General features: G+C 39.0%; 3 protein-coding genes and 1 long non-coding RNA gene across 17 annotated transcripts in view; 3 read left to right on the plus strand and 1 right to left on the minus strand.

Annotated features, from left to right (window-relative positions):
- Window positions 1–6459: 6459 nt before the first annotated feature.
- Window positions 6460–14860, minus strand: LOC122202820. Its single transcript, XR_006194898.1, has 3 exons — window positions 14614–14860; window positions 9490–9589; window positions 6460–6493 (listed from the first exon to the last, which is right to left on the minus strand). It is a non-coding gene; the product is annotated as an uncharacterized LOC122202820 (long non-coding RNA).
- Window positions 14861–14923: 63 nt separating this feature from the next.
- Window positions 14924–77139, plus strand: LOC122202818 (WASH complex subunit 2-like). Of its 4 annotated transcripts, none has more exons than XM_042909374.1 (31): window positions 14924–15028; window positions 15120–15242; window positions 16034–16198; window positions 25054–25116; window positions 27495–27668; window positions 30537–30630; window positions 31435–31493; window positions 32718–32765; window positions 35144–35254; window positions 36023–36104; window positions 36651–36722; window positions 37433–37551; window positions 38004–38061; window positions 39329–39388; window positions 39774–39947; window positions 42638–42765; window positions 44056–44142; window positions 47360–47461; window positions 49238–49369; window positions 52589–52758; window positions 57133–57235; window positions 62428–62580; window positions 65476–65658; window positions 68511–68639; window positions 68770–68850; window positions 69464–69589; window positions 70748–70810; window positions 71168–71380; window positions 73056–73673; window positions 74471–74648; window positions 76421–77139. In XM_042909374.1, the coding sequence occupies exons 1-31, from the start codon at window positions 15026–15028 to the stop codon at window positions 76558–76560; spliced, it is 4011 nt and encodes a 1336-aa protein (XP_042765308.1). In that variant the 5' UTR covers window positions 14924–15025; the 3' UTR covers window positions 76561–77139. The 4 variants fall into 4 exon arrangements, with proteins under 4 accessions (XP_042765308.1, XP_042765309.1, XP_042765310.1 ...); XM_042909375.1 differs by having other exon boundaries at window positions 36663–36722; XM_042909376.1 differs by lacking the exon at window positions 70748–70810.
- A 2239-nt stretch (window positions 77140–79378) lies between these two features.
- Window positions 79379–167639, plus strand: ZFAND4 (zinc finger AN1-type containing 4). 4 transcript variants are annotated; one of them, XM_042908412.1, is made up of 10 exons: window positions 79379–79449; window positions 88552–88852; window positions 132567–132642; window positions 135907–135974; window positions 139316–139502; window positions 147873–148020; window positions 158301–159476; window positions 160203–160257; window positions 165613–165730; window positions 166712–167639. In XM_042908412.1, the coding sequence occupies exons 2-10, from the start codon at window positions 88591–88593 to the stop codon at window positions 166845–166847; spliced, it is 2226 nt and encodes a 741-aa protein (XP_042764346.1). In that variant the 5' UTR covers window positions 79379–79449; window positions 88552–88590; the 3' UTR covers window positions 166848–167639. The 4 variants fall into 4 exon arrangements, with proteins under 4 accessions (XP_042764346.1, XP_042764347.1, XP_042764344.1 ...); XM_042908410.1 differs by lacking the exon at window positions 79379–79449 and adding an exon at window positions 79667–79950; XM_042908411.1 differs by lacking the exon at window positions 79379–79449 and adding an exon at window positions 79823–79901.
- Window positions 167640–175117: 7478 nt separating this feature from the next.
- MARCHF8 (membrane associated ring-CH-type finger 8) overlaps window positions 175118–288358 on the plus strand; it is a 123496-nt gene continuing 10255 nt past the window's right edge. Inside the window, exons 1-5 of one of the 8 annotated variants that reach the window (XM_042909015.1) lie at window positions 175379–175773; window positions 197310–197371; window positions 222841–223020; window positions 275590–275640; window positions 275723–275773. In XM_042909015.1, the coding sequence (XP_042764949.1) occupies window positions 222919–223020; window positions 275590–275640; window positions 275723–275773 (204 nt within the window). In that variant the 5' untranslated portion in view covers window positions 175379–175773; window positions 197310–197371; window positions 222841–222918. The other 7 variants (XM_042909017.1, XM_042909016.1, XM_042909014.1 and 4 more) reach the window with 7 other exon arrangements.

Below are 288358 nucleotides of genomic sequence, written 5' to 3' on the forward strand. Positions count from 1 at the left end.
TCTTGAAGGTCAGGCCTGTTTCAGAAAGAGATTCAAGGTTCCTTAAGATTAGGATACCATGTATCTGGGTTTATATCTATTATCTCACTTTTTTAAAAAAATCTATTTTCACATTTTTAAAAAAGTTTATCTATCTATCTATCTATCTATCTATCTATCTATTTATTTATTTTGGGAATGCGTACATGCACCTGAGCAGGGGAGGGACAGAGAGCGAGAGAGGGAGAGAGAGAATCCCAAGCAGGCTCCCAGCTGTCAGTGCAGAGCCCAACTCATAACTCTATCCCATGAACCTTGAGAGCATGCCCTGAGATGAAATCAAAGGTTGGACGCTTAACCAACTGAGCCACTCAGGCGCCCCTATTGTCTCATATTATGAAGAAGAGCCCCCTTTGGCCTTTTGGGAGCAATGGGAATGTTCCAAATTTTTATTGTGGTGGTTATATGACTACTCATTTGTCAAAACTCATACAACTGATGACTCAAAATAGGTGAATTTTACTGTATATAAATTATACCTCATAACTGATTTTTTAAAAAGGCACAGGATGCTGAAACTAGCAAATGGAAGTTGAATGAGGAACAGAATACTGTATCAATTCAAAGTAACCCCTCTAGATTGCTCATTAATTACAATTGAAAAAAGAGCAATTTCGATAGAGCCTAAGTGATACTACCTAAAAAACAATCCAATCTAATTGCCAACAATGGGGTTAAAATAAGCCTCTTGCTATGATGCCCTAAGGACATGCCTTGGTGGAATTCCTGCCAAAAATGCATATCTTTATCTAACCACAAGGAAATATCACGTGAACATGTTCTACACAATAGCTGGCCCATACCCTTCAAAATATCAAGGCCATGAAAGATGAAGAAAGGCTAAGGAGCTGTTTCAGATTAAAGGCAACTAAATAAATATGATCGTGGATTGGATCCTGGTCTCAAATCTAGACTATTTGGACAATTGGTAAAGTTCAAATATGGAGTGGATTAGGTCATTATTTTATTGGGGCGTGTGGGTAGCTCAGCCAGTTGAGCGGCTGACTCTGGATTTTGGCTCAGGTCATTATTCCAGGGTTGTGGGATTGATCTTTGTGTTGGGTTCTGGGCTGAGCATCCTGGAGCCTGCTTAAGAGTCTGTCCCTCTCCCCTGTTTGCACTGTCTTTCTTTCTCTCTCTAAAAAAAATAAATAAATAAAAATAATTATTTGATCAAAGTTAAATTTCAGGATTTTGGAGTGCCCGGCTGGTTCAGTTGGTGGAACATGTGACTCTTGATCTCAGGGTAGTGAGTTGGAGCCCCGAGTTGCATGTAGAAGATTACCTAAAAATAAAATCTTAAAAAAAATGAAGTTTTAGAATTTTGAGAAGCGTACTGAGGTTTGTTTGAGAAAAAAGCCATTGTTCTCAGAATAGTGACACAAATATCCATGGGTAAAGGGGCATGATGAATGCAAATTACGCTCAGATTGCTCAGGCAGAGACAGAAAGATGAAAGGAGAGCTCAACTGGGACATAATATTAACAGTTGGTGATTCTGGGTGAAGGGTATACAGGCTTTTTAAAAAACGATTCTGTAACTTTTCTGCAAATGTGAAACTGAATTTTAATTTCATTACAAGTTTTTTTTTTTTAATTTTTTAATGTTTATTTTTGAGAGAGAGAGAGAGTGCATGTGTGCCCGTGTAAGCGGGAGAGGGACAGAGAGGACGGAGGATCTGAAGCAGGCTCTATGCTGACAGCAGAGAGCCCGATGTGGGGCTCGAACCCATAAACCATGAGAGCATGACCTGAGCTGAAATTGGATGCCCAACCAACTGAGCCATCCAAGGCACCCTGAAATTAAAAGGTTCAAAAAGTGTCCTCTTAACAGTCAATAAGCACATAAAAAGTGAGCACCACTTTATGCTCACTAGGATGGCTGTAATCAAAAAGATAAAAGCAAATGTTGCCAAGAATAAGGAGATATAGAAACTAGATGCAGTCCCTTAAAAAGTCAAATATTAGAGTTACCATTTAATACAGCAATCCCACTCCTAGTGTTGCAGGATTCTTTACCTCAATACCTGGGATTTGTTGTCTCGCCACTTCGAAGAATGAATAGGTGGACAAAAAATGAGCAGTAGGCAAGTTTCTTAGAGTAAAAGATCAGAAAGTAAGAATACTACGAAAGCTCTCTTTACAGAGAGGGGACACTTGAAAGTGACTATAGGCAGGGGTTCTTGTTTTATAAGGTTCTGGTTCCCCCCCCCCTCCACCTCCCCACCCTGGCTGTTTCCTATTCAGCTCCTACCCTCATTGGCTTGATAACTCTAGGTGCAGGTTTGTCCATTCCTGATTGGCTCAATTCCATTGTATGAAGGGTGGTCCTATGGCCATATCATTACTTGTGGGTCTTAACGTTTTATGGCCTAGTACTGATTAGCCCTAGCTAAATTAATACTAGCTAATTAGCTAGTAAAGTTAGCTCTTTTGTCAAATTCCTGAGGGAAACCTGAAGGGGAATAGGTGGTGTCTGTTACATTCTTTAGAGGAACTTTATATCTGAGGGGGTTTGCTGTGGTCAGACATTCCCAGAATCTTCCAAAATATGTATTTTTCCCCACCCAAGGACTTCAGGTCCTAATCTTTCCCTCTCTGCCTATTTTTATCCTATCTTTCCCTATCATACTAGGTAGATACCCAAGAGCATTGAAAACAGGTACTCAGATATATACTTGTACTCAGATATATTAATGTTTATAGCAGCATTATTCACAATAGCCAAGAGGTAAAAACAATAGGTAAAAACAACCCAAATGTACATAAACAGATGAATAGATAAACAAAATGAAATAGAACAGTATTCAGCAATAAAAATAATGAAGCATTGAAAGAGGACTTAAATCACCTCCATCTTGACCTCAGTCAGTGCTTTCTAAATCATTAATTCTTCTTTCCAGCTTATCTCTTAACTCAGAAAAAAGACCTGGAGGGCAAAGCATTCCCTTGATGGGAACCGAAACCATCCACTCCAGCAATAAGGACTGCCCTGAGCCAGCAAGCCTTTTGCATGATTGACTCCCAGACAACCTGACGGACCTCACCTTTATGTCCAACTGCACTCACACACCAACCTTTGTCCCATATTTTCCTTATATAAACCTGGAAGTATATTCAGCAGTTTAGAGACAGTCTTTGAGATGTTAGCCTGCTCTTTTCCCAGTGTCAGCCTCACTGAAACACATTCCTTTCTTGTTTCCCCACCATTCCTCTCTTGCCCTTTTGGTTTTGTCAGTGGCAATTGGTTGAACTTGGTCTGTCTGGGACCCCTGGAGCCAGGTGTTCTTGCATCCCAGTGCACTGGCTATGATCCAAAGAGACTACATGACCAGAGACAATGAGTATCTCTCAGAAACAGTAAGAGACAGCAGGTTGAAGACCACATGGGCACCCCCTCCAAAACTTTGACTTTGTGTAATCCCTATAACCTAGGCATGCATTGGAGAACAGAAGAAAATTCCCCAAAAGGGATGAGATGGAATTATCTACCATCCCAGTGCGATGGGAGCTTGAAATCAAATTTAAGTCGATGTGTACAAAGTAACAAGATGGGGTACTGTAATATTGTGATTTATAATAAATATATATTAGGTCTTCATCCCTATGCCTAGAACAAAGTTCCTGGAACCCTAGGGACTTCTTAAATGATAAGAGTGATAAAGGTGTTGTCTGTTATTCATAACAAGCCCTTTTCCGCTAAATCTGAATTTATGCTAATGAGGTGACATCTGAAAGCCCTTCAGTGTGGGGATTGGTTGCTAGCAGAAACAATTTTGTTATCAGAGGCTTGACCTCAGGGGAAGGGAGGGCCTGGAGGTTGACTCAATTACCAGTGGCTGTTTTAATCAACTATGTCTCTGTAATACTGAAGCTTCCATAAAAGCCCAGTGGAGTTCTGAAACCTTCTGGGTTGGTGAACACTGGGATGCACTGGGAGAGTGGCACCCAGAGAGGGCATGAAAACTCCACTACCCCTCTCCACATACCTTGCTCTATGCATCTCTTCTATCTGGCTGTTCTTGAGTGGTATCCTTTTATGATAAACCAGTAATCCTGTAAGTAAAATATTTGTCTGAGTTACATGAGCCACTCTAGCAAATTAATCGACCTGAGGAGAGAGTCATGGGAACCTCCAATTTATACCTGTCAGTCAAAAGCACGGGTAACAATCTGGACTTGAGATTGACATTTGAATTGGGTGTGTGTGGGGGGCAGGGGACAGTCTTGTGGATTGAGCCCTCAACCTGGGGGATTGGATGATATCTCTAGGCAGAAAATACCCTACCCAATGACACACACATTTGGTGACCAGAGCAGAAATGAAAAAGGCCAAGGGCTCTTTTAGCTCTGGAAAAAATATGTTAATGAAGCATCTCTTCATAATTACATTTATCTTCCTAATTTTATTAAGTTTCTTTTTTTATTCAAAAATAGATTTTGCATTTTCTCACATCCTTTATGGCAACTCTTGAGATGATTCTACGGTTTTGCTTTTTTGACTTTTTTCTTCTTTTTATCCTCTTTTACGCATTTTGCCCACTCCCACCTCGCACCTCTGGCTACCAGCAATCTAATTCATCTGTTTTCTGTATCCATGAACTCATTGTGTTTTTGATTCCACATATAAGTGAGATCATAACAGTATTTGTCTTTTTCTTGTCTGCCTTATTTCACTTAGCATAATGCCTTCAAAATTCATCCATGTTGTTGCATACATATAGATATAGATATATAGATGATATATAGATATGTAGATATAGATGTAAATATAAATAGATATAGATATAAATTGCTCCTTGGTGAGTCACAGATTAAAAACTATGCCAGGTAAATTGTTGGACAAGGATACTTTATTTGCAGCAAATAAGGAGATCACAGGGCCAAGGGTAAATGGGTCCCTTTTATTTAGGGTTGGGATGAATATTTAGATAGGGAAGCCTTGTCATGGAATGTAAAGGGGAACATAAGGCAGTGCATGCAACTTAAGGAAGCATGCCTATATCACACATTGTATGTTATGTAAATGAGGCTTGTGCTCATCCTTGAGCAGAAGTTTTAGTATTATAATGAGGTAAAGGAAGTTGTCAGTCATTCTGCAGGTCACTCCATGGTCCATCTGTGCGGCGCGAGTCCAGGGTTATGGTCATATTGGTCTGGATGGCCTGGGTTGGCAGGAGGTCTTGTCAGGGTGGTCACTATCACTTGAGGGGTGCTTTTGGTTTCCATCAGCCTGAGTTAAAAGATGAGCTGGATAGAAGAGCTTAAGGAAAAATGTGGGACAAAGGTCAGTGAGTATAAGCAGGTGGGCAGTAAAGGTCAGGTGTTGGGTTCTAGCTGGTCACACAGTGAACATGAGGGTGCATATATCTATGAATTAGTATTCTCATTTTCTTAAGATAAATGCTCAGATGTGAAATTGCTGGATATGACAGTCTATTTTTAATTTTTAGGAAACTCCATTATATTTTCCACAGTGACTGCTCCAATTTACATTCTCACCAAAAGTGCACAAGCGTTCCCATTTCTCCACATCTTCACCAACACTTGTTATTTCTTGTCTTTTTTTTAAACAGGTATGAGGTGATATCTCATGGTGGTTTTGATTTGCATTTCCCACTCACAACTATCAAAATGGCTAAAATCAAAAACACAAGAAACTACAAGAGTTCGTGAGGAAGTAGAGAAAAAACAACAGTGCCTGTAGTGTTGGTGGGAATACAAAGTGGTACAGCTACTATAGAAAAGAGTATGGGGGCACCTGGGTGGCTCAGTTAGTTAAGCATCCAACTCTTGATCTCAGCTCAGGTCTTGATCTCAGGGTCATGAGTTCAAGCCACATATTGGGCTCTGCACTGGGCATGATGCCTACTTAAAAAAAAAAAAAAGAGTATGGAGGTTCCTCAAAAAATTAATAATAGACTTACCATATGATGCAGTAATTCCACTGCTGGATATTTATCCAAGGAATTTGGAAACACTAATTCAAAGGGATATGTGCACCCCTATGTTTATTGTTTAAGATCTGGAAGCAACACAAGTGTCCATCGATAGAGGAACAGATAAAGAAGATGTGGTGTATATATGCAATGGAATGTTACTCAGCCATAAAAAAGAATGAAATCTTGCAATTTGCAACAATAGGGCTAGATCTAGAGAGTATATGCTATGAAATAAGTCAATCAGAGAAAGACAAATATCATATGACTTCACTCATATGGGAAATTTAAGAAACAAAGAAAAAAAAGAGAAAACCAAAAAACACATTCTTAATAATAATAGAGAACAAACAAATAGATGGTTACCAGAGGGGAGGTGAGTGGAGATGGGTGAAATAGGTGGAGGGGATTAAGTGCACACTTACCCTGGGGCGCCTGGCTGGCTCAGCTGGAAGAACATGCGACTCCTGATCTGGGGTTGGTGAGTTTGAGCCCCACATTGGGTGTAGAGATTACTAAGAAAAAAATAAATAGACTTAAAAACAGAAAAAAGAGCATACCTCTCTTGATGAGCACTGAGTAATATATAGAATTGTTGAATCACTGTATTGTCCACCTGAAACTAATATAACAGGACTTGCTAACTCTACTGGATTTAAAAAAGAAAAAAGATCAGTGTTTGCCAGGGGTTTAGAAGAAGGGAATGATGAATAGGTAGAGCACAGAGGATTTTTAGGGCTGTGAAAATACCACGTGTGATACAATAATGATGTGGGTTTTTCATATAAGACTTTTATTATGTTAAAGTATGTTCCCTCTAGATCTACTTTATTGGTTTTTTTTTTTCTTTTAATCATGAATGGATGTTGTACTTTGTCAATGGTTTTTCTGCATCTATTGAAATAATCATAGGGGCTCCTGGGTGGCTCAGTTGGTTAAGTGTCCAACGCTTGATTTTGGCTCAGGTCATGATCTCATGGTTCATGAGACTGAACCCCACATTGGGCTCTGCACTGACAGCGCGGATCCTGCTTGGGATTCTTTCTCTCCTTCTCTCTCTGCCCCTCCCCTGCTCTCTTTCTTTCTCAAAATAAAAGTAAATATTTAAAAAAAGAAATAATGTTTTTTATCCTTTCTTTTATTGATGTGATGTGTCACGTTCATTGATTTGTAAATATTGAAGCACCCTTGCATCCCAGGATAAATCCTGCTTTATTCTGGTGAATGATTTTTTTTTTTAACTGTACTTTTGGATTCGGTTTGCTAATATTTTGTTGAGGATTTTTTGCATTGCATTGTGTTCATCAAGGATACTGGCCTGTAGCTCTTTTTTTTTTTTTTTTTTTTTGTGGTGGCTTGCCACTTAATTTTTAAGAGCTCTTTTAATATCCCTTTAATATATTAGCAATATTAGCCATTTGTCTGTCATATATGTTGCAAATATTTTCTCCTGGTTTGTCAATTGTCTTTTGGTTTTGTGATGGCTTTTGGCCACGAAAAATGTTTTATTTTTACGCATTCAAATTTATCAATTTTTTTTTTATTATTCTGGATTTCGAGTTATAGTTAGACTTCCCCCACACTGAGGCTAAAGAGGAAGTCATTCATGTTGTTTGCTAGTATTTGCATAGTTTCAGTTTTTACATTTAGGTGGGATCAGGCACATTCAAGGATGTTATGACCATAGACTCAGTTTTTATATTTAGATTTCTAATCCAGTTGGAATTTATTTTTATGTAGTGTTAGGTATGTTTCCACTCTTATCTTTTTCCAAATGGTTACCCAGTTGTTACAGCACTATTTTTTAAAAAGTCCATTTTTGCCCCAGTGGCTTGAGATGCCCCTTTACCAATATTCTAAGTTTCCAAATGTGCCTGGGTCTATTTTGGGGCATTCTATTCTATTCTATTCTACTCTATTCTACTGGTCTGTTTGTCTACTCATGCACCGATGTAACAGTTTTATTACAGAGGCTTTATAGTATATTTTCTTGTCTTATAAGGCTAGGCCTGCTCAGGTTTTCCTTTTCATTGTTGTCAAAATATTTTTGCATGTTTGCTGAAAATGCATAACCTGAATTAATCATGAGGAAACTTAGGAGAATTTTATAAAAGAATTGGCTAGCATTCTTCAAAACAATATTAAGGTCATAAACAAAAAAGAAAGATGAAGGAATAAGGAGACATAATAAATGTACTATGTGGTTCCAGGTAGATAAAAGGACATGGGACAAAGATGAGGTTTAAATGAGGTCTATAGATTAAGTAATAATAATGCATCAATGTTAATTTACTGGCTGATTGTACTGTGTTTATGTAGGTTATGAACATCTAGGGGGCACCCTAGGTGGCTCAGTCCATTGAAGGTCTGACTTCAGCTCAGGTCCGATCTCACGGTTTGTGGGCTTGAGCCCTCCATCGGGCTCTGTGCTGACAGTGCAGAGCCCGCTTCAAATCCTCTGTCTCCCTCTCTCTCTGCCCCTCCCCCATGCATGCATGTTTGTGTGCATTTTCTCTCTCACTCTCAAACATTGAGGCACCTGGGTGGCCCAGTCGGTTAAGTGTCCGACTTTGGCTCAGGTCATGATCTCATGGTTCTTGGGTTTGAGGCCTGCATTGGCCTCTGAGCTATAAGCTCAGAGCCTGGAGCTTACTTCTGATTCCGTGTCTCCCTTTTTCTCTGTCTCTCCCCTGCTGGCTCTCTATCTCTCTCTCAAAAATAAAGAAATATTGAAAAAAGTGAAAACATTAAAAGATGAAAAAATTTAATTGTATATAATATTTATTATATTTTATTTATTATAATTTACTTATAAAGTTTTATTATAATTTTTATTATATTTTACTTATTATAAGTAAATTTATTTATTTATTATAATTTATTTATAAAATATTTTAACATATATAATCAACCTCTTGGCCAAATATAGGAGTTGCAGACTTGCAACAATGGGTGAGTAGAACTATTTCCTAGTAGTGTTGCTTTCATTAAACTGTCAATGCAGGAACTGGACTCCCAGGATTACAATTCTCCTTGGTAAGACTCGCCAACCACTTCCGGGAATAATGTTGGCATTATTCAAGGGTGCAAGTGAGATGCCTGCCTTCTGATGTATTTGGGCAGGTAGCTGAGCCAAGGGGAGGTTGAATAAACATGCAGAAGGGTTAAGGTCTTATAGTACCAAAACTCTAAAGGACTTGCAGCAGATTGAAAATTCCAACTCTTGAAAAGAGAGCTCAGTGATTAACAGAGGCGGGCAGAAGGGTTGTGCTAGAAATCCATTCCTGAGGGCCCTGAAAGTGCTGCTTGTTGACATATCGAGTCAGAGTATAGTATCAGCAAGCAAAGCTGCTTGATCTCCAGAACTCATCAGCCTCTGTCACTCTGTGTATGGGTCAGCTTTTCCACCCAGGTCAGAGAGCAGGGATCCCTTCGACAGAGGAGCATGTTGTCCATACTGTGGGGCGCCTGGTTTCTGGGTTTTCTGACTGGGAAGCATTTCTAGCCTCACCTCATGTGGAGCCTCTGAACTGCCCATTCTTGGAGAAAATCTTCTCTTAGGCCCTTTAAATGACTCTTAGAGGAACCATGGCTTGCCACTAGAGGGACTTCTGTAGAAAACAAACAAACAAACAAACAGGATGGCTAGACTCTATTTTCAAGAAAGTAGAGTTAGAAAATCAATCCTTATATTACATATAGCATATTTGATGGTCAAACTCAAACATGGATATTTTAACTCTGGGAGTATTTCAGTGTAACATCTGAGAGCTATGCATTATAAAAGCATACAATGTTCTTTTTTTTTTTTTTTTTTTTTTGCCAGCTTTCTCAGCCTGTAATGCCCTAAAGTTGTAAAATTAATCACACTGAACAAAGAAAATTTTACAAATTGTTTAATACCTTTGATTCGAATCCTACCTTTACTGAAAAGGCAAGCAGCTAGTGGTTTACATTATTATGTGTACCTTAAACTAAGCTAGAAGTTATCATAAAATGGAAGATTTTTGTGATGTTCAGTATTTCAAAAATACTTCAGGTAAAGAATAATTACAAGTACATTTTAAGAGTTGTAAACCCACTTTGCAGGCAGTAGTTTGTTTAGCTAAATTAAGGGTTTTGCCAGAAAGGAAGAACAATGTCATAAGTAATTTTGTGTCTCATTAAAAAGAATTTGGTGAGAGAAGGGCGATTGGCAAAACCTATCTCGGAGGCAAGAAATCTAACCTTAACAGTGGTAGAGCTTGACACTGTTGGGACACAGTTGGACACATTTGCTGTTCACGCTTCGTTTACTAGTGCAAAATGATAACAGTAGTAGTAATTTTGAGAGTTTCAATTTGTCCAAACTATTAGATATATAATTCATAAAATACTAAAATAGTATTTAAAAAATAATAACTACCATTTCTTTAAAAAGAGCATATAACTTACAGTTAGTAGATTTATTGGGTCAGATCTATATTATTGGATTCTTAGGCTTGTGGGTTCTTTTTTTTTTTTTTAACATTTATTTATTTTTGAGACAGAGAGAGACAGAGCATGAATGGGGGAGAGAGGGAGACACAGAATCTGAAACAGGCTCCAGGCTCTGAGCTTTCAGCACAGAGCCTGACGCGGGGCTCGAACCCACGGACCGTGAGATCACGATCTGAGCCGAAGTCGGCCATTTAACCGACTGAGCCACCCAGGCGCCCCTGTGGGTTCTTATAAAACAAAACTCATAAGCCCTCTAGAGCAATCAGAACTACAGAGAGCTAGCAGTACATGCAAAGGGACTGGGGGTTTGGTTAGAGATGGTTGGTTACAATCCCAAACTCTAATACTATAGTCACACCATTTATACCACTCAATTACTTAGAAAACCAGCTGGATTTGAACACTTTTTAAAAAATGTTTATTTATTTTTGAGAGAGAGAGAGAGAGAGAGAGAGAGAGCGAGCGCAGGGTAGGGGCAGAGAGAGAGGGAGACACAGAATCCGAAGCAGGGTCCAGGCTCTAAGCTGTCAGTACAGAGCCTGACCTGGGGCTCAAACTCACGTTCATGGGATCGAGCCCCACATTGGGCTCTGTGCTGACAGCTCAGAGCCTGGAGCCTGCTTCAGATTCTATGTCTCCCTCTCTCTCTGTCCCTTGCCTGCTCACTCTCTGTCTCTCTCTCAAAAATAAAAACATTAAAAAAAATTAAATAAAATGCTGGATATGTCAGTGGCTTTTCTCATTAAATCCTCTAATATTAATGAACAATGAAATATCCATTAAACTATTAGGAGATAAGATATACTGGATTATGTAATGCTGAGAAGTTTATGTCTTCAACAAAATTTTTATACCTTTCCCTGACTTTAAGCAATATCCACACTATAGTCATTAACTGAAAAATAAAGAGTATGCCATTATTTCCACTATGTGAAAAATAAAATCTTGTATATCATAAAAAAAACCCAACTCATATTACAACTACTTAAAATATTGTAAACTTATCAAAATGCACAGGAAAAAAATTTTTTGTTTTTAAGTAGGCTCCACACCCAACATGGGGCTTTAACCCATGACCCCTTAGATCAAGAGTTGCATGCTTTACCGACTGAGCCAGCCAGGTGCCCAGAAACAAGTTTTAATATACTGTACAATGGGTAGATTCATCTGAATTCTCAGGCATGGTTATGGCAGAGCAAGAGCTCTCTAATATGAACAGATTCAATAAAAAGCATGACTTAAAAACATTTGAAAAGGTCTATGGGAGAAGTACCAGTAAAGAGAGCAGTATTGAACACACAGGAAGTGGAGTTCAAGATAGCATTATCCAAGGGGAGGCTGGAAAGCTTCCATCAAGAACACAGTGGCCACTAATCTCCGGCAAGAGTAAGGACAGTGTTTCCAGAGACTGAAAGAAAGGGAGCATGTAGCCGGTTGTTTTTGCTTTCCTAGCATCTCTTCTCCCTGCTTTTGGTTAACAGTACCAATTTCAGTCCCCCTTAGAGGTGGAAGGAATGGGGGTATGACCTAAGGGGAGCCAATCAGATTTTATTTATCTTAGGAATTTGGAAGTTCAGAAGAGAAACACAAGAAGGGAAATGATTGGGGCTGTCATTCTGATGGCAGTGGCTCAAAGGGGACTCCCGATTTCCTCTGGTTTATGCCCTTCCTAAGACCTGCTTGCTTAGCTTTTCCTTAACTGTGAATTCTGTAGGTTTTTTCTCCAAATTCTATTTTGTTGGTGTTTGCCAGTTGAATTCTGTTGTGTGCAAATAAAGAACTGTATGAGACACAGGTGTGTACACATTGAAACATCTTAAGTATGAGGTAAGAAGTCTATTCTCTCTTGCAGAGGCAAGTGGGGTAGATAATTTGAAAAACGTGATGAGCGGCGCCTGGGTGGCTCAGTCAGTTAAGCATCCGACTTCGGCTCAGGTCATGATCTCCCAGTCCGTGAGTTCGAGCCCTGTGTCGGGCTCTGTGCTGACAGCTCAGAGCCTGGAGCCTGTTTCAGATTCTGTGTCTCCCTCTCTCTCTGACCCTCCCCTGTTCATGCTCTCTGTCTCAAAAATAAATAAATGTTAAAAAAAAAAAAGAAAAATGTGATGAAATTATGGAAGGGAGCTATCAAGTATAAAGATCAAAGATAAGCAAAAGGACTGCTAATCAGTGCTGAGAGTTCAGCCAAATTTGCAGAATATGAATTTGTAGTGATTCCATTCACGAACCTAGGCGCAGGAAAGGAGAAAGGACATCATTGCACTGATTTGTAGTTAGGAGCTAGCAGAACTATGTGTCAGAACCTTGACATACAGATATTAAAGGGCTTTCAAGGGAAGTTGAAGGCTACTATCACGGGCTCTACGCAGAACAGGCAAGGAAATAAAGCTAAGAGGGTGGAATTGGGGGACAAAAGGAGAACTGAGGGATGGGTTTGGGTTAGTTGAGAACAGACGAGGAAGTAAAGGCTGCTTTATTGCAGTCCCGATTTAGAAGAAAATCAGGTGATAAGGTTCAGGGTGTAGGTAAGCAAGGTGCTTAGAGAATCGGGATATTGATTGAGGTTACTGAGGCACATCGAAGCTAGGGTCATTATATGGCTCCTGAAGTTGCCCATGATGATGTCAGACGAGATGCCAAGTGCAGTAACCAGTTCACCTAAATTTTACCAACCAAACTCAAGAGGTTTTTGTTTTGCTTTTTTTATGAATGTGAGGGAACAGCTAGAGGTTGATAGATGGTCACTTAAAAATAAAGTTCTTTTGGGGTGCCTGGGTGGCTCAGTCGGTTGTTTCTGACTTCCACTCAGGTCATAATCTCATGGTTCATGGCTTTGAGTCCTGTGTCGGGTTCTCTGCTGTCAGCACAGAGCCTGCTTTGGATCCTCTGTTCTCTCTTTGCCCCTCCCCTGCTCATGCTCACTCTCTCTCTCTCCAAAATAAATACACATTAAAAAAAAAGTTCCTTTAAAAGAACTAAGACTAGCTACAGGGTAACAGTGGCTAACTATGTAGGTTCCCAGCTTGCTTCTTTACTGGCTAATTCTGAAGAAGTTATTTATCTTCCGATGCCTCAGTTTCTTCAACTATAACATAAAGATAATAGTACTTGGGATGCCTGGGTGGCTCAGTCGGTTAAGCCTCTGACTTCAGCTTAGGTTAAACCTCTGACTTCAGCTCAGGTCATGATCTTGCAGTTCGAGAGTTCGAGCAGTGCATCAGGCTCTCTGCTGCCAGTGCAGAGTCTGCTCCAGATCCTCTGTTTCCCTCTCTCCGTCCCTCCCCTACTCGTGCTTTGTGTGTGTGTCTCTCAGAAATGAGTAAACATTTAAAAAAAGAGACAATAGTACTACTTTCTGGGTCACTGAGATAATTAAATAAATTAACATGCATCAAATAGTAAATACTGAGCACTTCATAAATGTTAGCTATTATTATTAAAGGGAGACAGATCCAAATACACTATAACACAATGTAATATTTTATGATATGTGTACAAACAGAAAATAACTGACAGGGGCATTAAAACTATACTTGGGATACTCGGGGAAGTTTTCACTGAGGTGTTAGAGGCAAAAACAAAAGAAAGCGGTAAGATCCGTTTAACGCTCTCCCTAAGGCAGACATTGTGATAGCTGTTTTAAGAATATCATCACATTTAATACCATGTCCCTGCAAGATATGTATCTTCCTTTTACTGAGGAGGAAAGCTAACGGAAGTTAAATAACTTACCCTTGGGTACAAAGGAATGAAAAGAAACTGGAATCTTTATTTAGATAATTTAGTTAGTTGGTCTGGCACAAGCGGGACTCTGCAGAAGGAATTTAAAGGATGCGTGAAAATAGCCTAGCAGGATCACTGAGCGCTAGGGGGGAACTGGGAAGGTTGAAGATACAGTCGCAGCAGGGATCAGATTATAAAAGGTATTTGCTTGTCTTATGAGACGTCTGGGCTTGAATCTGTGGGTAATGTCCAGAGAGTAAAGGATTTTAACCAGGCCCTAGGCAGTGAGTTGACACCAAGCAGGTCAGCGGGCATGATGATGGCCAGACTGGCCATTCTTCCCTTAATGAGCGCCTGTGCGCCAACCCCGCGAAGGGTAGCGGAGATGCAACAAGGAAAAGACGCAGCCGGGTGTAGCTTTCGCCCTGCTCACCTCGCGCAGAGGCAGAAGCCCCCAGGCGGGTTGTTCCACAGGTTTCTTTCGGGCTCCCCTCCTGAGCCGAGCCGGGCCAGCAGCGTGCTCCTCAGCGGCCGTCTGCGCTCGCCGGGTCAAGTGCAACCCGGCCGAGCGCTTCCCTTCAGCACCCTGTGGCGTCGGCATCCTCCCTGCTCCCAGCTTCCACGCGAACCCAGCAGCAGGCCTGCTAACTCAAGCCTGTAGTCTGCAGACCCTTTTTTCTTCCGGCGGCATCACACATCCGGTCACGTGTGGGGCCGGTCACATGAGAGTTGGTCACGTGCTGGGGCCGCAGGGCTCGGGGCTCGGGGTTTGGCTTCCGCAGACCTGCGGACCTTAGCGGGTGCGGTCGTGGCTGCCCCGGAGGCCGCGGAGCTGCCCGACTGGGATGGTGAGGGCGGCGGGCCCGGGTCGGGCCGGGGTCGGGTCGGGGCCGGTGCCTTCCCCAACCTCAGCCCGTCTTCTCATTCTTCCCGCTGCAGATGAACCGGACGACCCCCGACCAGGAGCGGGCGCCGGCGTCCGAGCCCGTGTGGGAGCGGCCCTGGTCGGTGGAGGAGATCCGCAGGAGCAGCCAGAGCTGGTCGCTGGCGGCCGATGCGGGCGTGAGAGGCGGGCCCCAGGGAGGGGAGCGGAGGGCGGGCCGCCTGGGGTGACCCCGCGGCTTGCGAGCGGGAGGACAGGAGACCCCGATTCCTTCTCCACTCGGTGTATTCTGCTGCCCCTGTTCATGCGTTCATAACGCATCCCTCCCCAAAAACGCCACTGTGGCAGTCCCTAGGCACCTGGGCGGGGGCGGGCCCATCGTCCTTAGCCGGCTGAGTTCCCCCACTCCGACTGCAGCCCAGATGCAGGTCTCTTCCTTGTTTGGGTTTTCTAGGGCTGCTCCCATCTCCATCCTGATGGAGGCAGATAGGTTATCTCTGCGCCGCGGGTTTGCTAGGGCACAAGTGAGGCCATTTCACTTTGGGACCTGGACTGTGTGGGGAGGTAGACAAGCCTGTATATGGATATCCTCGAGTGGGACTTTAAAGGCCGGGGACCCAAGACTCCCGAAACTGTGATTCCGAAGTCCCATATGAACACGATTTTTTTCTTTTTATAAGAGTGGCAGTTTGTTATTTTGCCCTTGATCTGGGATTTCTGTAGAATGATAACCAAACAAGACTTTAAAATTCGTCCAGAAGCGAGATAGCAAGTGTCGGTGTACTCCTTGCCACTGTTTGGATGAGCTTTGTTAATGTTTTTCAGTGATACTTGGTTTTGGGTGTTGTCGAAAGCAGCATCTCTTACATTCTAACACACAAAGGTGAAAGGAAATGGGTTCTTTTTTGTTTTGACACACGGAGTAGACTCATTTGATATTGATACTACTGTATGTTTATTTTTTAAATAGCTACTACAGTTTCTCCAGGAATTCTCACAGCAGACTATCTCTAGGACCCATGAAATCAAGAAACAAGTGGATGGGTTAATCCGGGAAACTAAAGCCACAGATTGTCGCCTACATAATGTCTTCAACGACTTCCTTATGCTGTCTAATACCCAGTTCATTGAAAACGTGAGTTACTTAGTTGTGTCAGACTTATAAATAGTGTTTTCTGGAGAAACAAGAGTCCCTTGGGGTATTAAATGATGTATTATTAGGTACCCTTCTCAATTTTCATGAACACAGGGGTTCTTGGTAATTGAAGCTTCTTTCTCTAGGATTAATGCCTTTTTAAATTAGTACGGTTTGTTTTTTCAGGCCTTTAAAAAAATCTAATGATAAAATTATCTTACATTCTAGTTTTTCGTACCCTTTTAGTTTTGAGGATAGTCAGCACTTGTGCTGGTATTCCCCCAAGCCTTATTGTGGCCATGTCCCTTAAGGAGAGCTGTACACCTGCCTGGTCTGATCCTGGTCTGACCAGCATGTGACTGCACTATTGATTGTGTCCATTATGTTCTGATGAATTCTGTTAAAGGCATATTTGTGCCTACTTGAAATACTCTTTTTTGTTTTGGATTTTTTTTTTTTTAAATTTTTTTTTTTTCAACGTTTTTTATTTATTTTTGGGACAGAGAGAGACAGAGCATGAACAGGGGAGGGGCAGAGAGAGAGGGAGACACAGAATCGGAAACAGGCTCCAGGCTCCGAGCCATCAGCCCAGAGCCTGACGCGGGGCTCGAACTCACAGACCGCGAGATCGTGACCTGGCTGAAGTCGGACGCTCAACCGACTGCGCCACCCAGGCGCCCCTGTTTTGGATTTTTTTTAATGTTTATTTTTGAGAGAGAGCCAGCGAGAGAGAGAGAGAGAGAGAGAGAGAGAGAGAGAGAATGAGCATGAGAATGAGTGGGGGAGGGGCAGAGAGAGAAGGAGACAATCCCAAGCAGGCTCCAGGCACTGGGGTGTCGGCACAGAGCCCAATACGCTGGAACTCGTGAACTGCGAGATAATGACCTGAGCTGAAGTTGGACGCTTGACTGACTGAGCCACCCAGGTGCCCCTGGAATATTCTTGATTAATGTTTTGTTATGATGGCTGAACCTGTGGTACAGAATCAACTCTAGAAAGATTACTGGGCTTTAAGCCATGTGTGATTTTCCCTATATGTATGTATTTTATTTTATTTTATTTTATTTTATTTTATCTATTCTATTGTATTCTATTCTACTTTATTTTTTTTAAATAACTTTTTAAATTTACTTCCAGGTTAGTTAGCATATAGTGCAACAATGATTTCAGTAGTAGATTCCTTAATGCCCCTTACCCATTTAGTCCATCCCCCCTCCCACAACCCCTCCAGTAATCCTCTGTTCTCCATATGTGAGAGTCTCTTATGTTTTGTCCCCCTCCCTGTTTTTATATTATTTTTCTTTCCTTCCCTTATGTTCATCTGTTTTGTATCTTAAAGTCCTCATTGAGTGAAGTCATATGATATTTGTCTTTCTCTGACTAATTTCGCTTAGCATAGTACCCTCTAATTCCATCCACATAGTTGCGAATGGCAGGATTTCATTCTTTTTGGTTGTCAAGTAATACTGCATTATATATATATATATGTATATGTATATATATATATATATATATATATATACATACCACATTTTCTTTATTCATCCATCGATGAACATTTGGGCTCTCTCCATACTTTGGCTATTGTTGATAGTGCTGCTGTAAACATTGGGGTGCATGTGCCACATCGAAACAGCACACCTGTATCCCTTGGATAAATACCTAGTAGTGTAATTGCTGGGTGTAGGGTAGTTCTATTTTTAATTTTTTGAGGAACCTCCATACTGTTTTCCAGAGTGGCTGCACCAGTATGCATTCCCACCAGCAGAGCAAAAGAGATCCTCTTTCTCTGCATCCTTGCCAACATCTGTTGTTGCCTGACTTGTTAATGTTAGCCATTCTGACAGGTGTGAGGTGGTATCTCTTTGTGGTTTTGATTTGTAGTTCCCTGATAATGAGTGATATTGAGCTTTTTCATGTGTTGGTTGGCCATGTGGATGTCTTCTTTGGAGAAGTGTCCATTTATGTCTTTCACCCATTTCTTCACTGGACTATTTGTTTTTTGGGTATTGAGTTTGATAAATTCTTTATAGGTTTTAGATACTAGTCCTTTATCTGATATATTGTTTGCAAATATCTTCTCCCATTCTGTCGGTTGCCTTTTAGTTTTGCTGATTGTTTCCTTTGCTGTGCAGAAAAATTTTTATTTTGCTGAGGTCCCAGTAGTTCATTTTTGTTTTTGTTTCCCTTGCCTCCGGAGACATGTTGAGTAAGAAGTTGTTGTGGTCAAGGTCAGAGAGGTTTTTGCCTGCTTTCTCCTGGAGGATTTTGATGGCTTCCTGTCTTACATTTAGGGCTTTCATCCATTTTGAGTTTATTTTTGTGTCTGGTGTAAGAAAGTGGTTCAGGTTCATTCTTCTGCATGTCGCTGTCCAGTTTTCCCAGCACCATTTGCTGAGGAGACTGTCTTTATTCCATTGGATAGTCTTTCTTGCTTTGTCAAAGACTAGTTGGCCATATGTTTGTGGATCCCTTTCTGGGTTCTCTGTTGATCTGAGTGTCTGTTTTTGTGCTCTTCCCTATATATTTATCGACTTCCTAAGTACTAGATCCTAGGAATACATAGTTAAATTAGACAGAACCTCTCTTTATTATTTGTTTATTTAAATTTTACTTATTTTTGAGAGAGAGAGAGAGAGAATCCCAAGCAGGCTCCATGAACTGTGAGATCATGACCTGAGCTGAAATCAAGAGTTGGATGCTTAATCAGCTGCGCCACCCAGGCACCCGATAGAGCCTGTCTTTAGAGAAGATCACAATCCTCCATAATAGTGTAATTCCAGAATAGGAAGGAAGCAAGTGTGGCTAGAGCCTAGTGAGTGAGTGAAGGAGGGACTGTTAAGATGAGGATGGAGAGGAAGCTTAGTTAAACTGACCTATATTTCTCAGAGGGAGGTTAGCCTAACTTTCTGAGTGGCAGCCATAGATCATCTGTGGAAAAAGGATTATTAAGTAGGTTATTTCCTGAGATTGTTAGGTGTAAAGTGATAGAAAGGATTTTGAAAATTGCTAAATTGTAAAAGCTCTATTCAGGACTTTTAAGAGAAGACCAAATAGCATCATGCAAGTATCTTAGGCAACACGGTTGTGCATTTTTTTAGTAGTTCAGGTTGAATTGCCGCTACTAGCATTTTTGGGAGTCTGTAAAATAAGGATCTTAATGAAGGTATTAGAGATCTCTTTGCCAGTAAGTTTAAGATAGAGCCAGTATTTTAGTAAAATCTGTAGTCACTTTTTAGTCATCTATGTAGAATGTCCGTGCTTGGTCCTGAGCATCTTTCTCACTGGCAGAGGCAGTTTAGAGGTGTATATGCAGCCCATCATCTTTCCATGAAGCCAAATTTGGTGTCCATTCTGGTATACTTGTTGCTCTCATTCTGTACTTTTCTTGCTGGATCAGGTGCTCATTTCTTCTCTGCGATCAGTGTTAGAGACCTAGATGGGGCATGGAGTAGAATTGGGAAGGGTCTACGCAATGTGCCTGTACCACATGGTATTGGATTAGCATCTGTTTGAATTTTTGGGGTTAGGTGGGTATCATAAACTGGGTTTTCTGAATCACAGTCTTCATGTCTCCTTGTCTTTTGTTCAACTGTTCTTTTCTGGTGAAGTTTTTTTTTTTTTTTTAAGTTTATTTATTTATTTTGAGAGATGAGTGCAGAGAGAGAGGGAAAGAGGGAATCCCAAGCAGGCTGTACTCTGTCAGTGCAGAGCCTGATGTGGGGCTCAGTCCCATGATCGTGACCTGAGCTGAAATCAAGAGTCAGATGCTTAACCTCCTGAGCCACCCAGGTGGCCCCTGGCCAAGTTATTTTAGATTTTGAGTTTTTCTTGATGTAGCAGAGTTTTTTTTGTGGGTTTTTGTTCTCCTGAAAAATTTTTTTTTTTTTTGTAGTAGTTCTTTATTTCTGTTCACTTTTTGGATTCCCTTTTTGCCACCCATCTTTACATTTCCCTAGTCCTTAACCTTCTTCCCCTTCCATTCTGCAGCCAGAATTCCCCTCTCAATGTACCTGTTGCCACTGCTAAGTTTAACTGCTTCTCACACCTCCTGTAGTGCAATGTGTTACATGTTCTTCTCATTCGTGGCAGAACATGATGATGTTAAGAGTACAGCTGGGGCGCCTGGGTGGCTCAGTCGGTTAAGCATCCGACTTCGGCTCAGGTCATGATCTCACGGTCTGTGAGTTCAAGCCCCGCGTCAGGCTCTGTGCTGACAGCTGAGAGCCTGGAGCCTGTTTCAGATTCTGTGTCTCCCTCTCTCTCTGCCCCTCCCCTGTTCATGCTCTGTCTCTCTCTGTCTCAAAAATAAATAAACGTTAAAATTAAAAAAAAAAAAAAAAAGTACAGCTAACGGTTAATCAAACTCTGAAAAAATCTGCATGCTGTTAATACATTTGGCAGTTATTTGGCTTTTTATGTATTTTCTTCAAACCCTGACATTGGTACTCATGTATTACAATTCTGGTTTGGGCGCCTGGGTGGCTCAGTCGGTTAAGCGGCCGACTTCGGCTCAGGTCATGATCTCACGGTCTGTGGGTTCGAGCCCCGCGTCGGGCTCTGTGCTGACAGCTCAGAGCCTGGAGCCTGCTTCCGATTCTGTGTCTCCCCCTCTCTCTGACCCTCCCCCGTTCATGCTCTGTCTCTCTCTGTCTCAAGAATAAATAAATGTTAAAAAAAAAAAAAATTAAAAAAAAAAAAAACAATTCTGGTTTGAATGATGTTGCCATTTGGTTTCATGATAGTTTATTGGAAAGGTATTCAAAGGTAGCTTTCTGGCTTTTAGGAATTAACCTCAAAAGCAGGTACTAGGTTGAAAAATGCATTACAGAGGTAGTGAAACTAAAGAGCAATCAGGGCTTTCTAGGGCAACAGAAATGAGTTCCTTTAGTAAAGGCTCAAGAGGGAATTCTGAAGGGGGAAAACTACTAATTAACAGTGGCCAGTGCTTCAGTGTGTTATCAGAAGGGATTCATTAAGCTGTTAATTTAGGAATTTTGTTCTAAAACATTGAGTGACCTAGAACAACTTTTTTTTTTTTTTTTTTTAAGGTTTATATTTTTAGTTATCTTTACACCCACTGTGGGGCTTGAACTCATGACCCAAAGGTAAAGAGTCTCATGTTCTACCGACTGAGACAGCCAGGCACTTCAGATGTGACTTCTTTAGTATAGCGCTTCTCATGATTATAATTTTACACTTATTGATGTGCTCTGATGTGTCAAACTATCCTACTAAATCAAGCCCCACATTTTTTTGTGAATGTTGTATTCCTTGGGGCCAGCACACTTCTTCTTTTTTTGTTGTAATTTTTATTTTTTAATGTTTTTTTTTTTTTTTTTTTTTTTTTTTTTTTTTTTTGAGAGAGACCGAGCACGAATGGGAGACAGGCAGAGAGAAAGGGAGACACAAAATCGGAAGCAGGCTCTAGGTTCTAAGTTGTCAGCACAGAGTCTAAAGTGGGGCTTAAACCCATGAACCGTGAGATCGTGACCTGAGCTGAAGTCGGACATTTAACCCACTGAGCCACCCAGGCACTCCATGGGGCCAGCACACTTCTGATTTGTAGAAACCTAGTGAATATTTGAATGAATGAACGGGAGAACACATAAATGAAAAGGACTAGGGCTGTGTATAATTTGTTAAGAAATCGTCAGCCCCTGGTCCCTTTTCTCCAGTTCACCACCTCATCTCTTCCCCATCTCCCCAAATGAAGAAAAGATCCTTTGAGGGAAAATATTTGAGATGTTTAACAATTCTGGGAATGGCTACCTGATTTAAAAATGATCAAAAAACACATGAAGCTGTGAGATTAGCCTGGTCACAGTGAAGGAAGTTAGTGCGGATTGTCTGCTGTGTGCTGAGTACTTGAGATCCATAGTTCTTATCACTCTTGGAAGATCCCATGGGTCTCGTGTGTTTGCTGGTTGGTTTCGTAGAGGTCATGTGTGGCCTCCAGCCACAGGCTACTGATGTTTCATGAGGTAGTTTTTAATGAGAGCAGGAGAAAAAAAAGTAGGACTTTGGAGCTATTCAGTCATGAGCGTGAAGCTCAACCTTTTAGTTTAAATGGTCTCGCTATTTAAAACCTGAAGTGACTTTGGTAGGTGCCATGTCTGAAAATCTCAATTTTAAGACCTATTTACTTTTTTGTCCCTGTCTTTGAAAATTAACCCCTCCAAATTTCTGCTCTTTATAGTTCTTTTTTAAAGTATGGAAAAAGAAGCAGCATCTGAAATTTCAGATGGTGGAGAGGTGCCTGCCAACATACTGGCATATAAATTCTAAGTCCATTTCCCACGCAGACATTGGCCTGTAAGTTTTTTCTTTTTTTTCCAAGTTTATTTATTGGACGCCTGGGTGGCTCAGCCGGTTAAGCATCCAACTTCGGCTCAGGTCAAGATCTTGCAGTTTGTGGGTTCGAGCACCATATTGGGCTCTGTGCTGATAGCTTGGATCCTGGAGACTGCTTAAAATTCTGTTTCCCTCTCCCTCTCTCTGTCCCTCCCTGCTCACGCTATGTGTGTGTGTGTGTCTCTCTGTCTCTCAAAAATAAACATTAAAAAAAAGTTGATGTATTTATTTTGAGAGAGAGAACGATTTGGGGAGAGGGAGAGAGAGAGAGGGAGAGAGAGTGAATGAGAATCCCAAGCAGGCTCTTGATACAGGGCTGGATCCCATGAACTGCAAGATCATGACTGGAGCTGAAATCAAGAGTTGGATGCTCAGCCAACTGAGCCACCCAGGCGCCCCAAAGTTTTTTCTTTCTTGTTATAAAAGTAATAACACTTGTAGGAGAGATTGGCATAGATAAAAAATATCAAAGTGTAAGAAATTAAAACCACAAAAAGTCAACCATAATTCCACCTCTCCAAATTAAGCAACCATTAAACACTTTGACATATTTTTCTAGTGTTCTTTTTTTTTCAAATTTTGTAACGTTTATTTATTATTATTAAGACACAGAGAGAGACAGAGCATGAGCATGGGAGGGGCAGAGAGAGGGGGAGACAGAATCTGAAGCAGGCTCCAGGTTCTGAGCTGTTAGCACAGAGCCCTACACAGGGCTTGAACCCACAAACTGCAAGGTCATGGCCTGAGCGGAAGTTGGATGCTTAACTGACTGAGCCACCCAGGTGCCCCTCTAGTCTTTTTTTTTTTTTTTTTTTAATGTTTATTTTTGAGAGAGAGAGAGAGAGAGAGAGAGCGCGTGAGCAGGGGAGGGCAGAGAGAGACACACATACACAGGATCCGAAACAGGTTCCAGGCTCAGCTGTCAGCAGAAAGCCCCATGCGGTGCTTGAACACACAGAGTGGTGAGATCATGACCTGAGCCAAAGTTGGATTCTCAACTGACTGAGCCACCCAGGCACCCCTAGTCTTCTGTTTTTAACTTTAATCTTTCCTATACGTACATATTTGCAGACTGCATTTTTCTTAATGATAATTATTAAGCATTTTAAGTCTTTTGATAGAGATTTTTTAATATAAATTTTTTAATGAAATTTTTCACATGTCTAGAAAAGAACAGATAATAACCATAAATGCTAATAATATGCACCAGCCTGCATTAACAGACTTTTTTAAATGAGTTCTATTTTTTTTTAATGTTTTTATTATTTATTTTTGAGAGAGAGGGAGACAGAGGATCCGAAGCGGTCTCAGTGCCGACGACAGAAAGCCCAACGTGGGGCTGGAACTCACGAATTGTGAGATCATGATCTGGGCTGAAGTTGGACGCTTAACCGACTGAGCCACCCAGGCATCTCTGCATTAGCAGACTTTAAGAATTTTCCGTTTGCTTCAAAGGCACCCACTCCTCATTTTTTAACTTAGCTCTAAATACTTTAGGTGAGGGCCCCTTTGTACCTCTGTGTTTTTATTCTTACGTGGAGAGTGTAGATCTGCATGGATGTATATGAGTGCTTATATGTGAAGTATGGGATAGGAGTGTTACCTTGTTTTTTTCCCCCCATATAGGTAAGCTTTATTGTACAGTTCTTTTCCTCACTTACTTACATGTGTGAACGTATGTGTATCTATGTTTGTGTTTTTATGAATGTAAAATTAGCCTTATGTGTAAATGCAGATCAGTTTCTTGCGTCTGTATTTTATTATGCTTATCTGCTGTGTGCCGGGATCACAATCTTAAATACTGCAGATTTCTAATAAGTCTTCTTAGAACACGTCCCCATGTCTTCTTTTTAACAGTTAAAAAGTAAAGGAAATCACAAGGAGGTACTGGAGCCCTAGCTCTGTTTTGAGCCAGCCAGGTGCCCTGCCATAGCTCTGTTTTGGAAAAGAGATGCCTGCCTGCCCATGCTGTATGGGCGGAATGCCTGGCCTTCTGGCAAATCCTTGGTGGGCTCGGCCTGTCTGCTTTCATATAAGTGGGATAATAAGAGCTTATCAACCATTTGAAGCAACAGGATGGAAATAACTTTTACCATTTCCATTGCTCAGAATGTTAAAGTTCTTGTTACCTAGTAGGTAAGTTCTACCAGTTGACATTTTCCGTAGCCTCTCATTGAAGTATGTGTGTCATTGCCCTGTCAGCGTTAAGTGTTAGGTGAAGCCAAAAGGTATGAAAACTGGAGTCTTCATTGTTTTTGTGACTCTTTGGTCAACATGAGATGGAGCTTTTTTCATGTTTTCCAGTCATTTGTATGTCTTTAAATTTAATTTTTGGTGAATTAACTACTGTTTTGCTTGTTTGTCCTTGACCAATAGCCTCAGTCATTTGTTGAGTAATCCTTTCTTCTGTGTCTGCCTTTATTGTGTGTTGAATTCTTATATTACGATTCGTTCCAAATGATATTTTGACCATTCAAAAATGAATTTGCTTCCCTATTTAGCGTGTATACGATGAAGAAGTGGAGGAGCCGATACTCAAGGCTGAGACAGAAAAAGCAGAACAGGTACTTTCATTAGATCCCTCTTTGTTGAGTTCTTGACTTAGGGAAGAAAGTGGTGGAAATTTGTAATGTGGCCGGTGGGGGATTGTGGGCAGAAGGATGGTTCCTGGGGCAAATGGGAAGGGCTGCTCCTGACACCCCAGGAATGGAACTGTGGTTTGTTTCTGAAATGTAGTGTATTAAGAAATATGTAAAGTTTTTGAAGTCTGGCATCAGAGCAGAGTGCAGGAGATTTTCTGTAAAAGGCCAGATAATGTTTTATGTTTGGCTGGCTCCCTTGGTCTCTTGTCTCTTTCCCTTCTTTTTGCTCTTTCTCCTCCTTCTCCCTGCCTCTCCCCGCTCCACCCCCAAATGTGGAGGTTCTACACAATAGACCTTGAGGGTTCTACAACAATAGACCAGACTGGGCTGTACGTTGTGAGTTCTTTGAAGACCATGCTTCCCTATTGTCTTATGACACCATTGACTCCTGCCAGTTGTAAATGACTGAGGTGAATGCTGGTTTAGTGCACAGCTTGCTGCAGGATGTGTTAGCCCAGAGAGCACAGAATGTGCAGTGAACATTTACTGACTCCAGAAAGATTGCAGGGAGCTGGTAACTTGAACACATACTTGACCCTCAAGAAGTTATGGTCTTAGTTGGAGCAGTAGGACATAACATGTTGGAGCTGCTAACTGTTCTGGAAGATCAGATGAGAAGAGCTCAGTGGTATAAGCAAGGAGAACCTACAAGGATAAGGTGTTAGCTCGGTGAAGAAGGAAAGGCCAGATTTTAAGGCTGAAATGGCCTTAAAAAAGAGAATGCCATGCACTAAGTTCAGAGTTGGGGGATGTGCCTGGTATTTTACAGACAATGATAGTGGAAGATACTGGTGGTCAGCAGGAGGAAGGAAAAGGAAGTGAGCGGTGGGTTCATAAACCAGGCTAAGGAGTCAAGGGGCAGCAGTTTCTATCTTTTTATCTCTGTGGCCTTCACATGTTTTGGATACATAAACATTCTTCCTGGGTGTTGTCACATCATGGGCCAAAGCATAGATAAGACCTTCTGGACTTTCTAGCCTTCTGGCAGAAGTTGTATTCTTTTCCTCCCCCTTAGAAAAGCACTGGAATGTAAGTTCATAATCGGAGTAGCCTTGACTCAGCTCTAAGAGAAAATATAAATCACTTGAAAAAGTTGGTACTTCATCAATAGCTATTATGTATGTGAAGCTGTTAGGATAGGATATTAGAAACCAGCTACAGTTCTGCCTATTCCCAGGTTAAAAAAAAAAAAAGTTACTTTGTTTTTAATGATTAACTCAAAAGATTTGCTGACCATGTAAATGCAGTGGTTTGTGGTTACTTGGTTACACCAAGTCAGGGTTCAGTTTGAAGTGATGAGTATTTAGTGAACTATTTTTAAAAAGCCCCTATGTAATTATTTCACAAACCTGTTTTCACACACTTAGTGCAGAATTAGCTATTTAACTAGAACCAAGCATACTACAGTGGAAAAAAGATGCAGCCAGAACAAAAAAGCTGGATTAGAAGGATTTCCATACTTGAGGTAAAAGTATAAAAAACTCATAGAGTTTTCCCTTTGTCCCTTACAACAGCACTGTATGGTTTGATTCCTTCTGTAATTATGTATCAATTTCTAGAATATTTGTGAAGAGGGGAAATGACACTAAATTCTTTTTTCAATATTTCTCACAACTGATGACACAGTTGAGTGTGTGAGGGGACTGTCACTGACAGCTGCTGTTGTAGGAAACGGAGGCCTGTGGAGTGTTTTCAGCAGGTTGGTGATATGTACAGACTTTTGGTGGGGGCATTGTTCTCGGATGGTGTACAGGATAAGTTGGAAATGATACTGACCCTCTGTTGGTCTGAAACACATTTATAAATAGCCATAACTACTAGTTTTTTGTTTTTTTATTTTCACCAATTGAAAGATGACATCTCTGGCTGGAGTCCCTTTCTTCTCAGTTTTAACTTCTGAAATTGTCCCAAGGCCCATTAACCAAGGTTAGTGGGATCCAGTCATGGTGAACCTGAAAGTCTGGGCCCTTTGTTCCTCCAGTGGTAGGGGAGTCGGGTGCCACTGGAGGGCTTGTGACATCCCATTCACAGGGGATGTTTACATAGGTTACCTAACCGAACTGTCATACATAGTGTAGTAGTGCTTTTGTTGCTATAGATGGTGAACAGGGAGTTCTGGGACCTTCGGTAGTGTGATCCATGTCCGGAAAGTGACAAACTGGGGATTTAAAACTTACTCCAAAGTCTGTCAAGGCATTCAGCAGAGTCTGACTTGTTAACATTTGTAATTGATTTCTTTTTGTTTTATTAGGGCGGTATCAATAGTTTGGAGATCTGTACTGAACAGTATTTTTTTGTAGGAGAAGACCCGGGAACAGAAAGAAGTAGATCTGATTCCTAAGGTTCAGGAGGCTGTGAACTATGGTTTACAAGTATTGGACAGCGCATTTGAACAACTAGATATAAAAGCAGGAAACTCAGACTCAGAAGAAGATGATGCTAATGAACGGGTGGAACTGATCCTTGAACCAAAGGTAAGGACGTTCAGTTCATGTTACTTGTTATTACACTTGTTGTGTTTGGGGCACTTTACTTGGGTACAGAATTAGTAAGACATGGGCTTGACTTTTAGGAAGTAAGTATGGTACTTAGCAGTCTCACATTGACTCCGTTAGAAACACTTGCTTTACCGGATCGTTGATGGAGCACCCAGCAGGTACAAGGCAGCACACCAGGGCAGGGGAGTACAGAGGTGCAGGGCATGGCTCCTACTCTCCAAATGCCTATTATAGCATGACCAGTTGGTGGGAGAGAGGGGACATCTACATGAGTCACCGTCATAAGTGCTCTGGGAGAGAACTGCTTCTAGCTGGGGAAATGAGGGTACAGATGAGACCCGAATTGGGTTTGGAAGTATGAGGAGATTGTTGGGAACGTGAACTTCTGTAGCTTGTGCTGGGGAGACGGCACAAGTGCTGAAAGACATTTGGGTTGTTTGCGGGTTTTGGCTAGGATGAATAAAGCCGCTGTGAGCGTCCACAAATAGACTGTTAGCTGTGAATATAGTTACTGCTTTCCTGTTACTTTACCTCAGATCTGCAGAGGAGACTTTGGGGCAACACAGCCAGGCAGAGGTAAACATAGAAGGTTGCCGTATTGATTTTGAGAGAGAGTCCTTGTGACACACAAGTGCTTTATGGGTTGGAACATGCCCCAGAGCCAAGATCTTCTGTCGTTCGTTTCGCCTCACACTTCTCTTCCAGTTTGAGCCTGCGGTGTTGTACCGTGTTGGGGTTGTTCCTCTTGCACTGGTATACTTGCTGGCTTGCCTTTTCCTGTAGGGATTTAGCAGTCAGCAGTGGACCCTGGGTGGTGTATTGCCTGGGCTACGCTTGCTAGTTCCAGCTTGTACACCCCTTTCTCTTCTACTGGAGGACTTGGGAATGCCTCCTGAGTAAGTGGTTCGCCCAGTAGCACTCTCTTTTGTTTGCACTGAATTGGTTGCTGTTGCATCTTTAACTTTTTTTTTTTTAATTTTTTTTTTTTTTAACGTTTATTTATTTTTTTGAGACAGAGAGAGACAGAGCATGAACAGGGGAGGGTCAGAGAGAGGGAGACACAGAATCTGAAACAGGCTCCAGGCTCTGAGCGGTCAGCACAGAGCCCGACGCGGGGCTTGAACTCACGGACCGCGAGATCATGACCTGAGCTGAAGTCGGCCGCTTAACCGACTGAGCCACCCAGGCGCCCCACATCTTTAACTTTTACATTAACCTTCCCAAATTCTCTCTTGTGTTAAACTTCAGAATTGTTTTCTCCTGCACCCCCAGGGTCTTTTCAGTAGGGAAGAGAGATGATGGCCAAATGTCCTACCTTACAAAGGATAAGTCAGCCTTTCCTGTGGAGAGGGGAGGTTGTCCTGGGGTAGACTGCTTGCTTGCTTGCTTGCTTTCTTACTTGCTTTTTTTTTTTTATGTTTATTTATTTTTGAGAGAGAGACAGAGGGAGAGAGACAGAGATCGAGTTAGGGGAGGGGCAGAGAGAGAGGGAGACACAGAATCTGAAGCAGGCTCCAGCCTCCGAGCTGTCAGCACAGAGCCAGATGCAGGCTTGAACTCACGAATTGTGAGATCATGACCTGAGCCCAAGTCGGAAGCCTAACTGACTGAGCCACCCAGGCACCCCTGGAGTGCTTTCTTGAACTTAAATTTTAATGTAAGCATCTTGGGTGGGACTTAAGTTGAGGACTGGAATGGAAGGCTGTCCAACAGGTACTCCGTTCTACCCTGTCTCTTTCATTTCATTCTGTTGTTTTATAATCTGGTCTTAATTTTACCAACTTCACTTTTCTAAGTTATGCAGTGGGTGCTGCTGGGGGATATTATTATTCTCTTCTTTGGGTGATTTTTTTCTCCCAGACAGGTTCTCAGTCTTTTTGATGTGTGCCTTTAGTTCATTGTGTTGACCAGAGGTACTTGCATAGTTGCTATTCTATTTCTCCTCATCTAGCCCATGCTTTCTGTGCTCTGTTCCAGCCTTCTCTTTGCTCTGATGCGATGTAAAGGAGTCCGCTGCTGGTCCACACCTGCTCCCACCCCCAAACCTGGACATACCCACCTGCTCCCCACAGTCCTGTAAAAGCAGTTGGGTTATTTCCTCAGTGTGGTTCTTTCCAAATTTAGGACTAATATTGATGATTCTCAAGAGTGGTTAGTTGATTGGTTGATTTTTGCTCACGAGCACCGCTTTTTAGGGGAGGAAGGCAGAGCTGGGATGTATCAAAGCTGGCCAGAACTTTCAGTTTCTTTCCTTCGTCCTCCTTTTGAACATGTTACTATGAAGTTGTAACCCTTATTTGGTTACTACTGGTAAACTTTTTGTGTGCCTCTGCCATTTTTAATGTAACTAGGCACTTGAGAAGGGAGATTCTGTGTGATTTAGCTTTACTTTGCTGTTTTTACCTAAGATTTGACTTTTTAAAAAATCAGTGCGGGGCGCCTGGGTGGCGCAGTCGGTTAAGCGTCCGACTTCAGCCAGGTCACGATCTCGCGGTCCGTGAGTTCGAGCCCCGCGTCAGGCTCTGGGCTGATGGCTCGGAGCCTGGAGCCTGTTTCCGATTCTGTGTCTCCCTCTCTCTCTGCCCCTCCCCCGTTCATGCTCTGTCTCTCTCTGTCCCAAAAATAAATAAAAAACGTTGAAAAAATCAGTGAGTTTTTTGGTTTTGTTTTTTTGTTTTTGGTTTTGTTTTGTTTTGTTTTCTGTACTTTGAATCCTGCTGTGTTTCTTATTCTCCGCTCTCATTATGTCACTTGTTTGGGGTAGTCACATGGAACAAGATGTCAAATGGAAAACTTAGTTTTCAGCCTGAAAATTTAATGGCTATTACCTTTCATTGTTTACAGGATCTGTACATTGATCGTCCTTTACCTTATTTAATTGGGTCAAAGCTATTCATGGAGCAGGAAGATGTAGGTCTCGGAGAGCTGTCTAGTGAAGGTATTCTTTTGCACCAAATATTTTTGTTACCTTTAACATTTATATCTTACCTTTTTATTTTAAAATAATTTCAAACTTACCTGAACGTTGTCAGAATAGTACAAAGAACTCCTCTATACCCTTTACCCAGGTTTACCAGTTGTTAACATTCCATCACATTTGTTTGCTCTTTCTCTCTATATATACATAATATTTTTTTCTGAATCTACTTGAGAGAGATCGTGCGGACATCATGCCCTGGTACTCCAGAATATTTCTGTATAGAAAACACTTTCTGAAACTGAAAATAGTCTCATATATAGCCACAGTGTGTTATCAAAGTCAGGAAATTTTACTGGAGGTAATACTATTAGCTAATCCTCAGTTGTATTTCAAATTTTGCCAGCTGTCCCAATTATGTCCTTTATAGGCTAGGCTCTTTTTTCCTCTGGCCCAGGCTCCAGTTCAGGATCACTCACTGCATATAGTTGTCAAATCTCTGGTCTTCTTTTAGTCTGATATAATTTCTCAGCCTTTCTTTGCTTTTTACAGCTTTGACATTTTTGAAGAATACAGGCCAGTTTTTTCCTTTGGTCATTAACTTTTTTTATAATTCATAAGTATCTTGTGGGGAGATCTTTTAAGACTCTGTAGATGTTTTATCCCTCACTATAGTGAAGATACTTTTAATTACAGTTAATCTGTGTAGGTTCTTTTCTCAAAATCTTGGTGATGCTGATATGTGGTGGTTTATGATTTTAAGAAGGAACTAAGGATGTTTTATTATTAATATGGGTGATAACCCTTTATCTTTCTTCTAACCAGAGGGGTCAGTAGGCAGCGACCGTGGCAGCATTGCAGACAGTGAAGAGAATGAAGAAGAGGTAAGGGCTTCGTGGTGTTTCCAGGTTGTGGTGGGCATGAACCTTAGGGTGTGTTTAGCAAGCTAAATAAATGTTTGTGAATTAGCAATCTCTTTGCACAGATTTTTTTAACAGCGATAGTAAAACCATATTCTGTGTTCCCCCCACCCCCCTTTTGGGACTGAGTTTCCTTTTTGTCTTGTGTACAAAAGCAAGGAAAACTGCTTTAATCCCTTTTACTGTTCTCTCTCCTCCCTCCTCCCCACCAAAGCCTCTTCCTGCCAATATATTTTGAAGGGGGGCACCTTGGATATTTTGGTAGAATCTGTCTGGTTCTATCTTTGAGTAATTGTAGGGGAAAAGACCATATTTTAAACTTTTTTTTTTTTTTTTTTTTTTTTTTTTTTTTAACTATAAAACCTAGACCAGAAGAATGCTTAAAGCATCCACTTACATTTTCACTTTGCTGCTGGTCCTAGCATCTTCATAGCCACAGAGCATGATCTGACTCCTGCTCTAGGACCTTGGCATCTGTGGACCTTGACCACTGTTGTATCTGGGGTTGTTCCTTTAGATGGAATATTTGTTACTGATGTTTGAAGAGCAGTTCTTGAGTGTTAATTCCTAAAAGGAGACAATATTGTATGCATGCTCCTTTCTTCTCCTTTTCTCTTATTTCTACATTCCCCCTCCCCCGCCCTCCTGCCACTGGCCCTGCAAACAAAACACTTCACAGTGGGACATAAGGGTTTCCTAAAAAATCTGGCTGTAAGTGACGGTCATTAGCTGAATTCCTGTGCTTTTAGCCATTGATGCAGCTCTTCACCCAATTCCTGGTAGGAAACACTGATAGTCCCCTATTGGGCCTGATGAAGTAGTTCTGCTACATGGAATATAGAGAGTGGAGAGTCCAAAGTGTAAAATCACACAAACCAACTTTTGATAATTTAATTAATTAAATGTGCCACTCTGACTTTAAATTCAGAGGTTAGCAATGGTAGCGCACATAGGTATGAGCAAATTGTTAGAGATGTTTAAATTAACTACAAAAGTTCCACGTTAGCTGGAACAACTCTTGGTGATACTGCCTACTGTCCACCTTATCTGCACCCTGATACTTCAGGGGACCAGTAATTAGTACAAAGAGACCGAATATAGATGTGCTCTGGAGACTTAGGCCTGAGGTCATTTCTGTGCTTGTGACAAAATTCTGTATTAACAACACAGCTTTTTTTCCCCCTAAAGGAGTCAGATGAAGATTTTGCCACTCATAGTGACAATGACCAAAACCGGGTAAGGCTCATGAACTGAAGTGACTTTGCTTTTAAATTTTAACCGAAGCATAGCATATATACTAAATATATGCTAAAATTACTTTGGAGGAGAGCTGGGTTGGGGAACGGGTGAAAGAGGTGAAGGGGATTGCACTGAGTAATGTATAGAATTGTTGAATTACTTTATTGTACACCTGGAACTGATGTAACACTGTATGTTAATTACATTGCAACTAAAAAAAAATAAAAAAATAAAAAAAATTACTTTAGAATGACTTATGAGAAAGCAAGGATTAGTAAGCTAATTTTCTTTCAAGAATTTCATGTGTTTTTTTTTTTTTTTAATTTTTTTAATGTTTATTTTTGAGAGAGAGAGACACAGAGAGAGCAACCGCGAGCAGGGGAGGGGGCAGAGAGAGAGGGAGACACAGAATCCAAAGCAGGCTCCAGGTTCTGAGCTGTCAGCACAGAGCCTGACGTGGGGCTTGAACTCATGAACTGTGAGATCATGACTTGAGCTGAAGTTGGATGCTTAACCAACTGAGCCACCCAGGTGCCCCAAGAATTTCATGTTTTTAAGTTAACTACCGTCTTGGGTTTTGTTTTGTTTTTTCAATTTTGCTTTATACTTTATCTTCATTTTTCTTAGAAAACAAAAAAGTGAAAAACAAAAATTGGGAAACAGAGCCTCTAAAAAGGAAGGCCCAGTTACTCAAACTGAACTATTTCACCTGAATCCTCTTCCTGTATTTTAAAATTTGGGATAATATAGCAGTAAGGTTAAGGAACACTCAAAAGATGAATATCTAATTCTACAGTTGTACCATAGCTGTCTTAATTTTTGTATACCCTTCTAAGGACATATTTTTTTCACAATATGCATAGTTTATCTTCTGCAATTTTAATGTATCACAAGTGTTTTCTTACAATTTTAAACTACCTTTATAATTTGCTTTGTGAACTCTGTTTTTAAGCGTACTGTTACGACGACAGTCTCTTTTTAGTTACAGACTCTTTTGTAGTCTCTAAATTTATATGGGAAATAGTTTATTTCTAGGATTTTATTTTTGAGTTAGTAGTGCATTCATGAATATATTTCCATATGCAGAAATCCTTTGCTTATGTGAACTGTTTCCTTAGGAATGAGAATTATAGTAAAATGTAGAATTATAGTAAAGGCTCTTGATACTATTCTCATTACTTATCATGCATACTGATTTTCCCATAATCTTATCAGCACTGGGATTGTGATTTTTGCTAACATAATATACGTACAGTGGTATTTTGAGATAGTCCCAGTTTGCACTTCAGTTTCCTAATTGGGGCATATTTTTTCACAAACGTTTTCAACTACCAAATGAAGGATTTAGTCCCTTTTGGTTGGTAGTTGTATTTTCCATTCACAGAGGTGATTTAATAATCAGTTTTTAGAGAATATTTATTTCTATAAAACGTACTAATATGGTTGATACATTCAGACATTTATTTGCTTATTTTGAAAAAATTTTTAAAGATTTGATTTTGAAGTAATCTCTACACACAATGGGGGCTCGAACTCCCAACTCTGAGATGAAGAGTTGCATGTAAGCAACTAAGCCAGCCAGATGCCTGTAAATTCAGACCTTTAAATAATACAATATAGTGATTAAAAGTGTTGGCCTAACCATATATTTGTATTGTTAAAGATAGACTGGTTTTGTGTGCCACAGCTAACCTCAGGGTTCTGAAGATTAAAGTAGTCAATAAAGTACTTTCAGCATAGTGCCTGGCACAGTTTATTGATTTAAACATTAACAATTTTTTAAAAATGTTTTTTTAGTTGTACAAATTATGCATACCAGTGGCTGCTTTTATAAAAATTATAACTTAACAGGTAAAGCTTACTTTGAGCCCTCTAGTGCTCATTTTCTCACACTCTTCAGAGGTAATTGATGTGATGGAAGAAAAGTGCTTTTCTTTGCTTTTAAATGTATCTGTGTCAGTAGAGAGGAGGTCCGTGTTGGGGTTGGGTGGGCAGGGTATCTTGCTGGGATTCTCATCTAGCACTTTTTACAGTTGATGCTGTGGACACCTCTCCAGTTGTTACAGCTTATTGCTTTTAATGATTAGTGTTCTTATCAAGATAAGACTATGTTTATTTAGATTATTATTTCTCTAGTGGTGGACATTTTATATATTCAGTGTTCGTCATTCTGTGTACAGTATTTACGCTGTAAATAAATCTTGTATGTTACTTGTTTTAGTACATTTGTTACTTTGACTTTTGCTGCATTACCATCATCATCCTTATTTGACAAGCTGTCACCATTTTGCCTTAAGGTTGAGTGACAGTATCTCTTTTTCAGCTTGATGACCTTATTTATCTGCTAGTTCTAATCTCATGGTTTGTCCTCCTAGCACACTGCACAAATGAGTGATGAAGAAGAGGACGATGATGGTTGTGACATTTTCGCTGACTCTGAGAAGGAGGAGGAAGATATTGAGGACATTGAAGAAAATACCAGACCTGTAAGAAAGACCATAGTCACTCTCTTGGCAGGGTTTTAGAAATGGCACTGAGGACTCATTACTTTTATTGTCATTTTTATTGATAACTGTCTCTTTTTGCATATTTGTAATTCCATTTACACTTTTGAAAATCATGGTTGAGTATTACTAGTTGCTGTACGAGTACCACTTTCTCTTCCAGTTGTTACGATTTTATAAGGTAGATCATTCAAAAATCTATTTGATTCCAGGTTTTTAAGACCCTAATACTCCTTACCTTCCCCCCCCTTATTCCTCATAGTAGTTTTCTGTCTCTCTTCTAGTAATAAAGTGAAGTATTGAAAAAAAAAGGGGGGGGGAGGGAGCCTGGGTGGCTCAGTCAGTTAAGCGTCTGACTACAGCTCAGGTCATGATCTCACAGTCCATGAGTTCGAGCCCCGTGTCGGGCTCTGTGCTGACGGCTCAGAGCCTGGAGCCTGCTTCGGATTCTGTGTCCTTGTCTTTCTGACTCTCCCCCATTCATGCTCTGTCTTTCTCTGTCTCAAAAATAAATAAACACTAAAAAAAAATTAAAAAAAAAAAAAGGAACAAGGAGCATGTCTATGGAAAGAGTCCTGTTCCTCAAGTGATCTATATAGGGTGCTCTATGTTTAAATTCATTTAGTTAAATTTTTAATCCGTTTAGTCCCTTTGCTTTTGTTTACATAATTTTGTTAGTTATTACAAGTAAACTGTGCTAGTTTGTGTGTTACCAAAAACAGGTGATACTTTGGTCTTTTCTGTGTGTAGAAAAAAAGTCGACCTACGTCATTTGCTGATGAGCTGGCGGCTCGAATCAAAGGGGAAGCTGCAAGCCAGGTGGAAGAGCAAAGTACGTCTTTGAGATGGGTTAACTTGGTGGGTGAGTGCAGGACCCTCTGTGGGGCTTCACTGAGAGCAGATTTCTCTGTTTAATTTTACTAAGGCATGAAAGGCTTGCCCTTTTTTTGGTTTACAGACTCTTGGAAAATTAAACATTGTGGACCCCTCCCCGCCCCCTGCAAGAAAAATGCATATGTACGCATCTGTATAACATTTTATTTGCAGTTTCAGGGGACTAATAGATAACCCGGGAGAATCACAGGCCCCAGATTAAGAATCTTTTGCTCAATATTTACTCCTATATTTTGACTAAATATAAATGTACCATATAAAGTAGTGATTTAACAGGATGGAAAGACATCAGAATAATTCGTTCAGCTTGAGTCCCTGCCGTGTAAGGTGCTGACTGAAGTACATGGACTCTGGGGGAGCTGAGACACAGAGTTGAATGTCTTGCTCTTAACTTAGGGGCCATGAGCATGACAGAAGTGTAAAACATCAGTATATAAATACTAAGGGTAGGCTGAGTGTGGTTAGAACTGAAATATTCTTCAAGTTTTGTCCATAGGAGAAGGAAAACCTCGGAAGACACTGAAGGAGAAGAAGGACAGGAGAACTCCCTCAGATGGTAGGCCTTTCTCCTCAATTGTGTTATTTTAGGAGGCTCTTGATTCAGGAATTCGCTTTCATAATTTGTAGAATACCATTTTGAATATTCACAAATGGAGTCTCTCTCTATTTTCATTCCCAAAGCATTTAAAAGTGTGCTTTGGGATGCTCGGAGGAGAGTTGAATGTGGAGTAAAAATGCTGTAAGGATTTGAATTATTTTATAGCGATCATTAGCTAGAATTCTCCAGAAGTATAGAAACTAGGGATCTCTAGCGTTTGTTTTCGATAAAGAATATATTGGACCCTTTTATATTTAACAGTGACATGCATTACATTCCTGCTTGAGTGTCAGTCTACAGATCTTTGTTCAGTCTGCCCTCGCTTCCCCCATATTCTCAGTGAGATAGGTCTGAAGGTGATTGAACCATGTACTTGCTTCCAGAGAAACTGACCTAGACTAAAGAGATCACTTACGGAGTTGATTTTGCTTCAGACGTTTACGGAGTTGAAGGTGGGAACCCAGAGAGCCTTTTAAGGGATTCATTGGACTGCTTAATAAGTTTTTGTTTGAAATTCCTCAGAATGCTGGCACTCAAGTACTTCTTGTTACATGTGGTTAGGTACACTCCAGGCCAGGCTTGGCGATGTTGTAAAGGTCGACCTTGGGAATTTGCATTCCAAACCCATCTTTAGCAGTCCCTGCTAAACATTCCTTTCTGCTTGTTAGACGAAGAGGACAACTTATTCGCACCCCCCAAGCTGACTGATGAAGATTTCTCTCCATTTGGCTCTCGAGGTGGCCTGTTCAGTGGAGGGAAGGGACTTTTTGATGATGAGGATGAGGAGGTGAGTCCGTGGTCATCAGTGGAGCTCGCCATAGTTGCATCACGGGTCTATAATTAGGTATGAAAAAAATGGCTTCTTAATTGCAAGTTGCTTCTACTTTCTTATTTTGGGAGATTTTGAACCAAGAATCACAAAGTGAGAAAATACTGTACCCTGATGTCCTGTGTGAGATGGAGAGAGATGTGAGAGTGTTAATAATGAATAATTTACTTGATCGAGGAGTTGTTTCTTACCTTATTTGCTGTCTTCTTCTGTGTTTTAGTTCCTGGGTAGGCCCAAACCATTTAAGGGTCTGATTTTGCCATAGTCTTTACTTTGGAATTGAATTTCTTGCAGGACAGTAAATATGTATCTTTAAACTTTACGAGGTAGTTTTCTTTAGAAATCCACAATGCAACTACATTTTCGTCTGCTTTTTTGAAGTTTTGTTTCCTGTGCTTTATTACAACCAGAGTGATCTCTTCACGGAAGCCCCTCAGGATCAGGAAGCTCGGAGCTCTGTTAATGCAGGTGAGCTCGGATTTAGGCTGACTCTTCTTGTTCGGGAACAGATTTCTAAGACAGTTTACTTCTCATTAGGAGATGGAACCCCTGAAGTTGTTCCCAGGCCTTGCTTCTTTGTTAGGCAGGAAGCTGTTCTGCTTGCCTTGGTCTAGTAAAAAGCAGCTAATTTTCATGTCTAATGACTAATTCATGTCTTGGAAAAGCCAAAAGTGCCACTTATAAACCAACATCATGGTTTTGTCTCTTCCTTAGGGGAGAATTCATAAAAAGTCAAAGAAGGAAAGTAGTCTTGAGCAGTGTTGAGGATATTTTAATTTAATCATGTTTAATTCAGTAGTCTTTTATGTTTATTTATTTTGAGAGAGACAGAGACAGTGTGAGCAGGGGAGGGGCAGAAAGAGAAGGAGAGAGAGAGAATCCCAAGCAGGCTCCGCACTGTCAGTGCAGAGCCCAACATGGGGCTTGAACTCGCGAAACTGCGAGGTCATGACCTGGGCCGAAACTGAGAGCTGGATGCTTAACCGACTGAGCCACCCAGGCATCTCTGATCATCTTTAATTCAAATAAACACTTCTAAAATTCTGTATATAAGTTGGAGGTCATTAATTCCATAGTCTGGTGTGCGTCAGAATCCTCTGTGGAGCACCCGTGAAAAGGGAAAAAAAAAACTTAACAAATTTTATTCCATTAGGCATGTGGTAGTTCTTAGGAACTGGGACTTAGTTATGTGAAGTGAGCGGTCTCCTTGGGCCATCAGTCATCAGATTTTGGACTTGCTGTGACACTGGCTGGCTTGATGTCCTGCTGCCTGCCCTCCACTTCTCAGCATCAGTGGATGCTAGTTTCCCTCTTTACTGTTACTGTCTTCATACTTTTTGTTGATGTCTCACGTTTTCTGCTGTTCTTTCTACTTGTTTGTTCTCCAACTGGAATGGATAGAGGCGAAACTGTTAAGGAGCCCGGCTTGCTCTGCTTCTGCCTTCCCTGTTGTGTTCTACCCCTTCCTTGGCTTCCCCAACTAACCCCACTGCTATTGTTTGATCAGAGTGATCGTCCAAGGGAATCACAGCTTAGATTATATTAACGCCAATAAAAAAGTAATGCTGGTAGAAGAATAAGCTAAAGCTAAGGAGTTTTAAAATGGCTCTTTTGGGAAAAATTAGTTTTAAAAGGTCTCCACTTAGCTGTGTATTGTGTTGCACATATTTTAGGTACATTTAACAAGAAAAGTCATCTTTTCTGAAATGGTTATTTTTTTTTTTCTTATTTTTAGTGTCTTCATCCTCCAAACCCGGAAAGAAAATCCCAGCAGGAGCTGTTTCTGTATTTTTAGGTACCCTAATTTAGAGTTTCTTTTTTAAAAAGCAAATAAGTACTGTTTTGTCATTTTTAAAACTGTCATCTAACTGCTTGCTGGAGAGGAGGCGGTTCGGAGGGCAACAAATAAATAGCCTATGGGAAGAGCTCATTTACTGGTGTTAGCTCATATTCTCTTAGAAGTCAGTGGCCTTGGACTTGTGTTTCAGTGACCAGGTGATTTGCATCATGGGATGTTCTGTAGCAGTAAAGGATGGGGATGACTGGGTCCTATTAATGTATTTTGGGGATGAATGGAAGCTAAATGTTCTTGGTGGGTGGTCCTTTTTTTTTCCCTGTAAAGCCAGGGGACCCACACACACCAGCTCACAGCTATGGCTGCCCTGTCCCTCCACCCACAGGAGACACTGATGTGTTCGGTGCCACCTCTGTTCCATCACTGAAGGAACCACAGAAACCTGAGCAGCCTGCTCCAAGGAAAAGCCCGTACCCTCCAGCCCCTGCTGGCCTCTTCGATGATGACGATGACGATGACGACTTCTTTTCGGCATCCTCCAGCAAACCTTCCAAGACAGGTACCTGGTCCAGCCTCTTTTTCTGGGAATTCAGCTAGGGAAAGAATGTTGACCGGAAAAGGGCATAAAGCTTGTCGTGTTGTCTGTGTCCTGCCGTGCCAGGGTCCCTCCTCAAGCCCTCCTGCCACAGAGCTTCATCTCTGCTGCAGGAGTCATGGTGCCTTAGAAGTCTCTGTTTTATCAACCAATCTTTCCTGCTTTGGAAACTAATTACTAGGATTATCTGCCTCATGGAGAGCTGAAATCTGTTCCCCTGTAATACCTGCTGAAGATTTCTAGTTGTGATCTTTGCAATTGCAAAGTTTTTATTTTATTTATTTATTTTTTTGATGTTTATTTATTTTTGAGAGAGAGAGAGAGAGAGCGCGCAAGCAGGGGAGGGGCAGAGAGAAGGAGACACAGAATCCGAAGCAGGCTCTGAACTGTCAGCACAGAGCCCGACATGGGGCTCAAACCCACGAACTGTGAGATCGTGACCTGAGCCGAAGTTGGATGCTTAACTGACTGAGCCACCCAGGCACCCCTGGAATTACAAAGCTTTAATCACACTTTCTTCTGGCAGCACTTAGTAAATTACATGACAGAATGCCACATGTTAGCTGTTCAGTTCCCAGCCTCTCTGGCCAGAAAGCCTACATATCCTTGATCTTTTCTTGTATGGCAGGGTTTTCAGCCCCTTGGCCACTTTGGCACTCTCCTTTCTTCTCCCCTCAAATTTAAGCCTGTCTTTTCACGAAGTCTCTCTCCTAAATTATTTGTTCATTTATGTGCAGGTGAGTCTCCTGGGACTCTTGTCAGAATGCAGATTCAGATGCAGTGGGTATGGGCTGGGGCCTGTGATTGTACATTTCTAACAGGCTCCCTGGTGGGCAGAGATTGCTGGTCTGTGGGTCACACTTGGTGTTTTTCCAGAAAAGAAGGATAAACTACTAGGTGCACACAGTTTCCAGCAACATGAGGACTCTGTCTTATAAGACTAGATGAACCAGGATTCAGTGAGAAGCATGTTTCCTGGACTTAGCTCCTTTTCCAGGGGTGGCTGTGAGAAGTAAGGATAGGAGAAGAAACCTGAGGGAAATAACCACCTGCTTATTACAGAAAGAGTGCAAACGGACGCATAACACACTGAGATCTAGGCCAACTAAAATGAAAGTGATTAAAGCTGGTGCCTATCTTGGTCTGGGAGGGCTCTCACTTAGTGGGTTATCATTGAGAACTGATTAAGAGTCACAAGTAAGTTGGCAGCTGCCGCTCCCCTGGGACGTTCACAAATCAATGTCCTCCTTTCAGTGATGCACAGCTCAATCAGTGCAGCAGTGCTCCTGGTAGCGAAAGGTCAGAAACTCCCCAGGTGCTCATCCCTCGGTTACATTACGGTTCTCTTGTTTAGTGGAATTTGGTAAAGTGTTAAAAAGAATGAAGTTTGTATATGTTAACATGGGAAGATTCCCTAGGCAGATTAAGTGAAAAACATAAATTCTAAGACCTATTATTAGAATCATGTTGTCATTTATAGCCTTACCTGTGAATCACTAAAGTGAGTATGCTAGCATATCCTCTGGGGGAATTAGATGTGTGTGTTCCCAGTGGTCGTCTTGTTTGGGTGGGCAGGTGGAGTTATGGGGGAGATTCCAGTAGTATTTGCTTTTATATGCCCCTGTAGATTGACTTTTAATTTTTATTGATTTATTATTATTTTTTAAAAATTTTATTTTTAGGTAATCTCTACACCCAACATGGGCCTTGAACTCATAACCATGAGATCAACAGCCACATGCTCTACTGACTGAGCTAGCCAGGCACCCCAGTAGTTTGGTTTTTTACAAAGAGGAGTCAACCCTCACTTCACAGATTCCTAGGACGGTTGCTTCTTTTGTTGTTGTTGTTTAATTATTATTATTATTTTTGAGAGGGAGCGAGAGTGTGAGAGAGAGGGCATGGAAGCAGGGGAGGGGCAGAAGGAAAGGCTGGGGTGGAGGGAATCCCAAGCAGGTTCTATGCCCAACGCAGAGCCCGACATGGGATTCCATCTCATGACTGAGATCATGACCTGAACCAAAATCAAGAGTCAGATGCTTAACCAACTGAACCACCCAAGTGCCCCCACCCCCCAATTTTTTTTTTTTTTTTTGGGTGATTGCTTCTTAAATAATCTTTCTTTCTTTAGGTCTCTATTTACCTTCTATGCTAGTCCAATCTACTCTAAGCATAAGATGCTGGCTGCTTGGATGAGTGTATGAGCCAGGTGGTTAAATCGTTGGTCCTGTGTTTCATTTGGGCTCTTTTGTGTTCTTTGAAAAATCCAATGTAATCCACTTCAAATTGCTTCATAACTAATAAAAAAAAAATAATTTTCTATTTACTTCTTGGGAGGGAAGGATTTTTTTTTACTTTATTAAAATTTTTTTTTTAACATTTATTTATTTTTGAGAGACAGAGAGCACAAGCAGGGGAGGAGTAGAAGAGGGAGGGACACACAGAATCCAAAGCAGGCTCCAGGCTTTGAGCTGTCAGCACAGAGCCCGACGCGGGGCTCGAACTCATGGACCGCAAAATCATGACCTGAGCTGAAGTCAGCCGCTTACCCAACTGAGCCACCCAGACACCCCGGGGAGGACTTTTAATCTGTGAATTTAGTGGTGGGATTTTTGACCTTAGTATAATTTTGTGCCGTGGTATCTTTTCTAAAGACAAAGTCAAATCCACTGCCAGCATCTTTGATGACGAGGAAGGAGACCTGTTCAAAGAAAAAGCAGCTGCTTTGCCAGAAGCCACTGTGAATCAGACAGATGAAAAAAAAGCAAGGGCAGAAAAAAAGGTGAGTGGGAAAGAAGACTTAATGTAGTTAAGTCTTGTTAAGTGTTGTCCTGGGACATCTTGTTAATTCATCTGGAACCCAGAGGGAAGTGGTGTTTCCTTTCAAGTGTATGGTGTCTTAAGATCGTGCAACATCCAGCAAAGGTGAAAGAAGAATACAGTGAACACCCAAACGCCTACCACCTAGATTGAGCACTTGTTGGATTTGAGCACTTTGTTGGATGATCTATTGATGATCTTTTCCTGAATCACGTTAAGGGGTACCAAAGGATGTTTTTCCAATTCTCTCCTTTCTTCTACATTAGCTGACATTTTTCCAAACAGAACAGAAGAGCTTTCTCTCCCTCTTTCCTGCTTTTTTAGTTATCCCTATAGGATCATGGATGCTATTCAACCTATTATAAACTATTAGCATCATTTTGTTTGTTTTTTGGGTTTTTTTGTGTTTTGTTTTTTTGATACGGAAATGAACCTGTATTTGGCCAACCGGATGCATCCCCATCAGCTTTAAAGCTCTTTTGGCTGCTGTCCCTTTCCTTAGTATCTTCCATGGTTAGATCTGTCTTCCCTCCCCTCCCCTCCCGTTCCCTCCTTCCTTTTTTAAACTTGATTCATTTACTTATTTTTAAGTAATCTCTACTTCCATTGTGGGGCTCACGCTCACGACCCTAAGATCAAGAGTCGCATGGCCTTCTGACTGATCGAGCCAGGTGCCCTGATCCATCCTCTTTCTAAAGCACATCTTGTGTGTCCTCACTGTGAAACCCTCACCTTCCCACTGCTGACCACCTAGGTCCTAGCATTCAGAACCCAGCAGGCTCCTAGGGTGGCCTACCTTCCTATGTTGGCTCCAGTCATACATGTGGCATTTGCGCACTGTAGGTAGCCAGTCTGTTCTACCCCAGTCTGTTGATCCAACAGATGTGCCCTCTGTCTCAACTTGTTCTTCTCTTCTCATGCGGTTCCCTCTGTTTGCAGTGTCCGTGCCTGTACTATGTCCTGCATCCAGGCTTTGTCCTGAAAGATTTATCAGGGAGCTATTTCTGTCTTCTTTCCTAACTTATACCAGTTTTTAAATTCTTTCTTGTGAAACTTCTTTTGCGTTAATTCTTAGTACAAATTTGATACATGTTTTAGGTCCACAGCATCGTTATTCCCTTGGCACACGGCCTAGTGCTTTATCCTAGCAGAGACTCAGAGTGTTTTCTACGTGAACGTGTGAATAAGCCCTCCTTTCCAGTTCTCTTGTTAACTCTCAGGTTTTTGTTTTTGTTTTTTTTTCCCATCAAAGGTTACCCAACCTTCCAACAAAAGTCCCAAGCCCTTGTCAGAAACAAAGACTCAAAAAGGTTTATTTTCAGACGAAGAGGACTCTGAGGTAAGGAATTCTCTTTCTTAGTTCTGGGAATTAGTCCTTGGGTATGACATTAGAAATTATTTTTTTTTTCTTAACATTTATTGTTTTTGAGAGACAGAGCACAAGTAGGGGAGGGACAGAGAGAGAAAGGGAGACACAGAATCTGAAGCAGGCTCCAGGCTCTGAGCTGTCAGCACAGAGCCCAATGCGGGGCTCGAACTCACTCACTGTGAGATCATGACCTGAGCTGACATTGGACATTGAACCAACTGAGCCACCCAGGTGTCCTGAAACTATTTCTGAACGAGGATTTTGTCAGTAGATGTGTAAGACGTTTTATTAAGTATTGTAGTTCTTTCTTTGAAATTAATATCTGTTTTTTTAAATTTTTTTTTTAGTTGTTTTTTTTTTTAACGTTTATTTATTTTTGGGACAGAGAGAGACAAAGCATGAACAGGGGAGGGCCAGGGAGAGGGAGACACAGAATCTAAAACAGGCTCCAGGCTCTGAGCTGTCAGCACAGAGCCCAACGCGGGGCTCGAACTCACGGACCGCGAGATCATGACCCGAGCCGAAGTCGGCTGCTTAACCGACTGAGCCACCCAGGCGCCCCTGAAATTAATATCTTGAAAACTCATGTTTAGAGTGATGCTTTTCACTCTTAGCGGTGTTGAATCCAGTACATCTCATGGGAGGAAAATACTCTGTTCAGGAGGCTCAAATTGAAGGCTCTTTGTTGATCCACAATGAGTGAGATGCTTTTACAGGAATCGACATACCATTTTCTTTTCAGTAGTCTCACTGAGTAGTGGGCGTAGTGCCATAGTGTTATGTATTCTGGCATAGCCTCTTATGACCAGGAACAGTGTGGGCGGGCAGTGCTTGCTGCCAGCCTCGGTCCTCACAGGCTCCCGCCTAGAAACCTCTTTCCAGTGGAACAGCATCAGCTCTCAGAAGTGTCACTGCTTTATCTGACTCTCACAGGCCTAGGTTCTTTGAGAACGAATTTTAGGCTAGGCCTTTAGGGGATCAGAGACCTGTCTTAGAATGTAACAAATCCTCTTCACAGAAAAATGTGTGGACACGGCAGAAATTTACATGTAATTTCAGGAAATTGTAAACTCTGGTGTAAGCTCTTACGATTACTTTGCACTAACAGCTAGGATGGACGAACAAATCTTTGGAAGTGGAGTGATTGCCAGTGATGTAAATAAAACCTGTGAGGCTTATATTTCATTGACGGCCAGTGTACAGAAGATAGGAATTAACCAGACTCCAGTTAAGCCAAACTCCTGACCCATCGGCACGGCATGTTGGGGCCTCACACTCTGGTCTCATCCACACTCCCAGCCTCCTGCTCATCAAGCACAACCACACTGACCCCTGCTCTCTGGGAGTGCTGTTCCCAGAAACTGGATGCCTTGCTTCCTTACTTTCTATAGTTCTTTTTTGAGGTCTCCCCCAATGGCCCTTTGCATGATTACAAACCTGCTAGCATGTGCCACGCTGCACTCCTTGCCCTCTCTTCCGTTCTGTGCTTCACGGTATGTGTTGCCGTGTGACACTTCTTGTGTGCTTGTGGGTTATCTCAGATAAGCTGAGAATAAGCTAGAATGAGCTGCATGAGAGCAGGAGAGGAGGAAACATCCTCCTCACACACCTAGACTAGTGCTTGGCACTTGAGAAGCCAACAAATAGTTGTCAATTACATGAAGAAACCAAATGTGAGCAATTTCCGTGACTTAAAAGGTGTTCCAGTTCCTTATTACTGTGAGATAAATCACTCCAAAACTTAGTAGCTGACAACCCCAGTAAGTTTTATGATCTCTTACGGTTCTAGAAGTGGAGTGGGTTCAGCTAGGTGCTTTTCACTTAGGGTCTCTCACATGCTTCCAGTCTGAAGGTGGCTGGGCTGAGAATCCTCTCATACGTCTGGTACCTGGGTGAGAAAGACTCAGACAGCTGGGGCTCTCGGGGCACCCCTCTCTATCTCCATGTGGTCTCCTAGCATGGCAGCTTCAGGGAAGGTGGGTTCTCAGGGTGGCGCAGGGCTTCAAGGTGAGATTCCCCAGAGAGCTGTGCAGAGGCTGTGTTGCTTTTTGTAACCTAGCCTTGGATGGCAGCATTATTGAGGCAGTCACAAAGGCTCGCCAGGGTTTAAGAGCAGGAATGCAGACTCCACTTGTTGATGGCAGGAGTATAAAAGAATTTGCAGACAGGTTTCATAACCACCACCAAAGCCTTTGTCCCATGTACACAGTCATAGATTGTCTTTATTGGGTACTGTCAGAGTGCCTAGGCAAGAAAAAGTGAAGCAGTGCAGTGAGATCTTTCCTGAAATGCAATCTTGCTAGTGTGTAAAATGCAGGAGAGGCGTGGGAGCCTGTAGCTTCCCCTATGTGGTCTCTTTACCTCAGCCAACCCGTGGAACTCCATGGGGTCCAGGTGAGTCCATTGGGCCGAGAAGAGTTCTTCTCAGTTAATGAAATCTGTAGGTCTATGTTTGAGAGTAGATGTGGATTCCATAATAAAAAGAAATTATCCAGAGAGGTCTTAGAAACTATGTTCTTGTGCTATTTAATTGTCTGGCTCTTGTGTATTCACGTTCCTGTCCTAAGGGAATAGGTGTCCCATTTTATGTTTCTAATTCATGCAGCTCAGTTTGTATCATAGGCTGACACCACCACATTTTGGAAGTTTTTTAGAGTCTACAAGATCTTTTGCAAAATCTCTTAGCTATAGTTCAAGTAGAATACCAAACATTTTAAAATAAAATATGAATTCGTATTTATTTGAAAGAAGCAGTGTAATACTCTTCTAAGAGGAGAAGAGGGTGTTAGTAAATAAAACAAAGTCCTAAATCCAGTAATTTGGGAATCTAGCTCTATTTCCAGTATTGAATCTGTTTCATCATTCTGATTCTTAGGACAAAAAAAGGAAGTCTTTGCTACTTTTTTAGCACAATAAGAGATTGATTGGAAAATGTCCACGTGGGAGTATAGAAACCTCCAGTGAGGCCACCTGGAGTTCTATGGTGGCATCTTCTTTCTCACATGTGGGTTCTGTGCTGCACTCTGCTAGGAGAAACTGACACGTGTTCTCAGCCACTTTCTCTGTCACGAAGAGACCTAGACTCACGCAGCCATTATATTATAGTCTTCAATGTTTTATGTTTAATTGATACTTCAAAGAATGTGGTCTGTCTTGTTAACCAGGAACTTTAATCTTGATCCAACAGGATTTGTTTTCTTCACAAAATGTGAGTAAGTCAAAAGAGGCATCTCTGCTGCCTAGCAAACTCCCCACGTCGGTCTCGCTTTTTGATGATGAAGATGAAGAGGTAAACATTGTTACTGTAGTGCAAGATAAATAAGTTTTTGAGGAGTAGAAAACCATTGCTGATGTCGATTTCTAGTCAGAGGCTCATACAGGAGAACAAGGTGATAGGGAGGCAAATTATCTGAGGCTCACATAACAAAAATATTTAGTTTTTGTCTCAGTGATTCCTTCCTTGAGTCCTGTTAGTTGTACAATGGGCAGGACATTAGATTCTTGGCCCAGCTCTTGTGGAAGGCTTTGTAGATTTCATTTTAAAAATCTACCTGTAAGAAATATAGAGGATGGATCTTTGTTATACGCAGCGATCCACAACGTCTTGGACAAAGCAGGAATAGGAGAAAATGCATGTCCTCACCTTGTTTTTCTTTCCTACCCTGCATGAGAGAGCAAAGTGGGGGAAAGAAATAAGAGGGAAGACAAACCAAATCTTCCCTCTTATGCAGTACTGTGCCGTGGCCAAGCTCATGGGCTTTGGCACCAGACCCCTGCTTTCACTTGCAAGTCAGGGACCTTGGGCAAGTAACTTCAACCTCCTGAACCTTATATAGCTTAATAGAGTATAAGGTCATTGTAGCAGCCGACACAACTAATGTACAGCTCTTGACACTGTACCTGGCACATCAGAAATATTAGCTCTTGTTGTTAGTATCCCCATTGGATGCCAGTTCATTTTTGGCACGGCTGTTCCTTATTTTCCCATACTCTACCCTGCTTAAAGTCTCCTTTCATTGAATTTTTACATATCAGGATTATTCACCTGCTGTAGTATTTTTTTTTTTTTTTAATTTTTTTTTTTTTTTTAACATTTATTTTTTATTTTTGAGACAGAGAGAGACAGAGCATGAATGGGGGAGGGTCAGAGAGAGACGGAGACACAGAATCTGAAGCAGGCTCCAGGCTCTGAGCTGTCAGCACAGAGCCCGATGCGGGGCTCGAACCCACGAACCGTGAGATCATGACCTGAGCCGAAGTCGGACACCCAACCGACCGAGCCACCCAGGCGCCCCACCTGCTGTAGTATATTGTTGAGAGTGTTCTTCTAACTTGGGTTCAGGCCCTCTGATGATTTTGTTTCTATTACCTTAGTGAAAATACCTTAATAGATACTTTGGGAATGCCTGACTATACAAAACTTGGCAAATGCCATTCAACCTATGAGAATCAGCTCTTCAGTAGGCCAGTGATTATATCTGGTAAATTATTTCTTAAATTTGTGTTGTCTTTTTAAAATTAACTAGAAACACAAGTCATGCCTTCCCTCTGTCCCAGGTGTGTGACTTCAGTAGGTATGGAAGAGTGGAAAGAGCTCCCTATTTCTCTTTATTGTTAATAATCCATTGCTCTGGTTTCTAATTCAGAAAAAGGTCCAAGTTGTTGGCTGCCACACAGGTTGTACTGGTCTCCCTAATGAACATACAGGGCCCACCCACAGCGGGCCTGAGTGGGGCCGGATTTCCTCCTCGTTCTGTGTTCTTATCCTCAAGTTACCCTCCTCCTGCTCCTTCCCAAGTGTTTTGCCTTTGAGTTCCATGTGGTCTGTTTCCCTTCTGTGAATGGAGAATACAGTGAGAGAAGATAGTAGACTGTTATTTTAGGGATATACATAAGAGAGAAGTGGGATTTACTGGCATTTTGTGATTTTTTTGTCTCTCCAAGGTGTTATACATATTCTGTACCTGACTAGAGATTTATTCTCTAACAATTTGACATGGAAGATCGAAGTGTTTTGTTTTATGTGTATGAAGTTGTCATACTCTTCTGTCATTTGTTTTTCTAGGATAATCTTTTTGGGGCAACAGCTGCTAAGAAGCAGACATCATCTCTTCTAACTCAGAGCCAAGAGAAAGCAAAGCCTTCTGAGCCCTCCAGAAAGAAAGCATCTGCCTTATTGTTCAGCAGTGATGAGGAGGTGGGTTGCAAGTTTCTCCTGGAGAAGAGCAGGAGGTTGTTTGATGGGATTTAAGGGTTACAGCTATCCTGGGATGCCTGGGTGGTTAAGCGTTAAGCGTCTGACTTCAGCTCAGGTCATGATCTCATGGTTTGTGTGTTCGAGCCCTGCATTGGCGTCTGTGCTGACAGCTCAGAGCCTGGAGCCTGCTTCAGAATCTGTGCCTCCTTCCCTCTCAGCCCCTCCCCCACTCGTGTGCGCTCTCTCTCTCTCTCTCTCTCTGTCTCTCATAAATAAATAAAAATTGAAAAAAAAAAAGTTACAGCTGCTAAATATTTTCTTTTTCTACCTGTTTTATATCCAGTGAAGTTCAGTTACCAAAGACTATGTTCACAAAACTGTCTCTTCTTTTTCTGGAAGAAAGGTATTTAGTTTAAAGGTTAATGTTTTCATGACAGTTGAGAATAAAGTAAGTATGCCCCTCAAATTATAACATGTGCTAATTCACTTGAGTTAGGCCTTATTTTATTTTATTTAAAAAAAATTTTTATTTATTTTTGAGAGAGAAAGTGCACGTACATGCAAGAGAATGGCAGAGAGAGAGAGGGAGAGAGAGAATCCCAAGCAGGCTCCATGCTGTCAGCACAGAGCCCAACATAGGGCTCAATCTCATGAACCGTAAGATCATGACCTGAGCCAAGATCAAGAGTTGTATGCTTAACTGACTGAGCCACCCAGGCACCCCTAGGCCTTATTTTATATTGTTAAATGATCCTTATGTTTCATTAATCAAGAATTATAGCTAGACATGTAATATTTATGCAAGCTTAACTTCTTTTTTATGAGTCTTTTTTTTATTTTTTATTTTTTTTTTAGTGTTTATTTTTGCGAGAGAGATAACAGAGCACAAGAGGGGGAGGGGCAGAGAAAGAGAGAGACACAGAATCCGAAGCAGGCTGCAGGCTCTGAGCTGTCAGCACTGAACCCGAAATGGGGTTCACATCCACAAACCAGGACATCATGACTTGAGGCGAGGTCAGATGCTTACCGACGGAGCTACTTAGGCACCCACCCCTTTTATATGAGTCTTAATATTTTCATTTGCTATCTAGATACAAGTTAGCAAAGTCACTAGTGAATATGGTTTAGCTGCTAATTTAGTTGTACAGAAAAAGACTTTAAAAACCCTGAGCATTTGGGGCATCTGGATGGCTTATTTGATTGAGTATCTGACTTTGGCTCAGGTCATGATTTCACGGTTTGTGAGTTCAAGCCCTGCATTGAGCTTGCTGCTATCAGTGCAGAGCCTGCTTTGGATCCTCTGTCCCCCCTCTCCCCTTTCTGCCCCTTCCCCCCCATGCTTTCTCAAAAATAAATAAAACATTTTTAAAAATTAAAAAAAACAAAACCCTGAGCATTACAAATCTCCCTGGGGTGCTTGGGTTTCTCAGTTGGTTGAGCGTCCGACTTCACTCAGGTCATGATCTCATGGTTCGTAAATTTGAGCCCCACGTCAGGCTCTCTCTGGTCAGCACAGAGTCTGCTTCAGATCCTCTGTCCCCATTTCTCTCTGTGCCTTCCCTGCTTGTATGTATGTTTTCTCTTTCTGTCTCTCTCAAAAATAAACTAAAACATACTAAAAATCTTCTAGCATTATAATAATTGCTCTTTATTTTAACATTGTAAGAAAATTATGAGGGTATGATGTGGATGGAGAAACTGTAGCTATATCAATGTTTTCTATTGGAAGTAATTTAAAATGACACAACATAATTTGCTTTTTCTCTTCCAACAGAATTTATCATGGATTTTCAATTTTTTTCTTCCTAGCATTGTTAGTCGTTGCTCTCCTTATAGTAATGGGCAACCATAAGTGGAAATTTTCCTACCACAGTATTATAATGATTTAGGGAAAATGAAAACAAAATTGACTTTTGAACAATGTGGGAATTTAGGGGTACTGACTTCCTGCGCAGTTGAAAATTGACATATAACTTTGGACTCTCCAGAAACTTAACTACTAATAAATAGTCTACTGTTGACCAAAATCCTTACCAATAAGGTAGACAGTTGGTTAACACATATTTTACATGTTTTATGTATCATACATTCTATACCTAAAATAAAGTAAGCTAGAGGAAATAAAATGTTAAAATCCTAAGGAAGGGAAATACATTAATGATACTGTACATATATTTATTGAAAAGAATCCATGTGCATTTCAAACCCGTGTTGTTCAAGGGTCAACCATATTAGCTAAAGCTGGGAGCAACAGTACTTGGCTGAGTAAAGATACCCAGTGTTCTAGAACAGTGATTCTCAGCCTTGGCTACCCATTGGAATCAGCTGGAGAACTTTAAAGAGTACTCTTACTGAATTCCAGGGCTGGAGATTCTGAATTAAGTAGTTTGGCAGATGGTCTGTCCTTGGAATTTTCTAAAGTTCTCCTGGGAATTCCAGTGTATAGTCACTCTTGAGCCTTACTGCCCTAGAGGAGCACTTCTCAGACCATAACATGTGAAGAAATCACCTGGGCATCCTGTTAACAAATGCAGGTTCTGATTCAGAAAGTCTGGGATCAAACCAGAATTCTGTATGACACATGCTGCTGGTTGTGGACCCCACTTTGATTGGAGAAGCTCTAGACTGTATAGAGACCAAAGGACCACTTATGTAAGTGTTCAGGAGTTCCCAGAGGTGAGAGCATAGCCAAGTGGGGTTCCCCTAAATGCTTTCTAAAGGTCAATTTCAGACTTTTGTTGATGGAAGGGGTCACCAGCATCTTTCATTGTGTCTTGTTTATATGTGCATTGCGTGAGCATTCTATACATTTTTGTACAGCCTGCTTCAAGATTTTTGAATCGAAATGTATAATTTTCCTCCAAAGTTGAGTGCTCTTGATTTTTTTTTTTGACATTTGTCTTCTCAATTTCTTTATAAATAATTTTGAATCTCCTAAGGGTAGACAACCTCCCTTTTCCTAACCCAGAATAGGACCATAGAGGGGAGAAACATAGTGTAGTGATGGAGGAGGAAGGCAGAAAGTTTGCGAGGTCAAAGAACCCAGCTGTCTAGATTTGAGTTCAGAGGAAAGTCCCAGTCATGAGTTCTCTTCAAGAGTGATGTACTTGATTAAGTATTTAGTGTAAATACAATTTAATGGAACTTAAATTTTATTTTATTTCCAGGTTCCTTCATCTGAATGGTCACTGGGTTTTAATACATATTTTATATTTTAAGGATCAGTGGAATGTTACTGATTCACAGATGAACTCAGCGTCTGACAACAGATCTAAAGGAGAACTAAGGGGCTCTGGGACCAATCAGGAGCAGGAGGCTAAGGCTGTGAAAAAGACCAGCCTCTTTGAGGAGGATGATGAAGATGATCTGTTTGCTGTTGCTAAGGACAGGTGAGGTAGTCATTGTAAGAAATCATTTAGCAAGTGTCTGTGGTAATAAGTAAAGGTATTTGATACATAAGATGTCAGTTACTTGGGGGTGACATGATGATCATTCATTACCTAGTAGTTATACAGAGGAGAATGTGTTTGATTTTCACTTGTAAGGTATTTTCCCCCAATACTGGGAAATGTTTTTGTTAGCAGATTTGCCTAATTTCTTCTAATTATTTTTTTTAACCCCTAAATATTATTTTTCTTAGTTTGTTAGGGATTTAAGTGCAGCTTGTTATCTTTTGTTTTTGTTTTTCCTCTGAGATGCCCTGTAGAATGTAAAGTTTGGTCTGGGTTACTTAAGTTTCTCATTTGAATGGAAATCTGCTCAGCATTGAAAAACACCCTGTTAGGAGGATGATTCTTTGCAGAGCAGTGCTTTGTCACACCAGTGGCTGGTAATTCTTAGCTGATCTAGGTGGTGTCCACATGAATACTTGAACTAAAGCCAGCAGGATATTTCATAGACTGAGCATGGGCTGTATTGGTGTTGTAACATGTTGCTTTACAGACAATAGCAAGTGTAGGAGGGGATGTGGAATGTGGGGAAATAGGTTCTATTTACAGAAATGGGTTAGAAAAAAGCTTAGGGCGGAAAACCGCAACCAATGGGATCCGTGTCTCAATGGGATCACGAGTAACTTGTTATCTTGCCTGTAGGAAATTACTTTCCGTCTGACTCCAATATACTGTTGTACCTTGATCACAAACTCCACTTGTCCCCCAGACCCTTTGCTTCTTATACACACAAGTTAATGATTACTTCCGATTGTTTTCTCCACGTCTCTGTGTGTAAGATCTTTTTTTCTTCACATTCACCACGTGGGTAATATCTTGTGAACTCAATAAATACAGAGACAAAACCCCTGTCAGGGCTCGTGTCTCCTCCCGGACATCAGCCTCTCTCATATTCAATTCTGTGTCCGCTCTCTTGCTGGACCAGAGAGAACTCCAGACTCATAGTCTGCGACGGTGGAAGAATTGGAGCCCTCACACAATGCTGGTGGGAATGTAAAATGGTGCCACTTTGGGGAACAGTCCAGCAGTTCCTTAAAAAGTTAAATATGGAGTTACTCTAGGACTTAATTTCATTCTTGGGTAGATGCTCAAGAGAAATGAAAACATGTCTACACAAACACTTACATATGATTGTTCATTGTAGCATTATTCGTAGAAGCCAGAAAGTGGAAATAAGCCAAACATCCCATCAACTGACGAGAGGATGCAGAAAATACGTTCTATCCATACAATGAACTCTGACTCAGCAATAAGAAGGAATAAAGTATTGATACGTGCTACAACATAGTTGAACCTTACATATCGTGTTAATTGAAAGCAGCCAGTCACAGAGGACCACATGCATGGTTCCCTTTGTATATAATGTCCAGAACAGATAAATCTATGGAGACAGAAAGTAAATTAGTGTTTGCCTGGGGCGAGGAGAATTGAGTCTGTTAACAGGCATGAGGCGTCATTTTGGATTGATGGAAATACTGTGAACCTAGATTGTGGTGATGGTTGCACAACTCTAACTATACTAAAAACCAGTGAAGTGCATATTATAAAGGGGTAGATTTTATGGTTTGTAAATTATATCTCAAAACCATTCTGAAAACAGAAAGAAGCTCTGTGACTTTAACAGAGTTGTGAAATACTGCCTGGTTAGCTGGGCACTTAGGTGTCCTGGCTTGCCTGGACAGCCCTGGTTTGTGCCTGCCATTCCAGCATGACGACTAATAATAATTTCCCTTTCACTCTCAGAAATGTCCTGGTTTAGGCAATAGGCTCTGTGGTTATCTGAATGTTTTCTCATGTCTGTACCTTTCAAATAAATCAAAATACTTAACCTGTTATTTATAATGAGAAACACCCTAGTTCGCTGAGCAGCATATTTTTCTTCTGAGGACAGATCTCCATGGGAGGGCCAAACTTAACCAGCAGTTGCTGAGTATGTGGAGTGAGAGCCAACGTTAAGGACTGGCTGTTGTTTCCTATTAGAGCTCTGGCCAGAGAGCTAACTAGTTTTCTGTAGCTTACCTTCAGAATCTGTCATCAGATATTTTTTGTGGATTGGTTTGGTGTTTTGCTGTGTTTTGTTTTTTTTTTTTAGAAATTACTTGTTCATGGGGCGCCTGGGTGGCTCAGTCAGTTAAGCATCCGACTTTGGTTGAGGTCATGATCTCACGGTTTGTGAGTTCGAGCCCCACGTCGGGCTCTGGGCTGACAGTTCAGAGCCTGGAGCCTGCTTCAGATTCTGTGTCTCCCTCTGTCTGCCCCTCCACTGCTTGCACTCTGTCTCTTGCATTGTCTCAAAAATGAATAAACATTAAAATTTTTTTTTAATTAAAAAAAAAGAAATTACTTGTTCACGCTTAGTTGGTTAAGTGTCTGACTTTAGCTCAGGTCATGATCTCACAGTTTGTGAGTTTGAGCCCCACATTGGGCTCTGTGCTGACAGATCAGAGCCTGGAGCCTGATTCAGATTCTGTGTCTCCTCTCTCTGCCCCTTCCCTGCTCACACTCTGTCTCTCTCAAAAATAAATAAACATTAAGAATAAAAAAAAGAAATTGTTTGTTCAGAAAATCATGCATGGGATATTTTCTTGCTATAGTTGCTTAATGAGGTTTCTGGTATTCTTTTTTTTTTTTTTTTTTTATTTTTTATATAGTGTTTTATTTATTTTTGAGAGAGAGACAGAGTTCAAGCAGGACAGGGGCAGAGAGAGAGGGAGACAGAATCCAAAGCAGGCTCCAGGCTCCAAGCTGTCAGCCTGATGCGGGGCTCGAACCCACAAACTGTAAGACCATGACCTGAGCCGAAGTTGGATGCTTAACTGAGCCACCCAGGCGCCCCTTGGTTTCTGGTATTCTTTAGGCATCTGATATAGTGATTGCTCGTCATCTAGAAGTCAACTGTTTTGGTTATAATTTATATAAATTTTTATTGGTGTATATCCATAAAGGTATATTAGATACTACCGTACTGTGTCATTACAAATTGGCTTTTTGCTTTTATAACTTATTCAGGGTATAGTCTTAATGTTTAACCATTCTTTAGTGTGTATGTCCAATTAAGTGCACTCAACTATTTGGTTAGTTTTGTTCCCTAGTCTGTGATCCTTAGTTTTTTTGTATTTGTTTTTGTTTTTGTTTTTTTTAAGATATAGGCAGAAGTAGGTATTAAACTAATGAATAAGTTTCCTAGTGTCTTGCTAATAATTAAACTTACAAAAAAGGTTATAATACATAGACTTATTAGTGTGTATGTTAATTATATTCTAACGTAAGTAGATATAGATGGTAAACAATTTGGCGAAATAACATGTTAGTATTACTTTTAGCTAGCTAAAATTGAATTTAAAGTTTGCATTACTTTGGTAATTCTGTAGTGTGCTAGTTGGATGATTCCTTATCACATGGTGAAAACTGGAACTTGACCTTTGAGTAGTTAGAATGCTTTCTGTTCTGGATTCCCCATATCTATTGCTAAGCCTCCCTGTGATTCTCCACTTTCATATATCTGTCCCTTAAAAGCTCTGATCAGTATTTGTTCTGTTTATTGGTTACCTTCTCTGTGGAGCCAGGGCAGAATCTAGGTGAGAAGGTAGGTGAAGACCAGCTAGAGGAAGGTGGTGACGAGAGCTGTGGCTGAAAGGGCCCAGTATATTCTCTCTCTCTCTTTCTCTCAATATTTTAACTTCACACTGTTTTTGGTTTTGTTTTGTTTTGTTTTTAAGTAGGCTCCACACCCAACATGGGGCTTGAGCTCATGACTCTGGAATCAAGAGTCACATGTTCTACTGACTGAACCAGCCAGGTGCTCCCCCCCGCCCCAACCCCACTATATTCTTTATTGAAAACAAATGCTGGAGATCTCGTTTCTGTGTATCTAGAGAATTCTAGAAAGCTAATGGTCCTTATAAGATTGAATAATGCAAATCTTTGTAGTATTTTTACTCCAAACCTACCTCTCCTCCCAGCATCCCCATACATGCTTTTAAATACTTGCAAAGCTAGTGCTCGCTTCAGCAGCACGTATACTAAATACTTGCAAAGCTAACAGTTAGTGCTCCTACAGTGAATCAAAGGGACAAGTAGAGAAGGCCCCTGAACTCTTCCACATAAGGATGAGAGACAGGCTGATGATTTGCTAGACACAAATGGCACCTACTTCAAAAGTTTTTCTCATTTGCTTTCAACTATGTAAGGTCAGCAGATGTCTTGGGTGTTTTGGTGGTAGGTGGGTTCCTGTAAGTATGGCCTGGAAGGAATATTGTATATATTTTTTTAATCATACCTGCCTTTAATTTGACCTTTTGCTTGATTGTATAGCCAAAAGAAGACCCAGAGAGTGTCACTCCTCTTTGAAGATGATGCCGATAGTGGAAGCTCTCTCTTTGGCTCTCCTCCTGCATCTGTTCCTCCTGCAGCAACGGTATTCTTGACCTCCTAGACCCAGGAAATATCCTTGCCATGATCTTATGTGAATAGTGATACTTCCCTGAATCAGCTCCTAAACCTGACCTTGTGGGCTAAGTCTAATGGAAAAACCTATTTGCCTAGTTTTAGAAATAGATCATCTAGTTATGGTATTTGATGAAGCACATGTGCAAAGCGTGGGGGAAAGGGTTCCTTCATGTCCTGCAGCCCCTTCAGCATCAGGGGTGGGTTTCTGAAGTCTGAGGGGAGAGCACCGTTGCAGTTCTGGGCAGGTCGCCAGGCTTAGCCCCAGTGGCATGGAATTGTGCAAACATTAGACCAGGTCAGTTAAGGCACACATTATTCCTTTCAGGAACATGTTTCAAGTACCAACGCTTTGGTCCCAGTTTATGTGAATAGCCAGTCAGTAAAACGGAAGGAAATTCTGGCACCTGCCAGAACAAGGATGAACCTTGAGGACTTTATATTGAGTGAAATAAGCCAGTCAGAAAAAGGCAAATAGTATATGATGCTACTTACATGAGGTACCTGGAGTAGGGAAATTCATGGAAGCTGAAAGTAGACTAGTGGTTGCCAGGGGCTAGCAGGAGAGGGAAATGGGGAGTTGTTCAAGGGGACAGTTTCAGTTTTGCAAGATGGAAAAATTCTGGAGATTGGTGGCATAACAATGTGAATATTTTTAACACTGCTGAATTATAAATGGTTAAGATGATACATTTTGTTTTTTGCCATGGTTAAAATTTTTAAAAAAATTAAAGTAAAGGGGGCACCTGGCTGGTTTAGTCAGTAGAGCACACGGCTCTTGATCTCAGGGTCATGAGTTTGAGCCCCATGTTGGGTTTAGAGATTACCTACATAAATAAACCTAAAAAACATTAAATATATATGTTTTTAATATTTATTTTTGGGAGGGAGAGAGAGAGAGAAAGACAGAGAGAGGGAGAGCGAGCAGGGGAGGGGCAGAGAGAGAGAGACAGACAGACAGAATCGTGAAGCAGGCTCCAGCCTCTGAGCTGTCAGCACAGAGCTTGATGCGGGGCTTGAACTCCTGAACCGTGAGATCATGAGCCACCCAGGTGCCCCTAAAAAAACATTAAAAAAGTTAAAGTATGTAATAAAAAAAAGTCCATCAGTGGCATCTGGTGTAAAGGATTCCAGTGATTACATCTAAATGACATCACTACCACAATCACCTCAGCTAAAGATTTAGCCAATCTCGATGTTAGTTATATCAAAAAGGAGTATTAAAGAATGAGAGGAAGCTGGCATTATGTTACATTTATCCAGGGAACCTGGGCATACTGGGATCCTGCCCTGGCCTGTCATTCATCTTTCCCCAGCTCATTCCTTAGTGGGTGTATGTGAGTGTGTGCACATAGAACAAAATGAGGCCAAACAGCTATTTTACTGCCAGCTGGCAATTGCTAACAGCCCCGAAGGGAAATGTAGAACTTTTTAGGCTAGACCCCATGGATTAGAACTCCTTTATCTGACCTGGGTTAGCCTAAAAGGCCAAGAATCAAGCCAACTCACAGCCTGCTGTCAGGCCTTCGACTCCCAACTCCACGCCATTCAAATCTGGCACGTGATAGAGGCAAAAAGACACTTAAGACCAGGAAGAAGGGATGAGCCCGTGGGACCCCTCCTACGTTGGAGCAGCCACCACGGCAACTCTGCCACCCATGCTTGATGAGGAAGGCCCTCCTCCTCCCACCGTGGTGATGGGTGACCAAGTCCCTGTTACCTGCATAGGTTTGTCTCCTGTCTCCTGCATGAAGGAGAGATAAGACTGTAAAGGAGCCTTTGAACTTCTGTTTTCTAGAGGCTGATACTTGGTTTTTCCATTCCTCCTAAATAATTTTTGTTTCAAGTTTATTTTACATTATGCAGTAATATGTGGATGTCTTCTTTAAAAAGGTTTAGAAAATGCACGGAGAATACAAAGTCCTTATGCTCCTGCCAGAGTAGTCATTGGTAACAGTGCATTGTCACCCCTTTCAGGCCTGTTTCCAGGCATTCACTCTATTTAGTTAAATGAGGTCATGTTGTACATTTTTCTGTAAGTTGTTTTGTCCTGCGGCATGTTTTTCATTTCCATAAGCTTTAGCTTCTTTTTTCACCACTATCAGTATTCCGTAGTGTAGCTGTCCCAGGGTATGTGTGACTTATTTTGCCTTTGATGGAGTAATTGTCACTGTTTCCTGTTTATTAGGGATCTCTCTCCCCCCCCCTTTTTTTTTTAAGTTTTTAAATTATTTTAAAGTTTATTTATTTATTTTATTTTTTGAGAGAGCACAAGTGAGAGAAGGGCAGAGAGAAGGAGAGACGGAATCCCAAAAAGGCTCTGTGCCTTCAGCGCACAGTCCAGTGCGGGGCTGCAGCTCACTAACTGTGAGATCGTGACTTGAGCCGAGATCAAGATCAGGACGCTGCGCCACACCAGCGCCTCTAGGGATGTCTCTTTCCATCCCAACTTCCAGGTCATCTTTAGCCTTGACTACTGAGATAATTTCTTATCTGGCCTCTCCTCGAACGCTCCTTCCTTTCATCTGCCCTTCTTGCTGTTGCTCTGGTTCTGTTCTTAAAGGCAGCCTGATCCTATCATGTCCTTGTCACAAATGCCTGAGCCTGCAGTGCCACCCGTAATCTCATTCACACTGGACTCATCTCTTCCAGCCTCACTCTCCGTGTGCTTTAGGTGACTCTTGCTGTCCCAGATTACTCCAGAGAAGGTTGTTGTCTCTCTTATCGGGAAGCAGTTTTCATTTTGTCAGACATAGTGCAACTGTTAACTTGTCCTGTGGAAGCTTCCCAGACCAGGCACTTGTCAGTTGATGATTTAGGGACTTTTTTCCTCCACCGTATTCCCGCTAAGTGGGTGTGCACAGCTTGCACCAGAAGCCTTCAGCATTGGGAGGAACATGCTGTGTTCCCTGGGCCCCGGGGCTCCCTCCTGCTGCTTCTGAGGTGCTCGTGATCTTTTCTTCGAATCACCCATACTTGGCGTCTCCCTAAAGATGACATCAAGTGGTTCTGTGGTTAAAAGGGTCAGGAGATCTGAGTGGTTTTTCATTGTAGATTGTAAATAATAACTTCTTCTCTAGATAAATGAGCAATAACCTAATAAATTTTAAAGGGCATGGAAATGGAAAACTTCTTTCAACCTGTAGTAATTATGACTGTTAAATAAGACAGAGGGTCAAAGATCTACATCTCACGTAGCTGAACAAACTGTACACAGATTCTTACCATTTGTGAAATACAGTTCCCTTCAGACAGCAGTGTATAAAACACTTTTTTTTTTGTTTAGAGATCCTAGAATATTTTAAAGTTAGCTGTGACTCTGTTATAAACCTGTCAAAGAAATTAATTTCACGATGAAGATGAAGTCAGCTTTATCTTTAGGAAGATTTGCAACCGATAGTTTGGGTGGCGTTTTCCTTGGTTTAAGGGGCCATACTAAAGTCTCATTTTTCACCCTGACCGGTTTGCGTTGAAGTTGTATGTGGTTTTCAGAGAGCCCAGTGCATTCCACCAAAAGTTTTTCCTTTAATCACTTCAGTATTGCCTTACCTCTTCTGAAATTGTTTTGTGGGTTTCCAGCCTTTTATTTCAGGTTAAAACTGATTATACATTTTAAGGACCTCTTCCTAACAATAATTAAAAATCTTACTCTATTTTTTACTTCATTTATGATTTTTTTCCCTCTCATAGTTAAGGAGCATTCTTCTTTGATTTCCCAAATCTGTCTTCCTAACTTGATTTAGATATTGCTTCAAAGCTTACTTCCTCATAACGTCTCACCTAGTTGGTATGATAGAGTTATAGTTTTTCCTCAAGAATTTTTGATCATTTTCCCCAAGGATGCTGATAACTCTAGGTGAGTCACATAACCTCAGTTTTCTAATCCCTGAAATCCCTGCCTCCCCCATCAGGAACATGACAGATTGAGCAAAGTGCTCACAAACTGGTGTGGACCATCTACTTGGTATCAAACACCATGACTCGCTGTTGAATTATATTATCCTTTCAAGGGAATAGACAGACATATGTGATAGCTATTAATGTAAGTTAAGAAGAAAATAAAAGCGAGGTAGACAGATAAATAATCTTACCAGTGTAGCAACTGATACTTACTGAAGAAGGTAGAGAAACCTTTATGGGGACCTCAAGCTGGGCCTTGCTTGGAAGATGAGGATTTGCTTCTACAGACAGTAGGGAAGGGTGCAAATTCACGGTAGGTTTAAGGAATAGTGAAGATTGAGGGCACCTGAGTGGCTCTGTCGGTTAAGCGTCTGACTCCTGATCTTGGCTCAGGTCATGATCTCACGGTTTGTGAGTTCAAGCCCTGCATCAGGCTCTGTGTTGATGGCGGAGAGCCTGCTTGGGATTCTGCCTCTCTTTCTCTCCGCCCCTCATCTGCTTGTGCTCTCTCTCTCAAAATAAATAAACTTAAAAGAAGAAAAGGAATAGGGAAGATTGGTAAGATGCAGGTAAACAAAGGGAGAAGATGAGGTATTAGTTGATAGTCACATTTAGCATTTACTTAATGCAAATAGTGCAGCTTTGGGGCGAGAGATGAAGCAATCTGGTGCGTATTTTCTTTTAGCAGAGGCAGCTCTGGATGACATCATTGACCTGAAATGCGGGAGGACGGAGGCAGAGAGGAGAGACTAGTGGTTATCTGGGAGTCAGACATAAGGTTCTAATCAATAGCAGTATCTGTGAAGTGAATGGACACACGGAGACAGGTGCAGGTGTTACAGTGGCAGAAGCTGTGAAGTGCTGTGTCTATAAGTGAGGTGGTGGCGTTTATTGCTTCTCCCTGTTTGTGCCCCCTTCACTTCCCGCACTGTCTCTCCCTCCACATTTCACTAACTCCCTCAAGAAGATTGTGGTTTCACCTTGTTCTTTATGTTGTCATGCTAGTAAAGCACACTTTTTTTTTTAATTAGAGAGAGAGAGAGAGAGCAAGCAAGCGAGCACACAAGTGTGGAAAGGGCAGTGGGAGAGAGAGAATCTTAAGTAGGCTCCACGCTCCGCGCACATCCCAATGTGAGGCTCGATCCCACAACCCTGGGATCATGACCTGAGCCCAAATCAAGAGTTGGATGCTCAACCGACTGAGCCACCCAGGCACCCCCACAGTTTTGTTTTTAAGGATGTCATTTGCTTTTCTTTTGGTAGAAAAGAGAGACTGTCCCTGAAGTACCACCTTTGCTGTTCAGCGACGAAGAAAAGGAGGCACCATTCGGAGTGAAACTTGGGGATAAGAAGGTTGATGGTGGCAAAGACTCATCAGCAGTGGGGAGCACTCATTTGGTTGAGGAGTCAGAAAAGGTAGACTTCTTTTTTTTGCATTTATATTCTGAGGTGTTTGTTTCTCATGGTTTGTAAAATGCAGACACACCCACACACAAATGCACACACCCTTACCTTTTTCTACCACAGAAAATAAATGGCTACTTTGTTGAATATTTTGAAAATACTGAAAAGTCTGAAGAAGAAAATCGGATCCCTCCATTCGGGGAAACCTTCAACATCGTTCTTGCTGTTGGGTCTCTTTTCTGGGCAAATGTGCACACAGTGATGTGCGTGTCTCCTGTTTTACATTCTTTTGTCATCTTGTGCCCATGTCCATTTTGCCTTTCTCTCTCCAGGGTGTTCTTCCACATCTTGTTTTTCATTTTGGTTTTCTCTCTGCATGTTTGCTCTTTCTGACTTGTTCTCTTTGTAGCATTTCTGTTATCCCTGCTTCCACTTGTACTTGAATTAAAATGGCAGTTTTAAGATTTTAGTTTCCCATTCCTTTACATTTAGTGGGTGTTGGCTGTGAATTAGAGAGCAAAGTGAAATTTATCTCTCTTCTAAAACCTTTGCTTTCTTCTCCTGGGTGGTCTGTTATCTCCTGTAGGAGCCTGTGAAAAGGCTGCTGGCTGCACCTGGAGGTCAGTGATGTGCACCTCTTTTATTTCTAACCTTTCCTGTTCTCTGCGTGTTCAGCTATTCACATTTAACCTCTGTTTCAGGACCTGTGTGAAGAATATTGTATATACTTTTCCTGTTGAGGCTCCTTAGAGCTGCAGTGATACAAATTTTTCACTTGTGCCTGAGACACTGTGACATTGTCTACCTGTAGTTTCTATGTGGACCTGTTCTCTGTTCCTGTAGCCCAAGTTACCCCAGTCATAGCCCCTTCCATACTTGAATTCTAATTGCTTATTGTGCTGCTGGCCCTGACTTGAGTGGAAGCTCCTTGAGGATTGGGACCAGGTTTCTTTTGCTCATCATTTTATCTGTAGTACTTAGCATGTTACCTCACACATACTAGCCACTTTTATTTTTATTTATTTATTTATTTATTTTTTAAGTTTTATTTACTTAGAGAGAGGGAGAGCATGAGCAGGAGAGGGGCAGAGAGAAGGAGAGAGAGAATCCCAAGAATCTCTGCTTCTCCCAAGCAGAGAATCCACACTGTCAGTGCAGAGCCTGACACGGGGCTCACACTCACAAACTGTGAGATCATGACCTGAGCTGAAATCAAGAGTCATCACTTAACTGACTGAGCCACCCAGGCACCCCCATACTAGGCACTTTTAAAATTTTTTTTTTTTTTTTAACGTTTATTTTTGAGACAGAGAGAGACAGAGCGTGAACAGGGGAGGGGCAGAGAGAGAGGGAGACACAGAATCTGAAACAGGCTCCAGGCTCTGAGCTGTCAGCACAGAGCCTGACGCAGGGCTCAAACTCTCAGACCGTGAGATCATGACCTAAGCCGAAGTCGGACGCTTAACCGACTGAGCCACCCAGGCGCCCCTAGGCACTTTTAAATTACGTATTTCTTCTGGGGTGCCTGGGTGGCTCAGTCAGTTAAGTGTTCAAGTCTTGGTTTTGGCTCAGGTCATTATCTTGCGGCTTTGTGGGTTCAAGGCCCGCATCAGGCTCTACACTGGCAGCTCAGAACCTGCTTGGGATTCTCTCTCTCTCTCTCTCTCTCTCTCTCTCTCTCTCCCCCTCCCCCTCTCTCTCTGCCCCTTCCCCATTCACACTATCTCTGTCTCTCTCAAAATAAATAAACTTAAAAAAAAAAAATTACATATTTCTTCAAACAAGCATAGTTTTCACAGTTTAACCACTCAAATTAGGATGCATTTCACAATCAGTGGCATATTTTAGACTTGTTTTTTTCTTTCTCAGTGGTTCATAGAGTAATAGTGGATCTTAAAATCAATGGTATCTTACTTGAAATGTGGAACTTGTTGAATGAATAAATGCTACATTTTAGGATCATTTTGGTGATTCTTATAATTGCATAATACAGTGTGAGCCTTCTACAATTTAAGTAATTTTGTCAGGTTTCTTCTTGGGACTTAGGTATTAATTAAATACTAGGAAATAATATGATCCACTCCTAGTGATGGATATTTGTGCTTTCTCTATGACTGGCAAGTTATTATTATTATTATTTTTTAATTTTAATGTATTTTATTATTTTTTTGACATTTATTTATTTATTTATTTATTTATTTAATATATGAAATTTATTGTCAAATTGGTTTCCATACAACACCCAGTGCTAATCCCAAAAGATGCCCTCTTCAATACCGATCACCCACCCTCCCCTCCCTCCCACCCCCCATCAGCCCTCAGTTTGTTCTCATTTTTTAAGAGTCTCTTATGCTGTGGCTCTCTCCCACTCCAACCTCTCTCTTTTTTTTTTTTTTTTTTCCTTCTCCTCCCCCATGGGTTCCTGTTAAGTTTCTCAGGATCCACATAAGAGTGAAAACATATGGTATCTGTCTTTCTCTGTATGGCTTATTTCACTTAGCATAACACTCTCCAGTTCCGTCCACGTTGCTACAAAGGGCCATATTTCATTCTTTCTCATTGTGACTGGCAAGTTATTTATAGCTCATGAGCAACTGATGTAGATCAGGGTTGTAAATATGTATATCTCTTGATAGGCCGGAGGGACCTGTGACTTTAAACTGGTTGGAAAAATAATCTTTGGCTGTGAATTACCTGTGTAAGAGTCTCTGTTGGAGTAGCTGATTGAGAGTTGACCTTAGTATTTTGTTACTTGGGATTAATGTGATTAGCTGTAGTGCCCTGAAACATGCAAATGTCGCAGTTATTGAATTAATGAAGAGTTGGGAAGGCCCCTCAGTAGAATTTGTATTTCTAGATGTTACTTATTTTTTTTTATTTATTTTTTTTTACCGTTTCCATTTTCAGGGAGGACCTTTGACTGTATCTACTCAGGAGTCGGTCGAGCATTCTGATTTATTTTCTTCATCATCCCCCTTGGACAAAGGAACCAAAAGTAGAACCAAAACTGTTCTTAGTTTATTTGATGAGGAAGAAGATAAAACAGAAGATCAAAACAGCATCCACGCTCCAAAGAAAGAAGTGGGAAAGGTGAGCAAAAAGCAATGAAGTTTCAGGGTTTTGAAAGGGTCAAAGAATCTCATTTTAAGGTGTCAGTTCTGTCATATGAGTTACTAAAGAATTGAGGGTTCTGGTTTCTCTTCATCTTCACTAGCACTTGTTGATTTTTTTCTGTAATGGCCACATGTGGTTGAGGGTGTGGGGAAACTAGAATCCTCCTGCGTTGCTGTTGGGAATGTAAATTAGTGTAGCCACTTCAGAAAACAATTCGGTAGTTCCTGAAATTGTTAAACATGAGTCCCCCACAAGGCCCAGCAATTCCACTCCTGGGTATATATCCAAGAGTAATGAAGACATATTCACACACAACTAGAATGTAATGTTCTTAACAGCGTTATTTATATTTATTATATATATATATATATATATATATATATATATTTATATTTATTATAGTCAGAAGATGGAAAGAACTCAAAGTCTATCAGTTGATGAGTGGATAAACAATGTAGTGTATCTATTCAAAATGGCATATTATTTGGCAATAAAAGGAATAAGTTACGGATACATGCTGCAACATGATGAACCTTGAAAACATGCTGAAAGAAAGAAACCAGTGATAAAGGACTACGTATTTTATGATTCCATTTATTTGAATGTCCTGAATTGGCAAATCCATAGAGCTACAAAGTAGAAGTGGTTGCCGGGGTCTGGGGGAATGGATGGATGAGAATGGAGAGTGACTGCTATTTGGCATTTCTTTTGGGGTAATGGGAAAGTTCTAAACTTACCTGGTGGTGGTGTTTGCACAACTCTGTGAATATACTAAAAATCACTGAATTACACGCTAGGTGAATTCTATGGTGTATGAATTTTATCTCAATAGAGATATTTAAAAAAAAAAGAAACCCAAACAGGTGCAGGCCATATTGCCAGTGCTTTTCGTAAACCAAACTGAGGAAATGGTCCATGTTGATTTCTATAAAAAAGTGTTTTATTATTTTTTATTACAGTAGAAGTATAACCCTGTTTATGAACGAGAGCTACACAGAGTGAATATGAATTACTTGCTGTATTTTCTTCCAGTCTTTTACTCTGTGTGATTTTGTACTGTGATTTTCATGGTCGTGAAACTTTTAAAAAAATATTTTCATTTATTTATTTTTATGTATTTGTTTACTTTTTAAGTTTCTTCATTTTTTGAGAGAGACAGAGAAAGTGAGTGGGGGAGGCAGAGAGAGAGAGGGAAAGAGAGAATCTCGAGCAGGCTCCACACTGCCATCGTGGAGCTTGATGTGGGGCCTGAACCGTGAGATTGTGACCTTGAGCTGAAACCAAGAGTTGGATGCTTAACCAGCTGAGCCACCCAGGTGCCCCAATGGTCATGAAACTTTTAAACTTAGCTACTGTGTTACTGTGTTGCTGTGGGTTTTTATGTATAGTCAGTAATAATAATTAGTGAATTTTTAATGTGGCACATCTCCTCAGTTGTGAGGGTTCTTTTGTTTCATCTGTGGTCGTGATACTAAATGTTATGGGTGAGAGAGTCTGCATTGTGTGAATGGAAGTCTCTGTTCTTGGATTCCACACAAGATTTATGTGAGGCTCTGCTTTCAAATAAAAACAGCCAGAAGGAAAGTAGCACGAAGGAATTTATGAAAGCGGAAACACTCTCAAGGTGGGAGAGCGGTCAGGTTCTTTCAGGTGAAGCCTGTCCTCAGTTTGTTTTGAGATTGGATGTTATAGGGTCTCTCTGGGCTGGGAGCTGGGGTGGTCTCTAATGGAGGCTGCTTCCAGTCCTTTGGGGAGCTCCTCCCACAGGTTGGGAGAGGTAGTTTTTGACCCTTCAAAGATTGTATAGGAAAGGTCATGGCAGCCTTTCTCCATTGTCGGGGTGGGAGGGTTGTACCCGCAAAGCAAAAGCATTGTGACCAGTCTAGGGGTTACCCTGGGCAGAGGTGGAAGAGGAGAATGCGCGTTCTGCACTTGTGGGTCTTTGGTCTGTCAGCCCCAGGGTCTTGCAAGCCACAAGGTCAGGATGTTGTGTCCTCGGGTTTTTAATGTGTACCTTACTTATCATTGTCCTTGTGTCCAGCCTTTGTTCCTATCAATCCCCTTCAAGGACTTGGGTCTCTGACTTGGGGCATTCCTTCCACTGCTCTGTTACAGTAGCTTGTACTTAACATAAAGAAGAGCTCTTCTGAATCGGCCCCCTGGAAATAACAAAAACAAAAAAGCAAAAAATAAAGAAGAAATAGGGAAGTATTTAAGAATGTCATGTCTGGGATATTACAGTGTCAAATCAAGTAATGTGAATAGTAATTTTCAAATGTCAGCTACCCTATCAAACAAAAATAACTTGTTTGGAAGATAGTGGGATGGAAGGTGGGTGGGCATAGGAGAAGGTTGGCTCATCATCCCTGTGCCAGGTCTTTAGAGTAAGACGCTGACAGATTAGGGATACACACTTGACCACTGTGTAGTTTCTGGTATTAAGTCAGCTGCTCTTCTTCCCTTTGGAAATGAGATGGAGAAAACTTACTTGATTCTGTGTTTTCACCCTTAAAATGTTTCTCATTATGGAATTAATGGGTTGTTTTATAAATAAAATGTTCAGACATTTGTTACAGGCTGAAGGGGGATCTTTCCAGATGATGTATATGTTAATGTATTCCAGATCTGCATTTGCAAACGTATTTCCCACTATCTCTGGGAGCTCCATAGCCTTGTGTTGTGTGAATGTGTCATTCCCTTTGTGATTGGCACTTAGGCTGTGTCCAGCCTGTAGTCATTGGAAACAGCTGCAGGGGATATCTCTGTAGTTGCATGTTTGTAGCTGTGATTTCCTTGAGGTAAATCCTTACAACTCCTCTTTTTTCCAGGGTCCTGATCCTGATACCCGCCCAAAGAGCACAGGTGTCTTTCAGGATGAAGAGCTCCTTTTTAGTCACAAGCTCCAGAAGGACAATGATCCAGATGTTGACCTCTTCTCTGGCACCAAGAAAACCAGGGTCAGTTTCAAAAGGTTCTTCACATCATGACTTTGTTACTGTATTAGATATTATAAGTCAATAGCTCACCTGGCTCTTTTTGTAAACTGCTTTTGTTTGGAATATTGAATCTGAGTTTTGTCTATTCCAGTTACTAGAGCCAAGTGCTGGGAGCCTATTTGGGGATGATGAAGATGATGATCTTTTCAGCCCTGCCAAGTCACAGCCTTTGGTATCAGCCTTTTGCTCTCAATACTGGGGTGTGGGGAAGGCCTCTGGGAAGGAAATTAATGTGTACTTACAAGAGTAAGGAAAACACGCAGAGAATTTTGGCGCTTACCAGTGAAGGAATGGCAAATGGCACGCTGATGATAGCGTTTGTGGTGTCCTCATCTTATGTTTCCTGATTAACATTAAAGCATTAACTAACCCAAGCTCTTACTGTATTACAGATTTGTTTGGTTTTTAAGTTGTTTATTGAAAGACCAGTGCGTGCCACACGGTGACTAAATACCCATGCCTTTCAGGTGCAAAGCTTTAAATTTGAGTGTTAGCCTGTTTGTGTCATTTGTCCCCACCCCAGTAGATTTTGTTAAGCACTCTCTATTTTGTTTAGCATAGTAGGAACTCCCAAGAAGGTCACGGTCTTTAGAATGCCATTTCTGAAATGCTGCATTAGTTGTATTAGTTCACCTAATGTTGAAATGTTCAAATGTTGTATTAGTTCAACTCTCATTCGAGAAATGATCCAAAACTCAGAAGCCAGATTGTTTTTATGTATTATGATTTTTCTTTAAAATTTCTGAGATAGATGACAGGTGGTTGGTATTCTTTTTCTTTTGAAGATCTCAGAAAAGAAGAAGGTAGTGAAAAAAGACCACTCTGTATCCTCTGTCAAGAACCAGAAACATCCTGAATCCACTCAGCAGGGTATCAAAGAAAAAAGCACATTGAAACCGGAAACACCTCAGGTTAGAACTGCTTAAGGACTTTCAGCTCTTGCTTGTATCCCAGGACAGAGGGACTCCATCATGCATACCCAAGGGTATTCAGAGTTCTCTTGATTAGGGAGGAAATAACAGCTAGGACGACTACTCTCTCTTTATTGTATGGTTTAAAAAAAAATTTCTTTTTCTAATTAAAACAATTTTTAAAGTAAAGCTCTACATCCAGTGTGGGGCTTGAACTCATGACCTAGAGATCAAGATTTGTATGCTCTACCAACTGAACCAGCCAGGCTCCCCTACTGTGTTTTTGTTTTCTTTTGTTTTGTTTTAAACACACTTCTCTGCCGCCTCATCTGTTCTCACTGTACACTCCAGTCTCATGAAGCTATACTTGTGATTACTGTTTTTGGACGACCTTCAAATTCAGTTCCAAGGTAGAGTTAATACAGGGTGAAGAATCTTCTTCCCCTTAGAACCTCCATTTCTCCCTTTGGACTACCTTGGAGTAGAATTACATTAGAATTAAACATAAATTGTATCCAATTCCTTGGTTCCCCTTGGTTCCCCTATTTTCTTGGTTACCTCTTCTGAGGTCACTGCTGATAGGTCTCTGTTCTCAGCAGTCTTCTCTCCGGAGCTCCTCCTGGGAACAGGCCATGACTAGAAAGTGAGTTCTGGTTCTGGATTGCAGCTGTCTCTGGATGTCTCAGAGGCTTCAGTGTCCTGAGCTGTGAAAACAAAGCCCTGGGAATAGCACGTCTCCAACGACTTGTCCCAAGTTTCAACTTCCTTTGCTTCTAGAACCTCAGTGCGTTAGGTTGTGGGTGAATTTTCTGTGTGCTCTGTGATATTGGCTGTGTGGGATAACCAGCATGGTAATTTTGCCAACTGGTCAGATTTTGGTACTCTGATAACCCTGCGGTTCTTACGAATCTAATTCATGATCTTTGTCTGCCTTTACTCCATTCACGGTCTGCCGGCGTTCCACTCACACAGCAGAAGAAGAGGCCTAAGTGAAAGATTTTGAGGCCCCAGGAGAGATTTGAATGCCTTTCCCTAATTAGAATCACAGAAAGTGACAGCTTCACCTTCCATCAAATTTAATAGACATAAGTGTAATCCAAGAGACACTTTTCTTTCTATTTCCCTAATGGATTGTTAACCAAATGTAATTTCACACAGGACTCACCAGGTCCCGCTCCATTTAAAACCAAAGAACCATCCCCTCGGATCTGGAAAATACAAGTAATTATAACGTGTCTGGAATCTTCACTGCCTGCCTTGTGGCATCTATAAACTTTTTTGAATATTTACTTTTGTCAACTGTTGCCAGGCATTTTCGCATCTCTTCCCCACCCTCTAGTTGTTGCTTCTTGTGTGCTGCGTCTGTAACATCTTTTCTTTGGTCCCAGTGGTGGGCACAGGTATATAATCCTCTATTTTAATTCTAAGACTTGATCGGGAGACTTCCCTGCATTTTTCTCTCTCTCCTGTTGTATTATACATTATGTACACCGCGTCTCTTGTCACGTGTTACACTAGTAATCATAGACTGCTGAGTTTAAGAAGACATACAGAGTAAGTGTCATTTTTCTCTTTTAGGCAAATTTAGCGATTAATCCAGCAGCCTTGCTGCCTGCAGCGGCTCCCCAGATCTCTGGAGTAAAACCTGTTTTTCCAGAATTGGCTTTTCCTTCATCTGAACCCGAGAGGATCCACGGTCTGGAAAGTATGCCCGCTCTTCCTAGTAGTGGGGAGGCCGGCGTGAGTTTCGATCTTCCAGCTCAGGCAGACACCTTACACAGTGCAAATAAGGTGATGAAGCCACCTTTGCTTGCTTTCTTGCCTTTTTTTTTTTTTTTTTTTTTTTTTAATCCAGAATAACTTGTATATTTCTAACTAGTCCATCAGTTATACAATCATAGGCTGCCTCCCATTTGAAGGAGGCACCTCAGCCTTCCTTCAGCCTCTCCACCCTCCTTACACCTTCCTAATTCTGCGTCCACTTTTCCATTGCCCGTGTTTGTTACTTTTACATTCTGCTCAGTATCCACAGTGAAGTCCCACTGTCTCCAAGCTCTCCTGCATTGCCACCTGCAGGCCTAAACAGAGCAGATCGTGTCCCTCCTCTGCTGGCTCCTTACTGCCCAAAGGAGGACATTCAGGCTCCTCGGTTTGGTATTAAAGCCTCTTACAATCCACGCTAACCGAAAGTTCCACCTTGCCCACCAACCACTCCACACCGTCAGCCTACACTGCAGTCACACCAGACACCATTCCTTGAACACACACACAACCACCCACTGCTGCCAGCAGCTTGTGCTGCTACCTCTGTCAGCAGTGCTCTTGCTCATCGACAGACTGCTCAAACTTCACTGCTTCTGTGATATTTCCCCTGGTGCCCTCTTGTGTTAGGCTCCCTTCTCTGAGATCCCATGGCAGTTACTTCCCGGCTGGTATGGTCCTGTCACCCTGTTCCACAGGACTGTGTGGGTATGTGCTGCATGGACTGAGCTCTTCGAGGTTTTGCTTTCATTTTAGTTGGTTCTCTTTTTTCTACCTAGTCTTCCTTCTCTAGAAAATCTTAGCTGATGTCTGAGTAAGCAACAGCACCTAAGATAACTCTGGTGAATACATTCATTTTAAGCGTTTCCAAAACTCTTTTCCTCGTGAAAAATAAAATATTCTTCTTTTTGTTCTATGTTTTGTCAGCCTTTGGTGAGGGGGAGGGTAAGTTTACATCGGCTACTTCATAAAATTATTTGTGAAATTTCCTTGAAATAGGTAAACATAGCCAAGTACTTTGGCCAAAGAAGCTTGTACCTTCTTAAAACTACTTGATTGTATATTTTGGAAAATATCACAAATACTGCATTATTGCTAATGAGTAACTTCTGTTTTGAGGTTATATTAAAAGTTCTGATTTCTAAGCCACATTTTTTATGTCAAATATTCAACATTTAAATTTAGTGTTTGTTGACTTGAAGAGAAGAGCACGTTAGATTCCCTGTCTTTGATTGTCTCTTATCTTCCTGGTTTTGAAGCCTGATTGTAGGCTAGCCTCTTGTAAAGGTTAGCACTAGAATTCCCCCTAATTCTCTCTTGAAAGAGACCCACATGTAAACCAAGGGCAGAGTAAGGGCCTTGAAGGGTTGTGGCACACAGAGAACCAGCATGCCTACTTTGCAGGGTTCCAGCAGCAGATGAAGCCTTTTGTATGAAATTAAACAGAAATTTCCCTGCAAAGACTCCATGGGGAACACTAAAGGATTAAGAGTAACATAGTCTTGGAGTAGCTATTAAACGTCTTTGGAAATCTTTAGGAAATAATCCTTTCTCTGTCTTGGATAATATCTTGATTGAGGGATTGAGGTAGACCAGACAACCTTATAATATTTTGAGTCACTGATTATTTGCTACATTAGCTTTGAACACCTTTTTCTTCTTCTTTTTAATTGTTAGATCAACATGTGGTTTTTTGCCATTGTAGAGTCGGGTCAAAGTGAGAGGGAAGCGTAGACCGCAGACCCGTGCGGCTCGGAGGTTGGCTGCCCAGGAGTCCAGTGAGGCCGAGGATGTGAGTGTCCCCAGAAGATCCATTGCACGCTTGGCAGATGGCGACATTTCACCAGGTGACCCTCAACCACAGCCCAGGGCAGCTGGGAGAAAAGACATCTCTGAGGAGGCTGAGGCAGCTGCCACTCCAACTTGGGCAGGTGGTCCTGTACCTGAAGTAGACAGAAGCCCCTTTGTGAAATCTCTGGGTCAGCCTCTTGAGGATGACATTTTTGATTCTGGAGATCTCTTTTCCAAGGGCACTGGCTCTCAGCCCACGGGGAGAAGAAAAGCCAAGACAAAGGCAGCAGATGGCCTGGCCAACCCAACAGGGGGAAGTAAAGAGAAGAGCCCCATGTTTCCCACTCTAGGTGAGGCAGGCAGTGATGATGATCTCTTCCAGTCTGTTAAACCAAAACCAGCAAAGAAAACAAATCCTTTCCCGCTCCTGGAAGATGAGGATGATCTCTTTACAGATCAGAAAGGCAAGAAGAATGAGTCCAAATCCAACGGTCAGCAGGAGGCCATCGCAAAAGCACAAGATATTTTTGAGGTAAAAGGACATGAGAGTACTTTCTGGGCCTGTTTCTGTGTTAAGACAAACACCCGATTGGCTCATTTGAGCCATAGGTTGCAATAAGCTCGTTTCATTGCTGCTTGCTACCTATTTGCTTAGTACTTACAATTAGGATCTTTTATTAGTTACTCTGAAATTTACTCAGAAGTAGGTTTTTGTTTTGTTTCACGTGGAGGTGGTTCTTGGCTGGCTATGGCCATTGATACAAGTCTTGATTTTCATAGTTTTTATCAGCATGTTGCTGCAGTCAGCTTTCTTGGCATGCTGCTCTATGACATATATAAAGCAGCATCAGTGCAGCTTAAGTGTTTCACCTCTGGTTCTTGGGGAAACAGGCCCTAGCTGGAGTACAGGCAGTAAGGCCTTCAAGTGCTACTCTCTGAGCAGGTGTTTATTGAACATCTGGGTACTGGAGACACAAAGTGAACTAGGACCAGTGTGTAAGGGAAATTGGATACAGGTAGGGCAACAGATAAATAAAATGTTTTCAGATAATGTTAAGTGGCATAATGAAAACAGCTCCGGTCAGTGGGACAGAGTGATGGAAAGGGTAGGAGGCACTCCTTCAGAAAGGACTGGAAGAGAAAGCCTGTCTACAGAGCTGGCATTTGAGCTGGGACTAGAAGAAAGACAAGGACTGGGCCAGGCAGAGAGCTGGAGTGGGGCATTCCAGGCAGAGAGAGCAGGTCACGTGGCTGTTGCAAACTACAGTGGCAGTTTGTGTTTCTACAACTTGATTTAAAATTGTTTTACTTCTGTTTTGGCTCAACAAGGATGATATATTTGCTACAGAAGCAATTAAACCCTCGCAAAAAGCAAGAGAGAAGGAAAGAACATTTGAATCCAACTTGTTTGATGATAACATTGATATCTTTGCTGACCTAACTGTAAAACCAAAAGAAAAGTCCAAAAAGAAAGTGGAAGCTAAGTCTATATTTGATGATGATATGGGTAAGTTTGATTTTCTACACATGACACAGAAAGTCATTGCCATTCAGGGACTTGATACTTCTCCTACCTTTGTTTCTGCCCTTTCCTGGAAATCATTCCCCACTGGGTTTCCTTTGGCTTGCTGTATAGTCCTGAGTTAGGCTGAGAATGGATAAGTAAATGGACTAGTTATTTTGGTGAAACAACTTTTTGTTCTGATGGACATCAAGGAATTTGAAGGAGCCCGGATTTTGATCTTAGTATAATTTAACTTTTATATCAGTGTGCCCCCTGCCAATTATCTGTGATAACTCAGAACATTCTGATGTTACGAAGGGAGGCTCAGAAACTGCCCCACATACTGAAGTTGGCTGAGGTGGCTGCCTCAGGTGTGGGGCACTTGTCTGAGTTAGAGTTCTAACTGAAGAGTGAGTGTCAGTCTTTCAGAGAATGGAGGGGGCCAGTGCAGGAGGAAAGTGGTGCTATACATGAAAGCAGGTTATAACTCAGACTTAGCATCTCACAAAAGATCTTCTGTGTTTGTAAACATGCTCATTTGGGCAAGCCAAATGGCTAAACTCAAATGTGGGGCTTCTGATATGTCTGGTGTTGATGGGTAGGACTTGAGTTGAGGCCAAATGCACACTGTCTCCTCCTTCCCCCCTCTCTCCCAGGTCTAGACCTTGGGGTTAATTGGGAGAAAGCAGCTGCACTGCCACATGGGGCCTGTTCCTGGAGTAAGCTGTGTGCTGTGTCTCCACCTGCTTCCCACCACAGGGGATGCAGGAGAGACTTCGCTGTTTTTCGTTTTGTTTGTTTGTTTTTAATTACAAAAAAAGTAATACATACCTGTTGTAATAGATTAGTATTATTTGGAAAATTTAAAATGTGAAAATCCCTGGAGGTCACCATTGTTGAGTGTTGGATGTATATATCTTTTCAGCTGTGGTGATGTTAATACAGCTTTGCATACGTAAAAATATATGCTTATTTTTTCCAGAATATGAATATATTTTATCTGTTCTGCAGTCCTTTTAGTCACTTACTGTCTTCCCATGCCAGTACATAGAGATCTATCTGCTTCCTTGTTGTTAGTGGTTGTGTAGTATCCTTTTGTATTTAGCCATTAGCACATTGAAGGTGATCTAGGTTGTTGCCAAGTTTTCTTTGTTACAAGTAATGCCAGGCCTTTAACATTTGTGTATACGTATCTCTATGTAAACATGCTCAAATCTCTGTAGGATGGAATCTTAGCAGTAACATTGCAGGTGAGTCACAAAACACTACAGTCAGTGAAACAACTGAACATGAATGTAGTCATAAAGACTTACATTCTTAGAATTGACATGTCTCAGATAGGTGCATTTATTTTAAAAGAGGGTGACTCCTATGTTGGATTTCCCTTTGCTTATTTGTATTGCCCTTTCCTTTGAAAACCTTGTGGGAAGAGAATATAGAAGTAGGTATAATGTCACGTAAAGTCAGGGGCTGGATTGGAGTTCCAGTTATCCTTCCCTTTTTCCTGTCCTCCATGTGAACACGCATACATTTGTAGTTGAGAAAATTGTGATCTGCGAGAACTTGTGATTTGTATGTGGTCGTAAAACTTAATTAGTAGCAAAGCCAGGACCAGTATCTAAGAGGCTTGGCTTTTAGTGTTCTTGGTATTCCATACTGTTATCAGACTTGAGTATTTGGTGATTTATGTAGATGTGTCTTAAAAACACCCATTTTCTTGCCTGTTCAGCAAATCTTTTTCTTTTCTTCTTTTTTTTTTTTTTTTCTTTTTAAAGATGATATCTTCTCCTCTGGTATCCAGGCTAAGACAACCAAACCAAAAAGTCGATCTTCACAGGCAGCACCTGAACCAAGATCTGAACAGAAGGTGTCCAACATATTTGATGATCCCTTGAATGCCTTTGGAGGCCAGTAGAGCAGGGTATCACATCTCACTCTTCAGCTACATCCTTGAGTTATTGATGCTGTCTTACGTGCTCATCGTCTTAATTGAATTAGAAAAAGCAAATAATGAAACAGTACACCTTTCTTACCCAGCATACTTAGTATTTTTCTGCCCTGGTTTTAATCATGCTTAATACTGCAAAACAAAAATAAATATTTCACAGTGTTGTTTTTTTTTTTTTTTTTAAACTATATTTTTATTTAATTAGCCTTGATGGGGTCACAGTATGATTTAGGGCATGTTGGAGAAGAAACCTCTGTGTGCCTTTCATGAGTGGGCGGGAATTCCAGAGGAAGCAATGGCAGACAGATGATCAGGAGTCTTCCTTTCATGGATAAAAGCCCTAGCTTAGAGCCTAGGCAGGTGATAGAGGAAGGGGATGGGATTATGTATTTCATGACTCTTTGCAGTCTGAGAGGAGGTTTCCTCTTATTCCAATGAATTTTGAAAATGCCTCTATAGGTTAATTAAGGCAAGGTTTGGTAAACTGTGGCCCTCTTGTCTGTTTTTGTAAATAAAGTTTTATTGGAACACAACCATGCCCATTCATTTACATGTTGTCTATGGCTGTTTTCACCCTACCTATGATGCTGGAGTTCAGTAGTTATGACAGGATGGCCCACAAAACCTAAGATATCTTCTATCTGTCCCTTTACAGAAACAGTTTTCTGACCCTTGCTCTAAGGCATCCATTTCCATTTCTTTGGAACTTTGAAAAACGCAGAATGGACCCAGATACTGGAAGGAAAAGTGCTGAGGATGGAAATGTCCTCCTGTAGAGCAGCACTCACTGTTCCATAGAACTTTGAACTGATGGGAATATTCTATAACTGTTGTCTAATGTGGTAGCCACTAGCTACACGTGTAGCTGACCCCTCCTCCAGTCTGTGTTTTCTTGGACTATGCCTCCTTGGTGCTAAGTATTCAAACTATAACCATGGCACAGTCTTGTTCTTTTTGGTTTTTGTTTTTTTTTAATTTGTTTTATTATTATTATTTTTTATTTTTAGGGAGAGAATGAGGGAGAGGGGCACAGGGGGAGAGAGAGAGAGAGAGAGAGAGAGAAAGGATGTTAAGCAGGCTCCATGCTCAGTGCAGAGCCTGATGTGGGGCTCAATTTCAGGACCCTGGGATCATGACCTGAGCTGAAATCAAGAGTTGGATGCTCAACCAACTGAGCCACCCAACTGAGCCACAGCCTTTTTTTATTTAAAAAAGAAATTTTTTTAATGTTTATTTTGAGAGCACACGTGTGCTCGTGACTGAATGGGGAAGAGGCAGAGAGAGTGAGGGAGGGGGAGAGAGAGAGACAATCCCAAACAGGCTCTGTGCTGCTAGCGTAGAGCCCAAATGCAGGGCTCTACCTCCCGAACCACAGGATCATGACCTGGGCCAAAATCAAGAGTCAGCTGCTCGCACAACTGAATGAGGCTTTCAGGCACCCCATCCATGGCACAGTCTCGTAGGCAGGCCCATTTGGTTTCACCAATCCTGAAAGCACTAACTTCTTCCTTGGGCACTTTTAAGATTGAACTTGGAATGGCTGATTTTGAGAGATTTGGTAGAGCTCTCACAGATCAACTCTTCGTGCTGCTCTGCTGTGAGAGTGACTTGATGGCAGAAGAGAGTGCTTATACCTTCTGTTCCTTAGGTTACTTGTGTATACCTACTCCTGAGGCTGACTCAGTAAGCATTTGTTAAATGGTTTTCTTTGGGAATGGTCAAATCTACTTATCCATCATTGGGACTGATTCCAGGAAATTCGTAAGAGAGGAAATACGCAAATTCCTATTTTGAGAGGCTTCAAAGGGGGAGGGAGATAATCATAAAATCTCTTTAAGGGGCTCCGATCTATTCAGTATTGGAGTTGAAGAAGGAACTGGTGTTGAGAGCCTGAAGATGAGGGTCCTTGGGTCTCCTCATAAACCCCAGGGTGTGCTCAGCATTGGACTGTTGGAGAGTAATTGATGGGTGGGGTCTTAGGAGAATGAGATGTTGGGGTTCATCTTAGATTCATTCCTCTGAGTCACAAGATGAGGATGATGAAGCTAGGAGGAGGATTGTTCACTATCGTTTGGGTGATTCACCTAGTGAAATAGGCCAGTTTGGGAAATCTGTTAAGGGTTGAATTTAGAACATGTGGGGAATGGAGAGAAAACAAAAGTGGGTGTGGGGGGGCATTTCAGGTTTGTAAGGCTTATGTCGTCTTTTAGGGTGTACACTCGGAGTTCAGCGCCTTGGGAATTAGAACAGAAAAAGGAATGTAGCTGAGTTTACCCAACTCAGATTTAACTGCTCAAGGTGTCCATTCTAATACCTGTCCTACACTTCTCAGTCCATGAATTGGATGAAGAATGACAGAGACCAACAGAGGGTATTCGCTTTTGTCCTTTTTAACCATGTACAGCAATGGCCCCATATTTCAGATGAGACCATTGAGGCCAGAAAGGAAACCGTGAAGCACAGGAAGGGTGATCTGTTAAAGGCAGGACGGCCCTGCACGGGGTCTGGAAAGGACCAACTGGAAGGCGTTTGCCTGCTACCCTCCTCACCCCAGCACTTGGGCCACGTCCAAGAGCGATCTTAGGACGGCCTCAGGCAAGGTGCAAGCCATGCTCTCGGGCCTGAAGCCAATCTCGCCGCTCCCAGGAGGCCGTGCGGCTTGTCTCTGGCCCGCCCAATTCAGTCCTAGTCAGGTGCCCAGTGTTGGTAATAAAGGGCCAACATCCGGGCCTCTCCTAACCGACACCCACCATCGAACGCTAAAGAAGCCCCGGCTACAGAGCAACCGCCGGCGTCGGGCAGCCAGGCCCCGCCCCTGCCCGTGCCCTCGCTGATTGGAGGGTGACGTGAGCGCTGGTGAGTGATTGGTAGGCGGTGGCACAAAGGGGCGGGGGCGCGGCGGCGGCGGCGGCGGCGGCGGTGTGTTTCTCGTCAGTGCCTGCCGCGGCGTCGCTCGCGGGGCCGCGCCTCTCTGTAGGCCTGCGGGCGGGCGAGCCAGTGGACGAGACAGACGGGGAGGGCGCCCGGGGAGGGCGCCCTGGGCTGCGGGCCGCTGAGCGGGTTCGCGCTGCTGCCGCCGGCCTCCGCGGGCCGGAGAGGAGGGCCGGCCGCTCGGCAGCCGGGCCCCGCCCCCTCCGCAGCCGCTGCCCTGAGACCGTCGCGGCGCGACGCCTTTCCTGAGGAGTCTCCACTTTTCGTCCCTCCGCCGAAGCGACGCGGGTGTCCCGCCCCGTCCCGTCCGACGGGTGCTGAGCCGCCAGTCGCCGATTCTGACGCGGAGCTTGTGCACTACCCCCCAGATCAGGCCCGTACGTGTGGGTAGCCGGAGTTTATCCTGGAGGAGTACGGGCTGCGCAGGTGACCCAGTGGGCTTGGAGTGTGTACTTTGAAGGCTGGAGTAGACGTTGGCCTCCAAGGATTTCCAAGACTCACTAGAAAGAAGTTTAGAGTACAAATGCATTTAAGTGGTGGATATAATTCTGTAGCGTTATTTATTTATTTAAGAGCGAGCTTAAGCGGGGGGAGGGGCAGAGACAGAGGGGGGTGGGGTGGGGGAGAGAGAATCCCAAGCTGGCTGCCTGCCCAGACAGCAGGGAGCCTGACTGGGGGCTTAAAATCGTGAACTGTGAGATCATGACCTGAGCCAAAATCAAGAGTTGGATGTGTAGCTTCTATTTAAAACAGGGGTGTTTTTCACCTAATTAGTAAAAGGCAGTTTGTTAAAAGCCAGTGTTTTAAAAGGTTGCATAACATTTTGGATCTCTTTGTGTTGGGGGAAATTTTTAAAAGATAACGGCTCTCCTCTGGCTAATAATCTTTAGAACAGGGTAAAGCTGATTGCTAGTGAAATTACTTACTTCAGTGCTATTATTGCCTTACCTATCTTTAACTTCTCTCTTATCTTTGGTAATGTTTTTTAGAACTTTTTCAGAAGAAAGAAATATTTTTGGAATGAATTTAGGAATTTTTTTTTGATGCCATTACTCTTACTAGCTAAGTATGTTTTTTAATTGGTAAAAATTCTGGAAGTACTTTTTTTTTTTCTCTACTCACCTGTTTTTTTTCCTTTTGCTCTTGTATAATTTAACTGTTCACTTTCTTGCAACATTTCCCATCCTGTCTCTGAATCTTCATTGCCTCTCGTTTTCCAACAACATAGCGTTCCATAATATGTTTAGTTGAGAATGACCACATGGTTATTGTTACTGTTAGGTCTTTGGTCTGCTGGAACTTTTCATTTGCTCCTTTGCCATCATCTAGTCCTCCAGGCTGGCTTAACCAGATTTCATGGCCTCATTTTGTCCTCTGTTACTGTGATTTCTACTGCTCAGGAGAGGTATAACTATTTTTGAGTCATACATTTCAGGTTTTTTGAGTAGGCTGCATACGTCCCAACACAGGGCTTGAACTCACGACTCTGAGATCAAGATCTGAGCTGAGATCAAGAGTCAGCCGCGTAAGTGACTGAGCCACCTAGGCACCCCACATTTTAGTTTTGAATTTGGTTACCTGCTTTGCTCGTTTATGGATTTTAGAAATTTCTCCATTGATTACGGCCCAAACTTACAGTAGGTGTCCCAGTGCAGTGTAGTGCTGCACTGGGTTGCTGTTTTTCCTTTAGCCCATAGTTGCTTTATCCATTCTCATTATAGATGAGGGACTTCCAAATCTGTTACCCTCTCCCAGCCCCAGCTTTTTTTTTTTTTTTTTTTTTTTTTTAAAGTCGTTCTTATTTTTGTTTAACGTTTATTTATTTTTGAGAGAGAGAGCGTGTGTGCGGGAGAGGAGCAGAGAGAGAGGGAGACGCGGAATCCAAAGCAGGCTCCAGGCTCTGAGCTGTCAGCACAGAGCCTGGCTCAGGGCTCAAACTCCTGGACCTACGGATCTTGGCGTGAGCAGAAGTCAGATGCCTAACCGACTGAGCCACCCAGGCACTGCCCCCCCCACCCTCCCCCGCACTAGCTTGTTTATTATATTCAGGGTATTGTGGAAGAGTACTGTGGTGAAGGAAATGCTCCTTAGATCTTCTGTCTCTAAATTCCTTGGGCAGACACTGGTTACCCACGCCTTTATTTCTGTAATGTTCATTTCAGCATTCCTGACCTCTGACTTCTGTTGCTAGAGCTGCTACTATGTAGGTAGGAGTGCTGTTGATTTTGGGGAAACAGACACAGGTAATTCTTCAATACGCTGTTTAATGTAGCATGATAAGTATGTTTTTAAGAATACACATGTAACCCAGAAGCACATTATAAAAGCAGTTGGTTCAGAGGTTACGGGTTAGCTTCATAAAAAGTTATTTTTCCTAAAAGCATTTCAGTGTATTTAAGATATAACGAAACAAAACCTGAACAATACAGCCACTTATTTGGCTTATATTTAAGAGTAATGGCCTTTTACCACTACCACGAGCAATGTTACTAGCACAGTATTTTGTATTATCATATTTATTACTCATTGTTTTGATAAATAGTGTGATAGCACTCCTAGCATCTGTGCTTCCAGCATCAGGTTTTCTTTCTGTGATGCCATCTCTTTAGGATCATTAGCAGTCTTTACAGTGTAATTCAGGTTCCCTAATTGATTCTGCATCCAGTTACTGTTATAAAAATTCACCCTATAGCAGAAATCACTGTATGTGCATGTATGTTATCTGTTGGACAAACTTTGGTGGACTTACTGTGGAGTGAATCATAACAGGATTCTCATGGGAAAGCAGCATTCCCCCAAACTTTTGGAGCATATCCAAATATTTCTTCATCTCTAAAACAGGGATTATATATATATATATTTGTGTGTGTGTATGTGTGTGTGTGTGTGTAAAATAAATAAATATATTTTTTTAATTTTATATATATATTTATTACAGATTTGTTCTAAGGATCATTTGAGAGAGTGAATATTCATTGCTGTTTCGTTGAACAAACTTATTAATGAGTACCAACATATGCAAAACACTGTGCTAGGTGATGGGGTGGCAAATCAGATGTGGTCTCCCCCTTAAGTAGCTTATCGTTTAGGAGAATAAGAAAGCCATGTAAAAAGTGAAATTGATTGTTCTGGGTACAATATATGATGGAGGTTGGGGTACAAAGCCATAAAAGGTTTTGTAGAATAGTTGCTATTTGAGCTGAGTCTTGAAAGATGATTAGGTGCTTGTCAGGTAGCCAAGTGTGGGGATGGCAGAGAGTAGAGCAAAGCAGGAACAATGAGATAGAAGTGGATGTCTTCTGAAGCTGCAGGTGCACATGATTAGAGGATAGAAGTACAGAGGTATTGCCAGGTGGGATGACATAGATGTATAAATAGAATGGGGCTGGAAGGTGAGATGTACGATCTTAGGGTCTTTCTCAGAAGTCTGAATTTTGTTCCTCTTCTTTTTTTTTTTTAATTTTATTTTGAGAGAGAGCGTTTGCAAGAGAGCAAGTGGGGGAGGGACAGAGAGAGAGAGAGACTTCCAAGCAGGCTCTGCACTTTGAGCACAGATTCCGTTGCAGGGCTTGATCCCACAAACCATGAGATCATGACCTGAGCCTATATCAAGAGCTAAGATGCTCAACCGACTGAGCCACCCAGGGGCCCTTGAATTTTATTCCTATATACAGTGAATTTAATTTTGTAATTTTGTTCTATTGGCATTCTGTTCTGTAGAAGCCATCATAGGACCTGGAGCTAAGAAGTAACATGATCAGTTCTATACCAGTTAAAAAAATAACTATGCTCCACTCCATATATCATTAGGAAATGCAAATTAAAGAGATACCACTACACAACTATTAGAATCCAGAACACTGACAACATCAAATGCTGACAAGGATATGGAGCAGTAAGCACTCTTATTCATTGCTGATGTGAATGCAGAGTGGTACAGCCACACTGGAAGACACTTTGGCAGTTTCTTATAAATCTAAACACATTGTTAAGATCCAGCAGTCACTCTCATTGGTATTTACCAAAAGAGTTAAAAACATAGCCACACAAAAACCTGCACACAGATGTTTATAGCAGTAATATTCATAATTGCTCAAGTTTGGAAGCAACCAAGATGTATCCTTCAGTAGGTGAATGGATAAATTGTGGAACATTTAGACAATATGGAGTATTCAGTGTCATAAAGAAATGACCTATCAATCCATGAAAGGACATGGAGGAAACGTAAATGCATATTACTAAATGAAAGAAGCCAATTTGAAAAGGCTACATAGTGTATAATTGCAGCTATATGATATTCTGGAAAAGGCAGCCTATGTGGATGGTAAAAGTATCAGTGATTGCTGGGGATTTGGGAGGGTTGTAGGATGAATAGGTGAGCCACAGGATATTTTTAGGGCAGTGAAACTATTCTGTATGATACTGTAATGGTGGATACATGTCATTATATGTTTGTGAAAACCAATAGAATGTACAACAGCAAGAATGAACTCTAATGTAAATTATGGATGTTAGGTGATAATGATGTGTCATTGCAGTTTCTTCAGTTGTAACAAATACACCATTCTGGTGTAGGATGCTGACAGTGGGGGAAGTGGTGCATGCGTGAGGACAGGGAGTATATGAGAAAATATATCTCTACTTTTTGTTTAATTTTGTTCCTATTACCTTGATACCAAAACCAGACAAAGATATATTAAGAACACTAGATCACTATTTCCTATGCATATAGATAGAAAAATTTTCAAAAAATATTAATCAAATATAGCAACATATATAATTATACACCATATACAGATGAGATTTAGCTTAGGAATGCAAGGTTGGTTCAACATATAAAAACCAATGTTCTATTAAACACCATATTAATAGAATAAGAGACGAAAACCACATGATCATCCCAATAGACATTGGACAGAAAGGCATCTGGCAAAATCCAACACACTTCATGATTTAAAAAAAAAAAAAAAACCCAGTTAAAGTAGTAGAGTAGATTATGTATGGAAACCCCACAGCTAAAATCATACCTTGTAGTGAAAGACTGAATGCTTTCCCCCTACAGTCAGGAATAAGACAAGAATGTCTACTCTCACCACCAAAATTCAACCCTGTATTAGAGATTTTAGACCAAGTAATTAGGTAAGAAAAGGAAGTAAAGAGTGTCTTACTGGAATGTTCAAGATTGGAAATGAAGAAGTAAAACATTTCTCTTTGCAGATGACATAATCTTTTATGGAAAAAATCCCAAGGAATCCACTAAAAAATTACTGGAACTAATAGATGAATTCTGCATGGTTGCAATGTACAAGATCAATATATTAGAATCAATTTTTTTTTAATTTTTTAATTTATTATTTTTTAAAGAGAGACAGAGAGCAGTCAGGGAAAGGGCAGAGAGAGAGGGAGACACAGAATCCGAAGCAGGCTCCAGGCTCTGAGCTCTTAGGACAGAACCCAATGCAGTGCTCCAACTCACAGACCGAGAGATCATGACCTGAGCTGTAGTCGGCCGCCCCACCGACTGAGCCACTCAGGTGCCCAAATATATTAGAATCAATTTTATTTCTCTATGCTAGCAATGAACAAATTGAAAATCACACCAACAATAACTTCATTTATAGTAGCATCAAAAAGAGTATAGTTCTTAGGAATACTTTTTTTTTAAAGCAAAACTCATACTCTTAAAAACTAGAAAACTGTTGAAAGCAATTTAAGAAATTTAAATAAAGTGAAAGGCATTGCATGTTCATATTTATAAGACTTCATATTGTTGGGTCACCTGGGTGACTCAGTCGGTTGAGCGTCTGACTTCAGCTCAGGTCATGTTCTCACAGTTTGTGGGTTCGAGCCCCACATCAAGCTCTGTGCTGACCGCTTGCTCAGAGCCTGGAGCCTGTTTCAGATTTTGTGTCTCCTCTCTCTGCCCCTCCCCCACTCACGCTTTGTCTCACTATGTTTCTCAAAAATCAATAAATGTAAAAAAAAATAAAATAAAGACAATATTGTCAAGATGGTAATATTCACCAAATCTGCACACTTAACACAGTGCTTATTCAAAAGTCCAACTGGTGTTTTTGCAAAATAGACAAGTTGATCCTAAACTTCATATGGAAATTCAAAGGACCCAGGATAACCAAGAATCATGAAAGAGAAGAACAAATTAGAGAACTTACACTTCCTGGTTTCAAAACTTACTACAAAGGTGAAAAGACAACGTGGTACTGTTATAATGATAGACATGTAACAGATCAATGGAATAGAGTTGAGAGACCACAAGTAAACCCCCACATTCCCGGTCAGTTGGTTTTTGACAAGGATATCAAGACAATTCAATGGGAACAGAATAGTTTTTCCAGCAAATACTGCTTGGACATCTTGCAAAAACTTGCAACAACTTGCAAAAGAATAAAAGTGGATCCTTATTTTATACCATCTACAAAAATTCAAAATGGATAGATCTATATGTAAGGCTAAAACTATATAATTCTCAGCAAAATGTGTATCCAAGTAAATCTTTATTCCTTTTTTTTTTATGTTTATTTTTGAGAGAGGAAGAGACAGAGCATTAGTAGGGGAGGGATAGAGAAAGAATCCACAAATCCAAATCCACATCCACACATCCAGGCTCCAGGTTTTGAGCTGTCAGCACAGGGCCAGACATGGGACTTGAACCCAGGAACCACGAGATCATGATCTGAGCCAAAGTCAGATGCTTAACTGACTGAGCTGCCCAGGCACCCCAAAATCTTTATTACTTTGGATTAGGCCAGGCGTTTTTGTTTTGTTTTAAGTTTATTTATTTATTTAGAGAGAGGGAGGGAGAGAGAAGCCCAAACGGATTCTGCATTGCTCTGCATGGGGCTCCATCTCATGAACCATGAGATCATGACTGGAGCTGAAACCAAGAGTCAGTCGCTCACCCAACTGAGCCACCCAGGTGCCCCTAGGCCAGGGTTTTAAAATGTGATGCCAAAAGCACAAGCAGCAGAAGAAAAATAGCCAAATTGGATGTCACTAAAATAAACTTAGGCTTTGAAGAACACTGTCAAAGTTAAAAGGCAGCCTACAAAATTAGAGAAAATATTTGGAATCATGTATCTTTAAGAGGCTTGTGTCTAAAAACGCATTAAAAACCCTTTTACAATTCAGTAATAAAAAGACAACCAGAGTAAAAATGGACAAAGGATTTGAATACATTTTCTGAATATAGATATTTCTGTGTAGAAGGTATTCAAATAGCCAATAAGCATCTAAAAAGATGCTCAATATTCTTAGTCATTAGAAAAAGGAAGTCACAATCACAATAAAATACTACTTTGCACCCACTAGGATGGCTTTAATCAAAAAAGCAAAAAAAAAAAAAAAAAGTATTGGCAAGGATGTGGAGAAATCAGTGTCCTGGGAATGTAAAATGGCTCAGACCCCTTTTGAGAACAGTTGGCAGTTCCACAAATTGCTAAATGTGGAGTCCCTACCTAACCCAACAATTCCACTCCCAGACATACATGGGAGAGAAAGGAAAACGTATGTCCACACAAAAACTTGTAATCCAATGTTCATGTAGCATTATTCATAATAGCCCCACATTGGAAACAAGCCAATATGCCCATCAGCTGATAACTGGATAAATATGTGGTGTATCCATATGATAGGATGGACTTTTATTCAGCTATAAAAAAAGAATGAAGTACTGATGCATCCTAAAATGGATGAACTTTGAAAACGTTATGCTAAGTGATAGAAGCTAATCACAAAATACAATCATAAAATCACACTGTATGATTCTGTTTACGTGAAATGATCAGAATGGGCAAAATGACAGAAAGTAGATAAGTGGTTGCGTAGGGCAGAGAGGGAAAGAAAGAATTTGGGAGTGATGTCTAAAGAGGATGGGGTTCCTTTTTGGGGTGATGAAAATGTTCTAAAGATGATTGTGATGGTTGTACAATTCTGTGATTGTAATAAAAACCAGTAAATTTTAGATTTTAAATAGGTGAATTTTATGGTGTGTAAATTATATTTCAATAAAGCCATTAAAAAGATATACTTACCTGTCCCGGAAGATGTGTATCACCTGTCCTATTAACTCCTCTCCTTACAAAGTTTTCACATTTCTAATAACTATTGATTTGATTATTCCTATTATCCTAATTATACACTTATAATTTATCTTAGGACTTTGTTGCATTTGCCTCTCATATTCATTAGCCATTGTATGTTTGTGTGTAAAGATTATGTCTAATGTCTGTTACCAGTATTGTCATCTCAGTGCTGTACTGATAGATAACTTCTGGAAATCCAAATGCTTATTGATTATTTAGTGAGTCTTATTTTTAAGGAACCTATTAACATGGTTGCTATGCTTTTCTTCAGTGTGATTCAAAGGTACAGTGGTATAAAGTTATATTTTGTATGGGTTAAAAACATAATTTACATGTTTTAGTAAAGGATGTGCATAAAATTTTCAAAGTCTTGCAGATATATACCTCCATGCTGAGTTTGCTGGTTTAAATATTATTAACAACAATAATATACTTGTTGAGTATGCACTGTATATAAATAACTGTGCTGAGCTTTAGTAAGATACAGAAAAGTATTGTAAATATACCTGTTCTTAATAATCTTACAATCTAGGCGTGCCTGGGTGGCTCAGTTGGTTAAGCGTCCAACTTTGGCTCAGGTCGTGATCTCACAGCTGGTGAGTTTGAGCCCTGCGTTGGGCTCTGGGCTGACAGCTCAGAGGCTAGAGCCTGCTTTGGATTCTGTTTCCCTCTCTGCCCCTTCCCTGCTCACGCTCTGTCTCTCTCTCTCTCTCTCTCTCTCTCTCTCTCTCAAAAAAATAATAATCTTACGGTCTAATTGGGAGAGTGGTTTCAGAGACAACCGTGAAAGGTTTAGGATCAGACAAATTAAGTAATAAAATGAATTCTGGGGCTGTCTGGAAGATTATGGGCCAGAGTTGTTCAGAGAGTATGACAGGATGAACTTTCAGATTCGCTTGTTAAAAAAATTATTCTTGTTTTTTAGGTACAAAACTCAAAACATGAACAGCATTACATATTACCAATGTTCAAAGCTGATTTGGCTAGAACTGGAATACGGTTGCATACCACACATTCCAGAGGAATTAGGAAAGTCAAAGTAATGGATAACAGAAAAGATCCTCCATTCTTCAATGAAGATAACCTGGGAACATTTTACTACAAACTTCCTTTCTGTGAAACCATGGAGCTCTTCATTGAAACATTGACTGGAACGTGTTTTGAGTTGAGAGTTTCACCCTTTGAAGCTGTTATTTCTGTGAAAGCAAAAATTCAAAGATTGGAAGGTACTAGTTTTTCTTTGTTTTTAGGGTAAGAGGATTACATTTGTTCATCAAGAGCATATAATAACTAACTTTTCTTATGGGGAAAATATCACACATGCATGGAATTAGAAAGAATAGGGTAGTGCACCCCCATCTATCCCTTACTTAGCTTTAATAGTTATCAATTTATGGTCTATCTTGTTTCCATTCCTACATTCTTCCCATCCGCTTCCCCTTCTACCAGATTCTTTTGAAGGAAGTCCCTGGCATCATGTTAATGGTGTGTAAAATAATATTTTAAAATAAATTTTCAACAGATTATGATGACATGCAAAATCTGCCACAACTACGTCACACTTACTTTCAACGGGAAATTGTAATTGAGTTCCCTTTTAGTGACCTTCTTTACCTACTTGTCAGATACTTTTCTTTTTTCCATGTGGAGATTTTCTAAGGGGTTTGGCTTATATTTTTGTAATTTGAAGTTTTCTTAGTATAGCAGGGATGCTGAATATTGTGCAGTGTCTCTTTGCTGTTTGCGTATTTGTGAAAGGTGTCATAGAGTACATTGTGTTAAAATTAGAGTCTTTTTTTTTGTACTTTGAAGATTCCTAAATTAAGTGATATTTGCCTTTACAGTTGTTAAAATCCAGTATTGACTAGAAAATTAAGTTGTTCTATATAACACTAAATGGATCTTTGCTTTTTGAGCCAGCTGGAACTTGCTATAATTTAGAGGTAGTAACTAGCATTGCCCTCTAGTCCAGTTTAGGTTCAGAATTATAGAAGGATGAGTAGGATTGGAATTTTTTATCTTTATAAAGCCAAGAATCCTGGTATCCGAGCTTCTAAATATTTGCTGTGTCTCCACTAACTTCTATTAAGTTAGTGATCAGCTGCGTCCAGTGATCACATCAGTATATACACTAATGGTACATGAAACATTTTTCCCCCAAGTGATTTGCTGAGACATGGAGTCAGGTTATTTTGACATTGTTCTGCTTTTTTATTACGTGATGGTGTAATGGTATCTTTTTAGGAGCAGGAAGACAAAACCCTCTTGTGTTCTAAATAATCTCTGTATTTTCCCCCCTTTCATGCATTTTGAATAATCTCCATGCAACAAAAGCACTTTAGGGAGAATGTTACTTAGGTACTTAATATCAAAAGTAAATTTGAGGTTAGAGAGATTAGGGACTCATCCAAGGGAAATGTTTAGTTACTAACAGAGTTGGGTTCATAGCTAAGGTGTGGACTCCTTGTCCTCTGTAGGAGTAGGCATTGCCAGTGTGAAAACAGTGAGTTTGTAGTTATTGGATAGTTGAAAAGAAATAGACATTTATAAAACAGATAGAGTTATTGGGAAATTAAATGAGGTAATGTAAATATAAATGCAAATCCCACTGTCCTAACAAAATACCATAGACTGGGTGGCTTAAACAACAGGAATTTATTGTCTCACAGTTCTGGATCTGGAAAGTCTGAGATCAAGGTACTAGCATGGTCAGATTCTACTAAGAATCTTTCTGATTACAGACTTACTGACTTACAGATTTTCTTCCTGACTTAAAGACTCCCTTCTTCTTGTTATATTCTCCTATGGCAGACAGAGAGAGAGAGAGCTCTCTGGCTTCTCTTCTTATAAGGGCACTGATCCCACCAGGAGGGTCTCACCATTATGACCTTATTTAAACCTAATTACCTCTCAAAGGTCATATCTCCAAATACCAGCACATTCGAGTTTGGGCTTTAAGATAACACATTGGGTGTGGGGACACAGTTCAGTCCATAGCACCTACAACAAGTTGTCAATAGATCTCAATTCCTGTTCCCATTCCCGACCCTCCTATCCCACACCCCTTTTCTTTTGTCCTAGTTGCCATACTTTTTTGTAACTTCTGCAGCCCATGGGCACTGACAGTCATTCTCTTCTTAAGGAGGCTTCAAGTAGGCATCTTTCATAAACAGTGAATTTTGATTTTTTTTCTGGGTTGTCTTTCTTTTTCTACCCAGGAAGACATTGGGGCTAAATTATCGGGTAAGACTCCCCAAGATAGAAGGATATGGAGTAGGGAGGATAGGAAGGCAGAGGTGACAGCACTCAGTTCATCCTTGAGGGAAGTGGCTCCTCTGTCCGACTGCTTTTCCTTTTTGGGTAGGTTTTGGTAAGTTCAGAACTAGAGCTTAGTAAGAGAAAGGAGGGTAGATGGGAGGGGTCTGCAGACAGAGCTCAAGGAATATTCTGGGTTAGGAACGATGAGGCTGTAGCAAGAAAGGAGCAGAACCAGCAATAGAACTTTAAATGGGCCTTGAAGCGACAGGAGCACTGAAGCCAGACTGCCTGATTTCATATTTCAAGTTGAGCAGATTACTTAACCCCTATTTATCTCAGTTGTGCTAATTTAAAACAGGAATACTGATAGTACCAATCTCAAAGAGTTGTTCTTAGGATTATTAGTTAATAAATGTAAAGCATTTAACATGTTCTTTATCCGGGGAAAATGGTCAGTCTGTGGAGATAGTGCAGTATGTACCCAAGGATATAAGAACTATGCCGTTGGGAAAAGATGTAATTTAGGTCTCTGAGTTTTTCAGAGGAAGCGAAATTTTTGGAGCTTTTCATTACCTAGAGCATTGGTATGCAAAGAATAGTACATACTTAGAGGATATGAAAAATAATCCAGTGGAATTTGGAAAGGAAAAATGTGCCAAGAAATGTAAGGGATTATTGTCATTTGGTTCTTTATTGCCGTGGGCAGTGGATTTCCTAGATTTACCATCCAGTCCTTGGCATTACTGCTGCCTAGTAAAGATTTCTCTTCTATGCATGGGATAGGATGATCTTCCCGGCCTTCTTATGAGTGTTATTAGTTCTGTGTTATTAGTTCTGACCAATGAACTATGTTCATTGTCTGTGTTATTAGTTCTGACCAATGAACTATGAATAGAAGTCTCCATTAGCCTGAACCCCTGAGTAACTGTAGGGAGCAGAAGCACCCTGCTGACCTGCAGCGGACATGTCTAAGAAATCAATTTTTGCTTTAAGGCACTGATGTCTTTGGGGTGGTTTGGGGAGGGTTCAGCATAACTTACTTTATTCTGACTGATACAGTATCAAATAGGGATCTTTTTTTTTTTTTTTTTTTCACTACATAGATAACTGGTCTTCTAAATACCATTTATTGAATTACTCTAATCTTTTCTCACCAAAGTAACTTCATACCTGTCATGTATGACAGTTTTATGTGCACACTCAACTCTTTGGATCATCTAATCTATGTCTGTCTCTTCATATGCCAATATCACACTGTCTTATTTATTATAACTTAACAGGTTTTGATAGCTGATGATATCCATTCACATTAAGGATCATTATATGTCTTTAGAGAATTGACCCCTTTATCACTATGTAATGCCTCTCTTTATCCCTGATAACTTTACTTGCTCTGAAGTTTGCTCTGTCTGCAATTAATATAATTATTCCAGCTTTCTTCTGGTGAGTGTTAGCATAATGTATCTTTCTGCATCCCTTTACTTTTCCCCCCAGCTTTATTGAGGTACAATTAACAAATAAAATTGTATCTATCTCTATACTTTTAACCTATGTATTTAAACTTTGTATTTAAAGTGGATTTCTTATAGACATTATGTAGTTGGGTCTTGGTTTTTCATCCAGTCTGATGATCTCTTTTTTAATTGGTTTATTTAGGCAGTTGATGTTTAAAATGATTATTTATATGGTTGGATTAATAGCTACCATATTTGTTACTGTTTTGTATTCATCCTCCTGGTTCTTTATTCCTTTATTTACACCCTTTTCTGCCTTTTGTGGTTTTAATTAATCCTTTTATATGGCTCTGTTTTCTCTCTTCTTAACATCAGTAGTACTTCTTTTTTAACTTATTTTAGTGGTTGCAATAAAGTTTACAATATATATTTATAGAAAAGCCAAGTCCACTTTTCAAATAATGCTGTACTTTTTCATGAGTATTGCAACTACCTAATAAAAACTATTCCTAGGGCACCTGGCCGGCTCAGTAGGTACAGCATGGGACTCTTGATCTCAGGGTTGTGAGTATGAGCCCCACATTAGGTGTAGAGATTACTTAAAAACAAAATCTTGGGGTGCCTGGGTGCCTAAGTCAGCTAAGTGTCCGACTTTGGCTCAGGTCATGATCTCACGGTTCATGGGTTTGAGCCCTGTGTTGGGCTCTGTGCTGACAGCTCAGAGCCTGGAGCCCGCTTCAGATTGTGTGTGTGTGTGTGTGTGTGTGTGTGTGTGTGTTTGTGTGTTTGTGTGTGTATGTGTGTGTGTGTCTGTCTCTCTCTCTCTCTCTCTCTCTGTTCCTCCTCCACTCATACCCTCTGTCTCTCTCTCAAAATAAATAAATAAACATTAAAAGAAAATCTTAGAACAACCCCCCAAACCTAAGTATTCCTAATTCTTCTCTTTTGTCCCTTATCTCATTGTTATCATTCATTTCATTTATGCATAAGCCATAATTGTTACAGTGTTATTATTCTGAACAAACTATTATCTGTTAGATCAATTAAGAGTAAGAAAATGAATAGTTTTTATTTTACTTTAGTCCTTCTTTGATGCTTTTCCTTTATGTAGATCCAAGTTTCTAACTGTATCATTTCTTTCTGAAGAACTTCTTTTAATATTTCTTGTAAGGCAGGTGTATTGTGCCCAGTTTTTATTTATCTGAGAAAGTCCATTTCTCCTTCATTTTTTTTTCCTCCTTTACTTTTGAAGGATAATTTTATAGGGTACAGAATTCCAGGTTGGTTGTCTTTTTCTTTCAACATTTTATTATTAAAAAAAATTTTTTTTTAGTTTATATAAGTAATGTCTATACCCAACGGTGCGGCTTGAACTCATGGCCCTGAGATCAAGAGCCTTATGCTCCACTGAGCCACCCAGGTGCCCCATTTTTCTTTCAACATTTTAAATAGTTCCTCTACTCTCTCCTTGTTTATAGGATTTCTCATGAAAAGTTCCCTATAATTATTATTTAGGTTTTTCCTCTGCCTTCATTAAAGAGTTTTCTCTTGGGGCACCTGGGTGGCTCATTCGGTTGAGCATCCCACTTTGGCTCAGGTCATGATCTCATGGCTTATGGGTTAGAGCCCCACATGGGGCTCTCTGCTGACGGCTGGGAGCCTGGAGCCTGCTTTGTATTCTGTGCTTCCCTCTCTCTCTGCCCCTGCCACTTGCGCTCCGACTCTCTCTCTCTCTCTCTCAAAAATAAACATTAAAAAAATGTAAAAAAAAACCTTTAAAAAAGATTTTTCTTTTTGTTTTTGCTTTTCTGAAGTTTGATATGATATGCCTAGGTGTAGATTTAAAATTTTTTATCCTGTTTGATGTTCTTTGAGCTTACTGATCTATGATTTGGTATATCTCATTAATTTTGGAAATTTCTGGGGCATTATTATTTTTCTTCTGTTCTATTTTCTTTTAGTATTCCAGTTATATGCCTTTTGAAATTTTTTCACAGTTCTTGGATGTTCTGGTTGTTTTCATTCTTTATTTTCTCTTTATATTTCAATTTGGGAAGTTTATAAATAGAACTTTTTTTTTTTTTTTTAAAGCAGCCTTCATGCCCAATGTGGAGCTTGAACTCACAACCCTGAGATCAAGAATTAGATGCTCTATTGACTGAGCCACCCAGGATCCCCTCTATCTACATTTCTTTAAGCTCAATGATTCTTTCCTTGCCATATCCAGTCGGCTGATAAGCAGGCCCATCAAAGGCATTTTTAATTTCTGTTATTGTTTTTTTTTATTTAAAAAAATTTTTAAGTGTTTTTATTTATTTTTGAGACAGAGACAAGGCATGAGCAGGGGAGGGGCAGAGAGAGAGGGAGACACAGAATCTGAAGCGGGCTCCAGGCTCTGAGCTGACAGCACAGAGCCCTACGTGGGGCTCGAACTCACGGAGTATGAGATCATGACCTGAGCTGAAGTTGGACGCTCAACCGACTGAGCCACCCAGGCACCCCTCTGTTATTGTTTTTTTTTAAATTGAGTTCTAAGAATATTTTTTCCCTTTTTTAATTTTAAGTTTTATTTATTTAAAAAAATTTTAAGTCATTTACATGCAAGTTAGTTAACATACAGTGTAATAATGGTTTCAGGAGTAGAATTTAGTGATTCATTGCTTACATATAACATTCGGTGCTCATCCCAACAAATGCCCTCCTTAATGCCCATGACCCATTTAGCCCATCCCCTCACACAACACCCCTCCAGCAACCCTCAGTTTATTCTCTATATTTAAGTGTCTTTTATGGTTTGCTTCTCTCTCAGTTTTTATCTTATTTTTCCTTCCCTTCCCCTATGTTCATCTGTTGTGTTTCTTAATACATATGAGTGAAATCGTATGATATCTTTCTCTGCCTTACTTCCCTTAGCATAATACCCTCTAGTTCCATCCATGTTGTTGCAAATGGCAAGATTTCATTCTTTTTGATTGCTGAGTAATACTCTATTCGTGTGTGTGTGTGTGTGTGTGTGTGTGTGTGTGTGTGTACATACATATATACCACATCTTCTTTATCCATTCATCAGTTGATGGACATAATTTGGCTATTGTTGATAGTGCTCTTATAAACATTGGGGTACATGTACCCCTTTGAATCAGCATTTTTGTATCCTTTGGATAAATACCTACTAGTGCAATTGCTGGGTTGTAGGGTAGTTCTATTTTTAATTTTTTGAGGAACCTCCATACCGTTCTTCAGAGTGGCTGCACCAGTTTGCATTCCTACCAACAGTGTGAAAGTGTTCCTCTTTCTCTGCATCCTTGCCAACATCTGTTGTTTCCTGAGTTGTTAATTTTAGCCATTCTGACAGGTGTGAGGTGGTATTTCTTCACTGGATTATTTGTTTCTTGGGTGTTGAGTTTGATAAGTTCTTTATAGAGTTTGGATAGTAACCCTTTATCAGATATGTCATTTGCAAATATCTTCTCCCATTCCATCTATTGCCTTTTAGTTTTGTTGATTGTTTCCTTCACTGTGCAGAAGCTTTTTATCTTGATGAGGTTCCAGTAGTTCATTTTTGCTTTTGTTTCTTTTGCCTCTGGAGACGTGCGAATTAAGAAGTTGCTGCTGCCAAGGTCAACGAGGTTGCCTGTTTTCTCCTCTAGGATTTTGATGGTTTTCTGCCTTACATTTAGGTCTTTCATCCATTTTGAGTTTATTTTTGTGTATGGTGTAAGAAAGTGGTCTAGATTCATTCTTCTGTGTGTCACTGTCCAGTTTTCACAACACCGTTTTCTGAAGAAACTGCCTTTTTTCCATTGGAGACTCCTCCTGCTTTGTCTAAGATTAGTTGGCCATATATTTGTGGGTCCATTTCTGGCTTCTCTATTCTGTTCCCTTGATCTATGTGTCTGTTTTTGTGCCAATATGCCAATACCATACTGTCTTGATTACGGCTTTGTAATACATCTTGAAGTCCAGGATTGTGATGCCTGCAGCTTTAGTTTTGTTTTTCAACATTTGACTATTCAGGGTCTTTTCTGGTTCCACACAAATTTTAGGATTGTTTGTTCTAGTTCTGTGAAGAATGCTGGTGTTATTTGGACAGGGATTGCATTGAATGTGTAGATTGCTTTGGGTAGTATAGATTCTGTTATTGTTTTTTACTTCTGGCATCTACTTTTAATTCTTTCTTACACTTTCAATCTCTCTGTCTCCATTACCCATCATTACCCATCTATTTTTTCATGTTGTCTCCTTTTTATTAGATTTTTATTAAATTTCTTAACATATCAATCAGTTATTTTAGTCTCCCTGTCCAATAATTACAAAATCTGTCATATCTGAGTCTGGTTCTGATGTTCGTTTTCTTTGTATATACTGTGGTTTTCTTTTACCATGCCTTGTAATTTTTTTGTTGAAACCCAGATGTAATGTATTAGGTAGTGGTAACTGAAGTAAATAGGTCTTTAATGTGAGTTTTTGTATTAAACTAGTTAGGAGATGGGGTTTGTTTAATGTTTGTTGTAGCTGTAAGTGCCAGAGGCTTCAAATTTCTCTGGTTTTCCTGTTTTGTCTCTTTGGGTTTCCCTAAGAACTCCTCCTTCGAAAGAATTTGTGTCTTATAACTCACCCATAACCTGCTGCTGTTCTACTAGAGCCCTGTTAGTGTAGTGGTAAAGTGTTGGGGACCAGAAACCATCTATAGTCTTGCAATTCAGTCTCAGTTTTCTGGTGGGCCTGTGTCCCTGGGCCATGACCTTCAATGTGTTTGTTAGTGTCTCCCACCTATAATCACTTGGGTGTTATAGGAAGACTAGAGGGGTCTGGATTTTCCTATCTCTGTAGATTTTGGGGGTGATGGTTTGCCTTCCTACTTTATGTCTCCAGTAGATCAAAGAAAAGTTGATGGTTTTCAATGTGCTCAGCTTTTTTTTATTGCTTTAAGTATGGAAGTGGCAACTTACAAGCTCTTTACATGTAGTGTCTGAAACTGGAAGTCTCAATATCGTTTTAAAGGTAACTGATGAGGTTTTGGGGTGATGGTGGGGTTTGTGGGGTTGGGAGCCGATGGCCAAGAAAGAATTCTTAAAGATGTCCTTGGTGCAAGAAGGTGATCTTATTAAAGCATGGGGGGTGGGGGGTGCCTGGGTACCTCAGTCGGTTAGGCGTCCGACTTCGGCTCAGGTCATGATCTCGTGGTCCGTGAGTTGGAGCCCTGCTTCGGATTCTGTGTCTCCCTCTCTCTCTCTGACCCTCCCCCGTTCATGCTCTGTCTCTCTCTGTCTCAAAAATAAATAAACATTAAAAAAAAAAAATTTAAAAAAAAGCATGGGGACAGGACCCAGTGGCGGGAAGAGCTGCACTGGGGTTGTGCAGAGTGACTCCTTATGTACTGTGGAGTTTTGGGGGAGATAAAGTCAAGAGGAAGTTTCTTAAAGGGATTTCCATATGCTAAAGAGGATTTACAGATTACTGGAGGCCTAACTGTTGTCAAACTAAGGTGGTTTTTCTTTCTAGCAAAGCATTTAAGATAGTAGGGAGTTCCTGATGAGGCTATTGATGAGATATTTGTTAACTAATGGAGACTGTCAGGTTAACCTTTTGTTTTCTTCCTTTCCTTTGTTCTTGGGCAGCCAGGAGTGCCTGAGGAATATCACACATATCCCACCTTGGGGGGCGGTGTTGTGCTAGCTTGTGCTTGGCCCTCAGCTTGCCTTATGGTACTCATCAGTAACCATTTATGATTTAAGATTTTTTCCAAGAACTGTGTTACCTATATCCTATAAGTTTTTAAGTTGACTTTCATTGTTATTAAATTTTAAGTGCTTTTTTGTCAAAAATACTTACTCTGTTGTTTAAATAATATTATACTCAGGTGCTCTGCAGCCATAGCAATACATAGGATTAGATAGATTTGATCATTTTTGTAGTTTATACATACTCCCAATATTCTGACTAATAATATTGAACATGTTTTCATTGGTCTCCAAGTTTAGAAAACTCTTTCCATTTTTTCGTCAAGGTACAATTTATATATTATAAAATTCACCATTTTTAGTATTGTATTAGTTTCCTAGGGCTGCCATCACAAGGTACCACAAACCTAGTGGCTTAAAAAACAGAAATTCATTATCACACAGTTGTAGAGGCTAGAAGTTCAAAGTCAAGGTGTTGACATTGTTGGTTCCTTCTGAGTGCTCTTGGAGAAAATGTGTACAATGTTTTTTTGCCTAGCTTTGGTTTGCTGGCAGTCTTTCTTGTTCCTTGGCATGCAGAAGCACCATCCCAGTTTCCTTACTTATCATCTCCCTAGGTATGTGCGTATTTGTCTCCAAATTTCCCTTACTTACTTATTATTTTTTTAAGTTTATTTCTTTTGAGAGAGAAAGCACAAGCAGTGGAGGGGCAGGGAGAGAGGGAGAATCCCAAACAGGCTCCATCAGAGCCCAATGTGGGGCTCAGGGCTCAGACTCCTGAACCACAAGATCATGACCTGAGCTGAAATCAGATGCTTAATTAACCAACTGAGCCACCCAGGCACCCTTCCCCTTTTTATAAGGATACCAGTCATATTGGATTAGGACTCTCCCTAATGACCTCATTTTAACTTGGTTGCATCTGTCAATACCCTATTTCTGAATGAGGTCACATCTTGAGGTATTGAGGGTTAGGGTTAAGACTTTTAACATATGAACCTTTGGGAGATAGTTCAACCCATAACTCATACATGGTTTTATCATTATTGGCAAACGTTGCTGTCATGTAACTACCACCACAGTCAAGATAAAGAACAGTCCCATTGCTCACCAAAATTCTGTGCCTTTGTGGTTAACCTTTTATGTAAACCCAGCTCCTGGCACTTACTGATCTGTTTCTGTCCGTATAATTTTGCCTTTTCCAGAATTTCATATTAATGAAATCACACTGTATGTAGGCTTTTGAGTCTGGTTTCTTTCACTTATGTATAATACATAATGCATTTGAGATTTATCAATATTACATGTATCAATAATTTATTCTCTTTATGGCCAAGTAGTGTTCCACTCTATGACTATAGCATACTTATTCTCAAATTTAGGGACATTTGGGTTGTTTTCAGTTCGTGGTGATTATGAGTAAAGCCATTATAAACTTTGAAGTAGTTTCATTTCACTTGGGTAAATACCTAGGTGTGGATTTGCTGAGTTTACAGTAAGTGTACATTTAATTTAATAAGAAACTGCCAAACTTCTTTTGCCAGAGTGGCAGTACCGTTTTGTATTTTTTGGGAGTAATGTCTAAAAGTTCTAGTTGCTCTGCATCCTCATCAGCACATGGTATTGTTTGGGTTGTTTTTGACTTTGTTTTTTGCAATTCTAATAGATACTGGTGATATCTCATTGCACTTTTACTTTGCATCTCCCTAATGGCTAATGATATTGAGCATCTTTTTCTTTGCTTATTGGTCATCTGTTTGTCTTCTTTCGTCAAGTGTCTGTTTAGTGTTTGCCCATTTTTCATTAAGTTGTTCGTTTTCTTACTGTGTTTTAAAAATCCCAGTAGTTTAAAATTTTTCATTATGGTTCTTAAGTTTCTTTGACTCCAAGTTATTCAGGAGTATATTCCTATTTCCATTATTAGAATTCAAAAATGTTCATTTTATTATTAATCACTAATTTAATTGCAGGTGGTCTGAATAAATAGAATACTTATGATAAATAGAGTATTCTTATGTATAATTGTCTTTGAGTCTTATAGTAGCCTGGGGCTCTTTAAAGATTCATGTGTGGTATAGAAGAAACAGGAAGAAAAAACCTGAGGAGCTGAATTATTGATGTAACAAGTTCCATTGTAACTTGTCCAGAAGTAGAATCAAACAGACTTCTGATTCTGGCCATATGGTAGAAACCCTTTTTAGTACAGAACACATAAATTCTGGGTAAGAGTTAAAAAAATTTTTTTCCCAATATTTTTTCCAATTTTTTTCCACTTGTATTAATATAATGGAAACAATAAGAGGCCTGAAATGACAAAATGCAGTTTTGGAGCAGATGTTTGTTTCAAAAACATCTCCCAATCTCTGAAGACCCCACAGCCTTGAAGCAAAGGGGAAAGGAGAGAAAATCTGGTGTACAGTGGAAGGTTGGCTCAGAGATAAATACGTTCCCCAAATCCTGTGACCACCTTGGTTTGGTTTTGTTTTGCCACCTACTTTCTGGCACTACAAGATGTGTTCAGATCATCTTGTATATGCACTGCACTGTCTTAGAATCAGCCCTTTCTCCAAAGAGTCCTGGTTCCTTTTATTGGAGTAGTATTAGAAACCAAGATCTGGGCATGACAGTCGATTTTTCAGGTACAGTAATAGAAACCAGAAGACATTGGAATATTATCTTTAGAAGGCTGAGAGAAATAGCAATCTCTATCTAGAATTGAGTTGGTCTTTCCAGGATGAGGACAAAATAAAGATATTTCCAGAAAAAACAAAACTTGCATTTTTAAACAGAAGACCCTTGCAAAAGGAACTGCTGAAGGATATATCTCGGAAGGCAAATGATCTCTAAAGGAAGTTGGTGATGTAGGATGGAATGGTTATCAAAGTGGTACACTTCTGGGTAAATCTAAATAAACATTTACTTAATAAAACAGTAATGTATAGAGGTTTGAAAAAAGCAAATTAAAATCCTGGTAACAATGACATTAAAAGTCAAGAAAGAGTTGTTTGCACAGTGCTAATAACGCTCTTAGCATTGTTCATGAAGAGGATAAAGATGTGATTAGCTCTAGACTTCATTTTATCAAATATGATAATTGAATTTCTAGAGTAATCACTAGAGATTAGAAATAGAGTTATATAATTTCCAAATGGTAGCAATGCCTTAACCTTCTTCTATTTATCTAAATTAATACATGAAAGAGGTAGGCAATTAAAGCAGAACAAGTGAAAGGCACACAATAAGATGGTAAAAATAAATAGGAATATATCAGTAATCCCAAAAATGTAAAATGGATTAAAAAAACCTCTCTAATTGAATGACTACAATTGATAGATTGGTTAAAAAAAAAAAAAAAAGCCTATGTGAAATGCTATTTACCAGAGACTCAATCTAAAATGTAAGAACCTCAAATGTTGAAAGGACTGAAAAAGATTCATTAGGCAAATACACCTGATGAAAGCTGGTGTTTCTGTATTAATAATTATGTAAAATACATTTTAAAGTGAAACATGAACAAATCATGTAGAGGGATGTTCATAGTAGTGGTGTTGGTTATGTTAAAATTCTAGAAAGGGACTGGTTAAGCAAGCAAGTTGTTTAACCATCTGACTATTGATTTTGGCTTAGGTCATGATCCCAAGGTCATGGGTTTGAGCCCTGCATCTGGCTCTGCGCTGACAGTGTGGAGGCTGCTTGGGATTCTATAGTATATTGGGATCATATTCAGTATTATTTTTTATGTATCTTTTAAAAAAATTTTTTATGTTTATTTTTGAGAGAGAGAGACACACATACAGTGTGAGCGGGGGAGGGGCAGAGAGGGAAGGAGACACAGAATCTGAAGCAAGCTCTAGGCTCTGAGCTGTCAGCACAGAGCCCAGTGTGGGGCTCGAACCCATGAACAGTGAGATCATGACCTGAGCCAAAGTTGGACGTGTAACCGACTGAGCTACCCAGGTGCCTCTATATTTTATGCATCTTAAGTAAAGTTCAAGCTTTGTGAGGGCAGGGTCTTCTTTCTTACTCACTTTTATATTTCAGCTCAAAGAATAATGTTTGATATAGAATAGGCGTTCAGATATTTGATGAATGAATGAGAGAAAGAAATCCAGAGCGATGCTTAATACTTCTTAACTGTATCTAATTGAAAGGTTGGTTGTCTTCTGGTGTTATTTTCCTGTTTATGAAATTAAAATATGCAATCCTTTCTATGTATATACTGTTCCTTCTGTAATTCACTTTCATAATCTTCTTTCTTTTCTGTTTTTTGAGAGAGACAGTGTGCACACAGGGGGACAGAGCACAGGGAGGAGCAGAGGGAGAGAGAGAATCTTAAGCCACCCATGCACCCATTTTTGCTTTTTCTGAAATGACTACATTTCCTACAGTGTTTTCAAAATTGCTTTCAAGATCTTTGTTTTAAAAGTTTGCGTGTCGGGGTGCCTGGGCAGCCCAGTTGGTTGAACGTCGGATTCTGGATTTTGGCTCAGGTTGTGTTCCCAAGGTTGTGGGATCGAGCCCTGTGTTGGGCTCCACACTGAGCATGGAGCTTGCCTAAGATTCTCTCTTTCCCCCCTCCCCTGCCCTTCTCCCCCACTCGTACTCACTCTCCCTCAAAAAAAAAAAAAAGTTTGCATGTAATATATGTGCTTATCATATAATGTAACCTTAAGAATTAAAATAGTAATTATCAGTGTTGAATAGATACATGTGTATTTAATATTAAGAAACCAGGAATGGACATAATTTTTGGTGTATTTTTCTCTTTTTTTTTTAATATATGTTTTTGAGAAAGAGTATGAGTGGGGGAGGGGCAGAGAGAGAGGGAGACGTAGAATCTGAAGCAGGCTCCAGGCTCTGAGCTGTCAGCACAGATGTGGGGCTGATGTGGGGCTCAAACTCATGAGCCACAAGATTGTGACCTGAGGTGAAGTCAGACACTTAACCCAACTGAGCTACCCAGGCACCCATTGATTTTCTCATTTTAAAAAAGCAAGCTTTTTAAAAATTAATAAATTTTGTTAGAGCAATTTTAAGTTCACCAAAAATTGGGCAAAACATAGAGTTTCCAAATACAACCATGCCCACCCCCCAACCTCTCCCATTGTGAACATTCCACACCAGTGTAGGGCATTTGTTATAGCTGATGAACCTACACTGACACATCGTTTTCACCTAAAGTATGTAGTTTGTATTAGGGTTCACTCTTGGATGTTTTACATTCTTTGGGTTTTCACAAATGTGTAATAACATGTGTTCACCATTATATTATTATATAGAATAATTTCATTGCCCTAAAAAATCCTTAGTGCTCTGCCTTTTTCATTCTTTCTTCCTTATAACCACTGGCAACCACAGTCTTTTTATTGTCTATTCCATAGTTTTGCATTTTCCAGAATGTCATATGGTTGGAATCCTACAGTATGTAGGCTTTTGAGATTGGATTCTTGACCTTAAAAGTAGGCATTTAAGTTTCTTCCATGTCTTTTCATGGCTTGATAGTTCATTTCTTTATAGTACTGAGTAATATTCCATTATCTGCGTGTACCACAGTTTATCCATTCACCTAGTGAAAGACATTTTGGTTGCTTCCGGGTTTGGATCATTATGAATAAAGATCCTGTAAATATTTATGTGAAGGCTTTTATGTAGGCATAAGTTTTTAACTTTTTTGGATGGACACCAAGGAGTGTAATTGCTGGATCATATGGTTAAGTGTATGTTTAGTTTTGTGAGAAACTGCCAAAGCGGCTGTACTATTTTGTATTCCCACCAGTAATGAATGAAGTTTCCTGTTGTTGCACATCCTTTGCCAGCATTTAATGATGTCAGTGTTTTGGATTTTGGCCATTCTAATAGGTGTATGGTAGTAACTTGTTTTAATTTGCATTTCTCTAATGACATATGATGTCGAACATTTTATAAATGCTTGCTTGCCGTCTATATCTTCTTTAATGAAATGTCTGTTCAGGTCTTTTAACTCTTTTTTGTAAGTTTATTTATTTTGAGAGAGAGAGAGCGTGTGCGCACATGTGCCTGTGCAAGTGGGGGAGGGGCAGAGAGAGGAAGAGAGAATCTCAAGCAGCAAGCAAGAATCTCAAGCAAGGCTTGAACTCACAACTTCAGGATCAAGAGTTGCATGCTCTTCTGAGTGAGCCAGTTAAGTGCCCCAGAAGTTTTTAATTTTAATGAAATCTAGCTTATCATTTGTTTCTTTCATGGATCATGCTTTTGGTATTGTATTTAAAAAGTCATCATCATACTTAAGGTCAGCTAGGTTTTTTAGCATGTTATCATTTATAGTTGGCATTTTACATGTAAGTCTCCAGTGTATTTTGTTTTATTTATTTTTGAGACAGAGAGAGACAGAGTGTGAGCAGGGGAGGGGCAGAGAGACAGCGAGACACAGAATCTAAAGCAGGCTCCAGGCTTTGAGCTGTCAGCACAGAGCCCAACGCAGGGCTTGAACTCACAAACCGTGAGATCATGACCTGAGCTGAAGTCGGATGCTTAACTGACTGAGCCACCCAGGTGCCCCTCGAATGTATTTTGAATTAATTTTTGTGAAAGATGTAAGATTCGTGTCTAGATTAATTTTTTTTGCATGTGGATGTTCAGTTGCTATAGCACCATTTGTGGAAAAGACTGTGGGCTCCATTATATTGCCTTTGCTCCTTTGTCAAAGATCAGTTGACTATATTTATGTGGGTTTATTTCTGTTTATTACTCTGTTGGTCTGTTTATTCTTTCATAATTACCCCACTGTACTGATTACTGTAGCTTTATAGTAAGTCTTGAAGTCAGGTAGTGTCAATCCTCCAGCTCTGTTCTTCCATATTTAGTTGGCTCCGGAGCTTTTTGCCTCAGTTTGTTGATATCCATAACATAACTTTTTTGGATTTTGATGGGATTGTGTTGAATCTACAGATCAAGTTGTGAAGAACTGATGTGAATCCTCCTATCCATGAACATGGAATCTCTCTCCATTTATTTAGTTCTTCTTTGAAATCTTTCCTCAGAGTTTTATGGTTTTCCACATATGTGCCATATACATATTTTGTTAGATTTATACCTATTTTTCAGTAGATGCTAATGTAAATGGTGATAAATATATATATTTTTTAAGATACAGGTGTTTTTATCAAATAGTAATATATTTTTAATTTCAGATCCTACTTGGTCATCACTGGAATATAAATAAGTGATTGACTTTAGTATATTAACCTTGTATCCTGCAATTTTGCTCTAATTGCTTATTAGTTCCAGTGGTTTGTTGTTGTTGTTGTTGTTGTTGTTGTTGTTGTTGATTCTTTTAGATTTTCTGCGCAATCATGTCATATACAAACAAAGACAGTTTTATTTCTTCCTTTCCAATCTGTATGTCTTGTATTTACTTTTATTGTTTTAGGTAGGGCTTTAGCTAGTCCTTGCATTAGCTAAGGACTTCCAGTACGATATTCAAAAGCAGTAGTAGGAAGGGGACATCCTTGCCTTGTCCGTGATCTTAGTGGGAAAGCTTTAAATTTCAAATCATTAACTTTATAGTGTTTTCGTCAAGTTGAAGAAGCTCCCCTCTATTTGTAGTTTGCTGTGAATTTTTGTCATGAATGAATTTTGGATTTTGTCAAATGCTTTTTCTGCATCTGTTGATATGATCATGGGATTTTTCTTCTTTAGCTTGGTGAGGTGGTAGACTACATTGATTTTTCAATGATCCACAAGCCTTGCATAATTGGGATATATCCACTTGGTAATAGTGCATAATTCTTTTTTATACCTGTTGAATTGATCTGCTAATATTTTGTTGAGGCGTTTTTTCATCTGTGTTCATGAGAGATATTGGTCTGTAGTTTTCTTTGTCTAGTTTTGGTATTAGGGTAATGTTGGCCTCATAGAATGAAAATTACGAAGTATTCTATCTGCTTCTGTCTTCTGCAATCACTTGTAGAGAATTGGATAATTTCTTTCTTTAAATATCTGGTAGAATTCACCAGGGAAACAATTTGTCCTCAGTGCTTTTTGTTTTGGAAGGTTATTAATTATTGACTCTATTTCTTTAATAGATAAAGGCACATTGAGACTGTTTGTTTCTTGCGTATGTTGTGTGGACAGAATTGGTCCTTTCATCTAGACCATCAAATTTGTGGGCATGGAGTTGTTCATAGCATTCCTTTATTATTCTTGAGCTCAGATATTCTTTCCTTAGCTGTGTCCATTCTACTGATGAGCTTATCAAAGGCATTCTTCCTTTCTGTTACAGTGTTATTGATCTCTCTAGCATTTCCTTTTCTTTCTTAGAATTTTCGTTTTTCTGCTTACATTGCCCATCTACTCTTACATGCTGTCTCCTTTATTTGTTAGAGCTTTTAGTTTAATAATCATAGTTTTTTTATATTTCCTGTCTGATAGTTCTTTGCTCTATGTGAGCTTCGTTCTGTTGCTTGCTCGATCTCTTCAAACTGTTTTTTGCCTTTTAGTAGGCTTTGTTCTTTCTTGATAGCCAGACCTGATATGCTTGGTAAAAAGACTGCTGTTAATAGGCCTTTAGTAATATGTGGTAAAGTGTGGAGTAAGATGGGGCATAGGGAAACTTTCTACAGTCCTATGATTAGGTCTCAGTCTTCTATTGAACCTGTGCCCCTGGATTGAGGACTTGACGAAGGCCTGTTATTATCTTCCACCCTGTCCTTCTCCCCTGCTTTAGGTGGCACAGGAGGGCTAGACTGAGCTGAAGTTGAATATTTCCCTTCCTCTACAAGGAATGCTAGAGCAGGCTGGAGTTAGGTGTTTCCCTTACCCTCCCATGCAAGGCTAGAATGGATTGAAGTTATTTACTTCCTTTCCCTCAGGTCAGTTAGGGTCTTATAAAACCCCAGCAGATTAGGCTGTGGTAAAATAGTTTCTCCTGAGGGGAAGAATATAATGCTCTGGCATATTTCAGACTAGTTACTTTTTCTCTCCCCTACTGGAAGCAGTAAGATATTTTTCTCTGATAGTCACTGTAAAAACCTGGTCAAGCTCCTGGAAGTAATACTCACAAAGTGTGGGGCCCACCATGCCTGGGTTTCCTGGAGTTTTTAACTCTCATACTTATCCACACTGAGCCTCCAGTAATTCATCAAGAATAGTTAAGGTTTTCTTTCTTTCTTTCTTTCTTTTTTTTTTTAATGTTTATTTATTTTTGAGAGAGAGAGAAAGTGCGAGCAGGGGAGGGGCAGAGAGAGAGGGAGACACAGAATCTAAAGCAGGCTCTAGACTCTGAGCTGTCAGGAACAGAGCGTGATGCAGGGCTCGAACTCCCGAACCACGAGATCATGACCTGAGCCGAAATTGGACGCTTAACTGACTGAGCCACCCAGGTGCCCCTATTGTTTATTTATTTGAAGGCTATTGATTTTGTATGTTAATTGTATATACTGTTAATTTATTGAATTATCTTTTTTTGTAATTTTCTCATAAATTCACTGGTGTTTCAGGTATATTATCTACCATATCATCTGCACTATAAATAGGTTCATTACTTTTTTAACTATTCTTTGGCATGTCATCGATTTCTCTTGTCTAATAATAACTCTAATGCTGTGTTCAACAGATATATTGAACATCCTTGCCTTGCTCCTGATCTGAGTGGAAATACTTCTGGTATTTATTCATTCAATTAGATACTCTCTTTAGGTCTATTTGGTAGCATTTTAACATGTTAAGAGGATATCTCTCAATTCCTGTTTCCGTGTTTTTTAAAAAATATTATGAAGGGATATTGAATTTTGTCAAAGGTTTTCTGATCTTCACGGTTTTTTTTTTCCCTCTCAGAAATGTTAATGTGATGATATTAATAGATTTCTGGGGTGCCTGGGTGGCTCAGTTGGTTAGACGTCCGACTTCGGCTCAGGTTCATGATCTCATGGTTCGTGGGTTTGAGCCCCGTGTTGGGCTCTGTGCTGACAGCTCAGAGCCTGGAGCCTGCTTCAGATTCTGTGTCTCTTCTCTCTCTGCCCCTCTCCCGCTCATGATCTGTCTCTCAAAAATAAATAGATTTCTTACTACTTAACCTGCAGTCCTGAAATATATCCTACTTGTTCACAGTAAATTCTTCAATTGTGTTATTGGATTCGGTTTGCTAATGTTTAGATTTTTATATCAGTATGAATGAGTGATACTGGTCTGTAGGAGTTTTTTTATTTGTTTTTATTTTGTTTGTTTTTTGGTAAACTATTAGATTTAGGAGTTGATGCTATACTTGCTTTTTTAAAGAAATTAGGAAATTTTTATTTATTTAAAAAATTAAGACATTTTCATTCATTTTCAGTGCTCTGGAAAAATTTGTAGATCATAGGATTTATTTTGTCTTTAAAGATTTGGTTAATTCCTGTGAATCCATCTGGACTGGTGCTTCTTATTGTGTAGTAGTTTTTGAGTAACATTCCCTAGTTCTTTGGAAATTTGTCTGCTTAAGCTTTCTAATTTTAATGACATCCATTTTGTTAATCTGTTGTTCCCTAGAAAATTATCCTTGCCATTTATTTTTGCATATTTGTGATTTCCTTCTTTTTTTCTTGGTAAAGTTAATTAGCAGTTTATGTCTTTGCTAATGTTTGTTACAAACTGTTGTTTTTATTTATTACTATTCTATTTTTCTGCCTCATTTTTTCATTTATTTATTTATTTATTTATTTATTTATGATATTTATTTATTTTTGAGAGAGAGAGAGAGAGAGAGAGAGAGCAAAGCGTGAGGGGGAGAAGGCACATAGAGAGGGAGACACAGATTCCGAAGCAGGCTCGAGTCTCTGAGCCGTTAGCACAGAGCCAATGCGGGGCTCGAACCCACAAACTGCAAGATCATGACCCAAGCCGAAGTCGAACGCTTAACTGACTGAGCCACCCAGGCACTCCTTTTCTGCTATTATTTTTATTCTTTTTTTTTCAATATATGAAATTTATTGTCAAATTGGTTTCCATACATCACCTAGTGCTCATCCCAAAAGGTGCCCTCCTCAATACCCATCACTCACCCTCCCCTTCCTCCCACCCCCCATCAACCCTCAGTTTGTTCTCAGTTTTTAAGAGTCTCTTATGCTTTGGCTCTCTCCCACTCTAACCTCTTTTTTTTTTTTTTTCCCTTCCGCTCCCCCGTGGGTTTCTGTTAAGTTTCTCAGGATCCACATAAGAGTGAAAACATACGGTATCTGTCTTTCTCTGTATGGCTTATTTCACTTAGCATCACACTCTCCAGTTCCATCCACGTTGGTACAAAGGGCCATATTTCATTCTTTCTCATTGCCACGTAGTACTCCATTGTGTATATAAACCACAATTTCTTTATCTATTCATCAGTTGATGGACATTTAGGCTCTTTCCATAATTTGGCTATTGTTGAGAGTGCTGCTATAAACATTGGGGTACAAGTGCCCCTATGCATCAGTACTCCTGTATCTCTTGGGTAAATTCCTAGCAGTGCTACTGCTGGGTCATAGGGTAGGTCTATTTTTAATTTTTTGAGGAACCTCCACACTGTTTTCCAGAGTGGCTGCACCAGTTTGCATTCCCACCAACAGTGCAAGAGGGTTCCCGTTTCTCCACATCCTCTCCAGCATCTATAGTCTCCTGATTTGTTCATTTTGTCCCCTCTGACTGGCGTGAGGTGATATCTGAGTGTGGTTTTGATTTGTATTTCCCTGATGAGGAGCGACGTTGAGCATCTTTTCATGTGCCTGTTGGCCATCTGGATGTCTTCTTTAGAGAAGTGTCTATTCATGTTTTCTTCCCATTTCTTCACTGGGTTGTTTTTCGGGTGTGGAGTTTGGTGAGCTCTTTATAGATTTTGGATACTAGCCCTTTGTCTGATATGTCATTTGCAAATATCTTTTCCCATTCCGTTGGTTGCCTTTTAGTTTTGTTGGTTGTTTCCTTTGCTGTGCAGAAGCTTTTTATCTTCATAAGGTCCCAGTAGTTCATTTTTGCTTTTAATTCCCTTGCCTTTGGGGATCTGTCAAGTAAGAAATTGCTACGACTGAGGTCAGAGGTCTTTTCCTGCTTTCTTCTCGAGGGTTTTGATGGTTTCCTGTCTCACATTCAGGTCCTTTATCCATTTTGAGTTTATTTTTGCGAATGGTGTGAGAAAGGGGTCTAGTTTCAATCTTCTGCATGTTGCTGTCCAGTTCTCCCAGCACCATTTGTTAAAGAGACTGTCTTTTTTCCATTGGATGTTCTTTCCTGCTTTGTCAAAGATTAGTTGGCCATACGTTTGTGGGTCTAGTTCTGGGGTTTCTATTTTATTCCATTGGTCTATGTGTCTGTTTCTGTGCCAATACCATGCTGTCTTGATGATGACAGCTTTGTAGTAGAGGCTAAAGTCTGGGATTGTGATGCCTCCTGCTTTGGTCTTCTTCTTCAAAATTACTTTGGCTATTCGGGGCCTTTTGTGGTTCCATATGAATTTTAGGATTGCTTGTTCTAGTTTCGAGAAGAATGCTGGTGCAATTTTGATTGGGATTGCATTGAATGTGTAGATAGCTTTGGGTAGTATTGACATTTTGACAATATTTATTCTTCTAATCCATGAGCACGGAATGTTTTTCCATTTTTTTATATCTTCTTCAATTTCCTTCATAAGCTTTCTATAGTTTTCAGCATACAGATCTTTTACATCTTTGGTTAGATTTATTCCTAGGTATTTTATGCTTCTTGGTGCAATTGTGAATGGGATCGGTTTCTTTATTTGTCTTTCTGTTGCTTCATTGTTAGTATATAAGAATGCAACTGATTTCTGTACATTGATTTTGTATCCTGCAACTTTGCTGAATTCATGTATCAGTTCTAGCAGACTTTTGGTGGAGTCTATCGGATTTTCCATGTATAATATCATGTCATCTGCAAAAAGTGAAAGCTTGACACCATCTTTGCCAATTTTGATGCCTTTGATTTCCTTTTGTTGTCTGATTGCTGATGCTAGAACTTCCAACACTATGTTAAACAACAGCGGTGAGAGTGGACATCCTGTCGTGTTCCTGATCTCAGGGAAAAAGCTCTCAGTTTTTCCCCATTGAGGATGATGTTAGCTGTGAGCTTTTCATAAATGGCTTTTATGATCTTTAAGTATGTTCCTTCTATCCCGACTTTCTGAAGGGTTTTTATTAAGAAAGGTTGCTGAATTTTGTCAAAGGCCTTTTCTGCATCGATTGACAGGATCATATGGTTCTTATCTTTTCTTTTATTAATGTGATGTATCACGTTGATTGATTTGCAAATGTTGAACCAGCCCTGCATCCCAGGAATGAATTTCACTTGGTCATGGTGAATAATTCTTTTTATATGCTGTTGAATTCGATTTGCTAGTATCTTATTGAGAATTTTTGCATCCATATTCATCAGGGATATTAGCCTGTAGTTCTCTTTTTTTACTGGGTCTCTGTCTGGTTTAGGAATCAAAGTAATACTGGCTTCATAGAATGAGTCTGGAAGTTTTCCTTCCCTTTCTATTTTTTGGAATAGCTTGAGAAGGATAGGTATTATTTCTGCTTTAAATGTCTGGTAGAACTCCCCTGGGAAGCCATCTGGTCCTGGACTCTTACTTGTTGGGAGATTTTTGATAACTGATTCAATTTCTTCGCTGGTTATGGGTCTGTTCAAGCTTTCTATTTCCTCCTGATTGAGTTTTGGAAGTGTGTGGGTGTTTAGGAATTTGTCCATTTCTTCCAGGTTGTCCAGTTTATTGGCATATAATTTTTCATAGTATTCCCTGATAATTGCTTGTATCTCTGAGGGATTGGTTGTAGTAATTCCATTTTCAATCATGATTTTATCTATTTGGGTCATCTCCCTTTTCTTTTTGAGAAGCCTGGCTAGAGGTTTATCAATTTTGTTTATTTTTTCAAAAAACCAACTCTTGGTTTCGTTATCTGCTTTACAGTTTTTTTAGATTCTATATTGTTTATTTCTGCTCTGATCTTTATTATTTCTCTTCTACTGCTGGGTTTAGGCTGTCTTTGCTGTTCTGCTTCTATTTCCTTTAGGTGTGCTGTTAGATTTTTGTATTTGGGATTTTTCTTGTTTCTTGAGATAGGTCTGGATTGCAATGTATTTTCCTCTCAGGACTGCCTTAGCTGCATCCCAAAGCATTTGGATTGTTGTATTTTCATTTTTGTTTGTTTCCATATATTTTTTAATTTCTTCTCTAATTGCCTGGTTGACCCACTCATTCGTTAGTAGGGTGTTCTTTAACCTCCATGCTTTTGGAGGTTTTCCAGACTTTTTCCTGTGGTTGACTTCAAGCTTCATAGCATTGTGGTCTGAAAGTATGCATGGTATGATTTCGATTCTTGTATACTTATGAAGGGCTGTTTTGTGACCCAGTATGTGATCTATCTTGGAGAATGTTCCATGTGCACTCGAGAAGAAAGTATATTCTGTTGCTTTGGGATGCAGAGTTCTAAATATATCTGTCAAGTCCATCTGATCCAATGTATCATTCAGGGCATGATGTTTCTTTATTGACCATGTGTCTAGATGATCTATCCATTTCTGTAAGTGGAGTGTTAAAGTCCCCTGCAATTACCACATTCTTATCAATAAGGTTGCTTATGTTTGTGAGTAATTGTTTTATATATTTGGGGGCTCGGGTATTCGGTGCATAGACATTTATAATTTTTAGCTCTTCCTGATGGATAGACCCTGTAATTATTATATAATGCCCTTCTTCATCTCTTGTTACAGCCTTTAGTTTAAAGTCTAGTTTGTCTGATATAAGTATGGCTACTCCAGCTTTCTTTTGACTTCCAGTAGCATGATAAATAGTTCTCCATCCCCTCACTCTCAATCTGAAGGTGTCCTCAGGTCTAAAATGAGTCTCTTGTAGACAGCAAATAGATGGGTCTTGTCTTTTTATCCATTCTGATACCCTATGTCTTTTGGTTGGCACATTTAGTCCATTTACATTCAGTGTTATTATAGAAAGATATTATAGAGTCATTGTGATGTCTGTATGTTTTATGCTTGTAGCGGTGTCACTGGTACTTTGTCTCACAGCATCCCCCTTAGGATCTCTTGTAGGGCTGGTTTAGTGGTGATGAATTCCTTCAGTTTTTGTTTGTTTGGGAAGACCTTTATCTCTTCTTCTATTCTAAATGACAGACTTGCTGGATAAAGGATTCTTGGCTGCATATTTTTCCTGTTCATCACATTGAAGATCTCCTGGCATTCCTTTCTGGCCTGCCAAGTTTCAGAAGAGAGATCGGTCACGAGTCTTATAGATCTCCCTTTATACGTTAGAGCACGTTTATCCCTCGCTGCTTTCAGAATTTTCTCTTTATCCTTGTATTTTGCCAGTTTCACTATGATATGTCGTGCAGAAGATCGATTCAAGTTACGTCTGAAGGGAGTTCTCTGTGCCTCTTGGATTTCAGTGCCTTTTTCCTTCTCCAGAACAGGGAAGTTCTCAGCTATTATTTCTTCAAGTACACCTTCAGCACCTTTCCCTCTCTCTTCCTCCTCTGGAAAACAAATTATGCGTAGATTATTTCTCTTTAGTGCATCACTTAGTTCTCTAATTTTCCCCTTATGCTTCTGGATTTTTTTGTCTTTTTCTCAGCTTCTTTTTCCATAATTTTATCTTCTAGTTCACCTCTTCTCTCCTCTGCCTCTTCAATCTGAGCTGTGGTTGTTTCCATTTTATTTTGCAGCTCATTTATTGCATTTTTTAGCTCCTCCTGACTATTCCTTAGTCCCTTGATCTCTGTAGAAATAGATTCTCTGATGTCCTCTATACTGTTTTCAAGCCCAGCGATTAATTTTATGACTATTATTCTAAATTCACTTTCTGTTATATTGTTTAAATCCTTTTTGATCAGTTCGTTAGCTGTTGTTATTTCCTGGAGATTCTTTTGAGGGGAATTCTTCCGTTTGGTCGTTTTGGATAGTTCCTGGAGTGGTGCAGAACTGCAAGGCACTTCCCCTGTGCTGTCTTGAATAACTCGTGTTGGTGGGTGGGGCCGCATTCAGACCCGATGTCTGCCCCGAGCCCACCGCTGGGGCCACAGTCAGACTGGCGTGTGCCTTCTCTTTCCCTCTCCTAGGGGCGGGATTCACTGTGGGGTGGCGTGGCCCGTCTGGGCTACTTGCAGACTGCCAGGCTCGTGGTGCTGGGGATCTGGCGTATTAGCTGGGGTGGGTAGGCAAGGTGCACAGCGGCAGGAGGGGCAGGCTTAGCTCACTTCTCCTTTGGTGATCTGCTTCCGGAAGGGCCCTGCGGCAGCGGGAGGGAGTCAGACCCGCTGCTGGAGGTGTGGATCCGCAGAAGAACAGCGTTTGGGTGTTTGCGCGAGCAAGCAAGTTCCCAGCAGGAACTGGTTCCCTTTGGGATTTTGGCTGGGGGATGAGAGAGGGAGATGGCACTGGTGAGCGCCTTCGTTCCCCGCCAAACTGAGCTCTGTCATCTGGGGCTCAACAACTCTCCCTCCTGTTGTCCTCCAGCCTTCCCGCTCTCCGAGCAGAGCTGTTAACTTATAACCTTCCAGATGTTAAGTCCCGCTGGCTGTCGGAACACACTCTGTCCGGCCCCTCTGCTTTTGCAAGCCAGACTCGGGGGTCTCTGCTTGGCCAGCGGGCCACCCCTCTGCCCCGGCTCCCTCCCACCAGTCCGTGGAGCATGCACCGCCTCGCCGCCCTTCCTACCCTCTTCCATGGGCCTCTTGTCTGTGCTTGGCTCCGGAGACTCTGTTCTGCTAGTCTTCTGGCAGTTTTCTGGGTTATTTAGGCAGGTGTAGGTGGAATCTAAGTGATCAGCAGGACGCGGTGAGCCCAGCATCCTCCTACGCCGCCATCTTCCCCCCTCTATTTTTATTTACTCTTATAACTTCCTTTGATTTACTATGTTCTTTTTCTTTTTTTGAGATGAGAATTTATTTTTATCCTTGTATTGATTTTTATGTGTATGGTGCTATGAATCTTCATCTAATAACTGATTTAACTGTATTCCTTAGATTATTATTGTCGTTGCTTTTAAAAATTCTGTAATTTTTGTATTTTCCCCTTCACCCAAGAGTTCTTTACCAGAAGGTGTTTTAATTTCCAGATGGAAGGATCTTTCTGTTTTTGTTGTTGTTTTTGTTAGTAATTTTTAGGTTTATTGCATCGCAAGCAGAAAGTGTTGTTTGCAGTATTTCCATTTATGAAAAGTAATATTTTTCTTTACCTAATATATGACCAGTTTTTTTTTTTTTTTATAAGTGCCATGAACTCTCTTGAGTAGGTGTATTCTTATTATTTAGGGATAATAAAGATCTATCTCATTGATTATGTTGTTTAGGTAATTCTATCTCTATATATATTTTGTCACACTTGATCTGTATATTGTACTGAAAGGTATATAAAAGTCTCTTATTGTGTTTCTCTCTGTCTCTCTGCATCTTCTAGTTTTTGTTTCATAAAGGTGGTTATGTCTGTTATTTGATACATAAAAAAATCTGTTAAGTGTTAATGTCTTCATTATGAATTTTAGCATTAAAAAATATCACTTGGTCTCCTGGGTGGCTCAGTCAGTTAGGCATCAGACTTGATTTCAGCTCAGATCATGATCTCACCTTTCCTGAGTTCAAGCCCCGCATCAGGCTCTGCATGCTGATAGCGGGTCCTGTTTGGGATTCTTCCTCTTTTTCTGCCCCTCCCCTGTTTGTGCTCTCTCTATCTCTCAAAATAAATAAATAAAAACTTTGAAAAAAATAAAAAAAAATATGACTCATTGTTACATTTATTCTTTGGGGTGTGAATTCTACTTTTTCCGGTAATCAGGATCACCACCACAACTCCCTTTTGGATTCTCTTAGCTTGTTTACTCCTGTTCATCCCTTCAGTTTAGCCTTTCCAAATCCCTTTATTTTAAGGTGTATATCTTATCTACAGCCTATAGTTTGGTGTTATTTTTTTGTGACAAATTGAAAATCTTTTCTACTTTGTCACAATATATAACATTTCTATATTAGCCTTAATCTTTCAGTATTCCACCATTTATGTATTTTAAAATGCTGGTTGGTAATCTTTTGACTGAAGATTTTCTGACCTTATCTTGATTGGTTGAAGTTCATGCTCTTATCGCATTCCTCAATTGATGCATGGTGCAGCAATGGATGCATCTCACGAATGCATAATTCTCTGGTAAGTTCTTGTAAGTTGAGAATTTTTTCTGTAACTTTGTTAGGCAGCCTCTATCCAGACCCATCAAACAAGTTCGCTTCCCTCAACTTCTTCCAGCCCCTGGCAAGCATCATTCTACTTTCTAAGAGTTTGACTACTTTAGATACCGCATATAAATGGAATCGTGCAATATTTGTCTTTTTGTGATTTGCTTATTTCATTTACCATAGTGCCTTCAAGGTTCATCCATGTCATAGCATGTGACAGGATTTCCCTCTATTTATTTACTTACTTATTTATTTATTTATTTACTTATTTACTTATTTACTTACTTAATTTACTTATTATTCAAGTATAGTAAACATACAGTGTTATATTAGTTTCAGGTGTACAATATAATGATTCAACAATTCTACATGTTTCTCACTGCTCATTGAGATAAGCATACCTTTTAATGTTTATGTATTTATTTTTTTTGAGAGAGACAGATAAAGAGAGACAGAGACAGAGAGAGCAGGGGAGGGGCAGAGGGACAGGGAGAGAGAATCCCCAGCAGTGGAGCCCAACTTGGGGCTTGATTTCGTGACTGTGAGATCATGAGCTGAGTTGAAATCAAGTTGGCTGCTTAACAGACTGAGTCACCCAGGCGCCTCGAGATAAGTGTACTCTTAACCCCTGCTAGCAACCACCAGTATGTTCTTTATATTTAAGAGTCAGGGTTTTCTGTTTATTTGTTTGTTTATTTTCTTTGTTTGCTTTATTTCTTAAATTCCACATATAACTGAAACCCTATGGTATTTGTCTTTCTTTGACTTATTTCACTTAGCATTATACCCTCTAGGTCCATCTGTGGTGTTGCAAATGGCAAGCTCTCTTTTTTTTTTATGTCTCAATAATGTTCCATCCTATACATACATACACACATATACACATACACAACAGATCTTCTTTATTTATCCATCAGTGGACACTTGGGTTGCTTCCATATCTTGGCTATTGTAAATAATGCTGCAATAAAAGGGGTGCATGTATTTCTTTGAATTAGCATTTTCACTCTCTTTAGGTAAATACCCAGTAGCAGAATTACTGGATCACATAACAATTCTATTTCTAATTTTGAGGGGAACCTCCATATTGGTTTCCACAGTGGTTGGACCAGTTCACATTCTTACCAACAGTGCATTAGGGTTCTTTTTTCTTGACATTCTTGCCAAAGTGATATTTCTTGTGTTTTTGATTTTAGCAATCTGACAGTTGTAAAATGATACCTTATTGTGGATTTAATTTGCATTTCCCTTATGATTAATGATGTTGAGAATCTTTTTATGTGATTTTGGCCATCTGTATGTCTTTGGAAAAATGTCTCTTTGTGTCTTCTGCCCATTTTTAAATTGGATTATATAGATTTTATGGTGTTGAATTGTATAAGCTCTTTATATAATTCAGATATTAACCCCTTATTGGATATATCATTTGCAAATGTCTTTTCTCATTCAGTAGGTAGCTGTTTTGTTGTGTTGCTGGTTTCCTTTGCCGTAGAAAAGCTTTTTATTTTGGTGTCATCCCAATAGTTTTTTTTTTTAGTTTATTGAAATTCAGGTTAGTCAACATACTGTGTAGCATTGGTTTGAGGAAGAGAACCCAGTGATTCATCACTTACATATAATGTATAACACCCAGTGCTCATCCCAACAAGTGCTCTCCTTGATGTCCATCACCATTCAGCCCAGCCCTTCACCTACCTCCTCTCCATCAACCCTCGGTTGGTTGTCTGTATTTATGAGTCTCTTACGGTTTGCCTCTCTATTTTTATCTTATTTTTCCTTCCCTTCCCCTATGTTCATCTCTTGTGTTTCTTAAATTCCACATATGAGTAAAATCATATAATATTTGTCTTTCTCTGACTTATTTCTGTTAGCATAATACACTCTAGTTCCATCCACATTGTTGCAAATGACAAGATTTCATTCTTTTTGATCACTGACTAATATTCCATTGTATACATATACCACATCTTCTTTATCCAGTAGTTTAATTTAGCTTTTGTTTATCTTTGTTGGAGGAGACCTATCTAGAAAGATATTTCTATGACCAGTGTCAATGAAATTTCTACCTGTTTTATTTTAGGAATTCTATGGTTTCAGGTCTCACATTTAGGTCTTTAATCTATTTTGAGTTTATTTCCATGTATGCTGTAAGAAAGTGGTCCACTTTTATTCTTTTGCATATAACTGTCCAGTTTTCCCCACACTATTGAACAGACTGTCTTTTTCCCATTGTTTATTCTTTTGTCATAAATTAATTGACCATAAAAACATGAGTTTATTTCTGGACTCTGTATTCTGTTCTGTTCCATTGATCTGTGTGTTTATTTTTGTGCCAGTACCATACTGTTTTGATTGTTGTATATGTTGAAATCTGGGATTGTGATACCTCCAGCTTTGTTCTTTTTCAAGATTACTTTGTCTATCAGGTCATTTGTGGTCCCATACAAATTTTAGGATTATTTGTTCCAGTCTGTGACAGATCCTGTTAGTATTTTGATAGGGATTGCATTAAATTTGTAGATTACTTTGGGTGATGTGGACATTTTAACAATGGTGGTTCTCCCAGTTCATGACCATGGAATATCTTTCCATTTGTTTGTGTGATCATTTTGAATGTGTTTTCATCATTTTTAATTTTTTTCATCATTGTTTTGTAGGTTTTGGAGTACAAGTCTATCACCTTTGTGGTTAAGTTTATTAAATATTTTCTTTTTGGTACAATTGTAAATGAGATTGTTTTCTTGATTTCTGTTCCTGCTGCTTCATTATTAGTATATAAAAATGCAACAGATCTCTGGATACTTTGTATCCTGTGACTGAATTAATTTATTAGTTCTAATAGTTTTTTGGTGTAGTCTTTAGGGTTTCTTTGTATAGTATCATGTCATCTGCAAATAGTGAAAGTTTAACTTTTTCTTTACCAATTTGGGTGCCTTTTTTCGTGATTATGGTACCTAGGACTTCCAGTACTATGTTGAAGTAAAGTAGTAAGAGTGAACATCTTGTCTTGTTCCTGATCTTAGAGGAAAAACTCAGTTTTTCACCATTGAATATGACCTTTGCTGTGAGGTTTTCATATATGGCCTATTATGTTAAGGTATGTTACTTCTTGAGGGTTGCCTGGGTGGCTCAGTTTGTTGAGCATCTGACTCTTGACTTCATCTTGGGTTATGGTGTCGCAGTTCATGGGTTCGAGCCCTACATTGGGCTCTGCACTGGCAGCATGGAGCCTGCTTGGGATTCTCTCTCCCTCTCTCTCTCCCCCTCCCCTGCTGGTGCTGTTTCTCTCTCTCTCTCTCTCTCTCTCTCTCTCTCAAAAGTAATAAACTTAATAAAAAAAGTGTTTAAACTTACTTTGTTGAAAGTTTTTATCATGAATGGATGTTATATTTATTCGTATGCTTTTACTGAATCTATCGAGATGATCATGTGGTTTTTATCCTTTCTCTTGTTATTGTGGTGTATCATTTTGATTGACTTGTGAGTATTGAACAACACTTACATCTTGGCAATAAATCCCCCTGGATTTTGGTGAATGGTTTTTTTAATGTATTGTTGGATTTGGTTTGCTGTTTTGTTGAGGATTTTTGCATCTATAATCAACAGAGATACTAACCTATAGTTTTCTTTTTTTTTAGTTTTTTTTATCTGGTGTTGGTATCTTTATCTGGTGTTGGTATCAATATATGTGATGCTGAAGCGAGCACCTCTGGTGTTGGTAACAGTTTAATGCTGACCTTGTAGAATGTATATGGAAGCCGTCCTTCCTTTTCTGTTTTTTGGGGAATAGTTTGGGAGGAATAGGTATTAACATTTCTTTAAATGTTTGGCAGAATTCACCTGTGAAGCGATCTGGTCCTGGACTTTGTTTTTTGGGAGGTTTTTTTTTTTTTTTAATTTATTATCATTTTTTTAATTAAAAAAAAATTTAAAGTTTATTTATTTTGAGAGAGAGAGAGAGAGAGAGAGAGAGAGAACAAACCAGTGGGGGAGGGGCAGAGAGAGGGGGACAGAGGATCCGAAGTGGGCTCTGTGCAGATAGCAGTGAGCCCCATGTGGCACTCAAACTCACAAACTGTGAGATCATGACCTGAGCCAAAGTTGGGCACTTAACTGACTGAGCCACCCAGGTGCCCCTGTTGGGAATTTTTAAATTACTGGTTCAGTTTCATTGTAATCTGTTCACATTTTCTGTTTCTTTCTGATTTAGTTTTGGAAGGTTATATATTTCTAGGAATTTATCCATTTAATGTAGGTTGTCCAATTTGTTGGCATATAATTTTTCATAATCTCTTATGATCTTTTGTATTTCTTTGGTATGGGTTGTTAATTTTCCTCCTTTTCTGGTTTTACTTATTTTTGTTGATCTTTTGTTGATCTTTTCAAAGATCTTTTTGTTGATCTTTTCAAAGAAACAGCTCTTGGTTTCATTGATCTATCATTTTTTTAGTCTCTTTCTCATTTATTTCTGCTCTAGTTTTATTATTTTCTTCATTCTACTGGCTTTGGGGTTTGTTCTTCTTTATCTACACCTCTAGGCATAAAGTTAGGTTGTTTATTTTAGATTTTTCTTGTGTCCTGAGGTAGGCCTCTATTACTACAATCTGCCCTCTTAGAACAGCTTTTGCTTCATCCCAGAGATTTTGGACTATTGTGTTTTTATTTTCTTTTGCGTCCATATATTTTTTTATTTCCTCTTTGATTTTTTGGTTGACCCATTCATGTTTAGTAGCATTTTACTTAGCCCTCATGTATTTGTGATCTTTTTAGATTAAAAAAAATTTTTTTTAATGTTTGTTTATTTTTGAGAGAGAGGCAGAGTGTGAGCCGGGGAGGGGTAGAGAGAGGGAGAGACACAGAATCCAAAGCAGGCTCCGGGCTCTGAGCTGTCAGCACAGAGCCTGATATGGGGCTCGAACTCACAAACTGTGAGATCATGACCTGAGCTGAAGTTGGACACTTAACCAACTGAGCCACGCAGGCACCCCTTAAAAAATTTTTTTTAATGTTTATTTAATTTTGAGAGTGAGAGAGAGAGAGAGGGAGAGAGAGAGGGAGGGGAGGGAGGGAGAGAGATAGCGTGAGCAGGGGAGTGGCAGAGAGAGAGAGAGAGAGACACAGAATCCGAAGCAGGCCCCAGTCTCTGTCTGAGCTGTCAGCACATAGCCCAGTGCGGGGCTTGAACCTGTGAACCATGAGATCATGACCTAAGGCAAAGTCGGACACTTAACTGATTGAGCCATCCACGTGTCCCTCCAGATTTTTTTCTTGTGGTTGATTTCCTAATTTTATACTGTTATGCTTGGAAAAGATGCATGATATGATTTCAGATTTTTTGAATTTATGAGACTTGTTTTGTGGCCTATAATGTGATCTGGAGAATGTTCCATGTGTGCTTAAAGGAATGTATATTCTGCTATTTTTGAATGGAATGTTCCGAATATATTTATTAGTCTGTCTCATCCAATGTGTCATTCAAAGCCACTGTTTCCTTACTGTCTTTCTGTCTGGTTGATCTATCCATTGATGTGAGAGGGGTGTTACTGTATTGTCAATTTCTTCCTTTATGTCTGTTAATAGTTGCTGTATGTATTTAGGTTCTTTTCATGTTGTGTGCATAATTATTTACAATTGTTATATTCTCTTATTAGTTTGTTCCTTTTCTTAGTATGTAGTACTGTTCTTTGTCTATCGTTACAGTCTTTATTTTAAAGTCTATTTTGTTTGATACAAGCATTGCTACCTGTCGTTCTTTTCACTTCTATTTCCATGATAAATATTTTTCCATCTCTTCACTTTCAATCTGCATGTGTCTTTAGTCTCTAGCAGGCAGCATATAGATAGGTCTTGCCTTTTTATTCATTTAATCACCTTATGTCTTATTTATTTATTTATTTATTTATTTATTTATTTATTTATTTTGAGACAGCACAAGTTGGGGTGGGGCAGAGAGGGAGAGAGAGAATCCTAAGCAGTCCTCGCACTGTCAGCGAAGAGCCTGATGCAGTGCTCAAACTCACAAACTGAGATCATGACCTGACCGAAAACCCAGAGTCAGACACTTAATGGACGGAGTCACCCAAGTGCCCCCATACCTTTCCTTTCTTGCTCTCTTTATGGTTTCATGGCTTTCTATAGTGATGTGCTTAGATTTCTTTTTCTTTATTGTTTGCATTTCTATTGCAGGTTTTTGATTATGGTTACCATTAGGCCCATATGTAACATCTTACACATATAGTCGTTTGTATTAAGTTGATGGTCATTTAAGTTTGAACCAATTCTAAAGACACTAAACTTCTACTCCCTCTCCGTGTTTATGTATGTGATGTCATACTTTACATCCTTTTATTTTGTGAATCCCTTGACTTTCATATATAATTGATTCTACTGGTTTTGTGCTTTAACCTCCTTACTGGTTTTATAACTGATTAATCCACTACTTTTATTATGTTTGTATTTACCTGTGAAATTTTTTTCCTTTTGTAATTTTCTCATTCCTGATTATGGCCTTTTCTTTCCACTCAAAGAATCTCTTTCATGTTTTTTGTAGGACTGATTTAATGGTGATAAACTCCTTTAACTTTGTTTAGAAAACTATCTCTCCTATTCTGAGTGATAGCCTTGCTAGGTAGAATGTTTTTGGTTGTAGGTTTTCTCCTTTCAGCACTTTGAATATGTCATGGCTTGCAGTTTCTGCTGAAAAATCAACTGATGGCTTTATGGGGGTTCCCATGTATGTAACTGCTTTTTCTTTCTGCTTTTAAATTCCTTCCTTTATCAGTAATTGCCATTTTAATTATTATGCATCTTGGTATGAACTTCCTTGGGTTGATTTTTTGGGGGCTCTCTGTGCCTCCTTGATTTGGATGTCTGTTTCCATCTCCAGATTAGGGAAGTTTTCACATATTATTTTTTCAGACAAATTTTCTGCCCTCTTTTCTCCCTCTTCTATAGCATGAACGTTATTATTATTACACTTGATGATGTCACTGAGTTTTCTTAACCTATTCTCATTTTTTATTCTTTTTTTTCCCCTACTATTCAGCTTGGTTGCTTTCTATTATACTGACTTTCAGCTTGCTGATCTGTTCCTCTGCCTCTTCTAATCTACTATTGATTCCTCTATTGTATTTTTAATATCAGTTATTGAGTTCTTCATCTCTGATTGGTTCTTTTTTATATTTTTTATCTCGTTATTGAAGATCTCACTAAGATCCTCCACTTTTTTCTCAAGTCCAGTAAGTATCTTTATGGCAATTAAATTGAATTCTCTATCAGGCATTTTGCTTATTTCCATTTCATTTAGATTTTTTTGCAGTGAGGTTGTCCTGTTCTTTCATTCAGCACATATTCTCCTGTCTCCTCATTTGTCCAATTCTCTGTGTTTGTTTGTAGATATTAGGAAAGTCGGTTACATCTCCTGACCTTGAAAGTAGTAGTCCTATGAAGAAGAGGTCCTGTAGTGACCTATAGTACAGTGTCCCATGATCACTGGAACAGGTGCTGCTGGAGTATCTCCTGTATGGGTTGCATGTGCCCTGCTGTTGTAGCTGAGCCTTGCTTGGCTTCAGTCCAGTTAGCTACAATGACCCATTTTGCCCTTGGTGGGCAGGGTTTGGTCCCTTTGCTATTCAGGGACCAGAATGGGGCCACCGTTAGCTTATAATTGGGTAGTGTCAGCAGTCAGACCAGATGCCTGCCCCTTTGCTGTGGCTGCGGTAGCACTGAACTGCTGGGCGCTCTCCCTGTGTTGTCCTGAGAAGCTTTTGTTGGTGAATGGGGCCTGTAGACAAACTTGATGTCTTCCCTCTATCTGTTGGGGCTGCAGTAACCCCAAACTGCGGTGCTTTCTCCCTGTGCTGCCCCCTGAGAGGCTTTTTGTTGATAGGCAGCACTGCTGGTCAGGTCAGATACCTGTCTCCGGATTATCTCCTGGGGCTGTAAATGCACTGATCAGCGGGGCACTCTGCACTGGCAGTCATAAGGTTCAGCTGCTGGGGCTGCTGGTATGTTTGGCTATCTTTCCTTCTCCCCAGGGCAAGAGTCACTTTGGATTGATGTCGGTCCCTGGCAGGGCTGCTTGCAGGATGAGACACAGCAAGTGTGCCTTTGGAAGGACTCTTGGCTAGTGGGGTAGGTTGGATGGGTGGATCCACAGGAGAACTTGCATAATGTTAGGAAGTTAAGTGGATAGTGTTCACGCTGGTTCCTGCACATCTCTGGCTATGTAGGCCAAGGAAGGGGAAGAGAAATGGTGCTAGCCAATTCTTTTGTCCTTGAAGAAGGATCCTAAAGATACTCCTTCAGCATGTGGTCTGGGATTAATAAATGAATCTCCTCTATGTATATCCCAGGCACTTAAAAAAATTATTTATTTATTTATTTTTAACATTTTTTTAATGTTTTTATTTTATTTTTGAGAGAGAGAGAGAGTGTGTATGTGTGAGTGGGGGAGGGGCAGAGAGAGAGGGAGACAGAAACTGAAGCAGGCTCTGTGCTCTGAGCTGTCAGTGCAGAGGCTGACACAGGGCTCGAACTCAGACTGTGAGATCATGACCTGAGCCAAAGTCAGATGACCAACTGACTGAGCCACCCAGGCACCCCTAAAATAAATTTTTTTGATTTAACTTTATTTTTTATTTTTTTAAATTTACATCCAAATTGGCTAGTATATAGTGAAGCAATGATTTCAGTAGATTCCTTAATGCCCCTTACCCATTTAGCCCATCCCCCCTCCCACAACCCCTCCAGCAACTCTCAGTTTGTTCTCCATATTTATGAGTCTCTTTTGTCCCCCTCCCTGTTTTTATATTATTTTTGTTTCCCTTCCCTATGTTCATGTGTTTTGTCTTTTAAAGTCCTCATATGAGTGAAGTCATATGATTTTTGTCTTTCTCTGACTAATTTCACTTAGCATAATACCCTCCAGTTCCATCCACATAGTTGCAAATGGCAAGATTTCATTCTTTTTGATTGCTGAGTAATACTCCATTGTGTGTGTGTGTGTGTGTGTGTGTGTGTGTGTGTATACACACACACACATATATATATATATATATTTTTTTTTTTTTTTTCTTTATCCGTTCATCCATCAATGGGCATTTGGGCTCTTTCCATACTTTGGCTATTGTGGATAGTGCTGCTATAAACATGGGGGTGCGTGTGTCCCTTCGAAACAGCACACCTATATCCTGTGGATAAATGCCTAGTAGTGCAATTGCTGGGCTGTAGGGTAGTTCTATTTTTAGTTTTTTGAGAAACCTCCATAGTGTTTTCCAGAGTGGCTGCACCAGCTTGCATTCCCACCGCAGTGCAAAAGAGATCTTCTTTCTCTGCATCCTTGCCAACATCTGTTATTTCCTGAGTTGTTAATGTTAGCCATTCTGACAGGTGTAAGGTGGTATCTCACTGTGGTTTTGATTTGTATTTCCCTGATGATGAGTGATGTTGAGCATTTTTTCATGTGTCAGTTGGCCATCTGGATGTCTTTGGAGTGTCTATTCATGTGTTTTGCCCATTTCTTCACTGGATTATTTGTTTTTTGGGTGTTGAGTTTGATAAGTTCTTTGTAGATTTTGGATACTAACCCTTTATCTGATATATCGTTTGCAAATATCTTCTCCCATTCTGTCGGTTGCCTTTTAGTTTTGCTGATTGTTTCCTTCACTGTGCAGAAGCTTTTTATTTTGATGAGGTCCCAATAGTTCATTGTTGCTTTTGTTTTCCTTGCCTCCAGAGACTGTGTTGAGTAAGAAATTGCTGCGGGCAAGATCAGAGAAGTTTTTGCCTGCTTTCTCCTTCAGGATAAAAAAATTGTTTTTAATATTTGTTTATTTTTGAGAGAGAAAGAGAGAGAGAGAGAGAGAGAAAGAGAGAGAGAGAGAAGGGGCAGAGGGAGAGGGAGACAGAATCCAAAGCAGGCTCCAGGCTCTGAGCTGTCAGCACCCAGTGTCATGCACCCATGAACCTCGGGATCATGACCTGAGCTGAAGTTGGAACCCACTGAGCCACCCAGGCGCCCCACCCCAGGCACTTTTCAAACTGCTTCTTTTATGCTGTATCTCCATGAGATTGCTTGTTATACTGTCTCTTTACGGGTGGGGATTCAGTTTTTTATTGCCCTCCAGCTTTCCCAGAGCTGAGCCTGCTGAATTTTAAAGTACCTGGCTGTTAAGCCCCACTGGTAGGAAAAAAATGAGGTTAAGCCCCACTGTTTTTCAAAGCCAAATGTTATAGAGACTTATCTTCCCAGTGAGGGTCCCTGTGCCTGGGATACCTGGCGTGGAGTCTGCTTCCCTTCCTTCTCTGTGCTTGTGGTGTCCCTCCCAGTTGTTTTCTCCTCAGGAGTTTGGTTCTCCACTACGTCTTTGCTCTTCCTACTGTTTTTGATGTGGCTTCCTCTCTACAATTAACTGAAAAGTCTGTTTTGCCAGTCTTGAGATTGTTCTCTGGGTTGGTTGCACTGATGTGATTGCTATCTAGGTGTGTCTGTGGAGCAAGGTGAACTTAGGATTTTCCTTACCAGCCATCTTTACGCAAGTCTACAGGATTTCCTTCTTTTTTAAGGCTGAATAACATTCCATTGTAAGTTTATACCACATTTTCTTTACCTATTTATCTGTTGATAAACATTTAGGTTGCTTCCATCTCTTGGCTATTATGAATAATGCTGCAGTGAACATGGGCATGCGTAATCTGTTCCAGATCCTGATTTCTTTTGAATATATACCCAGAAGTGGAATTAATAGATCATATGGTAATTCTATTCTTAATGTTTCAAGGATCTTCCATACTGTTTTCTGTTGCAGCTGCACAATTTTGTATTCTCACCAGTAGTGCACAAGGCACCAGTGTAGATTTTTCCACATCCTTGCCAATATGCTGTTTTCTGTTTTCTGTTTTTTTATGGACATCTTAATGGGTGTGATGATGTCTTACTGTGGTTTTGATTTGTACTTCCCTGATGATTAGTGATGTTGACCATCTTTCCATGTGCTTATTGTCCATATCCCTATGTCTTTTTTTTTTTTTTTTTCCCTATGTCTTTTTTAAGAGAAATGTCTACTCAAATCCTTTTGCTCATTTTAAAGTCAGATTATTTTTGTTGTTGTTCAGTCCAGTCTAAGTCCTTTGCCTTATAAGTTCTTTGATTTTTTTTCCATGTAACTCTTGAGGATTTTATCTTTATTATTGAAATTGAATAATTTTATTACTAGAGACTAAGTCTTGGACTTAATAATTCTAGGTTAATTTTCCCAGGTACCTATTGGGTCCTTTCCATTTGTAGATTCAGATTTTTTCTGTTTCTGGAAGCTTTTTAGGATTATTATTCTCAGTATTAGTTCTGTTCCATTATTTTCTTTTTTTCTTTTTTTTGGATTTTGATAATGTGAATATTATTCCTTCTTGGCCTGTCTTCCTTTTTCACTACTTTCTCTCTGACCCTTCTTCCTTCTTTATGTCCTTCTCATCCTCTTGGTTGTTTTCTTGCCTTGTCCTTTACTAAATGTGTATTTAAGTCTGTTATCTCTTGGTATCTTGTCATTTGTTCTTCATTTTGAGGTATTTTGTCTTTTTCCTTCATTTCTTTTCTGAGTCTAGTTTGCTTTTTTTTTTTTTTTTTTTGCAATTTCTTCCTTTTTTGTTTTTGTTTTTAGTGTTAGACATTTTCTGTTCTTAATTTTTGAAGTTCTGATTCAAAGTGCTCTTTCATATCTTCAAATGCTTGACTATGTTTAACTCTGTTGCAGGTGTGGCCTTACGGTTTTCTTCTGCTTTATAGTTATTTTTCTGGGTGAAATTTACTTTAGTTGATAGGTTTGGAATAAAATTAGAAATTAAAATTATATATTTAATATAGAAGTATATATTTACATACTGTATACTATATATGTTATACAACGTAAAGTGATATAATTTTTAAAATTATTATATGACTTAATTATCATTATCATTAGCTCTGTATGGATTTATAAATTTTTCTCCTGTTGGATTTTGTGGTATGGAGTGTTTCATATACTGTTTAATGGTGCTCTCTTATGTTGTTACGGCCATGTCCAGATATTTTAGTAGATGTTTTATGTTTGTTTTGTGCTGATGTGAGTTGGAGGGAGTTAAGAGTTTTCCAGTTTTGTGGTTCTTTTTTTGTCTTGCAAGACTCTTTTCACCACTTGCTCCTTCCCCACCCCACACTGAATTACTCAAAGACGCTCCTTCTCTTTTGTTTTTCTTGCCTCTCACAGAAGCTTCTTCAAATTGCTTGGCTTTAAAGTCCCTTCCTTATAGTCAGTGTTCTGATCTACCTGAGTCCTTTTTGTAGACTTTTCAGTCTTAGAATGGTTTCTTTTTCCTCATTATGATTTTATATTGGGCTTAATATAATGTCACTAGTTTCCATCTGTGTCTTCTCTGAAATTTTTCTCAGTCAGCCCTGCAGGGGCAGGAGCGTGATACTTCACTCATAAGGATTGGGTGATTGTCCCCTCTTATTCCCATTTATTTTGAAGATTGGACATTTCTGTCTTCACGATAGGAGAGTGAAGGGCATGGCTTTTGTGTAGAATCATTTCGTTTCTTGTTGTTCTGTATTGTTTTGGGAGGAAATATTGGGAGATGGGAGCAGGGGTCCACCAGTGTCTTTAATTATCCATAGGTCCTATTGATTCTAGTTTATTTCCTACATGCAGATATGACTATGTTCTCAACTGTGTGAGAACTCTAAAAAAAATTCTAAAGAAACATGTGACTCATTAGGGTTAGATGAGGTACCCTCTGATGGGATTAGTGCCCTTGTAAGAAGAGACACCAACGAGCTGAGCTCCCTTTCTTGTGCACACTCACAAGGAAGTCATATGAGTACACAGGAAGCCAAGAGAAATGGCCTTAAAATGAAACCTACTTTGCCAGAACCTTGATCTTGACTTCCCAGCCTCCAGAGCCTTGAGAAGTAAATTTCTATTGTTTAAGCCATCAGTCTGTGGTATTTGTTAGGGCAACCCAACCAGATTAACACACATACACACATTTACAAAAACACTCATACTCGTATATCACTTCTCACAGATTTATTTAGAATAGTGAACAATTGGATAGGTGAAAATATCTCTTATTAGGGGACTGTGTAAATAAGTTATGACAGAAAAATATTAGAGTACCATTCAGTCATTAAACACATAAATGTATGGGTTTTTTTTATTGATGTGAAAAATGCACATAATATATTAATTGAAAAAAGTAGTTTATGATACAGCTCACAAAATTTGTTCCCATTTCTGGTAAAATAAAAAAAAAGTTTTAAAAGGAAATATACCCAAAATGTTAAGAATAGATTCTACTGGGTTTAGGATGACATGTAGTTTTTATTTTCTTTTCTATATCTCCAAGTTGTCTACTTTTCACAAATGACTATTATTTTTATAATATTTTAATTTGTAAAATGTTTTAGAACACTTAATAAAACATTTTTATATATGTAATCTTTATTTTTTAAGAATATGTGTTTTATAGGAATTAATTTTTCTGGATTTAGTTGTATGAGAAATAAGAGTTGAAGTTTAAAGAGTTGAGATTTAAAAGCAAACCTTAAATGGGGTTGCCAGATTTTTATTTATTAAATCTGGCAACGCTGTCTTAAAGCAAAGTTGGTTAGCTCTGTGTATTTGAGATTTTTAAAGTGTGTCTGTTAGAAAGAACCCTAGTGGTTTTTTAAATTTTTGTTTTTATTTTTTTAAGTTTATTTATTTTGAGAGGGAGAGAGAGAACACGTGCTCAGGGGAGAGGCAGAGAGAGAGACACGATCCCAAGCAGGCTCTGCACTGTCAGTGTGGAGCCTGATGCAGGGCTCAAACTCACGAACCATGAGATCATCATGACCTGAGCCAAAACCAAGAGCCAGCCACTTAACCAACAGAGCCACCTAGGTGTCCCAAGAATCCTAGTGTTTTTTAATGTGCAAGAGAGGACACTGAGGCTCACAGAGGTTGATATTCTCCTCAAAGTCATTCAGCAACTCAAGTAGCCATTAGGATCACAGCTCAGTTTTGGATGTTTCTTTCACACTGTCTTGCCTGCCTGCCATCCTTATAATATTTATTTTAGCCTGATAAATGTTGGCTCAGTTCATTTAAAGTGTTTGCAGGAGTTGTACCTAAGCAGTGTTATTACTGTGTCTTTAATCCAGTTCTAAAGTTTCCATTAAAAATAATACCCGTATGATGTGGGTTGAATGTAAACAGGGTAGTACCTGGCCAAATTGCTTTATCTAATTATGCTAGAGAAATCCTATAGTTTTGATTGAAAAGTTGACCTAGGCAAATTTCCAGTTTGTTAAAATAATTTGTGAAATAATTTCTAGTTTTAAAGCCTTTCCTTACCTGACACTAATTTTTAGCTGGAAGAAAAAGAACTAAACTGTTTGATTTGAGAGATATAATTGTGTCCTTCCCGCTTAGGGCCTCCTCCTTCTGTGACTGTATTCCAGGATGATCTTTTGGAACATTTGGTAAACATTTAGTAGATACCAGGTCTTCTAACAGGCAATACTACTGAAACATCACCAGACAGCGACTTTTGCTTTATGAAAACTGATTTTGTAGAGACTGATTAGCATAAAGGTTAAGCATGCAGTTTCTGGAGTTGGCCTTCGGGGGGCTTCACATCTCTAATCTATCTACTCTGTGTCAATCTCTCAATACTTCAGTTTTATAGCCTGTGAAATGAACATAATATTGATGCCTACTTCACAAGATTGTGGTCGCAGTTAAATTATGATAATTGTGGTTGCAGTTAATTTATGATAATACAGGTCAAGCACTTTTAACAATGTTTAGCTTATAATAAATGCTAGTATACATACCACTGTTATTATTCTAGTCAAGTTTTAGTATCATAAGAAAAAGTAATTTGAGAAGACCGTGTAGGAGGTATTGAAGAAAGTTTTTCATCAACATCAGTGTCCATTAAATGTCCTATTGAATAGATAATACTCTGGCTAGAATGGTACAGATATTCTTTGGGTGTTTAAATTTATACTTTGCAAAAGTATAATATTCGTTATTAATATATCTTTAACATCACAGAAATGCAAATAAACTCTCTTGTAGACTATAATTTTTAGCATTGAAAATGGTCTACAGCATACTTTTTTTTTTTTCAATGTTGAGTTATTCTGTAATTAGTGTTCAGGCTCTACAAAAGAACATGTTAATATGCAATCACATATAAACACCGAGGTAGAAGGAATTTTCTAATACATTAAGGTTTATTGGAAATTATATTTTCTGTCCTTTTTTTAATATTATTGACTTTTCCACTTAGGAGACATATGAAAGACGCCATGTTAGTCACTAAATAATATTACTCTGGGAACACATTTCAGGGATATGACCCACCTTCCCCCATAACTAAATGAAGATTGTACTTCACAGCATTAACAAACATAAACTAAATTAGTTTAATTTCATAAGCTAAATTAAATGTTCTATACTTTTAAACTTAGATAAAATTGACGTACTAGTTTCAGGTATACAACATAGTGATTCAATGTTTGTATTTATTGCAAAGTGATCACTGTAATGAGTCTTGTTAACATCCATCACCATACCTAGTTACAAAAGTTTTTTCTTGTGATGAAAACTTTAAGGTCTACTCTCTTAGCAACTTTCAGGTATACAATACAATACAATACAATATTATTAATTATAGTCTGCATGTTATACATTATTTTATATATTTTATGACCTAATCATTTTATAGATGAGAGTTTGTACATTTTAACCCCTTTCACCCCTTTCATGCCCCCATAATATACTTTGAACAAACTGCACATAAATGAATGAAGACTGTACTTTGCAGCATTAACAACTGTCTTCAATTTTTTTTTTTTTTTTTTTTGAGAGAGAGAGAATGTGAGCAGGGAAAGGGCAGAAGGAGAGGGAGGAAGAGAATCTTAAGCAGACTCCACACCCAATGTGGAGCCCGATGCAGGGCTCAGTCTCACGACCATGATATCATGACCTGGGCCGAAATCAAGGGTTGGGTGCTGAACCGACTGAGCCAGCCAGGAGCCCTTAGGCCTTAAATGTTAAACTCTTCAGGGCTGATTTTGTGATATTTGTTTTTTAGTGGGCTCCCTAATGTTATACTTTAGCTCAGGGTAGACAGTTATTAAAACATACCATTCTAAAGTGAGTGGGGTGGACTCCATCTACTTTCAGTCATTCTCTTGATTTTAGCTAAGCACCTAGCATTCAATCTAGAAGTGTGTTTGATTTATTATTAGTAGTAGTTCTTTAATAAAATAGATTTGAATCATACTTTTTTGAAGATTCTATTGAATTTTTAACTGTATTTTTATAACCTTCCCCTAAGGTATACTCATCTGTCAGCAGCACTTAATTTGGAATAACATGGAACTTGAAGATGATTATTGCTTGAGTGATTACAAGTGAGTGTAATTACATATTAGCTGTTTTATAGATGCTCAGTATTACAACTCCGTATATTAGTGTTTTCCTTCTGAATCCTTGGATCCTGTCTCTTCTGAATAGTTCTGACCCCTAGATTTAAAAAAAAAATTTTTTTTAATGTTTGTTAATTTTTGAGAGGAAGAGAGAGACAAAGCACAAGTGGGGGAGGGGCAGAGAGAGAGAGGGAGACACAGGCTGTGAAGCTGGCTCCAGGCTTCAAGCTGTCAGCAAGAGCCTGATGTTGGGGCTCAAACTCACAAACCATGAGATCATGACCTGAGCCGAAGTCAGACGCCCAACCAACTGAACCACCCAGGCACCCCCTGACCTCTAGATTTAAGTGTAAATCCTGAACCTTAAGATGTGTTAGCTCATTACTGCATACTGCCTGATCTTTATCCTTTGATTCTGTTTTACTTTTTCATTATTTACACCAAGTTCCATATCCTCTGTCTTTTTAGATCTCTCTCTTTTGATCTTGTCTTCTGTTCTCCTTTCTTTTAATATTGGCCCATTCCCACCTAACTACTTTCTTTTTTCCCCATTTTTACAAGAGTATTGGGTGAGAATAAAAATCCTAGAAGATAGCACAGGCAGTAATTTCTCTGACATTGGCTGTAGCAACATTTCTAGGTATGTCTCCTGAGGCAAGCGGAATAAAATCAAAAATAAACTTTTGGGACTACATCAAAATAAAAAGCTTTTTAAAAAAATGTTTATTTATTTTTGAGAGAGAGAGAGTGCGAGTGGTGGAGAAAGAGGGGGAGAGAAGATCTGAAGCAGGCTCTGCGCCGACAGCAGTGAGCCCGATGTGGGGCTCAAACTCACGAACTATGAGATCCTGACCTGAGCTGAAGTTGATGCTCAAAGACTAAGCCACCCAAATGCCCCAAAATAAAAAGCTTCTGTACAGAGAAGAAAACAGTCAACAAAACTAAAAGGGAACCTACTGAATGGGAGAAGATGTTTGCAATAATATCCAATAAAGGATGTATATATATCCAAAACATAAAAACTGATAGGGGCACCTGGGTGGCTCAGTTGGTTAAGCATCCAACTCTTGGTTTCGGTTCAGGTCATGATCATGGTTTGTGAGTTCGAGCCCTGCTTTGGGCTCCATGCTGATAGAGCAGAGCCTGTTTGACACTCTCTCTCTCTCCTTTTTGTCTGCCCTTCCCCTGCTCTCTCTCTGTCTCTCTCAGAATAAATGAATAAATGAATTTTTAAAAAAACAGGGGTGTCTGGATGGCTCAGTCAGTTAAGCTCCGACTTCTCGAGATTTCGTGGTTCATGGGCCTGAGCCCCACATTGGGCTCTGTGCTGACAGCCTGGAGCCCACTTCAGATTCTGTGTCTCCCTCTCTTTCTGCCTGTCCCTGCTCACACTCCGCCTCTCTCTGTCTCTCTCAAAAATAAATAAACATTAAAAAAAAATTTAAAAATACTTACACAACTCAACACCCCAAAACCAAATGATCCAATTAAAAAATCAGCAGAAGATATGAACAGGCATTTCTCCAAAGAAGACATCCAGATGGCCAAGAGATACATGAAAAGATGATCAACATCCCTCATCATCAGGGAAATACAAATCAAAACTACAGTGAAATATCACCTCACACTTGTTAGAATGGCTAAAATTGGCACAAGAAATAATAGGTGTTGGTGAGGATGTGGAGAGAAAGGAACCCTCTTGCACTGTTGGTGGGAATGCGAACTGGTGCAGCCACTGTGGAAGACAGTATGGAGATTCCTCAAAAAATTAAAAATAGAACTACCCTATAATCCAGTAATTACATTACTGGGAATTTGGTCAAGGAATAAAAAAAAAACACATATTCAAAGGAATATGTGCACCCCTGTGTTTATAGCAGTATTATTTACAATAGCCAAATTATGGAAGCAGCCTAAGTGTCCATCAGTAGATGAATGGATACACACACACACACACACACACACACACACACACACACACACACACACATACACACACACACGAATAGTATTCAGCCATTAAAAGAACAAAATCTTGCCATTTGCAACAACATAGATGGAGCTAGAGAGTATAATGGTAAGTGACATAAGAGAACGACAAATACCATATGATCTCACTCATATGTGGAATTTAAGAACAGAACAAGTGAGCAAAAGAAAAAAGAGACAAAATAAATAGGTTCTTAACTATAGAGAACAAATTGATGGTTACCAGAGGGGAGGTGGGTAGGGGAATGGGTGAAATGGTGAGGGGAATTAAGAGTATACTTATCATAATGAGCGCCAAGTAATATATAGAATTGGTGAATTCACTATATTGGACACCTGAAACGAATATAATACTATATATTGTACTGGAATTAAAAAATTTAATTAAGGGGCACCTGGGTGGCTCAGTCGGTTGGGTGTCTGACTTTGGCTCAGGTCATGACCTCACATTTCATGGCTTCAAGCCTGTGCTGTCAGCACAGAGCCTGGAGCCTGCTTGGGATTCTGTGTCTCCCTCTCTGTCTGCTCCTCCTCTGCTCATGCTCTGTCTCTCTCTCTCCCCTTCAAAAATAAATAAGAAAACATTAAATTTTTTTTTTAATTTTTTTATTTAATTAAAAAATAATGAGAAATTAAAGAGAAAAACACTTGATAAAGAGTATTGGGGAAGAGAGTTTTGTTCTTCACCAAATCTTTAATTTTTCATTAAGCCCTCCTTCTGCTGCTAAGTGACACTGTGTGCACCAGTGATTACAGATACACCATTCGCTTTGGTCTCTCTTGCTCTCTTCTCTTACATAATTCTTCATTCTTAAGAACAAAAGGGTCAGAGGCCATGTAGAATATCTAGAATAACACTGGGATTCTGGAGCTCTTGTAGATTTGCTATTTTTCAATTTTCTATCTTATTGAATAGATCTGTTTTCTAACACTTTGGGTCTTGGACAAACTTCTTTTTTACTTAGGGCCTTGATTTCTTTACATGTGAAACGAAGGGATTAAACTACATGATCACAGAGGTCCTTTACAGTATTTTTATTCTGAGTTGTTGTGTCATATTTAAAGATTATGAGAACTTCTTCACTTTTTCATTATTTATGCAAGTAATTAACATTTTGCATTTATGCATATTGCTATATATATATTTTTTATTACAGAGGGTAAGTACTATGCCTGATAACCTAGCACATAATTATGTGTATATGTAACACCGAATACACTTCGATGATTATGGTTTGTTTTTGTGTTAACTATCCACAGCATTTCAGAAGGTTGTACCTTGAAGCTGGTATTGGCTATGCGTGGTGGACCTATAAATACTAGAAGAGGTAGGCATTTGTTAATTATGTATATTAAAGCAAGTTGACAATAATAATTTTTAAGCCAGTTGGTATTTTTGTAGTCCCAAGTTTTATCAGGTTCTCTTTCTGCTATCAGGTCTTAGAAGAATGACATTTGTTTTTCTAACTATTGTTCTTTAAAGCCTAAATGCCCAGACGCAGGAACCAGGGATATTAAAAAAAAATCTCACCAGTATAGGGAAAGGAAATGGAATAGCATAGTGTAAATATGTTGTTATCATTGTGTTTAGGTGGATACCAGTTTGTGCTTTTTTACCCACTGAGTCTTCAGCTCTGGATGTAATGGTTGTTATAGAAAATTCTAAAGTTGCCTGTTAGCCTGGTTTGTGCTGCGCTTGGGTTTCATGGATATTATTGTGGCCCTATTGAATCCTTTTTCAGAATGTGGGCGGTCTCTGGAAGTCATTCATTCATTTAACAAGTATATTTTATGCATCTACTAGGTGTTCAGTACAGTGTTCCATGGAAGAAAAAGTTTCTGCTTTCTGACAGTGCTCACAATAAAGATGTAAAGACTTGATGTCATTCCAGGCAGTTACAAGTGCTGTGGAGGAAATAGGGAAGTGTGACAGTGTCTGTGGAAATAGGTTAGTAGGAGGATGATTGTGGAAAAGATGACATGAGCAGATATGTGATTAACAGGAGAGTTCTAAGCATGGGAAGAACTGGGAGTATTCACATTGGCTTCTGATTCAGGTTTGTCACATGAATTCCCACGAAGAAGCGGGATCCTTAGACTGCTCAGAGTACTCCTGCTCTGTGGACCTCATTTGGGGAAGGCCTTCATATTTGTTTGATCCTTTACTAATCCTGAAGACCGAGGTTAAGTATTGATTCCACTGCTGGTTTACATTTTCCATGAGTCGGATTTTATCTCTGTGTATCATAATTTGGGTTAGATTAGGGATATTATCATCTTCTTCCTAGCTGCTTCAGGAGGACTTTCTGAGATATGTTACTTTAGTTGTTCAACTATTTTGGATATGTTAGAAAAAAAGCAAAGGTAGCAATGTTAGAGTTGGTTAACTAGCACTCCTAATATCAGGGACTTTCTATAAATTGGGCTTGTAAAATTATCCTGTGTGACATAAGGCACTGTTTACAGTACCAACTCTGATGGTAGTGTAAGAACCCTAAAGTGTTTATGGAGCCATTATGGTAAGATAGAATTATGCAGTGTTTAGTGCCATGTGAATTCCACTGTATTAAAATTTGGAAAGTTGGTTATTTTGTATAGCATTGTCTTCAAACCAGGGTATTTTATCAGAACATCTACTTTTATTAGGACCAGAATTAGTTTATGTTTATGAGAAGTGTAGGTGCTATAGATTTTGAGTTAAGAATATATGTATATGGGTTTTATTTTGTTTTATTTACCTTTTGAGAAAATGTAAATAAAAAGCATCACTACCCTTAGGTAGTGGAAGCTGTGTAATACTTTTTTCCCCACAACTTTCTTTGCCTTCTTTATAAATCTGAAAAATCAGCACCTAGAACTTGTCTTTTTTTCATATTTTAAATTATATGTTTAATAATTTTGCCTTTGTTGAATCGACTTCTTTAAAATTAAAAGCTTGCTGTTGTCTCCCTACATCCTTGAGAACTTTGTTAAGAAGAAAAACTATATATACCCAGGTCTAGAATTTTTCCATATTGTATTTGAGAAACCATATTTATAGTTATTTAGTCTTACTTAAAAATTATGGTTTAGAAAATAGCTTTATTGTGTGAGTTTCAGTAATGGTTAGCTTTTAAAATTATGTTTGAATTAATCATTTTCAAAACAACATAGAAAATCCTTTCTAAAACTAAATTGTATCCTATATATAACAATGTCTTATACCTGGTGAAATCAAAGTGGTTTTCCTGTTATGAAAGGTGTATGCATACACACACATAGATGCACACACATATTCAATCTCAGTGGCTCCTTAAATAAGGCACACTATATTGATTTAAGTAAGGCTTTCTCATGGCTTTAGTAATGGCAGTAGCATTGTTTTTATTTCTTATTCATGTAATGTGGAAAGTGTAGCATTAACTTAAAAATGGCAAGAACTTGTTATAAACATGTCTTTTAATATTGCACATTTTGTGCCTATGCAAGAGTTGATCAAAACATCCAAATGTTTTTATGAAATAAACTAAACTTTATTATTTCTGGTTTTTGTGTTTAAGCAGTGGTCATTTTTGGATTTAGGGTATGAGAATGTCTTTAATATTTTTACCTTACTTTCACAACTTAAAGTTTCTTATTGCTATAACTCATTGCTATAACTTTTGTAGAGGGTAGCACAACACTGTGATTGTGTTAATAAATAAGCTGTTTTTATTAAAGTCAGGGAATTTAAGAAATTGTTGCCCTTTTAGGAAAGAGAAAATGTTTCTGCAGCTTGAAATGAGAGTTTTTGGGAGCAAACTTTTTTCCCTGTAATCATTACTTAAGTCAGAATCTTTTAGAACATTTACTCCATGAACTAGAAATCTCTTGAGGCCCTTCCCACCACAGGAGCAGCATCTGTGGCTGCTGTGGACAAGAGCAAGTTGTAATGATGGCTGCAGTATCAAACCTGAGGACCATTACAGGCCACGAGAGCCTATAGTAGTGGGGCTCCCCTGTAATCCTTATGCTCTGGACACATGGATACCTACCAAGACAGTGGGGTCCTGGGAGGATGCTTTCAAGAAGCAACATACTGACCATAACACACACTGCAGTTTTAGTATACTCAGTGGCCCCCTTGTGTTCTAAATTGTTGTTGCATTTAGCTAACTTCATGTCAAGAAACAGCTCTAAGAAGAATCTAAAACCAGAATCAAAGAAGAATCTAAAACCAGAAAGAAAAAGGATTTATTTGCTTCTGATTTCTAACATATGTCTCCCAGTTATGTGTATGTGTTTATTTTTTAATGTAAAGTAAATGGAATTTATATTGCTTTTAAATTACTGATATAACCAATATTGGAAAATATGGGAAGCAGACGTGTGAAATGAAAATAGTCATAAGTAATTATGTCCTAGAATCAGCAAATATACAGACTCTCGTGGTACTGGAAAGTACTGATGTATTTGGTTAAGCCCTGTATGTAACATCCTAATAATGCATTTTATTTATTTCATATTAGTTCAACATAGGGAATGTTGTATTAACTACAAAAAGACCAGAAACTTACTTAAAGAATATCACGTACTCTATGTTATATGCACACGATTGTTCCAATTCAGCACATTATATCCTGTCACTGTACTAACATGCATTAAACTTGATATAAATTGAAAGCTTGTTTATCGATTTTTCCATTTGTAGTTCCTATGGAAGATCCACTTAGGGAGATGGCTGAGTACATGGATTCCAGTCGAGATGAGGTCTGGGAGAAGACCTCCTGCAACAAACAAGTTACATTTTTGGTATACCGAGAAGGAGATCAGTTGAATTTCTTTCGTGTAGTAGATAGGGGAGATGGCACTTTAACACCATTATCTGAATCTTTAAGGTAAATAGGTTTTCATTTGCTTGTCTCACTTAGAAAAGGAAAACATTGTATGATATGCTCATAAACCTCAGTATTTGTGTTGTCAAAATAGTCTTACATCCACAAGATTGACTAAATTTCATGCGTTCTTGCCACCCCCCCCCCCCCCCCCCGCCCCAGGTATGTAATTCCGAAATTGTTCTTCATTATGATTGATATTTAGAGAGTCACTTATAAAACTGAAATTTGTTTACGGAGTAGGATTTTTTCATATAAAAATTGATTTCTGTCACTTTATGAAACTGTAAGATGCCTACCTACCTAGATGACAGAGTTTTGTTATAATTGTGTGTTATTGTACAACCTTGGCATAATAGAAAGGGTTGACCTAGAGTTGCTGGTTTTGTTTTGTTTTGTTTTTTCAAAATTTAACTCTACTGCTTAAAGGTAGTTAAATGTCTTTACTTCTCTGGTCTTATTTTCCTATTCTGTAAAAGAAGGAGTTGTTACATTCTTTTTTTTTTTTTTTTAATTTTTTAAAATGTTTATTTATTTTTGAAGGAGAGAGAGACAGAGTGTGAGTGGGGGAGGGGCAGAGAGAGAGGGAGACACAGAATCCGAAGCAGGCTCCAGGGTCCGAGCTGTCAGCACAGAGTCCGACGCGGGGCTCAAACTCACAAACCGTGAGATCATGACCTGAGCTGAAGTCGGACCTCAACCGACTGAGCCACCCAGGTGCCCCAGGAGTTGTTACATTCTAAACTCAGAAGGAAACAACTTAAAGGTACTTAGCTAGGCAATAGAACAGTTAGGAAATCTTACAAGGTAACCTGTGAGTTTCTGTGTATTCTGTCTTACTTTGCATTCTTTATTGCCTCTCACTTTAAGTCACTAAACATTTAATGAACTTTTATAGCCAGTCTGTAGACTAGCCCTGGCTTACAGAGATAATTGTCCCTCCCTTCATAGAGCATGCAGTCTGCTATAACTAGTGTCAATAATATAATCTTTCCAGTTGTTATCAAAAGATATCAACATCTTTGGAAAGCCAGATGAGAGGACCTTCATTTTGCCTGAAAGGTAGGGAGTTAGGGACAATCTCTGAGAAGAAGCACCTTAAAAGAGGAGTAGGAGTTTACTAACCAGACAAAGGAAGGAAAAGTATTACAGGTCATTAAATTTAATTACATTAGTTGTGTTTTTTGGGTGTTGAATTATATAACTTCTTTAATATATTTTGGATACTCACCCCTTATCGGATATGTCATTTGCAAATGTCTTCCCCCATTCAGTAGGTTGCCTTTTCATTTTGTAGAAGGTTTCTTTTGCTATTCAAAAGTTTTCTATTTTAGTGTAATCCCAATAGTTTATTTTTGCTTTGTTTCCTTGCCAGAGGAGACATATCTAGAAAAATTTTGCTAAGGCTGATGTCAGAGAAATTACTGCCGATGTTTTCTTCTAGAAGTTTTATGGTTTCAGGTCTCACATTTAGGTCTTTAACCCATTTTGAGAAATGGTATAAGAAAGTGGTCTAGTTTCATTCTTTTGCATGTAGCTATCCAGTTTTTCCAGCACCATTTATTGAAGAGACTGCTTTTTTCCCATTGTATATATTTGCCTCCTTTGTTGTAGATTAATTGACCGTTTAAGCATGAGTTTATTTCTGGGCTCTGTATTCTGTTCCATTGATCTATGTGTCTATTTTTGTGAGCACCATAATGTTTTGATTATTATAGCTTTGTAGTATATCTTGAATTCTGACATTGTGATACTTCCAGCTTTGTTCTTCTTTCTTAAGATTGCTTTGGCTTTTGGAAGGTCTTTTGTGGCACAAGTACCTAAATTTAATCCCATAGTATAAAAAGCTAGTGACAAAACCATGCATAGAAAAAATAACTGGTAGTCTGGATCTGGAGTACAGTTTTTGTGGCTCAGGAGTCCAGGCACAGTTTAGCTGGTTGCTCTGCTTTGGGTCTCCCAAAGCTGCAATCAGGGTGTTGGCAAAGATGGGCTTTTATCCAGAGGCTTGATTGAGGGAAGCAAATCTGCTTTCAATTTATTCATGTTGTTGGCGTAATTCATTTCCTGGCAGTTGTATGACTGAAGGCCCTGTTGTCGTTGTGTTGGGTTTTTTGGTTTTTTTGTGTGTTTTTTTTTGCTTTTTTCCCCCTGGCTTTTGGTTAGAGGTTGCCCTCAGCTCCCTTCTGATTAACTCAGAATCAACTGATTTGGGGCCTAAATTACTTCTGAAAAATCCCTTTTGCCACATATTCTATTGACTAGAAGCAAGTCCTAGGTCATGTTCACCCTCAAGCGTAGGGGAGTATCCTAGGTATGAGCACCAGGGATTGGGAATCATGGCAATTTCTTTAGATTCTGCCCACCACAAGTTATGTGGAAGAGGGATTAGACTTATCATTTATTTGAAAGCGGACTGTGACAAATGGGTATTGACTGTTGACTCTAATTTGTTAGGATCTGGTTAGCATTACAAAGCACAGTAGTAACCATGTAGTAACCAGAACCATATAGGCCAGAAGTATAGAAGAGGGAGAGATGAAGCCTACAGCCTTAATCCAGTATCTCTTACTTGGACCATGAATAGAATTTTTTTCAAAACGTTTATTTATTTTTGAGAGAGAGCGCAAGCAGGGGAGGGGCAGAGAGACAGGGAGACACAGAATCCAAAGTAGGCTCCAGGTTCTGAGCTGTCAACACAGAGCCCGACGTGGGGCTCAACCTCACAAACCGCAAGATCATGACCTGAGCTAAAGTCAGATGCTTAACCGACTGAGCCACCCAGGCGCTCCTGAATAGAATTTTTTCATACCAGTCTCTCCGTGTGCTAGCGTACTGTTATTTTGGTTTCCTTCCTTAGAACATCCTCTTTTGACTCTTCCCTAAAGGAGAAAATCTAAGCCCCTTAACTTAGTATGTAAGGCCCTTTACAACCGGTCATCATCAGTTTCTCAGGTCTCCTTTGTGCCATGTTTTTGTACATCTTTTACCATTTGCTAGAAATGTCATTTTCTCCTTTATCCCAATTTCTCCTCAGTCAGCTTCTATTTATAAAGGACATAGCCCAAATGTTGCTGAGGATTTTGATTAAAATTGTATTATTGTTCCTCTCAAGATATTTTTTAATTTTTCTCTTCCTTTCTACTCACCTACCAGAACTGGACAAGGAATAGGGTACAGAGAAAGAGGAGTAGAAATCTTTTTCTGGTTATACCTTGAATGGCATTTATCTTGACTATTGTAGGGGAGCCTTTCTTACTCTACAATAGGGGGCAGCAAAAATTGTTTGTAAAGGACCAAATAGTAACTGTTTTAGGATTTTAAGGTCAAGAGATAAAATCAAGGATACTATGTAGACACATAACAAGAGAGAAAACAAATTTCCACAAAATTCTTACTGACAAAATTCAAAATATAAGAATAATTGAGTACGTGTGTGTGTGTGTGTGTGTGTGTGTGTGTGTGTGTGTGTAATTCGGGTCCACTAAAGAGAATTGAATGGTTTTTTTGTGGGAGTAATATCTTACTTGAGGTTGCAAGCTAGTGTTATCTATCAAATTTGCAAAATTAGTTGCAAAAGTTCATCTGTTAATATGGATCTGTAATGAGATTTTATGTATTTTATCTTTGAAAAATTTTTTCATACAGATAGGCATCGCCAACTAGTGATATCATGTATGATTTTAATTGAGCATGTTTCATTGTTTGGAAGGCATTTGTAGAATTCTATTACAGTGCTCACTGGCTGTTTGCCTTTAGCATGGCAGTATATTGCATATTAATCACTTCAAGATATGTGGAGCTCCTCAATCGCTCATTTAAATAGATTTTGAAATAGGGAAATTTCCTTTAACTTGCAATGAGATACGAAAGCACTGCTGGGAATTTAGAAAGTATGCCCACTATAAATTCGTGTGGGAATGTTCTTGCTTTGTTTTAACTTTTGAAAGCTTGCCATTACGTGTGGTTCAAAGTAATGTTGATGTTGTCAGAATGACAGTACTGCAGCATGAGTTTCTTATAGGAACACGTTTTACCTTGTGATTTTAGGTAGAATTCAGTAAGAAACATTATCAAGTCCACAGCAAAAACTCATTTTCAAAGGCATTCCTTGTTTTATGTTAGCAGTTAAAGGCGGTTCTTCTTCAGAAGAATTCAGTGTTAGTCCTGAGCTAATAGAATCATAGTAAAACTACTGTCAAGACATTGAACTTATGGTTAAGTCCATGAGCCAGAAATGGTTACTACCGTGGACCCTACTGGTTCAGTAACACATGATAGATTCAAATATTTACTCCTGAATACCTGCTGGTGAAGAATAGAGTAACCATCGTCTCTAAACACCTTACATTTTCATTAACTTTGTAAATTTTTTTTCCCTGTTCCACACATATTTTTACTTCATTAATTGTAGGAGACTTCACTTCAAGTTGTTTTAGCCATTTGTTTGAACCTCTTTTTACCTGTAGTTGTTGCATGCAGACTATTCATAGAGGCTGGTTCTTCACTAACTTCAAAGTTGGTATTGATGCCCTGATAAGCAAAAACAACTGAACGGTACTCATAACTTATGTCAACTCATCAAAAGCCAAGGGAAAGAAATCTAAATCATTTGCTTTATTTTTTAGTTGACTGTTGTCAGTTCTTCAAGAAATTGTTCTTGCCAAAGCAGTAATGTTTAAACAAGTTTATTTTTTCTGGACACATTCCTTCAATTGCTGTGATCAAACCCAATTTAATTAATTCACTTTTGGCAAACAGATTTTCTTGCTTAGTTCATAAATAAGCCACTCAGAAACTTACTTTGGGTGCAGTCTCATTTTCATTTTTTATTTTTGTGAAGAAATTCTACTTTGATGAAATATTTCATTTTTAATTTTCTGATTTTTCTGACTCTTTTCCAGCAAGTTGGGAATAGTGTGATGAGTCCTTAGTGTGGTAATGCCCAAATAAGTTGTTTTTCTTTAACATGGCCAAATGTCACTGCATAATACACATGGGGCTTTGCCATTTAATTGAGTGAAATAATCCATTCTCTACTGTGCCTAAAAACTGTAGCATTCAAAGTCCACTCTTGTTTTGACAAGTTAGGTATGTGTATGTGCCTGTGCCTGTGCCTGTGCCTGTGTGTGTGTGTGTGTGTGTGTGTGTGTGTGTATAAATGTCATGGTACAGTGATACACATGGCACTCAAAATGCTGTTGAATTATGACTGTGCCACTGTGATTTGTAGTGTGCCAAACCACAGTGCCAAGCTGTGAGAGAGCCACATACAATTCTGTTGTGGCTACTCAACTCTACCATTGTAGTACAAAAGCAGCCTTCTGTAATATGTGATCAGTGGTGTGGCAGTGTTCCAGTAAAACTGTATTTGTGGACACAAATGTTAATTTCATATAATTTAACATTATGAAATGTTATTTTGATTTTTTTCAACTATTTAAAAGTGTCAAAACCATTCTGTGGACCGCACAAGAATAAGTGGTAGACTGAATTTGGCCTGTGCCCATGGTTTGCCAACTTTTACTCTAAGAAGAAACAATGAGAATTGCGTGCTAATTTAATTCATTTGATAGAAAATCTAGTATCAATCGTGTTGAGTCTCAAATCTTTATAGTTAATCATGCCACCTTACTTCTTATTTAAGTGGGAAGAAATCAAAGGAGGCAAGGCGAGACTTAATTAAATGGTAACTTGTCTGTGAAAGTCATGTGAGGACTTGGCTTTGGGGTGAACAATATTCATGTTGGGAAAGATATTCATTTGTTCAATATTTTATTCTTTAATCACAATATTAGATTAAAATGTTTAGAAAAATTTAAATATAGCATTCAAGAAAATATCTAGAAATTTAAGAAAATACTTACAGTTTTTAAGTACAAAGAAAGATATTTGTAGATTGAATTTATAAATGACTGTTATCCTAGTCTAGTAACCTTTTTCTATTTTGAAAGAAATTGTGATTGGCTTTTCATTGCTCTCCTGAGTCTATGCTTTGTGAGAGAAAACAGTGTAATGTGGTTCTTTGAAAAAAATTAGGTGAATTTAAAAGTGTATTTTTACTTGAAAATGGATCCAATGAAATAGTTATCATGACTGTACTTTTTAGAATACATATATGTACACAGTGTGCAGGCAAACACAGACACAGTGTTCTCTGTGGAAAACAGTAAAGGACCAATTTTTTATGACAGGAAAGTTGAGTCAGAAACCTCTTTCAGTATTCAGTATGGGTACTTAAAGTTAAAATAACCATAGAATGTATGACAGAGCACTTAAAATACTGCAAGATGACCAAGGATAGAATATACTTGAGTCATTTCTTCCATCTCCAAGGGTGCACTGGCAAAAATCTTCACTCCTTCCGCCTTTTCAGGTATAGTTAACTTCGAGACAAGAGCCCTCACATGTTGTAAGTTCTGTTCACTTTTGGGGGTTCACAGCATGATGCAGTAAGGTCTGTTGTTTGGTGCCTGAAGAAGCAACAGGAAATAGTATAAAGAATAGGTTTTGGAACCAGGGGATTTGAATGTTAAGTCTACCATTTAGTAAAACCTCTCTGAACTTCAGCTTCTTCATTTATAAAATGAGATATGATGTCACCATATATAGTTTTGTAAGGATTAGAAATGACATGTAGAAAGAGTCTGGCGGAGTAGCGTTCAGTAAATGATAGCAGTGTTAATTTAGTGTTGTTCCCATTGTGGCAGTTTTCATACTGTGGCATCTGCAGTAGGGAGAAGTGATGGTCACAGGTCAAACACTAGGGACTAAATTGCTTATGGAGACCTATTCCCACCATCCTTCCTTCTACTACCCATACCTGCTGTGCATGTAATTAATCCATGTTTTCAAAATGTCGTCATTGTCACTATGTAAAGTTTTAAGAAAGGGGCTTTCCATTCTCGACTTTGCCTTTATGTGGTGGAGTATGTGTTTGTGAAGTGTTAGGGAATATGCCCTTATTTTTAAGGCCATCCTAAATTGTTTCCATTTCTTAAAACCATATAGAACAGGAAATTTTGTTAACCCTCATACTTTTTTAGCTAAGATACATACTTTAGTTTTCCTATAGGTAAATCAGGCATGGTGATCAATACACATTCTTTTTTTTTTTTTAATTTTTTTTTTTTTTACATTTTTTAAGATTTATTTTTGAGAGACAGAGAGAGACAGAGCACAAGTGGGGGAGGGGCAGAGAGAGAAGGAGACACAGAATGCGAAGCAGGTTCCAGGCTCTGAGCTGTCAGCACAGAGCCTGACATGGGGCTCGAACTCACAAACTGTCAGATCATGACCTGAGCCGAAGTCGGACGCTTAACTGACTGAGCTACCCAGGCACCCTGACCAATACACATTCTTAATCTTCTCTATTTAAAATCTTAGTCATTCCATAAATATGCTGAGCTTGTGTTTTTCCCAAACCCTTATCATTGTAATTTTGCTTTATTGAAAAAGCTGAATGAAATTTCACTAATGTTTGTGTTCAGTTCAACAAATATTTATTGGCTATGTGTCAAGCACTGCGCTAGGCACTGAGACTAGGAAGCTGAACAAGGCCTAATATCTGCTTTCACCTTGCTCACATAGTGGGGAGTGAGAGGGAAAGATAGACACAAAGTATAAATATGAGGATCGTGTGACAAGTGCCATTATATTATGCAGTCAAAGAGATGGGGCTCCAAATAATAATTACGTTATGAATAAATGTCATGGTGACTGGTCAGTAGTTCAGATGTTTTACATGTTTAATAATTTGTGTTATGACTTGACCGGAGTTTCTTTTTTTCATTTTAAAATATATGCTGTTCTAGGTGGTTATATTTCCAAATACTGAGAAAAATATTAAGTCATTCTTATTTTTTCATTGTTCTTTAAAACAGATATTTTCTGAAGACAACAATGTGTGTTCCTTTTTTAGTGAAAATCCTCTCGGGATGAATTTAAAAATCTGGACTTTGGTGTATTAATTTGTTTTTCATTATGGTTAATGGAATTCGGATCATCCTTTGGTCTAGGTTTCAAGATGATCAGCTTTGGCTGATAAAATGAAATCAGTGCAGTTTTGTGGAAATGGAGTTTGCTCTTGTGGGAGTAGATACAGGTGCCAGAAGACCTTCACTTGTTGTATACTGACTTCAGAAAAGCTTAGCTGTGCTAGATTTTCAGTAATGCTGGATCATGATATTTCACCCTATTTAATTTTTTTTCGAAGAAGTACATTGTTTGAAATACATTTGCCTTGAATTTACATTGACAAGATATACTCATCTGTCATTAGCAGCATCTGTAGTTTCTACTGCACATAAAGCATTTTTAGTCATTGGGCAGGAATCAGACACATCTCAATAGTAATTATTGTTTTCTTTGCAGTGGTGGTTCTGTGTATAATCTGTATACTGATGAGGATGAAGAAACTGAGCCTTCTCCTTCTGGGCAACAGATCATTGAAAATTCAATAACTATGAATAAGATGAAGCTGCTGAAGGCTAAGATGGAGAACATGAATCTCAGCAAAAAGGTGAAGCTGTCGGCATTTGGCCAGGCTTTTCTCTAGTTTATCCCTGCGGGGCTCACAGCGTTGAGGTCTGTGGGTAATTGTGAAAACAAATTATTGATAAAATACTACTCATTTCAAGTTTCTGGCCTCAGTTATTTATTGAGATATTAAAAGCAATGAATTGTTTTTTTAGGCCACCAATACATTTACTATGATATGCTGCACTTAAACTAATTCATGTTTTTTTTTAAATTTCAGAGGTCTGGTGCTAAGAAAGATAATAGAAAATAGCCTAATCTCAATCTTCCCATAGTTACTTTTTGAAATGCTCTGTTAATATTTGCTTATTATGGATATCTCTCCTATTTGGGTTTTGATAAAGAATATACCTATGTTCAGCTTTACTGGATACTGTCAGTTTTCCAAAGTGATTCCAAAGTAATTGAACCAATTAGCATTCTTCCTGGTGGTGAATGAGAGTTGCACATATTCTTACCAACATTTGGCATGATCCTTCTTTTTTTCTTTTTGTCATTCTGGTTGATGTGTAGTGGCCTCACATTGTGGTTTTAATTTACATTTCTTTGACTAATGAAGTTGAGCACTTTTCACATGTTTATGGGTATTTGGATATCCCTTTTTATAAAATGCCCATTCAGATTTCTTGGGTATTTTTCTATTGAGTGTTATGTTTTTACTTACTGAATTTTTTTTAGATCTTTATATATTCTAGATATAAGTCCTTTGCTATACACACACACACACACACACACACACACACACGCATACACACACACACACACACACATATATATATATGTATCACTACTCTGTTACTTTGCTTTTCACTGTATTAATAGACCATCCCTTTTTCTTTTTTGAAATATATATATATAATAAGGTTTACAAATCTTTAATGTATAGCTTGATGAATTTTTACATTTATATATACTCAGGTAGGTACAACCTAGATTAAAATAAGACCTATCTTTCTCTCCAGATTTTCTCATAACCTTTCCCTACTTCCAGAAATAACTACTATTCTTATACATGTCACCATAAATTAGTTTTCTAGTTGTTGAACTTTGTATAAACGAAATCATATAGAATAGACTTTTAATGTTTATTTATTTTGGGAGAGAGCAGGAGCGGGGGAGGGGCAGAGAGAGGGAGAAAGAGAGAGAAAATTTTTAGCAGGATCCACACTCTGCCTGGAGCCTGACATGGGGCTTGATCTCACGCCTGTGAGATTATGACCTGAGCCAAAATCAGTAGTTGGATGCTTAACCGACTAAGCCACCTAGGTGCCCCTCTTTTTTATTTTTTATCTGGTTTCTTGTGCTCAGCATAACACTTTTGCAATTCATCCATGTTGTGAGTATCAATTCTTTCTTTTTTACTGCTTTGTACTATTCCATTGTATGACTACTTCACTTTGTTTCTCTCCTCTTTTTGACACGTTGGGTTTTTTCTAGTGTTTGCCTTTCAACAGTAGAGATGCTGTGGACATTCTTATACATGTTTTTGGTGGACATATGCATTCTTTTATTTGGGTTATAAACCTAGGAATGGACTTGCAGAGTATTTGTGTAGCTTTAGTCACAATGCCAAACAGTTTTGGAAAAGTTCTGTAATTGTTCCTTTCTCATTTAGGTATATGGTCCATCCTTTTTAAAAAAAGTATAATGTGGGGGCACCTGGGTGGCTCAGTCAGTTAAGTGACCGACTTCAGCTCAGGTCATGATCTCATAGTTTATGAGTTTGAGCCCCTCTTCAGGCTGTGTCCTGATGGCTCAGAATCTGGAGCCTACGTTGGATTCTGTGTCTCCCTGTCTCTCTTCCTCTCCCCTGCTCACACTCTTTCTCTCTCTCAAAAAATAAATGAACATTAAAAAAAAATAAAAAACATAATGTGAAGTAGGGAAAAGATAATTTTTTCTAGATGGAGAACAGTTGATCTAGCTGTATTGAAAAAAATCTTTCCTCACAATCTTAAATTTTTATGCACCTAATAACAGAACTTCAAATACATAAAGCAAAAGCTACAAAGAGAAATAGACAAATCCATAGTTATTTTAGAAGAATTCCACACACTCTCAAAAAACTGGTGGAAAAGATGGAAAAATCAGAGGATGTAAGACTTGAACAACACTATCAGCCTACCTGCCCCAATTGACATTTATAGAATGCTGCATCAAAGAACAGCAGGGTACACGTTCTTGTTCAGTGCACTCAGAACCATATTGTGTGCTGTCACACAAGTCCCAATGAATTTTAAAATATTCAAATTATACAAAAAGTTCTTACTCTAATGGAATAAAGTAAAGAATCAATAACAGATATCTGGAAAGTCGAATATTTTGGAAATAACACACTTCTAAGTAATTGATGAGTCAAAGAGACATTGAAAATCATTTTGCACTAAATAAAAATCTTCTGATAATATGATGAATTTGTTTTTTTAATGTGAAATCATTCTTACATTCTTAGAATGAACTACTCTTGGTTGTGATGAATTTTTTTTTTTATATCTTTATCTTTAATTTGCTAATGTTGTATTTAGGAGTCTTGTTTATCCGGGGAATTGGTCTGTAATTTTTTTCTAACATGCAGCAAAGTTGGAAGAATTTTACAGTGAACACCCATTTATCCACACATAGATTTTATAATTAAAATTTTTAAATTGTTTTTAATTGTGGTAAAAATGTACATTTTTAAGTTTAATACAGTTCACTAGTGTTATGTATATTTGTATTATTTTACAACCAAGTTTTATTTTTTATTTTTTGAAGTTTTATTTTTCTTCTAAGATTTTATTAAATTTAAGTTAATTAACATACAGTGTAGGATTGGTTTCAGGAGTAGAATTTAGTGATTCTACTTACATATAACACATATAACACTCAGTGCTTATCACAAGCACTCTTCTTAATGTCCATCACTCATCAGGCTCGTGTCCCACTCCCCTCCTCTCCAGCAACTCTCAGTTTGTTCTCTATAGTTAAGGGTCTCTTATGGTTTACCTCCATCTCTGTTTTTATCTTATTTTATTTTCCTTCCCTTCCCCTATGGTCATCTGCTTTCTTAAATTCCACATATGAATGAAATCATATGGTATTTTTCTTTCTCTACCTGACTTATTTCATTTAGCATAATACACTCTAGTTCCATCCCACATCATTGTAAATGGCAGGATTTCATTTTTTTTTTTTTTTTAATGTTTATTTATTTTTGAGACAGAGAGAGACAGAGCATGAACGGGGGAGGGTCAGAGAGAGGGAGACACAGAATCTGAAACAGGCTCCAGGCTCTGAGCTGTCAGCACAGAGCCTGACGCGGGGCTCGAACCCATGAACCGTGAGATCATGACCTGAGCCAAAGTCGGACGCTTAACCGACTGAGCCACCCAGGCGCCCCGAGGATTTCATTATTTTTGATGGCTGAGTAGTATTCCATTGTATACATATATCACATCTTCTTTATCCATCAGTCAATGGACATTTGGTCTCTTTCCATACTTTGACTATTGTTGATAGTGCTGCTATAAAGATGGGGGTACATATGCCCCTTTGAATCAGTATTTTTGTATCCTTTGGATAAATACCTAATAGTGCAATTGCTGGGTCACAGTGTAGTTCTATCTGTAACTTTCTGAGGAACCTCCATACTGTTTTCCAGAGTGGCCTCACCAGTTTGCATTCCCACCAACAATGCAAGTGGGTTCCTCTTTCTCGGCATCCTCACCAATACCTGTTGTTTCTTGTGTTGTTAATTTTAGCCATCTGACAGATATATGGTGGTATCTCATCATGGTTTTAATTTGTATTAACCTGATGATGAGTGATGTTGAGCATCTTTTCATGTGTCTGTTAGCCATTTGTATGTCTTTGGAGAAATGTCTGTTCATGTCTTCTGCCCATTTCTTAACTGGGTTGTTTGTTTTTTGAGTGTTGAGTTTGGTAAGTTCTTTATAGATTTTGGATACTACCCCATTATCTGATATCTCATTTGCAAGTATCTTCTCCCATTCTGTAGGTTGCCTTTTTGTTTTGTTGATTGTTTCCTTCCCTGTAAAGAAGCTTTTTATCTTGATGAAGTCCTAATAGTTTTTGCTTGCCTCTGGAGATGTGCCCAGTAAGAAGTTGCTACAGCCAAGTTCAAAGAGGTAAATGAAATCTTGTCATTTGCTTCTCTAGGATTTTGATGGTTTCCTGTCACACATTTAGGTCTTTCATCCATTTGAATTTATTTTTGTATATGGTGTAAGAACGTGGCCTAGTTTTATTCTTCTGTAAGTTGTTATCCAGTTTTCCCAACACCATTTGTTGAAGAGACTGTCTTTTTTTTCCATCAGATATCCTTTCCAACTTTGTCAAAGATTAGTTGACCATGCAGTTGTGGGTCCATTTCTGGGGTTTTCTGTTCTGTTCCATTGATTTGTATGCCTGTTTTTGTGCCAGTACCATGCTGTCTTGATTACTACAGCTTTGTAATATAGCTTGAGGTTCAGAACTGTGACGCCTCCAGTTTTTTGTTTTTCAGGATTGCTTTGGCTATTCAGGGTCTTTTGTGGTCCCATCCAAATTTTAGGATTGTTTGTTTTAGCTCTGCAAAAGATTCTGGTGGTATTTTGATGATTGCATTAAACGTGTAGATTGCTTTGGGTAGTATAGACATTTTAATGATGTTTGTTCTTCCAACCTGTGAGTAGAGAATGGTTTTCCATTTCTTTGTGTCCTCTTTTTTCTTTTAATGTTTATTTATTTTAAGAGAGAAAGCATGTGTGGGAGGGACAAAGAGATGGGGAGAGAATCCTAAGCAGGGTCTTTGCAGTCAGCACAGAGCCCAACTTGATCCCATGAACCATGAGATCATGACAGGAATGAAAATCAACAGTTGGGTGCTTAACCGACTGAGCCACCCAGGTGCCCCATGTGTCCTCTTCAATTTCTTTTGTAAGTCTATAGTTTTCAGAGTACAGATCTTTTACCTCTTTAGTTGGGTTTATTCTTTATTTTTTAAATTTTTATTTGAATCCAAGTTAGTTAATGTATAGTATAGTAATAATTTCAGGAATAGAATTTAGTGATTCATCACTTACATATAAAACCCTGTGCTCATCCCAACAAGTGCCCTCTGTAATGCCCATCCCCCACACCCAACACCCCTGCCAGCAACCCTCAGTTTGTTCTCTGTATTTAAACAGAGTCTCTTATGGTTTGTCTCCCTCTCCATTTTTATCTTAGTTTTGCTTCCCTTCCCCTATGTTCATCTGTTTTGTTTCTTAAATTCACTCTTAAATGAGTGAAATCATATATTTGTCTTTCTCTGACTTTTTATGCTTAGGATAATACCCTCTGGTTCCATCCATCTTGTTGCAAATGTCAAGATTTCATTCCTTTTGATTGCCAAGTAATACTCCGTTGTATATATATACCTACCATATCTTCTTTATCCATTTATCTGTTGATGGACATTTGGGCTCTTTCCATACTTTGACTATTGTCAGTAGTGTGGCTATAAACATTGGGGTGCATGTGCCCCTTCAAATCAGCATTTTTGTATCCTTTGGATAAATACCTAGTAGTCCAGTTGCTAGGTTGTAGGGTAGTTCTATTTTTAATTTTTTGAGGAATCTTCATATTATTTTCCAGAGTGGCTGCACCTGTTTGCATTCCCATCAGCAGTGCAAAAGAGTTCCTCTTTCTTCACATCCTCGCCAACATCTGTTGCCCGAGTTGTTAACTTTTAGCCATTCTGAAAGGTGTGAGGTGGTATCTCATTGTGGTTTGATTTGTAGTTCCCTGATGATGAGTGATGTTGAGCATCTTTTCATGTGTAGTTAGGTTTATTCTTAGGTATCTTCTTGGTTTTGGTACAGTTGTAAATGGGATTGATTTCTTGATTTCTTTTTCTGCTTCTTTGTTATTGGTGTATAGAAATGCAACAGATTTCTGCATGTTGATTTTATATCCTGCAACATTGCTGAATATTTACCTTTTCAGTTGCTCTTTATTCTTTCCTGCGATTACATGCTTCCTTCAAGGATTATTTTCCTTCTGAATCATTTCTTTTAGTACTTCTTTTCATTTAGTAAAGGTTTCTAACAGTGGATTCTCTCAGCATTTGTCTGAATACTTATTTTACCTTTTGTGTTTTGAAAAATGTTCAGTCTTTCAGAAATGTGGTAAGAGTAGCACAGCAGACCTGCATAGGCATTTTAGCTTGACCCATTAATTAACATTTTTTCACATTTGCTTTCTCCCTATTTTTTCACCATTCCATTTGGGAATTAGTTGCAGATATCATTTCCCCCTAAATACTTCATTCTGCATATATCTCTGCAGAACAAGGGTCTTCTCCTACATAACCACAATACAGTTACCATACACATGATTTATCATTGATACACATTCTGTCATCTATATTCTAATTTCTCTTTGTCCCAGTGGAATATCCTCAGTTTGAATTTGTCTGATTGTTTCATCATGATTGGATGCAGGTTAAACATGGTTGGCAGGAATATTACTTATATGATGCATTCTTCTCAGTGCAAAACATCAGGAGGCACATGTCAGTTTGCAGTAATTTTACTTTTTTTAAAGAAAATTTGCAATTTTAGTTGATATTCCCCTTTTATCCAAGAGTTGTTTAATAGCATTTAGAAAAATTCTTGGTGAGAGAAGCTTTTTGCTTTGTCATTGTTTTTGATTTCTAGTTTTATTGAAATTAAAAACAATGATTTTATGGAAATCAGATAATGTTGTTTATATTTCTACTTAATAAAACCTGATTATTTGTGATCTAATATCACTCTGCATGAATATTCCATGTATACTTCAGAAGATGATTCATTCTCTATCATCAGGGTAAAAGTTTGATAGATAACTATAAGATTGACCTTGTTGGTCAGTTGTTTGGATTCCCCATTTCCTTTGTTTTGGTCAGCTTAATGCTTCTTTGATAAAAATAATGATACCTGAAAGTCCATTATTGGTGGACGTTGGTGTATTTCCTTTTTCATCTTCCATAGTTTTTTGCTTTAAGAAGGTACTTGTGTTACTGTTTCATAAACTTTTATTTTATTTATTAAAAAAAGGTTTTTTAATGTTTATTTTTGAGTGAGAGAGAAAAAGAGACAGAGTACAAGTGGGGGAGGGGCAGAGAGCAAGAGAGAGACAGACAGACAGACAAACAGAAAGACAGAATCGAAGCAGGCTCCAGGCTCCAACCCGTCAGCACAGAGCCCAATGCAGAGCTTGAACTCAACGACCTCGAGATCATGACCTGAGCAGAATTTGGACGCTTAACTGACTGAGCCACCCAGGCGCCCCTACACGGTTACATTTTAATTATACTGCTTACTGCAGCTGTTATAAAGTGTTCCATCCCTTTCAGCTTAAATTTTCCTTGCCAGATATCAGGCCCATAACCCTTGATAACTTACTGTCTTCATTTACTTGGTATACCTTTTCCCATGTCTTTTAGAATTCACTTATAGGCACACTTTTTTTTTCTCCAAGTAATCTCTACCCTCATTGTGGGATTCAGACTCACAACCTCAAGATTAAGAGCTTACCCTCGTTAGATGTAGAGATTACATAAAAATAAAATCTTTAAAAATTTTAAAAATCAAATAAAGTTAACTTTTATTTAAAAAAAATTTTTTTTTAACGTTTATTTATTTTTTTGAGACAGAGAGAGACAGAGCATGAACGGGGGAGGGTCAGAGAGAGGGAGACACAGAGTCTGAAACAGGCTTCAGGCTCTGAGCTGTCAGCACAGAGCCTGACGCGGGGCTCAAACTCACGGACTGCAAAATCATGACCTGAGCCGAAGTCGGCTGCTTAACCAACTGAGCCACCCAGGTGCCCCAAAGTTAACTTTTAAATTGCTTTTTGGTGTATCTTTTATATACATTATAGAGTTGGCTTTTTGCTTTGTGAACCAGTTTGAAATTTAAAAAAGTAGGTAACTTAATCACATTTATATTTAGCAGTATGACTTTCATATATGGTCTCAAATGTCTTATTTTGATATATTTACAGTATTCTAATGGTCTCTTTTCTTTTGTGTATGTATGGATATGTGTGTGTATGAGTGTGTACTTTTTGGTACTTCAGAAGCCTTTTGTTCTATTGTTTAACTTTATTAAAAAAATTTTTTTAATGTTTATTTATTATTTTTTTTTGAGGGAGAGAGAGACAGAGACAGAGCATGGGCAGGGAAGGGGCAGGGGCAGAGACAGAGGGAAACACAGAATCCAAAGCAGGCTCTAGGCTCTGAGCTGTTAGCACAGAGCCCAATGCGGAGCTTGAACTCACGAACTCTGAGATCATGACCTGGGCCAAAGTCAGGCACTTAACCAACTGAGCCACCCAGGTGCCCCATCTATTGTTTAACTTTAGATTAATATTTATTATCATGTCCTTTATCTGCTTTTTCCTTACTTAACCTTCTACTCTTTTATTTTCCATTTTTGAGAGATATCTTTTGACTCTTACTTATTACTTATAATCAATGAACTTATTTTGCTTTCTTTTTTTTTTAAATTTTTTTTAACGTTTATTTATTTTTGAGACAGAGAGAGACAGAGCATGAACGGGGGAGGGTCAGAGAGAGAGAGAGAGAGAGAGAGGGAGACACAGAATCTGAAACAGGCTCCAGGCTGTGAGCTGTCAGCACAGAGCCCGACGCAGGGCTTGAACTCACAGACCACGAGATCATGACCTGAGCCGAAGTCGGCCAGTTAACCGACTGAGCCACCCAGGCGCCCCTTATTTTGCTTTATCTCTCCATTAACTTTTTTTTTTTAATTGAAATATAGTTGACACACAATGTTACATTAGTTTCAGGTGTATGGCATAGTGTTTGCACAGCTCTGATATTCTGCTGTTATGCTCACCACAAGTGCAGCTACCATCTGTCACCCCAGAACGCTATTGACTGTATTCCCTATGCTGTACCTTTTATCCTCCTGACTGAGTCATTCTGGAAACCTGTATCTCCCATTCCTCTTCATCCCCTTTTGCCTATCCCCCTACCTCTCTCCCTCTGGCAAATGCCAGTTTGGTCTCTAAATTTATGGATCTGTTTCTGCTTTTTCTGTTAGTTTTAATTTTGTAAATTCCATATGTAAGTAAATCATGTTGTATTTCACTTTTTCTGACTTAGTTTACTTAGCATGATACCTCAAAGTCTATGTGTATTGTCACAAATGACAAGATTTCATTCTTTTTATGCCCGAGTAATATTCCGTTATACATACATCGCACATTTTCTTTATCCATTTATCTATTGATGGGCATTTAGGTTGCTACTTTATCCTTCCATTTTTAAATTTATCCATAACATCATAAATTGTTGTGATACTTTTATTAAAACTTACTATATTGAGGACCCCTAGACCACTCTACAGTTTGATGATTTGGTAGGAAGACTCACAGGACCAGCATATAGTTGGATTCATGGATAAGATTTATTACGGCAAGAGGGTACAAAGTAAAATCATCAAAGGGGAAAGGCTTATGGCTCAAGTCCAGAGAAAACCAAGCACAAGCTTCCCAGAATCCCGTTCCCAGTGGAGTCTCATAGGACATGCTTTATCCCTCTGTCAATGAGCTGTGTCAGTACATATGGAATATTATTGTCTGCCAGGGAACGTTATTAGAGAGTCTGTGCCCAGGGGTTTTATTTGGGGCAGTTCATGTAGGCACCCTCTGTCTAGGATGTACCAGTACCAAAAGGCCAGACACCCAGAAGGAAAGCCAGTGTTTAGCATAAACCATAGTGCTTGCACAAACAAGTTAGGCACCTTTTCTGCTAGGGTGGTGGGAACCCTCTTGAAATACAAGTTCCCAGAAGCTAGCCAAGGGCCATCCTGGAAGGCAGGCCTTTTCAAGGATAGCAGTGTAGGCCTGTTAACTCTTTTCTGTAGTACCTATGTAGCTGACACTTACTCATCTTACTAGGAAAAATTGTTGGGGACCTAAAATAGGTGAGTAACATCATATCTAGTATACTCAGTGAATTTTCTTCTCAGCAAAACTCTGGAAAATAATCAGTAGTGAGGAAGATAAATAAAATTATTTTTAATATTTTCAGAAAATTATACTCCGTGGAGGAAGAGAGCAAAATTCATCTCAGTTTTAAACTTCAGATTTTAATCTTTTAAGACGTTTTAGATTGAGGTAATCAAAATGCCAGTGCTGCAGTAAATGACATTTTCCTCCTTCATTAATTTTTGTTAATGGGTAGACAAAAATGACTGTAAGGAATTATATATTCACTCTTTTTTTTAGCCTAAGAAAGCTGTCAAGGTAAAACCTCGTCCACCTATAGCTCCTCGACCTTCTGGTAGTTCCACGGCAGCTGCTCGCCACAGATTGTTAAGGGTTCTCCCCCACATTGGGCAGTCTTATTTACCTTCTGCTGGGAACGCATGTCTACCTGAAACTTCCAGCAATGCCGTTTCAAGTTTGGCAACTGTGCCCCCCACTGATAGACCCATATCATCTATTGCTAGCGATTTTCTTAAGGAAGAGGATAACTGGGAGATGAACGCACTGTCTCATTCCAATGGTAGCATCAAACTACCACCTCGGATACCCCATACCGAGTTGGAAAATGACAAGGAGCTTGCTGATTCTGTTCTCCATCTTGGATCATTCCTGCCTAGGTGGACGAAACACTTTTCAGGAAATTTGTCATCCAATAAAGAGGATGACACTACCTTATTTCCAACTTCAGAAGAATGTGTAACTGAAGAATCACTTCCACCTGAAGTGGGTTCATTTGCTTTATTTACAGAAGGAAACACCGATGAACAGAGCATTGGCTTAGAAGGCACACAGAAGGTAAATCCAGAGTTCTTACTCTGTAATGATGATAAAGGGTTGAAAGCTGCAGAACAGCATCTTAAACATGTTGCAAGAATATTGAGCAGTGAATCAGTAGAAACTACAGTTCTCGACCACCATGAATTAAGTCCTCACAAGAATAGACTTTTGTCACCTCTTCGCTGTTCTACACCAATGTCACTCCATAATTCTCTGGTGAAACCACAGAGACAGTCCAAATGTTTTGAGTCTGGGAATCTCCAGTCTTCTGCTTCACAAAATGTGCTTCGGTCGCTAGATGTTCGAAATATAACTGATTCTTCTTTCTCTAGGACTACTCGCTTTCGTGCTGTTAAAGTTGATTCACCTGGGAAAAGAGCTGATATTATTTCTAAAGTTGAGGCTCGGGATATCACAGAAATGGCAAACAAGGCTTCCAAAGAGCCTGTTGGTTGTGTAAATAATATAGGTTTTCTTGCTTCGCTGGGCCGGAGTGCAAGCAGAGATAGCTTACAGAGCATGCGTGGGGCAGGCAGGATTCGGACCTCTGGAATGGGGCTGTCTACAAGTCTCCAGCATTCTCAGGAAGAAAGCTTTAGGAAAAATTCTCCCCTGTTAGAACCTACAGATTTTTTTCTAGTAAGTATTTGTTTGCAATATGTTCTACTAGTTAACCTTGTAGTTACTCATCATATTACATGTTTGTTTTTTGTTTACTTAAGGGAGGAGGCTGAAGGTTGAATTCTTTTTATAAGTTTCTCTTAAAATGTTAATCTAGTTTGTAGAAAATCTTTTTGATAGTTGAATTTTAAATAAGGTGTTAGCCCTAAATTGAGAATTGTAATTTGAAAAATAATTTTGTGTCAACAATTTATCATCTATTTTTAACACTAAATATTTTTTAAAAATTTTAATGTTTATTTATTTTGAGAGAGAGAGAGAGAGAGAGAGAGACTAAGCATAAGTGGGGGAGAGGCAGAGGGAGAGAGACACAGAATCTAAAACAGGCTTCACGCTCTGAGCTGTCAGCACAGAGCCCAACGTGGGGCTTGAACTCACAAACTGTGAGATCATAACCTGAACCGAAGTTGGACACTTAACTGACTGAGCCACCCAGGTGCCCCTAACGCTAAATATTTTTAATTTTTTCCATATAAGAACTTTTATTTACACCATCAAATTTTCTTCTCTTAAAGAAAAATACGTACAGTATTGCTGCATGTGAGAATCAGATGTCAAATTAATTTAATTAAATGAAAGCCCAACAGCAGTTCCATAATAAAATACAAGTATTTCATGTTTAGTGATCTTTTCTTCTGTTCTCCATTAACTTACCTCTGTAGATGTTTTGTGTTTTGATTATAGTCTGCCCGTGGCATTGGAATGAATGGAAATAACACAGCAGCAGGGAAAAGAGTAGGTAAGCTACAGATAATTGTGAAAATATAAGCCTAACAATCACTTCATTATGCATACTGTTTTTTTCAGAGAGAAATAAGAGGAAGGTTCTTTGTGGTATGTATGGAGTAAACTCTCCCTAAACTTTGTTCCACTGAGGAAAATGGCTATTAGAACTGACTGTAGAACATACTTGAAGAATAAAACAAAAATTGAAATTGAGGTCTCTGTTGCCTGGGGAAAGATATAGTCTAAGTGAAAAGACAGGAAGGATGAAGAATTAATGTGTAATTCCACAACCCTCTGTCACTGGCCACTCTAGAGCCATGCTGGGCTGCTGGTTGGGTTTCGAAAGAGTATCCTAGAGAGGTGTTTCTTGACATCATAATCCAATATGAAGGAGAATAGGAAGAGCTCCTTTTGATGAACTAATTATTTCTGGATAAAAGAAAAAGACGGTCCTTGAATCAGCCCTTTCCAAAGCACAGTAGCAGAAGTAGCTGCAACATTGGCACTCCTTTCTGCCAATAACACCTTAAAGGTGCATTGGCCAGTCCTAATCTCCAAGGAAGCCATTATGATCATCATCTTTTGAAATTTTAGACTCAGACTAGGGGTGGGAGCTCATTACCAAAGATGTACCACCTTTCTAGCCTCAGGGTTCTAAAGGATACTTTATATGAAAGTATATAAAACTGATGTCACAACCAATGTAATATATATTATGGTTATCACATGAGTTTTATGCCTTTAAAGAGTACTTAGGGTTTATTTTTCACTTCTACATAAGGCCCAGAGTTTTAAAGTCTTAATATATCGATGTTTTTTCAATTTTTTAATTGTGGTAAAATATACATAACATAAAATATACCGTCTTAACCATTTTTAAGTGTATAACTCAATGCCATTATATAAAACATTCACATTGTTGGGCAACCATCACCACCATCCATCTCCAGAATTCTTTTTATCTTGAAAACTTGTACCCATTTTTAAGTCCTCATCCCCCCGCCCCGCTCACCCCAGCCTCTAGCAGCCATGATTCTATTTTCTGTCTAATTCTAATTCCTTGAAGTACCTCATATAAGTGGAATCATACAGCATTTGTTTTTTTGTGTGTACCTGACTTCACTTAGCACTGTGTCCCCAAGGTTCATCCATATTGTAGCATGTGTCAGAGTTTCCATACTTTTTAAGACTGAATAATATTTCATTGTATGTATATACAGCATTTTGCTTATCCATGTATCTGTGGATGGAGACTTGTGTTGCTTCCACATTTCAGCTCTTGTGAATACTGCTGTTATGAACATGGGTGCCCCAATATCTCTTTGAGACCCTGCTTTTCATTTTTTTGAGTATATACTCAGAAGTGGAATTGCTGGCTCACATGTTTATTCAATTTTTAATTTTTTGAGTAACTGCCATACAGTTTTCCATAGTGGCTGCACTATTTTACATTACCACCAACAGTGTATTAGGTTTCCAGTTTCTCCATATTCTTACCAATACTTGTTATCTTCTGTTTTGCTTGTTTGTTTGTTTTTGATAATTGACATCCCAATAGGTATGAGGTAGTATCTCACTGTGGTTTTGGTTTGCATTTCCCTGATGATTAGTGATGTTGAGTATATTTTTATGTGCTTAGCCTTTTGTACATCTTCGGAGAAATGTCTGTTCAAATATGTTGCCCATTTTTAAATTGGGTTGTTTCATTTTTTATTGCTGAGTTTTAGGTGTTCTCATTCTGGATACTGGTCTCTTTATCAGATATGTGATTGGCAAATATTTTCTTCTAAATATTTCTCCCTTTTTTATTCTACTGATAGTGTCTTTTGATGCACGATAGTTTTTAATTTTCATGCAGTCCATGTTGTTGGTGTTTTCCTTTGTTGCCTGTGCCTATGGTATTGTGTCCAATAAATCATTGCCAAGTCCAACTTCATGAAGTTTTCCTCCTATATTTTACTCTAAGAGTTTTATGTATGTCTTCCAGGTAGGTCTTTGATACATTTTGAATTAATTTTTTAATGTATATATTTTTGTATATATGGTGTAATATAAGGGTCCAACTTTATTCTTTTTCATGTGTATATCCAGTTTTCCCAGTGCCATTCATTATGTGTATATCCAGTTTTCCCAGTGCCATTCGTTAAAAAGACTGTCCTTTCCCCTTGTCTTGGGTATCCTTGTCAAAAATCATTTCATCCTATATGTGAGGGTTTATTTCTGGGTTCTTTATTGCCTGTCTTTATGCCAATACCACACACTATAATTTATCTACTTTTAACTCTAATTTGAGCTTCTGTGCTTTTTCATTTCTCTTCTCACCCTTCCTCTGAAATAGTTGATGCTGTGGTCACCAAAGATAACCACAATTTCAATCCAGTGGATGCTTCTGTATCCTCACCTTGTTTGATTCTTGTGGGCCTCCTTCTTGAAATAGTTTCTTTTCCTTTGTTTCTCTCTGTTTCATTTCTTTCTTTCTTTCTTTCTTTCTTTCTTTCTTTCTTCTTCTTCTTCTTCTTCTTCTTCTTCTTCTTCTTCTTCTTCTTCTCTTTCTTCTTCTTCTTTTATTCTGGGCTATCATATTGCTGTAGAGTTTTGTTTTTGTTTCATTTTGTTAAACCTGATTTTCTTTTTCTTTACTTGTTTTACCAGCCCTCTGCTTGTCCCCAGGTATACATTCTTTTGGTTAATTTTGTTTAAGTCAAGCCATCAACTACTGCCTGCAGTGATGATTACCCAAACAAGGGCCATGTAACTTGCTGCCATTTCCTTTCAGTAATAACTGTATCATTCTGAATGTCCTTGAAGAGTCCATGAGAGTTTTGGTATACATTTTATTTAATTAATTTGTTAAATTCTTCTACTGGTTTTCTTTGCTTTTTACTATAGGGTCTCCCTTGGAAATCTTACCCATCCTCATAGTTCCAGTTATCATTTTTAGACATATGATTACCAAATTTTAGACATATGATTTTAGACATATGATTGCACCTGGAAATGAAATAGAGGTTGAAATAGAGCATTTTATTTTATTTTATTTTATTTTATTTATTTTTAAATTTATTTATTTGAGTTCAAGTTAGTTAACATACAGTGTAATATTGGTTTCTGGAGTAGAACCCAGTGATTCAAACTTACGTATAACACCCAGTTCTCATCCCAACAAGTGCCCTCCTTAATGCACATCACCCATTTAGAATTTTTAGAAGCAATTGCACCTGTGAATGGGTCTAGTGCTTCATTCAGAGTGGGTATGATGTGGTAAGTGACAGAAAACAACTCTGGAAAGTTGGAAAGGTATCATATTGGACATACAAACCCTGAATGCCAGTCTGAAGAATAGTAGCAAACCTATATATTAGTGATGGGTCCTGACTTGGAGTAGGTAACTAATAAATGGTTTTCTCCGGTACGTAGAAGCACGTATAGAAACTATTCTTGTAGGAGAAGACTGCAGTTGTGTGTCTGTGCCAACTCGTACTGTGTCTTGTGTTTCTGCACATTCAAAAAGAGTTCTTGAATGAAAAAAGTTTGGGAAACATTGAGTTAAGCAGTTCCAAGGAAAGAAAAAAGGAAAATATGACTACACTGAACTAATTAAATAATTATCATTAGATTATTCCATTGAGGAAGAATATCCTAAACCTGAATTTCGAAGATAATTACAATCAGATGAGCTTCCAGAAGATATCTGGTATTATATGCCTTTCCTCTGTGACCTGTGCAAATGCTTATTTTCGTTTTTTAAGAAGTGGAAAGTACCCCATCACCTTTGTTCTTGATAACTCTTAAGTGCACTTGAAGAAGAAAGTGCTAATTGAGTTGGTGCCAGGGCACCACTGGGAATCATTCACTTAGTTGTTTTCAATTTTGTTTCTACCATTAGGAGTCATTCAGTTAGTTTCCAATTTGGGGCAAGATCTAGGAAATGGGAAGGTATTTCAGACTGGTAATAAAGCTGACTTAAAGTTACTGGGTTTGTATATCCAGCATCCTTTCTGGGTGGCAAAAGGCATAGCACCAATTCATTGTAATTCCAGTTTTTTGAACCCTTGAAGGATCTTCAAAGACTTTTAGCTGCCATCTAAACATTAAGCCGAGGTCTCTCAAACCTTTTTTAAATAGTGGAGAATAGGCACCAGTACCACCTAGACCCAGCATTTTTCTTCTCATTCCTTCCCCTTGTTCTGTTTTCTTTGTTTGCCTTTTGCTTCTTGGCCTTTTAGTGCCACCAAGCACCATGTGCTTGTACTGTTATTATAACAACTGTGCATGGTGACTTTGAGCCTCTCTGCTTGAGTCAGGTTTGTTGGAATTTTGCTCAGTTGTAAGAGAATTTCACCTACTAGTTAAAGAAATTGATTTAATTATTCTTATGTAATAACAGATATGCTGTTTTTTAAACATAAAATCATTACAGTAGTACAAAATTCAGTAACTATTTTTTGGAAAGGTAGTACTGTGAAATTGAGCAGTGCACCATGTTAGTCACTATTGATAATATGGTATTTTATATAATTACAACATTTAAAAATTTCAGGATGCTTTTTACATGTGAGAACTGAATTGACCTTAAAACACTTAGAAACATAAGGGAGAAAACCACGTTATGTTATCTTAAAAATGGGGGTGCCTAGGTAGCTCAGTTGGTTAAGCATCCGATTTCATCTCAGGTCATGATCTCATGGTTCGTGGGTTTGAGTCCCGCGTCGGGCTCTGTGCTGACAACTCTAGAGCCTGGAGCCTGCTTCGGATCCTGTGTCTCCCTGTCTCTCTGCTCTTCCCCACTTGTGCTCTGTCTCTCTCTGTCTCTCAAAAATGAATAAATGTTAAAAAAAATTTTTTTAAAGAACAAATTGGAGTTTTGAAAGAATAAATAACTTGCCTGTGGTTTGACAACTGTAATTTCAATGATGTAATCAGGACTAAAAGACCAGTTTCTTGATACTCTGGTGCTCCTTCTTGGCGTAAAAGAATAGGGTGTTTGTATTACATATACATTGTTTCTCAGAGGCCTGATAAGAATGATTTTGAACCAGACTTTTTCTTAATTCTCTGTCAAGGTTTGGTGTACTTTACAATTACTGATTGCCCTTAGAAATAATCAGAAAAATACTGGTGTGTACAGAAGCCCTAAAAATGTAAGTCTCAGTCAGTAGAAACCCACCTCATCTTTAAAAATATAACAGTTCTACTGTATCCTTACTTGTAGATTTTGTAGATAATTTTGGATATAAATATAGCACAAATTAATTTTTTATGGCCAAGAAATTTGTTGTGATGGGGTTGTGTTTTGTGTTTTGCTTAATACTATTTCACATTTAACATTTTATGCCTGTAGTAATCAAGGTGTCCTTTCATTAATCAGGAGAATGTACTCATCACCTCCCACCCGTGAAAGCCCCAGTTCAAACAAAGAAGAAAGCAGCAAAGCATTGTTTTCTCTGTGGAAAGAAAACTGGACTGGCTACTAGCTACGAATGCAGGCAGGTTGGCTGACTGGAAAAGCTGAGATGCTTTTTTTGTGGTGACCCAGCATGGGGATACAATATAAAACCTTCTTTAAATTGGCTATTCGTAACATCATTAAGATGATGTTCAGATGGTAGCCCTTATTTGAGCTCCTAAGTGGCTGAAGTAAGGGCGAAGTAGACAGCTCATGAGTTTATAAATCATGAGATCCTCTCCTGCCCTCCAAGTTGGGATATTTAAACCAGTGGCAGAGTGTACTTTGTCTTATGATAGATATGCGTGGTTTTTGTTTGAATGCAACTTGGAAGAATCCCTCCTCCAAGGTTCTTTTTTAAATTGAACAACAACAAAAAAATTTAAAGTAAATGTACTATTAATTTTAATGATTATATGGTACAGTTTTATTTCAAAACAGAGGAATAATCTATTCACAAAAAGTAATGAATTTTCTCATAATTATTTCTTTCATTAGCATTGATTAATATCAATCAATCACTCTGGGGATCGTGTCTGCCCTTAGTTTGAGTCCAGGCATTAAAAACAACTGCTGCTTTTTAGAGTGCATTCTGTTCAGATAGAAACAGTTCATCTTGTTGCGAGAAACATTTTAAAAATCCTTTTATGACATAGTTAGGTTTTACGTAATTTTTTTTTGAGACCGAATTTGTTAGAAATTCAGTTCTCCCAGGTTTACTAGATACAAGAGAAATGGTAGATATATCTATCAGCTTTTGCAATTTTACCATTTCATAAAAATCTATATCCTGTTTCATTTCATAATAGATCCTTTATTTTAAACTTTCATATTCATGGACAGTTAATTCTCTTTGGGGGGCACTTGTGCTGGTTTATGAGTGCAAGGGAAATGTCAGTGCTGAAAATTGCTAAAGAGAACCACAGGGCTCCTGTTGGATACTGGAAGTCAAGCTCTCATCTCCCAAGGAGATGAGCCTCTCTAAAATGTGACTATTCACATGAACTTTTTTGTGCTTTAGATGTGGAAACAACTTCTGTGCATCTCATCGTTATGCAGAAACTCACGGCTGCACCTATGATTACAAGAGTGCAGGGAGGAGATACTTACAGGAGGCAAATCCTGTGGTTAACGCACCCAAACTTCCAAAAATCTAGCTCTTGCTCTGCGCCTGGGAATTGTATTACAGTGACAGAAGAAATACTGTTCAGACTGCATTATATCTGTTCGACTCCAAAAGATTTGCCAAATGAAAAAAGCATACGGTGCTCACTGTTGGAGAAAGAATGCTACTATATTTGACATCTTTATTCTTTGGTCAATCAAATGTTTTAAAAGTAGTTTTAAAAACTTTAAACTATAATGATTTAACTTTGTTACTGCATGTCTTGTGTTAAGTATTTTATATTTGACATTGCAATTTTACTAGACAAGTCTTCAAAAGATGCACTTTAGGAAGTTATCACTGACTATGTAAACCAGCTTCCACAGTGTACAGAAATGTGCCGTCACGTAATGGCTCTACTCAAATCCACCACTTTTTTGAGGGGGGTGGGTGGGTGGTGGAGATTTTTTTTTTTAAATCCCATGTGAAAATTTATTGAATTTACTAACAAGTTCCTTTTATTTCAAACTACTTTTTATAAAAACATTTCATTTCCCAGTGTAGTTTTAACACACATATTTCTTCCATATTCAGATTGGCATTCAGATATGTATCCATTCATAAAACACATCATGTTAAACATACTATATATTTCTTAAAAGATACTTTTTTGAATGGCAGTTTTACAATAGAAGGCGTCTCACTTGTTGCCATTAAATATAGAATCCACCTTTTCACTTTTTGAAAAATAGCTATATTTAAAACAAAATCTCATATTTTGGTTTGTTTTTCTTATATGTTGAGTGCTATTACCAGGAGAAATTCAAATAAATATTCAATTTCATTATGAGTTTGATTATTTGATTATGTACAATACTTTTTTCTTTTATAAAGACCTAAAAAAATGTTTTTTTATGTTTATCTTTGAGAGAAAGAGCACGAGCAGGGGAGGGGTAGAGAGCAAGGCAGACAGAGAATCTGAAGCAGGCTCCAGGCTCTGAGCTATCAGCACAGAGCCCGACCCGGGGCTTGAACTCATGAGCAGTGAGATCATGACCCGAGCCGAAGTTGGACACTCAACCAACTGAGCTACCCAGGTGCCCTAAGACTTTTTTAAAGAAAACTATTAAATAAATCAATAATTTATTCTACTTGGAAAAAGTGACTCTTAAGAATAAAGGTATTTGTTTAAGGTATAAGGGCCCTGCTCCCCAGATGTAACCAATACACTGTTCAAACTTTTGGGAGTTCACTTGCTTCATGGAAGCTTAGTTGAATCTGATCCTGAACCCTGGTAAACAGCTGGCAGGCAACCCAGATAGACTTTGCAACTCTAGCCCAACCCCAGTGGGATCTAAAGTGGTTCCAGAAAGCTAATTTAGGGTGCTCGACAGGGTTTCTTTCTCCATGCAAAGCTGAATGAACTAGACATTACCTCCATACTCCCAATTTTTATTAGTATGCTAGTCTGCTGAGACTGCCCTACCAAAGTATGCTTAGACTGGGTGGCTTAAACAACAGAAATTAATTTTCTCACAGTTTCTAGAGGCTGGAAGTCCCAGATCAAGGTTCCTCAGGGTGGTTTCCTGGTAAGATTGCTTCTTCCTGGCTTTTGGAGGGGTGTCTTCTCATTGTGTGCCTTTCCTTGGTGTGCAGACACGTGGAGCTCTCTGGTGTCTCTTCTTTTAAGGACACTAATCCTATGGGATCAGGGCCCCACTCATATGACTTCCCTTAATCTCAATTACTTCCTTAAATCCAGATACAGCCATACTGGGGGTTAAGGTTTAACATACAAATTTGGAGGACACATACATTTAGTCCATACAGTCCATTCTTTTTAGTTATATCACTTATCTGAAATTCACCTACTCCTCTGCAGTTACCCTAGTCCATATTACCATAGGCTTCACCTGACCTATTGTAACTGCTGCCTAACTAGACTTCTTGAATTAGTTCTGTGGTCCTTTATATGATCCCATATTCTACACTTCAACTGTAGTGAGCTTGAAAAAATTGAGCATATCAGTGCTTGAAATATATCAGTAACTTCTTCTTTTCTTAGATTAAAATGACCCAAATTCTTAATCATTCTTCCTAGTAAGGCCCCTGTGATCTGGCCCCCATCAGTTTCTCCAGCCTCAAATTGCACTCTTTCTCCCAACTTTCTGGAATTTGCCCACAATGACTTTCTTTTAGTTTTCTCAGCCAGTTTCTCCTTAATGACTACTGGTTTTTCAGATGCTGACTCCATCACTACTTTTGGAAGAAAGCCTTCCCTCATGTATTCTTGTCTAGTACCCTTCCTCATCCTACCATATACTTTTCCTTCATGGAACCTGCCACAGTATCATTTTGACTTTGAATTGCACAAGATGGCAAGTCCATTGGAGCATCTGTTAGGTGTCAGGCACCATTGTTAAGTGCTGTAGATGTAGTGCTCCACTAAACATCCCTGCTTTTATTGCATGCTTACATTCTAGGGGAAAAATAAATACAAGAATATTCCAGATGGAGTATCAGTATGTTAGGATGCTGTATTCATTTACTAGTGCTACCATAACAAAGTACCACAGACTGGGGGGCTTACACAACAGATCTATTTTCTCACAATTCTGGAGGCTAGAAGTCAGAGATCCAGGAGTTGGCAGGGTCGGTTTCTTCTGAGAATGTCTTCGGTTTGCAGATAGCCAGCCACCTTCTCCCTGTGACATCACATGGTCTTCCCTCTATGCACAGCTGTGTTCTAGTCTCTTCTTATGTGGACACCAATCTTACTGGATCAGGACCACCCTAATGACCTTATCTTGCGGGCACACAGCACAGCAGATGAGTAATGGAAACAGGAAAGTTTGTTAAAGCGGAAACTGTATGATGAGATATGAGAGCCGGCAAGGTAGAGAGCTATGTGCTCTGAGGGTTGGGTTTATTGACAGTTCTTAACTAGGGGGCGGAATCGTTGTTACTTTGGGTGAGAAGCAGAGTTTCTCACTTTTTCTTTCTAATTTGGTCATGGGTTTCCTGTCACAGCATCCTCCATCTTGGGTCTGTCTGGTTTGATCTGGTTTCTTGTGGAGTGCTGCCAGGACAAGCCTCTGACTTTCCCTGATAGCTGGTCAGGACTTCCTTTTTGCTGGCCTCCAGGTATCCTGTTAGAACCTAACTGCCTATTCTAACACTGTCTCCAGTACAGTCCCAATATGAGGTACTGGGGGTTAGGAGTTCAACGTATAAATTTTATGGAAACCTGAACCAGACCAGAATAGATTCTATATATTGCTGTGATAACAAATTAACCCCCAAAGTTCTGTGGTTTAGCACAACAAAGTTTATTCCTCACCCACGCAAAATTGTGAGTCAGGCAACTTCCCAGGGTAGCTGATGAGGAGATTCAGGCTGATTCTCTAAGATTGCTGCAGCTGGGGGGTGGGGGGGGGGGGTGGGGGGAAAGCTAGAGGTTTCACATTGACTTTTAAATGATTTTATCTAGAAGTGTATTATATTCTGCTCCTAGCCCATTGGTTAGAACTAGTCTTATGGCTTTACCCATTTGCCAGAGTTATGGTGGTGGGGAATGGATATTTAATGAGCTGTAAAGGCTCTGCCACAGATGGTAATAAGTGCTAAGAACAAAAACCAAGCACAATAGGGTGACATAGATAGGACTGTTGTTTTAGAAAGGGTAGTCAGAAACATCCTGTGGGATGACCCTATTGAGTAGAGGCAGACGGAGATAGAAGTTTTTTGAATACATGGCAAGGGAGGTGGGCAGGACAGTAAGAGAGAGACTGCCACAAGGCAGTGCTGGGGGGCTGTTGTTAAGGGGAAGGTGAGGAGGTATCGAAATGTATGGAATTTTCCTTTTTTGGTACCTGTGTCCTGGTGTAAGTAACCCATTGGTCAGCTAGGGCTTATGGATATTTTGAGGTGGGTCACCTAATGGGCCTGTTTGTATTCGGCTTACTCAGGTTTCCATTGCTCAAGCTGGTTGCCTAAAGGCACCCTCTGTACATCCACTGTGAGAAAGTTACACTTAAGTAAAGTCACAAAGGAAGTGAGGAAATGGGAGAAAGTGTTCCATATCTGAGGAAACCAAGAAATAACAAGGAAGCTAGGCAGCTGGAGCAAAGCAAGTGAGAGGGACAACAGGAAATAAGGGGCTACATCATGGAGGATGTGATAGGCATGAACTTTGGATTTTATTCTGAATTAGGAAAATACTGGGGGGTTACGTAATTGGACTCTCACTCTCATGATTGTGTAAAGAAAAGACTGGATGGAAGTCTTCCAAAGATGGAAGTCAGGAGACAGTGATCATCCATGTGGGAAATCATGGGGCTGGAGCTTGGGCTGATGCTGGGATACAGCACTCTCCTGGATGGTTTTTACCCCTTCTCTCCTCAAACCACCAGCACTCCTCTCCCTGTCCTCACTCTCAGCTTCTTGTTTTATTAAACTGGCAACAATTGGAAAATAAATTCTATATGCATCTAACAGCAAATGTACTGTGCCTTTCCATTCCCCTTGCTCGCCTGTCTATGGATGACCCCACCAGCCAACTCAAGGACTTCCTTCCTACAGTGGTCACTGTCTCCTGCATTGATATTTTCTCATCACTGGACCATTTCTATTAGCATATAAATATTTAAGCAAAACTTTAACCCCCACATCTCTTGCTTGCTGATGTCTCATTCCCGTGCTCGTCTTTACAGCAAAATCTGCTTGCTGTCACCAGTTACTATCTCTGCAATAAGGCTTGTATCCCTGCCACTTTATCTTAATTGCTCCGTTCTCAAGCTCTCAAAGATCTCTCCACTGGCAAATCCAAAGGTCAGTTCTCATTTTACTCAACTTCTCAGCAGCAAAGGAAATGACATGCTGAGGCACTTCCTTCTCCCTAAAAAATTGTCTTCGCTTAGACTTTAGGACTCCTCTGTTTTGTTTCTCCTTTTATCTCTGGCTGCTCCTACTATGTTTCCTTTGCTTACTCTTCCCTTCTCTGAAGTGCTACACAAGCAGCCTTTGGATCTTTTCTTTTTCCTCCAGTTATGCAATCAATGTCCTAGGTCAGCAACTTTCAGTGATTTTCAAACTGTAAGGCCACACTGTTACTTGGTTGAAAAGTCAATTGAGTTGGGAGAAGTTTTTAAAAAGTGGAACAGAATAAAGTGGAAAAGAAATAGCGAATTATACATTGGGAGGTGAATTTGCTTCTTGAAACTTTTTAAGTTATCTACATGTATTTGGTCAGTATGGGAACTATTCTGTATCCTGGGTTGAGGTCAGAAGGTATAAAGTTACTGCTCTGTGTGATCTCATTTAATTTTGTGGCTTTAGATACCACTGACCAATCAATTTATGTCTCTGTATCTCTCCCCAGAATTTTAGTGTCTTCTATGCATTTTCTAACTGTACATCTCTATTTGGATGGCTAATGGGCATGCCAAATTTAGCATGTCCAAAATAAAATTCTTGATTCCCCCCCCCCAAGTCTGCACATATCCTTTGTTGATTTTAAAAATAAAAGCCAGTTACTTTACCAGCAAAAATAAATTTATTTGGGAATAGCAGAGAATTGAAATTCAGGACAAACAAGATACAGCAGAAATCTTAGGGTAGTCTAGCGAAGGAGAGGAACATTATTTTATGGAGATGAAGGAGGAAGCTAGGAGGGGTTGTTTTGAACAAAAATCCATTGGAGAAAAGAAAGAATTCAGGGTGACAAGGGTTTCTCATTGGCTGAATTTCTGGTTTAGTCAATTTCTCATAGGAGATGCACTGTTCATCTTTTCCTACTGGGACCTGTAACTGATGATTCTTTCTTGTTATCCCTTCTTCTATTGATTATTCTTCCAGTAATTGATGAGGAGTCATATGGCACAAGAGCTCCCCCTTCTGGTCTCCCAACTCCATTTTAGTGAGGTTTCCCTTTATTAATTTTCACACCTTTCTCCATCTAAGTAAATGACAGTTCCATTTTTTTGGTTGCACAGGCCAAAAACCTTGGAGTTCCTTCACTCTCCTCTCTTAGTATACATCTAATCAATCTGAATATCTCATTGGTCCTACTTTGGAATATATCAAACACTATGTGAAGCAAAATTGTCATTTAGCATAGCATAGGAAGGCCAAAATCAAAGAATAAACAGATATAGTGAAACCACATTTTTATGGTTATTAATAAAAAGGAAAGGCATTTACACTTGGAATCAGGAAACGGAATTCAAGACTGGCTCTACCACATCATAGCTCTGTAACACCTTAGCAGGTTATTATTCACCTCTTTCTCTGTTTGCAGATCCCCTGTTATTCCTTACATTCATCATTCTAGTGAGAACACTAGTACACCCACTGTGTTGCATGATATGCTGTTACAGAGTCGTATATAATTAAAGTATATCTTATCCTACTTACCAATGTATTTTGTTTGCCAGGAGACCCTAACTGAAAAACTAGAAATGGTTAGATATGTTCAGCCATTTGGTGGGGACTTCTTTCTTTCCTACAAACTCTCAGAGAGGGTAGGCAATTTCCTTCCCCATGTGGGCTGGAGCAGTAGAGAGCCCAGTAGTATATACTAGGAATCCCCATCACCACAAACAGGATGTGGAATTAACCTGCTGTCATAAAGCCAGTACACCCCTTGGGGTGAGTACCTGGTACCCATGAACAGTTGCCTTATTGGTAGCCGTCCATTCTAAGTGCAAAGATTTCTTTTTTGGTTGTGCTTAGTTTCCTTGCTGACAATGATCAACTCCAGTCCAGGTGGTGAGAATCCAGACCCAGGACCTGAACAAGTTCAAGTTGTCATTTCTCCTTCCCTCAGGACTCTGACCTCCTCTATCACTACCCTGTTGCCAAAGGTCATATATGGTTAACATTTATTGAGCACTGTATGTATTGGGCACTTTAAAGTAAGGTGCCAGCATTATTTCATTTCATCTTCATAACGATTCAGTAGATACTATCTTTTAAGTAGATGAAGAGGTTCAGAAAGGTTAAGTAAATTGCCTAGATAGTATGGCTGAGCCAGGACTCATCCTAGCATTGTTTCCATGAGTTCTGCCTAACTGCAGATCCCTCTGGATCTATGAAGGGTCTTTGCCACTTCCTACAGATTCACATTGATAGGTTAACCAACTTTTTTGCTTCTCCAGCATGGTCTAGGCATAAGGTATACCACTGAAAGATACTATCCTGCCTTCACAGAACATTTGCTGCCAGAAGCAGCAGAAAAAGTCAAGCAGGCTGTGGCAACTGGACTTGTAACCTATTTTCCATAGTAAAAGATGAGTATGGAGAAAAACTCATCACTGTATTTTCTACTATTTGTATTATTGCATTCTAGGTGTGTTAAAGAAGAGGATACTTGACCTTGTACTGACCTGGAGGATATTTTGAGCCCACTGTTCTGACCCTGTCAATTTGCTCTTAGCCAGGTATGCAAAGTGATCAGGATTGTATGGAAGAGTTAATTATGCAACAGATCACTCCTGGACAACAGAACAATTCTGAAATATTTGAAGGTATTTGCGAATAAGTCACTCATGAATTTACGAAGAAATTGTACAAATTATTAGTCTCTTAGGCAATTAATAATGAATACTCTGAGAGAAATTGCCAGTGGCTGAAACTTTATTTATGTAAAGTCTGATGTAGGAAAACGACTTGGTAGAAATAGTTACTAAAGACAAAGTAAAAGCTATAATCGGGAAAGTCTGATGTGGACAAAGCTGAATGCTGAATAAAATGCTTATTTAGATGTTTGTATTTACACATACCAAGTCTGAGCCTCATGAAAATTATAGTACAATAGAATTTAAAATAAAAGTTGAAAGTCCCACAAGCCTTCCTCACACCCTTTGTTTGATGGGGGTGAGGAGGGAGTACGCTGTGGAATAGCCATTCACTCCAGATTAGGGAGCGAAAGCAAACCAAAGAGTTCGTTAGGGTAAACAAAACTACTATTGCCTATGCTCTTCTGGGCATTCGTTTGCTACCGTTACCTAAGGTAGTATTTTCATTTTTCCCTCCAAGTTCAACATCAGAATACCGGACTGAAATAATATACGCGGTCAAGTCCAGGGGTCACAAAGGGACGAAGCCGGAGTGGTGGGGGGGCTTCCCTCTTCCGCGTCCGGACTGGGGAGGACGCGCCGGGTCTTGCCCCCACACCGCTGTAAGACCAGAAGAGCGCAGAAGATCCGCGCCACCGCCGCTGCCGCCCACCCCTTAGCGCGGCGTCGTTGCCGGGCAACACCTCCACAACTCCGCCCCTTGGCGGACACGTGACGCGCGTGTCACGTGACGGGCCAGCGGCGTCCTCCCGCAGAGGGGTGTAAACAGGCCCGGTGGTGGCCGAGCTGCGGCCCTGCTGTGTCCTGGTGTCCGGCATGCTTCAGGCGAGGCGGGGCGGCCCAGCCGCGAGCTCAGCGCCCACCTGAGGTAACCCTTGCGGCCTTGGGACGGGCGTACCTTACGCCGCGCGCAGTCGCTGCTGCCCGCCGCCGACGAGGCCGGCCGAGCCCCGGACCCCGGCAGGGGGTGTGGCTGCCGGCGGTGCCGTCCACGACAGGTGGGTTGGGCAGGGGCGGCCGCCGAGCTCTGCACGGCTCTGGGTCGCGGCCTCCGCGCGGAGCCGGCCGAAAAGTGGCAGCGACCCCGGGCTGTGGGCCCTTCCGCCCCGGCTGCTCGAGGCTGCCCGAGGCTACTCTCCGGGCCGCGCCGAACCGAGGGCCGCAGGATCCGTGGGGGCGCTGAGGACCCTGGGCTGCCAGCGTGGAGTCCCAGTTGAAGCCTGGCCTGGCCCTTGCGGGCTGTGAGACCTTGGCCAAGTCAGCCTCAGCCCTCGCCCTGGCCTGAGTTTCCACATCTGTAATGAATGTCTGGACTAGATGATCTGTGAGGACCTGCCACTTCTGACGTGTGTGATCTCGAGACACCCGCATACTTTGGAAGCTGCCAGAGGGAACACTTAGGTAGATATTTGTCTTTTAATTGCTAAGTTCCTGTTTGTCTTTAAATTTTCCACCTGACACGATTTGGATTCTTACTCACCTGGGTGAAGTTTTTAATAGAAAACTTACTAGACAAAGTCGTAATGGTTTATGTTACTGCGTTTCTTTTCAGGCGTTTTTGATGCAACAAACCCTTTTTTGAACCTCTTCTGGAAGCCCAGTTAGTTAAAAAAAAAAAAAAAAAAAAAAAAGATAAAAACGAAACCTTTTTTCTGCCTCGCTGTCTTCCTGTTCCACTGCACCACCTCTAAGGGCCCCCAGGGATCACAGGCTGAGAAGCATTGGTATACTGTTGGGGAAATGTTTTGAGTGTTAATTTGATAGGCTCTGGATAGATCTTTTGCTTATGTGGAGTTTTCTATTATTTTTCCTTCGATTTTGTTCGACTGTATGTCATGCAATTAGACAATTTAGTATATTCCTCATATAGATTTGGGAAAGGCCCTCCCAAATTTCCAATGGACGTTTCCCTTTCCATCTTTTCTTGCATTCCAGGCCCAAGGCAAGTAAGTGTGTGTTTAGAATAGTGAGACCTTATGCGCATTGCTCGTTGTTGCTCAGGTGTAGAATGGGAGCGGAAGGCTTTTTTTTTTTTTTTTTTTTGCCAAGACTTTTTTTTTTAGACCCAACTGAATGGATTAGGACATTACCTCTGAAAAATACAAAAGTTGAGAGGGTACATGACTTAAAATCGTAGAGTCATGGAATGATATGAATGTATTACAAATTTTGAAACCCTGGAGCAAGAGAATTTTGGATTTTGAGAGAACTGAGTTTAGGAGAAAAGGAGGTCATGTTTCATATGGTGCGTGAACATATAAACAGAATATGAAGGGGTGGTCGGTAGACCAAAAATTATAAGGATGATTTTGTTTAAGAGAAATGCTTACTTTTTTGGATTGTTGTTTTCAAGGACTGGGATTGATGAGAGATTTACTGAAACTTGAAGTTTTATATTGAAAGAGGAAAACCATAAACTTTTACAAGTTGTCCACTTGGTGCTTCTGTGAAGTGAGCAAGATTGGAGGTTGAATGGACTATGAATGGAACCCAAGGTGACCTAGCAGAATATGTTTTCTCTTTTCTTTTCTTTTCTTTTCTTTTCTTTTTTTAATTTTTTTTTTAACGTTTTATTTATTTTTGAGACAGGGAGAGACAGAGCATGAACGGGGAGGGTCAGAGAGAGAGGGAGACACAGAATCTGAAACAGGCTCCAGGTTCTGAGCAGTCAGCACAGAGCCCGACGCGGGGCTCGAACTCACGGACAGTGAGATCGTGACCTGAGCTGAAGTCGGACGCTTAACGGACTGAGCCACCCAGGCGCCCCTGTTTTCTCTTTTCAAAGTAGACCTACTTCCTTGATCTTTGGTGTAGGTCTAGGTAGGTTACTTCTTTCCATCGGGGCTCAGTTTCTATCACAAAGTGAGGAAATTGGATTGATTACTGCTCCATTTTTTTTGGCTTCAATTAGGGTTGCCAGATGAAATACAGCTAACCTAGTTTAAATTTTAATTTCAGATTAACAATGAATAAGTTTTTAGTATAAATATTTCATAAGGCATGCGTTACTAAAAAAAAAAAATTGTTTATTTGAAGTTCAGGTTTAACTGGGCTTACTGCATTTTTATTTGCTAAATCTGGTGGCAGCCCTCCTTCCAACATTTTTTGTCTTCTTTAACTTAGCTCCAGGAAGGAATTATAGATGCATAGACAGAAATGAATTGATTCAACCAGTTAAGACTCCCTATTTGTTATCAGCAGTAGTGCCTAGTTTTTGAGAAACAGCTGTTTCACTTGTGGTCTCCATCCCCCCCCAAGCTCCCCCCACCCCATGTATGTCCCTTTTCTGCCGTAAGCACATAATGTTTAGGTTTATACTTTTTGTAGGAAACAATTTAAATATCTGAAAGCAAAAAAAAAAAAAAAAGTTGTCAAAATTTCTAAAAGTAACAAATTTAGGTCATGAAATAGCATGCACTATTTTTTTTTTCTATAAAAGATAGAACTCTACCTGTTCTCCAGTTACATGATTGACTTCAAGACATGGTCTAAGGCAGTGGACTATTCAGGAAGTTCTTACGCCTCTGATTTGGCCCTCTGTGATTATGGAATGTTAATCAGTATATGCACTATAAACATTTTATATTTTAACCGACCATTGTTAATCTTATCTTTGCTATATTTTGAAGAGTTTCAATGTTGAAATTCTTTTTCAAGGAGTATAATTATTTAATTCCTCAGTTTTTGAGAATTTTAAAGAAGACTAGGCCAGATCTTTACTCACCTCATCTTGAAATTCCTGAATTTTCAGATTCATTCATTCATTCGTTCAATAGTCAACAAAAAACTGAGTGCCTTCTATGAGCAGACTGATGTAATCAGTGTTCTGAATCTTCAGGTACTTATCTTTGACAGAGGAGTTAAATCACATGCATTCCAGGGATAATGTGATGAGGGCCTTGAAGTGATACAAATACTATGGAAATTGAGAGGAGGATGTGCACGCATCAGGCTGATGGATTGAATGGCAGAACCTCCTAGAGGAGATGGTATTTAATCCAGATTGCTGTGGTAAAGGTGGGATCAGGAAGGCAGGCTGACAGAAAGGGAGAAGCAGGAAAAGGCAGAGAATCCATCTTTTCTGTTCTACAAAGCATACACTTCATTGGATTAAAAATAATTGATGATCTTGTTTATATGTAGTTTTTGGTTCACTACGATACTCCTCATCTGCATGAAGTATATTGGGATGAAACTTCTTCAGTGTGTATCTATATTAGAGAGATATTCAGATATTAGTGTAGCTCTCTGAAAAAAATGTTTATGAAATACGTCACACATACAGAAATAAGTAATTTGGATATACAAAGCTCAAAAAATGGAATATTATCAATACCATTGAAACTGTGTGCCTTTTCCTGATTAGACACCTCCCCTTCCATCCCTTTGGAAGTAACCACCAGACTGAATTCTACCATTTCTTTGCTTTTCTTCATAAACTTATTTTATGTGTATACACCCCCCAGAACGTTTACTTTTGAATGTTTTTGAACTTTATATAAATGGCATTGTAGTATGTGGATTTTTTTCTGCGTCTTTTCCACTGAGGTTTCTATGTTTCATTCATGTTTTTTCCTCCAAGTTTCCACCCATGCTAGTTTTTACCAAGTGTAAGCGTTTTGCTGAGGTAAACACCTATGATTGGGATTGTTGCTTGTAGGGGATGGGCCTCTGTAATTTTCCAAGTATTGCCAAATTACTTTCCCTTGTAGTTGTGCTGTTTTACTTTCCTATCCTCATTGTATGAGAGTTCCTACTGATACCCTATCCACATGCTCTCTAGTGTTTACTATGAGCAAATCATATATCTAATAATAAATTTCTAGTGGGAGTGTGTAAGGAAGTCTTACACCTCAACAATAAAAGAAGAACTCAATTTAAAAACAAAGGATTTGAATAGACATTTCTTCCGACACGGCATACAAATGACCAATAAGCACCCGAAAAATAGCTTGATCTCATTAGCCACCAAGGAAATGCAAATCAATATCACAGTAAATTACTGTGTTGTACCCACTGGGATGACTATAATCTAAAAGACAGATAATAACAGGTGTTGTAGAGATTGTGGAGAGACTGGAATCTTCATACTCTGTTATTGGGAATGGAAAGGGATGTAGCTCCCTTGGGAAACAGTCCAGTAGTTCCTTAAACAGCTGAACACAGGGATAGCAAATGACATAGCAACCCCACTCCTAGGTTTATACCCAAAGAAAAATGAGAATATATATTTACACCAAAACTTGTATGCAAATGTTTACAGTATCAGTATGCATAGTAGCCAAAAATAAAAGTAACTTAAATGTATACCAGTTGATAAATGGATAAATAAATGGTGGTTTATACATACAGTGGAATGTTACTCAACCATTAAAAGAAACGAAGTACAGATTCGTGCTACAACATAGATAAACTTTGAAGACATTATGCTAAATAATAAAAGCCAGTCACAAAAGGCCACGTTATTTTATGGCTATGTTTATATGAAATGTCCAGAATACACAAATCTATAGAGTCAGAAAATAGATTGGTGATTGCCCAGATCTGGGCATTTGGGGTGGGGGAAGAGGGAAGATTTGCTGCATAATGGATTTCTTTTATGATGATCAATGTCCTAAAATTGATTGTGGTGGTGGTTGCACAATTCTGTGAGTATGCTAAAAGCCGTTGAATTGTACACCTAAAGAAGTCATTGGTGGAAAGAAAGATGTTGAAATAAAACACAAAAAAGGTTGCCATGTTGTGAACAGCCCTAAGGCCCATGCAGTAAAGGATCAAGGCTTGGCCACAGCCACATGAACTTAGAAGCAAATTCCTCCTTCCTTCCTTTTATATAGAGCCAAGCCTTCAGATGATCCTATAGCCTGGCCAACATTTTTTTTTCTTTCCAAGATTTTCTTTAAATTCAAGTTAACATATAGTGTAGTATTGGTTTCACGAGTAGAATTTAGTGATCCACCCCCTACGAATCATCCCCAGTGCTCATCCCAAGTGCCCTCCTTAATGCCCATCACTCATTTAGCCCATACTCCCACCCACAACCCTCAAGTAACCCTCAGTTCTCTATAGTTAAGAGTCTCTTATGGTTTGCCTCCCTCTCTATTTTTGTTTTATTTTGTTTTTCCTTCCCTTTCCTTGTGGTCATCTCTTTTGTTTCTTAAATTCTACATATGAGTGAAATAATATGGCATTTGTCTTTCTCTGATTTCTTTCACTTAACATAATACACTCTAGTTCCATCCCATCTGATTGCAAATGGCAAGATCTCATTCTTTTTGATGGCTGAGTAATATTGTGTGTGTGTATATATATATATATATATATATATATATATATATATACTGCACCCTTCTTTATCCATTATCAATTGATGGACATTTGGGCTCTTTCCATAATTTGGCTATTGTTGATAGTGCTGCTATAAACATTGGGGTGCATATGCCTCTTCAAATCAGTATTTTTATATCCTTTGGATAAATACCTGGTAGTGCAATTGCTAGGTGGTAACTTTCTGAGGAACCTCCAGACTTCCAGAGTAGCTACATCAGTTTGCATTCCCACCAACAGTGCAAGAGGGTTCCCCTTTCTCCGCATCCTTGCCAACATCTGTTGTCTGCTGAGTTGTTAATTTTAGCCATTTTGACAGGTGTGAGATGGTATCTCATTGTGGTTTTGATTTGTATTTTCCTGATGATGATGTTGAACATTTTTTCATGTGTCAGTCATGTGTATGTCTTTGGAGAAATGTCTGTTTATGTCTTCTGCCCCTTTCTTAACTGGATTATCTATTTTTTGGGTGTTAAGTTTGGTAAGTTCTTTATAGATTTTGGATACTAACCCTTTATCTGATATGGCATTTGCAAATATCTTCTCCCATTCTGTAGGTTGCCCTTTTGTTTTGTTTTGTTTTCGTTTTGTTGATTGTTTCCTTCGCTGTGCAGAAGCTTTTTATCTTGATGAAGTCCCAATAGTTCATTTTTGCTTTTGTTTCCCTTGCCTCCAGACATGTCTAGTAAGAAGTTGCTCCACTACCCAGCAGTTTTGACTGCAGCCTCATGCAAACGATGAGCTAAGCTGTCTAAATTCCTGACCCAGACTAATTGTTAGATAGTAAATGTTTATTGTTTTAAATGAGTTTTGGGGTACTTTGTTTTGTGCACAATAAATAATACGTGGGCAGTGATTTTGCATTATGTGTTGCCTTTCATTTTGGTGTTGTGGAAAGCTGTGATGGTTAAATTAATAAACTATAATGGACTCTTTTATCATCATTTTGTTAACCACAACTTGTGACTAAGAGTAATTAGTACATTTCTTTAAAAAAATATTTTTAATGTTTATTATTTTTTGAGAGAGAGAGACAGAGATAGAGAGCAAGCAGGGGAGGGGCAGACAGAGAGGGAGACACAGAATCCGAAGCAGGCTCCAGGGTCTGAGCTGTCAGCACAGAGCCTGACGCAGGGCTTGAACTCACAGACTGCGAAATCACGACCTGAGCTGAAGTCACTTAACCGACTGAGCCACCCAGGCGCCCCAAGGGTAATACATTTCTTGAGATATCCTCTAAATTATTGGGGGGGAGGAATTTATGCTTAGAATAGTTTAAATTTGTTTTATTATAGTTTTCTTGTTTTATTATAATTCCCAAACTTTGTAATCCTATGTGATAAATTAATAATCTTTATCAACTAGGACAGGGCACTTCCAAACCATATATCAGTACAGAGTATTTCTCATATTGTCATGATCTTCTGGTAACCATTTTATAAAAATTATGGATGGTATTAATATATTTTAGGCAGATTTGTTTTATTATTTATGGCTTTAGAAAAGCACTCAAAAAATAGTTATTGAGGCAAACTTGAGTTCCCTAGAAGCAGCCTCATTTTACTGAAACCATATGAAAGGAGGTTGAAGAAGACTTTTTTTCTTTTCCTTTGAATATTTCTGAATTTCAGTTGAAGAAAGATTGTTTGACTGTATGGGTAAGGAATTCACAGTGGGTTTTGAAATTTTATTTTATTTTATTTTATTTTATTTTATTTTATTTTATTTTATTTTATTTATGCTTATTTGTTTTTTGAGAGAGAGAGAGCATGCGCAGTGCAGGGGCAGAGAGAGGGAGAAAGAGAGAGAGAGAATCTCAAGCAGTCTCTGCACTGTAAGCACCAAGCCTGATATGGGGCTCAAACTCACGAACTGTGAGATCATGACATGAGCTGAAACCAAGAGTTGGACCCTTAACCAACTGATCCACCCAGACACCCCTGAAATTTGATTTTTAAAAATAATTACATGTATAAAAAAATTTTAAGGATTCGCTGCTCTTTATTTTTCTTACTTTTTTAAAAAATATAAAAGATGTATATTTATTAATATACAAATATATCTGAAATATTATACGAAGAAAACAGACCACAGAATTTTTCCCTCAAAAGTTTTATAGTTTTAGCTCTTATAATAGGTCTCTGATCTATTTTTAGGGGTTAAAGGATATGTGGTATGAGATAGGGGTCTAGGTTTATTACTTTTCTTTATGAATTCACAGCTGTTTTAGTATCATTTATTGAAAAGATTATCCTTTCCCTATTGAATTTTTTGTCCTTTCTCCAGCCTTTGCCCATTGAATTATCTTGCCATTTTTTGTTGGAAATCAACTGATGGTATATGTGTGAATCTACTTTTGGACTCACTCTTCTGTTGATTTGTAGATCTGTCCTTATGTCAATACTGTACTGCTTTTCTTACTGTGGCTGTGTGGTTTGAAATTGGTTAGTATAAATCCTTTACCTTTGTTTTTTATTTTCAAAGATCTGTTTCAAAGGATTATTTTTAGTTTTGTAGTGTACATGTCCTATACATATTTTGTCAAATTTTTATCTTAATATTTTGTTTTTGATATTATAAATGAGATTAAAATTATTTTCCACTTGTTTATTGCCAATATGTAGAAATACAGTTGGTTTTGTATATTACCTTTATATCTGGTAGACTTTCTAAATTCGCTTACTACTTCTAGTAGTCTTTTGGTTACTTTTTAAAGAATTTTCTACAACTTTTCTTTCTACAACTTTTCTTTCTACAACTATTTCTTTCTCCCTGCCTGCTTGCCTTCTTTTTTTCCTTAATTTCTTTCTTTGGCCCATTACATTGTCTAGAATCTCAAATCCAACATTATGATAGAAGTGGTAAGGACATTCATGTTGTGGTCCTAGTCTGATGAAGAAAGCCTTCAGTCATATGAATGATACGAAAAGCATTCATGATAAAAATTTTTGAATGTTAAATTAGACTTAAGAAAAATTAAAAGCTTCTTCACTTTAAAAGACACTGCTAGGAAAAATACAAGATCTGCTACAGAATGGGAGCAAATATTTGCAATTCATATGTCTGACAAATTATCCAGTGTGTATAAAGAACCTCTACGAATCATTAATAAGAAGGCAGACAACTCAAATTATAAAATTGATAAAAGATTTGGACAGACACTTCACAAAGGCCAATATTTGAATTTACAATAGGCACGTTTTAAAATTCTCAGTATATTTAGGGAGGTGCAAATCAAAATTATAAACAACTCTTTGCCTACAATAATGCTTAAAATTGAAGACATTGATTATATCAAGGCTTGGGGAAGATGTAGAGCAACCGGAACTTACATAAATTGTTAGGAGTGTATCGTGATATAGGCACTTTGGAAGACAGTGTCGCAGTTTCCTGTTGACTTAAACATACACTTGTGGGATAACCCGGAATTCCACCCCTGGTTATAAAATAAAAGGTTATGTCACAAATGGTGTAATGACAATGTTTAGAGATCAAAGCTGGAAATTATTCCAAATGTCTGTCAACCATTAGACAATGGAACACTATTCCACAGTAAGAATGGAAATACTGATAATATCACGGCATGAAATTGGAAAACATTTTGCTGAGCAAAAGAAGCCAGGCACGAAAGAGTACATACTGGAGAATTTCATTCATCTTAGAGCCAGCAAAATTAATGTATAATAAAGGAGATTAGTAATTGCCTTGGGTCAGAGTGGGAAGAACTGACTGCAGAGGAGAAAGGGGATTTTTTTGCAGTGATAGAAATATTCTCTCTGAATTTTAAGTGGCTTGTGGTTACACTAAATTCGTCAAAACTTTTCTAGCATTACATTTAAAACGGGTGTATTTTAGGTAAGTTGTGGCTCAATACAGTTGACTTAAAAAAGCAAGGGTGTAAAGAGCATTTATAGAATAAGCATTTATGTGTTGTATACAGTAATTTTATGTATAATTTTTAAATGTATGTGTACACACATGCATAAGAAGTGTCTAGACAGATGTTCAGCAAATTGTTACTGATTATGTCTACATGGTGGGATTTTAAGAGATATTGAAAATTGATTGGACTTTCTTATATTATTTGAATAATTTTTTTTTCAATGAACATGTTTTGACAAAAGCAAAAAAAATTGTGTTTTGGTTATCTGGAAGTTCTATTCTTAGATGTTTTCATCTTTTAAATATTGAATAAGCATTATAATAATTATGAAAAATGTTTAGAACTTAAATACTATTGGTTTGTAATCACCACCAGTTAGGAACAAAATCTTACATTATCTTTGGTGCCCCCTGGTCCCCTTCTCATCCTATCTTTTTACCTCCCCACAGAGATAACTGCTACCCTGAACTTGTTTTTATTGTTTCATTTTTTTAATAGTTTTATCACATTTGCATTTCTGTGCTGTGTTGTTTCTGTCTTGGTACCATTGAATGTAATAACTAGAATCATACTGTGTGTACACTTTCATCACTTGCTTTTTCATCCCACATAGTGAGACTTGAGACTCACCCATATTTCTGTATGTGGCTGTAGTTCACTGATGTCATTAATGTATTGCATTACATTATATGAATATTGCATAATTTGATCTTTGTACTCTTGGTGAATGGGTTGTCATTTTTTTTCTGTAATGAGTAGTGTTTATGCGAATGTTTTTTTAAGTTTATTTATTTTAATAATCTCTACACCCAATGTGGGGCTCGAACTCACAACCCCGAGATCAAGAGTCACATGCTCTTCGGACTGAGCCAGCCAGGTGCCCTGGTTATGTGAACATTGTGTGCATGTCTTTTGGTGCACAAAGGCAGGACTTTCTCTGTATAGTTGGAGGTATAGATTTTAATTAGTGGACTAATGCATTTCTTTAACTTTTGTAGAAGTACTTGTTTTCTATTGCTGTGTAAGAAATTACCACAAACTTAGAATCTTAAACAACACAAATTTGTTATCTTGTAGTTCTGTAGATGAGAAGTGTGGTAGGCTTCCCTGGGTCACCTGCTCTGGATCTTACAAGGCTGAAATCAAGTTGGGCACATATATTCATAATTCATTCAACTCTTTCTCTATTAGTGGATATTTAGTGTGTTCTGATTTTTCTTTTTAAAAAATTTTTAAAAATATTGTTTAAAAATGTTTTGCATTTATTTTGAGAGAGAGAGAGAGAGCGTGCACACACACATGTGAATGGGGAGGGGCAGAGAGAGAGGGAGAGAGAATCCCAAGCAGGCTGTGCTGTCAGTGCAGAGCCCTACAAGGAGCTCAGTCTCACACACCATGAGACCATGGCCTGAGATGAAATCAGGAGTCAGAAGCCTAACTGATTGAGCCACCTAGACGCCCCTGATTTTTCTCTTTTATAACAGTGTTGAAGTGACTGTTTTTGTATGTATGTCTTTGAACATTCATGGAAAGTATTAGTGTGGTACAGAGTCCTAAAAGTGGAATCGTCTGGTCAATGAGATTTAAATTGTATAGTGGCGGTTGTTTCCCCAATTTTTATTTCAGCCTACACTTCCCCTAATAATGTGTAGGTACCCTTTTTTCCATTCCCTTGCCTGTATGGTCTGTTACCAATTCTCTATATTTTTCTGTATTTTATTTTTATTTAAAAAATTTTTTTAATGTTTTTTTTTTTTATTTTTGAGAGAGACAAAGTGCGAGTGGGGGAGGGACAGAGAGAGAGGGAGACACAGAATCTGAAATATGCTCCAGGCTCTGAGCTGTCAGCACAGAGCTTGATGCGGGGCTCTAACTCATGAGCTGTGAGATCATGACCTGAGCTGAAGTTGGACCCTCAACTGATTGAGCCGCCTAGGTGGGCCTGTATTTTTCTGTATTTTAAAATTGACGTTTAAGTTTTCATCAAAATACTTAGATATTGTTTAAAAATAGTGAACACAGAGGGCTTATAATGAAAAACAGGTAACTTCTGTTTTCTTTTTTATAATTTTTTTTTTTCATATAAGTTTGTTTATTTGCTTTGAGAGTAAGCACAAGCGGGGGAGGAGCAGAGAGAAGGAGAGACAGAATCCCAAGCAGGCTCTGCGCCATCAGTGCACAGCCCCATGCGGGGCTCAAACTCACAAACTGTGAGATCATGACCTGAGCCGAGATCAAGAGTCTGACACTTAACTGACTGAGCCACCCAGGCGGCCCGGCAACTTCTGTTTTCTTATTTCTATGGTAGTTATCGTCATAGTTCTAAACTTAATGCTTATACACATTATTGATTTATCAGTTTTAGATTATGCGTTGCTTTTTTGTTATTTGGATTTGGGCATCTTAAACTCCTCACTTACCTTTTCTGCGTTCCAACTATGGCTGGCTATATCCCTATTTTTATTGAAATCAGTAGTCAGTGACCACTCTGTTCTATAGAGCCAAGTAGTAGTCTGTGATTGCTTTTTCTTTCTTATGTGTCTTTTTAAAGTTACCTCATTTTTCAGTGGCATAACTTTTCATATACACATTCTTTTTATCATGTTCTCTCATATTATCCATATTTTTTCAGTCTCTATAATTTTCTGGAGGTCTTTCCTCCTAGAGCCTTCCATCAGCCTGCTTTAATGTGGACTGGAATTCTCTAGCTCAGTCACTATGTGGGAAACCTTTTTCCAGGCCAGTTTCTCCAGAGAATCATCTTTCCTCATTGTGTATTGATGTTGGTAATTTAAGCCCTTGCTCCTCAAAATTTAGTTCATAAACCAGCAATGTTGGTATCATCTTAGAGCTTATTAGAAATGTAGAATCTCAGGCTGCATCCCAGATCTGCAGCATCAGAATAAGATGATTTGTATGCACCCCAAATTTTGAAACCCCTGGGCTGTGCTATACCGTGGTAACAGTTACAGTAGGAACAACAAAGATGGCGGTTGAAGAGAGAACTGGATGAAGGATCTTAATGAATGTTTTTAAGGGCCTAGAAGTGGAAAATATTACTGTCCTCTTATTAGGAATCAGTCACATGGCCTCTCATAATTGCAAAAGAGACTGGAAAATGTAGTCTCCCATTTGCCTGGAAACAGGAAATGATGTAGTAGGTAAATTGCCTTGAGTCTGTTTCAGTTAGTCATTCTGGTCTCCAAACTGTTTCATTCTTTTTCCCACACCCAGAGCACACTAATCCCCTATCCAACCAGCCATTACCTTCAGTTCAAAGTACAGGATCTCTAAGTGATGCCTGGCCAGCTGTCAGGTCCACATCAGCCTTTCTTAGTCAAGTGAACTAAGAAGACACACCTTCTCCTCAACCCTCAAAAAGTATTACAGTAAGAACACAACATGACTTGTAAACTGTCCTATTTGGAAGGTGAAGCATAGAGGGACAGTAGTCACTCTTCTGTAACAGTTTTGTTTTTTTTTCTTAATGTTTATTTCTGAGCAGAGAGGGAGAGCGCACATGCGAGCAGGGCAGAGAAAGAGAGGGAGACAAAGAATTGGAAGCGGGCTCCAGGCTCTGAGTTGTCAGCACAGAGCCTGATGTGGGGCCCAAACTCACGAATGAACTGTGAGATCATGACCTGAGCCGAAGTCGTCGGACACTTAATGGACTGAGCCACCCAGGCGCTCCTGTAACAGTTCTTTAATCTTTATGGGCAGATATAATAAAGGAAGGCTCCCATCCTTGGAAGGAAAGGATGTTTCTTATTAGATTCTGATTTTGTTCCATGGGAGAAACTCTCACCTTCCTTTTTCTTCATGGCCCCAGGGATCAACCTTTAGGAAGTTCTTCTTTTTCCATGATCTTATTTGGCCTCATCACACATCCAGAATTGATGTTTGGCATGCAGTCTCCTTGGGTATTGTGAAGTTGGTCTTTTTATAGAAGGTTAGACTCCCAGAAATTGCTTTTAGGTCTTGGAACAGTCAGAGACCTTCTAAATGTGGGCTTGTAGTTTCTCTGCCAGTGTATTTCCCTCGGAAACGTAAATTTTTAAAAAAATATGTATTTATTTTTGAGAGAGAGAGAGTGAGACAGAGTGTGAGCGGGGGAGGGCCAGAGAGAGGGAGACACAGAATTGGAAGCAGGCTCCAGGCTCTGAGCTGTCAGCACAGAGCCTGACGCGGGGCTCAAAACTCACGGAGCGCGAGTTGATGACCTGAGCTGAAGTCAGACGCCCAACTGACTGAGCCACCCAGGCACCCCTGTTTCCCTCAGAAACTTAGACTCGTTATCCATTTGCTTCCAGTCAATTCAGAGTACAAATAACCAAATTTATTTTTGAGAGATACTTTATTGCTTACCCGCCTCTATACCTCTATCTTGTTTCAGTGGAAGCCATCTGTAATGTCACACTATAATCTGATCTCTGAGTTTCTTTCTTTCTTGTAATACCTTTTGCTAGAAATAGCCACTAGGAACCAGTACACACTGTAGTTTTCAATTTGCAGATTTTTGCCCCTTAGAGCTTAAAGTTCATCAGGTGTGTGGTTTGCCTTCTGAGTTACAGCCAGTCAGCAGAGTTCCTAAATATTTTACATTGCATAAAGTGGATCATCATCTTTTCATTCTATAGTATGAAGTTCCTCATTGCCTGCAAAGTGATGACTAAATAAATAAAAGTTATTTAGGTTTGTGTTATGACAGCACCCTACTTCCGGTAGCAGTTTCTGGTTGAGGATGTGTCCAGTGGACCAGTTGTTTTATTTATAGACTTTTATTGTATCTCTGTTTGGCCTGTTGCTTGCTCCCACTCCTAACATGAAGTGTGAGCCCCTTGATGTTTTATAGGCAAATTACTTCATTTTGTGTCTTTATCCATCATTGCATGTATTTTACATTGTGGCTTTCTCCACCTTGCTAAGTTATTAATATTTCCATATTTTCTGTCTTCAAAAACATGTTAAAATCTCTCATTTGCAGACTTATTTAAAATATCTTTTTTTCTTTAAATTAAAATTTTCATTTTGAGGTAACTAGGTGTATATGCAGTTGTAAGGGATCCTGTTTAACCTTTATTTAGTTTCCCCCAGAATTAACATGTGGTAAAGTTAACAGTACACTATCAGGACCAGGACATTGACATTGCTACAGTCAAGATGCAGAATATTTCCATTTCCACAGGGATCCCTCATGTTGCCCTTTTTATAGTTATACTCACTTCTTCCCACTCTCACTGCTTTCTTAACCCCTGGCAACCATTAATATGTACTCCCATTGCAGTAATTTTGTCTTTCTTAAGAATGTTATATAAATGAAATTATGACCTTTTTGAATTGGCATTCTCTGGAGATTCATCCTGATTGTTGCATGTCCAAATAGTTCCTTTTTATTCCTTTTTTATTGCTGAGTAGTATTCTGTGGTATGTACCATAGATGTACCATAATTTGGTACATCTTCTTGTACCGTAATTTGTTTGATCATTTACCTACTAAAGGACATCTGGTTGAATAAAGCTAATTCAGGCATTTGTGTGCAGGCTTTTGCATGACCAAATTACTTCATTTCTCTGGGATAAATGTCCTGGGGTACAATTGATGGGTTGTATGATAATCACAAGTTTAGTTTGTTTTTTTTAACTTTATTTATTTATTTTGACAGAGAGAGAGAGAGAGAGAGAGAGAGAGCGAGTGCGCATGCACATGGGAGGGGCAGAGAGAGCGGGAGAAAGAAGAATCCCAAGCAGGTGCCACACTGCCAGCACAGAGCCTGATGCAGGGCCCAAACCCATGAACCATGAGATCATGACCTGAGCTGAAACCAAAAGCCAGACACTCAACTGACCGAGCCATCCAGGCGCCCCCACACATTTAGGTTTTTTTGTTTGTTTGTTTGGTTTTTGTTTGTTTGTTTTTTAATGTTCATTTTTTGAGGCGGGGAGAGAGAGAGACAGAGTGCGAGTGGGGGAGGGGCAGAGAGAGAGGGAGACACAGAATCTGAAGCAGGCTCCAGGCTCTGAGCTATCGGCACAGACCCCGATGCGGGGCTTGAACTCACGAATGGTGAGATCATGACCTGGCCGAAGTCGGATGCTTAACCAACTGAGCCACCCAGGCGCTCCATCCCCTGCATTTAGTTTTTAAAGAAATTTTCAAAGTGTTTCCAGAGTGGATGTATCATTTTATATTCCTCCCAGTAATATAAGGGTGGTCCAGTTTCTCCTTAGCCTTGCCTATATTTGGGTGTTGGAACCATTTTTTATTTTATACCTATTATAGGTATGTGGTGATGTCTCATGGTGATTTTAATTTGCATTTCCCTAATGGCTAATGAGGTTGAATATCTTTTCATATGCTCTTTGCTACCATATATCCTCTCAGTGAAAGTCTTTACATGTCCTTTGCCTTTTTGTTTTGTTTTTAATTTACATCCAAGTTAGTTAGCATATAGTGCAATAATGATTTCAGGAATAGATTCCAGTGACTCATCCCCTATGAATCATCCCCAGTGCTCATCCCAACAAGTGTCTTCCTTAATGTCCCTTACCCGTTTAGCCCATCCCCCCTCCCACAACCCCTCCAGCAACCCTCAGTTTGTTCTCTATATTTAAGAGTCTCTTATGTTTTGTCCCCCTACCTGTTTTTATATTATTTTTGCTTCTCTTCCCTTATGTTTATCTGTTTTGTGTCTTAAATTCCACATATGAGTGAAGTCATATGATATTTGTCTTTCTCTGACTAATTTTGCTTAGCATAATACTCTCTAGTTCCATCCATGTTGTTGCAAATTTGTTTTGCTTTTTTTCTAATTGGATTTTTTAAATTGAGTTTGACAGTTGCTTATATATTCTGGATACTAGTTCTTTGTCAGATATGTGCTTTGTAAATATTTTCTTCCAGTCTGTAGTTTTTCCTTTCACTCTTTGCAGAGCAAAAGTTTTTATATTTATGCAATCCAGTTAGTAAATTTTTCTACTTGGGGATCATGACTTTAGTGTCAGGTTTAAGATCTCTTTGCCTAATCCTAAATCCTAGAGATTTTCTTCTATGCTTTTTTTTCTCCCTAAAAGTTTTATAGTTTTATGTTATACATGTACATCCATAAACTATTGAGTTAGTAATTGTATAATGTGTGAAACTTAGGTCGAGGTTTATTATTTTTTTTTCCTGTTGCTCTGGTACTATTTGTTGAAAAGCTGCCTTTCCTCCATTGGACTGCTTTATCAAAAATCATTTGGGCATATTTGTGTGGGCGTGTTTATGCGTTCTCTCTCCTGTACCATTGATCTGTATGTCTGTTCCTCTGCCAATAGCACATGGTCTTGATTATGGTAACTCTGTAATTAAAGTCTTGAAATCAGTAGACTGGTTTCTCCCATTCTGTTTTTTTCTTTCAAAAGTGTTTTGGCTATTGTAAATCTTTTGTTTTTCCATACACATTTAAAAATAATCTTGCCTATATATACTAAAAATCTTGGTGAGATTTTGATAGGAATTTTGTAAAACTTGTTTATTAACTAGGGAAGAGTAGACGTCTTCACTCTGTTGAGTTCTAGTCCATGTATTCAGTATGTGTCTTTATTAATTATCTAATTTCTTTTATCAGCATTTTATCCTTTTCAGCATAAAAGATCTTTGTTTTACACCTAAGTATGCATATTTTATGATTACAAATGTTTTTATTTTTAATTTGTGTCTTTGTTTTCATTTCTAGTATGTACAAATAATTTGAGTAATGTTTATCTTATATCCCGCAATATTGCTGAACTTGCTTACTATGGGACTTTTTTGGTAGATTCCTTGGGATTTTTTATATAGACAATCAGGCCAACTGCAATAGGTACAGTTTTATTTCTTACTTTCCAGTCTGCGTGCTTTTTATTTCATTTTCTTGCCTTATTGCAGTGGTTAGAACTACCAGCACCATGTGAAACAAGAGTTGCCTTTTCCCCAGTCTTATGGGGAAATCAGTTGGTCTGTTATCATTAAATGTCGTTTTAGGTGTAGGGTTTTTTTAATGTTTTGGTTTTTGGGTTTTTTTTTGGTTTTGGTTTTGGTAGATGCTTTTTATCAAATTAAGGAAATGTTTTACTTATTTTCCTGAGAGTTTTTATCATGAACAGGTGTTGAATTTTGTCAGATGTTTTTTCTGCATTCATTGATATGATCATGTGATTTTATTCATTAGCCTCTTCTTAAAAAAAATTTTTTTTTTAATGTTCATTTCTGAGAGAGAGACAGAGCATGAGTGGGGGAGGGTCAGAGAGAGGGAGACACAGAATCAGAAGCAGGCTTCAGGCTTTGAGCTGGCAGCACAGAGCCCGACGCGGGTCTCGAACTCATAAACCGTGAGATCATGGCCTGAGCCAAAGTTGGTCGCTCAACTGACTGAGCCACCCAGGCTCCCCAAGCCTCTTAATGTTGTATATCAACATTATAGATTTCAAAAATTTAGCAAATCTTATATCCTTGGAATACTTCATTTGGTCATGGCTTATAATTCTTTTTATATTTGCTGAACTCTGTTTGTCAGTACTTTGTTAAAGTTCTCTTTCTTTTCTGTTTAGAGAACATCATGTAGCCATTCCATTCTTTTAGAGTACATGTGCTAGTGACACATTTTCATAGTTTCATTTCAGGATGTCTTTATTTTCCTTTTCTCTCTGAAGGATATTTTTGTTGGATATAGGGTTCTAAGGTGATAGTTCTTTTCTTTCAGCCCTTGAAAAGGTGTTGTGTCTCTTTCTGGCCTCTGTGGTTTCTGTTGAAAAATTTGCTATCATTTAAATGATTTTTCCCTTGTAGGAAAAATCTCTCACTGCGTTCTCACTGCTCTCTCACTGTTTTCAAAATGTTTTCTCTTTTTGTAGTGTTCAAAAATTTGACTATGACATATCTTGGTGAGGAGTTCTTTAGGATTATCCTGTTTAGAGTTTGCTCAGAATCTTGAGTCTATAAGTATATACATCTGTGAAATTTGGGAATGAATTTTCAGCCATTATTTCAAGTGCTTTTTCAGCCTGGCACTCTGTGATGACATGATTATTAGCTTTTTAGTAACAGTCCTACAGGTACCTGAAACTCTATTCATTTTTCTTTTTCAGTCAGCTTTTTCTCTGTCATTCAAATTGGGTAGTTTCTATTGTTCTGTCTTCTGGTTCACTGACTTTTCTCTGTCCCCACCATTCTGATCTTGAGTCCATCTATTGATTTTTGTATTTTGGTAATTATATTTTTCAGTTCTGAAATTGCCTTTTGGTTTTTCATTATATTCTGTATTTCTTTGCTGAGACTTTTTTTTTTTTTTTTTTTTTTTTTCCACTGAGGCACAGCAATGGTGGGGATGAAAGTCCCAGCTAGTTAACTTGGCTTTTTCTAATACCATCCTGATGGGGATACTGGGATGCTTTGTTACATCTTGGTGGGAGTGGAAATCTAGTCTACCTTCTGTCTTTGCTGGACTGGGTAGGAGTGTAGCTGCAGTTTTTTTCTGTGGTGTTTGGCTGGAGTAAGATGTCTAAAAGTTTTATTGTCTTAAAGTTTTGTTTTTTTTTTTATCTTTCTGGACTTACCCTTTTCTGGTTGTTGGGTTTGAAAGAGCTGGCTTTTCTTGGGGCTTCATTTTGGTCTGTACCCCTTGGTGTTTCTGAATTGCCAATTCTTCAGCTGTAAGTTTGGGTTGTGTGAAGCAAAAAGAAAACCCAGGAAACCCAACACTATGTTGTTCCTTGAATCTTGAGGTTCCTATCTGGTTTATCTTCTTCTCTGCCTTTCAGCATCTTATATTTGTTTTATATATAATGTCCAGGGTTTTTAGTTGTATATAGTGGGGACAGGTAGGGAAAAGAATATTTATTCTATCTTCCCAGAAATGTAAACTTCTTTTTTAAAAGTTGCATCACTGTCATTTTAATAGAGTCTTGATGGAAGAGGAGCTAATCTTAAATATTTAATCCATATTTTTATTACTTATTTATGTTTTATTACATTAGTATGAATTAGGCAGATGTAATATTTTATTTGCCTAGTGTTTGTTTTGTTTATGGCACACAATCTTAATTTGGGAGAGTCTTTGAGAAATGGTTGAGAGCATGGAACTCTGCTTGCCTAAGGTTTCTCAAAAAGCTCCATTCTGTAAATGGACCGCTTCTGTGTTACCCAAGAAAGATTAGATTGCTTTTAGGTGAATCTCTTCAGGGTAGTTGATGTAGATGATGATACTTTAATACCATAACCTGATTTTTAAGTTAAAATGACATTTTAGGGGCGCCTGGGTGGCTCAGTTGGTTAAGCATCCGACTTTGGCTCAGGTCATGATCTCACGGCTCATGGGTTCGAGGCCTGTGTTGGTCTCTGTGCTGACAGCTCAGAGCCTGGAGCTTGCTTTGGATTTGGTGTGTGTCTCTCTCTGCCCCTCCTCCACTCGTGCTCTGTCTCTCTCTCTCAAAAATAAATAAATGTTACAGAGTGTTACTCATGCTCTGTCTCTCTCTCTCAAAAATCAATAAATGTTACAGAGCGTGAGTGGAGGAGGGGCAGAGAGAGAGAGACACACCGAATCCAAAGCAGGCTCCAGGCTCTGAGCTGTCAGCACAGAGACCAACGCGGGGCTCGAACCCACGAGCCGTGAGATCATGACCTGAGCCAAAGTCGGATGCTTAACCAACTGAGCCACCCACACACCCCAAACATTACAAAAATTAAAAAAAATAAAATGACATGCCAGGAATACTGGCATAATATATCGTTTAAATTTATAGCTTATCAATTATAATCCTTATGCTGTAATCCTTTACATTTATCATGAATTTTTAAAGAATAATTTTAATATGTTCTTAGGAAGGATAACTTTTATATTAAGTTCTATCAAAGCATTAAAATTTTAAAGAATTACCGGAAGTCTTAAGTTTATTAATTCAGATGAGATAATGTTAGAGATGTTCTAGTACTTACTCAGGTAGCATAGTTAAGAATATGGGCCCTGGAGCCAGCTGCAGTGCTTACTGTATGACCTTGGGCCTGGGTTTTCCATGCATCTAGTGGGGATGATAACAGTTATACTATTTCATAGGGTGTTTGTGACAATGTGAGGTGTGAAGTTTTTTTTTTAACTTGTTAAAACTGAAAGTTATTTTTTTTATCATAAAACTTTAAAGAAATTATGTCAATTCTGTTACTTAACACAGCATATTTTGCAACTTTGTATAGTTCTGAGAGCATTAGGCGTAAGAGTTAGGAAACCTGAGTTCCACTCCCGACTTTCTTTAAATAACTGCCTGACCTCTGGCAAGCAAGCAACCTTGCTTTTTCTCTGCCTTACTTCATTCATTTATAAAAGTGGGTTTGGGTTTGAACTGGTTGATCTCTAAGATTGCTTCTAACTCTTCTATTTTGTTTGTTTTTTTGTCTCTCACTGAATCGTAATCAAGCTAGCTATAACACAGTTCATGAGGAGAGCACATTTTATAGCCTGGAGAAGAAAAGAAAAAGGCTTGGGATGGGGAGGGTATGATAATCTTACAGAAACAGTAAGGGCTGATGGATCAATAATTAGGTTTGTTTCACTGATTCTAACCTAGGGCAAAACTGACACTTGTAGATGGAAGGGAAGAGCTCTTGACTCAGCATAATGGACACATTTCTAACAGATACTCCTGTCCAAGTTTGAAATGGGCCACCTTAAGTCCTTCCTAACACTGAAAGGACAAAGGCCAAGTTCAGACCGGCAAATGATGCTTCAGAGTCAGGTCAAAGTGATTTATACCTCAGCCAGGGATAGTGCTGGATGATTTCTGTAACCTTCTGGCCTCCCATGGGTGGAAATCGTGACATGATAAAGTTGTTATAAAATAATCAAGAAAAGCCATATTGTAGTCTGGCAGAGTGGTCACAGACTTTAACTGAATTATAACAATGACATTTATATTCGAAATTCTTTTCTATCTGCAGTTTTATTTTTATTTATTTATTTTTTTTGGTAGAGTGTAGACTAAGTGTTATTTGTTCTCAGTTTTGAAAATGTCATTCCTAGGGCGCCTGGGTGGTTCAGTCAGTTGAGCATCCGACTTTGGCTCAGGTCATGATCTTCTGGTCTTTGAGTTCGAGCCCTGCGTCGGGCTCTGTGCTGACAGCTCAGAGCCTGGAGCCTGTTTCCGATTCTGTGTCTCCCCCTCTCCGTGCTCTGTCTCTCTCAAAAACTAAATAAACATAAAAAAATTAAAAAAAAAATGTCATTCCTCCTAAGTCTTGTGTAGTTTTTTGATGATTCATGTGGGAAGAGCAGAACTATTGTTTTCTTTGTTTTGACCGATCTGTGAATGTTTGCCACTTTTTTTAAGTATTTATTTATTTTGAGAGAGAGAGCAAGTTTGAGCGGGGGAGGGGCAGAGAGAAAGGGAGAGAGGAAGAATCCCAACTGCTAGCAGAGAGAGAATTTGCCAACAGCACAGAGCCCTACGTGGGGCCTGATCCCATGAACTGTGAGATCATGACCTGAGCCAAAATCAAGAGTCAGACGTTTAACCCACTGAGCCACCCAGGCACCCCGCTATTTTCTTTCTTTCTTTCTTTTTTTCTTCTGAAGCTAAGCAGGGAACTTTGAGTTTGGGTTCTTAGATCTTGTTGAGATCTGCAGCTAAAGTTGTCATTGTGTGAGTGCATTGCCAACTTCTCTAGAGAGGTTTACCAGTCTGGATGGGCAATTTTGATAGTATTATCTTCTTACAGTTTCTGCTATGAAGTAGTCTTTGAAGAAATATACGTGGAGGAGCAAGCCCTTGGGGAAAAAGGTATTCTTACTACGTTTTTAAAATTATCATGCTCTTTTTCCTATTTCCTAAGGTAGAATTTTGGTCACCGAAGGAACAGTTCTCTCACCCTGACTTAGCATCTTGTTGAGGAAGTTGTGTGTGTGTATGTACGTTTCCTAACCTACCTCAGGTTTCCTTTACCCACTGAGTGCTGTTTTCCTTCTATGTTGGGATTAGGCTGTACTAGTGGATAAATCAATTTACAGCAGGTGTCTCAGTGTTAGCACTAATGAGGTTTGGGGCTGCATACTTCTTTGTTGTGGGTGGCTGTCCTGTACATTATGGGATATTTAGCAGCATCCCTGCTCTCTTCTTACTAGATGCCAATAACACTACCACAGTTATGGCAATCAAAAATATCTCCAAAAGTCCCCTGGGTGGCAGAATTGCTCGGGCTGAGAACCACTGACTTATGGATGCTTCTCAGCCAGCCCTCTGCCACAGCTGTGGTCATCCTACTCCCATCTGGTTTCTCCATGTTGCTAGCCTTGCTCACGGCCTCCTCCCCTTGGCTGTGCTCTGCTCAGCTCAGCTAATTAGGTGGAAAGTTGCCAAGTGGAAGGTGGGGAATAGGGCAGAGGTAGTGGAGTCCATGGGGAATAGGTCAGAGTTGGAGTTAAGGTGTGGCCCTGGGTAGTGGCTGATCACTGCAACACACAGATGAGTGTGTTTTTTAGTGGCAGCTAATGATTAGACTTAAAAACAAATGTTCTCTGACATGAAAGTGAGCTGAAGTGACACTGGTATCAGGCTCATCAGGTATGTGATGTCTTAATGCTATCTGAAGCCTGCCTTGGGAGTGTGGGGTTTTGAAAGAAAGCTCCAGGGATGTTCTCTCTTTAATGTTTTTATTTGAAAGGAACAAAGAAGAGAGAAACTGCTTCTTGATGAACTTCCGTGTTCAATTTTAATTTCATTTTTGAGGTAAATTAAATAGCTAGAGTTAATAGTTTTTTGGGTTTTTTTTTTTTACATATATGAGGTGAGAGAATTTGTAAATAAGAAGCAGCAAATGTTTAATGAGTGCAATTAGGGATGGTGACATGTCTTTAAGAAAGGATGAGTGCTGAAAGAGCAAGGGAGGTAACCATGTAAGGAGCAGTAGCTCTGTCTTGGGTGGGGGCAGACAGTGAAGGGTGGGCAAGGAGAGCGCCCATAGATTAACTTGAGACTTGGAACAGGTGTTCACCGTCCTTGCTTATATATTCAGACAATTAGTGTTTGTTGTTAGTACTTTTATTCTGTGCTTTATGAATTTTTTTTTTTAACCTAGTCAGGGTCATCCTGAATGCCTGTTTTTATAAACTTATTCCCTCTTTAAAAAAAAAATATTTATTTATTTTGCATGTGAGCGGGGGAGGGGCAGAGAGAGAGGGACAAAAAGAATCTCAAGCTGGTTCCAGCTGTCAGTGCAAAGATTTGGGGCTCAGTCCCGCCCACCGTAAAATCATAACCTGAGCCGAAATTTAGAGTTGGATGCTTAACTGACTGAGCCACCCAGACACCCCTTTATAAACTTTATTCTCTTAACATTCATTGCTCAACATTCCCCATTTTTGGGCATCTGGGTGACTCAGTTGGTTAGGTGTCCATCTTCGGCTCAGGTCATGATCTCACGGTTTGTGAGTTTGAGCCCCACATTGGACTCTCTGCTCTCAGCTTAGAGCCTGCTTCAGAATCCTCTGTCCCCCTCTCTCTCTGTGCTCCTCCCCTGCTCACTTTCTCTCTCTCAAAAATGAATAAACATTAAAAAAATATTTTTTAAAAAATTTCCATGTTTAATAACTTTTAATGACTGCATATTGCGTTTATGGTTGTATCCTAATTACTTAGCCATTTTTCTGTTGTTGAACATATAGCTTGCTTCAAAGAATTTTGCTACTGTAAATATCCTTTGGTGTATATCTTTGGGCATACATTTTAAATCCACAGTTCAGATGATTTCTTCACGATAGTGTCATGAGCTAGAATCACTGGGTGAGATGGTGTGGATATTTTTAAGGCTGTTGATTTATATTACTGAACTGCTTTGCTTTACTGAAAGTTTTTTTTTTTTTTTTTTTGAAAGGTTCTAATTAACACTCTCACTAGCAGGGTTTTGAGTGGCCATTTTAAGACATCCTTGCCAACTATTTAAGAGATGGAAAACATCTTGTGTTTCTTTGCCTACTTAAATTGTTAGCAAAGTAGCGAAGTTGATGTTTTTTCTTTTTCCTTTAAAAGTTTATTAGTTTCTTTTGTAAATCAATGGTATGTATCCTTTCCCATTAGTCTTTTGTTACTTTTTTTATTCCTTTATGAAGTTTCTTTATATATTATAGGAAGTAACCTTTTCTGTCATATTTGTCAAAACATTTTTCAGTTTTTCAGTTAATATCTTTTATGTTATGTGTTACTTTTTTTATATGATTTTTAACTTACAGAAATATAAGAATACAAAGAATGACCACACATCTTTTATCAAGATTCCCCCATTGTTTATATTTTATCCCATTAGCTTTATCATGTTCTCTCTATGCATATATATAAATGCATGTTTTTCTGATTAATTTGAGTCTCACATGTATGTTTCTTAAGAATCACGGCATTCTCTTAAAATTTTTTTTTAATGTTTATTTATTTTTGAGAGGAGGGGGGGGAAGGGGAAGAGAGAGAGGGAGACACAGAATCTGAATCAGGCTCCAGGCTCTGAGCTCTGAAAAGCACAGAGCCCGACATGGGGCTGGAACTCATGAACTGCGAGATCATTACCTGAGCTGAAGTCGGATGCTTAAGCCAACTGAGCCACTCAGGAGCCCCCCACCCCAGGGCATTCTCTTATGTAACTACAGGAAAATATTAGTCAGGAAACTTAATAATTGGTACAGTATTGTTACCTAATTCACAGTTCACACTGCATTTTGAACAATTGTCTCTATAATGTCCTTTATTGTTCTTTTGTTTTCCCTGCCCAGTATGCAATTCAAAATCACACTGGAGGTTTTTTTTTTTTTTTTTTTTTTATCTGCATGCATCATTTTTATTGCCTTTGCCAAGAATTATGTGACCATATGCCAAAACTAACACAGCCATTTGGAATGGGTGGAGATTGCGAACTCTTGTCCTTACAGTGTGGACACATGCTGTCCCTGTTTAGATGATATAAAAATACCAAGTTGGTTTAGTCGATAAAGTGAACTGTGATGTAAATGATAGTTAATAAGTCAAGCTGCCTGAACAAAATACTGTGAGATAGCTGAGTTATCGACATTGCTGGAATATGGGATGATAGTGAGCTCATGTTTTTTTAGTCTCCTTTAATCTGGAGTATTTCAACCTGTCTTTGTCATTCTTGACACTGAATTTTTGAAAAGTACAAACCAGTTATTTTCTAGAGTGTCCCTCAATTTATGCTTATCTGAAGTTTCCTCATGATTAGATTCAGATTATACATTTTAGACAGGGAAAACACAAAAGAACAAAAAAAACCTTTATTTTTCTCAGTGCATCATATTAGGAGCCACTTGATGATAGTTTCAGTATTGGTGAGAAAATTGAAAACTTGGTTTAGTTGCTGTCTGCTAGATTTTTCCACTGCCAGGATACACTTTTTCCCTTTGAGGTTAATATTTATTGACACTTTGTGAATACCATGTTCCTCATCAAGCTTTTACCCACTGGTTTTAGCATCCAGTGATTTTCCAACTCCATACCTCCTTCTGTATTTATTGACATTCTGCTATAAAGAAGAGCTTTCCTTCTTTCCTCCACCCCTCATTTATTTGGTTGCTTACTTGAGTGAGTCATAGCTATATTCTTATTTAGTGGCCTATAACTTATTACTCTAATTATTTGGATACTCTAATTGTTCTGGATTTGGTCCATGTGAACCTTTTCCAATTGATGCCATTGTTCTTGTTACATGTCCGCAATTCTTTGAGTACTTATTTGCTTTCTGGTATGACAAGACTCTCTGGGCTCATTTGTGTGCCTCAGCCTTCAAACTTTTCTCCAAGGAAAAGTGGGGAACAAGATTTGGGCGCGTGATGTACTTACTGCAACTAGTGTGTTGTTACTTCTAGCCCCTTTTAATGGACAGAGCCAGGATATGTTTGTGGGTGTATACACACACATGCACACATATATCTGTATTTTTTACTTATGCATCTATGTATACGCATGTATATATATTAAAAACAGATTTATGTTGATACTGACAGTATTATCCAACACCATGAGGGTACATTCTAGTGTTCCTGCATATATTGAATTCTGTGAAATGCTTTTGCATCTTGCTTTCAGTCATGGTGCAAAGATATTCTCCTAAGTTTATTTTTAGGAATTTTGTAGTTTTGGCTTTTAGTTTTGATTTGTGATCCATCTCAAATTATTTTTTGTTTATGGTGTGAGATAGGGATTGAAGTTTATCTTTTTGTTCTGATGTGGAGATCCAGTTTCTCTAGCACCATTTGTTGAAAGGCTTTCTTTCTCTTCCCCCATTGAATTGCTTTGGTGCCTCTTTTAAAAATCAGTTGACCATATAAGTGTGTTCCTGGTGTGATTTGTTTGTCCTTAGACCAGAACCATAGTTTGTTGATTACTGAGCTTTATAAGTCTAGATGTGTAAGTCCTTCAACTTTATTCTTTTTCAAGATTGTTTTGCCTGTTCTAGGTCTTTTTCATTTCCATATAAATTTTAGAATCAAATGGCCGATTTCTGTAAAATGCCTGGTAGGAATGTGAATGGAATCCTCATTTGGGCAGAATCAACATCTTTTCAGTACTAAATCTTCCAAATTACAAACAAGGTATATGTCTCTATTTATTTAGATATTTAATTTTTCTCAGTATATTTTAGTTTTCAGTATATGGGGCATGCATGACTTTTGTTAAAATTTTTCATAGTTACTGTGCTTTTGAAATTATTTTAAGATAAATTTTTAACATTTTATTTTTGTTTTGCTGCTAGTATATAGAAATACATTTGAATTTTGTATATTGACCTTGCATCCTGCAGCCTTGCTAAATTGACCTAGATTAATCTTGTTAAACTGATTTAGATTTCTTAGGAATTTGTTAATATTATGTCATCTGTGAAAAGAGACAATTTTACATCATTCTTTCCAGTTTTTATATCTTATAATTCTTTTTTTTGCCTTGTTATATTGACTAGGATCTCCTCTGTGTTGTTAAGTATGGTGGTGAGAGTTGGCATACTTGTCCAGAGTGGGGAAATCCTGAGGATTTTGTTATGTTATTTGCCGTGGGTTTATATGATAAAGGAAATTTTTCTTTGTAGTGTTCTGAGAGGTTTTTTTGTTTTTTTTAATCGATGGATTTTTTTTTTTATGAATGGATGTTGATTTTTTTCAAATGCTTCTGTTTTATCTGTTGTTATATTAAAAGATAATGGGTTTGAAATGTTGATCCAGCTTTATATTCCTGGGATAAACCCCACTTGGTCATGATGTGTTACCCTTTTTCAAGTTACTGATTTTGATTTTTCCATTAGTTTGCCAAGAGTGTTTTCATCTGTATTTATAACCTGTATTCATGATTTGTGGTAGTTTTGTAATTTTTTTAGGTTTTGCTAATAGGTTTATGCAAGTCATTTAAAATGTGTTGGGAAATGTTTCCTCCTTAATTTTCTTTCTCATATGTTTGATAGCATTCACTGGTGAAACATTGGAGCTTTGAGCTTCCTTTTTGCAAGAGTTGGCTAACCAATTCAATTATTTAATAGATACATGGCTATTCAGATTTTTACAATTTCATTTTGTGTCAGTTGTGAAAAGTTGTGGGTTTTTTTATCATTAAGTATATCTTTTTGCATTCTATTTTTAAAATTTTTTAAGTTTTAAAAATTTTTAGAGAAGGAGGGAGGGGAGAGGGACAGAGGGAAAGAGAGGACCTTAAGCAGGCTCTACACTCACCCTGGGATCATGACCTGAGCTGAAATCAACAGTTGGATGCTCAACCGACTGAACCACCCAGTCACCCCTCCATCCTGCTTTTAACTTTTGTCTTTATATTCAAAGTGTATTTCTTACAGACATGGTATATTGGGTCTTGTTTGTTTGTTTCTTCTTCTTTTCCCCCAGTCTGACAATCTCAACCATTTAATTGGAATATTTAGTCCCTTTATACTTAATGTATTTACTAATACACAGTTGATCTTCATTATTAACGGATTCTATATTTTCAAGTTTGTCTGCTTACTAAAACTTATTATTTGTAACCCCCAAATCAGTACTCAGCAGCGCTCTCAAGGACATTCATGGATGTGCACAGGGCAGTGAAAAATTTGAGTCATCTGACATTCATGTTTCCAGCTGAGGTTGAGCAAGTCATACTCTGCTTTCTTGTTTCAACTTTCATACTGTAAGCATGTGTCCTTTTTGCAGTGTATTCAGTGCCTTTTCACATGACATGGTTCTTTTTTTTTTTTTTGGAGACGTATTTTTATTTGCTGTTTGGTTTCTTATTTGGCCCATTGCTTATGCAGTAGTGTGTTGTTTAATATTTACATATTAAATATTTAATATTGACATTGTAGATTTTCTAGCTTTGTTTTATTGTTGATTTTTAGTTTTATACCACTGTGGTTGGAAAATATACTTGGTATGATTTCGATCTTCCTAAATTTGTAATGTTTGTTATGTCTTATGTAATTTTTAAAAATATTTTTATTTATTTTTAAATATAATTTATTGTAAAGTTGGCTAACATACAGTGCATACTGTGTATGTCTTATGTGATTTAACAAGGGGATTCTTCTGTGTGTACTTGAAGAAAATGTGTTCTATTTTTCTTGGATGGATGTATTATATATATCTTTTAGAACCATGTGTTTTGAAGTATGCTTCAAGTAAAAAATATTTTTGTTGAAAAAAAATGAATTTTTTAAAATTTATTTTTATTTAAAAATTTTATTTATGAAAAAAAAAAGTAGTCCCTAAACACAATGTGAGGTGCTGTGTAGTGTTCCTTGGTGCAAGAGGCTGTGATGTGCCTTACAGAGAAAATAGACATGTTAGATAAATTTCCTTTTAGATGTGAGTTACAGTGCTATTGGTTTTGGGTTCTGTGTTAATGAATCAACAGTATATTTTTGCTAAATAAGGTGTTTTGAAACAGAAACAAACATAAAACGAGGTTATATATTGATTGGTTGACCAAAGTGTAGTTGCCAAAGGCTTGCAGGAACCTAATTCTGGATTTCACCTAGGAGTAATGGTTGTGTATTTGCTAATGCAGTACTAATGGCAAGTTTAAAAACATAACTAATGTGAATAATGAGAATTGACTATAGTTGGGTTTAGATCTCTCTCTCTCTCTCTCTTTTTTTCTTTTTCTGTTAACTTTTCCCCCCTGTATGGGGCAAATTGACTGTTTTTTAGTATTCCATTTAAGAACATTTTTTAGCAGTTACATTTGCAATTGCAATGTACATCCTTAGCTTTCCCAATCTATTCCTACTCTTAGAGTTAATATTATACCACTTCCTGTAAAATATAAGAACCTTGTAAAAATATAATTCTGTTCCTGTCCCATTCATTGTGATGTTATTGTCATATATCTTACATATACCTATATTATAAGCCCCAGTGTTAAACTTGTATTCGATAGCGTGTGTCTTCTAAAGAAATTAAAGGGAGAAAATGAAAGGTAGTTCTTTATATTTACCACATATTTACCGTTTCTGGAACCCTTCATTCCTTTTTATAGATCCTAGTTTTTATCAGGTGTCATTTACTGGGGATGAATTTCCTTAGTTTTCATTTATCTGAATATCTTGTCTTTCATTTTTGAAAGATTTTTTGCTGTGTGTGGAATTACGAGCTGACGTTTTTTTCTTTTCAGCATTATAGATGTTGTTTCATTGTTTTTTGGCTGCTTTTTTAGTGATAAAATCAGCTGTCATATTGTTTATTATTGTTCTTTCTTTCTAGGCATTTTCAAGATTTTTCTCTTTATTTTTGTTTTGCAGTAGGTCATGATATGCTGTAGTGTAATTCTGTTTATGTTGATCCTTAGTATCCACTAGTTTCTTGGATTTACAATTCGGTATTTTTCATCAAATGTTAGAAGTTTTTGGCTATCGTATTTTCATATACTTTTTATGTCTGCAGTTTCACACTTTTCCTTATCTGTGTCTCCAATTATATATATATTATACTTCTTGAAATTATCTCACAGATTTGTGAGAGTTTGTTCATTTTTTTTTTGCAACTTTCCTTCCCATTTCTCATCTTGGATAATTTCTTTTGGTCTTTTATCCAGTTCACTGACTCTTTCTGTCATCTTCAGCCTACTGTTAAGATCATCCAGCGATTTTTTAAAAAGAGATTTTTAAACAAGTTTCTATTTATTTATTTATTTATTTAGAGCACAAGCAGGGGAGGAGCAGAGAGAGAGGGAGAGAGAGAATTCCCAACAGGCTCTGCACTGTCAGTCTCACCAACTGTGAGATCATGACCTGAGCAGATACCAAGAGTCAGACACTTAACCAACTGAGCTACCCACGTGCCCTCGCCCCCATCCAGTGAGTTTTTAATTTGAATTTTCATCCTTTTCATTTCTACGATTTCTGTTTGGCTCCATTTATTTTTTCTTTCTTTTTTTAAAAGCTTATTCTTGAGAGAGAAAGCATGAGCAGGGGAGGGACAGAGAGGGAGGGAGACACAGAATCGGAAGCAGGCTCCAGGCTCCAAGCTGTCAGCACAGAGCCCAATATGGGTCTCGAACCCACAAACTGTGAGATCATGACCTGAGCCAAAGTCAGGCACCCAACTGACTGAGCCACCCAGGCACCCCTGTTTGGCTCCATTTCCTAATTTTCACTTCTCAGTTGAGAAATGAGTGTTAACATTTTTAATTCTTTTACTTTCAACTTTTACTTATGTTTTTCTTGAATCTTGATCTAAGGCTTTTGTATGTTTTTGAAAATCTCAGCTTTTATCACTTCAAATATTATTTCTGGTATTTGTTCTTTCTGCTCTCACTCACAGAGACCTATTTCTTCATGTGTAAAGTAAAATTTGATTGTGAGCTTATATATATTTTTTCAATGTTAGTCTGTTAGACTCCAAAGAACCTCAGTTGAAGATATTTTCATTACAAGTCATTAAAAGACATTATCATTAACAAAATTATTTCTTTTCATTAAGAGATATTTTCATTGAATTTATAATTCAATATGAATTATACCAGGAAGTAGGGAGATGTACTAAACTGAGGAAACTAAGTGATTCAGAACACACACTCTAGGACTAGGCTTGCTGCTGGCCATCTGGGCTAGTCATCACCAGATGAGGGACTCTTAGCACAGCAGTCCAGTTCTCTATATTAATTCCCAGTTGGTAAAATGGACATAACAGTAGGATCCATATCATAGGGTTATGAGGATTGATTTATTTAGTATATGTAGAGTACATGGAACTGGTCTTTGGTACAGTAAGCTCTCTGTTAATGTTTGTTCTGGCACAGGCTCACTAGCAGTGGTAGCAGACCCAGGACTGAGACCAGGTTCCCTGACTTTGAATCTTGTACTTTTATATTGTGCTTCCTCTGATGGCCTATTAAGTTTATGATCTATTCAGTAGCTTATCATCTCTAGATAATTAGAACAGACTAAAATTATTCATTCCTTTCCTAAAATTTATGTTCTTCTTGAATAATTGAAATTTCCAGAAAGTTATTACTTTTTAAACCACACCTTTTCTTCTTAAAGATATATTCACTTAGAATATTTGATTTTAAAAGGCAAGAATTGGGGCGCCTGGGTGGCTCAGTTGGTTGGGCATCCGACTTTGGCTCAGGTCATGGCCTTGCGTTTTGTGGGTTTGAGCCCCACGTTGGGCTCTGTGCTCACAGCTCAGAGCCTGGAGCCTGCTTCAGACTCTGTGTCTCCCTCTCTCTCTCCCCCTCCCCTGCTCATACTCTGTCTCTCTCTGTCTTTCAACAATAAATAAATGTTAAGGCAAGAATTGTCAAAGTATGAATGGGGCTTTTTCATAAATTCTGTATTAAATTTTACTGATTTTACTACATATTTTTTTTCCCTTTAGGCCTTGAAATGTTCTACTTTATGTAGGTATCATTTCTTCACAATGGAAGTTTTATTTGTGGTACAGCATAACGGGGAAAAAAATCAATCTGTATAGCAAAAGTGAAAATTCCCTTGTGATTCCACTCTCATTCTTTTTCTGGATGCTCTCCAATTGCACTATGTTAATAGTTGGATGTTACACAGACATTTACATATGTATATATGCACACATACCCACACACAAAACCTGCTGGTGCTGGAGGCAAAACCAAGAGCTCCCACTCCTGTGCCTGGCATTGGCAATGCAGTCACTGTTATAGTGCAAATGTCATTATGTTGATAGGGCAGCCATCGTGGCTAGGGCACCAGGATGGTCATTATCATCCATAGTGCTATCAGATTTGTGGCTAACTGATGTTACTTCCTGTGCTGCCAACTCCTTGAAATTTTATTGTTGCACAGAGCCTTTTTGAAAATGGAGTTAAAGACTCTATTTACAGCTCCCCTGTTTTATGCAGCATAGTGTGAATGATGCACACCATGTTGTCCTCCAAGCCACCACTCTGTTGTCATGCTCTGTGGCTTTATATGGATTAAACCTGGGCTCTTGCTTTACAGTGAATTGTCATTCCTTCCTCCCCTCTCCTCAACCCACCCATGGAGATTTCTTGGTCCTCTTGGTCCCTTTTGTAAACAGCCCTTTGGGAAGTCTGGTCCTGCCAATGTCCCCAGTCACGTGCAAGATCTCTCTGTCTTTCCTAGAGTGGTCCCAAGACAGGCTCAGCTGGTAGTTGTGCTTCAGAAGAATAATATTGTATAAAAGTGATTTTCAAAGGTGGTGATTGATTCAGGTTAATCTTTCTAATACAGAAATACCAAAGTTAATTAGAACTATAATAACAGGTAGAAAAGTTATCAGTGATTCTTCTTTTTACATATTTGTTAGACACACTACAGTAGGTTATTGTTATCAAATTTATAACTGCCTTTATTGTTATTATTGTAAGCCTGAATAGACTAAAAGTGTCGAGTCTTGGCACAGTGTGAAGAGGTGAGGCAAGCCCCGCTCTGGTTTCTCCACTTTACTGCAGTACGTAGAGAAGGTGCTTGCTCCAGCCTGAGATGATAGCTGGCTGGTGCGGGGCTGTCTCACAGCAGCATTATATGCTATATTATATGATGTGAAAAGAATTCCTTTTGTAGGAACCACTTTAAATGAATTATAACTGCGTCAGATTTTTCTGTTATAAAATGTGTTCCTCTATCAATGTAATAAAGATGCTTCAAAAGATCCATGTGTTTTTGAAGAAACATGGTAACTTCATATGTGTATTGCTGTCAGAAGGAATTCTAGTCTTTAAGCCTTGAAATATTTTTGGATCCATTATTCTGAAATAGATATGGAACCCAGTAACTTTTTTTTTCACCTTACATATTACATAATCTAATTGATTTTTATATTTAATAGATATAAAAACACTTTATAGTAAAAAAATCTCTACCAATAAAAAAAAATAATTGTTATCAGAGAGAAAAATAGCACAAATAGTATGTGGTAGTTTGGTACAAAATGGCCCCTGATGAAACACCTCCTGTCCGTATCTCTGCCTTTTTGCAACATGAGTCTGCTTGTTTCTTCCATCAGGTGATACAGTCTGTTTCCCCACTCCTGATGCTGGGCTTTGCCATGTGTCTTGAACTGGCCAGTGTGATATCAGCAGGCACAAGGCAAGCAGAGGCACCATGTGCAGTGAGCCAGCCCTTTTGAGCCTCCCCTCTTGGAGTGCTGCTTGCCATTACACAAAGAAGCTTAGGAGGGAGGCCACAGGGAAAGGGAGGCTCAGCCTTCCCCACTGGGTCCAATCCCCAGCTGACCTGGGCCCAATGCAGCAGCATGAGTAAGTCAGGTAAGGGCAACAGAAGAGCTGCCCAGCCAACCCATGGAATTGTGAGAAATAGGAAAACATTGCTGTGGAAGCAATTAAGTTTTGGGTAGTTTGTTACCCAGAAATAGCAAACAGAAACATCTGTTTGCATTTGCTAAATGGCTGGAATCTGTCTCTGTATTCTAATTATAGCCCCATAGTACTGAACCCTCAAGTTGCCTTTAGTCCGGTGAAAATGTAAGCAGGTCACTTTGTTATTGTGTGGTGAATGCCCAGAAAAGGCTCTGGCTGCTGTGACCTTGATGTTTCCTCTGTCCCCCTTTCCTCTAAGGATCAGGCACTGTTCTCTGTAGGACGAACATTGAGGAGCACTTGGAGGAACTAGAGGAAGTAGACTATTTCTGTACTTCATTGAAAGCGTTTTCTATCCCTAAAGTCAGTCAGACTCACACTTCTGTTTCTTAGAAGTGAAATGCTGAAAGAACCACAATAGATCTCTTTCCCTTTTGTTAACTAAGTGTTTTCGGTATTCTTGTATTTGTCCCGTGAACAAACGATTGCCCATGAGTATTCCTCCTTATCTTTGCTCAGGTTCAGAATCTTTTGCAGAATCCAGATGTGAGTCCAGGTCCTTCACCCCAGTCATCATTCTTGGTTCATCTAATTCACACACACGGTGGAGTGGTTCTGCTGAGCTCTCCCAGGGTCATTGGAGAAGATGGTGTGCACTGTCTTGAGCTGTGTCGCACTGCCCCACATTATTTTCTTCCTTACTTGCTCCGTTGCTCTGCGCCTTGGCATTCTAAACTACACCCACTGGCCTTCAAGTCTGCAGCATGTCTCCACTTTCTTGCCTGTGACTCCTTTTAGCTAAGAACTTAACCCCAGGTTCTGTCAGTTTTCCTTAGGGGCCCATTCTCCTCTCATTGGGCAGCATTGTTGGGTATAGGTGGAGTCCACTCTGCCCCTCTTCTTGAATAATTCAGTGGAATAGTTTAAAGATACGGTTCTAAGTTTTATATAGTTGTAATGGTGTAAGGATATAACGTTATATACGTAATATATATAACATGTAGTTAAAATAGTTTAAAGATATGGACTGTATTTCTAAAATGCAGTATTTTGGGGTGCCTAGGTGGTTCAGTTGGTTGAGCGCCAACTTCGGCTCAGGGCATGATCTCACAGTTGCTGAGTTCGAGCCCCGCATCAGGCTCTGTGCTGACAGCTCAGAACCTGCAGCCTACTTCAGGTTCTGTGTCTCCCTCTCTCTGTCCCTCCCCTGCTCATGCTCTGTCTGTCTCTCTCTCTCTCTCTCAAAAATAAAATCAACATAAAATGCAGTATTTTTCTGTGGTTTGTGATACAAATTTGCAAGTGAACTCAAAATGATAGTTAAATGTCTTAAAAGTTAGACCCAACTATCGAAGTACATCTTACTGCTTTAAAATAACCACTTTTGAAATATCTAGATTATTATCTGTCTTGAATTTTTGGCAAATATACCCATTACTTTGATCAATTGATACTTAATATACACAACAGTGCAGGAAAAAGCAGTGTTACTATTTACTACTTAAATGTGGATTCCATGTTATCTTTTGTATCCATGGTGATTATAACTGTTTTGTACCACAAGGAAGCCACCAATACACCTGGTTTTATCTTTGTCTTTCCAACAGCAGTGCCACAGGGAGATAAAAAAGAGAAAATCTACATATTTTAGGTTCACCTTATAAGTCACCACAGGCTACCGTGTTTGGTGAAATACAGCTATGAAACTTTAGGCAAATTGCTTAACCTTCTCTAAGCCACGTGTGGAATGGAGATAAAATAGTTTCCCTGCCTCCTGGCACTGTTGTGAGAATTAAATGAATTAATGCATGTGAAGCACTGAAGATTTGCAGGTGCTCATCTGTTGTGTTTTTCCTGCAGCATATTATCCATAGGTGTTATATCTATACTTTTGTTTCTCTTGTTTTATCATGTTTACAGGGCTTATACTTTGAATTTCATTTTCTACTTGAGCATTGCTTTTGTACCTTTTTAAATGTAACTTAATTGATGTTACTCTTTATTACCTATAGTCTCATGCTCTGAATTATTTTAGGAGATTTATTTGTTTTTTTTTAGGAGATTTAAAAGTTAACAAACTACCATCTTTAATTGTTTCTGAGTTTCTGAGTAAACTTTAATCTGTGGAATATGTTTGTGTGTTTATGATTTTTTTTTCACTTATGGTAATTGCATATAAATTTTCTGTCAGTTATTGCCTTATTGTGTTGCATTTAAAACTTTTATTTATTTATTTATTTATTTATTTATTTATTTATTTATTTATTTAATGTTTATTTTCCACTCTGGAAAATAGTATGGAGGTTCCTCAAAAAGTTAAAAATAGAACTACCATACTCTCCAGTAAGCGCACTACTGGGTATTTACCCCCAAAATACAAAAACACGAAATCAGAGGGATGCATGCATCCCTATGTTTATAGCAGCATTATTTACAATAGTCAAACTATGGAAGCAGCCCAAGTGTCCATTAATAGATGAATATACAAAGAAGATGTAGTGTGTATGTGTACAATGGAATATTATACGGCCATAAAAAAGAATGAAATCTTAACCATTTGCAATGACATGGATGAGGTAGAGATTATAGTGCTAAGTGAAAGAAGTCACTCAGAGAAAGACAAATACCATTCAGTTTACTCATGAAATTTAAGAAACAAAACAAATGAGCAAAGGAAAAAAATAACACAGAAAAACCAAGAAACAGGCTCTTAATAATACAGAACAAACTGATGGCTGCCAGAGGGGAGGTGGGTCAGAGGGATAGGTGAAATAGGAGATGAGATTAAGAGAGTGTGCTTGAGAAGAGCACTGGGTGATGTATGTAATTGCTGAATCACTATATTATATACCTGAAACTGATATAACACTGTATTTAACTATGCTTGAATTAAAATTAAAAAGAAAAAAATAACGCGAGGGCTACGAAATGTCCTTTAGGTTTAGCAGCATAGAGAACATTGTTGACTTCACTGTATTGAAGCCAGATTGCAGTGAGCTGAAATGTGCATAGAAAATGAAGAAATCTCAGTTCAGAAGAGCTCTAGAGTATATAAGAGGTTTGTTTTGCTGTCAAAAAGCAGGATATATGGGATAATCCCAAGAGGTGAATAAAGAATCAAGTGAAATTTTCTCCCCCCTTCCCCTCTTTTTTCTTAAAAAAATTTTTTGTAATGATTATTTATTTTTGATGGAGACAGAGGGTAAGTGGGGGAGGGCCAGAGAGAGAGGGAGACACAAAATCCAAAGCAGGCTTCAGGCTCTGAGTTGTCAGAAATTGAATTTCTAATTTTGCTTATAATTTTGAATTTTCAAGGGTACTTTTTTCTTTTTCATATTATCATATTTTAGCTTTCTGGTTGGTATGTACCATCTGTACATCTAAGAGGATGTTGACTGACTTATTTAAAAGGGTTTTAAAAACTTTAGAAAATTATCTTTATTTCCCCTAGTTGTTGTTGTGGCTTTGTATTATTATTTTGGTAACTTTCATTTGGAGCTCTTCTTCCAAATTTGATCAGTGATTCAGAAAGGCCAAGAACATTTTCTGTGAAATGGGGGAACAGAGGTTGGATTGCACTGAAGTGAGTTTTGAAAGGCAAGAAAGTGAAGAACATTGTACATGGCTCAGAAAGTTTGGCTATAGAGGGAAAGAAGATAGGAGAATTGAAAGCATTTTTAGTTTTGTTTTTTAAAAAATGGGAGATCCACAAAGTACTTTAAAATTCTTTATTGGTATGGAATTTCATAATTCTTTAATAGCATCTAGTGACATAATGACATAAAATTTATGCATATTTCTTGGAAAACTCTTACTTTGTTGGTGTGAAGGAGCCTTTAGAAAGGAGAGGATGAAAATATGAGGTAGGAGGATGGCTGATAAAGTGAGGCCACTGAATAGCCAGATGAAGAAAAGGGCAGAGAGCCCAGGTATAGTCCCAGAGCTGGGGTCTCCTTTTCCTTTGAACCACATAATATAATTTACGTAATTCATGAAAGGGTTGGGGACAGTGGGCAAGTTTATGTGATTGGTGGTAGGAAATTGAGGAACTTTCACAGTAAATACTGTTTGACCAGCAAAAGTACCCAGTCTCATGGTCAGATCCTAGGCATGCGGGCTTTTCTTCACACACGGAAATCTCTTGAGAGAGAACAGTCCATTCTCCTGGTGGAAAAAAGGCATTCACTATTTTGGAACAGGATATAACCATGATTAAAAGGAAGAAACATTTATTGATTGTCCATGTTTATTATTGTTTTCTGTGTTCTTTGAAAGATGATGGTTCCTGCCACAGATATGTTTCTGCCATAGTTACAGGGACAAACATTTCCTGGAAAAAAAAAGAAGTATAAGCAACACATAGCTTTCTAAGTGCTGGGCAGATGCTCAGATTTATTGATAGTTTGCTGTATTATAATACTAGACTCCTATTTGCCACATGTTCATGTTCTGAGTCTCCATTTCTGTTGGTGTGTAATGGCCATTCCATTTCGTGAGAAATATACAAACTAAAAATAGTATGAGATGACACTATTAATAAAGTCTTATATGTAAGATATCAGATAATGCAGTCTCCAAAATTAATAACTGTAGCTTGAAAGTCAGATGTCATAAAACATAGTGAAAGTGAACTGTTCCCATGATGCATTATGCTGTTTTTAAAGGGTTAGTGCTTTGCAAAAATATGACAGGAAATGCTGAAAAAATTGAGAAGGAGCATAAAATAAACACCATAGTGCTTGGAAACATCTGTGTCCTGAGAATGCATTTTCCTACTTTATTCCTGTAGGAAGATTAGGCTTGAATTCTGTGAGGCCTTCAGAAATGTACTTCTCACAGAAAAGAGCCCTTTTATGGTTGTATATCTTCATTGATAACATAAGTCTCTGTTGACAACCTAAGTGGAATGACTTGAGCTTTTAATTTTAGCTCTTCAAATATTTAAACTGTAAAAGTAATATATCGTCACTAAAGGTTTAAAAAATAGAGAAATGAAAAGTCATTTATATTGCCACATCATTAAACCACTGTTAGCATTTTTAATGAGTTTCCTTCCTAGCATTTTTATATGTGTATATATTGACATAGTCATAATTACAATGTGTGTATAATTTATATCATTTGCTTTTTATCAAATCCATGTTTCTCTTGCTTCTAATGCCCACATAATATTCCTTTGATTGTACTAGCACTGCAGTTTACTTAGCTTTTTCCCAGTTATGGGAAATTAAAGGAACTGTCTGTTTTTCTTTATTGTAAATAACGTTATGGTGGAAATCTTGGGGCTTATAAATTTTTGTGTATTTTCTCAGGCTAAGCTTCCCACAGGTAAGCTCTTCCACGTCTTTTCAGCCCTGTTGCTCAACATTTTTCTTGATAGGCATTCTGAGTTTATGATACTGCCAGGGGGTCATAAGGACACAGGTTCAGCGCTGATTGGTCAATGATAGATTTCATCATATTTTTGTAGACTTTTGTAAAGGGAAAAAATGGTTCCCTGAGCTGTTGCTTTTCCCTGATTATTAAAATATTAAGTGAGGACCTGTGTTATGTCCTCATTTGTAAAGTGGCTGTTCCTAGATTTTAATGTTTTTGAAACCTATTTGTATTGACTTCTTACATATAAAAGATACTGATTTTCTGTCCCATATTCTACATTTTCCAGTCTTTTTTTTTTTTTTTTTTGCCTGTTTATTTTTACTTATAGGGTCATATCTATAAATCTTTTATAACTTTTTTTCCTGTTAATTTGAGGCTTAGGAAATCAATCTCCCTTTAGTTCCTTAATATATTCGTTTGCAATTGCATCTTATGTGGTTTTTTTTAACATTTAACTTGTATATGTATGAGGATTTATTTCAGTAAATGAAATATGAGTCTTTTTAAAAAAATATTTATTTGTTTATTTAAATATTTATTTATTTTGAGAGAGAGACCATGTGCACACATGAGCTGGGGAGGAGCAGAGAGAGAGGGAGAGAGAGAGAGAATCCCAAGCAGGCTCCATGCTGTCTGTATAGAGCCCAATGCAGGGCTCAGTCTAACAAACTGTGAGATCATGACCTGAGCCAAAATCAAGAGTCAGATACTTAACTGACTGAGCCATCCAGGCACCCCTGAAGTGTGAGTCTTAATTGATATAATTTTTCCTACCAAATTCCTTTTTTTTTTTAAAATTCTTGTTTATTTTGAGACCTGGGGTGGGGGTGGGGAGGGACAGAGAGAGAGGGAGAGAGAGAGAATCCCAAGAAGGCTCCACATTGTCAGTGCAGAGCCCGATGTGGGCTTGAACCCATGAACTGTGAGATCATGACCTGAGCTGAAATCAAGAGTCTGATGGTTACGCAACTGAGCCACCCAGGTGCCCCTTCCCTTCCAAATTCTTGTCCAATTGTCCCAGCATCAGTTAAGAAGAAACTTGTCCCTTTCCTATAATTTTGGGCAGCTATTTTACTCTTCTGTATAATTCAGTCAGTTTTTGGACTGTCTTTTTTAGTCTTGGACCTGTAACTTTGCTTTTTTAATAATTATTGCGTAGTTATGTCTATATTTCAAGAGGACTCATCTCTCTGTTGATTCTTGCTCAACATTTTTATTTGATTGTCTCATTAATGCTTATGCATAATTTTAGAATAATTTTGTCAAGTAGAAAATCTTGCTTAGACTTTGGAATCACATTAAATATATGTTTTAATTCTGGAGAACACATATTATTATTGTAACACAAACTATTATAGTTTTCAAATATACTCTAAAATCGCTGAATGTTTTTCATTAAAAGTTCTTAAGTAGCTTTTAAATCATTTATCTTTATTTCATGATTTTTGTTTTGTTGGTGTATAGGAATGTTGGTGACATTCTATATTTATATACTTTTTTCTTACACTAGAATACATTACTTATTTTATGTAAATGTTTATGTTAACTGATTCTAGTAGTTCTTAGAAATTCCTTTGGGTTGAAGACATCCACATGGCTAAAAGACACATGAAAAGATGCTCAACATTGCTCATCATCAGGGAAATACAAATCAAAACCACAATGAGATACCACCTCACACCTGTTAGAATAGCTAAAATGAACAACTCAGGAAACAATAGATGTTGGTGAGGATGCGGAGAAAGGGGAACCCTTTTGCATTGCTGGTGGGAATGCAGACTGGTACAGCCACTCTGGAAAACAGTATGGAGGTTCCTAAAAAAATAAAAATAGAACTATCCTACGACCCAGCAATTGCACTACTAGGTATTTATCCAGAGGATACAAAAATGCTGATTCAAAGGGGCACCTGCACCCCAGTGTTTATAGCAGCACTATCAACAATAGCCAAATTATGGAAAGGGCCCAAATGTCCATTGACTGATGAATGGATGAAGATGTGGCATAGGGGCACCTGGGTGGCTCAGTTGGTTAAGTGTCTGACTTGGCTCAGGTAATGATCTCATGGTTCACGAGTTGGAGGCGTGCATCGGGTTCTGTGCTGACAGCTCAGAGCCTGGAGCCTGCTTCAGATTCTGTGTCTCTGGTCTCTATCTGTACCTCTCCTGCTCAAGCTCTGTCTCTCTCTCTCTCTCTCTCTCAAAAATGAATAAAAACATTTAAAAAATAAAAAATGATGTGGTACACACACACACACACACACACACAATGGAATATTATTACTCAGCCATCAAAAAAAATGAAATCTTGCCATTTGCAATGAGGTGGGATGGAACTAGAGTGTATTACGCTAAGTGAAATGAGTCCGAGAAAGACAGATACCTTATGATTTCACTCATGTGTGGAATTTAAGGAAACAAAAGGGATGACCATAGGGGAAGGGAAGGAAAAATAAAATAAGATAAAAATAGTGAGGGAGGCAAACCATAAGAGACTCTTAACTATAGAGAATAAACAGGGTTGCTGGAGGGGAGGTGGGGGGGATGGGCTAAATGGGTGATGAGCATTAAGGAGGGCACTTGTGATGAGCACTGGGTATTATATGTTAGTGATGAATCCTAAATTCTACTCCTGAAACCGATACTACACTATATGTTAACTAACTTGAATTTAAATTTTAAAAGAAATTAAAAAAAAAATTCCTTTGGGCTCTCTTTCATTATACTATAAAGTTCTCTTTTTGTCTTATTACAGAAAAAAGTCTTATCTAGAAAAAATCCAACTGTAAAATAAGAGCAGTGATAATGTATTTAATTTCCTTCTTTGTTTAATTAGATTGACTCTTAAGAGTTTGCCATGTGAGCATAAAGTTAAATTTTGTTTGAGATAGATGTTTTTTTTAAAGTTAGGGATTCATCGTTGCTGTTTAAGAATTCTGTGTTGATACTGGATTTTATCATTTGTTGACAGCACCTAATGACATAAACTACTGATTCCGAGGGTTTTGTCAGAAAATGGATTCTATTCCTGTGTGTTCTGGTGTCATGGTGTGTTGGTGACTCCCATTGTACACTGTGTACATACATATCTTGAGGTTCCCACAGGCATGTCAAGCTCAGTGTCCATGATGAGCTTTCCTTTACCCCCCACTCCTCTGTGCATCCTGGTCTTTTGAATGCACACCCAGAAACCAGGGTACAGTTGAGTCCCTTCACTAGATTATGTTGGTCCTCCTTTTCAAATGGTCTCTCTCATTCCTCCGTGTTCCCAACTTTAAGTCCTGCTTTGATCCTTCAGTGCTGTGTACTGCAGCTGGTCTCCTCACTCCTCTTACTGCTTTTTTTTCCTTTCTGTATCTGCTAGCTGTTGTGCACAGGCTTCTCGTTTTTATATGAAATGTGCTTCTGATAAAAACACGCTTAATTTAAAGTTGTTTATTCTGAGTGCCATTCGAGATGTTGGCATTCAGCTCCGCACAATGGTGAGGAGAAGGGTGCTGCTGGAGCCTGGCACCCTGTGTGCAGGGGTGCAGGGAGGCAAGCAGACCTGGGGTGACTGTCCCTCAGGGAAGCTGCGACTGGCATCTTTGTCTTCTCCTGGCTGCCTCCTTGTTGTCTGTATTTGTCTCATCGTTGGAATGGACAGAATCTTTCATTTATCTTGACCATTTGGAGAGCACATAGAACAGCTTAATTATTATGCCACGCTGGTCATATTTTGCATCAGGCCTTCCTACCTCTCCCCTTGTAGGGATAGTGTGATCAGCCTTGCTTCTCCTTAGAGTCATGCTACTAGAGATCCTTAAAAAACGTCAGAAAGAATTTGAGGTCTCAGTTGTGTAAATTTTGTGTCAGCATGAGGGGCAGGAAAACAGAAAATGGTACTGGAAAGACAAAGCAAACAACTGGCCTTTGTGAGGCACTGAGGGGAATCATTGCAGATGCCTGAAAAAGGAGGCTGGAAAATGTGCTGATGTTAAGAACCCTTACATTTGTGCACATGGACACAGTCTTCTTTGGTCTTCACATTAACCCTGTGAACGGAGTAGAGATTATTACCTTTCTGTTTTACAGCTGAAGAAACAGAGCCTTTGAAATTCCTCAGTTTGCCCAACATCACACAGTATTCAAGAGTCAAGTCTTGAACTTAAATTTCTAATTGCTGATTTTGCACTCTTCCTGTTACCTCTTTCTCAAAACTGGAAGCGTGATAGGATAACAGTGACCATCTCCTTGTCATCCAGATACATTATATTGGGATAGCACTAAGGAAAAATACAGTTTTATCGATCTTAGTCCATATCAATTATTTACATATTTTTAAAAAAGTTTGGTTGAGATATAATTCACATTCATTCAAATCCACTTATTTAAACTATATAATTCTGTGGCTTTTAGTATACTTAAGAGTTATGTGCCATTACCATAATACATTTTAGAGCATATTCATAACTCTAAAAAGAAACCCTTTTAGCCATCATCCCCCCCCCCATCATCCCCCATCCCAGTCCTTGGCAAACCAGTAATCTACTTTATGTTTCTATATATTTGCCTATTCTGCACACTTAATACAAATGTAATCATATAATATGTAGTCCTTTCACTTTATAATGCCTTCAATCATCATCCATGTTGTAGCATGTATTCATATTTCTTTTTTTGTTGCTAAATAATTCCATTTTATAGATAACACATTTTATTTATCCATTCATTAATTTATGGACATTTGTGTGATTTCCACATTTTAAGGAAGATTCAGACAGTTTTCCAAAGCAGCTGCATATATTTCCACTGGCACTGTATGAGGGTTTCAGTGTCTCCACATCCTTGCCAACACTTACCTGTCTTTAAATATAGCCATAATTGAAGTGATATCTCATGGTGTTGATTTGCATTCTCCTGTTGGCTAATGATGTTGAACAACCCATTTTTCTTTTTTTTAAAGTTTTAGTTTTAATTCGGTTACATTACATTAGTTTCAGGTATATAATATAGTAATTCAGCACTGGCATGCATCACCCTGTGGTTATCTCCACAAGCGCATTCCTTAATCCCTGTCACCTATTTGACCCATTTTCCCACCTCCCTCTCCTCTGGTAACCATCAGTTCTGTATAATTAAGATTGTGTTGAACAACCCATTTTTTCATTGGGTTATTTGTGTATTCATTGTTGAGTCGTGACAGCCCCTTTATGTATTCAACATACAAATCCCTTATTGTATGTTTTGCGAAAAGATTCATTCTGTTCTGTGGTTGACTTTTCACTTTTTTGATGATATCTGTTGAAGCACAGATGTTTTTATTTTGGTGATGTTTAGTTTATTTTTTATTTGTGTGAGATAGGAGTCTAAATTCATTCTTTTGCATGTTGAAAAGACTGTTCTTTCCCCATTGAATGGTCTTGGAACCCTTGTTGAAAAACCAATTGACCATAGTTACACGGGCTTATTTCTTGACTCTAAATTTTATCTAAAGTCTTCTAATCCATTGACATGACATATCCATTTCCATACTCTTAAACAACCAGTTTGTCCATTTCTTCTAGATATGGATGTTCATATTAGCTGTGCTGTATTTTTCAAGTTAGCATTAGTGGGATTGAAGTTCTCATGCCTGGATTGTCAGACATAGTGCAAAGGTTTAACTATTGTTCTTCATTACAGACGAATTGGTATAGATATTTGGAAACTATGCAAAGAAAATAGTATGAGTAATACCTGCTTTATGCTTTTCACATGAACCTTCGGAAAAAAAAAAGTGGCATGGTCAGTTTTGTAGTTTGGCTTTTAAGATTATCATTTTTATCCTAAATATGACATAGGAGAAGGATTGCTTTAGGGTGACTTTCAGGTCTATAACCTGGAGATAGGGGTTCATATCAGAAGAGTAGCTTAAATGGCTGTAAGAAGGAGAGGTCCTTTAAAATTCTCCAAAATATTTAAAACCCTCTCTCAGATTTGTGTTTATCTGGCATAAATAGTCCTCATCAGTCTTGTCATGGTCATGTACCAATGATGTAATAATGATTATTATACCAGAAGCACCAAAGGAAGCTATTGGCATGATGTATGGTGGGACTCTGGACATGGTTGGTTTGAGTTAGGTATTCCAAGAGACCACATGGAGTTTGTCATCTCTGACAGAGGACTTTGATGTATGAGTGATGAAGTGATGAAAAAACTGCTCACCAGTGACGGTTGTGATCTCCCAGAGAGTATAAGACAACTAAGCTGTAAGTGCCTCTTATCTTGTGTAATATGAACATAAACATTCAGACCATTCGTTGGGCACAGTGCTCCATCTTGTATCAGTTTCATCAAAGGCTTGAGATAGAGTAGATGATATATAACATGTAGACACTGACATTCTAGTAATTGATTAGAGTATCTAGACATTAATATCACCTACTGTATTTTCCTGTTTTATGGGTATCAGTGATCACTCACCTATTATAAAACTAGACTTTTAAAAACAATATTCTTTTAGCTCATTTTCTCATAGTGTTGATCCCTTCCAGCTTCTTATTCCTTCTTGTTGCTTGTTGATCAGAGAATCTTACGAGGGGAATTAATTTTGTGAGTTCTGTTGCTCTTTAATTTGGTTAAGTAACACTATCAGAGATGAAACCAGCCACACAAACACCTACCTTTGGTCCAGAGCAGAGTTTGGGGAGGGAGAGATGGAATAAATGGCTGCCCTTCCTATGTGACCTTAGGGTTGGGTGGAATAAATGGCTACTCATCAAATATGACCTCAAGGTTGCCAGGCCCTCTTGTTTACACTCCCTGCCTATTGTCCCAACCTCCAATGCATGGTTAATAAGTGAAGACCCCAAATTAGAGATTCATTGTTTTAGTTTAATGTTTCCATCCTTTGTTAAAATTCAGATAGCATGAAACATTACTAGATTAAATGTTATGGATAATTTGGATATATAATTGGTTTTGTGTACTGAGTTTGATAGATTTCAGCAGGGGTGGGTGAGGGGATAGAGAACACACAATTCAATTACCAGGAACTTTGGAGGAATGTAGGAGAAAACCAGAAAAAAGGCAGGTGTGCATGGAATCATTGAATCAAGCTTATTTAGAAACTATTATTTTACCTAAGGGCAGCCTTTTTAGGATCCCAGGAATATCCATGATGGCTCTAATCTTCCCTGAAAAATTCTTTAGAAAGGGGTTAGCAAACTACAGGCCATGGGCCAAATCTAGCCTGCCACCTGTTTCTGTAAATAAAGTTTTATTGAAACATAACCATTTTCATTCATTTGCACACTTACTGTGGCTGCTTTCACTCTGCAACAGCAGAATTATTTTTTTAAATGTTCATTTATTTTTTGAGAGAGAGCATGTGCATGCGTGCATGTGAGTGGGGGAAGGGCAGAGAGAGAGAGGGAGGGAGGGAGAGAGAATCCCAACCAGGCTCTGTGCTGTTAGTGCAGAGCCCGACGAGGGGCTTGATCTCATGAACCATGAGATCATGACTTGAGCTGAAATTAAGAGTCAGATACTCAACTGACTGAGCCACCCAGGCACCCCACAGAATTCAGTAGTTTTAAAAAAATATGGCCCACAGTGCCTAAAATATTTACTTTCTGGCCCTTTATAGGAAAAGTTTGCCCACAACTGGTCTAGAGAGTCTAGACTTTCAGAAGGTTAAGCATAGATCATACATACCTTAAATTTATTTTATACTTTTAAGCCTTTAATCTTACCATTGTGTGGATTCAGGGGCAGTGGTTTTAAGGAAAGATCACTACTTCTATCAGAATGAATGCTTGTTCAAGGAAAAAAATTAACTTTAAAAATATTCTTAAAGGATGACACTGCTGTATTTAAAACCTAATAGCCAATGGAAAATTAATACCTGATTATACATGTACATGCCTCTTTCAGGTGTGCCCATCTTATTACATGAGAAAAATGTTAAAATTTCTCCTATAAACATTTATCTTGTTGTTTATGAAGACCAGGTATTTGTGTCAGATACTGTAACTGGTTCACATATGAACATAAATATAAAATGCTAATCTCACTGTTGGAAATTTGAAGTGTTATGTCTTGTCTTCTCTCTCTCAGCTTGAAGTCCATGGCCCAAAATGACTCTACCACTGGAGACTCTGTTCAGTAGAGAAGACACCCAGACAGGAGGCTGGGATGAGCATGCCACTGCATCAGATCTCTGCCATTCCAACCCAGGATGCCACCTCTGCTAGAGTCTACAGAAGTAAGACCAAAGAAAAGGAGAGGGAAGAGCAGGTATTAGGAGGATGCCTTTTTTAGTTTCATGATTTTTGTTGTTTTCATTAAACACAGCCTAGAATGATAAACTCTGATGATCAAGGTTTTCTCTGCTAACATACTAAAATGCGTGTGGTGTAAATATTAGTTGGGCTCAGAAATTCTGTATAGGTTTCTAGGTTTTCAGACTTTGGTATCCCCTTATTCTGCCATGGTTATACATGACTTACTTATCTTCATTGCCTAAAATTATATAATTTTTTTCTGGTAAATCTCTGAGTAAAAGTTCTTTGAATTCTCAGAACATGATGCAAAAGGATAAATTAATCTGAACCAAGATTTTGTAAATACCTCGTACATACTAGTCTCTGCTTGCTTTAAGGGTATCATAGTTAACATCACAGAGCCTGTCTCTGCCTTCGTATGGCTCTTGATCTGGCCTGACAATTAAAATGAATTAGAGTCTAATGACAAGGTCAGTAATAGAGGAATTCAGGGCCACCAAATTCCAGCCCAAGTGGTCAGGCAGGAATGGCTTCCTGGAAAAGATGACATTTACATAGAGAACCTGAACAGTGACCTGGAGTTAGCTCAGAGAAAGTAGAATGTTCCAGTTAGGAGAAATATTATATGCTGAAAGCCCAAAGGTTTAAAGCAAGATGAGTTTGAAGAGATTAAAATAGAGTAACAGGAACATAAAGGGCAGTGGCAAGATAGGAGGTTGGAAAAGTTACAGGAGGTACTGTAAGGAGTTTGGATGTATTTTTGCAGAATGAATGATCAAATTTGCATTCTTAAAACTTTCACTCAGACTGCAGTTTGGAGAGTGAATTGAATCAGTGGTAAGAGACTAGTTAGAGGATCATTTAATAGCCTACTTAGGCCAAGTTTGGCAAACTTTTTCTGTAAAGGGTCAGATAATAAATGTTTTAGACTTTGTGGGCCAGTCACATCTCCTCAGTTCTGCCACTGCAGTGTGAAAATAGTCAAAGACAATATATAAACGAATGGTCATGACTGTGTTCCAATAAAACTTGACTTGCAAAATCTGGTAACAGGCCAGATTTGGCCTGCAGGCTGTAGTTTGCCAATCCCTGGCCTGAGGAAAAGGTGATGGTGACTTCGTCTGGGATGGGGTAGTGGGGATAGAGAGATATTTAGTTTATTAATCCACTGGGCTTGATAATTGCATGGGGGGTGAATAGGGGGGAATCATGGATATCTCCTACTTTCTCCTTGCCTTTACCATGTGCTGCACAAACATGTGCTGATTAGTTCTCACAGCATTCCTATTTCGTAGTAAATCTTTCCTGATGACTCTAAAGAATCCTTGTTAAATCAGAAAGTAATAAGTCTTGTTTGAAGGTGAGTGATTATAGTTGATGGGATACCATTCTTTGCTTTATTTCATAAATAATTAGAAAAAAACCAAATCTGTTGGGGGACCTGGGTGACAGTCCGTTAAGCATCCAACTCTTGATTTTGGTTCAGATCATGATCTTATGGTCCTGAGATCAAGCCCCGTGTTGGGCTCTATGCTGCCAGTGGAGCCTGCTTGGGATTCTTTCTCCCTCTCTCTCTGCGTCTCCCTCACTCATGCGCACACTCTCTCTCACTCTCAAAATAAATGAACTTATTAGAAAAAAACAAAGAAATCTGTTATATCATAGCTCTTGAAGTACATGGACTATGGAAAATGAAAAGGTACAATATAAATTAAAAGGGGTCTCCAGGGGCGCCTGGGTGGCTCAGTTGGTTAAGCATCCGACTTTGGCTCAGGTCATGATCTGACCTGCGTCAGGCTCTGTGCTGACAGCTTGGAGCCTGGAGCCTGCTTCAGATTCTGTGTCTCCCTCTCTCTCTGCTCCTCTCCAACTTGTGCTCTCTGTCTCTCAAAAATGAATAAATGTAAAAAAAAAAAATTTAAAGGGCTCTCCATATTCTTAGTTTGTGTTTTCCTTTTTTCAGTTGTTTGTATTGTCAGTCTGCACCCTTTCTATTTTGCTGAGCTCCTGGGAGGAGTGTGGTCAGCATTGATTGAAAGGCTGGCCAGGGCGGTAATGGAGTAGATGGGTTTTGGATGTAGTATTTTCAGTATTTCAGTTTTCCTCAAGTTGCTGGAGATGGGAGAATACCCCCCAAATAATCTTTCCTATATTCTTTCAGTTTTCACTTAAGTTAATAGTCTTCATTTAAGATTCATTTAAATTAATGGTCTTTTCTTAGAACCCTTTAGTCCAAATGGATTTTTAATTTAAAAAAAAATTTTTTTAAATATTTATTTATTTATTTACATTCAAGTTAGTTAGCATATAGTGCAATAATGATTTCAGGAGTAGATTGCTTAATGTCCCTTACCCATTTAGCCCATCCCCCCTCCTACAACCCCTCCAGCAACCTTCTGTTTGTTCTCTATATTTAAGAGTCTCTTATATTTCGTCCCTCGCCCTGTTATTATATTATTTTTGTTTCCCTTCCCTTATGTTCATCTGTTTTGTATCTTAAATTCCTTATATGAGTGAAGTTATAAGATATTTGTCTTTCTCTGACTAATTTCACTTAGCATAATACCCTCTATTTCCATGCACATAGTTGCAAATGGCAGGATTTCATTCTTTTTGACTGCCAGGTAATACTCCATTGTACATATGTACCACATCTTTATCCATTCATCACTCGATGGACATTTGGGCTTTTTCCATACTTTGGCTATTGTCAATAGTGCTGCTATAAACATTGGGGTGCATGTGCCCCTTCGAAACAGCATATCCCTTGGTTAAATACCTAGTAGTGCAATTGCTGGGTTGTAGGGTAGTTCTATTTTTAGTTTTTTGAGGAACCTCCATACTGTTTTCCAGGGTGGCTGCAACAGTTTGCATTCCCACCAGCAGGGCAAAAGAGATCCTCTTTCTCCACATCCTCACCAACATCTGCTGTTGCCTGAGTTGTTAATGTTGGCCATTCTGACTGGTGTGAGGTGGTATCTCTTTGTGGTATTGACTTGTATTTCCCTGATGATGAGTGATGTTGAGCATTTTTTCATGTGTCAGTTGGCCATCTGGATGTCTTCTTTGGAGAAGTGACTATTCATGTCTTTTGCCCATTTCTTCACTGGATTATTTGTCTTTTGGGTGTTGTGTTTGATAAGTTCTTTAAAGATATTGGATACTAACCCTTTATCTGATATATCATTTGCAAATATCTTCTCCCATTCCATCAATTGCCTTTTAGTTTTGCTGATTGTTCCCTTCACTGTGCAGAAGCTTTTTACCTTGATGAGGTCCCAGTAGTTCGTTTTTGCTTTTTTTCCCCCTTACCTCCGGAGACATGTTGAATAAGAAGGTCCTATGGCCGGAGGTCAAAGAGGTTTTTGCCTGCTTTGTCCTCTAGGACTTTGGTAGCTTCCTGTCTTACGTTTAGGTCTTCCATCCATTTTGAATTTTTTGTGTGTGAATGGTGTAAGAAAGTGGTCCAGGTTCATTTTTCTACATCGCTGTCCAGTTTTCCCAGTACCATTTGCTGAAGAGACTGTCTTTATTCCATTGGATATTCTTCCTGGTTTGTCAAAGATGAGTTGGCCATATGTTTCTGGGTCCATTTCTGGGTTCTCTGTTCTGTTCCATTGATCTGAGTGTCTGTTTTGGGGGCCAGTACTATACTATCTTGATAATTACAGCTTTGTAATACAGCTTCAAGTCCGGGATTGTGATGCCTCCAGCTTTGGTTTTCTTTTTCAAGATTGCTTTGGCTATTCGGGGTCTTTTCTGGTTCCGTACAAATTTTAAGATTGTTTGTTCTAGCTCTGTGAAGAATGCTGGTGTTATTTTCATAGGGATTGCATTCAATATGTAGATTGCTTTGGATAGTATTGACATTTAAAAAAATGTTTTTTAATATTTATTCTTCAGAGAGAGAGAGGGTGTGAGCACAGGAGGAGCATAGAGAGAGGGAGACAGAGAATCTGAAGCAGACTCCAGGCTCTGAGCTGTCAGCACAGAGCCCGATGCAGGGCTTGAACCCACAAACTGTGAGATCATGACCTGAGCTGAAGTCAGACGCTTAACCGACTAAGCCACCCAGGTGCCCCCCCAAATGGATTTTTAAATACCACTAAATAGTACATTTTTTTAGCCTAGGGTGCTTGCCTGCCTATACCAAGCTGAGGTTGCTTGGTCCCTATTCATTGCAGTATTGAATTTGGACACCAGATGGCAGGAATTTCTTGGAGTATATATGTGCAAGCTATACTTGTTAGGAGTAAAGGAAGAAGTCCAACATTTTAGCCCAGGAAGAGAGATTCTTTTTGATATAAAACCCTATTACAGATTTGTTGTGGTGGATGTTCAGTAAATACTTATTGAATTGATCTATTTAATGGGGGTTTTTAAGGTTTGGATAAGTAATATTAACGGCTATATTCATGGAACTGGGATTTTTTAAAAAAAATATAACTTATTGTCAAATTGGCTAACATACAGTGTGTAAAGTGTGCTCTTTGTTTTGGGGGTAGGTTCCTGTGGTTCATCGTATACATATAACACCCAGTGCTCATCCCAGCAAGTGGCCTCTTCAATGCCCATCACCCATTTTCCCCTCTCCCCTCACTCCCCTATCAGCCCTCAGTTTGTTCTCTGTATTTAAGAGTCTCTTATGGTTTGCCTTCCTCCCTCTGTGATTTGGGATTTTTTTATAAGTTCATTTGTTTTTGAGAGAGAGAGAGAGAGAGAAAACGCAGGTGGGGGAGGGGTAGAGAGAGGGAAAGAGAGAATCCCAAGCAGGCTCCACACTGTCAATACGAAGCCTGATGTGGGACTCAAACCCACAAACATTGAGATCATGACCTAAACTGAAATTGGACACTTAACCAATTGAGCCACCCAAGTGCTCCTGGAATCGGGATTTTAATTGGTATTGGGAAGAGGGACCATTCTGTTTCACTTTAGCGTGGGGAATAGTTGGAACACCTGATGGCAGTGTGACAGTTTTGGGAATCAGGGAGCCAAGGTGAGGGGACAGATACTGGAATTGCAGCTGAGACAGGAGCTTTGAAGGGCCCCATGAGTTTTGGCAGCAACTGGCATATTGCCGAAAATGATTTTTGTAGGTGTCAGAGTTCTGAAATGTGGTATCAGGATTGGTTTGGAAGGCACTTTTTTGTCCATTAGAGTTTTCCTTTATCCAGTTTCCTTGGTATGGTGAGTTCAAAACAGAATCCTTTGGTGTGATTTCTGATGGCTTGTGTTTGGGAGAGGAAGAGAGGGGAGGGTAAGAGAAGCTCTGCAGAGAGAGGCATTCCTTCCTTCCCTCCCATCATTTGTTCTTCTTAGAGCCGCAAAGGTGAACTTTATCTCACAACCTCCTGGTAGCATAACATGAGATGGCTCATTACATCAATAAGAATTTTATTCCTTTTGAATCTTGTGAGAAGAGAGGCATTGCAGTTTACAGAATCAAATAATCCAGCTGTTAACATCGACAGTTTGTCATGTTTATAGATGCGTGGTTCTCTAACGCCCATTGCATGAGCCCATATCTGTACAGTTCTAAGAAGAGTTCATGACATTTACAGAGTAGTCAATTCAGTTGATGAATAAATGAATGAATTTAGTTTTAATGGTATGGGAACCACTATGGAAACAAGAGGATTGTTTTATAATTCATCAAAGGATTTCTGCTCCTATTGCTTATGAACTGGGTAGCTGTTTCTTGAGTATTTTTTTTCTTAGTGTTTTCTAAGTATTGATCCATTACTTTCCAGACTCTGGTCTGCATTTAGAAACCTGATATGGAGGTGGTTTGCATTCCTTCTAAACAAACATTTTCTACATACTGTTTTGGGGAGATATTTTCTTTTTCTTTATAGTTTAGAGAGTTATCAGTTAATTTCTTATCTAGACCTAACTGTGTTTTGTGGTTTGATAGGTCCCTCTACATTTTTCTTTCTCTATTTTTTTTAAGGAGACTCCACACCCAGTGTGGGCCTCAAACTCACAACCCTGAGATCAGAGGTCAGATGATGCATCAACTGAGCCACCCAGGTGCCCCCACCTTTACATTTTTCAAGATTATTTTTTATGTTTTATTTCATTAAAAACATTTTTTAAAAAATATTTATTTTTGGGGGGGGGGAGGAGAGAGAGAGAGAGAGAGAGAGAGAAGAGGTGAGTGGGGGAGGGGCAGAGACAGAGGGAGACACAAACTCTGAAGCAGACTCCAGGCTCTGAGCTGTCAGCACAGAGCCCAATGTGGGGCTTGAACCCATGAACCGTGAGATCCTGACATGAGCTGAAGTAAGACACTTAAGTGACTGAGCCACCCAGGCACCCCTTATTTCATTTTTAACAACTGTATTAAGGTAAAATTGACATACAATAAATAGAACATATGCATTATTATTATTATTATTATTATTATCATTATTATTACTATTATTATTTTTTAAAGCTTATTTATTTTCAGAGAGAGACAGAGTATGAGTGGGGGAGTGGCAGAGAGAGAGGGAGGCACAGAATCCGAAGCAGGCTCCAGGCTCTGAGCTGTCAGCACAGAGCCTGATATGAAGCTCGAACCATGAACCGCAAGATCATGACCTGAGCTGATGTCGGATGCTTAACCAACCGAACCACCCAGGCACCCCTAAACAGTACATATTTAAGGTGTACAGTACCTTCACAAGCAATATTGTGAACATATCCATCACTCCCAAAAGTTTCCTCATGCCCTTTGTAATCATTCCCTCCCACCCTTCTCTAACCCCTTCCTCAAGCAGTCACTGATCTGCTTTATTTCACTCTAGATTAGTTTGTGTTTTGTAGAGTTTTATATAGATGGAGTTATATACTTTTTGTACTCTTTTTGTCTCTTTGTACGTATTTTTTGTCTCTTTTTAAAGGTTAATTCTTTCAAGATTCATCCAAGTTGTGTGTATCAGTAGTTATGTCCTTTACTTGCTGAGTAGTATTCATTGTATGGATATACTACAATTTGTTTATTCATTCTCCTGTTGATGGACATTTGGATTGTTAACCAGATTGTGGTTGTTATAAATAAGGCTCCTGTTAACATTCGTACAAGCCCTTGTATGGACATATATTTCCTTTCCCTTGGGTAAATACCTAGGGTGGAATCATATGGTAGATGTATGTTTAACTTTTTGAGATACTGCCATACTGTTTTCCAAAAGCGATTGCACCACTTTACATTCCTACTAGACGTGGAGAGTTCCAGTTCTTCTGTATCTCTGCTAACATTTGCTATGGCTGTCTTTCATTTTAGTATCTAACAGGTGTATACTGGCATCTCATTGTGGTTTTAATTTGCATTTCCCTCATGAGTAATGATGTTGAACATCTTTTCATGTACTTATTTACCATCCTTACATTTTTATTGTTGAAGAGCCTTTTTAAATCTTTTGTCCATTTAAAAAATATGGTGTTTTTTTCTTATTTTTGAATTTTGTACTCTAGATATAAGTCCTTTATCAGATACGTGCTTTACAAATGTTTTCTCCCAATGTCTGAATTGTCTTTTTATGCTCCTGCCTATGTCTTTTGAAGACTAAAGTTTGGTTTTAAATTTTTTAATTTTGATGAAGTCAAATTTATCCTTTTTTTCCCTTGTACATATTGTACTTTTGGTATTCTATTAAGAAAGCTTTACCTAACCCAAAGTTGCAAATAGCATCTTAGAACTTTTATACTTTTGGTTTTACACATATGTCTAAGATCTGTTTTGAATTAATTTTTGTATATTGTATGAGGTATATATCTAGGATCATTTTCTGTATATATGAATGCCCAATTGTTCCAGTACCACTTGTTGAATAGACTGGACTGTCTTTTCTCCATTGCATTATCTTAAATCAGTTGCCCATTATGTGTGTGCATATTTCTTGACTCTGTTCTGTTTCAGTGATGTATTGACTATCTTTATACCAATACCACATTGTCATAAACACTACAGTTTAACTTTTGAAAATCAGGTAGTGTTCTTTTTCAAACTTGTTTTGCCTATTTTAGTTTTTTTTGTACTTCCATATGAATTTAAGAATCAGATTGTCAGTTTCTACACACACACACACACACACACACACACACAAGTCTTCTGAGATTTTTATTGGGATTATTGAATCTGTAGTTCACTTTGAGGGAGAACCGACACTTAAGAAGATTGAGTGTTGGGGCGCCTGGGTGGCTCAGTCAGTTAAGCGTCTGACTTTGGTTAAGGCTGTGATCTCATGGTTCATGAGTTTGAGCCCTGCATCAGGCTCTGTACTGACATCTCAGAGCCTGGAGCCTGCTTAAGATTCTGTGTCTCCCTCTCTCTCTGCCCCTCCCCCACTCACACTCTGTCTCTCTCTTTCAAAAAATAAACAAACATTAAAAAAAATTAAAAAATATTGAGTCTTGACCCTTGAACAAGGTATGCCTCCTCTTTAAGTCTTATCTAATTTCTCTCAGCAATGTTTTCTAGATTTCAGTGTGTAGATAGGTCTTACATACCTTTTGTCAGATTTATCCCTGTTTAATTGGTATTTTTGATTTGTTGTAAATGGTGCTGTTTTTTAGAATTTTAGTTTCTTATTGCTTGTTGCTAGTACATAAAAATAAAATAGATTTTTGTGTATTGATATTTATATCTTGTGTCTTGTTTGCAATTTTGGCAAACTCACTTATTAGGTTCCAGTAGCTTTGATTACGTTAAATTTTCTACATAGGCAATTGTATCATTTGTGAATAAAGTTTTACCCTGCCCTTTTCTACCTGGATGCCTCCCTGCTTTTTGGTCCTAGTGAAAACCTCCAATCCTTGTGTTGTTCTTGATCTTAGGAGAAAGGCATTTATGCTTTCAGCATTAAGTATGATGTTAGCTGTATGTTTTTAGTAGATACCCTGTGTTGGGGTGAAGAAGTTCCCTTCTATTTCTGGTTTGCTGAGAGTTTGATTAGGAATGGATCATGGGTTTTGTCAAATGTTTTTTTGTGTCTTATCAAAGATAAAGCTGTATTCTTAAATTTTTTTAAGGTGTATTTTTAGAGAGCAAGCATACAAGTGGGGGAGGGCAGAGAGAGATGGGGACAGAGAATCTGAAGTGGGCTCTGTCTCGATGTGGGGCTCAAACTGAGGAACTGCAAGGTCATGACCTGGGCTGAAGTCAGACGCTTAACTGACTGAGCCATCCAGGTACCCCTCTTTTTTAAAATTTATTTATTTTGAGAGAGACAGTACAAGTTGGGGAGTGACAGAGAGAGCTAGAATCTCAAGCAGGCTCTGCACTGTCAGCACAGAGCCCGATACAGGGCTCAAACCCATGAATCATAAGATCATGACCCGAGCCAAAATCAAGAGTTGGGTGCTTAACCGACTGAACCACTCAGGTGCCCCATAGGTAAATCTGTATTCTAGTTAAAGCAGCAAGGGCAGATTTTATTCAGTAATAACTATTGTGATAGGGAGGAAAGTCCAGTGTGAACTGAACCCCACTTCTTTTTGTGTGGAGGTGACTAGGATGTTTTAAAAGGATAATGAAGGAGTAGAAAGGAGGAGCAAATGGGAAATGAGTAGGGGCTTGAGTAGAGTCAGGGATGTAGAAATTTACAAAAAGCTGGAAGAGAATTTGGTCATTGTGATTAAGCCAGCTGGGTTTGCTACCTCATGCCTATTCAAGTTAGGCTTGTACTTGCCCATAAAGATTGGGAGATAGGGGCTCTGTTTTCAGGGATTGGCTGGAACAAACAGTAATACTTTTGGCAATTTTGAGTTTTCCCAGGCAGGAACTTAAGAGGGTTGGAATCATCATCCTAGGAACACAGCCATGAGAAGTTAGAAACTATACTAGTGTTTGTTCAAGTCTTTTAATGCAGAGGTTTGGAGTCATATGTACCAAAGAGTTCTTACAGTTTTTAGTCTACTGAGGTGATCATAATGGTTTTTATCATTTTGTGTATTTGTCAATGATCTCCAGAGAGAACCAATAGGATATCTTTATCTATAGATGTAGGTATGAGATTTATTATGGGAATTGGCTCACATGATTATGGAGGCTGAGAAATCTGACCAGGCTGCTGTTATTTGCAGCTTGGAGAATCAGGAAGTTTGGTGGTATAATTTAGTATACATCCAACGGCCCAAGAATCAGGGAAGTAGATGATATAAGTCTCAGTTTGATTCCAAAGGCTGGAGTCTGAAGGCCTGAGAACCAGGAGTGCTGATATCCAAGGGCAGTATAAGATGGATGTTCTAACACAAGCAGAGAAAATCCACTCTTCCTCTATCTTTCTGTTTTATTCAGGCCCTCATTGGATTGTATGATGCATTGGGGGCATTGAAATATGAACACCTTCTGGAAATGCCTTCATAGAAGCACCCAGAAATAATGTTTTATCAGCTATCTGGGAATCCATTAGCTCAGTCAAGTTGACACATAAAAGTAACCATCACAGTTTGCTAATATGGCAAAGTACCCTGGTTGGTGTTTTTTTGTTTTTGTTTTTGTTTTATTTTTAATGTTAAACCAACCCTACATTTCTGGAATAAAGCATACTTGGTTATAATGTATTAATATGTTTATAAATTATTGGATTTGAATTGCTAAAATTCTTGTCTAGAATTTTTGCATCTGTGTTCAAAAGGAATATTGGTCCATAGTTTTCTTTGATTGTAATGTTTTTGTCCGATTTTGTCATAGGGACAGTACCGGCCTCATTCAATGATTAGGGAATTATTTCCTCCTCTTCAGTATTTTAGAAGAGTTTAGAGTTGGCATTACTATTTCTTCCTTAAGGTTGGTAGAATTAACCAGTGAAGCCATCTGGGTCTGGAAATTTTTTGGGAAAAAGTTTTAAACTACAGTCTCAATGTCTTTAATATAAGGCTATTTAAGTTAGCTGTTTTTTCTTGAATGTACTTTGATAGTTTGTGTCTTTCATGGAATTGGTCAGTTTCATTGTTTATTGGTATAGAATTGTTTACAATGTTTATTATTGTCTTAGTCCATTCTGGTTTGTTATAACAAAATACCTCAGACTTGGTGGCTTATAAATAATAGAAAATTATTTCCCATAGTTCTGTAGTCCCAGATCAAGGTGCCCGCATGATCCAGGGTGAGGGCTTTCTTCTGGGTTGCAGACATCTCATTATATCCTCACATGGCAGAAGTGGTGAGGGATATCTCTAAGACTTCTATAAGGACATTAATTCACGCGTGAGAGCTCTGCCATCTGACCTAATTGCATGCAAAGCCTAATACAACCACATTGGGCCTTAGGATTTCAACATATGAATATGAATTTTGGGGAGACACAGACATTCAGCCTGTAGCACCGATTATCCTTTTTTCTTGATCATCTGGTCATAGGTTTATCAATTTAAGTGAACTCAAAGAATTCTTTCATAGATTTTCTCTGTCATTTTTTTTTTCTTTATTTTTTGGCTTTTGCTTTGATATTCATCATTTTGTTTTCTTTGTTTCCTTTGAGTTTAATTTGCTCTTCTTTTCCTAGCTTCTTAAGGTAGAAGCCAAGGTTATTTATTTGAGATCTTTCTTATTTTCTAATGTAGGTATTTAGCAATTAGAAATTTCCTAATTTCTGCTTTTGTGGCATCCAGCAAATTTTGCTTTGAGTTTCATTTTTATTCAGTTCAAAATACTTTCTAACTTCCTTTTGATTTCTTCTTTGATCCATGGTATTTTTAAGTATGTTATATAATTTTCAAAATTTCTGGACTTTCCGAGATCTTGCTCTTATTTATTTTTAATTTAATTGCATTTTGTCTGTGGACATATTTTAAATAAGTTAAATCCTTTAAAATTTATCAAGGCTTGTTTTATGGCACAGAACATGGTCTCTTTTGGTAAATGTGCTATGTACACTTTAGAAGAATGTGTATTCCTCTGTTGTTGGATGCTGTGTCCTATAAATGTCAGGTCAAATTCATAGTGTTTTCCAAGTTTACTCTATCCTTGAATCTAGTTGTTCTATTAGTTGAAAGAGTGATGAAATTGCTGATGGTAATTATGGATTTGTCTTATTTTTCCCAGTTTTGCTACATGTATTTGATGCTCTGTTATTAGATGCATAAACACTTAAGATTGTTTGAGCTTCTTGATAAATTAACCCCTTATTATTATGAAACGATTATTTTTATTGTGGTGATAATATTTTTTGCTCTGAAATCTACTTTGGTAATAATACAGGCATTGCAACTTTCTTTTGATAAGTGTTAGTATGGTATCATCTTTTCTGTCTTTCTACTTTTAATCTATTTGTGCCTTTATATTTAAAGTGCTCTTGTATAAGCAGCATGTGGTTGGGTCTTTTTTATCCAGTGTGGTAGTCTCTGCTCTTTTTTTAGATGTTTGGGCCATTTATATCTAATGCCATTATTGATACATTATTCATAGGTTAAATCTTCCTATTCATTTTCTATTTGTCTCATCTGCCTTTGTTTCTCCTTTTCATCTCCTTCAGGCTTTGTTAATTATTTTTTAAGATTTAATTTTTTATTCTTTTTTTTAAGTTTATCTATTTTTGAGAGAGAGCGCATGCACGCATGTGCAAGTGGGGTAGGGGTGGAGAGAGAGGGGGAGAAAGAGAGAATCCCAAGAGTCTCCGTGCCTCTGTCAGTGCAGAACCAGATGTGGGGCTTGATCTCACAAACTATGAGATCATGACCTGAGCTGAAATCAAGACTCAGTCACTCAACTGACTGAGCCACCAGGTGCCCCAGATTTTTATTCTTTGTTGGCTTGTAAGCTATAACTTTGTTTTAGTCGTTTTTAATTTAATTTATTTTTTATTTCTTGTCAGGGTTTATAATAGTATACATTTTTAACTTATCACAGTCTACCTTCAAGTGATAATACTTACGTATACTATAAACACCTTACAATAGTATACTTTCATTTCTCTCCTCCTGGCTTTCATGGTATTGTTGTCATACATTTTTCATATATATATGTTATGAACCCCAGAATTACAGTATCAGCATTTTAAAACATTTTTAAAGAGATTAACATATTAAAAAATATCTATTTACTCTTATAAATAACATTTCTGGTGTTCATTGTCTCTTTATGAAGGACTTTAACATTTCTTGTAGTGTGAGTTGGCTGGTAATGAATTTTTCAGCTTCCTTTTTTTTTCTTTCTTTCTTTTTCTTTTTTTTCATGTATCTGGGGTTTGTTGAGCTTTGTGGATCTGTGAGTTTACAGTTACCTTTGAATTTGAAATATATTTTTCTGTTCCCTCCCTTCTTTGGGGACTTCATTTCACACATTAACTCTTATAGTTATCCATTGTTATGTTTGTAATTTTTAAAAATTTTATATCTTCTTTCTGTGTTTATTTTGCTAATTCTCATTGCTATGTTTGTAAGTTTGTTAATCTTTTCTTTTTTGTTCTCTAACCTGTTAATCTTTCTGGTGTATTTTTCATCTCAGTTCGGTTTGGATCCTTTATGTCTTTCATGTCTCTGTTCAACTTTTTGATCATAAGATCCATATTGAACTTTAAAAAATTTATTTAAAAATAAAACTCAGGGACGCTTGGTTGGCTCAGTCGGTTAAGCGTCTGACTTCAGCCTCAGTCATGATTTGGCGGTTTGTGAGTTCAAGCTCTGCCTTGGGCTTTGTGCTGACAGCTCAGATCCTGGAGCCTGCTTTGGATTCTGTTTCCCTCTCTCTCTGCCCCTCCCCTGCTCATGCTCTGTCTCTCTCAAAAATAAATAAACACTAAAAATTTTTTTAAAAAACTCAGTTAAGATATCAGGTAGTAGATATTTTTGTAGACTTTTTTTCTTCTCTAATTTCAGCATAATTGTATATCTTGCATACGTTTCCATTTGATTAATCTGAGTTTTTTCTGTATTTCTTCACCAGTTCTCTATTTATTAACCAGTTCTCTTTTCTTTTTCACGCAAATAATTTCACCATTTAAAAAAAAATCCATGTTTTTCTCATTCCTCTGTTGCATTTTCCCATTATATGATGTTTTTCCTGTGTTCAGGCCTGTTTTAAAAATATCCTTCTGGGGGCACCTGTGTGGCTCAGTCGGTTGAGCAGCCGAGTTCAGCTCAGGTCATGTTCTCACGGTTCGTGAGTTCAAGCCCCACATTGGGCTCTGTGCTGACAGCTTGGAACCTGGAGCCTGCTTCAGATTCTGTGTCTCCCTCTCTCTGTTCCTCCCCGCTCGCACTCTGTCTCTCTCAAAAATAAATAAAGATTAAAATATCCTTCTGTGCACATAAGTAGGATTATTAATATGTATTTTTAAAAGTCTAAAAGACAGTTTTGTATTTGGCCAACAAATCAATGTTTAGAAATACACATTTCATTTGACAGTATTTGTAAATTATTTTCCAGAATAATGTCCATTTTAGCCTGTTACTAACAGGGTCCACTGTAAGCAACAGCATTATTTCCAATTAGTGTGAGGAAAGGGATTTCATACAGGGAAGTAGTAGATGCTTACAGGGTAATTCAAGGGCTGGAGGAGCAAGCTGGGTTTCCAGGAACAGTTAATCCCAGCACCCTTGGACTGCTCTGCTGAGATCCGCTGACAAATCAGAAAGTTGCTATTGCCACTTCTTGTGGAAAAAATCACTATCTTTACATAGTTGAAAAAGCTGCCACATTGCCGCAGACTTTGCTGAGATAGTAAGAAGCTCTTGGCTCTAGAATCACTCACTTTTGCCATGATCTAGGTGAGCAAAGTGGATGCTCTGCCCTCTTCTTTCCTGCCCGCTGCCCACCCGCCCCCCTCCACTGCCATGTGTCATCTTCAAACCAGAGCTTTGAGCACTAGTGCATTGAGTGAGCACACCCTAATTATTCCTAGAACACATATTACAAGGTTGTTCAGAAAATACATTTTTGGGGGTGCCTGGGTGGCTCAGACGGTTGAGCATCTGACTATTAATTTTGGCTCAAGTCATGATCCCAGGGTCATGGGATCGAGCCCTGCATTGGGGTCTGCACTGAGCGCGGAGCCTGCTTGGGATATGCTCTCTCTGTCTCTCTTTCTCTTTCTCTACAAGAAAAAAAAAGGAAATACATTTTTTAGCTTTCTTTTTCATACCCCTTTAACATGAAATTGATCTGGATGGAATAAACAGGCCCACATCAAGGTAATTCAGCAATTAGCTTACATTGAAATAGTAAGCTCCATGGAAAAAGAAAAGTGGTATTTTCTTTTATATATTTATAAACAATTTGTTACTATCTCCATTGGCCTCAACATCTTGCTTCTAATTTTACTATGAAGCATCAGGATGATGCTCATCTTTTTTTTCTTTTTTTTTTTTTTAATGCTTCTATTGATAAACACTTGTATCTTAATAAGATGTTCCTGGAAAGGTGGTTTATATATACTTTAGTTTCAGTAAATTAAGCACACAGCTATTCCACTTGCTTTTACACATAAGTTTACGTGCACTTATAGAATGATGATCGTCTAACCACATTTATATTTGCTATGAAAACATATGAATGTTGGCAGCTAATACTGTGCTCATCTTTACCTGACATATTCTGAAAAGATGACCTCTCAATTGGTAACAAGTATTTTGAGGCATAATCACTACACTTTTACCTCTTAATTATTCTCTTTTTTCTATTTGATAAGTCATTCTCTTTTAAATCATAAAAGCTTAATATAGGGAACCTGGAGAAAGCAGTCTGTGTTTTAACATCCCCAAATCTTCAGATTCTAGCCTAACTCCCAGTTTAATGCTCCCAGGATCCCTCTAAACCAACTCCCAGTTTAATACTTGAACCTGCTCTGTATCATTGTGGTTTACATGTTCTTGGGGCACCATTAGGGCATCTCCCAGGGCACTGACCTTGTACGTCCAAAAGCAGTTCCCTTCTTTTTTGGGTGACCAGTGATTTGAGATACAATATTAAGAACAAGCTCTCTATAGCTTTCTTTTATTGGTGGTCTTACTTTTTTCTTCAGGAACCATCAGTCTTACTCTGCAACATAAAAATCATTGTTTAATTTATTACGAAGTTAAGTCTCTCAACATTCTAATTGTTCTCTTCTGGACCATTCCTAGTTTCTTTATATAAGTGTGTTTAAATGAAGAGATAAATATACATCTTTAAAATATAGTGTCCCAAATTACTGTCTCTGGTTAGGTATCACTTTCTGTGAGATCATTTGTGTGACTTCTTGAATAATCTGTCTGCATTATCTGCAAGAGCCCAGAGATTAATATTCTCTTACCTAGAAACAAGGATTTCTTTTGTCATCTGTTTGCCTTTCCTTGATCCCTGGAGTGTTTTTAAAAAATCTCCTTCCTAGCATGTTTTTCCTGTCTGGTAATCAAATCTATCACTGTAACTCCTAGTTTGGTCAAGCACTCGCAGAAAGTTGTAGCACACTCACTAAGAAACAAATTCTGACTAACTCTTTTCTAAATGATTGTTTTCTACCTTATAAGGCTTGTCTTCTTTAAGAATGAAGAAATAAGCTTACATGTGTTTTTCTAGAGATAAAAAAGCATACCGTTATCAAATATTGAATACAAGTTGATCAGTTTGAACTATTACATTTTCTTTTGCATACATTAATTTTGAAGCTTGAATGCAGATAAAATTACAATTTTGAGATCCTGCCATTTTAAATATTCTTAGTCAAAAGCCAACAGTATTGGTTCTAGCTATTTCTTGTATTAAAGGCTTACTTTTTTCCAGCCAATTCTCACACAAGTCTTGGACTGGTAATGGTTTGCTGTTTACTTATTTAGGTCTGGAGATGGAAGAATGCACAGAATGACTGTAGCAGACCTCTGTGATGTTGACCTATGACCTGTGAGAGTTTGTTAGGTGAGAGTCTATGTCATATAGGTAAAAAGCAAGAGTCTAGTTTGGTTATGAAACATAACATTTGCAGTTGGCTTTAATATGTTGCATATAAATTGAATGAGGATAGTGCATGAATATATTTGTCTAGGTCATACTTTGTGGTTTGTTGGTTGTCACTATTCTCTTACAGCTGTCCTACCTGCATTAAACAACTAGGAGGCAGATCATTTTTCAGATTTTTCTGTCAGTAACCCTGTTGAAAACCACTCAAATTTGTTTTTAAATGCAGAAATGAAAAAAAAAAATACTATAGCCATAGTAACCTATAATATTTGTTAGTGGCTTTTATATCTGACATCATTGAGATGACTCCTTTATTTTACACAAATGAAGAAGCAGGTCCAAAGAGAAATGCCTTACCTATGGACACTTGAATTTGTATATTTCTTCCATATTATTTTGTTTCCTCTTAAAAATGTTTTCACATGAATATAACTCCATGCACACATTTATACTTTTCTTCATTTCTTCATCTGCAACAAGCAGATATTAACAATATGTTAATGTACTGGAAAGAATTCTGCCCTTTGAGGAGCCTATAATGTAGCAGAGAGATGGGAAGAGCCATGTCACAGAATGCAGTGAACGCTATGACAGCAGCTTTCCCAGTGTATTCCAATTGGAGATTTTTTGATGATGTGGCTAGTTGTGTTTTTGTTTTTGTTTATTCCCTTTCTGCTTGGAATTTAGGTGTGCTTTACAGTTTTTCAAGTTGAGGAACTGGGGCACCTGTGTGGCTCAGTTAGTTAAGTGTCCAACGTCAGCTCAGATCATGATCTCACGGTTCGTGGGTTCAAGCCCCACATCGGGCTCTGTGCCGACAGTTCAGAGCTTGGAGCCTGCTTCAGATTGTGTCTCCCTCTCTCTCTGCCCCTCCCTTGCTCGTGCTCTGTCTCTCTCTCAAAAATAAAAAAAAAAAAACATTAAAAAAAAGTTGAGGATACAGGCCTTTCTTCACTTTTGGAAAACCCTCACTCATTATTTCCTCAAATATTGCTGCTCCCCCATTTTCTTGGTCCTCCCTTTTTGGTAGTAAAGCTCACTGTCTTCTTCCATGCTTCCTGTCTGTCTGTCTGTCTCTGTGTGCCTCACTCTGGGGATTTCTTCAGCATTGTCTTTCTGTTCACTCACCTTCTCTGCTGCCAGGCCTACTTGTGCCACCGAGAATATAATTTCAATATCTACATGTTTTTATTTCATAAATTTTTAAAATAAGTTCCTGTCTTTGCATTATGTTATTTTTTGTTTATCTCTGTGAACATATAAGAGTTTCATATTCATATTCAAGTTTATTTCCTTAGACTTTAGGCTCTTGTCTAATGTTTTGACTTTACATTTTTTGCTTGCTCTTGGGCCCTGAGAATTTTTTCTTCTGACTTTTGAGCTTGGCTGTATATTAAAAATTACTTTGCTGTGAGCCTGAGTGGCTCAGTCAGTTGGGCGTCCGACTCTTGATTTCGCCTGAGGTCTTGATCCCAGGGTTGTGGAACGGAACTCACGTTGGGCTCTGTGCTGAGTGTGGAGCCTGCTTAAGATTTTCTTGCTGTTTCCCTCGCTCTCTCTCTCTCTCTCTGTCTCAAAAATTTTTTTTTTACTTTGTTGTATTTTTTCTAGGATTTGTACGTGACTGGAGATGGGAATAGGATGTTGTATTTTTTGGTGTAGCTCAGAAGTACCAGTCTCCCCAATGGACTATGAATTGTGTGTATATGTATAAAAACAATTCTGCTGTGTTACCTAAACCTCTAGTTAAAAAAATTCTTCACATTTTACAGTAAATATTGTTGATACATCTCCTTCCAGTAAGTGGAGGTATGCAGTCGTCCATTAATTATTCACTTCACATGTGGCCGTTTTTACTGCATCTATTTTTAAAAAAAATTTTTTAATGTTTATTTATTTTAGAGAGAGACAGACAGAATGTGAGTGTGGGAAGGGCAGAGAGAGAGGGAGACACAGAATCTGAAGCAGGCTCCAGGCTCTGAACTGTCAGCACAGAGCCTGACATGGGGCTTGAACTCATGAACCACGAGATCATGACCTGAGCCAAAGTCAGATGCTCAACCTACTGAGCCACCCAGGCACACCAATTTCTACTGCATCTAAATAGGTCGAGCTACTACTAAGGATTTATTTTATTTAACTTAATGTAGCATATACTTATATCATGATTATTCTGTGCAAAGCACTGTTCTTAGGACTTTACACATAGTAACTCTGAATTCATTTGATCCTTGTTCGAATACTATTAGGTGTTATCATTGCGTCCTAATTTTATAGATGAAGCACACCGAGTAGTTAGAGGAGTTGCCAAGGGTTCCCCTGTTGGCGGTTGGCGAGTATTGGAATTGGTATTCAGACCCAACCTCCACACTGATACTCTTCATTTACTTGCTTTTGGCATGCTGCTCTGCCAGCCACTGGCCTTTATCTTTGCAAACCACATGTCCCTCATAATGAAACTCGCCCAGCTCCACTCGCTCTGTGTCTTCATCCCTGCCGCACTCAGTAAGTCTATACTGAGCTCGATTCAGGTGCTTTTCTGTTTGCTTCCTTATGTCTTTATCTTCTGTCTTCATTTATTTGTTCATTTTTGGGGAACAAATATATATTAAGCACCCATTACATGGTGCGTGCCTTTAGGCGTTGAGCATAAATGCTGCCTAACACAGAGACGCCCTCCATGCTGCCCGGATCTCTCCCAAGCCTTGTGCTTCTGTCAGCCACGCCTCAACTGTAGTCCCGGTCCTGTTCGGCTCCACTGCTGCAGCGGCCTGCGCGTTGGTCTCCAGGCTTCAGCCTCCCTCTTCCTGCTCTGCGCACTGCTGGCCGGGAAAATAGGCAGTTACCCAGTTCGGTGTGGTAAGTGCCATGATCCAGAGAAGTATCCCGACACAGTCTCGTGGTGACAAGGAAGCTTTTCTGGAAGAAGAGATGGTCAAAGATGAGTCTTAAGAATTAAGAGTTAGTTGAAGATAGAGGAGAAGAGTGTTTGGTACAGTACAAGGCAAAAATTCCAAGGGAAGAGAAGGGCATGTGCTATGTTTGAGGTACTGAGAAAAACTCATTATGCTAGAACTTGAAGTGTCAGATGGGTGCGGTGAGAAGAGGTGGGAGCACCCACGGTGGTGCTAAGGGAACTGAAACAGTACAGGGTAGAGCTCTATTTTAATAAGGTGACTGTGGTTTGGTGAAGGCGACCAGTGGGGAGACCGCTCAGAAAGCTAATGCTAAGGTCCGTGTGAGAATGGCCTAAACCCAGGGGAGTGGTATTGGGGATGAGAGAAGTGAGCAGATCACAAGGAGATGGACAGGAGGTGGGATCGACGCCATGCTGGTGGCTGATGGATTGTGGTGGTCATGGGAAGGGGACATCGGGTCGAGACATTCACTTTGACATAGGAAGGGCAGCTGATTAGCTGGAAGGATGGTGAATTTGATGGTGAACTTGAGGAACATGCAAGTGTGAGGTAGCGGTGGGTGGGCCACCTAGAGATATTCAGAATTCTCAATCTCTAGAGAGAAATCTAATCTATCTAAGCAAGAGAGAGAAAGAGAGAAATTTGGGAGTTGGATAGCATGTGGATGGTAAAGGATGCCCTAGGAATAGAAAAAAATGTCAGAATGAATAGCCTCAGAAGAAAAAAGGGTGTGTGACAGGACACCGAGGAAGGGCAGTCACCATCTTGAGTCACTGTGTCACAGACACCCCTTATCATGACAGCAAGCACCCCATGCTGACTTCTGGTGCTTGCTGTATTTCAGAATATTTTATCTTTTTTCCATACAACTTTTGCATAGGCCATGATATATTGCCCATTTTATTCAGTCATCTTAGTGCTGAGTTTGGGTGTTTAGCCTATAAAGAATTTAATTTACTACATTTCAAAAGCCTATCTTTTTTAAATAGCAGGGAGGACTGCTGTTGGATTCACAGTATTTAGGTAATATGTGAATAACTAGTAGTGATTACAGTTACAAGAAAGTCTAAATAGTATATTTTTCCTTGGGGCTTTGGTTTTGAAGTAGACTTAGGCTAATGGAGGCATAATGCTTGTGTATTATTAGCTGGGTGATTAGCGTTTATAAGCAGAGTCACACACCCAGATTGTGAAAGACATGCACAAGTGATTCATTCATACTGTACCCCAAGATTCATTGATGGCTGTTCTGTGAGAGCAGAGGTCTTTCTCTTCATATACACCGTGTGACCTAGGATTCTGCTGAACTGGGAGGAGCCTCTGCTTTGATCAGCATAGTTCTTGTGGTCACTCAGTGTCACTGTCCTCCTGTCTTGGCCTCAGTGGCCTTCCCATACCAGTGCACTGATAGCAGTTGTCATCTCACAGGGAACTTGGAGACACAGAGACTAGAGTCTTTCAGTAAGTGAACTTACATAACTTCACAAAAATTATTCCATTAAGCTCAAGATAATACTAAGAGTGTTTTGAGGAAAATTAGAACTTTGAGCCCTTCACTTTAAAAAAATTATTTATTATGAAAAACAAAAATATGAGGGGACTATTTGAGATCTTAAGAGGCTTAACAATCAAATGGAACCTGCTAGGTAGACTCCATTTGAAAGTGCATATTCTAAACTCCTGTTATGGATAGATTGACGAAAGTGACTTCATCTCTTCCACCCCCCAATTTACTGTTCTTTAATGAAGAGCTTTTGAGGGAGAAACCTTTGAGAGTTTCAAGTGATAAAAATGCTTTTTTTTTTTAAAGTAACGTATTTAAAGATAAGCTATTTTTTTTTTTTTTTAGCTCTTCTCAGTTCCTAGTTTCTACGATGGGTCATAGCCATAGAGTAATGCATATTTGAACAGCTGAAGCAGTACTCGTTCGTGAAGCAGCTTGTTTTAAATGTGACTAGAATATTTTCCTGGACTATATGGTTTTGCAAGGTATTTCAGTAAAATATGAGTATAAAAATATTCTGATTTCTTTCACATAAAGTGTGTATCATTCAACACACTTAATGCCTCTTTATTGAATCATATCATGAAATATTTACTCTAGTTACATTTAATTCTCAAAATATTTTGTATTTGCTACCTTCTATTAATAAAAATTGAAATTCTGTTCTTGCCGCCAGGCTGGTTTATTTTTTGCAGTACGGTAATCACAGTCGGTTTTAGTAATCTCACCTTGGTATTTGCTCCGCATTGTCTCATGTGTGGTGGAATGGGATTCATAGCCTACATCGGTCTTTAGGACATCACAAAAGCACATGATTGAATTCCCTCAGAAACCTGGTGACTGGTCCAGGTCTGAATCCTACTTGACACCTATTTTAGACCCTGGTCCCATTCTGAATCCTAAGTCTGATATTACTTTATCCAAACCACACAGATCTTCATTTGTACTTTTTATCCTGGCCTATACTACTTGAGCATTAATTTTTCTAGTATTGAAAATCTAATGGATATAATTTGGCTTACTAAATTATAAGTTTATAATATACTGTGTATTGTGCCAAGTATTCAAGGACTGCTTCCATGTTTAAGAATGTTATTGTGAGTACTATGTTTTTTTCTATATTTAAGTAGGTCTGCATAAGGTATTTATAAATTATCTAACTTACATGCCCATTAGGGACTCCATTCTTCCTCTCCATTCTCTATTCTCTTCCTCCGTGAATGGGTGGTAGTGGGTAGAAATGTAAAAGAAAGAAATTAGCACCTGTATCTCTGATGTAGCACTTAAAAAATTCTACCACGTGTTTGTTACCTGTTAGTTATTTGTTTATATCCCATAATAGAGTATGAATTCCTTCCTGGTAGGGATGATTTTCTTTTCCCGAGGCCACAGCTTTAATTGGAGGGAGGAGGGAAAATATAGAGGGGACCACAGAGGAGGGAGTTACCCAGGACCCATGAAGCACCCAGCCTCAATAGGGGGGAGTGTAAATGGAGTGGACTTCTAGCTTTGGAAGCAGTACTGGGACTGAGGACATGTGGTGTGGGGGTTCTGGGAACTCCAGGGGAGCCAAGCTGCACACCAGCACTAGGATGCAAAGGTCCTGGAAATGGATGATATTTTATTCATCAACAGGAGTCTCTTGTAGCATATAGTTATGCAGGTTCGAATGAAGACATACTCAATCTTTTGTAAATGGTAATGGTAGTTTTACTCAGATGTTTGTATTTTCATGTTAAGAGCAGGCCAAAAAAGTATACAGTGGCATTTGGAAAAATCTGGGAAAGATTTTCTTGTGCAGACATTTTCCCTGCACATCTCTTAGAGCTTCTGTGGCTGTGGGATTCCTAATGCTTCTGTTATAAAACTGACACCACCCTCAGGTACTCTGATAAGTCCAGTGGTTTGAAAACTGTGTTGTTTTAATTAGTGTATGATACATGCTTTGTAGAAGCTTTGTGTTCTAGAGCAATGTTATGATACTGGTAGCTTCAAGAATGCTCTTGCATGTGGCAGATAAGTGAGAAGGGGGCTCTAGGTAGAAAACTATCCCAGTGTCTGAGGGCACAGTTTGCTGCTGAACTGTTATCAGCAGGCCAGGCTAGGACTGGCATTACAGAGATAATGTAGAAAGGTCTACTAGGTTCCCACACAGGGTGCTCTCTTGGGTAACTTTTTAGTAACTGAGGAAGACCAGTCCTTCTGAAAGGCCCAAACAAGCATACAGTAGAGGTCAGAGCAAACCAGATAACTAGTCCAGAGTATTAGGCAACATTTGAAGGAGCAGGTTTTAAGATCATGGCAAGCCAAGAGTTCATCAGGTCAAGGTCTTCGGAACAGCAGTACTGGCAGAGAAAAGCCATGAATGGTTGTTGACTACAGGCAGTCAGGGTTATAGGTACTTTCCTTTTATAGTTCCTGCTGCTTCAGGAACACGTCATTGTAATGGTCTTAAGAATTTGAAGGTCTTGGTTGGAGCATCGTCAGTGGGGGGGCCATACATGTGTACTGTAATCAAACTGCAAACTCTGCATTCTGTTTCACCTAGGGCTGTCTTTTCTGCATTTCGTGTGGCACTGTCAGCACAGAATTGAAAGTACCGTGGGGCAGTTCAGTTTTGATGCGGAGTTTTTATGAAAATTGGAACTACCATCTTGCCCTATTTCAGAATAGTTACGAAAGCCAGGTCCTCCATAATCAGACCTTTCACCTCAGGCACCCAAAAGGAATCAGAATGCTTTATGAGATACCTGAAATATGCTGTGAGTCCGTCACCTGTTGTTTCAGCTGCTAGACAATGTAACCTTTGGAGAAATAACCTTTACCAGAAAATATGTATGTTTTAAAGTCCTCAAGAATGGTTCTGTCAGTGGGAATTTTAAACCCAGAGCATAGAGATACTTGAAAAGAGGAAGGAAGTCAAGGGATAAATGACAGTACTTGGGAGACAATGAGAGAAATAAAAATGATAATAAAAAATTTGTTACACTTTTAAAATATATTAAAAAACAATAGATTGATGACTGAAGTGATGATTATCTTAAAATTGGGGAATTAGTTTATCATGTGGAATTAATATATTACCCAACAACCCTTTATGCTTCTCTGTTTGTTGTGGGAAAAATGCTGAAAACCCTTGCCTGTTGTGTATTTAAGATGTGTTCCAGTCTGCTAAAGAGGGCGTGGAAAATACAAGAAAATTTGAATGACTCTGTGTTCCAGAATCTTCCCTTGTAGTTTTAGTTTCTTACAGCAGTTACAGGCCTTTTTTATAGAAGGGGTTCTCCTTTAACATTATATTAACATTATCATTCTTGCAGTGGGGAGTTGAAGGATAGGGTAGAATTTGTACATGTGGTAGTCCATAAGAAAGAGTTTTTAAAATTTTTTTTTATTAAAAAATTTTTTGATGTTTTTTATGAGAGACAGAGTGTGAGCAAGTGAGGGGCAGAGAGAGAGGGAGACACAGAATCCGAAGCAGGCTCCAGGCTCTGAGCTGTCAGCACAGAGCCCGATGCGGGGCTCGAACCCACGAGCCATGAGATCATGACCTGAGCGGAAGTCAGACGCTCAACTGACTGAACCACCCAGGTGCCCCCATAAAAAAGAGTTTTAATAATGAATTCACAACTCTGCCACCTAACTGATACTCTGGGGGAGATTGGTGTCCACGGTGTGCCTTGTTCATGCCCTCACTGTACCACTGCTGCCACCATTGCACCAAACTGCTTACCCTCTTTTTAATTTGCTCTTAAAATCCTGTGTTCCTATAGACACCTCAGGCCAAAGGATGATGAGTCTGCCAGTAATAAGGAGTTATTTTTCAGCAGAATGAATCGAATTGGTTGCCTTGGGAGGTGGCTGGAGAACTCTCTGTTATTGGGGTTGTTAAAGAGAAAGAGCCAGAGCTGCAATATTATACAAGGATTCAGGCTCTGTGTTGGGTTGGAATAGATGATCTTTATGTTTCTGCTAAATCTGAGAATCATTGATTTTTTTTGAATATCCTTAATAATCAGTTTAAAGTTCTGAATTAATTTAAAAAATATACAGGCTAACTAAAGAGGACTTAATCATGTAAACAGTCCAAATGCCATCTCTGAGGATGCTTTCAGCTGCAGGTAACAGAACAACCAACCCAACCTGGCTTAAACAATGAAAAGCTTTACTAGCTCATATAAAAGGAGGTCTATATTAAAGAGAAGGATGGGCCTCAGGGTGGTTGATCCAGCATATCCAAGCCATTCCCAAGGACCCAGGTTCTTTCTCACTGTTTGCTCTACCATTCATGGGGTATACTTCATCTCAGGGCAGATTTCCCCTGATGTAGGTGGTTGTCAGTAACATTCAGGGCTGTATATGGCCTTGTGAATGGGAGGAGGAGAGGAAGAAAAGCTTGTTGCTCTCTCTAAACATGAGTAGGTATTTCCCAGATACTTCCAGCACATATCACCTCCTGAGCTGCAAGTGGGCTCTTGCCAGTCAACCTGCTTTAGGGACAAGGGGTGAAGTCAGCATCCTGAGATACATGGTAACTCTGGGGAGAGGGAAATACTGAAGAGAATTGGGGGTTCTGTTAAAAGGAAGAAGAGAGGGCAACCAACAGTATCCACTGTAGTCATTTTGTTATGATCTACTGTTTTGATGTCTATTATGCCATAAGTCTTTGACTTACTTTTTGATATGGCCATATCAGATTATTAATTTTTTTTAAGTGGTGTGATTTCTATTTTAAGATGGAAGAGTGAAGCTAAATTTCAGAATATCCATTCTTTTTTTTTTTTTTTTTTTTGATGTTTATTTATTTTGAGAGAGAGAGCAAGCAGGGGAGGGGCAGAGAGAGAGGGAGAGAGAGGCTCCCAAGCAGGGTCTGCACTGTCAATGCAGAGCCTGACATGGGGCTCAAAGTCATGAACTGTAGGATCATGACCTGAGTCAACATCAAGAGTAGGATGCTTAACCGACTGAGCCACCCAGGGCACCCCTCAAAATATCCATTCTTTTAGACTTAAGGATATGAACAGCAAATAGATAAAAACTGGCAGAAATAGGGGCGCCTGGGTGGCTCAGTCGGTTGAGCGTCCGACTTCAGCTCAGGTCACGATCTCGCGGTCCCTGAGTTCGAGCCCCGCGTCGGGCTCTGGGCTGATGGCTTGGAGCCTGGAGCCTGCTTCCGATTCTGTGTCTCCCTCTCTCTCTGCCCCTCCCCCGTTCATGCTCTGTCTCTCTCTGTCTCAAAAATAAAAAAATGTTAAAAAAAATTGTTTTTAAATAAAATAAACTGGCAGAAATATACCAACAGCTATTCAAAGAAAACAGCTGATGGGTGGTGAGAGAAATGAAAGTTTCCAAGTATTCAAAGGGTTTGGCTCAGTCATTCTTGTTTTCTATTATTAAAAAAATATTTTTTAATGTTTATTTTTGAGAGTGAGAGAGAGAGCATGAGCAGGGGAGTGGCAGAGGAAAAGGGAGACAGAATCCAAAGGAGGCTCCAGGCTCTGAGCTGTCAGCACAGAGCCTAATGGGGAGCTCAAACTTCACGAGTGGTGAGATCATGACCTGAGCTGAAGTCGGATGCTTAACCCACTGAGCCACCCAGACACCCCAGCTCATTCTTAGTCCCACACTATGCAGAGGCTCTATGAGAGAAAGGATAGTGAGCAAAATATTGCAAAATCCCTAATGTCTGTGTCAAGGAGCATGAGTATGTGTTGGCAGTGCTGTAGGAGCACTGGGAATTCCAAGTTACTGGAAATCATTCCCTGTGGGTTTCTCTTGTGTGATAAAGAAAGACACATTGGAGATTACTATTCTGGAATACTCAGACTGGGAAAGAGGAAGAGAAGAAAGGTAGAATAATCAAACCTTAGAGCTGATTATCTTCATCAGTAAACTGGGAGGTAGCAGAACACCTGGCAGGAGTGAACATCAATAATGCAAGTTTCTTTGGAGAACAGTAAGTGGAAGAAGGGGCATAACTATAGTAAGCTACAGGTGACAGGGTGCTCGGGATTTGGGTCAAAGGAATGACTGCAGAGGAAGAAGAGAACAGCCTGCGCTGGACTCTCTGATGGAGATGAAATCTCTCAAGGATTGAAGGAATTAATGTTGGGGAGGAAAAGAATAGCTCCCAGGGAGAGGAGCTTAGAGTTACAGCTGCTTGTAGCTCTAGTCCCAGCTGAGCTGGTTCTCTTTTCCCTTTTTCACACTCTGTAAACACCAGTTAGAATGAATCTGTAAGGGGAGAGGCTCCCCTAGACTACACAGTAACACATGCAGAAGCACTCCACAGAACACACCAGTGAAGCTTGAGCCAACAGGAAGGCCTCATAAGCCCTCTGCACTCACAACAGGATGGAGAGAAAGGCATGGTACATGCAGAAGAAGGATACAGAGTCTATTACTATTATTTTTTAATATAATTTATCATCAAATTGGTTTCCATACAAAACCCAATGCTCATCCCAACAGGTGCCCTCCTCATTGCTTATCACCCACTTTCCTCTCCTCCCCGCTCCCCATCAACACTCATTTCTCTGTATTTAAGAGTCTCTTATGGTTTGCCTCCCTCCCTCTCTGTTTGTAACTTTTTTTGCCCCCTTTCCTTCCCCCATGGCCTTCTGTTAAGTTTCTCAAAGTCCACAAATGAGTGAAAACATATGATACCTGTCTTTCTCTGACTGACTTATTTCACTTACCACAATACCCTCCAGTTCCATCCATGTTGCTGCAAATGGCCAGATTTCGTTCTTTCTCAATGCCAAATAGTATTCCATTGTATATATAAACCACATCTTTTTTTTTTTTTCTTTCCATGTCCCTGACTATTTTTTTTTATTTATTTTTTTTATTTTTTAATATATGAAATTTACTGTCAAATTGGTTTCCATACAACACCCAGTGCTCATCCCAAAAGGTTCCCTCCTCAATACCCATCACCCACCCTGCCCTCCCTCCCACCCCCCATCAACCCTCAGTTTGTTCTCAGTTTTTAACAGTCTCTAATGCTTTGGCTCTCTCCCACTCTAACCTCTTTTTTTTTTTTTTTTCCCTTCCCCTCCCCCATGGGTTTCTGTTATGTTTCTCAGGATCCACATAAGAGTGAAACCATATGGTATCTGTCTTTCTCTGTATGGCTTATTTCACTTAGCATCACACTCTCCAGTTCCATCCATGTTGCTACAAAAGGCCATATTTCATTTTTTCTCATTGCCACGTAGTATTCCATTGTGTATATAAACCACAATTTCTTTATCCATTCATCAGTTGATGGACATTTAGGCTCTTTCCATAATTTGGCTATTGTTGAGAGTGCCGCTATAAACATTGGGGTACAGGTGCCCCTATGCATCAGTACTCCTGTATCCCTTGGATAAATTCCTAGCAGTGCTATTGCTGGGTCATAGGGTAGGTCTATTTTTAATTTTCTGAGGAACCTCCACACTGTTTTCCAGAGCGGCTGCACCAATTTGCATTCCCACCAACAGTGCAAGAGGGTTCCTGTTTCTCCACATCCTCTCCAGCATCTATAGTCTCCTGATTTCTTCATTTTGGCCACTCTGACTGGCGTGAGGTGTATAAACCACATCTTTATCCATTCATCAGTTGATGGACATTTAGGCTCTTTCCATAATTTGACTATTGTTGAAAGTGCTGCTGTAAACATTGGAGTACATGTGCCCCTATGCTTCAGCACTCCTGTATCCCTTGGGTGAATTCCTAACAGTGCTATTGCTGGGTCATAGGGTAGTTCTATTTTTAATTTTTTGAGGAACCTCCACACTGTTTTCCAGAGCAGCTGCACCAGTTTGTATTCCCACCAGCAGTGCAAGAGGGTTCCCGTTTCTCCACATCCTCGCCAGCATCTGTAGCCTCCCGATTTGTTCGTTTTAGCCATACAGAGTCTATTCTGGAAGAAAAGCTAATTTCCCTTCAAAATGGGAGCAGATTCCTGAGTAAGCTATTAAGGAGTAAGCTATTAAGAACCTGAGTTTCATAAAACACAGACTCAGAAATGATACAATAAAATAACAGAATGAAAAAAAAAATAACAGAATGAGGTGAAAAGGGAAGAATACAGGGCCAGGGAGTCACATGGGGAGCCAATTTGCAGAACAAATAAATTCGAAGTAGCTAGGAACTGAACAGTCATGGCTGGAAGATGAACTTACTGAGAGTACAAAGCTTGAGATATTCACAGTGAATGCAGAAGAAGAGAAAAGAAAGAAGCAGTTAGGTAAAAATGATAGGGGGAGGATTGGACTTTCTGGAGGTGGAGCTGAGATAAAAGGAGTATGGGCCTTCTGTTTTTTGTTCAGGTTCCTCTTGGAATCATGTTTTTGGTTGCAGAGGATTGACGATTTTAGATAACACTCATTTGAAAATATGTAAGCACTGACAAATTGGTGAAAACAAATGTTCATGTTCTTTTTAGAAGAATATCAGTGAGATGAAAGTTATATTTTTAGCCTGAGAGACCAGGAAAATTCCCCTTTGAAGCATTTTGTTTCCTGGCATTGTTACTGAAAACTCCCCTCCCCACAACATGATTTTCTGTGCTCTGCTGGAACTGGTCTTTTGCTAAATGTAAATACTGACCTGCTGATCTTAGAGCAAGCACTTTGCTGCTTTCCTACCACCAGAAACCATTTTGTAGGGCAGGTTTTATGGAGAAAAAAAATTTGTGTGTGTAGTGTTAGACATCTGTGGTTAATCATTTACCTTTTCTACATTTTAAAAAATCTCTTAAGTAAGTCTGGGTAATAGGTTAGCCTGAAAAAAGAGCAAACAGATCTACTAACATTTACTGTCATTGACTAGAAAAGTGAACTTTCATTCTTTGCCTTCCAGCAAGTATATGCTTTAGAATCTTTACATTGCAAATTGCTGTGGGGAGTAGACCATAGAGCAGAAATGGGTTGCTGGAATGGACTTGTCATGAATTATTCATTCACTATCTAGTTCCTTGGAAATCAGCTGGAGGAAGTAGTTAGTCCAGTTTGATCACAGGAGTGGTATGCCAAGGGCTCCAGCAAGCCCTTACAAGTCCAGCCTCAAGGATGTGCTTCTGCTGTCTGCTGCTGTAGGGCGGCAGCTGCTGTGTAGACGAACCCAGGAACATGCTGCTGGGGAGAGTTGCACTGAGGACTCCCCAATGCCTCTTGCTGGGAAATGAAGCTTCAGGTAGGAGAAGTGCTCTGTCAGCAGTGGCCGGATTTCTCATTGATTTTAGGGATGCCATTAGGCCTTATGGAATAAATATATGTAGAACCAGAATTGTGCCAGGATACCTCACTATTGAGGTTCTCAACCAGAGAAGCTTAGCAATTTAATTCCATTTTCAAGGTTGTACTTTGTTTGTAATAAAACTGTTCCTTGAAATTGTGAAAAGTATTCTTAAGCCAAATAAGCATTTAAGTGTATAAATTGTAGCAATTTTTTTTCATGCTGTCCTCCTGTTGGTGTAAAAAATGTCTCTTTAATTGACAGGATTTTGCCCATGTAAACTTAAATCATGGAATTAATGGCTTTGGAAAGTCCTGAAAAAGACAACTTAGTTTATAATTTGAATGAGCACAGCTGCAGGCTCCATTGCATTTTCTGGAGGAATTATTGTTTTCAGAAGCCTCCTGGCTTGGTTCTTTCTGCTAGAGCATTCATTATTCATTCTGGGAAGATTTTTTAGCTTCTTATAGGATGGAAAATGCATAAAAGATGGAGCAGTAACAAAGGCTCTTAGTTCTGTTTGTCGGTATTACCGTGTGTGTGTGTGTGTGTGTGTCTCTAAGTGTCTAAGCCAGACATGTAATTTCATTTGGCAGGGACATTCTAATGTTTCCATTTGCATGTCTGTCTTATTTCCTATGGATGCTATCTCTGTTAATTTTGGTGAGGCTATGAGATGCTCTTGATCTATAAGGGACAAAGATAGTAATGAAAAGAATCAGAGCCTCAAGGCATCTGGGCCAAATTGGATGTATGCATTTCACCATGAAATATCATTTATAGTTTTGAAACTCTTCAGTGAACCAACATCTTATGAACAGATATATTCTGAACTCTGAGACAGAGAATAACAACAGTCTCCTCCTGCACCATTTTCTTAAGCTCCACAAGAGTAGGAATCTTTGTTTTGTTCATTCATCATTCCCAAGGGTTTAGAACAGTACCTGGCACATAGTATATGGTTAATAAATGTGTCCCCTGATGAATGAGAATACAGTCTATACTAAAGAAATTGAATAGTTTTTCTATAAAGGTTATTTGCTTATACAGCACTGTAGGAAGTATTTACAGTGTTACAGTTTCTATAGTAACTTTTATAGCTAATGTATTCTGATTTGTATTGATAAAGATTTTTCAGCTAACCTCAAGGGTTATTGGATATATAAAGAGTTATATATAAAGGATTTATTGGATATAGAAAGAGTTTTTAAATGGCAGAAGTTAAAATCTGTTTATTTTACTGCTTGTGTAATTAAGGTTTTAAAAATATAAATGAATAGAAAGACCTTTATGTTTTTCATAACTTTATTTCATGTTCAAAAAGTAAAAATGAAAATTCGTAGGAAACTCATTTGAAAAAGATTGTATTTATCAATACATTACTAGGAAGATCATCATTCTAATCATACCATGTTACATGTAACATTTTAAAAAGCATTTATCAGTCTGTGTCAGGAGGGTTTTGGAACTCTAACCCATTTATTCATAAGTTCAGTGATGAGTTTAAAACTGCAGTATGTGTGGTGCTGAGCAGAACTAAATAGGGCAACATGTTCCCCATATATATACCACATTTGGGAGCTCAGAGGAACCAAAGGGGTCATCTCTGTTAATGTCTCTGCCCCGCCCCCTTCCATACAAACCCACTTCATAAAGGAGGAAACTAACGTCCAGAGAATATGGATGAATGGCCAGGAGAAAATGGTTAGCTGTTACTGTCTTAAGCTTGATCATCTCATATATTTTCTAGCTTCTTGTTACTTCATTATCATCATGTTAAAGCTAGAAAAAAATGAAGCAGATAATCACATTTTTCATAAATTTGAACTGCATTGTTTTATTGAAGACAACCATTGATGCATTTTGCATAACTTTAAATAAATTGCCCAGTCTGTGTGTGGAAGTAGCTTTATAAATTGTAGGCTTTCCCCCTGAATTTTTGTGATATGATTGGTTTTTTTTCCTGAGTTATAATTGTAATGACTGTGCCTTGAATTTTATTTCAAATTTGAACTTTTTATAAGATGATATTTCTGTGCCATTTTTGTTATTCCTTAAAACTACCAGAGGTTTGCATTTATATTTGAGATAGAAGTAGATTACTTCATACTTTTTCTGAACCCTTTTTTACCAATTTTATTAGTCTGCTTGGGCAGCCATAACAAAATGGTACATATGTGTGGAGACAGAAATTGCTTGCTCTCCCTCCCTCTTCTCATAAGGCCACCACTCCTGTTGGATGAGGGCTGCTTATGACCTCGTTTAATCTTGCCTGCTTTCTAAAGCCCCACCAAATACAGTCACATTGGAGTTTAGGGCTTCAACATAAGAACTTTGGTGGTGTCATAGTTCAGTCCATAGCACTGACCAAGGCCTTATTTTTTAAAGCAAAATTTCCAGTAAGTTTTTTTGTTTGTTTATCCAGTTTAGAGTTTACTCAGCTTCTTTAATCTGCAGGTTTATGTCTTTCTATAAACTTAGGAACTTTTATTTTAGCTCAACTTGGGGACATTTTGTCAAGTTTTTCTTCAGGTATTTTCTAGCACTGTATTCTTTCTCCTTTTTTAGATTCCAGTGACATGACTGTTAAGCCATTTGGTTTTATTTCACAGGTCCCTGATATTTTGTCCATATTAAAAATTTTTTTAAGTTTATTTATTTATTTTGAGAGAGAGAAAGAGAGAATGAGAAGGCGAGGGGTAGAGAGAGGGAGAAAGAGAATCCCAGGCAGGCTCTATGTTGTCAGCACAGAACCGGATGCAGGGCTTGAACTCACGAACCATGTAATCATGACCTGAGCTGAAACCAAGAGCCGGATGCTTAACCAGCTGAGCCCTTGTCCGTATTTTGTAAATCTTTTTTTCCTCTCTGTTGTTTCAGATTGAATACTTTGTATTATTATATCAAGTTCTTTTCTTCTGTCATTTCTCTACTATTGAGTCCAGTTTCTATAAGAATTGTGAATGGTCATTTGAGCTGCCTACAGTCTTTGCTAGATAATTTCGACATCTCTCTTGTTATTAGTGTCATCTAGTTATTGGTGTCCTATGCTTTATTTGTAATTTGTTTGTGTTTATTAAAGTATTTTTCTTATATGTAGCATGTAGTTATATCTTGTTTTTATATCTCATCTAAAAATCTCTGCCTTTTAGTTATGGTGTTTAATTCATATATACCACAAACCCACATACACGTAAATACATAAATACATACACATTGGTTGTGGTACTGATTCCAATATGGGGAGTGGGGCTTCCCACATAGCACCAAGCAATTCTCTGAACACCAGCAGAGTATCTGAGAATTCAACTCAATTCTGACTCTGTCTACCTGTTGATAGCATCAGATTCCACAAGTTAAAGGGTTCAGTTCTGCAAGACTAACCCCCTTCACCTCCACTGTCCCTTTTAGATGTCACAAGCCTAGGCTGTTACCTGTGCTTCTGACTAGCTACACATTGGAGGTTCCCATGACCCCTTCTTTGGATTTCAGACACCAGTGACAAGTCTAGGTTGTTACTTATACTTCTGACCTACTGTCTATATGTCAGTGGTTCCCACAACCCCCTCTTTGGATTTGATTACTTTGCTAGAGTGGCTCACAAGTCTCAGAAACATTTTACTTACTAGATCACCAGTTTATTGAAAAAGGATGCAACTCAGGAACAGCCTGGTAGATGGAAATGTTGCATAGGGCAAGGTACAGGGAAAGGGCACAGAGCTTCTGTGTCCTCTGCAGGAGCACCACTTACCCTACATCTGCATATGTTCACTAACCTGGAAGTTCCTCTGACTGTCCTTTTGGGTTTTTATGGAGGCTTCATTACATAGGTGTGATTGATTGATTAAATCATTACCATCGGCAATTGATTCAACCTCCAGCCCCTCTCCCTTAAAAGTTCCAACTCTAATCACAAGGCCGCATCCTTAGGTGCTTTCCCAAGTCAACCTCATTAACATAACAAGAGACACCTTTATCACTCTCAGGGTTAGGAAATTCCAAGGGTTTGGGGAGCTATGAGCCAGGAACTATGGATGAAAACGAAATTATATTTTGGTTACCTGAATGACCAAATAAACATTTCTTATAATCACAATAGCACAGATACACAGTTGTAAAAAATGATACAGAAAGATCTCATGTGCGCTTCCCTACTGTCACCCAGTGGTAACATCTTACAAAGCTCTAGTAAAATATCACAGTCAGGATATTGACATTGATGTAGTCAAGATGCATAATATTTCCATCACCACAAGGATCCTTCAGTTGCCCTTTATAGCCACACCTACTACCTTCCTTAACCACTGACAGCCATTAATCTATTCTCATTTTCTATAGTTTTGTCAATTAAAGAATGCTATATAAATGGAATCCTACAATTTGTAAACTTTTTTTTTTTTTTACTACATATAATTTCTTGTGATTTCCTTTTTATTGTTGAATCGTATTCCATGGTATGGATATAGCATAGTGTTCAAGTATTCACCTGTTGAATTTGTTTGGATTAAGCTACTATAAACACCTGTGTACAAGTTTTTATGTGAACATGTTTCCATTTCTCTAGGATAAATGCCCAGAAGAGCAGTGACTGTTTCATGTGGTAATTGCATGTTTAATTTTTAAAGAAAGTTCCAGTGTTTTTCACAGCAAGTCACAGTTTATATTCCTGTGCAAGCAACATATGCATGATCCAACTTCTCTGTATCCTCAACCAGAATTTAGTGATGTCACTATTTTCTATTCTAGTCATTCTGATAGATGTGTAGTGATATCTCATTATGGTTTACTTTCTGTTTCCCTAATGGCTAATGATGTTAAATATATTTTCATATGCTTATTTGCCATCTGCATATCTTCTTCATTCAAGTGTCTTTTGCCCATTTTCTGATTGAAGTTTTTTTGCTGTTGAGTTTTCAGTTTTTATATATTCTAGTTACTAGTATTTAGTTGGGTATGTGGTTTGCAAATATCTTCTCTCAGCTGGTAGCTTTTATTTTCATCCTTTTACCGGAGCAAAAGGTTTAAATTTTAGTTTGATTTATCAGTTATTTCTTTCATGCATCAATCATATTTTAGATGTCAAGTATAAGAACTCTTCACCTAATCCTAAATATTTTCTTCTGTTTTTTTTCCTAAAAGTTTTACAGTTTTATGTTGCATATTTAAGTCTCTTTAAGTAATTTTGAGTTAATATTAGGTTTAAGACTCAAGTTGGGTCTTTTTTTTTTTTTTTTTTTTTGCTTTTGCTTATTGTCCAATGGCTCCAGCACCATTTGTTGAAGATTCTTTCTCTAAAGTCAGTTGGGCACATTGTTTATGTGGGTCTGTTTCTGAATTCTCTATCCTGTTCCATTGATCTGTGTGTCTGTTTCTCTGCCAATACCACAGTCTTGATTACTGTAGCTATGTAATAGGTCTTGAAATCATGTAAACTTATTATTCCTGCCTTAATATTCTTTTATGAAATTTTTTAGGTATTCTAATTCCTTTACCTATTCTCATATATTTTAGAATAATTTTCTCTGTATCTACAAAAGAATTTCTGGGATTTTGATAGGAACTGCATTAAAACTGTCTATCAGTTTGGGGAAGAGTTAACAGCTTTCCTATCCTGAGTCATCTAACCCATGAATACAGTATGTCTCTGTTTACTTAGATCTTCTGTGATTTCTTTCATTAGCATTTTAGTTTTAGCATTCACGTCTGGTTTTGTTAGATTTGCACCTAAACACTTTAGTTTTTTACAATGACTGTAAGCAATAATTTTCATGTCCTGTCTGATATACATAGAAATGCAATTAATTTTTTTGTGTTTATCTTGTGTCTTGTGACTTTGCAGAACTCATATATACTAGGAATTTTTTTGTTGATTAACCAAGGAGATGAAAGACGTGGACTCTGAAAATTGTAAAGTTCTGCTGAAAGAAATGAAATCAGACATAGATAGATGTAGACATTCTGTGTTCATGGAATGAACACAAGACTTAATATTGTTAGAAGTTCAATACTACCTAAAGTAAAACATTTATCATAAAATTCATATGGAGTGCTTGCTTTTACAGCACATATTCTAAAATTCATATGGAATCTCAAGGGACCCAGAATAGCGAAAACAATACTGAAAAAAAAGGACAAAGTTGGAAGTCTCACACTTCCTGATTTCAGAACTTGTTACAAAGCAATAGTAATCAAAACACGGTCGCACTGGCCATGGTACAGACATTTAGGCCAATGTAATAGGATAGAAAGCCTAGATATAAACCTTCACATGTGTGCTCAAATGATTTTTGAGTGCTAAATGATTTAAAAGTACTAAGACTATCAGGGGGGAATGGGCATTCTTTTCAGCAAATGGTGCTGGGAAAAACTAAATATCCACATGCAAAAGAAGAAAGTGGGACTCTTACACTGCCTACAAAAGTTAACTCAAAATGTATCAAAGTCCTAACTAAAATAAACTACAAAACTCTTGGAAAAACAAAATATAGGAGGAAAGGCTTCATGACATTGGATTTGGCAATGATTTCTTGACACTAAAAGCATAGGCAGCAAAAGTAAAAATAGATACATTGGACTGCATCAAAATTAAAAACTTGTGTGCATCAAAGCACATAATCAACAGAGTGAAAAGGCAATCTGTGAAATAGGAGAAAACATTTGCAAATCATATATCTGATAAGAGGTTAATATTCAGAAATATATAGAACTCCTACAACTTGTGCCTGGGTGGCTCGGTCTGTTGAGTGTTCAGCTGTTAATTTCGGCTTGGGTCATGGTCCCAGCATCATGGGATCAGGCCCTGCACTGGGATCTGCCCTGAGCATGGAGTCTGCTTAGGATTCTGTCTTTCTCTCTCTCACTGCCCCTCTCCCCCACTCGTGCATGCCCTCTCTCTCTCTCTCTCTCTCTCTCTCTCTCTCTCAAAAAAACAACAAGAACAACAACAAAAACCTACAACTTAACAACAGATAACCTAATTAAAATGGGGAAAGGACTTGAATGGATTAGACATTTCTGCAAAGAAGATACATAAATGACCAACAAGTATATGAAAAGATACTCACCATCACTAGTCATTAGGGAATTGCAGTTCAAAACCACAATGAGATATCAGCTTATACACATCAGGATACCTACTTGAAAAAGTGTTTTGGTGAGGATGTGGAGAAATTGGAATCCTTGTGCCTTGTTGCTGGAAATGTAAAATGGTACAGCTGCTATGGAAAACAGTATGATGGTTTCTCAAAAATTAACAATAGAATATGATCCAGCATATCCCATTTTTGGGTATATATCCAAAAGAATTGAAAGCAGGGTCTTGAAGAGATATTTGGACACTTATATTCATAATAGTATTATTCATGATGACCAAAAGGTGAAGCAGCACAGTTGACCATTGACGGATGATTAGGTAAACAAAATATAGGATTTTATTTAGCCTTTAAAAGGAAATGAAATTCTGACGTATGCTACAACATGGATGAACCTTGAGGACATCATGCTAGGTAATGATTCCACTTACCTGATGTATCTAAGGTAGTCATTGGATCAGAAAGTAGAATGGTGGTTGCTAGGCGTTGGAGAGACAATGAAATGGGGATTGTTGTTTAATGTGTATAGAGTTTCAGTTTTGCAAGATGAAAAGTTCTGGAGATTGGTTGCCCAACAACATAAATATACTTAACAATACTGAACTTTACACTTAAGAATGGTTAAAATGATAAATTTTATGTTACATGTATTTTACTCCAATTAAATTAGAAAAGAGGGAGGAGGAGGAGGGGGAGAAAGGGGAGGGGAAGGTGGGGGGGAGGAGGAGGAGGAGGAGGAGGAAGAGGAGGACAACGACGACAACTGACATCATTGCCTTTTTCATAATCTTAGGGAAGAAGCAGTCTTTTCATCATTAGATGTAAGGTTACCTGTAGTTTTTTTGTGGATGCTCTTTATCAAACGGAGGAAATTCCTTTCTATTATTTTCCTTTTTTTTTTTTTTTTTTTTGCCATTGTAGATCTATTCTGGAGGAATGTCTGTTGAGAGCCTTTGCTTATTTTAGAACTTATTTTTTATTGTTGTAAGCATTGTTTATTCTAGATATAAGTCCCTTATTAAATGTATGATTTGCAAATATTTCCTCCCATTCTGTTTCATTCTGTTCCTCCCATTTCTTTTCATTTTTTGATGTTGTACTTTATATTTTTTAAGTTAGAATTTTCCTTTAAAGTTTATTTATTTTTGAGGGGGGGGGGGCAGGGCACAGAGAGTGGGGGAAGTGGAGAGACAATCCCAAGCAGGTTCTGTCAGTGCAGAGCCCAGAGTCTAATGTGGGTGGGGCTCGATCTCATGAACCGTGAGATCATGACCTGAGCTGGAACTGCGAGTTAGATGCTTAACTGACTGAGCCACCCAGGCACCCCTTGATGTTTTACTTTAAATCACAGAAGTCCTTAATTTTGATGAAGTCCAGTTTACCTTTTTCTTTTGCCACTGTGTGTCTTTTGCTGCTGTGTGTCTAAGAAGGCTTTGCTTGTTAACTCAGGGTCATTAAGATTTACTCCTATATTATATTGTAAGAGTTGTATAGTTTTAGTTCTTATATTGGTTTTGTGATCCATTTTGAGTTAATTTTTGTCTATAGGATGAGGAAGGAGTCCACCTTCATTCTTTTGCATGTAGATGTCCAGATGTCCCAGCCTTATGTGTTGAAAAAAACTATTTTTCCAGTGACTTGTCTTACACTCATACTGAAAACTAGGTAACCAAAAATGGAAAGCCTTACTTCTGGACTTTCAGTCTTATTCCATTGATTCTTGTACCATTCTAATACCAATGTCACCTGTTTTGATTATTATAGCTTTGTACCAAGTTGTGGTATCAGTATAGCTTTGTTCTTCCTTTTCAAGATTAGTCTGGCTGTTGCTGGTCCCATGTAATGAATGTTATGATCAGCTTGTTAGTTGCTCTAAAAAAAAGTCAACTGGGATGTTCATGGGGATTTCCTTCAGTCTGTAGGTCAAAAGGAAAAGTTTTGCTATCTTAAAAATTTTAAGTCATCTGGATCATTAAGAAAGGATGTTCCATTTATTTAGGTCTTTGATTTTTTTCAAAAATATTTTGTAGTTTCAAGGTATAAATTTTGCACTTGCCATGCTGAAGTTATTCCTAACCATTTTTTTTTGACAATACTGTAAATGACTTTTCTAAATTTTGGTTTGGGGTTCATTTACAATGTATATAAGTGGACTTTATTTTTGTATATTGTTTTTGTCTTCAGGATTTTCTATATACAATCTCATGTCATCTACAAACAAAGATACTTTTACCTTCCTTTCCAAGCTGGATGTCTTTTTTTCTTTCTTTCTTTTTCTTGCCTAATTACCCTACCTAGAATCATCACTACAGTGTTGGATAGAAGTTGAAAGAGTGAACTGTTTGTCTTGTTCCTAATCTTACTGTAAAAACATTTATTCTTTGATCACTGAGTGTGATGTTAACTAACTACTGTGGATTTATTGTAGATGCTCTTTGTCAGGTTGAGGAAATTCAGTTCCTAGTTTGTTGAGAGTTTTTATCAGGAAAGGTGCAAGATTTTGTCAGATGTTTATTGTGTCTTTTTTTAAATTTTTTTATTATGAAATTTATTGTCAAATTGGTTTCCATACAACACCCAGTGCTCATCCCAACAGGTGCCCTCCTCAATACCCATCACCCACCCACCCCTCCCTCCCACCCCCCATAAACCCTCAGTTTATTCTCAGCTTTTAAGAGTCTCTTACGGTTTGGCTCCCTCCCTCTCTAACTTTTTTTTTCCTTCCCCTCCCCCATGGTCTTCTGTTAAGTTTCTCAGGATCCACATAGGAGTGAAAACATATGGAATCTGTCCTTCTCTGTATGACTTATTTCACTTAGCATAACACTCTCCAGTTCCATCCACGTTGCTACAAAAGGCCATATTTCATTGTTTCTCATTGCCACGTAGTATTCCATTGTGTGTATAAACCACAATTTCTTTATCCATTCGTCAGTTGATGGACATTTAGGCTCTTTCCATAATTTAGCTATTGTTGAGAGTGCTGCTATAAACATTGGGGTACAAGTGCCCCTATGCATCAGTATTCCTGTATCCCTTGGGTAAATTCCTAGCAGTGCTACTGCTGGGTCATAGGGTAGGTCTATTTTTAATTTTTTGAGGAACCTCCACACTGTTTTCCAGAGCGGCTGCACCAGTTTGCATTCCCACCAACAGTGCAAGAGGGTTCCCATTTTTCCACATCCTCTCCAGCATCTACAGTCTCCTGTTTTGTTCATTTTAGCCACTCTGACCAGCGTGAGGTGACATCTGAGTGTGGTTTTGATTTGTATTTCCCTGATGAGGAGTGACGTTGAACATCTTTTCATGTGGCTGTTGGCCATCTGGATGTCTTCTTTAGAGAAGTGTCTATTCATGTTTTCTGCCCATTTCTTCACTGCCCATTTCTTCTTTATAGATTTTGGATACTAGCCCTTTGTCCGATATGTCATTTGCAAATATCTTTTCCCATTCCATTGGTTGCCTTTTAGTTTTGTTGATTGTTTCCTTTGCTGTGCAGAAGATTTTTATCTTCATGAGGTCCCAATAGTTCATTTTTGCTTTTAATTCCCTTGCCTTTAGGGATGTGTCAAGTAAGAAATTGCTGTGGCTGAGGTCAGAGAGGTTTTTCCCTGCTTTCTCTAGGGTTTTGATGGTTTCCTGTCTCACATTCACGTCCTTTATCCATTTTGAGTTTGTTAAAATTCTTTTGATCTTGTGTGTTATGTTCAGTTTCATCTATTTCAACCTTGCCTTCCTAGTATAAATGCCACTTAGTCATAGTGTATATCCTTTTTATCTGTTGCTGGATTTGGTTTAATATTTTGCTGAGAATTCTTGATTCTGTACTTATAAGAAATATTGATGTGCTGTTTTCTATTCTTGTGCTATCTTTGGTCTTCTTTTTTTTTCTTAAGTGATATTGGCCTCACAGAGTGAGTTGGAAATTGTTCTTTTCTCTTATTCTGTTTTTAATTTTTTGGAAGAGCTTTTGAGGAATTGGTATTTTTCTTCCTTAAATGGTGGAATTAACCAGTGATATCATCTGTGCTTAAGTCTTTTATTTGTGGGAAATTTTTACATAAGTAATTCAATCTGGCTTATTCAGATTTTTTATTTCTTCATGAGTCACTTTTGCTGGTTTGTGTCTGTCTCTGTAGGAATTTTCCTATTTAACTTCTCTCTCTGTCTCTCTTTTATTTTGTTATAAAATTGTTCATAGCATTCGTTTATAATCCTTTATATTTCTGTAAGGTTGGTAATACAAACTCTTTTATTCCTAATTTTAGTAATTTGAATTGTATTTCATTTTTTACTTGGTGAAGCTACATAAAGGTTCTTGGTTTTTTGTTTTGTTTTGTTTTGTTAGTGTTGTCAAAGAACCAACTTTTGGTTTTGTTGATTTTTCTCCATCCAATTTCTAATCCTTATTAACATGTTCATGTAATGTTTCCCTCTGTTTGCTAATTAGGTGTAGTTTACTCTTTTTTTTTTTTTTAACCAGTGTCTTGTTGCAGAAGTAATGTATTTGAGCTTATTCTTTATATCTATCAGTGTTTACAGCTCTAAGTATCTTTCTAAGCACAGTTTTAGCTGCATTGGATAAGTTTGGTATTTTGTGTTTTCATTTTTATTAGTCTCATATTTTCTCATTTTCTTTGTGAGTTCTTTGATGAACTGGTTATTTCAGATTTTGTTAATTTCCATTTAATTGTGAATTTTTCTTATTCTGTTAATGACATCTAATTTAACTCTGTTGTGAGATATCATACTTTGTATTATTTCAGATCTTTTGAATTTATTGAGGCTGGTTTTATGGTCTGCTTAGTAGTGCCATCCTGGAGAGAGTTCCATGTGCACTTGAGAAGAAGGTGTATTCTCTCATAGGGGTTAGTGTTTCTGTAGAGATCTGTTAGGTCTAGTTGGTTTACAGCGCTGTTCCAGTCTTATCTTTTGTTGGTCTTCTACCTGGTTGTTCTGTCCATTGTTGAATATGGGGAATTGAGGTCTGCCAGTATTGTTGAATTGCCTGGTTTTTACTTTGTCAGTTTTTGCTTCCTATAATTTTTGGCTCTCTTATGAGGTTATATTTTCATGATGGATTGACTGTCTTATAATAAATCTCCCTCTTTATCTCTAGTATAATTTTCTTAAGTGTGTTTTGTCTGATATTGGTATGGTTTTTCCAGCTTTCTTATGGTTACCTTTTTTTGCAATATTTATCTTTTTCCTTCTTTTAACTTTAATCCTGTTTGTAATTTTCAGTGTAAAATGTGTCTTCTCTAGACATTGTAGACTTGCATTTTATGTTTTTATCCACTGTGACAACTCCTTTTGATTGGGTTGTTAATATTTATTGCTGTTAATATGGTTTGATTTGTCAGTCATTTCACTTTTTGTTTTCTATATATCTTGTGCTTTTTCTCTCTGTTTCTCCTTTACTGGCTTCTTTTGCATTAATTGAATTTTTAAAGTTGTCTTCTTAGTGTTTGCTCCAGGGTTTAGTGTATATATTTTTAAAAACAAAATTTAACTTCAGATTCATCATATTAATTTAATTCCAGATATATCCAGTAAGATATAAAATCATGCCTCTTATGTAAGTCTTCCCTCTTTGCCTTTCTTGCTAATGTTGTTACCATGTTACATCTATATATGTTACAAATCCAATAATACATTGTTGCAGTTATTAATTTCTCTTTTAAAAAAAATTTTTTAATGTTTATGTCTGAGAGAGAGAGAGAGAGAGAGAGAGACAGAGCGTGAGCAGGGGAGGGGCAGAGGGAGGGGGAGACGCAGAATCCAAAGCAGGCTCCAGTGAGCTGTCAGCACAGAGCCCAACATGGGGCTTGAACTCATGAACCACAATATCATGGCCTGAGCTCAAGTCAGACACTTAACCAACTGAGCCACCCAGTCACCCCTAATTTCTCTTTTAAAGAAGTAAAAGAAAGGAGAGAACTTACAGAGTTTGTTGTTTTAAAGTTATTTAGCATTTCTTGTTCTTACTTATTTCTATGGATTTGAGCTGCCATCGGCATCACTTCCTTTTGCCAGTACAGTTCTGTACCCACTCACCTCTTTTGTTTGTTTTTGTCAGATATATCACATTTTTTTGTGTTATCATTTCAACAATACAATATGTGCATGTTTTTATGTAATTCCTTTTAAAATCATTTAACAGATGAATGGACAGGGGATACATGTATGTAAACTGGCTTTTATTTTTATATAATTAGCTTTTCTGGCATTCTTTTTTTTTTTTTTTTTCATGTGGTTTCTGGTTATTGTTTGGTGTTAACTTGTTTTTAGCCTGAATAACTTCTCTTTGCATTTCTTTTATGGGGTATCTGCCCGCATCGCATTCTGTCAGTTTTTGTCATTCTTGGTATCTTCTTGTTATCTTCATTTTACACTTCATTATTGAAGATAGGTGTGCTGGAATAATATTCTTGGTTGAAATTCCTTTCCTTTCAGTTCTCCAAGTATGCCCCCCTCAGTCTTCTGGCTTCCATGGTTTCTGATGAGAAGTCACCTAGTAATCTTTTCAGGGTCTTGTTGTATATAACTAGTGATTTGTCCCTTGCTGCTTTCAAGGTTTTCAAGGTTTTCTCTTTGTCTTTCAGCATGTTGATTTGATGTGTTTGGGTGTGGATTCTTTTGCTTTTATCCTACTAGGTTTAATTTAGCTTCTTGGATGTGGAGATAAATGCTTTTATCAAATTTGAGAGTTTTCAGCCATTATTTCTTTGAATATTTTTTATCTTCCTTTCTTTTCTTTCTCCTGTACTCACATTATGGATATAGTAGTGTACTTAATCATGTTCCATGTTTCTCTAAGGCTCCATTTAGTTTTCTTTATTGTTTTTGATCTCTGTTCTTTAGATTGCATAATCTTTTAGGATCTGTCTAGATGTTTACTGACTCTTTCCTCTGCTAGCTCAAGTCTGTTGAATGTCTGTAATGAATTTTTCATTTCAGTTGTGCTTTTCAATTCCACATTTTCCATGTTTACTTTTTTTTTTTTTTTACAATTTCTATCTCTTTATTGCTTTCATCAATTGGATAAGATAATGTCATCATATCTTCCTTTGCCTCTTTAAGTATGGCTTCCTTTAGTTCTGTGAACATATTTATAATAGTTACTTTGAAGCCTTTGTGTACTAAAGATGATTTGTGGGCACGCTCAAGGGACTTTTCTGTTAACTGCCTTTTTTTCCTCTTTAGGTTATACTTTCCTCTTTCTCTGCAGGTCTTGTAATTTTTTTACTCAATGCTGTATATTTTAGATAATACCTTTTAGCATCTCTGAAATAAATTTTTCTATAGCCCTCCCCCCCTACCTCCTGGGGGTTGTTCTTTGTTTAGTAACTTGTAAAAGTTACAGTAAAACTTACAGATTTTTACAGTAAAATCGGTTTTCCTCACAATATATAGTTTGATTTTGCTTTTCGGAGAGGTGAGCCTTGGGCTTGCATTCTCTCAAGTTGAGATGACTGTTTATAGCAGTGTTCTTTTTGACTGTGCCTTTCCCTGATATGTTAAGTTTTCATGTCTCTGTTGATTTCACACTGAGTTTTTAGTTCCATTAACTGCTGGCTGATTGCTCTGCTATTTTGGACAGTTTCATAGGGCATTGTTCCATGGTCTGATCCAAGTAAATTCAGATCCCTTTGCTGCAGTTGTTTTCTTTAAAAAAGAAAAAAAAAATTAATGTTGATTTTTGAGAGAGAGAGAGAGCATAGGAGAGAGAGCAGAGGGGGGTGGGGGGAGACATAGAATCTAAAGCAGACTCCAGGACCTGAGCTGTCAGCACAGAGCCTGATGTGGGGCTTGAACTCCTGAGCCCAAGATCATGACCTGAGCTCAAGTCACGATGCTTCACCATCTGAGCCATCCCAGTGCCCCTGCTGCTGTTTTCAAGACCAGTATTTGAGGTTTCTTCCATCCTCTGGAGGACCTTCTTAGTTGTCTCTGCCCCTGCTTTTCTGTGGTACACTTTTAGTTGTTTTGTGATTTTGCTTGTTGCTCTCTTGGAGCTACCAGTCTCCTCATAAAATGTCATCGTTTTTGCCAGCACCATTAGCCTTGAATTTCTACGTATTCTATTATAGTTAATGTTTGTTTCCTTGGAGATAGCAGAGGAGCTCTCTTCTCTTGGCCTGCCTTTCCACCTTTGCAAAATCAAAGCTTACGCTCCAGAGCTGGGGGCAGGTAAGGTGACCCACATCTTTTGAAGTGCCACACCTGCTTTATGAGCAGTACATTGGTAGGGCAGTAGCCTGTGGCTTTCTTGTTTTGCCTTTCTTGGTGTGGAACTTCCACCCTATTAGTCTGTGGGGCCAAGCAAAGTTGGGACCACATTACACTCAGTCTGCCATGCCTGGAGTAGAGCTTCTGCTTTGCCAGTGGGCATTGTGCAGGAGAGAGCCCAGACCTACTTCTAATCACTTTTGCCTGGAACATGGCTTCTACAATATGGAGATGGTGGAGTAGGATGTGTAATGCTTGGGGCCTGCCTCTCTCCTGGAGATACCATTCTGTGCTCTTGGGAGCTGGGGAGAAATAGAGCCATTTTCTCTTGGCTGCACCCTCCCAGAGTAGAGCTTCTGTCAGCCTGAGGATGGACTGGGTTGTGGTTCAGATGCCACAGATCCCCAGTGTTCTTACCAAGGTGTAGTCAGTTTTCTTGAATAAATGTTTCTCTATTTGCTCTACGCCCCTAGGATAGTTTCTGATACTTTAGGAATTAAGGGTGCCATTTTACTTTTTATTTTCTGTTCTACTGTTTTGTTCTCTCTCCCTCTCGCTCTCTCCCCATCTCTCTCTCCCCATCTCTCTTACTTCTCTTTTTCTTACCATCATGTGGGCTAGTCGAACACTTTTAAGAATTTCTTTTTATTTTATGTATGGTGTTAGCAAGTGTATCTCTTTGTGTAGCTTTTTTAGTGCTTGCTTATCTTTGGAAGTTTGATATATTTCTTATACCTTACATCTCTTTAACGTTGGGAACATTTCAAAGACAGTTGTAACAATACTTTGACTTCATTTTCTACTAATTTTAATATGTGTGTCATTTTTAATTGACTGTTCTCCTCATTATAGATTATGTGTTTTATTCCATCTTTGCATATCTGGTATACATCATTTCTACTGCATGCCAGCGTGCAGCGATTGCCTCAGGGTAAAGCACGTCTATGATTGAGTTGCTAAGTTAACTAGTCAGTGTTTTTAATGGAATATAATTTTTATTTGAAAGAATTACTGGCAAATTCTAGTTATTCTGACTTGGAGATTTGTCAGACATTTTGTCTAAATTGAATGAATGAGCCAGTTTTTCTTTTCAAGGAAAGCAAGTAACAGTTTTTGTTGCCAATGAAAAAAATTGACATCTCTAAGCAAAAATTAGAATTTTGGAAAACTCGTATCCATCACTGTGAGCTTGGTAACTTTTCAATAGTTAAAGATGCTGGTTGTCATATTAATGAGTGATTTTTTTTCATGTTGCATAACGGATTGTGTCAGTATTGAAAGAGTTGTATACCTCAGTGAACCAATAATTTCTAAATGGCCAAGGGTGTGATGTTATAGAGTCATACATGATTAAGAGAGAAAATCAAAGTAAAAGATGGGCCAGTTGATTTTAATGGAGTATTAAAAATTTATTAATGTCACTTTAGAGTTTACATCACAGCTAATTACTTGAGTTTTTGTGTAGTACAAAGAATATCCAGTTACCTCAAATAGTTTTTAAATACACATTCCTTTTATAAATACCTAACTGTATAAGGCCAAATTTTCTTCATTTACTTCAGTTAAAAACAACAGAGGAGATTGAATGTACAAGCACATATGAGAATCCAGCTGTCTTCTATTAATTGGACAATAACTTTATAAATCCAAAAGATTTACAAAAATATAAAACTGTGTTACTCTGTGCACTTATTTTTCTTCAGAAAGATAGTTATTTTCGTGGAAATGTTATTTATATTAACTGGGCTTATTATTCTAATTGAATTAAGAGATTCATATTGTAAACATTCTTTTCTTTTTTTTAAGTTTTATTTTGAGAGAGGGAGAGCACATGAGTGGGGGTGGGGAAGGCTGAGAGAGAGAGAAAGAGAGAGAGAGAGAATCCCAAGCAGGCTCTGTGCTATTCATGCAGAGCCTGGTGTGAGGCTTGATCCTGTGAACCGTGAGATCATGACCTGAGCCCAGATCAAAAGTCAGACGCTTAGCCAACTGAGCCACCCAGGTGCCCCTGTTTTAATTTGTAATGTGGAAAATATAAATATATATAACCCCCATACTCAAAATGTTAGGAGTCTTCAGTAACTTACATTGTAAAGGTGCCCTAAGACTAAAAAGTTGGAGACCTGTGCGTATACTTTTTCTCCTCACTGTCCCACCGTGATTGCTGCACCTCCTGGCATGCTATCTTTATTCCAGCGTGACTGAGGTAAGGAGGAATGCTGGAGAAAGGAGCAATGCCTATATCAGGAAAGCAAAATGTTGTCCCAGAAAACCTCAAGTTTAATGTCTAGGGAGAACTTTCTTACATATTTAGCCTTAACTGCAAAAGAGAGTGAGAGAGTCTTTGGGTTGGGTCCATTCCTGCTCAGAACAAATTTGTTCTGTTGGCAGGGATGAGTATTGGGTAGATACATAGTTATCTGTTACACAGAGTGTTTTTGTTTTGTTTTGTTTTTTCCTTGTTTGTTTCTTGTGTTTTTAATCACTGGTCCTGGTCAGAGTTTCAGGGAAGCTCCCACATGAAGTTTAATTGTTTGACTCCTTTATACAAAATCCTTAAAACTTGCTTAGACATCTCACCTCATTGTCTTCTTGTTAATTCTTGGCTTCTACTTTCTAGAGCGTATTTGGTCTCTGTGGGCTCTGCATCTCTGTTCTACCCGCAAGGTACATGCTATTGGAGCCACACATGGGCTTGGAAAAAGCCATTGACAGGACTGATTAAGTTGTGAAATGTCCCTTATTCTTCAACAGAGCTTCTCTTTATCTTTGTGATTTGGTAACATCTTACATTAATAAAACTTCTCTTTCTCACACCCTCAGACTCCTTTCCCAGTGTATGTATCAGTCATACACTGATTGATTTATTTGTATTAACTCAGTTGTGAGCTCACTGCCATATTGTATGCAGAAATTCACTTTTATATTAGTCATGGTTTGCTTTTTAAAAAAATGAATCCAAAGCATAAGAGACTCTTAAAAACTGAGAACAAACTGAGGGTAGATGGGGGGTGGGAGGGAGGGGAGGGGTTGATGGGTATTGAGGAGGGCACCTTTTGGGATGAGCACTGGGTGTTGTATGGAAACCAATTTGACAATAAATTTCATATTTAAAAAAACTGAAAAAAAAAAGAATTATATTCAGTTATACTTCAATTAAAAAAATGAATCATAGCCTTTATGGATTATGCTGGCCCAGGATTTGGAATGAAATTTGCATCTTAAAGTGTGGTCTGGGGACCAATAGCATGGGAGTCACCTGGGAACTTATGGAAATGCAGAATCTCAACCCACCTCGAACCTAACCAATCACAATCTGCATTTTTACTAAAGTCCTTAAATGATTCAAGTGCACAAAGTTTCAGAAGCACTGCTCTAAGGGAGACCACAAATGAGAAGAGGATATGGAACTGTGTTCTGAGGAGCTCTTGCTTAACGTAGACAAAAAGAGCCCACCAGAGACACATGGAGAGGAGAGAAGGCCAGGGGAGCGGGTGGTATCACAGTGTGGCATCACCTGGTGCCTTCCCGGAGGAAGGAAGGTAACAGTTTTTGCTACCAGCAGTGAGGCTTTTCTCTCTCCCAGGATTACAACGTGGTGGACCCATTAAGTGGTGACTAAGCATATTAAAGATTTATAAAAATAGTTTGCTGAAGTCTGTATGACTTGGGCATTGAAGCTTAGTTTTGGCTTAAACTGGAATGGAACTCTTTTTCTCTTTGGTATGCCTAATTCCCGTTCTTAACGTTGATGTTTGGTAAACTTTACTTCTTTTTATTCCGAAGCGTACCAGTGTACCCTGCTATAATTCATGTATGTGCTTTTTAACGTTCTTAAAAATGTTTTTGTTCATTTTCCCCCCTGGTTGTATATTTCTCATCAAAACACAATTTCAAAGCAGTTCTGTGGTGACATCGTCATTAGAACAGGCCTAGGAGCGAGATTCATTTTTGTCCATGTTTTGTGCCTAATATGGTTGTTTGCATGTGGTAGTCGCATGGTAAATAAGTATGGAATGAATGAGTCACTGGTTTGAATGCATGCTGGGATTTGCTTCCTGAAAAATAGTTCTGTTATGGTCCTGAACTTCTTAGATTTTCAGTAAGTCCGAATAAATGTAGCAGCATTTAAGGGAAATTACAATGGTCTGTTGGAACTGAATTGTTAATCTGCCAGGCAGTGGAGAAGCAATTCTAAATATTGACAGATTTCAGTCTTTATAACATCTGTATCTGCTGGGGCTGGTTAAGTTGTTTGATTTTTACCAATGTAAAATATTGAATTGTTCTTTTTTTTTAAGTTTTTATAAGCCTTTTAAAAAATATTTACTTAAATTCAGGTTAGTTGAATTGTTCTAACAAGGGAAACAGGGCACAGGCTTATATCATTAAATTTATTTCTCAAGTTCATAAGGTAATAAGCAACTTTTCAATCTCAGTCTGGATTTATAAAGTTACCTAGCTTAACCGTGAGACCCACCCTAATAACCCTGTCTATGGAATGGTAAGTGTCAAAAAAAGTCAGGGAAAGGAATTACTGCTTCTCTTAGTACCTCAGAACATCTTTGTGGATTTCCAGGTAGTGTTAAACTGGCCATTTCTTGAAAGGTAGTGGGTAATGTCATAGCAGTTGTAATGGTTTTCTGTACCGATAATCCAGGACGTGTGGTATCTTTGTTTTAGTTTAGTAAACTAAATTAAAATTTAGTGGTAAATTGCCAGTAGATGAGCCTCTAAGCCTGGATTCACAGCAGTGCCCTGTGTTTGTCCATAGTACATTCTTGACTCATGAATGAAACCTGAATGGTTACAGATTTACCTGTTCTGTGGACAGACTCTCCATTCCCCATGAGTGAAGGCACGAATAAGATGAATGAATGAAATTCCTAATTCATCTGGTCTCTTAGAAATAGTCTTTGGTGACATTGCCAACACTTTAACCATACTTTATAATTTTGTTCTTTTCTTTTATAACTATCTGATTGACTTGCTTAAGACCAAGAGACATTCCATTGAGGCTATGCACTTAGTAACAGTGTCTGTATTGTATTATACTCAAGAGTTTGAACTTCTGTTTTCACTCAGATTTATAAAATAAGAATATATAGAAAATAATCAAAAAATTGCACATTTACATTGCTGTGAAGACAAGACAACATTGTCAAAACAAGCACCAGCTGGCAGGCCACTTGGGAGCTCTTGAAATGTTTCTGTGCTAACATTTTAGGGATGTTGAGTGTTCAAAAGCCAAGTGTATACCAAAGTCAAGGCAGTATGTAATTTGGTGGGTTGAGGGAAAGGGGAAAGTTAACACTTTCTTGATTGCTAGTTCTCTTTTGGCGGAGCCTTGGTGGCATGGAATCCACTCTTTCAAAGCAGTTTTAGATCTACTGGCTCCTTTGTACTTCTGACTGACCAAAAGAATTTTACCTGCCAGTTGTGTCTCACCCTTTTCTAGTCTTCCCTATGGTTATTGTGAAATGTGAGATGAATAGAGAATATATAATCTTAAAAATGGAAATGAGATCATCTCTTCCATTAATAGTTTTTTTGTTTTGTTTTATTTTACTCATTTGGGCTTAGAGCAAGGCCAGTTGGAATCAAGAAGAGTTACTTTCTTATTTTTAGAAAATCAGACTTACATTTGGAATGTTCACTGATTTTTTTTTTTTTAAGAAAATTATAGTGTGGAAGATTACTGTACTCATTTGCTGTGGCTGCTATAACAAAATCACCACGGAGTGAGTGCTTAAGCAACAGGAGTTAATTTTCTCATGGTTCTAGAGGCTAGAAGTCCAAGATTAAGGTGTCAGCAGGTTTGGTTTCATCTGAGGCCTCTCTCCTTGGCGTGCAGATGGCCGCCCCTGCCTTCTCCCCTGTCTTCACCTGGTATTCTCTCTGTGTGTACCTTTGTCTGAATTTCAGCTTCTTTAGAAGAACACCATTCATATTGGGTCAAGTCCCACCCTGATTACCTCATTTTATCATAATTACCTCTTTAAAGACCCTATCTCCAAATACAGTCACCTTCTGAGTACTAGGGGTTAGAATTTCAACATATGGATTTGGGGGGACACAATACAATCCAGTCCATAGCAGTTCTGGGTCGGGGAGGTCATTTTCAAGGGAGAAAGATAAGGTAGGAGGTTATTCAAGAATTCGAAGTGAAAATGAAAACCTAAACCTAAAGCATTGACAGTAGAAATGCAAATGAGTTGGAGACTGAGACATTACAGAGGAAGAATTTGTTATAAGACTTTGTGACTAAAGATGGAGGAGGCTAGCATGACTCTCCGATTTCTCTAACCCCGGAGGAGAAACAAGGGAACAGATGTGAGTGGTGGGATGTCCCTTTTGAGTACTCAGCACTTGACAGCCAGACAACCTGGGTGGTGTCAGCTGTCCTGCTTTCTTCTTCCTCATCCTACAGTGGCTCCTCATAGCATGGACCACATCACAGTAAACTGAACATGCTATTTCTCACCTCTGAACCTCCATTCGAATGTGCCTTAAGACACTTGTAGCCCTCTTATTTTTTGTTAATTCCAAATTCCTGTTCTTGGTAACTTAAGTTCCTTTAGGGCAGGGACTATTGTTTTATTCATTTTTGCTGGCACATAGTACTTTACGCTCAGCAAATTCTAATTGAGGGAATGATTGCCAGGATTATTATGATTAATGGTCTGTGCACATTTTAATCACCTGTTTCATTTTCTTGATACTTAACACCTGTTTGGTTTTCTTGCAGAATGAGAAGACTTTGGGACATTCCATGAGTCATTCAAGTAACATTTCTAAGGTAGAGTGCCAGAAGTATGTTATTTGGGGTTTTGGTTTGGTTTCTCCTAGCTTAAATGTGATTATACTCCTTTCTTTTCAAGATGCAGAGTTATTTATACAGTTCTCAGTCTGCTCTAGGACCATACAACAAGGTGTGTGGCAGTTATGTTTTTCTAGTGAGGCGATTCTGAATGTGTGTTACGGTTAGCGACTAATAGGAGAAAAACCTATTTCTCCCAGTAGAAATCATTTACTCTCAGGTAAAAAAAAAATCTCAGAGAGTCACCAGAGAATCTGCCCCCTCCATTAGGAGCACATTTGATCTTAACAAATAGCCAACTCTGGTGACTTAAATAATTATGGGTTTATGTGGTTCTAATTGTGTCTGGAGATAGGTGGTCCAAGGCTGATGTAGTTGCCCAAAAATGTTGTCAGTGATCCAGGAATTTTCTGTCCTCTCCGTGCCACCTTCTTGGCACATTGTCGTCATCCTTATGCTTTCTATTACCTCATGGCCTCAAGATGGGAGCTGGACCTCCAGGTACCACGGCTGTGGCCTTGGCAGGAATGAGAAAAATGATGAAAGATGGAGGGGTCTGTCAGCTGAGAGTGACCCTTTTCAGCAGGAAGTGCTTTCCCGGAAGCCCTAGCCAGCTGCCTGACATGTGCTTACATTTCACTGCCCAGAACTGGATCCAGAGCCACCTCAAGTTGGAAAGTGGCTAGGAAAATGAGGGCTGACAGGGTGAATTGGCCATCCTACAGCACGTGGCACACCTGTGGTGTAGTCGCTCGACTAGCCTGTCAGGAGCATGTCAGCTGCTGTGGGGTGACCCAGGAGCCAGCGGACAGTGTCTCGCACTCAGCAACTTTGTTTGCATGCCCTGCTCATCTCGGCCCATCCTGGGCTCTGGCCAACCTGTTGTCCATGCAGTATGTCCTTGTAGGCTCCTTGAAGAGATGGGCCTTCTCCCCATGTCTGTGTCAGCTGACCAGACACTGGCACATATCCTCACAGGAAGATCTGAACAATGTGACAGATCCTCTTCTGCTGTCTCCAGCCTCCCAAGTAGTCAGAAATAAACACATTATATGCCATTTTAATTTACAAACTGTATACCTATTCTCACTTGTATCACCCCCTTTTTAAAAGTAAAAGTAGAATCTAGCAAATCCTTTGAGACAATTAGTCTGTTCCTAGGCATATTTCTGACCTCACCATATATCATTCATTCACTTCATGATGCATGAAAAGTAGAGGCGCCTGGGTGGCTTGGTTGGTTAAGCGTCTGACTTCGGCTCAGGTCATGATCTAATGGTCCGTGAGTTCGAGCCCCGCTTTGGGGTCTGTGCTGATAGCTCAGAGCCTGGAGCCTGTTTCAGATTCTGTGTCTCCCTCTCTCTCTGCCCCTCCCCTGTTCATGCTCTGTCTCTCTCTGTCTCAAAAATAAATAAAACGTTAAAAAAAAAATTAAAAAAAGTAAAGTCCATATGCTCTATGTGATATTGAAGGCCGTTTAGAGTACTTCTCCGTGCATTCCTGACCTGACCTTACCTTCCCCGCAGAACAGTCATTCAAAAGCCACAGGCTTCATCCACCTCACATGAATACCTTTCAGTGAATCCTTCTTGTTCCAACTTCCATTTCTTTTCTTCTGCTGTTTGTTCAGCTAGGAATGCGGGAGTTAATAGAACTGTACAGTGGTAGATCATTACTGTCTGAGTGAGATGGCAAGTTTTGCTTTACCACTTTTTTTTTTTTAACGTTTATTTATTTTTGAAAGAATGCAAACAGGGGAGGGGCAGAGAGAAAGGGAGACACCGAATCTGAAGCAGGCTCCAGGCTCCAAGCTGTCAGCACAGAGCCCGATGCGGCACTTGAACTCATGAACCGCGAGATCATGACCTGAGCCGAAGTCGGATGCTTAACCGATGAAGCCCCCCGGGCGCCCCATTACCCTACCACTTTTGAAGGTGCTGCCCAATGTTTAAGCACTGAGAAAAGTAAGAAGATGCAAATCCAGATGGCTTGTCTGGTTAAGTTGAATGTAACATTATTATTATTATTATTATTTTTATTATTATTATTTTATTTGAGGGAGAGTAGGGGAGGGGCAGAGAGAGAGAGAGAGAGAGAGAGAGAATGAGAATAATCTTAAGCAGGCTTCACGCTCAGTGCATAGCCTGACATGGGACTTGATCCCACAACCCAGGGATCGTGTCCAGAATTAAAAAAAAAAACAGAGTTAAAGTGTGGAGCAGAGTTTTGTTTTCTGTTTTTTTTTTTTTTTTTTTTTCAATATGTGAAATTTATTGTCAAATTGGTTTCCTGGAGCAGAGTTTTCTGCCACAGAGGAGGGCCAAGAAGTTGTGGGCCTCTTCCATTTTCAAAGCAGAGGTTCCTCCTGCACGCGGGAAATCCTGGTTCCTCCAGGAAAATCGCTGGAGAGGTGTGTGCACACATTGCTTCCCCGTGAGCCATCAGCCTGAAATTTTGTTGCAAGATGTACCCTCTGTAATAAGAACAGTTGTGTGATGTAGAGTTGTTAGGCATGAACCAGATACATGGTGCTGGGGGAGGGAGGGCAGGACTGCTCTGAAAGATAACTTTGTTTTTGAGACTGCATTTCTTTCTTGCAGTATTTATAAAATGAGCCTGTTGTTCGATGCCCCTTTAGGCCATGGCGCGTAAAACTCCATCTTCAGTGTAGCAGACATACTCAAGCAGATACTTAGTACCCTTGAGATAGAAGATACAAACAAGGGTTAGAACACAGACATGTTTTATGCTGCCTGGAATCTCCCTTGTGTCTCTCAGGAGACTTTTTCTGTTGACTCAGCCTCCAGCTGGGTTCAGCGCTGGTTTGTCAGCGCTGGTCGTCAGTCACCTGCAGAGCGCATTATGCTCATGCAGTTTACCGATTACAGGTAACTGAAGTTACTTGAAGTTAGAAGTTGAGAGCAGGTAAAAATAAACCTTCTGTCTGTCTCTTTGTATCCCAGCTAGATAGATTTTGTTACAGAGTGATTTGTTACAGGGGGTGTTTCAGTGTTTGTTGGAGGCACCCCATGTTTTCTTGAAGCCTCAGAAACCTAGCTCCCGTTACAGGAAACAGGAAGGTTAGATGGGATGTGTGAGAGGCAGCTAGGTGGCTCATCTGTTTTTAAAATGGGCATCCAAGTGTGATCCTCTTAGAGAGTTAATTAAGGAAGAATATTGAGACATTTAAGCAGTTTCGATCACAGAGTCTTTACCCAGTACTTGGTTTTGTATCAATGGTAATGACGTTAAGTGGGTATCATTTATTGATTCTAAGTGCAAGTTTTCATGAAATTTGTTATCTCATCCTAGTGGTCCATCCTGACCCCCTAAGTGGTCCCCTAGTCACCTTTCCCTGTTTTCAACAGAGCACCTGTCACTCACTGCCCGAGTTTTTATTGATGTTTTTTGTTTGTTTGTTTGTTTGTTTGTTTGTTTTTTTACTGTTGCCCCTTTGCCCCACAAGTAAGTAAGTTCCATGAGGCTAGGGTTATATCTTGTTTGCCCGTAAAACTTCAGAGCCCTGGAGTTGCTTAGTACATGTTTGTTGAGCAAATGTTTGCATAGCGTTGTGCTAGACATTATGTCTAGCTCATCGTTCTCTCCATCGTCACAGCTGTGTCCTGGGCCCAAGCCTCCTGGATTACTGCAGTAACTTTCTAAGAATCTGCCTGAATTCTTGCAGCCTCCCAAATCGGCTACCACCCAGCAACTAGGTAAATAGAATCCTAATGCTTCTCTTGTTAAGCCTTCAGTGGCTTCTTACTGCATTTAGAATAAGATTCAAACCCTCTACTTTGATGTGCCAGATCTAAGGTGATCTGGTCCTGGCCACTTGCAAACTCATTCATTTAAAGCACTTATCATAGTTTATAATGATACTGCAGCAATGTGTAGCAAATCATTATTTTTTTTTTAAAGAAGTAGTAGAATTGCCCCCTAGTAAAAGACCTGTTCTGTTGACGGAGTGCCTAGAGAAGCTGAGGTAGGGTGAGACCCTGAAGGCATCCTTATGGAAAGAGGGGCACTTGAATGCAGCTCTCCATGCAGCCTCACCCTGACCTTTGTCCTGCTGAGGGGTCCTAGGGTGTGGGTCAGCAGGGTTCCCCAGGCATGACCATCTACACCCCACCCTCACCCTGTGCACTACCTGTGCTGTTTGTGTAATCATTTTCTTTAAACGGGCTTACTGTATTTAATTACGTTTTGTATCACTGTATGGTATCTGAAATCACATTTTTGATTTGCTAGTTTTCTGATGTGAAATTAAAACATAGCTATGAAAAATATGTTCTTCAGTATGTCAACTAAACTCTTATTCTGTCACCCACCACTTCTCCTGATTCTGCCCTTTGTGAATTAGCACTGTGACAGACAAGGGGATTTGGGAGGCCATGTGGTGAGGGAGAAGGGAGGGTGGAGGGGGGTGTCTGCTGCAGGAATGTGATGTGCAGCACCTGGCTGTCAGATGGCCCTCACTCCCAGGGTAATTTGGAGCTCGGGCTGGTGAAGGGAATGCGGCGAGGTACAGAATACAGCCTCGGAGTGGTGATTGCTTGTGGCACATCAGGGTGAAGTGATACGCTTCCCTGTTCAGGGGAATTGTACCACAATTGCCCCCTGCCTAAAGGCTGTCTCCTCACTCGGCATAGGGTATCCTCGGCATGAGGTGTCCTTATCTGTAACATAGACAAGGGGGCCCAGTGCAGCATATGTGAGGATTATATGAGTTCAGATTTTGTCCCACACTTAACTCTATGCCTGATGTTGTGCTCTGAATGCTGAACCAAACAGAAAAGAGAGGAGTAAGCAGACCTCCATAAAGTACCTGGCAGATGAAGAGAATTATTATGAAGGTAGAAGACAAGGGGCTGAGGTAGGGAATGAAAAGAACCAAAGTTTAGAAGGGCTGCTTGGGAGAGGTGTAGCTCAGGAGGAGGCACATAAAGCAGAACAGAAACAGTGAAAAGGAGCCAGCCAGGATAGGATTAAACTGTTGAAAACTGGTTGTCCCCTCCTTGGGAAATCCGGGACATTAGGCATATGTACTGGGAGTGATGACTGTTATAGATGCCTAATTGCAGGGTGCCTGTAAACTGTGGGGCCATGTTGGCTGGGGGCCAACACTGAGGACCACTGTACGTTGCCCTAAAATCTTTTAGAAGAAGGTTGGAATTCCCTGTGGGATGCTTGAACTCAGTCCCACTAGAATTTTTTTTTTTTTAATGTTTATTTTAGAGAGAAAGAGAAAGAGAGTACAAGCATGCGCAGGGGAGCGTCAGAGAGAGAGGGAGAGAAAGAATCCTAGGCCGCCTTCTTACTGTTGGTACGGAGCCTGATGTGAGGCTGCATCCCACCAACTGTGAGATCATGACCTGAGCTGAAATCAAGAGGCAGATGCCTACCCAAATCAAGAGGCAGATGCCTGAGCTACACCCAGGCGCCACTGGAGTTTTTTTTAGATACCAGGAATTTGCTTAGGTCAGGCTCATCCCAAGGGCTGGACTTTCCAGAGCCTCTGCTCAGGCCTCTCATAACACCCAGATAAGGCATTAATTTACAATGAGGGAAGCATTCTCATTTGACCCTGGGAATAGGACTTGGTCCAGGTGACACAATTTCTTAAGCAAGTTCATGATTGGTAGCACTTACAGGAAGATGGCAGTGGTAAGCTAGATCTGTATCATGAAGCCTGGAGCATGGGTATTGTCCTCTCTGCAGCCAGGCAGCTAGTCTTACTAGGCTGACATTGCTGAAGGCTGGTACCTAGTAGAATATTTTAGAGCTCTGCATAATTTTATTCAGATACCATGAGCATTATGTGCCTCTGGTTGATCAGATGTTCCTGGGTAGAAGTCAGACTGGACATGTGTAACAAGCCCTTAAAATTATTGCTCTTCTGTTTTTTTGGCAAGCAAATCTCAGTGAATTTAAGCATTGACTCTCCTAGATCTCTCAAGTATTTTCTAGTTTTGACTGCCATCAGATAGGAATGAGTTATAGGAGGATGTCGTGTGTAGATGTAAACACAGCCCTAGGAGGGAGGCCACACACTGTGCTATGGTTGTCAAGACCAGTGTCTGCTTCTCTGTGTTTCTGAGTGCAAAGTTGATTGGAGACAGACTTAGGTTGCTCAGACTTACAGGTTAAGTACAAGGCAAAATATGCCTTTCCTAATTTATTCTGAAGAAAACATTTATCCCAAAGACAAGATACTTACTTTCCTGTGGCAGGAGCAGGGGAATGACTTGGAGGAGTTGAGTGGCATCATCAACACAGTGTAGCCTCACTTGGGATCCTGATGGAGCGTCATGGGCAGTGTTTTGCTATTGGCTCCCCTTTTGCAGAGACCATATTTGCATTTATGGTTTTCTTCTGACTGGTTACAGTTTAGTTTTGGGCTACAGCTTGGTCTCCAGTGGTCTCTTTTCAAAATTTGGTTCCGAGTCTTGTGGGGGGAAAAGGCAGGGTTAAAACCAGTGTCGAATAACACCAGCAGGTTATTTATTTGCCTTTTCACTCTTGCTCTCTCATGAATGCACAGTGGAGCTTCCAGCGCGAGAGATGGCATCTTCTCTCAGACACTAGTGGAATATGTGCTGGTGGCCTTGTGGTTTAAGGTCATCAAGTATAGTAAAGATTGATTGATGTCACCCACATAAACACAAGCTCTTTGGGGACCTCAGTAATTTTTTAGAGCATAAAGGGGTCCTAAGACCAACAAGTTTGAGAACCTGTTTAAACCTACGAATAGGCAGTCACTCCAGAGTGTACTTGTTTTATTCATTCAGCTGTACGCGAACACCTACTGTGTGCCAGGCACTACACTAGGCTAAACAGCAGCAGCTTCTGAGTTAGCATATTATTACAGAAACGTCTTTTTATGAACCTTGATAACTGCTATGACAGAATTGGACCAGGGTAACAAGTACAGTAAAAACCACTTTTTGAGGAGCAACCTGTGGAGGGGCCAGTCACGCAGCGTGAGGTGTTGGAGCGGCCCCAGGAGGGGCAAGGGGGGAGGGTGGAGTGCTGGGTGACCCAGTACCATGATTTTGGATCTTTATATGGTTATACTTGCACGTTCTGGGAATGTGAAACCATCTTTGCTCAGAAATCATTGCCATCAGCGTAGTTTATTGAAAGCAAGCTATATTTGTAAGGTTCCCAACAGTAGCTGGAAGCCTACTTTAGAAGATGAGCCATGAGAAGGTTCCTTCAGCTGTTGCTTTGCCTCTACAGTACTGTGATATATGCCCCTCATTGTGCTGGGGACGTAGTAGTATTCACGTAGTTCTAACTGTCTCTAAAAGGCCACCGAAGAAAAGAATTCAGTGTTAGTGTTACTTGCTAGGCAGTGCTGAGAGTCGTTTATAATGGAACTCATTTTAGGATTCAGTAGTTTTTAGTGCATACTCTCCTCCATGAATCCTATATTGTATATATTCTATATTTACTTTCTTAGTGGTCAGTTTTAATTAATTGCCGTTGTGAAAGCTTGTTCTTGGCACAGCCCTTCATCAAGAGTCAACATGTATTTATCAGAGCAGCTACAGAACTGGCCTCTCCTTCAATGGTAGCTCATTTTTGCAGTTGAATACAACTGGGTATTTATTTGTAGAAATCAGAGTCTGTTATAAGGAAGCATTTGTTTTCACAGAGCAACTTCTGTGCTGAGCAGAAAGTTTACTGAAATGCAGTCGCAGCCTGTACTGCAGAGTACAAACACCAAGTGAGACTCTATTTGGCTTTATTATGTGAAGTCAGGCCTGCTGAGGTGGCAGTAAGGGACAGATTATTTTCTCGTGGTTTGAGAGGGAGTGAGGATGGGCAGTAGCCTTTAGTAACGTACCGAGCAATAAGTGAACGTAAGCTGGTCTGATAAGCACGATTTCTAAAATGCCCCGTCCTAATGTCCAGAACCTGTGAATGATGAGACGTCATTCCCACGATGTTATATTGTATGAGTGGAATCATGTGAGCTCTTAAAAGCAGAGTACTTTCTCTGGCTGGTGGCAGAAGAGGACACGAGAGATTAGAAGTAAGAATGGACTTGAACATGGGAGGGATCGATGGGGCGTGCAGGTGGCCCCCGACTTGGGACAGCCTGCAGGGAACTGGATCTTGCCAACAATGAATGAATGTGAAGTGTATTCTTCCCCAGAGCCTCCAGAAAGGTGGGAGGCCCTGAGCAGAGGATCCCGTCACACTGTGTGCCAGATTATAAATTCGTGTGGTTTTAAGCCACTAAGTTTGTGGCAATTTGTTACACAGCAATAGAAACCTAACACAGCTGGCAAATGCTGTCCTTGTAAAGGAAAGCCCCTCTCTCTTGGGTGCTGTCAGAGCCCTCACCTCTGAAATCTCTGTGCTGATGGTATAAATTGCTCTCTTGATTAGCCATCTTCTTCTCTAACTTGTTTTGATATTTTGTATTTTCTTTGTGGAAATACAGTAATGACTTCAAATTATTTTGACCATGATCCTTGGTAAGAAATAGTTTTTACGTTGAAACTCAGTTCACTCACAAACACAACTGAAAGAAAAATTTCCTCCAAAAGACTTCATCCTTGTGATGTCAGATGCATTCTGACATCTTCTATTTTATTTCTTGTTTTAAAAATGTAGATTATGACTCACTAGACCAGTTTCTTTACTGGTTTTCTCAGAGTTGGAAATCGATACAGTTGGTTGTGCTTCTTCTGTAGTTTTATTTTACTTCTTAAACTTTTAATCACATGTTATTTTTTAAAAATCAATTTGTAGGTAGTAAATGCCTACTGATGGTAAAAGTGGTGTCATGGTTGGGAAGGGTCTCCATTGAAGTACTTGTTTCTCCTGCCCAGGGTCCCTGGTCTCCTTCCACATGTCAGAGCAAACCACTGTTAGGAGCCTTGAAGTGTGCACCCTTCCCTGATAAATAGTCTGCACAGGCCCACACAGAGCATGGCCCTCCCCTCTGCCCATTCCCTCCTTGTGGCCAGTATGGACTCCGCTCCAAGCCCAGGGGCACTGAGGTTACGGCAGGCGACTGTTCCCACAAACAATGCTGAGCAAACCTCTCTGTATATATGTGTGAGGATGGATTCCTGAAAGGAGAATTGCTGGGCCCAAGTGAACGTGCATTTGCAATTTAGAATCTAATTGCCACATTGCTATCTTGTGAAGTTTAGCCGTTTGCTTTGCCACCGGCGGTGTATAAGCATGGCTGTTTTCCCGCACTTTTGCCAACACGGGTATTCTGTGATTTAAAAAAAAAACAGACTTTTGTTGTTGATAGTACATTTTGTTATAGTTTTAATTTGTATTTCTCACTGTAAGAGAGGGTAAGGTAAGCATCTTTTTATGTTTTAAGAGCCATCTGTACTTTCCCAATTTTTTCTGTTAAGTTTGAGGTCAATTGTAAATAGGGGCCTTACTTGTCTCTTACCCTCCTTATCCAGTCTTTCTTCAAATTGCTCCTGGCTTAAAATCAAATGAACCTAGAGGCTCCTGGGTGGCTCGGTCAGTTAAGCGGCTGACTCTTGATCTTGGCTCAGGTCATGGTTTCATGATGGGGTGGAGTCCTGAGTTGGGCTGTGTGCTGACAGCAGATTCTCTCTACCCCTCTCCCCCGCTCGGGATTCTCTCCCTGTCTCCCTCTCTGTCTCCGTCTCTCTCTCCCTCTCTCTCTCCCTCTCTCTGCCCCTCTCCCTTTGCCCTTCTTCCACTCTCTCAAAATATAAATAAATAAACTTAAAAAAAAAAAAAAAAAGCAAATGAACCCAACCAGACCATTTCTTGTGGCCCTGTACCTGTTGATGTAAATCAGAGAGTGAATTTACTTTTGTTAGGAGCCTGAGACCTCAGATGTTTAAAAGAAGCTTTGCTGATAAAAGAAGGCCCAGTGGAAGTTTGCAGCAGAGAAGAAAGAGGAGGTGGCAGAGAAGGGGGTTGGGAAGCAACCTAGTGGAAGGAGCGAGGGAAGGAAGTGAAGCAGGAGAGCCGGGAAAGGTACGGCTGGTGTCTTGCAGAGGGAAAGTCCCTCTGATGTAAAATTGGTAAGTTCCTGCCACGGACTGAGAAGTGTACTCGCTGAGTCTGCCCTTTGAATGGCAGTAAGTTCTAGCAAAAAGAAACAGGGAGAATGAAGTGCCAGCTTCTACCGAGGCTACATGGGAAGTTTTCTTTTGGTTGTTTCTGACAGCCTTGATGAAATCATTTAAAACAGTGAATTATATGATAGGGAAGGGCAACCACTGAGTGACTTGAGTAGTGCAAAACAAATTGTCTAAAATTGTCATTCCTAAGAAATAAAATCAACTGGGAATGGAATCTCTATGTAATCCAGAGGTTTATTTTGTGTAGTTGATTATGACATCTTAAGAAGAGGGGTTTTTATGAAAATTTTTTTTGTGGTGAGATTGCTTTACATTCTTTTTTTCTTTTCTTTCTCCAAAATCTGTTTATTGGGATAGTTTCCCATTCATGTCGATTCAGGGTGCTTTCAGTGCTGCTTCCGTCTGAAGGAGTGTCCTTCTGTGAGCCTTGCCGATCCTCTGTGGGCTGGCACAGGACGGTGGAGCAACCCACACACAACACCACTTTGCACGTGTCTGAACACATGGTGATTTTGTAGCACCCTGGGCACCTCACGTCCAGGAAGTAGGAGCTGGGGCTCTGCACCAGGCACTTCTTGTGCTTCCTCTTGTCTTCTGAGGGTGGATGCAGGAGGCCCTTCGCCGAGGGGCCTGTTCTCCAGGGCAGGTCATCACTGCAGGAAGCTGTTTTACACTCCTTTCCATGACCACAAAGTCTCTTGTTTGAGGACGGACAGAGAGCTCCAGGAGCACGCGGCTTTAATCTTGTTGACACGTAATTTTCTCATTATGAACATTTACACATGCTTTCATCAACAGCAGTCCTGTGTGGTCTGATCTTGTGGAGGAGAAAGGGTGTTCTCCTTTTCCCTTAAGGTGAGTGCTGTTGCCCCATAACCTCCCCCATGCCACCAGCCTGCTGCCTCGGGAAGAGTGAAAGAGCTGTCCAGGGGACTGCCAGCCCCTTGACTTACCTTGACTCCCCTGGTTGGACCCTGGCGCTGTATTTGAACTGTATTTGTAGGCTTCCTTTTGTCCTAGCTGTTGATGATCAGTCCAGCCTTTGAAATCCTCGTTGGTAGGTTGATAGATGTTTTATTCAGCTGGATACCAGCTACAAGTTAAGCTCTGTAAAGTTGTTGATGCTATGCTTTGGTGATCGTTTTACACGAGGACTGGTCCTGAGCTTCAACAGGTGCTCCTCTTCAGCTGATAACAGCCGGAACCTCTTATGGAAGCTCTCATGGCCCCACGAATCTTGCTAGTTTTCTCATTCAGCTGGCATAAGGCATTTGTTGGTTTGTATTCATATAAAACAGCAGTAAGTAGATAGTTAAAATTTCCTTGAAAATCATGATCTAATAAGAGAAAAATTTTCTCTGTACTTGGGAGGCTTGTTGAGGCTTGGACATTTATCATCTTGCTGAAAAGTGTCTCATGATATTTTTTGTGGCATTGGAGAGAATGAAATGAGGACAGGGGCCCAGACAGAGGATGCTGAGCCTGTTCCTGTTTCCCAGATAAGCAGACAAGGGTCTTGGGACCATTGTCAACATCTCATAGGTGTGACTCTCTGCTCTAAGTACAGACGTGACTGTGTGCATTCCCAGGAGTCCACCTGAGACACGAAATTCGTGGGGAAGTGATCCCAGGTCCTGTTGTGTGTGCGGACTGTCCAGCTGCCTACTTGGTGCAGGCCTTGTTCTCCTCTGAGGCTCTTCGCCCCTGCCTCCAAGCACTCCCCCGTTGCGGGTGTGTAATGATGCAGTCACCACCCAGACTTCCCTTTTGGACATGGATCACTTGAATTCAGAGCAGGAATGAGAGGCCATTTTCCCTTGATTTCAGCTTCTTGTCTGAGACCCATCTCTTCCCAGGACGCTGAATATTTTCCACATTTAGTTAGAACATGTGGATACTTCGGTGACTCAGAAGAGGTGCTGGTTGAGTAACACTGCATGATTTTAGCATATACATGCTGTATGATATCATGTAACTGCCTGGGCCAGGTTTCAGGCTGAGCTGGATTTGAAGTGACATTTAATTCTCTTGCTCGGGAGCAGGAATAGTGGTCCATTGAAGCCCTCAATCAGAGTGCCAGTCCTGGCTCTCTTCGGGTGGGTGCATTTGCTGGAGAAGGCGGATGGGGAGAGCTTCTGGACAGTGGTGCTGCCTGTCTTGGTGGCTGGCCCGTGGCAGGGGTTCTGTAACTTGAGTGCCAGGATGAGAGCACACCCGTGGAGATCGCACTTAGCAAGAGTGGAGGCTAAGCCTCAGCTGGGGAATTGTGGGCCAGAGTGGGGCTCTTCAAAACAAGGAGCAGTACTGAAGGCTACTTGGGGGGCCTGGGGAAGGTAGGGAGGTGATGTGGGCTTGCTCTTAGTAATGGACTCCTAGTACTGTTTTCATGTGGCCGTTTGGGTTGTGTTGTGTGGGGCACATGCTCACTCAGGCTGACTGTCTGAGGAGGGAGGAACGCATTTATATGAATATGTATGGTGCTCTGAGGGCTATAGGAACACAGGAATTGGCAGCCTAGAGAAGGCAAGGACCACACAGAGGTTGTAGGAGACTGGGGGACCCTTTAGCAGTGGCTCTGCTTCCTCAGCTCAGGTACA

Source organism: Panthera leo, chromosome D2 (assembly GCF_018350215.1).
Source record: "Panthera leo isolate Ple1 chromosome D2, P.leo_Ple1_pat1.1, whole genome shotgun sequence".
NCBI classification, from domain to species: Eukaryota; Metazoa; Chordata; class Mammalia; order Carnivora; family Felidae; genus Panthera; species Panthera leo.

What these genes read in the sequence shown, in the direction of transcription:
- LOC122202818 (XM_042909374.1), top strand. An exon ending in CAGGAGAACTCCCTCAGATG is followed by an intron (nt 36,723 to 37,432) that starts GTAGGCCTTTCT and finishes TCTGCTTGTTAG; the next exon opens with ACGAAGAGGACAACTTATTC. An exon ending in CTGTTCCTCCTGCAGCAACG is followed by an intron (nt 57,236 to 62,427) that starts GTATTCTTGACC and finishes TTCTTTTGGTAG; the next exon opens with AAAAGAGAGACTGTCCCTGA.
- ZFAND4 (XM_042908412.1), top strand. Translation starts at nt 88,591, where the DNA reads ATGTTCAAAGCTGATTTGGCTAGAACTGGAATACGGTTGCATACCACA. An exon ending in TATTGCTTGAGTGATTACAA is followed by an intron (nt 132,643 to 135,906) that starts GTGAGTGTAATT and finishes AACTATCCACAG; the next exon opens with CATTTCAGAAGGTTGTACCT. An exon ending in AGCAGCAGGGAAAAGAGTAG is followed by an intron (nt 160,258 to 165,612) that starts GTAAGCTACAGA and finishes TTCATTAATCAG; the next exon opens with GAGAATGTACTCATCACCTC.